The 269352-nt window shown below is 44.3% G+C and overlaps 1 pseudogene; it reads right to left on the reverse strand.

The window, feature by feature from the left end:
- Positions 1-86789: 86789 nt before the first annotated feature.
- LOC123484914 lies at positions 86790-243545 on the reverse strand (annotated as a pseudogene).
- Positions 243546-269352: the final 25807 nt, after the last annotated feature.

Consider the following 269352-nt stretch of genomic DNA (forward strand, 5'->3'; position numbering starts at 1 on the left):
GGAGGCAGAGTATGTGTGTTGGGTGACTGCACTTGTGTGTGCATTTGTGTGTGTGTGTGTGTGTGCAACACACTTTCACAGTCTCACTGCGGAATCCAATGTTTGTCCAGAAACGTCACATTTTAAAGGTTAAGTTTAGGCCTTCATTCTGAATGGTTAAGTTAAGGGTTAAGGTTTGGGATAGGGTTAAAACAAAACAAAAAAAAATAGGGCCTAGCACTGGGATTGAACACGCAACCCTCGGAGCCAGAGCTCGTGGTTACACCCATCCACCATCCCCATCCAAAACACCCTAGAAAACCCCAAGCCTACTTGGTGGTAATAGCTCTCACCGTTGCCGCTAGTGTCCAATTTTGAAGAAATCTCTCAACGTCCTGCTTACCTGAACGGACGTCAAATTTTGCAGTGGATCTTGAGCGACCTGGCTGGTGCGTGCGCTTGACTTCATGTGTGTCAGTCATGTCTGGGTCAGACTGTTGACCCCTAACTTTAAGGGTCAGTTAATTAGTGGGAGAGGGGAATGCTTGCACAGCTGTGAAATAGAGTCTGAGAGAAACATACCACACACCTGGGTCTCAGACTGTTTCTGTATCAAGTCACTAAATAGTTAGAGACAATTCAATCTCAGTGATGGCTTGATTTAGACACATTTGTAACTTTTATACAACTTCTTCTGGAAAGATGGAGAACCTGTCAATATTTTTCCATTAGCAAAGATGCACAAATATAAAGCACAAATATATCTCTTTTAATTTAACATATGATGCCCAGTAGTGTACAAACACATCTTCACATTTTAGCCATTAATCAGGTTCTTATTCACAGTCACTTACTGTGCAGTAAAGATGCATACATGTAGTAGCCTTGTATACTAAGTAGTTAAAAGTTTAGAAGATGATCAAACAAGAAGACATGCAATAAAATAAAGAAATGTCTATAGTGATGTGTGATGTGATTAATTCTGTCTATAGAATGTGTCCGATCTACTTCAAACTTCGCTATAGTTGCTAGGCTATTTGATAAGAAGTTGAACTCTTTGCAAAGAACAAGACGTTCAAGAGTTGAATGTCATGTTATGTCATTTCTGAATTTTGTACCGGTACTTGGAAAGTAGGACCTCCTACCCTCGTTCAGTTTTGATTATCCTTAATAACAGCAAACTCTGACCATTACCAAGTGCTATTATTATTAATTATTTCATTTTAAATAATGCTACTCTGCAGTGAATCAAGTCCTTGTCTACCGCTCAAGGGTCGCTGAACTCAGGTTTTTGTTGCACACGATAACCACTTACAGTGAGGGAAAAAAGTATTTGATCCCCTGCTGATTTTGTATGTTTGCCCACTGACAAAGACATGATCAGTCTATAATTTTAATGGTAGGTTTATTTGAACAGTGAGAGACAGAATAACAACCAAAAAACCCAGAAAAACGCATGTCAATTGTAAATGTAAATTGATTTACATTTTAATGTAGGAAATAAGTATTTGACCCCTCTGTAAAACATGACTTAGTACTTGGTGGCAAAACCCTTGTTGGCAATCACAGATGTCAGACTTTTCTTGTAGTTGGCCACCAGGTTTGCACACATCTCAGGATGGATTTTGTCCCACTCCTCTTTGCAGATCTTCTCCAAGTCATTAAGGTTTCGAGCCTGACGTTTGGCAACTCGAACCTTCAGCTCCCTCCACAGATTTCCTATGGGATTAAGGTCTGGAGACTGGCTAGGCCACTCCAGGACCTTAATGTGCTTCTTCTTGAGCCACTCCTTTGTTGCCTTGGCCGTGTGTTTTCGGTCATTGTCATGCTGGAATACCCATCCACGACCCATTTTCAATGCCCTGGCTGAGGGAAGGAGGTTCTCACCCAAGATTTGACGGTACATGGCCCCGTCCATCGTCCCTTTGATGCGGTGAAGTTGTCCTGTCCCCTTAGCAGAAAAACATCCCCAAAGCATAATGTTTCCACCTCCATGTTTGACGGTGGGGATGGTGTTCTTGGGGTCATAGGCATCATTCCTCCTCCTCCAAACACGGCGAGTTGAGTTAATGCCAAAGAGCTCCATTATGGTCTCATCTGACCACAACACTTTCACCCAGTTCTCCTCCGAATCATTCAGATGTTCATTGGCAAACTTCCGACGGGCCTATATATGTGCTTTCTTGAGCAGGGGGACCTTGCGGGTGCTGCAGAATTTCAGTCCTTCACGTCGTAGTGTGTTACCAATTGTTTTCTTGGGGACTATGGTCCCAGCTGCCTTGAGATCATTGACAAGATCCTCCCGTGTAGTTCTGGGCTGATTCCTCACCGTTCTCATGATCATTGCAACTCCACGAGGTGAGATCTTGCATGGAGCCCCAGGCCGAGGCAGATTGACAGTTATTTTGTGTTTCTTCCTTTTGCGAATAATCACACCAACTGTTGTCACCTTCTCACCAAGCTGCTTGGCGATGGTTTTGTAGCCCATTCCAGCCTTGTGTAGGTCTACAATCTTGTCCCTGACATCCTTGGAGAGCTCTTTGGTCTTGGCCATGGTGGAGAGTTTGGAATCTGATTGATTGATTGCTTCTGTGGACAGGTGTCTTTTATACAGGTAACAAACTGAGATTAGGAGCACTCCCTTTAAGAGTGTGCTCCTAATCTCAGCTCGTTACCTGTATAAAAGACACCTGGGAGCCAGAAATGTCTGATTGAGAGGGGGTCAAATACTTATTTCCCTCATTAAAATGCAAATCAATTTATAACATTTTTGACATGTGTTTTTCTGGATTTTTTTGTAGTTATTCTGTCTCTCACTGTTCAAATAAACCTACCATTAAAATTATAGACTGATCATTTTTTTGTCAGTGGGCAAACGTACAAAATCAGCAGGGGATCAAATACCTTTTTCCCTCACTGTATAATATTAACCAAAATGCATTTTCTCTCTCTTCTTTTCAATAATGCATCAATGTTTCTTACACCCTTTGGTCATGTAAGCACAGACGCAGAGGTTTGCTATTATATTAAGGTTAGCACATTCATTATGCCGTCGCCTATTTGAATTCCCTTATTTCTCATTTCAGAACATTGTGAAAAGCACAAAACAACCTGGAGCGGAGCAAGAAATGCAATTGATCGGATGGTGCTGTTGTTGATAGTACAGGGGTAGATATCAGTGCTTTTTTTTCTGTCTCAGGTCAGGGAGTCTCAAGACATGCATTTACATAACAAGTGAATATTTCTTCTTCTCTTTGTCAGGCCTTGGCACTGTCTGTGAGAAAGGTGTGTTTATAATTCTACACTGGCAGTGTGATCACACACATTGACACACACAAACACACACAGTTGTTTGACTGCAGCGTTAATAGGCTTTGCTATCTGCCTTTAGCCAGGGAGCATACAATTGGATGAGTTCTGAGCCACGCACAGCCGCGTTCACATCCTAACCTTTAATTGACCCCCCCCAATGACAATGGCGATTGTAATTTCTACCACTGGGGGAGTGAATCGCCCTCCTCTTTCTAAAGAGCCTTATCTCTCTCACACTCTTGCCTTCTCTCGTTCTCTCTTAATTTCTTTCCCTCTGTTCATGTCTCTTTCTGGTTCTCTTATGTCTCACTCACTCTCTCTGTCTCTCTCCCTCTCCCTTTCTCTTAATTTCTCTCTCTTCTCCCTCTCTTTCTCTCTCTCTGTGCCTTTCCCACCCTTCCTCTTTTCTTTCACACAACACAGCGGAGGACAAAGGGAGTGGAAGGGAAGGAATGACACGATACAATATACTTTATTGTCCATTAACATGGACATTCATTTTGTGAAGCCAGCATACAAATACACAAAAATGTAATACCAAGAAATACACTATAATACATTCAATATGGAGCACTGGCAACATAATTATTAACACACATTTTCAGTATCTGTGGTCTACACTCTGACCATGTATTGGGCCTATGTGTCCTATGTCCCACTGTTCAGCATCCTGATGGCCATCGGAATTAATCTGGCCCTGCTCCTATTCTTGCTGAACAGTGGGACCTTTTACAGTGGCTTGCGAAAGTATTCACCCCCCTTGGCATTTTTCCTATTTTGTTGTCGTACAACCTGGATTTAAAATTGATTTTTTTAGGGGTTTGTATCATTTGATATACACAACATGCCTACCACTTTGAAGATGCAAAATATTTTTTGGGGTGAAACAAACAAGAAATAAGACCAAAAAACAGAAGACTTGAGCGTGCATAACTAAAGTCAATACTTTGTAGAGCCACCTTTTGCAGCAATTACAGCTGCAGGTCTCTTGGGGTATAACTCTATAAGCTTGGCACATCTAGCCACTGGGATTGTTGCTCATTCTTCAAGGCAAAACTGCTCCAGCTCCTTCAAGTTGGATGGGTTCCGCTGGTGTTCAGCAATCTTTAAGTCATACCACATATTCTCAATTGGATTGAGGTCTGGGCTTTGACTAGGCCATTCCAAGACATTTAAATGTTTCCCCTTAAACCACTCGAGTGTTGCTTTAGCAGTATGCTTAGGGTCATTGTCCTGTTGGAAGGTGAACCTCCGTCCCAGTCTCAAATCTCTGGAAGACTGAAACAGGTTTCCCTCAAGGATTTCCCTGTATTTAGCGCCATCATTCCTTCAATTCTGACCAGTTTCCCAGTCCCTGCCGATGAAAAACATCCCCACAGCATGATGCTGCCACCACCATGCTTCACTGTGGGGATGGTGTTCTCGGGGTGATGAGAGGTGTTGGGTTTGCGCCAGACATAGCGTTTTCCTTGATGGCCAAATACTCAATTTTAGTCTCATCTGACCAGATTACCTTCTTCCATATGTTTGGGGAGTCTCCCACATGGCTTTTGGCGAACACCAAACGTGTTTGCTTATTTTTTTCTTTAAGCAATGGCTTGTTTCTGGCCACTCTTCCGTAAAACCCAGCTCTGTGGAGTGTACGGCTTAAAGTGATCCTATGGACAGATACTCCAATCTCCGCTGTGGAGCTTTGCAGCTCCTTCAGGGTTATCTTTGGTCTCTTTGTTTCCTCTCTGATTAATGCCCTCCTTGCCTGGTCCGTGAGTTTTGGTGGGCGGCCCTCTCTTGGCAGGTTTGTTGTGGTGCCATATTCTTTCCAGTTTTTAATAATGGATTTAATGGTGCTCCGTGGGATGTTCAAAGTTTTGGATATTTTTTAATAACCCAACCCTGATCTATACTTCTCCACAACTTTGTCCCTGACCTGTTTGGAGAGCTCCTTGGTCTTCATAGTGCCGCTTGCTTGGTGGTGCCCCTTGCTTAGTGGTGTTGCAGACTCTGGGGCCTTTCAGAACAGGAGTATATATACTGAGATCATGTGACACTTAGATTGCACACAGGTGGACTTTATTTAACTAATTATGTGACTTCTGAAGGTAATTGGTTGCACCAGATCTTATTTAGGGGCTTCATAGCCAAGGGGGTGAATACATATAAACGCACCACTTTTCGGTTATTTATTTTGTATAATTTTTTTAAACAAGTTATTTTTTTCATTTCACTTCACCAATTTGGACTATGTTGTGTATGAGCATTACATGAAATCCAAATAAAAATCAATTTAAATTACAGGTTGTAATGCAACAAAATAGGAAAAACGCCAAGGGGGATGAATAGTTTTGCAAGGCACTGTATCTCCTTCCGGGTGGGGCAGCAGCTGAAAACATTAGGCAAGATTGTGTGTGGGGTCCTCTATGATGTGCTTGGCCTTTATAAAGGGAAAGGGAGAAGGGTGGAGACAGGACAGACACCCAGCCAGACGTGGCTGCCAGCTAGGTCTCACTTCCAGATAATAGAAATCTGTAGCAGGCCAGTGCTCCGGCTCACTCTCACCTTACACGCACTGCTGTTGTCGGAGAATAGACAGGACCAAAAGAAAAAAGATAAAAAGAATGCTTTCAGGGGTTTTATCTGTGCTTTTGGGGGAGTTGAAAGCCCTGGCATTTGATGCAAAAAAGAGACTCCAACATTACTGGTGGAGATATGAGTAGCGCTGAATACTTTGCTTGTTTGTGTACAGTATCATCTTTAATGTTATAAATGATTGCCCGTAACAAGACTCTTGAAAGTTACTTAGATGACAAGCCACTGCTACTCTTTGCACTGCAAGTGAGTGTGTATGTGTGTCTTTCTGTGTGTCTGTGTGTGTTGATCAGATTTCCATTCAAGATGGGCCTTTCAAATAGCTTTGTGTGGCAGTATCTGTGAGTTTGTGTGTATGTGTGCATGTGTTTGTGCGTGCATGTGTGTGTATGTCCAATGTCTTTGTCAGTGTGTGTGTGCTTGTGTGTCCGTCTGTCTGTGTCTCTGTAATTTAAAACCCAGGAGAAAGAAGGAACGAGGCGGAGCGAGGGTGGAAAGTTTTCCTTCTATTCACATAAATCTGCTACAGCAGCAAGAGAGAATTATTGATCTCTTAGTTGCTTCTTCTTTACACCTCGCTGTTTTTCTCTCATTCCATCGTCCTCCTCCGTTCCCTTACTTATTTATATAGTTTATTCGTCTTTGTTTTACTATTGCGCCGCGTCTCTCTCTCTCTCTCTCTCTCTCTCTCTCTCTCTCTCGCACACTCTCTCTCTCTCTCTCTCTCGCACTCTCTCTCTCTCTCTCGCACTCTCTCTCTCTCTCTCTCTCTCTCTCTCTCTCTCTCTCTCTCTCTCGCACTCTCTCTCTCGCGCTCTCTCTCGCACTCTCTCTCTCGCTCTCTCTCTATCTGGGTTTTTAGAGAACCCAGGAGCTCTTCTTTAAATAATAAGCCTATTTTGTTTATGGCTGTCGTTACCTGTCCGCCGCTATCCCGTGGGCAGGATTTGTGACCAGGGGCGTGAGTAGTTTTAATACCCATGTCTCTCCGTTGTGTTGTGTTTTCCCCCCCTGCGAGCGAGAGAGGACACTTCTTTATGGTGTACGTCTGGAGTGTCATTGCGCCCGTCTTGACTGTGTTTTGTTTAAATCCTACCATATGTCTTGTTCACTGCTCTCTCTCAACCTTTCGATATCCCTATCTCCCTCGCTCTCCCTCTCTTTTTCTCTTACACAAACACCCTGGTTTCATCTCCCCACTTGTCTTGTTGTTTTTATACAGCTTACAGCCACGCACGTCGTCAATGACGGGGGCCAGACTGAAAGATTTCTAATTCTACCCCTCTCTGGGAGTAGTTGCTGACTCCATTGTCTGGCCTGGAAGATATTCGATAGCCAGCCTCTGAAGTACTGCATATTACAAGCTAAACTGTTTATGACACTCAAATATTCACTGAACTTAGCTTACTAAGAAATTGAGAAAAATATACAGCAATGGTGAGCTTTGAAATAATTATTTAGTTTTAAACAACTTTTGTTGCTTTTTTTGTCAGCTCGGTTTTGATCCAAAGATATCAGCATAGTGCTCAGCAGGCATTGTGACTTTTTCTAGTGGTATTCTGTGCTGCCTACACACACCCTATAGCTATGATAGTATCTCATCACAATGACCCCAAAAACATTTTCTGTCTGAATTCCACCCAAACCTTTGACCCCCCCCATTAAACACAACCCGATCTCCGCAGGACCCTGCCATCCATTTTCATCGAGAGAGCTAATTGGTCTCTCGGAATGAGGGGGCGCAACCTTCTTTACGTAATAAGCCACCCTTTGTTTATGGCTGTTGTTACCTGTCTGCCGCTGTCCCGAAGGGAAAGATTTGTGACTGGGGGCGCGGGTAGTTTTAATACCCATGTTTCTCCATTGTGTTGTGTTTTTTTCCCCACTGCGAGCGAGAGAGAGGATGCTACTTTATGGTCTATGTCTGGAGTGTCAACGCGACCGTCTTGACTGTGTTTGTGTTTAAATCCCCCATATGTCTTGTTCAATGCTCTCACTCACCCTTTCAGCATCCCTTTCGCCCTCTCTCTCCCTCTCTTATTCTCACTGTCTAGCTTTGTCGCTCTCTCTTTCTCTCTTATACACAAACAAACACCCTGGTTTTATCTCCCCACTTGTCTTGTTGTTTGTATACAGCTTGCAGCCACGCACGTCGTCACTGACGGGGGCCAGACTGAAAGATTTCTAACTCTAGCCCTCTTTGGGAGTAGTTGCTGTCTCCATTGTCTGGCCTGTCTGAAGTGTATTATAAGCTAAGCTGTTTCATGAAACTCAAATACTTAGAGGTTAGCTTGCTCACTGCATACTTGAGAAGAAAAGGATGAAAAAATACAGCAATGGTGAGCCTTGAAATGATTTTATCAACAACTTTTATTGCTTTTTTTGTACAGCTCGGTTTCGATCCAGAGCCTCAGCTGATTTGTATACAGTAGTCTTCTATAGTCCTCAGCAGGGACTGTGACTTTGTCTAGTGGTATTCTGTGCTGTAACTCATCACAACGACAAAAACATTTTTTTGGTCTGATTTCCACCTAAACCTTTACCCCCCACTAAATACTGTAGAACCCGATCTCCGCAGGACCCTGCCATCTCATTTTTCATCGAGAGAGCTAATTGGTCCCTCGGAAAGACAGGGCGCAACCTACCATGCTGACCCCCCTATATAGAAATATAATGGTTACGAAAAAGTTCAGACTTGCCATCGACTTTGGAATTGCTAATTCCGCGCCGGACCCTCTCGGTTTTGACACTTAACATTTCTAATAACCTTTTCCTCCCCGTAGGTGAGAGAGCAGTACACAGGGGCGACGATAGACAACTCTGGAATTACATTTCCATAATGTTAGTCACCGACGCTAACAATAATTATGTTCTTGGGGCCCTATTGCTCATCCAAAGTCATTTTACAGTTTACCTCTTTATGTACTGTTGGGAAATGACAGTTTTGAGTTTGTTTGGTATAGACAGCACTACCATATAACCAGGTGGCAGCAATTTCCTGTTTGGAGTTACCAGGAAGGGGCGTGGCTAGTTCTAGCACTCTCTTGGGCCGCGTCCCAAATGGCACCCTATTCCCTTTTTATACTTTTAACCAGGGTCCATAGACAACTGAGACATCACATTACTGGCCCTCCCGCCAATAGTTCAAGTGAGGGCTCAACACAATGGCGACACGTGAATAGCTACGGAGATGTTTTCAATTTGGGTGAATTGTACTTCAATACTTATTGATTGCACTTCACATCAACAATGATTTCTTGAACGATGAGAGAAAGGAACTTGAGGTCAGTAACCCTATAGGTTTGTCAACTTTTTTTTCACTCTGCTTACTTGTTCATGTCTGTGTGTTTGCGTGCGTGTGTGTGTGCGTGCGTATATGCGAGCCTGTGTGTGTGGTATTGTGCGTGCCTGCGTGCGTGCGCGCGAGATATTTGGAGTGTAAATGTCTTGATTAAAACACACTCACCTTTCTCTTTGTCACTCCCTCCATAGCGATTTTTGAGGCCGCTGACAGAGAGAATTCCATTCTGTCCAGACTCAGTGCGATGCCAGTGCCACCTGTGTGATGAAGAGTTTACGCAAGGCCGCAGAGCTTATTGAAAAGCTGACACTTATTGATTTTCCTCTCTGTCTGCAGCTATGTTGTGTTTGAATCTTTCCACCTCTCTCTCTCTTCCCTCCTCTCTCTTTCTGTCTGTCTCGCTCTCTCTCACACACACACACAGACACAATCACCCTCTCTCTCTCTCTCTCTCTCTCTCTCTCTCTCTCTCTCTCTCTCTCTCTCTCTCTCACTCTCTCTCTCACTCTCTCTCGCTCTCTCTCTACACTTCTTCTCTCTTAGAAGAATCATCCTATTCACACTGCATATCTTCCAGTGCCAGTATGTGGCTATATGATACAACCGTGCACGACGCTATAGCACCAGACAGTAATTGGCAACTATACCAGTTCCAGGGTTGAGGTTAAATTCCTTTTTTTAATTTTTTATATTAATATGTTCTCTTAAATGTTGTTGTTTTTTACACCAGATACAAATATACACATACGTACAACAACTTAGATGCACACAAACAACAACTACATCTCATCTGCACAGACTCGCATGCTCACACCCACATCCATAGTGCCTGCATTATTGTTTACCACATGGCCTTAAATTGCTATTTCAATATTTCAATAGTAAATCATTCGATTTTTCCATTTTGTTAATGATGGTGTATTTGTATTTGTATTTATTATGGATCCCCGTTAGCTGCTACTCTTCCTGGGATCCAGCAAAAATTAAGGCAGTAATATACATTATAATACACCTTTTAAACATTAAAATACATTTTACAACAGATTTCACAATACAATAAGTGTGTGCCCTCAGGCCACTACTCCACTACAACACACAATCCAGGTGTACATGTGTGTATAATGTGTATGTTCTGTGTGTTTGTATGTGTGTTTGTACCTATGTGTGTGACTCTTCACAGTCATCGCTGTTCCATTATGTGTATTTTTATATATATTTTTTGCATCTTTTACGTTTTTACTGCTTGGTGAGTTACTTGATGTGGAATAGAGTTCCATTTAGTCATGGCTCTATGTAGTACTGTGCGCCTTCCATAGTCTGTTCTGGACTCGGGGACTGTGAAGAGACCTCTGGTGGCATGTCTTGTGGGGTATGCATGGGTGTCCGAGCTGTGTGTTAGTAGTTTAAACAGACAGCTTGGTGCATTCAACATGTCAATACTTCTTATAAAAATAAGTAGTGATGAAGTCAATCTCTCCTATACTTTGAGCCATGAGAGATTGACATGCATATTATTAATGTTAGCTCTACATGTACATTTAAGGGCCAGCCATGCTGCCCTGTTCTGGGCCAGTTGTAATTTTCTCAAGTCCCTCTTTGTGGCACCTGACCACAGGACTGGACAGTAGTCCAGGTGCGACAAAACTAGGGCCTGTAGGACCTGCCTTGTTGATATTGTTTTTAAGAAGGCAGTGTAACGCTTTGTTACGGACAGGCCTCTTCCCATCTTAGCTACTGTTGCATCAATATGTTTTGACCATAACAGTTTACAATCCAGGGTTACTGCAAGCAGTTTAGTCTTGTCAACTTGCTCAATTTCCACATTATTCATTACAAGATTTAGTTGAGGTTTAGGGTTTAGTGAATGATTTGTCCCAAATACAATGCTTTTAGCTTTTTAATATTTAGGACTTATTTCTTGCCACCCATTCTGAAACTGACTGCAGCTCTGTGTTAAGTGTTGCAGTGATTTCACTCACTGTAGTAGCTGATGTGTATAGTGTTGTCATCTGCATACATAGACACACAGGCTTTACTCAGATCCAGTGGCAGGTCATTAGTAAAGATTTTTATAAAGTAAGGGGCCTTGACAGGTTCCCTGGACAATGCCTGATTTCACCTGGATTATGTTGGAGAGGCTACCATTAAAGAACATCCGCTGTTAGACAGGTAACTCTCAATCCACAGTATAGCAGGGGGTGTAAAGCCACAACATATGTTTTTCCAGCCGTATACTATGATCGATAATGTCAAAAGCCGCACTGAAGTCTAACAAAATAGCTCCCACAATTATTATTATCAATTTCTCTCAGCTAATCATCAGTCATTTGTGCATGTGCATGTTCAATGCCCTTCACTATAAGCGTGCTGTAAGTCTGTTGTTAATTTATTTACTATAAAATAGCATTGTATCTGGTCAAACTTTTTCCAAAAATGTACTAAGAGCTGGTAACAGGCTGATTAGTCGGCTATTTTAGCCTGTAAAGGGTGGTTTATGGTTCTTGGGTAGCGGAATGACTTTTGCTTCCCTCCAGGCCTGAGGGCACGCACTTTTTTGTAAGCTTAGATTGAAGAGATGGCAAATAGGAGTGGCAATATCGTTCGCTATCATCCTCAGCAATTTTTCATCCAAGTTGTCAGAGCCAGGTGGCTTGTCATTGATATACAACAATCATTTTTTTCACCTCTTCCACACTTACTTTACGGAATTCAAAATGAAAATGCTTGTCTTTCATAATTTGGTCAGTTATACTTGGATGTGTAGGTTCTGTGTTTGTTGCTGGCATGTCATGCCTAAGTTTGCTAATCTTGCCAATTAAAAAATCATTAAAGTAGTTGGCAATATAAGTGGGTTTTGTGATGAATGAGCCATCTGATTAAATGAATGATGGAGCTGAGTTTGCCTTTTTGCCCAACATTTCATTTAAAGTGCTCCAAAGCTTTTTACTATCATTTATATTTGTTTCATAGTACATTTACATTTCATTTTTGTCATTTAGCAGACGATCTTATCCAGAGCGACTTACAGTTAGTGAGAGCATACATTTTTCATACTGGCCCCCCGTGGGAATCGAACCTACAACCCCGGTGTTGCAAGCACCATGCTCTACCAACTGAGCTACAGTAAACACAAGTCCCAGTCTGACAGTGGTCTCTGCATATCTTAACCTGTTCCTTGCTAGCTGATTCATCAGCCTCTTCATCATAGAAGTCAGGGGGATCAATGACCCTAACCTCTGTCCCTGACATTTGCTTCTCCTCTACCCTACACTCTGTAGTAACTGGTAAAGAGCTTGCACGTGAAGGAAAAATACTTTCCCCCAGGATTACATTTCCACTTGCACTCTTTCCAGTGCCTGTCTGTCCCAATAGCACAATGTTCAAAGTGTTGCTGGGATTGCTTTTATAGTTTGTATGAGTGTGATGTCCTTGACCTGATGAAAAAGTATGAGTTAATTCAGAGGTCAACTCTGTGTGAAATCATTGTGTCAATCTTCTCAAATAGTTCTGTCACTTGACTTGGGTGACCAGACTCATTGTTGAACACATGGTATCCGTGACCATACCTCTCAACAATGTGTCCCAGCGGTTTACCTGCCTTTTGGATAAAGTCCTCTATAGAATTCCTTAGGTAGTCTCCATATGTGAATAGAATAATGGTGAACTCTCTCACGCTCTCACCAAAAATGTCCTCCAGCTTTTGTATCGCTGCTTCCTGCTCCTCTGTGAATCTGCCCAACTGGATCACCAGCAGAAAGATACTGTTGATTCCCACTGTTTTCTGGCATAATGATCTGATAAATTCATTATGGGTCACCTTTACACAGTCCAGTCCTGTAGTATCAACTAGAGAGATCACCCTCCCACACACATAGTCTAGCTCCCTCTCACAAGTCTTTGTAATAGCTGAACCACTACATGATGACTTGAACACCTCCCTACCAAGGATGGTGTTTCCTGTAGCACTCTTCCAACTTTTCCCACCAGCACAATCTCAGTAGGATGAACACGATCATTTGAGGACGCCTGGCCATGTAATCTCCCTCTTGCCATCATTCAGAAATGCTCTGTATTACAGATAGATATCCGTCAGATATCTTGAAGCAACACCTGATATCAGGTCCTCAAGTAAATTCCATGCATGTGTATTACAATGAAAACACATCTGATACAATTATCATGCTATTGTTGATTCCACAATGTATAACTTAAGAAAAATAAGTGCAAAATGATTCACCAAACTGTGCAGGTACTAGGCAGCCTATGCCAGCAGCAACCTTTGGAACAAACTGTCCGACTGGAGTTATGCTCAATTAATTATTAACATGTAATAGCCCACGATGGCAGCTGGAATCCATACTTGGTGAAACTGCCTAGTGTTGCCAACTATTCTTCAGTGAAAATAGCTAATGGCTCCATGATTTGTCGCAAAATTAGATTTTGCCCTCGCCGCAACGACTTCACAGAACCAACCTGCCTTGGTGCGGCTGGATGGCTGGCTGAAATGCTCTGAGAGCAGGTTGCAACGCCGCACAGCTGCAGTCCCCGACGTCAGTGTTGCCAACTTAGCGACTTTGTTGCTATATTTAGCAAGTATTCAGACCCCTCTAGCGACACATTTTCAAAAAAGCGACTAGCGACAAATCTAACGACTTTTCTGGTGTTATTGGAGACTCTGACGTGAAAGCACGTATCGTTCTTACTCTTCTCAACAAGCAGCGGGTGCTGCCGTGGGGGTGGGGGCCACAGGCGGCCCAGTCCTCGCGCAGCTTTTTACTCACTTTTTGTCTGACGTTATTCCACTCTCCTACAGCGTCCATCACAATTACATGCACATGGCCAATTATGCAAACTCCTTACTGAGGAGTTGGCAACACTGCCCGACGTAGCGTTTTCGCCCCTCCTCTTGTGCTTTTCTGTCTGGCTGTGTGTACGTGGTTGCTGTGACTTCTGTCGCACAGACAGCTTCTCCCACTGTCGTTTGCAGCAGAATTGGGGGTAAAAGTGGCTAAATGTAATCAAAACCATAGAAACTCTAGGTGGCAAAACTCCCCAAAGGCAGCCTGAAAAGTAGCATAGTATAGTTTCTTCTTCTTTTTGTTCAGTTTAGTCACATGATTTCTCAATTTGCAGTAGGTTTGCCAATCGGTTATGCAGCTTATTTGCCATTCCTTTTGCCTCATCCCTCTCAACCATAACATTTTTCAATTCCTCATCAATGCACAGGGTTTTAACCGTTTTTACAGTCATTTTCTTAATGGGTGCATGCTTATTAGTAACTGGAGTAAGCAATTTCATAAATGTGTCAAGTGCAGCATCTGGTTGCTCCTCATTACACAACACAGACCAGCAAATATTATTTATATCATCAACATAGGAATCACTACAAAACCTCTTGTAGGGCCTCTTATACACAATATTAGGTCCAGCCTTTGGAACTTTGGTTATCCTTGATATGGCTACCATACTGTGATCACTACTGTACATCTGATGGATTTGGATACTGCTTTACAGCATATTTCTGCAGCATTAGTAAAGATGTGATCAATACATGTGGATGATTTCATGCCTGTGCTGCTTGTAAATACCTGGGTAGGTTGTCTGATAACCTGAACCAGGTTGCAGGCACTGGTTACAGTTTGAAGCTTTTTCTTAAGTGGGCAGCTTGAAGAAAGACAGTCAATATTTAGGTCACCCAAAATATATGCCTCTCTGTTGATATCACATACAGTATGAAAAAAAAAATATGCACTAACTAACCGTAAGTCGCTCTGGATAAGAGCGTCTGCTAAATGACTAAAATGTAAAAATGTATTTATCAAGAATTTCACACATATTATCCAGATACTGACTGTTAGCACTTGGTGGTCTATAGCAACTTCCTACAAGAACAGTATTTAACATGAGATCCTCTCTAAGCTTTACTGGAATGTGGCTCTGCAAATAGACAGCAACACCACCCCCATACCATGTATTGCTACCACTATTTCATCAAAGGTATGATCTATCATATGAATATCCTTTTCTGACTCAAATATGATTCCCTCAAGGTTGTTCTGATGTCCAAAATATTTCAAATCGACATTTAGTGATATGTAACTTTTAAGTTGCATGTATTTGAAAATATCTACATTGGTCAGTCCAAAATTGCTTTTTAATTCTGTCATGGAAATGCATTTCCTGTTACCAAGTAATTTACGGTTTCTATGGCTTTAGTTTTCCATGTGGACCAATTCATCTGTGAATTCTGAAAAGCTATCCAAAAATTAGGTTTGTTGTTTTAGGGAGTGATATTGGTTCTCGTAGAATACGTTTATTTTTCTTACATATTGTTATAGTGTTCTTAACTATGAAGTTGTTAATGTTCTTAGCTTTATCATTTGAAAATAGACACGTAAAAAGATTCTGGGGATGAGTATGCGCATCTTCAATATGTACCCATTGTTCCTCTTTAGTGTATTTAACTACAGTGGGGGGAAAAAGTATTTAGTCAGCCACCAATTGTGCAAGTTCTCCCACTTAAAAAGATGAGAGAGGCCTGTAATTTTCATCATAGGTACACGTCAACTATGACAGACAAATTGAGAAAATAAAATCCAGAAAATCACATTGTAGGATTTTTTATGAATTTATTTGCAAATTATGGTGGAAAATAAGTATTTGGTCACCTACAAACAAGCAAGATTTCTGGCTCTCACAGACCTGTAACTTCTTCTTTAAGAGGCTCCTCTGTCCTCCACTCGTTACCTGTATTAATGGCACCTGTTTGAACTTGTTATCAGTATAAAAGACACCTGTCCACAACCTCAAACAGTCACACTCCAAACTCCACTATGGCCAAGACCAAAGAGCTGTCAACAGACACCAGAAACAAAATTGTAGACCTGCACCAGGCTGGGAAGACTGAATCTGCAATAGGTAAGCAGCTTGGTTTGAAGAAATCAACTGTGGGAGCAATTATTAGGAAATGGAAGACATACAAGACCACTGATAATCTCCCTCGATCTGGGGCTCCACGCAAGATCTCACCCCGTGGGGTCAAAATGATCACAAGAACGGTGAGCAAAAATCCTAGAACCACACGGGGGGACCTAGTGAATGACCTGCAGAGAGCTGGGACCAAAGTAACAAAGCCTACCATCAGTAACACACTATGCCGCCAAGGACTCAAATCCTGCAGTGCAAGACGTGTCCCCCTGCTTAAGCCAGTACATGTCCAGGCCCATCTGAAGTTTGCTAGAGTTCATTTGGATGATCCAGAAGAGGATTGGGAGAATGTCATATGGTCAGATGAAACCAAAATATAACTTTTTGGTAAAAACTCAACTCGTCGTGTTTGGAGAACAAAGAATGCTGAGTTGCATCCAAAGAACACCATACCTACTGTGAAGCATGGGGGTGGAAACATCATGCTTTGGGGCTGTTTTTCTGCAAAGGGACCAGGACGACTGATCCGTGTAAAGGAAAGAATGAATGGGGCCATGTATCGTGAGATTTTGAGTGAAAACCTCCTTCCATCAGCAAGGGCATTGAAGATTAAACGTAGTTGGGTCTTTCAGCATGACAATGATCCCAAACACACTGCCCGGGCAACGAAGGAGTGGCTTCGTAAGAAGCATTTCAAGGTCCTGGAGTGGCCTAGCCAGTCTCCAGATCTCAACCCCATAGAAAATCTTTGGAGGGAGTTGAAAGTCCGTGTTGCCCAGCGACAGCCCCAAAACATCACTGCTCTAGAGGAGATCTGCATGGAGGAATGGGCCAAAATACCAGCAACAGTGTGTGAAAACCTTGTGAAGACTTACAGAAAACGTTTGACCTGTGTCATTGCCAACAAAGGGTATATAACAAAGTATTGAGAAACTTTTGTTATTGACCAAATACTTATTTTCCACCATAATTTGCTAATAAATTCATTAAAAATCCTACAATGTGATTTTCTGGAAAACAAATTCTCATTTTGTCTGTCATAGTTGACGTGTACCTATGATGAAAATTACAGGCCTCTCTCATCTTTTTAAGAGGGAGAACTTGCACAATTGGTGGCTGACAAAATACTTTTTTCCCCCACTGTATATGTCACAATTAAAAGTATTGGATAGCGAGTTGATACAATTCCATGTCTGGAAGGTTAAAATCACCCTCACACATAGGAAGATGTAAAACTTTCCTTTTTACTCTATGAATTGTATTTGCCCTTATAAAGTCTTATGACCGAGTATATTTTTTAAAAGAATGTATTACTGAAAAAAAGCCATTATTGATAAATCTATATCTCGTTTTTTTGCGTATTGTATTCAACTGAAACATGTTCTTGTATTTGTTTGTGTCTATTTTTAATAAACCCTGTTTGATTGATATGTACTATTCTATTGCTTATAAGCTTTGTTATTATTTTATTGTCACAATTTATAAACTCATGGGTTGTCATGCTCGTGGATTGACGGCTCGGACCAAGGTGCAGCGTGGTAGGCGAACATTTTAATTCAATAAATGAACACAGACCAAACAACAATAATAAACACGAACGTAAAGTACTGCAGGCTACAAAGCCACTACACAAAACCAAGATCCCACAAACTAATGTGGGAAAACGACTGCCTAAGTATGATTCCCAATCAGAGACAACGATAGACAGCTGCCTCTGATTGGGAACCATACCCGGCCAACAAAGAAATAGACAAACTAGAATGCCCACCCAAATCACATCCTGACCTAACCAAATAGAGAATAAAAGGGATCTCTAAGGTCAGGGCGTGACATGGGTCTATAATCAGAAGGGGACTCTCCAGATTTTCCTGGTTTTGATATAACTGAAATATCTGTTTGATACATGGAACTAGGAAGTACTGAATTGAGTGACATGTCATTTATGTAAATAGGGGCGCTACTTTGTCAAAATGTTGAATATAATTCTCGGGGAAAGCCATCCTTTCCTGGTGCTTTTCTCTGTGTGAATGTTTTAACAATATCTAATATTTATTCTTGGGTGATCTCTGTTTTTAGTGTTAATTTTTTGTCTGCTGATAACTGCTTCAGGGTTGTTGAGTCTAAGAAGGCTATAGGATCCGTCCAACTAATGCTGATTAATACCCATTTTCATAGAAGCTATTAAATTTTTATTTTATTTTCTACAATTATAACTGGTTTAGCGTGTATTTGTTTTGTGAGAGCTGCAAGATATTTACCAGGTTTATTTTCCATTAAGGAGTACGCTTTATTTGAGTTTAAACTGTAGTTGTGGCTCTCTTCAAAAGGAAAATATCGTATTCCATATTTGGACATTTTATTTTCTTCTTTACCTTCTAAAGAATTTTTATCGGCTTTTTCTAAGATAGTGATATATTTTTATTTTTCGAAATTTTGAGTATGAGATTATCATTCCCCTAATATATGCCTCAAAGGCATCCCAAATTATATCGGGGGTTGGCTTTTCTCTGTCCTCTATCTCTACATGTGCTCCCGAGTGGCGCAGCGGTCTAAGGCACTGCATCTCACTGCACTACAGAACCCCTGGTTCGATTCCAGGCTGTATCACAACTGGAGTCCCGTAGGGCGGCGCGCAATTGGCCCAGAGTCGTCCAGGTTTGGCCAGTGTAGGCCGTCATTGTAAATAATAATTTGTTCTTAACTGACTTGCTGAGTTAAATAAAGGTAAAATTTCTAATGGTAAAGATTTTTTGTTTATGTATTTCATACATTTTGGGTCCAGAAGTCTGTTAATTCTCCAAATTCTGTCACTGAGTGTATTTTCTATTGGTGTAATTAAGCATTATACAGGAGAATGATCCGATATCACTATATCATAATTTTGTTTTATACAGTAAATTGTTGAGTGCATTTTTGGAAATAAATGTTTAGTCAATTTTTGAATAGCTTTTCTTACTTTGAGAAAAAATGAATTGTATTTTGTAGTTGGGAATAGTAATATACAGGTGTCCTGTAAATTATTTGTAGAGATTACATTTTTCATCCTCTTTGGAGGCTCCCTAAATGTGCCTTTTTTATTACTACGTCTGTCAATCTTATTGAATGTATGACTTAGGTTACCTGCTAAAATAATAGTTCCTTTCTGGATTTGATCTAATATAGCTTGAATTCAATCTAAAAACACCAGATTTGCACCTGGTGGGATATACAATTAAATGAATGTGTATCTTTCACATGTAATTAGAAAATGGCCTTCTTGGTCCATGTGCTGAAAATAGTTAAATTCCTTTTCAACTCCATCGATTCAGAAAGTGGAATTCAATTAATGAATTGAAAAGTCTCCAGTTGTTGAATAGGAATTTAATTTAATTTCATAAAATGTATTGAAATCAACCCTAGCTCTGACTTTTACTACAGCACTGTGCTCATCACTTTATGCTATTGCACATGTGAGTGTTCACACGCACGTACGCATGCACACACACACACAAACTGAAAACCAGCTGCTGCTCTGACAAACAAAATGTTCCATGCTCTCCTACCTCCATGTTTCCCCAACACAACTGCACCTGTTTGTCATTTCTCCACCTACAGTAGTTACAGAATATGACCACCTTGCAAACAGACAGGCACAATAAATTGTATTGGCAATTAAGCTCTTAACAATGTTGTTCCACATTTTTCTCTCCTTTCTCTCTTTCTCCCCTCTCGCTCGCTCTCTCGCTCTCTCTCTCTCTCTCTCTCTCTCTCTCTCGCTCTCTCTCTCTCTCTCTCTCTGCTCTCTCTCTCTCTCCTCCTTCTCATGTGCCACCTGACAGTATCAAATGTGTTTGTCTGTTCATCCTGAATCTATAAATTGTGCAACAGTTTCCGACGAACAAACAGTGGTCTTCATTGTTGTCGGCTCTCCAAGTTTAATGGGCTGCCGTTAGTTATTTAACTGTTCCAATCCCTACAGCTTGTTTAATTATGGACCATGTTGGTGCAAAAGCGTACACTGTGTGTGTGTGTGTGTGTGTGTATTTACTCCCCCACAAACAGACCATCACCTGAATAACAAGTGTTACAGGAGGTGAAGGACACACACGCACACTCTCTCTCACAGACACACACACACACACTGTTCTGTGCTCAATTAGTGAGTGGAACTCCAAGTACCAGGTGACATAACAACTCTTAGGCCACCCAACTGACTCATACAGTGGGGAAAAAAGTATTTAGTCAGCCACTAATTGTGCAAGTTCTCCCACTTAAAAAGATGAGAGAGGCCTGTAATTTTCATCATAGGTACACGTCAACTATGACAGACAAATTGAGAATTTTTTTTCCAGAAAATCACATTGTAGGATTTGTAATGAATTTATTTGCAAATTATGGTGGAAAATAAGTATTTGGTCACCTACAAACAAGCAAGATTTCTGGCTCTCACAGACCTGTAACTTCTTCTTTAAGAGGCTCCTCTGTCCTCCACTCGTTACCTGTATTAATGGCACCTGTTTGAACTTGTTATCAGTATAAAATACACCTGTCCACAACCTCAAACAGTCACACTCCAAACTCCACTATGGCCAAGACCAAAGAGCTGTCAAAGGACACCAGAAACAAAATTGTAGACCTGCACCAGGCTGGGAAGACTGAATCTGCAATAGGTAAGCAGCTTGGTTTGAAGAAATCAACTGTGGGAGCAATTATTAGGAAATGGAAGACATACAAGACCACTGATAATCTCCCTCGATCTGGGGCTCCACACAAGATCTCACCCCGTGGGGTCAAAATGATCACAAGAACGGTGAGCAAAAATCCCAGAACCACACGGGGGACCTAGTGAATGACCTGCAGAGAGCTGGGACCAAAGTAACAAAGCCTTCCATCAGTAACACACTACGCCGCCAGGGACTCAAATCCTGCAGTGCGAGACGTGTCCCCCTGCTTAAGCCAGTACATGTCCAGGCCCGTCTGAAGTTTGCTAGAGTGCATTTGGATGATCCAGAAGAGGATTGGGAGAATGTCATATGGTCAGATGAAACCAAAATAGAACTTTTTGGTAAAAACTCAACTCGTCGTGTTTGGAGGACAAAGAATGCTGAGTTGCATCCAAAGAACACCATACCTACTGTGAAGCATGGGGGTGGAAACATCATGCTTTGGGGCTGTTTTTCTGCAAAGGGACCAGGACGACTGATCCGTGTAAAGGAAAGAATGAATGGGGCCATGTATCGTGAGATTTTGAGTGAAAACCTCCTTCCATCAGCAAGGGCATTGAAGATGAAATGTGGATGGGTCTTTCAGCATGACAATGTTCCCAAACACACCGCCCGGGCAACGAAGGAGTGGCTTAGTAAGAAGCATTTCAAGGTCCTGGAGTGGCCTAGCCAGTCTCCAGATCTCAACCCCATAGAAAATCTTTGGAGGGAGTTGAAAGTCTGTGTTGCCCAGCGACAGCCCCAAAACATCACTGCTCTAGAGGAGATCTGCATGGAGGAATGGGCCAAAATACCAGCAACAGTGTGTGAAAACCTTGTGAAGACTTACAGAAAACGTGTCATTGCCAACAAAGGGTATATAACAAAGTATTGAGAAACTTTTGTTATTGACCAAATACTTATTTTCCACCATAATTTGCTAATAAATTCATTACAAAACCTACAATGTGATTTTCTGGAAAACAAATTCTCATTTTGTCTGTCATAGTTGACGTGTACGTATGATGAAAATTACAGGCCTCTCTCATCTTTTTAAGTGGGAGAACTTGCACAATTGGTGGCTGACTAAATACTTTTTTTCCCCACTGTACATTATTCATACAGTGGAGGTACTGAAACGTAACCCATGGGTGTCCCAAATGGTACCCTATTCCCTTTAGAGTGCACTACTTTTGGCTAGGGCCCTCTGGTCAAAAGTAGTATACTACAGTATATAGGGAATAGGGTGCCATTTGGGATGTAGGACCAATATTAAGACCAGGGTTATCTTAGATACAGAAAAATGCATTTCCCCAATCCACATCCACTGTTTTGTGTAACATATGAGAACACACTTAAGTAAAGTAACTGTTTAGAGTGTGTGTGTGTGTGTGTGTGTGTGTGTGTGTGTGTGTGTGTGTGTGTGTGTGTGTGTGTGTGTGTGTGTGCGTGCGTGCGTGCGTGCGTGCGTGCGTGTGTGTGTGTGTGTGATGAAATTAGAGTGGTGGTGGATGATGGACCTTCTCAACAGGTAGTGCTTTGTTGTAGGGGTTTTTGAAATGTTGGAGAGGGGGGTACATGGCTATCTGAGTTTTTCTCTAGACGATGTAGCTTATTAGTGTGTATGTGTGTGTGTGTGTGCGTGTGTGCATTCGCAGGTATGAGTAGATGACTGTACAGTGTGGAATGTGCCTGCATTCCACCCCTCTGGAGGCCCTGTGGTATTTTGTGTTTTATTAGGGCTCCCCATTAGCTGCTGCTAAGGCAGAAGCTACTGTTCCTGGGGTCCAAACACATTAAGGCACATCACACAAAAAAAAAAAAAAAAACAGTACATCATATAACATTATTACACCACTACATATCTACAATACAACATTTATAATACCACCATACAACAATATTACAATGTACAGTATGTGTGTGTAGAGTGTGTGTGCTAGTGTGTGTGCGTGTGTGTGTGTCTGTGTTTCTCTTCACAGTCCATAAGGTGCAGTTTTATCAATTTTTTAAAATCTGATTTTACTGCTTGGAATGGAGTTCCATGTAGCCATGGCTCTGTGTAGTACTGTGCGTTTCCCGGAGTCTGCTCTGGACTTTGGGACTGTGAACAGACCCCTGGTGACATGTCTTGTGTGTTGTGCATGGGGGTCTGAGCTGCGTGCTAGCCATTTGAAGAGACAGCTCAGTGCTTTCAACATGTCAATACAGTACCTGTCACAAAGACAAGTAGTGATGCAGTGTATGTCCGTTGGATCTTCTGTCAACTAGGCTGCCAGGCAGCCACCAGGCAGTCAACAGGCATACCTGGCAGCAAACACTGAGGATAGGCCAGACGGGGCGAGGGGGTTTAGATCCCCTGGCGGAACCACCTGTGGCTAAATAGGCTGTTATTGATCAAACAGGGAGAAGGAATGAGAGAGAGGGCAGAGGGGTGAGGAGAGCGAGCACCTTTAGCCCCCGGGCACCATGGAATTCTCCCAGGACTATGCACAGACTGCAGTTTCGGTTCGATGAGCTAGGTGTGACTGGCTCTGAATGAGAAAGATTAGGATAGTGTTGTATTGAGGGGTGGAGGGCGAGAAAGTTGTTGGTGGAATGAAAAGTTACTTTAGAGTCTCCTCACAAACGAATGGATGCAGAGGGGCATGGGCACGCACATCATACACCACATACACACACACAGATACACACATGTACAGTAACCTGAGATGACAACTGATATACTTTTTCTATATTTTGATGTGGATACAGACAGCTAAATACTTTAATTAAAATGGCAACACGCTCCGTAATCTACAGATGGCACCACACTCCATAATTAACACTAGAAGCACAAATTGAGTCATTTTGACTCAAAATGAGTTAGAAATTGAAATGTTCCTTTTTAAACTCATGCCCCTGCTGTCCTTTACTTTGACTAAATAAGTCTCTTTAACACACTTATGCTGTTATAATCTCGATATCACAAACATAATTTGTGTTTTAAGCAGTATTAACTAGTTTTTTCTTTCTTCAGAGCAACAAAAATGGACTTTTTCAAATCCAGATTTGGAGATTTCGAAAACATTTTGCCAAATAGCTTTCAAAAATGAAGAGATAAGCTCTATTTCAAAATATCACTTTTTCCAAAAATAACCACTGTTATGCACGCCACACATGAGCATGCGGCAACAGATAGCCTACAGTAACATCAATTAATGAAAATGCTATTCTGATCTTTGAAATAATGATTTTTTGGTATTGTAATATTACCCAAGACCTTCATAAACACAACCAAATTATTATTTTTCCGAAAGCGTAAATGAAATGTATTTTTTTGACTGTTAGAATATTCAGGTCAAAATGACTCCTCATTGGCTTAAAGTGGAGTCCCCTCGAACCCGGCTTTTCTAGTCTTAAAAGGGTTACACACTCCATAATCTTTGTTGCCTGCAGTTATCGCAAATGTCTCCATTTGATGAATATACCACATGGATTTAATGATTTTAGCTGCCATGGGGACATTTCAAGACACGTTTTTGTGCATGCGTATGTGAGAGGACATAAACAAGTTCTTATGTACGTGCAGTACCCCATGCAGTCAGTCTCTTTTAGGGACTCCAATTTGACACGGTTGTTTGAGTGTCGCATGTTATCCAACGTGACATATAGTAGCTTGTGAATGTATTCACCCCACTTGGCATTTTTCCTATTTTGTTGCCTTACAACCTGGAATTAAAACATATTTTTGGGGGGGTTGGTATCATTTGATTTACACAATATGCCTACGACTTTGAAGATGCAAAATATGTTTTCTTGTGAAACAAACAAGAAATACTTTGTAGAGCCACCTTTTGCAGCAATTACAGCTGCAAGTCTCTTGGGGTATGTCTTTATAAGCTTGGCACATCTAGCCACTGGGATTGTTCCCCATTCTTCAAGGCAAAACTGCTCCAGCTCCTTCAAGTTGGATGGGTTCCGCTGGTGTACAACAATCTTTAAGTCATACCACAGATTCTTAATTGGATTGAGGTCTGGGCTTTGACTAGGCCATTCCAAGACATGTAAATGTTTCCCCTTAAACCACTCGAGTGTTGCTTTAGCAGTAAGATTAGGGTCATTTTCCTGCTGGAAGGTTAACCTCCGTCCCAGTCTCAAATCTCTGGAAGACTGAAACAGGTTTCCCTCAAGAATTTCCCTGTATTTAGCGCCATCCATCATTCCTTCAATTCTGACCAGTTTCCCAGTCCCTGCCGATTAAAAACATCCCCACAGCATGATGCCACCATGCTTCACTGTAGGGATGGCGTTCTCGGGGTGATGAGAGGTGTTGGGTTTGCGCCAGACATAGCATTTTCCTTGATGGCCAAAAAGCTCAATTTTAGTCTCATCTGACCAGAGTACCAACTTCTATATCTTTGGCGAACACCAAACATGTTTGCTTATTTTTTTCTGTAAGCAATGTTTTTTTTTTCTCTTCTGGCCACTCTTCCGTAAAGCCCAGCTCTGTGGAGTGTACGGCTTAAAGTGGTGCTATGGACAGATACTCCAATCTCTGCTGTGGAGCTTTGCAGCTCCTTCAGGGTTATCTTTGTTCTCTTTGTTGCCTCTATGATTAATGCCCTCCTTGCCTGGTCCGTGAGTTTTGGTGGGCGGCCCTCTATTGGCAGGTTTGTTGTGGTGCCATATTCTTTCCATTTTTTAATAATGGATTTAATGGTGATCCGTGGGATGTTAAAAGTTTCTGATCTTTTTTTATAACCCTTCCCTGATCTGTACTTCTCCACAGCTTTGTCCCTGACCTGTTTGGAGAGCTCCTTGGTCTTCATGGTGCTGCTTGCTTTGTGGTGCCCCTTGCTTAGTGGTGTTGCAGACTCTGGGGCCTTACAGAATAGGTATATATACAGTGGGGAAAAAAAGTATTTAGTCAGCCACCAATTGTGCAAGTTCTCCCACTTAAAAAGATGAGAGAGGCCTGTAATTTTCATCATAGGTACACGTCAACTATGACAGACAAATTGAGAAACATTTTCCAGAAAATCACATTGTAGGAATTTTTATGAATTTATTTGCAAATTATGGTGGAAAATAAATATTTGGTCACCTACAAACAAGCAAGATTTCTGGCTCTCACAGACCTGTAACTTCTTCTTTAAGAGGCTCCTCTGTCCTCCACTCGTTACCTGTATTAATGGCACCTGTTTGAACTTGTTATCAGTATAAAAGACACCTGTCCACAACCTCAAACAGTCACACTCCAAACTCCACTATGGCCAAGACCAAAGAGCTGTCAAAGGACACCAGAAACAAAATTGTAGACCTGCACCAGGCTGGGAAGACTGAATCTGCAATAGGTAAGCAGCTTGGTTTGAAGAAATCAACTGAGGAAGCAATTATTAGTAAATGGAAGACATACAAGACCACTGATAATCTCCCTCGATCTGGGGCTCCACGCAAGATCTCACCCCGTGGGGTCAAAATGATCACAAGAACGGTGAGCAAAAATCCCAGAACCACACGGGGGACCTAGTGAATGACCTGCAGAGAGCTGGGACCAAAGTAACAAAGCCTACCATCAGTAACACACTACGCCGCCAGGGACTCAAATCCTGCAGTACCAAACGTGTCCCCCTGCTTAAGCCAGTACATGTCCAGGCCCGTCTGAAGTTTGCTAGAGTGCATTTGGATGATCCAGAAGAGGATTGGGAGAATGTCATATGGTCAGATGAAACCAAAATAGAACTTTTTGGTAAAAACTCAACTCGTCGTGTTTGGAGGACAAAGAATGCTGAGTTGCATCCAAAGAACACCATACCTACTGTGAAGCATGGGGGTAGAAACATCATGCTTTGGGGCTGTTTTTCTGCAAAGGGACCAGGACAACTGATCCGTGTAAAGGAAAGAATGAATGGGGCCATGTATCGTGAGATTTTGAGTGAAAACCTCCTTCCATCAGCAAGGGCATTGAAAATGAAACGTGGCTGGGACTTTCAGCATGACAATGATCCCAAACACACCGCCCGGGCAACGAAGGAGTGGCTTCGTAAGAAGCATTTCAAGGTCCTGGAGTGGCCTAGCCAGTCTCCAGATCTCAACCCCATAGAAAATATTTGGAGGGAGTTGAAAGTCCGTGTTGCCCAGCGACAGCCCCAAAACATCACTGCTCTAGAGGAGATCTGCATGGAGGAATGGGCCAAAATACCAGCAACAGTGTGTGAAAACCTTGTGAAGACTTACAGAAAACGTTTGACCTGTGTCATTGCCAACAAAGAGTATATAACAAAGTATTGAGAAACTTTTGTTATTGACCAAATACTTATTTTCCACCATAATTTGCAAATAAATTCATTAAAAATCCTACAATGTGATTTTCTGGATTTTTTTTTCTAATTTTGTCTGTCATAGTTGATGTGTACCTATGAGGAAAATTACAGGCCTCTCTCATCTTTTTAAGTGGGAGAACTTGCACAATTGGTGGCTGACTAAATACTTTTTTTCCCCACTTTATATACAGAGATCATGTGACAGATCATCTGACACTTAGATTGCACACAGGTGGACTTTATTTAACTAATTATTTAACGTCTGAAGGTAATTGGTTGCACCAGTTCTTATTTAGGGGCTTCATAGCAAAGTGGGTGAATACATACAACCTGCCCGCTTGACCCTATCCCCTCCTCTCTTCTCCAGACCATTTCCGGAGACCTTCTCCCTTACCTCACCTCGCTCATCAACTCATCCTTGTCTGCTGGCTATGTCCCTTCCATCTTCAAGAAAGCAAGAGTTGCACCCCTCCTCAAAAAACCTACACTCGATCCCTCCGATGTCAACAACTACAGACTGCTCTTCTCTGTGTCACGGAGGCTCTCCGCACTGCTAAAGATAACTCTCTCTCCTCTGCTCTCATCCTTCTAGACCTATCTGCTGCCTTTGATACTGTGAACCATCAGATCCTCCTCTCCACCCTCTCCGAGTTGGGCATCTCTGGCACGGCTCACTCTTGGATTGCGTCGTACCTGACAGGTCGCTCCTACCAGGTGGCGTGGCGAGAATCTGTCTCCGCACCATGTGCTTTCACCACTGGTGTCCCCCAGGGCTCAGTTCTAGGCCCTCTCCTATTCTCTCTATACACCAAGTCACTTGGCTCTGTCATATCCTCACATAGTCTCTCCTATCATTGCTACGCAGACGACACACAATTAATCTTCTCCTTTCCCCCTTCTGATAACCAGGTGGTGAATCGCATCTCTGCATGTCTGGCAGACATATCAGTGTGGATGTCGGATCACCACTGCTGAACCTCGGCAACGACGGAGCTGCTCTTCCTCCCGGGGAAGGACTGCCCACTCCATGATCTCGCCATCACGTTTGACAACTACGTTGTGTCCTCCTCCCAGAGTGCAAAGAACCTTGGAGTGACCCTGGACAACACCCTGTCATTCTCTGCTAACATCAAAGCGGTGACCCGATCCTGTAGGTTCATGCTCTACAACATTCGCAGAGTACGACCACCTTACACAGGAAGCGACACAGGTCCTAATCCAGGCACTTGTCATCTCCCGTCTGGATTACTGCAACTTGCTGTTGGCTGAGCTCCCTGCCTGTGCCATTAAACCCCTACAACTCATCCAGAACGCTGCAGCCCGTCTGGTGTTCAACCTTCCCAAGTTCTCTCACGTCACCCCGCTCCTCTGCACACTCCACTGGCTTCGAGTTGAAGCTTGCATCTGCTACAAGACCATGGTACTTGCCTACGGAGCTGTGAGGGGAACGGCACTGCCTTACCTTCAGGCTCTGATCAGTCCCTACACCTAAACGAGGGCATTGCATTCTTCCACCTCTGGCCTGCTGGTCCCCCTACCTCTGCGTAAGCACAGTTCCCGCTCAGCCCAGTCAAAACTGTTCGCTGCTCTGGCAACCCAATGGTGGAACAAGCTCCCTCACGACGCCATGACAGCGGAGTCACTGACCACCTTCCGGAGACACTTGAAACCCTACCTCTTTAAGGAATACCTAGGATAGTATAAAAGTAATCCTTCTACCCCCCCCCAACCCACCCCCACAAAGAAAATAGAATTTAAAAAAAAAATATATATATATATACACTGCTCAAAAAAATAAAGTGAACACTAAAATAACACATCCTAGATCTGAATGAATGAAATAATCTTATTAAATACTTTTTTCTTTACATAGTTGAATGTGCTGACAACAAAATCACACAAAGATTATCAATGGAAATCAAATGTATCAACCCATGGAGGTCTGGATTTGGAGTCACCCTCAAAATTAAAGTGGAAAACCACACTACAGGCTGATCCAACTTTGATGTCATGTCCTTAAAACAAGTTAAAATTAGGCTCAGTAGTGTGTGTGGCCTCCACATGCCTGTATGACCTCCCTACAACGCCTGGGCATGCTCCTGATGAGGTGGCGGATGGTCTCCTGAGGGATCACCTCCCAGACCTGGACTAAAGCATCCGCCAACTCCTGGACAGTCTGTGGTGCAACGTGGCGTTGGTGGATGGAGCGAGACATGATGTCCTAGATGTGCTCAATTGGATTCAGGTCTGGGGAACGGGCGGGCCAGTCCATAGCATCAATGCCTTCCTCTTGCAGGAACTGCTGACACACTCCAGCCACATGAGGTCTAGCATTGTCTTGCATTAGGAGGAACCCAGGGCCAACCGCACCAGCATATGGTCTCACAAGGGGTCTGAGGATCTCATCTCGATACCTAATGGCAGTCAGGCTACCTCTGGCGAGCACATGGAGGGCTGTGCGGCCCCCCAAAGAAATGCCAACCCACACCATGACTGACCCACCGCAAAACCGGTCATGCTGGAGGATGTTGCAGGCAGCAGAACGTTCTCCACGGCGTCTCCAGACTCTGTCACATCTGTCACGTGCTCAGTGTGAACCTGCTTTCATCTGTGAAGAGCACAGGGCGCCAGTGGTGAATTTGCCAATCTTGGTGTTCTCTGGCAAATGCCAAACATCCTGCACCTGTGGACGTCGGGCCCTCATACCACCCTCATGGAGTCTGTTTCTGACCGTTTGAGCAGACACATGCACATTTGTGGCCTGCTGGAGGTCATTTTGCAGGGCTCTGGCAGTGCTCCTCCTGCTCCTCCTTGCACAAAGGCGGAGGTAGCAGTCCTGCTGCTGGGTTGTTGCCCTCCTACGGCCTCCTCCACGTCTCCTGATGTACTGGCCTGTCTCCTGGTAGCGCCTCCATGCTCTGGACACTACGCTGACAGACACAGCAAACCTTCTTGCCACAGCTCGCATTGATGTGCCATCCTGGATGAGCTGCACTACCTGAGCCACTTGTGTGGGTTGTAGACTCCGTCTCATGCTACCACTAGAGTGAAAGCACCGCCAGCATTCAAAAGTGACCAAAACATCAGCCAGGAAGCATAGGAACTGAGAAGTGGTCTGTGGTCACCACCTGCAAAACCAGTCCTTTATTGGGGGTGTCTTGCTAATTGCCTATAATTTCCACCTGTTGTCTATTCCATTTGCACAACAGCATGTGAAATGTATTGTCAATCAGTGTTGCTTCCTAAGTGGACAGTTTGATTTCACAGAAGTGTGATTGACTTGGAGTTACATTGTGTTGTTTAAGTGTTCCCTTAATTTTTTTGAGCAGTGTATATAAAACAATGAAAATTTAAAATATACTCAAAAAATTTAAAATTATAACATTTGAAAAATATTAAAAATAATAATTGTAAAGTGGTTGTCCCACTGGCTAACATAAGGTGAATGCACCAATTTGTAAGTCGCTCTGGATAAGATCGTCTGCTAAATGACGTAAATGTAAATGTAAATACATATACACACACCTCTTTTCCGTTATTTATTTTTTAGAATTCTTTGAAACTTAAAGTTATTTTTTTCATTTCACTTCACCAATTTGGACTATTTTGTGAATGTCCATTACATGAAACCCAAATCCATTTAAATTACAGGTTGTAATGCAACAAAATAGGAAAAACGCCAAGTGGGGTGAATACTTTTGCAAGGCACTGTATGCCTTGGCATGGTTTAGTCATGTTTGTGTGTGCATTCCTACAGGTCTGTGTCTCAGGATCAACTTTAATGAACAGAAAAAGACTTCACTCCAGGATGTTGTCATGACGTGACTTTTATTAATACGGTGACTGTTATTTATCGAATCAACTAACTATGTTTAATTGTCACTCAATTAAATTAATCATGTAACAATTAACTCATTAGGAATTTGGGCCACCATGGAAGAAGTTGTTTAACGAGTTACCATCTCCCAAATTAAACTCTTAGAAGATATATATGTTATTTACATTTTAGTCATTTAGCAGTCACTCTTATCCATACTGGCCCCCCGTGGGAATCGAACCCACAACCCTGGCGTTGCAAGTGCCATGCTCTACCAACTGAGCTACACGGGGCCTTACCAGTCACTTATCAAATAATTGCCTCTTATCAGTCTTATTCTGAATGTCGCATGATCCTTGAACCTGCAAGAACCCTAACCTTATTGATGAATCAACAATACACAAATTGGCTTAATTATTTATTTACTAACTAACTAAATAATAACACAGAATACAAACACACACACACATAGGTTATTGATTACTAACGTAATACAATGAGAACAGGTCCCTAGTGGACTGGACGAACAATAGCATGAATGCTTGGGTAGAAGGAGGGTCAGAATAGAAGGGAGAGACAGAGATTCAAACTATCGTTGTTACTTTGGAGACTACGCTCACAGTAATCATAATACTTATGCACCCTAATAACAGCTCATTCGAATTAGAAATGCAACACGTATTTACGTGTAGCTGTTTTCGATAGTTGAGTTGATGATGTAGGACTCTGGTTTGCCCACTATAGTTTCTGCTTGTAGTGGTGTTAGAATGTATACTTCAGCGTACCCCTGTAGTTCGTAGAGTTGATCTGTTAGATTAGATACTCAGACGGTTGTCTGAGAGGGATTGTCCTTTCCAACTTGTGTCTTTGGTGAAAGTTCTCTAGACGAATATACATGCCAGCTGCAGACTGGTAATGCTACGGTCTAGTGAGTTTCTTCTTCTTGTGTAGAGATTGAGAGTTTCATAGTTTCTCACCATTTCAAAAGTATGGACTAACGTCTCACGTTTTCTGGTCTTTCTGGTCTCACCATTTTAACGTTTAGCTCACGCTTCACATCTGCTGGTCTGTAGAGCGTCAACCATTTTAAGCCATGGGGCTTCCTGGTCTTCTTGGTCTAACCATTTTAAGCTGTGTAGCTTCAGCTTCACGTTTCCTGGTCTGGTAGAAATTCAACCATTTGCAACATCCGGTTTACACTGTAATCTGCTTGGTCTAATGTTAATTAGTTTTTCAAGGCTTTTAATGCCCTCGGGGTAAAAGAGGCGTTCCATCATGTTTGTGCTCATCTGGGCGTGGCCACTGAAAGAACAAATCAATATGGAAAACAATCATCTCATCTAGAATGCTAAAATCACATTGTTATCTTCACAAAAGTATTATTATACTTAATCATTCATTTTATACAACAATTAGATGCAAACCTGATAACTGGGAAGTGCACACCCCCAGAGATACAGTTATGTTGTTCCACCGTCTTTAATGACATCACAACATAGTAACGCATTTGATATGATTGTTCTTTAAGTCACCACCAACCATTTCCCACATTCGTTGAAGTAGGAATATTTTTTCATTATCCACTTTTGGATGTTGGAGTCTTGACGGGAATACTTCCTTTGTTCCAGAGGGAAATTCCCTCTCCCAATACTGCATAGCACGGAAAATAACGTTTCTGCAATTAATTAACGACAGGTCATAAAACTGGCCCCCAGGAGAGGGGGTGTTCAAACCTTTGCGTAGGCGGCATCTTTGATCCTCAGCCCATGAGGGCAAGTCATGACAATGTGTTGTATGGTTTTTTTTTTTTTTTTGGGGGGTGAGTAGTGAGCACTCACTCAGATGCAGGCACTATTCTTTTAATACCTTTCTTCAACCTAAGATGTAACGGTAAAGATAGTTGATCAATCTTGATCCGCTTGCCACACCATCACAACGCAGCCTCGCTCCAAACACTGACTTTGGTATTGTCTGTGTATGGATGTCAATGAGTGGATGTGTATGTGGTTGTGTGCGTGGTTGGTTGTGTGTGTGTTTGTGCATGCGTGCTTGTTTGCATGTCACAAAAGTGCTACCGAATGTATCGAACCCCACTCTCTCTTCCTGGTATCGCATTCATCTTTATAATTAGTGCTCGGCCTGACAGTGATCAATATTATTTTAAAATGGGAATGTTTGGACACCCAAAACATACGAGATGTCTTTTTTATTAAAATGCCCACAAACCTCTCATTTAGTGGACTTTAACGTGTTACTTGGCAGGTTGGGGTGTACTTCTGTAGTTTTACTCTGGTTTTATCCTAAATCGCACCCTATTCCATATTGAATTACTTTGACCAGGACCTATTGTGCTCTGGTCAAAAGTAGTGCACTAAGTAGGGAACAAGGTTCCATTTGGGAGGCGCTCATTGTGTTTAGATATGTGTTTATCTGGAAAAAGGTGTAATCTAGTTTTAACTTGCTCATCCTCTGTCCCTATCTTTAGTGATCTCAAAACCCAGGCAATGTGGAGGATGTGCGCACACGCACGCACACAGACTCACACATAAATCTGCTCCCATCTCATCAGCTCTTTAGTGTCCATCTGAACGTTACTTAGCTCTGAATGTTACATAGGTCTTAAGTCTGAATATTATTTAGATCCAAATCTTACTATAAGTCTTAGGTCTGAATGCAGGCTTTTGTAATACCATCCATTGCAGTATGTTCTTTACAGTGGCCTTGATAAGAAAATTACATATTTGAAAATGACTTATGAATCCCAATAAAAGCCTACTTCATAGAAAGAGAACACAAAGTACAAAAGGAACACACTCGGACAAAACAAACCTCATCCCTTAGCAAAGGATCATTTAGCTATTTGAGTGTAAATAAATAAATTATTTGATAAAACACTGAATTTGGCCTTACTGCTATTAGCCCATAGAAACACATTGAATAACATATTAATTCATGGCAAAACAGATAGTCCAAAAATATGTATTTCTACCCATATTCAACCCCTTTTTTGGGACTAAAGTACTTCCATACTTTCATAAAATTGCTTTACTGGTACCGGGCTACCTTCAGATGAGGGTTGTGGGCGTTGTAGAGCAAAACAACTGACATGTACGTGTTCGTGAGTATCATCTTTCGATGGTGGGGTCATATTAGTTTGTAGCCCAAACCGTTTGGACGCTACAGATGTTTTCAGGACGTCTCCTAGTCTGACAAACACGTTGTAGCTCTGCCACCTTCCACCGCAGGCCGACATCGGCGGAAGGCCGACATCGGCAGATGCGGTGGACAGAGATGCAGCCCATGCAAAATGTTTTATCTCTAGCGTAAACAACAACATTTTGATGGGGACTTGTTTATTATGCTAATGAGATTTACGCACGGGCGCGGAAATTGACCTGACTACAGTTCTTGGTGTATTTTTTATGTTTAAATATTAATGCCACAGGATAAGTTATATGTTTTAGGAAGGGCAAGTAAAGTGCATAAAAGGTATGGTTATACAGTGCCTTCAGAAATTATTCATACCCCTTGACTTATTCCACATTTTGTTGTGTTACAGCCTTAATAAAAACATTTTTACCCATCGACATACAATACCACATAATGACAAAGTTTTTACACATTTATTGAAATTGAAATGCAGGAATATCTAATTTACATAAGTATTCACACCCCTTAGTCTATACATGTTAGAATCACCTTCGGCAGCGATTACTCAGGAACATTCACTGTCTTCTTCGTAAGCAACTGTTTTAGGTTATTGTCCTGCTGAAAAGTGAATTTGTCTTCCAGCGTCTGTTGGAAAGCAGATTAAACCAGGTTTTCCTCTGGGATTTTGCCTGTGCTTAGCTTTCTGTACAGTCTTCCTTCTTTTCATTCTGTCATTTACTGTAGGTTAGTATTGTGGAGTAACTATACTGAACAAAAATATAAACGCAACATGCAACAATTTCATATATAATTTCATATAAGGAAATCAGTCAATTTAAATAAATGCATTAGGCCCCAATCTATGGATTTCACATGACTGGGCAGGGATGCAGCCATAGGTGGGCCTCGGAGGGCATATGCCCATCCACTTGGGAGCCAGGCCCAGCCAATCAGAAGGAGTTTATCCCCACAAAAGGGCTTTACATTTACATTTACATTTACGTCATTTAGCAGACGCTCTTATCCAGAGCGACTTACAAATTGGTGCATTCACCCTATAGCCAGTGGGATAACCACTTTACAATTTATTTATTTTTTTTTCATGTTTTTATTTTCATGTATTGTATATATTCATGTATTGTATTTGTATTAAATATTTTTTTATATAATTTTTTATTTTATTTTTTAGGGGGGTAGAAGGATTACTTTATCCTATCCCAGGTATTCCTTAAAGAGGTGGGGTTTCAAATGTCTCCGGAAGGTGGTGAGTGACTCCGCTGTCCTGGCGTCTGTCACGGTTTCGGCCGAGGCTGCTCCTCCTCCTAGTTCGGGCAGGCTTCGGCGTTCGTCGTCCCCGGAGTACTAGCTGCCACCGTTGAATGTTTCTATGTGTGATTGCTTTTGTCTGTCTGTCACACCTGTGTCCGTTTGTGTCTGATTACGTGTTCTATAAGTTGCCTGTGTTGTATTGGTTAGGTTGTGTGTTGTTTTTCGCCTGTCCGTAGTGCTGCGTGTTTTTTCTCTGTTTTGTTGTTTTATTGTTTTACGCATGGTTTGCGTAATAGCTCGCCTCTGTTTTGTTTGAGGCCGATCGTTGTATCTTTGCCTTGTGGTACACAAGTAAACTTTGTTGTACTAAGCTTCGGTGTCCTGCGCCTGACTCCCACACCACATACACCTCAGCCTTGACAGAACAACACACCAGCATGGAGTCAGCAGGAGCAGTGGCGGCACCCAAGTCGGATCAGCGACCAAGACATCATGATCCGGCAACTTGGGGCCGCCATGAACGAGGTGTCCAACACTCTGCGCCGGTTGGTTACGGGAGAGGTGCCCACGCCTTCTCACACCATCCCGTCACCAACGGCCAGTCCTCCTCTCTCAGCACCGGGACCCAGTGGCATTCGGCTCTCGCTCCCGAGGGCATATGATGGTTCTGCAGCCGGGTGTCAGGGGTTCCTCCTGCAGATGGAACTCTACCTGGCCACCATACACCCAGCGCCCTCGGGATACGAGAGCGTCTCCGCCCTCATCTCCTGTCTATCCGGCAAGGCGTTGGAGTGGGCCAACGCCGAATGGAGGGGAATAGACGCCGCTACCATCACCTACGCGGAGTTCTCCCGCCGCTTCAGGACTGTCTTCGATCATCCACCTGAGGGGAAGGCGGCGGGGGAGCGTCTGTTCCACCTCCGACAGGGGAAGAGGAGCGCACAGGAGTTCGCCCTGGAGTTCCGGACTCTAGCGGCGGATGCGGGGTGGAATGAGAGGGCCCTCATCGACCATTACCGGTGTAGCCTACGAGAGGACGTTCGTCGTGAGCTGGCCTGCAGGGACACCAACCTCTTCTTCGACCAGTTGGTGGACATCTCCATCCGTCTCGACACCCTGCTGGCTACCCGCGGACATCCCGAGTGGGGGTCGTCCATTCCACCCTCCAGCACCTCCATGGAGCTCGGAGGTGCTGGCGCTAGAGAGAGGAGAAGAGAGAGCCCGAGGGGGGCCATCCCCTGCACCAACTGTGGCCGTGGAGGACACACCGCGGCCAGGTGCTGGGGAGGGTCTCCTGGGAGAGGGGACAACAGGTCACGCACTGGGGAGTCATTCCAGGTGAGTAGGCGCCCCACTTACCCAGAGCTCTCTGTTGGTCACATGTGTATACCTGTGAGATTTCCACAGGTGGCACCTCATTCCCAGCATAAGGCGCTAGTAGATTCAGGCGCAGCTGGGAATTTTGTTGATCGTGCATTTTGTTATAGGTTAGGAATTCTCCTTCGGGCCGGTAGAAGCCCCCTTTCCTGTTCATGCCCCTAGACAGCCGGCCGTTGGGGTCGGGGTTGATCAGAGAAGTCACAGCACCACTTAAGATGACGACGCAGGGGGGTCATGAGGAGATCATTCAGTTTTATCTGATTGACTCTCCTGCGTATCCCGTGGTGCTGGGGCTTCCCTGGTTAAGCGCCCATGATCCTACCATTGCGTGGCAACAGAGGGCTCTTATGGAGTGGTCTGCCCAGTGTGTAGGGAGATGTCTAGGTGTTTCCTTAGGGGCGACCTCGGTAGAGAGTCCGAACCAAGTGCCCGCAATGCGCATTCCCCCTGAATATGAGGATTTAGCACTTGTGTTCAGCAAAATGAGGGCAACACGGCTACCACCTCATAGACAGGGGGATTGTGCGATAGATCTCCAAACAGGAGCGGCACTTCCGCGGAGCCGTGTGTATCCCCTGTCTCAAGAGGAGACAGCGGCTATGGAGACTTACATAGCCGAGTCCTTGGCACAGGGATACATACGGTCCTCCACTTCCCCGGTTTCCTCAAGTTTATTTTTTGTGAAGAAGAAGGACGGGGGTTTGCGCCCGTGTATTGATTACCGTAGTCTCAATCAGATCACGGTTAAGTACAGTTACCCTCTTCCACTGATTGCGACTATGACAGAATCATTACGCGGAGCGCGGTTCTTCACAAAGTTGGATCTCAGGAGTGCGTACAATCTGGTGCGCATTAGGGAGGGGGATGAATGGAAAACAGCATTTAGCACCACCTCGGGTCATTACGAGTATCTCGTCATGCCATACGGGTTAATGAATGCTCCTTCAGTCTTCCAATCCTTTGTTGACTAAATTTTACGGGACATGCATGGGCAGGGTGTGGTAGTATACATCGACGACATCCTAGTGTACTCTTCTACACGAGCCGAGCATGTAGCCCTGGTGCGCCGAGTGTTGAGGAGACTGTTGGAGCATGACTTGTATGCCAAGGCAGAGAAATGCTTGTTCTTCCAGGAGTCCGTCTCCTTTTTGGGTTATCGGTTGTCCGCGTCTGGTGTGAAGATAGAGGTTGACCGTGTGTCGGCCGTGCGTAATTGGCAAACTCCAACCACTGTAAAAGAGGTGCAGCAGTTTTTGGGTTTTGCTAATTACTACCGGAGGTTTAAATCAAATCAAATCAAATTTTATTGGTCACATGCGCCGAATACAACAGGTGCAGACATTACAGTGAAATGCTTACTTACAGCCCTTTACCAACAGTGCATTTATTTTAAACAAAAAGTAAGAATAAAACAACAACAAAAAAAGTGTTGAGAAAAAAAGAGCAGAAGTAAAATAAAGTGACAGTAGGGGAGGCTATATATACAGTAAAATAAAGTGACAGTAGGGAGGCTATATATACAGGGGGTACCGTTGCAGAGTCAATGTGCGGGGGCACCGGCTAGTTGAGGTAGTTGAGGTAATATGTACATGTGGGTAGAGTTAAAGTGACTATGCATAAATACTTACTTAACAGAGTAGCAGCAGCGTAAAAAGGATGGGGTGGGGGGGCAGTGCAAATAGTCCGGGTAGCCATGATTAGCTGTTCAGGAGTCTTATGGCTTGGGGGTAGAAGCTGTTGAGAAGTCTTTTGGACCTAGACTTGGCACTCCGGTACCGCTTGCCGTGCGGTAGCAGAGAGAACAGTCTATGACTAGGGTGGCTGGAGTCTTTGACAATTTTGAGGGCCTTCCTCTGACACCGCCTGGTATAGAGGTCCTGGATGGCAGGGAGCTTTGCCCCAGTGATGTACTGGGCCGTACGCACTACCCTCTGTAGTGCCTTGCGGTCAGAGGCCAAGCAGTTGCCATACCAGGCGGTGATGCAACCAGTCAGGATGCTCTCGATGGTGCAGCTGTAGAATTTTTTGAGGATCTGAGGACCCATGCCAAATCTTTTTAGTCTCCTGAGGGGGAATAGGCTTTGTCGTGCCCTCTTCACGACTGTCTTGGTGTGTTTGGACCATGATAGTTCGTTGGTGATGTGGACACCAAGGAACTTGAAGCTCTCAACCTGTTCCACTACAGCCCCGTCGATGAGAATGGGGGCGTGCTCAGTCCTCTTTTTTTTTCCTGTAGTCCACAATCATCTCCTTTGTCTTGGTCACGTTGAGGGAGAGGTTGTTGTCCTGGCACCACACGGCCAGATCTCTGACCTCCTCCCATAGGCTGTCTCATCGTTGTCGGTGATCAGGCCTACCACTGTTGTGTCGTCGGCAAACTTAATGATGGTGTTGGAGTCGTGCCTGGCCATGCAGTCATGGGTGAACAGAGAGTACAGGAGGGGGACTGAGCACGCACCCCTGAGGGCCCCGTGTTGAGGATCAGTGTGGCAGATGTGTTGTTACCTACCCTTACCACCTGGGGGCGGCCCGTCAGGAAGTCCAGGATCCAGTTGCAGAGGGAGGTGTTTAGTCCCAGGATCCTTAGCTTAGTGATGAGCTTAGAGGGCACTATGGTGTTGAATGCTGAGCTGTAGTCAATGAATAGCATTCTCACGTAGGTGTTCCTCTTGTCCAGGTGGGAAAGGGCAGTGTGGAGTGCGATAGAGATTGCATCATCTGTGGATCTGTTGGGGCGGTATGCAAATTGGAGTGGGTCTAGGGTTTCTGGGATTATGCTGTTGATGTGAGCCATGACCAGTCTTTCAAAGCACTTCATGGCTACAGACGTCAGTGCTACGGGTCGGTAGTCATTCAGGCAGGTTATCTTAGAGTTATTGGGCACGGGGACTATGGTGGTCTGCTTGAAACATGTTGGTATTACAGACTCAGTCAGGGACATGTTGAAAATGTCAGTGAAGACACTTGCCAGTTGGTCAGCACATGCTCGGAGTACACGTCCTGGTAATCCGTCTGGCCCTGCGGCCTTGTGAATGTTGACCTGCTTAAAAGTCTTACTCACATCGGCTACGGAGAGCGTGATCACATAGTCGTCCGGAACAGCTGGTGCTCTCATGCATGCTTCAGTGTTGCTTGCCTCGAAGCGAGCATAGAAGTGGTTTAGCTCGTCTGGTAGGCTTGTGTCACTGGGCAGCTCGCGGCTGTGCTTCCCCTTTGTAGTCTGTAATAGTTTTCAAGCCCTGCCACATCCGACGAGCGTCAGAGCCAGTGTAGTATGATTCAATCTTAGACCTGTATTGACTCTTTGCCTGTTTGATGGTTCGTCGGAGGTCATAAGCGGGATTTCTTATAAGCGTCCGGGTTAGAGTCCCGTTCCTTGAAAGCGGCAGCTCTACCCTTTAGCTCAGTGCGGATGTTTCCTGTAATCCATGGCTTCTGGTTGGGGTATGTACGTACGGTCACTGTGGGGACGACATCATCGATGCACTTATTGATGAAGCCAGTGACTGATGTGGTGTACTCCTCAATGCTGTCTGAAGGAACATGTTCCAGTCTGTGCTAGCAAAACAGTCCTGTAGCTTAGCATCTGCGTCATCTGACCACTTTTTTATTAACCGAATCACTGGTGCTTCCTGCTTCAGTTTTTGCTTATAAGCAGGAATCAGGAGGATAGAGTTATGGTCAGATTTGCCAAATGGAGGGCGAGGGAGAGCTTTGTATGCGTCTCTGTGTGTGGAGTAAAGGTGGTCTAGAGTTTTTTTCCCTCTGGTTGCACATTTAACATGCTGGTAGAAATTAGGTAGAACGGATTTAAGTTTCCCCTGCATTAAAGTCCCCGGCTACTAGGAGCGCTGCATCTGGATGAGCGTTTTCCTGTTGATTAATGGCCTTGTACAACTCATTCAGTGCAATCTTAATGCCAGCATTGGTTTGTGGTGGTAAATAGACAGCTATGAAAAATATAGATGAAAACTCTCTTGGTAAATAGTGTGGTCTACAGCTTATCATAAGATACTCTACCTCAGGCGAGCAAAACCTCGAGACTTCCTTAGTATTTGATTTTGTGCACCAGCTGTTGTTTACAAATATACACAGACCGCCGCCCCTTGTCTTACCGGGAGTCTGCCGTTCTGTCCTGTCGATGTAGCGTATAGCCTGCTAGCTGAATGTTATCATTGTTGTCGTTCAGCCACGACTCCGTGAAACATAAGATATTACAGTTTTTAATGTCCCGTTGGTAGGATAACCGTAATCTTAAATCGTCAATTTTATTCTCAAAAGATTGAACGTTGGCTAATAGGATTGATGGGAGAGGCAGTTTACTCGCTCGCCGTCGGATCCTTACAAGGCACCCGGATCTGCGTCCACGATATCTCCGTCTCTTCCTCACCGCGAATGACGGGGATCTGGGCCTTGTAGGGTGTCTGTAGGATATCCTTCGCGAACGCCTCGTTGAAGAAAAATTCTTCGTCCAATGCGAGGTGAGTAATCGCTGTCCTGATATCCAGAAGCTCTCTTTGGTTATAAGAGACGATGGCAGAAACATTATGTACAAAATAAATTACAAATAACGCGGAAAAACACACATAATAGTACAATTGGTTAGAGGGCTGTAAAACGGCAGCCATCTTCTCCGGCGCTGTGGACAGGTTGCAGCTCCCATTACGTCCCTGTTAAAGGGGGGTCCGGTTCGCTTGCAGTGGTCAGCTGAGGCGGACAGGGCATTTGTCAAACTGAAAAACCTGTTCACCTCGGCTCCGGTGCTGGCGCATCCGGATCCCTCTTTACCATTCCAAGTAGAGGTAGACGCGTCCGAGGCCGGTATTGGGGCAGTTCTGTCGCAACGGTCCGGCACGCCACCTAAGCTCCGCCCCTGTGCGTTCTATTCTAAGAAGCTCAGCTCGGCGGAGCGTAATTATGACATAGGGGACAGGGAGCTGTTAGCTGTAGTCCAGGCCCTAAAGGTGTGGAGGCATTGGCTTGAGGGGGCTCAACACCCTTTCCTCATTCTGACTGACCACCGTAACCTGGAGTACATCCGGGCAGCTAGGAGATTGAACCCTCGTCAGGCTAGGTGGAACATGTTCCTGACCCGGTTTGTTTTTAAGATCACATACATCCCAGGGTCCCAGAACGGTAAGGCAGACGCCCTGTCCCGGCGGTATGACACAGAGGAGAGGTCCATTGAACCTACTCCCATACTGCCGGAGTCTTGTCTGGTGGCTCCGGTGGTGTGGGAGGTCGATGCGGAGATCGAGCGGGCACTGCGTACCGACCCTACTCCCCCCGAGTGTCCTGTGGGGCGGACGTACGTTCCGCTCGAGGTTCGTGATCGCCTTATCTATTGGGCTCATACATCACCCTCCTCTGGACATCCAGGTATTGGCCGGACAGTGCACTGCCTTAGCGTGAAATACTGGTGGCCAACGTTAGCTAAGGATGTGAGGGTTTATGTCTCCTCCTGCTCGGTGTGCGCCCAGTGTAAGGCACCTAGACATTTGCCCAGGGGAAAGTTACATCCCCTGCCCGTTCCACAACGACCATGGTCCCACCTCTTGGTGGATTTTGTGACCGACCTACCCCCTCCCAGGGTAATACCACCATTTTGGTCGTTGTGGATCGGTTTTCCAAGGCCTGTCGTCTCCTCCCAATGCCGGGGTCTCCCTACTGCCCTACAGACCGCTGAGGCCCTATTTACCCACGTGTTCCGGCACTATGGGGTCCCCGAGGATATTGTGTCTGACCGAGGTCCCCAGTTCACCTCCAGAGTCTGGGGGGCGTTCATGGAACGCTTGGGGGTCTCGGTGAGCCTTACCTCGGGGTACCACCCAGAGAGCAATGGGCAGGTTGAACGAGTCAACCAGGATGTGGGTAGGTTTCTGAGGTCCTATTGCCAGGGCCGGCCGGAGGAGCGGTCTAGGTATATCCCTGGGCAGAGATGGCCCAGAACTCTCTCCGCCACTCCTCCACCAATTTAACACCTTTCCAGTGTGTTTTAGGGTATCAGCCGGTCCTGGCACCTTGGCACGAGAGCCAGATCGAGGCCCCTGCGGTGGATGAGTGGATTCGGCGCTCGGAGGAGATGTGGGACGCTGCCCATGTCCATCTGCAGCGGGCCATCCGTCAACAAAAGGCGAGCGCCGATCGCCACCGCAGTGAGGGACCGGTGTCTTGACTCGAAATCTACCCCTCCGCCTGCCCTGCCGGAAGCTGGGTCGGCGGTTTGTGGGGCCCTTTAAAGTCCTGAGAAGATTGAACGAGGTGTGTTACAGGTTACAACTGCCTATTGAGTACAAGAATATTAACCCCTCGTTCCATGTGTCTCTTCTCAGGCCGGTGGTAGCTGGCCCACTCCAAGAACATGAGATAGGAGAGACCCCTCCGCCCCCTTTGGACATCGAGGGGGCCCCGGCGTACAGGGTCCGGACCATCTTGGACTCGAGGCGCCGGACGAGTGGTCTCCAGTATCTCGTGGAGTGGGAGGGGTACGGTCCGGAGGAACGGTGCTGGGTGCCTAGGAGGGACATCCTAGATCCATCCCTCCTGACGGAGTTCCACCGTGGGCATCCCACGCGCCCGGGTCCGCGTCCTCCTGTCCGTTCCCGAGGCCGGGGTCGGCGCACGGCTGGAGCCGCGCGTCAAGGGGGGGGGGGTACTGTCACGGTTTCGGCCGAGGCTGCTCCTCCTCCTAGTTCGGGCAGGCTTCTGCGTTCGTCGTCCCCGGAGTACTAGCTGCCACCGTTGAATTTTTCTATGTGTGATTGCTTTTGTCTGTCTGTCACACCTGTGTCCGTTTGTGTCTGATTACGTGTTCTATAAGTTGCCTGTGTTGTATTGGTTAGGTTGTGTGTTGTTTTTCGCCTGTCCGTAGTGCTGCGTGTTTTTTCTCTGTTTTGTTGTTTTATTGTTTTACGCATGGTTTGCGTAATAGCTCGCCTCTGTTTTGTTTGAGGCCGATCGTTGTATCTTTGCCTTGTGGTACACAAGTAAACTTTGTTGGACTAAGCTTCGGTGTCCTGCGCCTGACTCCCACACCACATACACCTCAACCTTGACAGCGTCGTGAGGGAGCTTGTTCCACCATTGGGGTGCCAGAGCAGCGAACAGTTTTGACTGGGCTGAGCGGGAACTATGCTTCCGCAGAGGAAGGGGAGCCAGCAGGCCAGAGGTGGATGAGCGCAATGCCCTCGTTTGGGTGTAGGGACTGATCAGAGCCTGAAGGTACGGAGGTGCCGTTCCCCTCAATACTCCTCAGCACCCCGCCCTCCCCCCTCTGACGATCCCGCAGGTGAAGAAGCCGGATGTGGAGGTCCTGGGATGGCGTGGTTACACGTGATCTGCGGTTGTGAGGCCGGTTGGACATACTGCCAAATTCTCTACAACGTTGGAGGAGGCTTATGGTAGAGAAATGACCATTCAATTCTTTGGAAATAACTCTGGTGGACATTCCTACAGTCAGCATGCCAATTGCACACTCACTCAAAACTTGAGTTATCTCTGGCATTGTGTTGTGTGAATGACAAAACTGCAGTGGCATTTTATTGTCCCCAGCACAACGTGCACCTGTGTAATGATCATGCAACATTTTAGAGATCTAAGCTTTTTGTGCTTATGAAAAATTCCCCATAATTACGTTTTAGTCATTTAGCAGACGCTCTTTATCCAGAGCGACTTACAATAGTGAGTGCATACATTTTTGTACTGGTCCCCCGTGGGAATCAAACCCACAACCCTGGCGTTGCAAGCGCCATGCTCTACCAACTGAGCTACACAGGACAGACAAAGCAAAATTGGTTTTTAGAAAATGTTGCTAATTTATAAAAAAATATATGAAATGAAATATCACATTTACGTACAGTACCAGTCAAAAGTTTGGAAACACCTACTCATTCTGTGATGAGGTGATGTCGAAGGAGTCAGGCACAGGATGGTAAATCACAGAATAACAGGCTTTATTCCGCAAATACAGTTACGCAGTAATGCGTCAAAAACACTTCAGTGCGCAAAACAGGCGCACTGGAAAATACAAGGCACAAGTATCCCCGCGATACAAAATACACGGAGTTCCACCGAGCTTCACTATCCTCCAAAATAAACAATCACACACAAAGACAAGGGGGCAGAGGGAACACTTATACAGGTACTGATGAGGGGATATGAACCAGGTGTGTGTAATAAACAAGACAAAACAAATGGAATGATGAGATGAGATGAGGAGCGGCAGCGACTAGAAGGCCAGTGACGACGAACGCCGAAGCCTGCCCGAACAAGGAGAGGTGGCAGCTTCGGAGGAAGTCGTGACAGTACCCCCCCTTGACGTGCAGCTCCTGGAGCGCACCGACACCGGCCTCGGGGACGGCCAGGAGGACGCAGAGCAGGGCGAGCCGGATGGCGACGGTGGAAATCCCGCAATAGGGAGGGATCGAGGATATCCCTCACCAGAACCCAACACCGCTCCTCCGGACCGTACCCCTCCCACTCCACGAGGTACTGAAGGCCCCCCACCCGTTGCCTCGAATCCAGGATAGAACGGACGGAGTACGCCGGGGTCCCCTCGATGTCCAGAGGAGGCGGAGGAACCTCCCGCACCTCAGACTCCTGGAGCGGACCAGCCATCACCGGCCTGAGGAGATACACATGGAACAAGGGGCTAATATGGTAATCTGGAGGGAGTAATAACCTATATGTAACCTCCTTTATCCTCCTCAGGACTTTGAACGGCCCCACAAACTGCGGGCTCAGCTTCCGCAGGGCAGGCGGAGGGGCAGATTCCGGGTCGAGAGCCAGACCCAATCACCCGGTACCAAGACCGGGGCCTCACTGAGATACCTGAGTGACCAGAGGTGGGGGACGTGTGTGCCCAATAGATCAGACGGTTACGGACAAGAGACGGCACGTACTGCAGCCCAGCTGGACACTGAGGTGGAGATGGCTCTGTGCGTAACGCTCGCTCTATGTCCATGTCCACCGCCCATACTACCGGCGCCACAATGCAGGAGGCTGGGAGTATAGGGGTGTTGTCTATGGGCCTCTCCTCTGTGTTGTACAGCCGTGACAGTGCATCTGCCTTCACGTTCTTCGTACACGGGATGTAAGATAGTGTCAAATTAAACCGGGTGAAGAATAGGGCCCACCTGGCCTGGCAAGGGTTCAGCCTCCTCGCTGCCCGGATGTACTCCAGGTTAAGGTGGTCCATCCAGACGAAGAAAGAGTGTTTCGCCCCCTCGAGCCAGTGCCTCCACATGGTCAGGGCTCGGACAACAGCCAACAGCTCCCGATCACCAACGTCGTAGTTCTGCTCTGCCGGGCTGAGCTTCTTGGAAATGAAGGCACAGGGGCAGAGCTTGGGTGGCATGCCTGAGCGTTGAGATAGGAGAGCGCCTGTCCCTACCTCGGACGCATCCACCTCCACTACGAACGGTAGTGATGGTTCGGGATGGGCCAGTACCGGGGCTGAGGTGAACAGAACCCTCAGGTTACTGAAGGCCCTGTCAGCCTCAGCAGACCAGCGGAGCCGGGATGGCCCACCCTTCAACAGAGATGTGATGGGAGCTGCGACCTTGCCAAAGCCTCAGATAACCCTACGATAGTAGATCGCAAAGCCAATAAAGCGCTGCACCTCCTTAAACGTGGTTGGAGTCGGCCAATTATGCACGGCTGAAATGCCATCTCCCTCCATCTGCACACCTGAGGTGGTAATGCGGTATCCGAGGAAGGAGACGGACTGTTGGAAAAAAATACACTTTCTGCCTTGGCATAAAGGTCATGTTCCAACAGTCGGTCCAGCACTTTGCAAACCAGGGACACATGCTTGGCGAGCGTAGTGGAATACACCAGAATGTCATCGATGTAGACCACTACACATCGACCAAGCATGTCCCGAAACACCTCTTTCACAAAGGACTGGAAAACGGATGGAGCATTCATCAAACCATAAGGCATCACCAGGTATTCGTAATGCCCCATGGTTGTGCTGAATGCTGTCCTCCACTCGTCCCCCTCTTGGACACGCACCAGGTTGTACGCACTCCTGTGAAGAAGCGCGCCCCATGCATTGACTCGATCACAGATGGAATGAGGAGAGAGGATAACTATAACGTATTGTCCCCTTGTTCAGTGCTCGGTAATCAATGCAAGTGCGCAGACCTCCGTCTTTCTTCTTCACAATAAAGAAACTCGAGGAGGCGGACGAAGTGGAGGGACATATGAACCCCTGGCCCAGGGATTCGGAGACATATGTCTCCATCGCCTCCGTTTCAGCCTGCGACAGGGGATACACATGACTCCTGGGAGGCACAGCGTCTACCCGGAGGTTTATCGCGCAATCCCCCGCCCGATGAGGTGGTAATTTGTTCGCCTGCGTTTTGGAAAACGTGTGCGCCAAATCAAGGTATTCGGGGGGAATGCGCACGGTGGAGGTAGTGTCTGGACTTTCCACTGTGGTTGCACCAACGGAAACAGCTAGACACCTACCCTGACACTCTCGCGACCACACCGTGAAAACCCTCTGCAGCCATGAAAAGGTGGGGTTGTGTAGTGCCAACCAGGGAAAACCTAACACAACAGGGAAATCAGGAGACTCAATAATATAAAAGGTGACTTGCTCTCTATGGGTCTCGTGCGTAAGCATAGTGACTGATGGTGTAACTTCCCTAACGAACCCGGACCCTAATGGCTGACTGTCAAGTGCTCTGATGGGGACTGGAATGGATAAGGGAACCAATGTAATGACTAGACTATGTGCAAATGACCTGTCCATAAAGTTCCCAGCTGTGCCTGAATCGACCAGCGCCTTACACTTGCGAACTACTGTGTAATCAGGAGAGTGGATGTGTAGGGTACAGTGTGCAGCAGAGGGCTCTGAATGAGTGTGGGTGTTCGATACCTGAGGTGACGCGAGAGTGCCCTGCCTGCCGCCTCCAGACCCAAAAGAACACCGACGACAGCGTGCAGGAGAATGTCCTCTCGTGCCACCACAGTAACACTGGTGTTGTCATCCTCCACTCTCCCGGATCGCCGCTCCATCCAGCTCCATCATCTCGTGATCCGGGTTGGGGGGGTGCGGAACGGGCAGGCCTCTTCCAGGACGTCCTCTAGCAGCCAGCAGGTTGTCCAAACGGATGGCCATGTCCACGAGTTGGTTGAAGGACAACGTGGTGTCCCGGCAGGCTAGTGGTTGATGAGGACCCGCTCAGCTGGACCCAAGAGATTGGGTCTTCTCCTCTCCAGGCGTTGGAAGACCTGGAGAACCCGATCCATCACTTCTCCCAAGCTGCCTAGCATCGTCGAATGCTCCCGGACCCGTGCCACGACTCCGGGCATGTGCTCCTCTCCTGCTGACTCCATTTCTGGTGTGTGATTCTGTGATGAGGTGATGTCGAAGGAATCAGGCGCAGGAGGGTAAATCACAGAATAACAGGCTTTATTCCGCAAATACAGAGTTACGCAGTAATGCGTCAAAAACACTTCAGTGCGCAAAACAGGCACACTGGAAAATACAAGGCACACAGGGAAATATCCAGGCGATACAAAATACACAGAGCTCCACCGAGCTTCACTATCCTCCACAATAAACAATCACACACAAAGACAAGGGGGCAGAGGGAACATTTTACAGGTACTGATGAAGGGATATGAACCAGGTGTGTGTAATAGACAAGACAAAACAAATGGAATGGAATGATGAGATGAGGAGCGGCAGTGGCTAGAAGGCCGGTGACGACGAACGCCGAAGCCTGCCCGAACAAGAAGAGGTGGCAGCTTCGGAGGAAGTTTTACTTTTTGAGATACTTCAAAAGTACCCACCCTTTGCCTTGATGACAGCTTTGCACACTCTTGGCATTCTCTCAACCGGCTTCATTAGGTAGTCACCTGGAATGTGTTTCAATTAACAGGTGTGCCTTGTTAAAAGATAATTTGTGGAATTTCTTTCCTTCTTAATGCGTTAGGACCAATCAGTTGTGTTGTGACAAGGTAGGGGTGGTATACAGAAGATAGCCCTATTTGGTAAAATACCAAGTCCATATTATGGCAAGAACAACTCAAATAAGCAAAGAGAAACGACAGTCCATCATTAAGACATCAATCCGGAAAATGTCAAGAACTTTGAAAGTTTCTTCAAGGGCAGTCGCAAAAACCATCAAGCGCTATGATGAAACTGGCTCTCATGAGGACCGCCACAGGAATGGAAGACCCAGAGTTACCTCTGCTGTAGAGGATAAGTTCATTAGAGTTAACTGCACCTCAGATTGCAGCCCAAATAAATGCTTCACAGAGTTCAAGTAACAGACACATCTCAACATCAACTGTTCAGAGGAGACTGCGTGAATCAGGCCTTCATGGTCAAATTGCTGCAAAGAAACCACTACTAAAGGACATTACAATTACGTCATTTAGCAGACGCTCTTATCCAGAGCGTCTTACAGTTAGTGAGTGTATACATTGTCATACTGGCCCCCCGTGGGAAACGAACCCACAACCCTGGCGTTGTAAGCGCCATGCTCTACCAACTGAGCTACAGGGGACTAAGAAGAAGAAGAAGAGACTAAGAAGAAGAGACCTGCTTGGGCCAAGAAACATAGAGCAATGGACATTAGAATGGTTGAAATCTGTCCTTTGGTCTGATGAGTCCAAATTTAAGATTTTTGGTTCCAACCGCAGTGTCTTTGTGAGACACAGAGTAGGTGAACGGATGATCTCCTCATGTGTGGTTCCCACCATGAAGCACACAGGAGGAGGTGTGATGGTGTAGGGGTGCTTTGCTGGAGACGCTGTCAGTGATTTATTTAGATTTCAAGGCACACTTAACCAGCATGGCTACCACAGCATTCTGCAGCGATACGTCATCCCATCTGGTTTGCGCTTAGTGGGACTATCATTTGTTTTTCAACAGGACAATGACCCAACACACCTCCAGGCTGTGTAAGGGCTATTTGACCAAGAAGGAGAGTGATGGTGTGCTGCATCAGATGACCTGGCCTCCACAATCATCCAACCTCAACCCAATTGATATGGTTTGGTATGAGTTGGACTGCAGAGTGAAGGAAAAGCAGCCAATAAGTGCTCAGCATATGTGGGAACTCCTTCAAGACTCTTGGAAAAGCATTCCAGATGAAGCTGGTTGAGAGAATGCCAAGACTGTGCAAAGCTGTCATCAAGGCAAAGGGTGGCTAAAATATAACATATGTTTTGATTTGTTTAACCCGTTTTGGTTACTATATGATACCATATGTGTTAATTCATAGATTTGATGTCTTCACTATTATTCTACAATGTAGAAAATAGTTTAAAATAAAGAACAAACCTGGAATAAGTAGGTGTGTCCAAACTTCTGACTGGTACTGTAAGTTTCAGACCCTTCACTTAGTACTTTGTTGAAGCACCTTTGGCAGCAATTACAGCCTCTAATGTTATTGTGTATGACGCTACAAGCTTGGCACACCTGTATTTGGGGAGTTTCTCCCATTTTTCTCTTCAGATCCTCTCAAGCTCTGTCAGGTTGGATGGGGAGCATCGCTGCACAGCTATTTTCAGGTCCCTCCAGAATTGTTAGATCGGGTTCATGTCCGGGTTCTGGCTGGGCCACTCAAGGACATTCAGAAACTTGTCCTGAATCCACTCCTGTGTTGTCTTGGCTGTGTGCTTAGGGTCGTCGTCCTGTTGGAAGGTGAACCTTCGCTCCAGTCTGAGGTCCTGAGCGCTCTGGTGCAGGTTTTCATCAAGCATCTCTCTGTACTTTGCTCCGCTCATCTTTCTCTCGATCCTGACTAGTTTCCCAGTCCGTGCCACTGAAAAACATCCCCACAGCATGATGCTGCCACCACCATGCTTCACCGTAGGGATGGTGCCAGGTTTCCTCCAGACGTGACGCTTGGCATTCAGGCCAAAGAGTTCAATCTTGGTTTCATCAAACCAGAGAATCTTGTTTCTCATGGTCTGAGAGTCTTTAGGTGCATTTTGGCTAACTCCAAGCGGGCTGTCATGTGCATTTTACTGAGGAGTGGCTTCCGTCTGGCCACTGTACCATAAAGACCTCATTGGTGGAGTGCTGCAGAGATGGTTGTCCTTCTGGAAGGTTCTCCCATCTCAACAGAGGAACTCTGGAGCTCTGTCAGAGTGACCATCGGGTTCTTGGTCTGACCAAGGCCCTTCTCCCCCGGATTGCTCAGTTTGGCTGGGCGGCCAGCTCTAGGAATAGTCTTGGTGGTTCCAAACCTCTTCCATTTAAAAATGATGGACGCCACTATGCTCTTGGGGATCTTCAATGCTGCATAAATGTTTTGGTACCCTTCCCCAGATCTGTGCCTCGACACAATCCTGTCTCGGAGCTCTATGGACAATTCCTTCGACCTCATGGCTTGATTTTTGCTCTGACATGCACTGTCAACTGTGGGACTTTACATAGACAGGTACAGTATGTGCCTTTCCAAATCATGTCTCATCAATTTAATTTACCAGAAGTGGTCTCCAATCAAGAAACATCTCAAGGATGATCAATGGAAACAGGATACACCTGAGCTCAATTTCGAGTCTCATAGCAAAAGGTCTGGATACTTATGTAAATAATGTTTTTCTGTTTTTACTTTTTTATACATTTCTAAAAACCTGTTTTCACTTTGTCATTATGGAGTATTGTCTGTAGATTGAACCCTTCCTGGGAGGACCAACTCCTAACAATTGTTGTGGATATTCTACACATGGACACTCGAAGTCAATCTTAAATGAATAACTGTTTATTATCAGTGCACTGGAGAGGTTCCAACCAACTCAATGCACCAAGTACACATGTCGATCAGGAGCTCCACCTGGGGCAGTCCTGTTAGTTCTCTTATATACAGACAAGTTATATTTGCATGATTTAGCTTATTCATCATTCATAATTAATTAATCATTAACGTTTGCTTCCTTCATGTGACCGACCAATACTGGGTCATGCATGGGACAGACCAATACCTCACATGCATGGTTCTGGGCGTACTGCCAAATTGCAGATACTGATAGTGAGGATTCATTCAATCAGTCACTTGCATGAACACAGACATTGTTTATTAGAACATGAATAGAACACAGAAATTGGTTATTAGAAAAGCACAAACATAAAAATGTCCACTATGATAAGGTTTCAGAGCTTGTTCTCGATTGAGTTATTATTATTTTTCCATTTTGCATCATGGCTGTCGTTAGTTGACCTCCCAAAACAATTAATAATCCACTCCCGGTCACTAGGCACATCGTCATGTTGTCTCAATAGTAATTAATTAATAAAGTTCAAAACTTTGAAGTGTTTATGAATGCTGCAAATATGCAAATGAAATGGGGAAACACTTTTTCCCCTCTTTTTTAATGATCAAAGTACCAACACATTTCACGTCATGTGATTAAACAGGCCTATTTGCACAGTAAATATAGCTAAAGTCAAGGACCTGCCTATTTGGATTGTGTTGGGCATGTGTTTGACATCAGGGGGGAGGTAGGTGTGTCTTACACATTTTCCTAAATACTGTACCTCAATATTAAATCAAAATATATTGTAGCATACGGCAATGATTTTCATAAACCATCTAGGATTCGACAACTGAGGAAATATTGTTGTGCGTTACATAAAACTCAAATTCCTGTGAATGACAAATGTCCTTGCTTTGAGACGGTTGTGTTTGAATGAATATATGAGCAATTTAACAACCTTCATGCTTTTTTCATTCAATCATTTTGATTGAAACCTTGGTTGCAGTTAAGTGGTGAGTTTATTTTATATTTGTATTGACTTTACACAAACACAAACAGGGGTACACCTGTTTAGAAGAGCTGTCTTTTTAATGTTTTAACGGGTGACCAAGGTTTCTTTCTAATATTGAAAGGGTGACTGAAACATTAGCCTTGCTAGCTGTGGTGGTTTGACTCAAACAGAAGGCATAGAGAGCAGTTGAGCCCAAAGCCTGTAAAGTACATGAGAGGTTAGTTGGAGAGCCGAGGAGGAAGTGGGGACTGGGAATTAATGTGGTGGCAAGTGAAAGACTAAAGCCAGTGGTGCAACTCTCAGCTGGATTTAGGCACTCGAGTCCTGGGAATTTCTCTGCCGTTTCAGGGTTGCGCCACTCCTATGACCACAGAGGGCTGGCTAACCAGGAAAAGATGCACCCTGGGTAATTAAATAGCTATTGAGGCTTTGAGAATGGGCTTTTTAGTGGAAGAGAGAGATTGAGCGAGAGAGAAAGAGAGAGAGCTTTAATCCTGGAGGATTTAGCTGCTTTTGCTGCTGCACTATAATGCTGTTCGCTAGTGTGTATCTCTCTACCTAGAGAATAAAAAATACCTGATATTTGCTCTCACTAGGGTTTAATATTCTCCCGGTATTTTACAAATGTTCCATCCTGAGAATAAATCACTTTTCTCTCGGGTAACCCAGTATTTTCCACAAAAACCAGAAGTGTCATTCAAAAGCATTATAAAGCATATAAATAGGCCTAAGTCTGGATTTTATTAGAGCTTTGATCTAAAATTCAAGCCTGATGTTACCTGAGCCTGATGAGCCATACATTAAATACATTTTATGATATTTGAATAGTGAGAGACAGAATAACAACAAAAAAATCCAGAAAAACGCATGTCAAAAATGTTATAAATTGATTTGCATTTTAATGAGGGAAATAAGTATTTGACCCCTCTGCAAAACATGACTTAGTACTTGGTGGCAAAACCCTTGTTGGCAATCACAGAGGTCAGATGTTTCTTGTAGTTGGCCACCAGGTTTGCACACATCTCAGGAGGGATTTTGTCCCACTCCTCTTTGCAGATCTTCTCCAAGTCATTAAGGTTTCGAGGCTGACGTTAGGCACTCGAACATTCCGCTCCCTCCACAGATTTTCTATGGGATTAAGGTCTGGAGACTGGCTAGGCCACTCCAGGACCTCAATGTGCTTCTTCTTGAGCCACTCCTTTGTTGCCTTGGCCGTGTGTTTTGGGTCATTGTCATGCTGGAATACCCATCCACGACCCATGTTCAATGCCCTGGCTGAGGGAAGGAGGTTCTCACCCAAGATTTGACAGTACATGGCCCCGTCCGTCGTCCCTTTGATGCGGTGAAGTTGTCCTGTCCCCTTAGCAGAAAAACACCCCCAAAGCATAATGTTTCCACCTCCATGTTTGACGGTGGGGATGGTGTTCTTGGGGTCATAGGCAGCATTCCTCCTCCTCTAAACACGGCGAGTTGAGTTGATGCCAAAGAGCTCGACTTTGGTCTCATCTGACCACAACACTTTCATCCAATTCTCCTCTGAATCAATCAGATGTTCATTGGCAAACTTCAGACGGGCCTGTATATGTGCTTTCTTGAGTAGGGGGACCTTGCGGGCGCTGCAGGATTTCAGTCCTTCACGGCGTAGTGTGTTACCAATTATTTTCTTGGTGACTATGGTCCCAGCTGCCTTAAGATCATTGACAAGATCCTCCTGTGTAGTTCTGGGCTGATTCCTCACCGTTCTCATGATCATTACAACATTGCAACTCCACGAGGTGAGATGTTGCATGGAGCCCCAGGCTGAGGGAGATTGACAGTTATTTTGTGTTTCTTCCATTTGCGAATAATCGCACCAACTGTTGTCTCCTTCTCACCAAGCTGCTTGGCGATGGTCTTGTAGCCCATTCCAGCCTTGTGTAGGTCTTCAATCTTGTCCTTGACATCCTTGGAGAGCTCTTTGGTCTTGGCCATGGTGGAGAGTTTGGAATCTGATTTGAAATTGATTGCTTCTGTGGACAGGTGTCTTTTATACAGGTAACAAACTGAGATTAGGAGCACTCCCTTTAAGAGTGTGCTCCTAATCTCAGCTCGTTACCTGTATAAAAGACACCTGGGAGCCAGAAATCTTTCTGATTGAGAGGGGGTCAAATACTTATTTCCCTCATTAAAATGCACATTCATTTATAACATTTTTGACATGTGTTTTTCTGGATTTTGTTGTTGTTATTCTGTCTCTCACTGTTCAAATAAACCTACCATTAAAATAATAGACTGATCATTTCTTTGTCAGTGGGCAAACGTACAAAATCAGCAGGGGATCAAATTATTTTCACTAAGATTGAATGGTTATGGGTCTGAATAAATAACTGCTATAGCCTACCACCATCGCGCATTCGCTCTTCTTTCAAACTACCCATGAGTTCTATTGGCTGCTGTATTTAACATTCAGCAAACAAGAGCTTGCGTCCCTCTTCGAATAGTCTATTGGTATAAGAAATGCAAAAATAATTCCTGCATGGGACTCCAAGTTTTTTAAGGAGAGAGGCCAGTGGAGCACAGGTGCATGCGTATTGCACAAGAGACAGAGGTTATACGTTATAAGCTTATTATGCATAACCCATCATTCATTAGCTAAATATAAGGCTAATACTGCATTGAATGTAAACCTGAAAGAGGTAGGCTAGGACACCTATATATTGGGCTATAATGTATATCAATCTAGAACAGGATTATCTATTTTGGATGCAATTTGAATGGAATTGATGGAGAGATAGAAAGACTGCGCATGCACTGATTTAAAGCAACAATGTTCGAGTGATAGGCTCTTCTAAAACTCTGCACCTGCAAAAAAAAAGAAAAAGTACAATAAAAAAAAAAGGTAACTGTCACGATCGTCGGTGAGAGAGGAGGACCAAGGCGCAGCGTTGAATGCAAACATATTTATTTATATAATGATCAAAACAACAAAACGAAAACATGACGTCCCTGGTTACATACACAAACCAACACGGAACAAGAAACCACAATGAATGAATGCCTAATGGCTACCTAAGTATGACTCCCAATCAGAGACAACGAGCTACAGCCGTCTCTGATTGGGAGCCACCCTGGCCAACATAGATATACAACAACTAGAACCAACACACATGAAAACTCACACCCTGGCTCAACATACTAGAGTCCCCAGAGCCAGGGCGTGACAGTACCCCCCCCTAAAGGCGCGGACTCCGACCGCGCCAACCAAATACCACAGGGGAGGGACCGGGTGGGCACTCCGCCTTGGCGGCGGATCCGGCTCCGGGCATGATCCCCACTCGCTCTCTAACCCCCCAAGGTACCCCTGGTCCGGTCTGGCCCTGCTGACCGGAGCTGGACTGCACACTGGTGGAGCGGATTGCTCTAGCTCCGGCGTGAAGCAGCTGACCCGTGCTGAACCAGGCACCAGTGGAACAGGCACGGCCTGTGCCGGACTGACGACGCACACCGTAGGCTTGGTGCGTGGAGCAGGGACAGGCCGGGCCGGGCTGGCGACGCACACCGTAGGCTTGGTGCGAGGAGCAGGGACAGGCCGGACCGGGCTGGCGACGCACACCGTAGGCTTGGTGCGAGGAGCAGGGACAGGCCGGACCGGGCTGGCGACGCACACCGTAGGCTTGGTGCGAGGAGCAGGGACAGGCCGGACCAGGCTGACGACTCGCACCCCTGGCTTGGTGCGAGTGGCAGGAACAGGCCGGGCCGGGCTGGCGACGCGCACCGTAGACTTGGTGCGAGTGGCAGGAACAGGCCGGGCCGGGCTGGCGACGCGCACCGTAGGCTTGGTGCGAGTGGCAGGAACAGGCCGGACCGGGCTGGCGACGCACACCGTAGGCTTGGTGCGTGGAGCAGGGACAGGCCGGACCGGGCTGGCGACGCACACCGTAGGCTTGGTGCGAGGAGCAGGGACAGGCCGGACCGGGCTGGCGACGCACACCGTAGGCTTGGTGCGAGGAGCAGGGACAGGCCGGACCGGGCTGGCGACGCACACCGTAGGCTTGGTGCGAGGAGCAGGGACAGGCCGGGCCGGGCTGTGGAGACGGATAGGAGACCTGGAGTGTAGAGCTGCCACAACCCCGTCCTGGCTGAATGCCTACCCTCACACACTCTGTGTGAGGCATCAGCACAGGACGTACAGGGCTGTGTACCCGTACTGGCATAACAGCACGTGACACTGGCGCAGGATATCCGGGACCGAGGAGAGGCACTGGAGGCCACGAGCGCTGAGCCGGCACACTCCGTCCTGGCTGCATGCCCACCTTCGCACAACACGTGCGGGGTGCTCGCACAGGACGTACCGGACTATGCCGGACCACTCGTGGCACAGTACGCAGCTCCGCATACCCCGGAACCTGACCAGTCTCATGCTGCCATGCCTGAGTACGGGAGTTGGCTCTGCTCTCCATCCAGGCTCCGCCAACCTGCCTTCTGGCCCCCAAACCCGGTGGCCTCCTCTCAAATCGCCCTGTGGCAGCCTCCTGCTGCCCAGCCGCCCATGCCGTGTGCCCCCCTAAACATTTTTTGTGGTTGCCTCTCGTCCGTCCGACGATGACACTGCTGACGCCGCTGCTCCTCTCTCGCCAGGGCCTTAATCCTAGCCCATGGCCCTTTGCCCCCGAGCATGTCCTCCCAGGACCACGATTTGCCCACCTGGGCCATCGCCAACCTCTCCATCTCCTTTCCCGGCGCTTCCTCCCATGTCCAGTCTGCCTGCTCCTGGACACGCTGCTTGGTCCTTGTATGGTGGGTTCTTCTGTCACGATCGTCGTTAAGAGAGGAGGACCAAGGCGCAGCATGATGAACGAACATGTTTATTTATCTTCAGTGATAAATAGGGACAATCAACAAAACAACAAACGACTCGTGAAGTCCACGGTACAAACACAACCAACTGGAACAAGAATCCACAAACACAAAGGGAAAAACAGACAGTTTAAATATGGCTCCCAATCAGAGACAACCAGCCACAGCTGACACTCGTTGCCTCTGATTGGGAGTCACTCAGGCCAACATAGAAATAAACAAACTAGAACTCCCAACATAGAAATACACCACATAGAAAGAACACACCCTGGCTCAACATATAGAGTCCCAGAGCCAGGGTGTTACAGTAACCTCCGAAAGCCAGATAGAGATGCGTAAATTAGACGGGCTTTCGGTCTGACAGGTTGTTTCAGTCGTAGGTAGTATTTCGTATTTTGGCTGTCAGCCGGTTGTTGGAGACTTATTTGCTCTGCCTTTCTTTTATCGTGATAAGTCCGTTATTTTGTATTTTGGCTTCGGGACCACCAGTAAAGATCCTTGTTTCACAATCTCTGCCTACTGCCTACTGTATATCCTGCACCGCACCTGGGTCACACCTCACACCAACCCTTACAGATGAGATGATAGGTCTGCATGCATTGTGAACTTCGCTCCATACTGTCGGTCCTCACCCTGAGCGTTGATGATTCATCATGTTGAGAGCAGAGAAGAAGGCTGTAGAGAAGCCAGATTTAGACATCGCATATAATTTAACAGATCCATTTCACGTAATGCTGTTCATATAAATAATTTATTGGTTTCTCGCAGTTATTTATCCTGGGAAAAGAGAGAGGTTTTGTGCAGTAAATCTCGGTAACCGGTTTCCCACCATTAAGAACAAATTCTTATTTACAATGACGGCCTACCAATTAGGCTATTCTATACCTTTGTATATGATCCTACTTTAGTACAGTTTCATGGTTTTCAGCTACATCATTGTACTGAAATCCTCTTCTCCACGTGAACATTCAGTTTGCAAATCTCTGCTTGTCACGATTTAACTGGATATGAACCCAAATGCAGACAACTACACCGAGCCAGAGAAGGTTTAACAGGTTTATTTACAAAGTTAAATTGTCCAGGTTTCCAAAAATAGGGGAAGAGCAAGTCCAGGTCTACAGGGAGGGTAACAGATTCAGGTTCTGAGCAGGAGTGGTACCGTAACGTCCTAGTGTCCGTGGTGAGTCCAAAAGGGAGGTCCAGTAGTGGAAAGCAGGATGGTGGTGGCAGGAGTGAAGCGGAGGCAGGAGTCAGGTTCCAATAATCTGTGGCACAGGAGAAATGTAAATAGAACAGGCCAAAAACACAAGGAGCGAAAACAAGCAGGTTGAGTCAGCAGCGAGACTAACATGGTCGTCTTGACTATGATCTGACGATGAGTGGCAAGTTTGGCCGGGTCTTTAAGGCTGAGGTGATTATGGTGAATGAGCTGCAGCTGGAACCCTGACTCCCGCACACCAGACTTCACTCCTGCAATCAAGAACAGACAGAGGGGAGGGGGAGAGCAGAGAGAGAGCTACCTAGCAGCAGTAGGCCTAACAGTACCCCCCCCCTCTACGGACGCCACCCGGCGGCCGACAGGGTTTATCAGGATGTAACCTATGAAAATCACGGACCAGAGCAGGATCCACAATGAAGCTCCTGGGAACCCAGGAACGTTCCTCAGGACCATAACCCTCCCAATCCACCAGGTACTGGAAACCACGACCCCGGCGGCGAACATCCAGAAGTCGCCGGACAGTGTAGACAGGACCCCCACCCACGATCCTGGGCGGAGGAGGGGGACGAGAGGGCGGGCACAGAGGGCTAACAGACACATGCTTAATCTGAGACACATGAAAAGTGGAATGAACCCGTAGGGAGGCAGGAAGCTGTAGTTTAACCGTGCAGGGGTTAACAATAGACAGTATTTTGAACGGTCCTATAAAACGCGGCGCCATCTTCTTAGATTCCACTTTCAATGGAAGATCACGTGACTTAAGCCATACCTCTTGACCAGGAGAGTAACCGGGAGCCTGGGACCGGTGACGGTTGGCTTGCCTCTGCATGTATGACGAAGCTCGGGACAGAGCTACCCTGGCCTTCCTCCAGACCTTGAAGCAGCGGGCGCATGTGGGACTGCACCGAGGTACCGCCAGTTCCCTCTCTTGAGAAGGGAACAGGGGAGGTTGATAACCCAGAGCACACAGAAAGGGAGATAAACCAGAGGAAGCGTTAGTCAAGGTGTTATGAGCATATTCCACCCAGGGGAGCATGGAGCTCCATGACCCAGGGTTAGACCCTGTGACACAGCGGAGAGCGGTCTCCATCTCCTGGTTCGCGCTCTCGGCTTGCCCGTTGGTCTGGGGGTGATATCCAGAGGACAGGCTGGATGTGATGCCCAAAGCTTTACAGAAAGCTTTCCATACCTGGGGAGACAAACTGGGGACCCTGTCAGAGACAATATCAGTGGGTAGACCATGAGAGCGGAACACATGTTCAACCAGAATATCAGCAGTTTCCCTGGCAGTGGGCAGTTTAGGTAGGGCCAAAAAATGAACAAACTTAGAAAAACTATCAATAACAGTAAGAATGACAGTCTTTCCAGACAAGGGGGGAAGTCCAGTGACAAAATCCAATGCAATGTGGGACCAGGGCCGGCTGGGTAAGGGCAGAGGTCGTAGATGACCAGCGCTGGCCTGGGTGGAGTTCTTACTTCAGTGCACATACCGTACAAGCAGCAATGAAGGCTCGAGTGTCCGCTCCATCCTGGGCCACCAGAACTTCCGTCGCAAAAAGTCAAGGGTCCGAGTAACTCCAGGGTGACAGGTAAGGGGAGACGAGTGAGCCCACTGAAGTACCTGGGAGCGAACAGACTCAGGGACAAACAACCGAGTTAGGAGGACCGCTCCCAGGGTCAGCTTGTAGATGTTGAGCCTGTCTAACAATCCCTTCGATGTCACATGTAATGGCAGCAATACTGCAGGTAGGAGGCAAGATGGGTTCAGGGTTACTACCAGTATCAACAGCAGAATGAACACGAGACAGGGCGTCAGGCTTGACGTTGCGTGACCAGGACGGTAAGACAGGCAAAATTGAATCTACCAAAAAAATAGTGCCCACCTGGCTTGACGGGATTGAGCTGCTTCGGCTGACTGGATGTATGCAAGATTTTTATGATCCGTCCAAACGATGAAGGGTTGTTCCGCCCCCTCCAACCAATGCCTCCACTCCTCGAGAGCCAGCTTAACGGCGAGCAGTTCACGATTGCCAACATCATAATTCCTCTCTGCCTGAGAAAGTTTCTGTGAAAGAAAAGCACAGGGATGCAGTTTGTTATCTTCAGGTGAACGTTGTGACAACACCGCACCTACCCCAGTGTCGGATGCATCCACCTCCACGACAAACTGGCGGTCGGGGGTCAGGCTGCATCAGAATGGGAGCCGAGGCGAAGCGATGTTTCAGCTCTTGAAAGCTGATTTGGCCCCCTTCATTCCAAGCGAACGGTAGTGAGATGGAGGTGAGAGCGGTGAGTGGCGCAGCAATGCGGCTGTAGTCCTTGATGAACCTCCTGTAGAAGTTCGCAAACCACAGGAATCGTTGAAGTTGTTTGCGGGTGGAGGGGGCTGGCCAGTCCGTGACAGCAGAGATCTTAGCTGGGTCCATCCGCAACTCCCCCTGAGCTATTATGTAACCCAAAAAAGAGGTTTCAGACACATGAAACTCACATTTCTCCATCTTCACAAATAGTTTGTTCTCCAACAACCTTTGCAACACCTGACGCACATGCAGTTCATGTTCCTGGGAGGACTCTGAGTAAATCAGGATATCGTCCAGATAGACAAAAACAAAACGATTCAACATGTCCCGAAGGACATCATTCACGAGTGCCTGAAAAACAGCAGGGGCATTAGACAAACCAAAAGGCATAACCAGATACTCAAAATGTCCCAAGGGTGTGTTGAAGGCAGTCTTCCATTCATCACCTTTACGAATGCGCACCAGGTGATACGCATTTCGTAGATCCAGTTTTGTAAAGATAGTTGCACCATGAAGGAGGGGAAAAGCAGCATTAATCAAAGGCAGAGAATATTTGTTCTTAATGGTGATGTTGTTAAGTCCACGGAAATCAATACAGGGTCTGAGGGTCTTATCCTTCTTTCCAACAAAAAAGAATCCCGCTCCTACAGGTGACGAGGAAGGACGAATAATACCTGCCGCCAAGGAGTCCCGAATGTAGGGCGGGAGAGATTGTACAGGCGACTGTTAGGGAGAGGGGCTCCTGGCTGGAGGTCAATGGCGCAGTCGTATGGCCGGTGAGGAGGAAGAGAAGTAGCTCTGTGTTTGCAGAAAACGGATGCCAGGTCATGATCCACGTCAGGGACAGCAGAGAGATCCATGGACTCCAGTGGAGGTTGAGGCACAGTGCTGGCAGGGGTTTGAGCAGAACACAAACAGTTCACATGACAAAATGTGCTCCATGAAACAATTCTACCTGTCACCCAATCAATGTGTGGATTGTGTCTTACGAGCCAGGGGATACCAAGGACCAGGGGGGTCTGTGGGCAGTCAATTATGTGGAACTGAATGTTCTCCTGATGATTACCCGACACTCTGAGACAAACAGGAACAGTCTGATGAGTAATACGGGTCAACAATTGTCCATTTAGACCCTTAGCCTGCAGCGGACGGTCCATAGGAACAGTCTCTAAATCCATTTGTTGAGCCAACTCAAAAAGCTTTCATCGGCACCAGAGTCAACCAGCGCACTAACAGGGAAATTCTGGGACTGCCACTGGAGGGATGCCTGGAGCAGAATGCGGGGAGAAGAGGAAGAATCCGCTGCTCGGCTCACCAAAACTTCTCCCATTAATGATGAGCCGGCCCTTTTCCCGGATGAACTGGGCAGGAAGGAACGAAATGACCAGCTTCTCCACAATACAGGCAGACACGAGCCTGAATACGACGTGCACGCTCCTCTGAGGACAACCGTGCACGACCCACCTCCATGGCTTCGGGTTCAGTGCTCCTAGTATTGACTCGGGAAGACTCGGCCTTCTCCGTAGGGAAGAGGCGGGGAGGAGTTGGTTGACGACAGACAGGTTGCTTGGAACTAACACTCCTCTCCCGGCGGCGCTCCCGAATCCGATTATCCAACCTGATGGTGAGTGAAATAAGATTATCCAGCGTAGGCGATTCATCATATGACACCAATTCATCTTTCAAAGTCTCAGACAAAGCATTAATGAACACTCCTTGTAATGCCTCGTCATTCCAACCACTCACTGCCGCTAAAGTCCGAAACTCCACTGCCATCTCCGCCACACTGCGAGACCCCTGCCGAAGAGAAAACAACCGTTTAGCAGCCTCCTTGCCCTGTACGGGGTGGTCGAAAACCTTCCTCATCTCAGTGGTGAAGGCAACGTAAGCGTTGCAAATGTCCGACTGACTCTCCCAGACCGCGGATCGCCAGGAACGAGCGGAACCGCTAGTAGAGTTGATAAGGTAGGCAATACAGGCTCTTTCTGAGGCGTAGGTGAGGGGCTGTTGTTGAAACACTAACGAGCATTGAGTCAAAAAATCACCACAGGTTCCCATGTTCCCGTCATAGTGCTCTGGAGCAGGAACAAAAGGCTCTCTGATCTGGACTGGAGGAGCAGGAAAAACAGGCGGAGCAGGAGAAGGAGCAGTTTGTATGCCATGAACGAGGGGTGCATTATTAACTTGGGTAGTAAGGGCAGACACTTGATTGGTGAGTAATTGAACCTGATTAAGCAGCATCTGACTGTTCTCCGAAATAGTCTTAAACAAAGTATCATGTTGGCAAAGTAAAATGCCCTGATTGGCTATGACAGTCCGAATTTGAGTGCACTCTGGGGTGGTATCCGAGCTACTGTCTGCTGGGTTCATGTTGGTCAGATCATACTGTCACGATTTAACTGGATATGAACCCAAATGCAGACAACTACACCGAGCCAGAGAAGGTTTAACAGGTTTATTTACAAAGTTAAATTGTCCAGGTTTCCAAAAATAGGGGAAGAGCAAGAGGTCTACAGGGAGGGTAACAGATCCAGGTTCTGAGCAGGAGTGGTACCGTAACGTCCTAGTGTCCGTGGTGAGTCCAAAAGGGAGGTCCAGTAGTGGAAAGCAGGATGGTGGTGGCAGGAGTGAAGCGGAGGCAGGTTCCAATAATCTGTGGCACAGGAGAAATGTAAATAGAACAGGCCAAAAACACAAGGAGCGAAAACAAGCAGGTTGAGTCAGCAGCGAGACTAACATGGTCGTCTTGACTATGATCTGACGATGAGTGGCAAGTTTGGCCGGGTCTTTAAGGCTGAGGTGATTATGGTGAATGAGCTGCAGCTGGAACCCTGACTCCCGCACACCAGACTTCACTCCTGCAATCAAGAACAGACAGACGGGAGGGGGAGAGCAGAGAGAGAGCTACCTAGCAACACCGCTCATTTGTTTCTTTTGGCGGACAAATTGAGCCGCACAGTTTTTCACCTCCACTGCTGTGATCAAACCGGATGCCCATGCGTTGGGTCTCTAATTTGCCTATTGAAAGACATTTCTCGCTGTGGGCAATTTCCCCTCTCTGTGTGAGGTGTCTATCTTCCGTATTGCTCCTCTCCTTACGTCTGAAGTGAGTGTGGAAGACTTGGGTGGCCTTCAAACAGTCGTCTTCAGGGCCTGAAAAACTGTGAAAACTATGCCATTGCTGTGCTTTTGGATGTCTCTTTGTTCCCTGATCGGAGTGGTGTGCACCAACGTTCTCCTGGACTCTGCATGGGACAGGCCCTGCTGTTTGAGGCTGTTTGAGCTTTGAGGCCTCTTTTTAGTGCTATTATCTGGCATGTTTTGGTCAGTGCAATGCTAGCCTTGCCTTTGGGACATTCAGCACATCCTCCCCCCTAAAAAAGGATAGACATAAAAGCGAAGAAATATCTACTGTATGTCAGATATACTGGGCTTTCTGGGTTGGCTTTCAGAGTAGAAGGCTTCCAAATCGCTCATCCAGGATTCTCTGATCTTGAGTCAAAAAGTGTGAATACTGTATTAGCCTTGTTCAACCTGCACCAATGTACTGTACTGTACTGCTGTTAACGTTGCTAGAGACCAGTGAAGAACAATGGGGAAAGATAAATACATGTAAAGAATCCATCTTGTATTTCCCCTTCAGTGCAGTGTATTTGGCACTCTTTTAGAGCTGGGTTCAGTTGCATTATTGAAATCAAAAACCTAGTCCAAAATAAACACTACTGATAAATACATGTAAAGAATGCATCTTGTATTTCTTCTTCAGTGCAGTGTATTTGACACTCTTTTAGAGCTGGGTTCAGTTGCATTATTTAAATCAAAAACCTAGTCCAAAAAGAAACACTACTGATAAAGGGCCATTCGGTCTTTTGAACATCCCCAATGCTATACCACCCACCATTCAGCTGGCAATTTACTTATTTCATTCAACACAAAACGTATTATTCTCGAAGAAAAGGGGCCAGACGTCAGAATCCAAACTCGGAGGCTTAAGTATTTTCCAGGCCGATCTAACCAGCACTTCTCCAAGCTTAAGTCCTTTCTGCCACGTTCAGTCTTTTGATGGTGGTTGCTGGCCCTGAATGTTCCAGCTCTCCAGCAGTCTGCAACACTTTCACAGCCCAGCATGACTCAGCGCAGTTAAAATGATTATAGAACCCTGACATTCTCAAAGGTGAGACCTCAAAGCCTTTCGCCAAGTGGAGTAGCGGACCGTGGAGGAATCGAGCTCCATTAAAGGTGGTTGGTGGTTGAAGATGGGCCCTCGGCGGAAAGCAGAAAAGTAGATTGTCGCCTATTCATTCGCAGGCCGGCTTCTCTTTGAGGCGGCGTTGAGGGGATTTAGGAGTTTACTATGTTGAGAAAAGGTGTTTGGGCTAATGCTCGCTCCCGGTTCCCCTTTTATAGTTGCAGTAAGGTTTCACAAAGTGATAAATGGGCTTTGCCTTCTTCTTCGTTGTATGAATCTGTCCCCTGGTATTTTCTGAAAAGGTATGATCTGTCCGTTTCTCTTGGTAGGAACCAAAATACTGTTATTATTGGTCTCGCTGCGCCACTGATGCACGGATCACACAATAATAGTCCATAAATATATTTTGGTTATTGAAATAAACTCCCCAAAGTAGCGTTTCATGTTATAAGTCCGTACCTCATGGTCTCTATTACTGTCTCCATCAACATATGTTGCATGTAAGAATTGTTTGCATTCCCTCTCTCTCCCCCACCCTAGCTTATGCATGTACCAGTCAATTTCTCACATCAAAGACCTTGCTCCAATGGGCCCCCGTACTGTATCCTCACAACAACAGGAGATGTAAGTTAATAAAATAATAATATAACCTGTTTTATGAGGCAGAAAATGTCTGGAGAAACATCTGTGAAACAAGTTGCGTATGAAATATGCATGGAGCCCATTCCAAATTCCTTTTGCATGGGATGGCACAGCTAGAAAGAGAATGCGAAGCTAGCGCAGGCCCCCAAGCTCATTCAAGTCCTGCCATTATCGCTCGCTCTATGACTGTCAGCCTGGAATGATGAACCCTCCCCTTCCTGCTTTCCCTCCCTCCATCCCTCCGTCCGTCCACTCCCCTAACTCTGGGGGCTAACGCAGTTCAGTTAACACAGTAACTGGCCAACATGACATCAGAATGACTCAACCATTCTCCTTTTCCTTTGGTTAAAGGAAAGATGAAGGGAAAAAGACAGTGTTCATTTACTTCATTAGGTATTTAGTCGACCCCTTGCAGCGCTTTCCTCACAGGCATGTGAATAGACTAAAGAGTTCATTACAGGCGTTTCATTTGTTGAAGCAGGCTCCCAAGGCAAGATGGGAGATGTGGAGGGAAGAGGGGAAGGCTGGACACAATGCCTTGCACATATAGATTAAAGAGGCGCTTCTTTGTAACTTGCTAGTATTGCTTTGTCCTTGAAATGGATTGCAGCAAAAGCAGTCTCATCTCTTTGTGATGTTCTCAGATGGATTTAGAGCTCACAACATGAACAAATTGAAAGACCACTTTCTCTTGGTCACAGAGGGACGAAATCACTTCGCGCTTAAAGCTGAAGTTGTAATGAGTCAGCAGGCATTTGAATTGCGTCTGCGTCACTCAGAGGACGCTAGGCAGAAAATGATCTGTCGTCAGTTATATGAAATGGTGCCAATTTTGTACTGTCACAAAGTATGATTATATTCATTTTACAGTTATAAGTAAGGTGAAATCTTATAGTAAGTAATTGTTTTATTGTTACTATATTTACACAGCATTTCAATCATTTCAAGCCCTATTCCCCCTCTTTTGTTGAATAAATAATTTTTCATATTTGTATCATATTTGTGCTGTATACTTGTTAAGCTTGTGTCCTCAAAAGTGACTTTACCTCAGCAAAAAAAAAAGAAATACCAGAAAGGTGAGTTACAGACCTTTCTAAAACTATGCAGCATTACCAGTTATTGTTTATGGCCATCTCATGAAAAACGCTTTAAAGCCCTAAGTGGTTTCAGGAATACCTCTCTCATGTTACTGCATTCATGCAAACCCTTACAGCCCTCCACATATATATATAGTTTCCGTTCCCCTGCTTGCATCAACCAATGGTTGTGTGCCACGTCATCAACTGTGTCATCAACTGTGTCATCTACTGACATTGCTGTAATATATGTTAGCTGATACTTAAAATACCTATCCAGTCGTTGTAAGATCTGGCATGCATCAAAGACGCCTGGGCAGAGGAACGTGCCCTTTAGCTCTGTACTCCACTACAGGCGCAACACAAATCATGCCTGAAATGGAGACCCAAAGGGAGCGAGAGCATTAACTGAAATATACACCGCTATGCATATACAAACAAAGCACTGCTCCCCGATGAAAACAAACGGTAATACAAATATGGGAAAATATAATCAAGAATGTTGTGTGGCAGAGAGAACAATTTCCCGCTCCGCTCCAATTTCAGTCCAAATTGCAATTCAATGGGGCGCTGTTGCCAGAGCTGCGAGCTCCCCGCGGATGCATCCTCAGAATGCACAGCTACCCCGAGTAGCCAATCACGGCAGGGATTGCTGGCTACAGGGCCTTCAACACAGGCCCAGATGAGATTCAGACTGGGAATGAAGCCAATAAGTGATGCTAACTAAAAAAAAACAATCTTAAAACATAACAACAAACAATGGGATGGTTCATAGCTTACCTCACATGAGAGGCGCTATGGAAACCATCCCATTGTTTGTTGTTATGTTTTTGAAGAGGGACACACACACAAGGGAGTGTGTTGTGTGTGTGTGTGTGTGTGTATTTGTGTGTGTGTGAGCATTGGGAGTTAGCATCACTTATTGGCTTCATTTCCCGAAACCTCAGTAAAAAACTGGAGATGAAGACTGTAGCAACAACAATAAGAACAGCGACCCCCCCCCTTCTCATTTGCGACATTTCAAAGGCCTTGTGTTGAAGAGTGCTCCTGTTGAGGGGGGAATCCAGCTCTCATGCCGAGCTGGAGAAAGCTGCTTTTCATGTAGGATTCCCAGGCACTGTTCTGTGCTTTGGTTCCAGTCACAATGTTAGGTCCAATACTGTCGTTATACCATGCCAGAGAACAATATTAACTCAGGAACTGTAGCCAAAGACTGTACTGAAGCGACCCTTTTTATCCTTTTTATGGCGTTTGATATGTTTGTGTCAAAGTCTGTGGCTGCGTCCAAAATGGCACCCTATTCCCTTGATAGTGTACAACTTTTGACCTGGGCCCATGTGGCTATATAGGGAATAGGGTGCTATTTGGGATGCAGCCTGTCTCTGTTCTGGCTTTTGCTCCCTGGCCCCTCTGGAGACTAGGGCTGTAATGGCCACTTCAAAATAAACGAATCATTCATGTGCCGAAAATGATTAGATTTTCTTATGCAAATTGAGGTCCTCTATTGCTTTGCCAGTTCCCTGTACACTACACTTCCTGTGAAGATTGTCTTGCCTTATCTGCGTGTGTGTGTGTGTGTTTGTGTGTGTGTGTGTGTGTGAGTGTGTGTCTGTATTGCAGCTTTAGGCTTCAAATCCTGAGATAAAGTGTAACGAGGCGCGGAGGCTTCGTACGCCTGTTAAACGTTGTTTAAAGCTACCTTAGGTGTGCCGATCCAGGTTGTCGACAGCCATTCATGTTCCTGAGTGATATGTTTCAGGGCCTGTCCCCAAGATGAAAAGCTACATTTTGAAACGTTTACCTCCGGACGCGGTGCTACGACACCATTCCAAATATTCCTGCATCCTGTCACCAGTAGCGGTGCGTGGTTACAATCACTGGGGAAGCCAGAAAAAAAGTCATATTACAACCTATGTGTTGTGATTGATTTAGAACCACAGAGAGTTACCTCAAGTTGCAAAGAAAACAGGAGCCACCTCCACTATTCCAGCACCATTTCAACTTCAAAATGTCAACATCATCCAATCATCTATGCTTAGTCTAATACAATGACAACTAAAAGATACCAAAAATATTTAGTCCAATCAACGTAAGCTAAATATGATGTGGCTGTCCATGTTTCAGATGTATGTGTGCGTGTGTGTGTGTGCGTGTTTGTGCAAGTAGAAAAAACATGTTGACTCATCAATGCCATCCTCCTCTCTTTCAAGTTGACGAAACGGTCTCACTCAGTCATACATTACACGCTTTTATTTTTGCTACCTTGCTTGCATGCCTAATTTCCTTTCATGGGCAACGATAGCTTTTTAACATTAGCCTTCTACATCTAGCTACATAATGAACTTTTATCCTCTCAGGCCAGGGGCACAATGTGTGAATTAATGGTTGGATCAGAATCGCCGTTAAAATCATTGGCCAGTACGGAGAATTAAGTAAAACCACAAGTCCAAATCCCTATCTCCATCCATGGCTAATTTAGGAAAGGGACAATTTTAGCTAGCTAGCTAGCCACTGGAGGACAACAACACAACGAGATGCAACAAGTGAAGTTGTTTCTGTCAATGACGTATGCTCTTGATGCGATTTGAGAGGAGTGATAACAAATCCAAACTGGCTTCCCTTGACACTTTGTTTTGGTGCGCCAGGACCATTCACAGTTGAGCTTACTCAGTTTAGCTCAATGTAGATTAGCTATTATTTTATACTTTTTTTATCAAGGGAAGCCAAATGCTCGCTGGCTTCCCTTGCATTCAAGACTACGGGCGACAACAATTTCATACTCCTTTGGACCAGACAGCATCAGAAAGATGGCCTACACATACAGAGACAGAGTGGCGCTGTTGTGCTCGCTTGGATGCTTTCTCCGGTCAGATACATTCAGCCTCTTGCGAATTGAAGAAAATTATGAAACACAGAGACGAAATCATTTTATACGTTTTTATTGTTATTTTTTTGGTCAATTATTTGGGGAAGCCTGGCTTCCCTTGGCATCCATGAATACACGCCACTGCCTGTCACAACCTATTCCACAGGCCAATGGTGAAAACCTGCCCGATCCGCCAAGCGTTTTCACAGCACAGGGAAAGTGAGAAGGAATATTCTGTTACATTTAGGTAACGTTCCGGCATCGCCCCATATAAGACATCAGAGACCTGTCATTGTTCGCCGCCTCTATATGTTCAACTTTGAAGCAGAGGGAATCTGCGGAAGCTGGTGACATGGGCGCAAATGCATTGAAGACTTTTAAAGAAAGGGAAGAGAAATCCTCTTCTCAAGTGATGTGGCGTATCGTCAGTGTCTGGTCTAGCAGAGTGAATACATACAGTACCAGTCAAAAGTTTGGACACACCAACTCATTCAAAGGTTTTTCTTTATTTTTACTATTCTCTACATTGTAGAATAATAGTGAAGACATCAAAACTATGAAATAACACATATGGAATCATGTAATAAACAAAAACGTGTTAAAGTGTTATGATTTAACTGGATAGAACCCAAATGCAGACAAGTACACCAAGCCAGAGAAGTTTTAACAGGTTTATTATAATGTTCAATAGTCCAGGTTTCCAATAAATGGGGAAGAGCAAGTCCAGGTTACAGGGAGGGTACAGATCCAGGTCAGGGCAGGTGTGGTACCGTAATGTCCTAGTGTCCGTGGTGAGTCCAAAGGAGAGGCCCGATAGTGGAGAGCAGGATGGTGGTGGCAGGAGTGAAGCGGAGGCAGGAGTCAGGTTCCAAATATCTGTGGCACAGGAGAAAAAGTAAATAAACAGTCCAAAAAAACACAAGAACGAAAACAGACAGGTTGAGTCGGCAGCGAGACTAACATGGTTGTCTTGACTATGATCTGACGATGAGTGGAAAGTTTGACCGGGTCTTAAAGGCTGAGGTGATTATGGTGAATGAGCTGCAGCTGGAACCCTGACTCCCGCACACCAGACTTCACTCCTGCAATCAAGGACAGACAGAGGGGAGGGGGAGAGCAGAGAGAGAGCTACCTAGCAGCAGTAGGCCTAACATAAAGAAATCAAACTATATTTTAGATTTTAGATTCTTCAAATAGCCACCCTTTGCCTTGATGACAGCTTTGCACACTCTTGGCATTCACTCAACCAGCTTCACCTGGAATGCTTTTCCAACAGTCTTGAAGGAGTTCCCACATATACTGAGCACTTGTTGGCTGCTTTTCCTTCACTCTGCTGTCCGACACATCCCAAACCATCTCAATTGGGTTGAGGTCGGGGAATCTTCGAGGCCAGGTCATCTGATGCAGCACTCCATCACGCTCCTTCTTGGTCAAATAGCCCTTACACAGCCTGGAGGTGTGTTGGGTCATTGTCCTGTTGAAAAACAAATGATAGTGGAACTAAGCCCAAACCAGATGGGATGGCGTATAGCTGCAGAATGCTGTGGTAGCCATGCAGGTTAAGTGTGCCTTAAATTCTAAATCACAGACAGTGTCACCAGCAAAGCACCCTAACACCATAACACCTCCTCCTCCATGCTTTACGGTGGGAACTACACATGCAGAGATCATCCGTTCACCCACACCGCGTCTCACAAAGACACGGCGGTTGGAACCAAAAATCTCCAATTTGGACTCCAGACCAAAGGACACATTTCCACCTGTCTAATGTCCATTGCTCGTGTTTCTTGGCCCAAGCAGGTCTCTTCTTATTATTGGTGTCCTTTAGTAGTGGATTCTTTGCAGCAATTCAACCATGAAGGCCTGATTCACACAGTCCCCACTGAACAGTTGATGTTGTGATGTGTCTGTGACTTGAACTCTGTGAAGCATTTATTTGGGCTGAAATGTCTGAGGCTGGTAACTCTAATGAACTTATCCTCTGCAGCAGAGGTAACTCTGGGTCTTCCATTCCTGTGGCGGTCCTCATGAGAGCCAGTTTCATCATAGCGCTTGATGGTTTTTGCGACTGCACTTGAAGAAACTTTCAAAGTTCTTGAAATGTTCCGTATTGACTGACCTTCATGTCTTAAAGTAATGATGGACTGTGGTTTCTCTTTGCTTATTTGAGCTGTTCTTGCCATAATATGGATTTGGTCTTTTACCAAATAAAAGACCCCCCTCCTTGTCGCAACACAACACAACTGATTGGCTCAAACGCATTAACTTTTACGAAGGCACACCTGTTAATTGAAATGCATTCCAGGTGACTACCTCATGAAGCTGGTTGAGAGAATGCCAAGAGTGTGCAAGGCTGTCATCAAGGCAAAGGGTGGCTATTCAAATATAAAATATATTTTGATTTGTTTAACACTTTTCTGGTTACTACATGATTCCATATGCATTATTTCATAGTTTTGATGTCTTCACTATTATTCTACAATGTAAAAAATAGTAAAAATAAAGAAAAATCCTTGAATGTGTAGGTGAGTCCAAACTTTTGATTGGTACTGTAGTTGCAGCTGTGTGTGGATACAAACATGGACATGTGAAATGGTTTTGAAAACCTGGCGATTGCAGTGTTTTGATGCAAGCTCAAAATGTTGACACTTAAGTGTTGACAAACTTACTCACTCAACATGTCAACTTCATTTTTGATTTTTTTTTATCCATTACATAAGTGGGACTTGGAAACTGGAGCACCGAATCAGTGGGGGAACTTTGTTGTTTTTCTTTTCCGATGAAATTATTTTCATACTGTATTGTTCGCAATTGCAGACCTAGATTTTTAAATACTGTACAAACACTATGGATGGTCAATTAGGCATTTTATCACCCTAACGTCATAACCTACCTAACCTATTATGTAGACCATGCATGCAGATTGATGTATTTTACACATTATTTTGCATATTATTTTACACATTATTTTACACACCCCTGAGTCAATAGATGTTAGAATCACCTTTGGCAGATATTACAGCTGTGGGTCTTTCTGGGTAAGTCTCTTGGATTGTACAATGTTTTACAATTTTTCTTTTCAGAATTCTTCAAGCTCTGTCAAATTGGTTGTTGATCATTGCTAGACAATCATTTTCAAGTCTTGCCATAGATTTTCAAGTAGATTTAAGTCAAAACTGTAACTCGGCCACTCTTGGTAAGCAACTCCAGTGTTTATTTGGCCTTGTGTTTTAGGTTATTGTCCTGCTGAAAGATGAATTAATCTCCCAGTGTCTGGTGGAAAGCAGACTGAACCAGGTTTCCTTCAGGATTTTGCCTGTACTTAACAGTAGCTCCATTCCATTATTTGTTTTATCTTGAACGATTACAAGCATACCCATAACATGATGCAGCCACCACTATGCTTGAAAATATAGAGAGGGGTACTCAGTAATGTGTTGTATTGGATTTGCCCCAAACATAATACTTTGTATTCAGGGCAATAAGTTAATTGCTTTGTCAAATTTTTTACAGTATTACTTTAGTGCCTTATTGCAAACAGGATGCATGTTTTAGAATATTTGTATTCTGTACAGGCTTCCTTCTTTTCACTCTGTCAATTAGGTTAGTATTGTAGAGTAACTACAAAGTTGTTGATCCATCCTTAGTTTTCTCCTATCACAGCCATTAAACTCTGTAACTGTTTTAAAGTCACCATTAGCTTCATGGTGAAATCCCTGAGTGGTTTACTTCCTCTCCGGCAACTGAGTTAGGAAGGACACCTGTATCTTTGTAGTGGCTGGGTGTATTGATACACCATCCAAAGTATAATGAATAACTTCACCATGCTAAAAGGGATTTTCAGTGTCTGCTTTTTTTTTTAAACCCATCTACCAATTGGTGCCCTTCTTTGCGAGGCATTGGAAAACCTCCCTGGTCTTTGTGGTTCAATTTGTGTTTGAATTTCACTGCTTGACTGAGGGATCTTACAGATAATTGTATGTGTGAGGTACAGAGATGAGGTAGTCATTCAAAAATCATGTTAAACGCTATTATTGCACACAGTGTGAGTCCATGCAACTTATTATGTGACTTGTTAACCAAATTGTTACTCCTAAACGTATTTAGGCTTGCCATAACAAAGGGATTGAATACTTACTGACTCAAAAAAAAAAAAAAAAAAAAAAAAAATGTTTTAGACATTATGGGTTATTGTGTGTAGGCCAGTGAACAACAAGTCTCAATTGAATTCATTTTAAATTCAGGATGTAACAACAAAATGTGGAAAAAGTCAAGTGGTGTGAATGCTTTCTGTAGGCACTGTAGGTGATTATACTCTACCGATCCTGGCTAAATGAGCCACGTTACATATGGGTTAACCCTATTGCCGCAATGCGTAGGGTCCAGTTTTGCTACCCTTCATTCACTATGTTGGTGTCAGAAGTGGGATTGCGGCTGTGAGGCCATCGGAATGAACGGCCAGAGATGTGAGGGGGCTGCGGTAGGACGAAGTATGGGATGTGCCTTCCTGTTCGGAGGGGGCAGTGTAGCAATTCTCGCTTTTTTATGAGCCACAATACATTTCCCATCAGGTGGGTTAACCCTATTGGCGCAATGTGTAGGGTGTGTGCCTTTCACGCCAGCGACTTCCTTGCCCCGCCATTCGCTACAATACATTAGGTGCTGGTTTCCCGGACACAGATTAAGCCTACTCCTAGACTAAAATGTTATTTCATTCTCCATTGAGCATGCTTTTTAGTCCAAGACTTGTCCGGGAAACCGGCCCAATGTGTTGTTCTTGAATCTTTAGCATGCACGTCAGTGTATTTTTCTTCACTTTGAGCACAGCACAACAGCACAACAGCTCAGACATCATGCATCTAACTTGTTTGAGGGGTGCTGCTAAATTCAATATTTTTCAATGAATTATGTCTAAAATAAACAATGTCTTGCGTGTGATGTCCCTGCTACTGATTGACTGTAGCTTCACTAGAGTGGAACTCCTTCATTGTCTGTAGCTAGCGTTAGCTGTGAGCTCCATAACATGGAAGAGGGGGGTCGGGGCCACGTGACAGCCCAGACAAGACATCACTTCACTGGGTTACAGTACTAGGTTCACCCCCTCAGGCGTGTTATTGCTCCTTTACAGCTCCTACTGAGCTTCTCTTCTTAGAAGTCAAGGCTTCTTTATTTTTCTTCCCCCCTCCCCTTTGTTTCACTGGAACAGTTTTGACGTGTGTTGCCAAGAGCAGCCTTATTGTAACATGCTCTGAGAAGAGCCACAGATACCCACTCAGTGGGATAGAGTATTTTAACCAGGATCATTTGCTCAGTGTGTGAGTAAAGACACCACCTAACCTCACAAGACTGTGCTTATGTCTATGTGAGAGGACATGTCTTGCGAGGCACACGTCATTTTTAGGGGTGTGTGCTCAGGAGAAGTATTGGTGTTTTCGAGTAGTGGTGTTTGAGTGGTTGTTATTCATATGAGGGTCATGCTGTACATGCAAGACTGGTGCCTTATGAGCTTAATTGTACTGTTTTACCATCACGGCCCAAAATATAATCTTTATCATTGTAAACAAACACTAGCTTCAAAAGGTTAAAACTGTCATTTTGATCTCATGGATGGTCAGTCCTTGCATCCACAGCTCCAGCTCGTTCCTTCAGTTGTTTACCAAAAAAGCTGTGGGGTGATCACTTTTTGGTGGTTTAATTCCCAGATTGCCCCTTTAAAGATGTCCTTGCCTTTACATTTGACAAACATGAAGTGTAATGAACTGTGTGTCTTATTTCCACAACTTCCACTACATTTCCCAGAGGCCTCCTTCCTGCTCAGCCAACTACAATATGGTCTGCCTGCAATCCACTGTATTGAGTATGGTATTTGAGTAAGTTGCCCCATCAACTGATTACTGTCAGGTTTTAAAGAAGGAGACATGATACCACCCCAGTAGCTGTATTGAATGTTTCAGCAGTTACATTATGTGAAGTCTGAGCTTAAAAGTTAATTATATAATGCTTGACAAAGACGAGCCACGACAGTTCTATATTCCTTTTACTTTGCTTTGTTCCATGTAAGACCATCTAAGACATGACATTAATTAGACCATATTTCTGTATTCAACCCGAAGAGCGCTATATAGGGATTCCAGGGGTGCCGCGTATTAAGAATATTTCAGTCATAATGGTGATGGATTGTGCTACTTACCGCCGGGTACAGACACGTTAATGGCGAGTCGAACATTTTAATGGTTATGGCCGCACCTTGGTAGATTCCTCGCTGCTCGCCGCAACACCTTTTTAGCTGTTTTGAGGGCCATTGGAATGGAATTATAACAGCATCTATGGGTTAGGGGGGAGCATGTGAATGGGTTTCTTCGAGCTATGGTAATCGCCCAATGGACAAACAGTACAGGGGCTAACGTTGTTGGGTAGAGGAAGGGTGGAGTCATAATTGTATGTGCATAGTAACGGACTACTTTAAATGATATGTGTGGAGGGTTGTTTAAGGAGGAATGTGTGTGGCCTGGTCCCATATCTGTTTGTGTTGTTTTGCAAGACAGTTGAGTTGGTGAGACAGCACAAACAGTTTGGGGACCAGGCTAGACTGAATGTGTGGTGGGTTGTTTTACACAGGCTGTGTGTAGCCTGGTCCCATATCTGTTTGTGATGTCTTGCTAAGGAGTTGTCAAAACAGTACGAACAGATCTGGGACCATGCTAGGCTGTGTGCTTTTCTCCCTCCATTGTTGTGACAGTAATAGTATGTGCTCTCTGTAGCAATCATCGCTCACTAATAGTTTTGTGGACACACCAAAGAGAAGGTTGTTTTTGTTTTTGCCTACAATTATTCACTTAATATCAAGCTTATTATTTTCAATGTGAAAGATGTAAAAACACTTTATCTTTTGGCACAAATTGTGTTGTTTATAAAATGTCTCTCATTCAGTTCAAGTGTATCTGATGGATTTGAGATCTGACTTATTTCCCCGATCATTTACTTTGGCTTCAGCCCAATGATACCTGCTTTTCTTGAATTTAGTGAAATAAATGGAACATATACACTGAGTGTACAAAATATTAAGAACACCTTCCTAATATTGAGTTGCCCTCAGAACAGCCTCAATGAATTATTCTGCCTCAATTCGTCGGGGCATGGACTCTACAAGGTGTCTAAAGTATTCCACAGGGATGCTGGCCCATCTTGACTCCAATGCTTCCCATAGTTGTGTCAAGTTGGCTGGATGTCCTTTGGGTTTTGAACCATTCTTGATACACAGTTGAGCATGAAAAATCCAGCAGCATTGCAGTTGTGCGCCTGGCACCTACTACCATACCCCGTTCAAAGGCACTTAAATATTTTGTCTTGCCCATTCACCATCTGAGAATGGCACACATACACAATCCATGTCTCAATTGTCTCAAGGCTTAAAATCCTTATTTTTTTCCTGTCTCTTCCCCTTCATCTACACTGATTAAAGTGGATTTAACAAGTGACATCAAAAAATTATCATAGCTTTCACCTGGATTCACCTGGTCAGTCTATGTCATGGAAAGAGCAGGTGTTCATAATGTTCAGTACACTCAGTACTGTGACTTTCCCAAAGTTATCTTTTTATTTAATACTGCTTGAGAGGTTCTGAATTTTGCGGCCCTAATTCTATCACCATCTTAGAATAGTTTGACTCTCCATCCATGTGTGTTGGATGCCTAGTGATGAAAATAGAATGTGTGGTTATTGACTCGATCTGGTGCCAGAGTGAGAATACAGACTCTGTCAAGTGAGTGGGGCTGTGTTGTGGTTCTTCCAGCCAGGTAGATAGATTGATTGGATTTGGGGGCTTCCCCCTGAGAGCACTGTGGTCCTAGGGCAGGGCTCGACTGTGTGTGTGTGTCTGTGTGTCTGTCTGTGTTTGTGCGTGCCTGTGTGTTTGTGTGTGTGCGTACAAAGCACTTTAATTTGTGTGTGTGTGTGTGCTCGTCAGAGAGTGTGTGTGTGCGTACGTGACGCTTGTGTGTGTGTGACTGTGCTGCTCTGTGGGAGCCTGGCAGGGCTCTGGGCTGACCTTGTATAGCTGAGGTGGCTCTGCGTACAGTCATTTATCAATTAGACAGAATAAGGCCCGGGGTAATGTGACAGTAGCCTGCTGTGACGAGTCACTGGGCATTAGCTGCTTAGCCTGGCAGGCACCGTTGTTGGGCCAGGATAGAGTAAGTTACATATGTGTTGGTGGCTGTACTGTATTGCACTGTGTGTGTGTGTGTGTGTGTGTGTGTGTGTCTGTATTGTGCAGTGTTGTGCAGTGAGGTCGGTGGCTGGGTAAGCACTGGCTATTATCAAAGCCACATTTTCTCACAAATAAACCTTGATGAAGCCTAAGTTCATCGTACAACAGATAGCTTCAACAACCAGAGTGACATAGGCTATTAACTGAAATGGACAAAAAAAATCACCAAATGTAAATACCAATGTAGCCAAGATACACAAGCGATAGCCTCTGATGGCAGCATTTTTCATATCATCCGACAAAATAGCACACTGCTCAACTCAGCTCAGCCATTGACCGATGTAATATAATAGTAATAATTTGCAATGCAAACTCCATAGCCTTTTACAGTGGATTTACAATTCTTCCAATGCGCAGCAAACACACACACACACATAATAATATTAATATGTATTCAAAACATTACGGACCACTGCTCTTTCCACGACATAGACTGAACAGGTGAATCCAGGTCAAACCTATGATCCCTTATTGAAGTCACTTATTAAATCCACATCAATCAGTGTAGACATTGTGTATGTGTGGACAAAAGAGTGCCTATGAGCGGGGTACACTCTTAGAAAAAAGGTGCTATCAAGAACCTAAAAAGGGTTATTCGGCTGTCCCGATAAGAGAACCCTTTGAAGAACCCTTATTGGTTCCAGGTAGAACCCTTTTGGTTCCAAGTAGAACTGTTTTCGGTTCCATGTAGAACCCTTTCCACAGAGGGTTCTACATGGAACCCAAATGGTTCTACCTGGAACCAAAAAGGGTTTTACCTGGAACCAAAAATTGTTTTACCTGGAACCAAAAATTGTTTTACCTGGAACCGAAAAGGGTTATTCTATGGGGACAGCCGAAGAACCCCTTTTGGAACCGTTTCTTCTAAGAGTGTATGGTAGTAGGTGCCAAGAACTGCAATGCTGCTGGGTTTTTCACACTGAACAGTTTCCTGTGTGTATCAAGAATGGTCCACCACCCAAAGGACATCCAGCCAACTTGACACAACTGTGGGAAGCACTGGAGTCAACATGAGCCAGCATCCCTGTGGAACGCCTTGGACACCTTGTAGAGTCCATGCCCCGATGAGACGAGGCTGTTCTGGAGGCAAAAGGGGGGGGAGGAGATGCAACTCAATATTAGGAAGGTGTATATAATAACTAAGGTTCTAGCGAAATTTCCGTATCAACAATCGATTTCTCAAAAGTTCAATATGTCATCAGAATGAAATTCTAGCCTGATAAATCAAACGAATTCAAAGGGATGTTGTCTATTCTCTTGATTCAACAATAACCTATCCCGCAAATTGCAAAGGAAAATGCATTTAGGCCTACCTTTACTTCGTCTGTATTTCCCGTTCTGTGACAGCGTTGTAGAAGACACAGCAGAACCCCATGTCCAATATTTTACTCTGCTTGCACACAGTAGGACAACCAGCACGTACAATGGTTGTAGTGTAGTTAGTCGCATCCATCTTGTAGAAGACTAAGTATGATCATATTTCATTTACAGTTAGAAGAAATGTGAAATCTTATATTAAGTAGTTTTTAATTTGATAGTTACTATATTTAAAAATCATCAAATCAAATAGTATTTGTCAAATGAGCCGAATACAACCTTACCGTGAAATGCTTACTTACAAGCCCTTAACCAACAATGCAGTTTTAAGAAAATAGAGTTGACTAAATAAAATATTTACTAAATAAACAAAAGTAAAAAAAAAAAAAAAAAGGGAAAAATAATTAACAGGGAGAACAGGAAGGGACTAAGCATGCACCCCTGAGGGGCCCCTGTGTTGAGGGGCACCTCAGTTATTGTTTATGGCCATCTCCTGAAAAATAATTACGTTTGGGTATGTCTATTTAGGCGGAAATCAACATTTTGCCCAACCATTCAGCTGGTTTTAACAGTGACTGGAGTCAGGAAAGGCTGTGCGCGTCAAGGATTTTAATGGATTCCAATAGTTGGAAAGAAAGGCATGAATACCCTGGCGCCTGAGGTTTTGATGCAGTTGTAGCATTTCTTGACATCTTGACCATAAAAACCACCATAATGATTGTGTGACGAGGTGTGAATGAACGAAGTCAGGCACAGGAGGTAAAATACCGAAGTCCAGAGTTTATTCCGTTTGGTCGATCAGAGCCCACTCGTTCCACCCGGACCCCGCTGCCAGCGTCCGGAACTCCAGCGCGTAGTCCTGAGCGGTCCTCGTCCCCTGCCTCAGATGAACGAGTCGTTCGCCCGCCTCTCGACCCTCAGGCGGGTGATCAAAAATGGCCCGAAAGAGGCGAGCAAACTCCCCGTAGTCCTCCAACGTGGTACCTCCCTCGTTCCACACCGCGTTGGCCCACTCCAGGGCTCTCCCACAAAGGCAGGAAATTAGGACGGATATCTGGATCCCTCCAGGGGCTGGGGTGTAGGTGGCTGGATCCGGTTGACCAGCTGGTCTCGATAGATCGGATCCTCTCCTCTCCAGGCGTTGTACCACCTGAAGAACCCGATCCATCGCTTCCCCCAAGCTGGCCAACATCGAGGAATGCTCCTGGACCGTTGCCACAACTCCAGGCATGCGGTCTTCTCCTGCTGACTCCATATCAGATCAGGTAAGTGATTCTGTGACGAGGTGTGAATGAAGGAGTCAGGCGCAGGAGGTAAAATACCGAAGTCCAGAGTTTATTCCGTTTACATAAATCAAACGCCCAAAGCGTCAAACGAAACTATTACAAGGGAAAACATCCACCTTGGCATAAACACAGTGAATAGTCGCTCAACCGAGCTACACGCTCTCACAACAAACAATCACTCACAAAGACAAGGGGAACAGAGGGAACACTTATACACATACTAATTAGGGGAATGAGCACCAGGTGTGTGTGATTGACAAGACATGTCAAGTGGAGTGATGAGAAAGGGATCGGCAGTAGCTAGTACTCCGGTGACAACGAACTCCGAAGCCTGCCTGAACCAGGAGGGGGGGCAGCCTCGGCGGAAGTCGTGACAGATTGAGATAAAACATTAGATAACAAAAAAGAATTGCAATTTTTTATATAATTTCATTCAATTTTAGGATGAATTTAGGATAACATATGTAGTTGCAGCCCATGTTTTGTGTGTTTTTGGAAAATGATACAGTTGAAGTCGGAAGTTTACATACACTTAGGTTGGAGTCATTAAAACTAGTTTTTCAACCACTCCACAAATTTCTTGTTAAGAAACTATAGTTTTGGCAAGTCGGTAAGACATCTACTTTGTGCATGACATAAGTAATTGTTCCAACAATTGTTTACATACAGATTATTTCACTTATAATTCACTGTATGCACCAGTCCCTCCTGCAGCAAAGCAGAAAAATGGACAATGACCCCAAGCATACTTCCAAAGTTGTGGCAAAATGGCTTAAGTACAACAAAGTCAAGGTATTGGAGTGGCCATCACAAAGCCCTGACCTCAATCCTATAGAAAATGTGTGGGCAGAACTGAAAAAGCTTGTGCGAGAAAGAAGGCCTACAAACCTGACTCATTAGACCAGCTCTGTCAGGAGGAATGGGCCAAAATTCACCCAACTTATTCTGGGAAGCTTGTGGAAGACTACCCGAAACGTTTGACCCAAGTTAAACAATTTAAAGGCAATGCTACCAAATACTAATTGAGTGTATGTAAACTTCTGACCCACTGGGAATGTGATGAAAGAAATAAAAGCTGAAATAAATCATTCTCTCTACTATTATTCTGACATTTCACATTCTTAAAACAAAGTGGTGATCCTAACTGACCTAAGACAGTGAATTTTTACTAGGATTAAATGTCAGGAATTGTGGAAAACTGAGTTTAAATGTATTTGGTTAAGGTGTATGTAAATTTCCGACTTCAACTGTATGTGATCTCTGTAGCAATCATCGCACACTAATAGTTTTGTGGTTGGATAGATGCCAGAGAGCAGGTAGTTATTGCCTACAATCGTTTAATCAATATCATGCTCATTATGTTCGATGTGAAAGAAATGGGTTGTTTTGAAAATGACTCTCATTCAATTCAAGCGTAGTTGCGGCGGCCCATGTTTTGGGAGTTTTTTGGGGGTTACTATCTTTTTCCAATTTTTGCAAGACTTTTAATACTTACGTCCTGTTTCCCTGTGTTCCTCACCAAGACAAAGAACCCCTGAAGAACTCCTTTGATGTCATCAACCCCACCAAGAAGATCGAAGAGGATGGCTCCAGGATGGACAAACTGATATTTTGTGTGTTTAAGTGTGTGTGCACAATAGTCATTATGTTTCACCCAAAAAATATTTGTAATTTATGCTTGATGTACAGTAGCCTTTCTGGTTAATTTCTGCTAGGGGCTTATTGTGCAGTACGATACACTGTGAGTGAGTACATGAGGAGACTTCATAAAAAGCAGCAAGAAGTCGGACCCAGCAATGCTCAACCACATTTTAACCTCAATGAAACCATCCCCCATGCATGGTCTGACAGGGAATAGTGTGCTGTTATTATGCACTACTTTTGACCAAAGCCTTATGGGCTCTATTCAAAGGTAGTGTATAGGGTGCCATTTGAAACAAAGTTATGGACTGTGTCGGCTGAGACCCAGCACATTGTTCACTCTCCCTGAAAACTGAATTGTGTTCACATAATAGTGTTAAGTTAAGGGCTTGTTCAGGCAGAGTCCTCCATTTCCTGGGTGTGTGATAGGCACGCTCCCCATTGGCTCAGGTTCTGACTTATCAGAGGTCTTTCTCTCTCGCTCTCTCTCTCTATCTATTTCTCTTCAGTCCAGTCTTTTTGGCGACCGTCTACAACTTTATTATGACCTTGTTCAAATTTGCAATGGCATTTATGATCCTCCCCTTCCAATCCCTCTGTCCCTCCTTCCTCTCCTCCCTCTCTTTCTCTTGCTCTGAGTCATTTAAACGGTGACAGCTTTGTCTCATTAAGTTGCCATCTGGTGTAATGTAACATAAAAATCTGTTTGTTTACCGCCATCTTCCGGATAATGGATGGGGTAAGGCAGTGTGGCATTTCTGGAGTCAGACCTCGGTTCGAAGAGTATCTGTTTTCTTTCAAATACTTTAAAATGTTTGATTTAGCCTGCCCGGAGTGCCAGTTGGGTGGAGTTTGCTCTTTTGGGACTATGCAATTCATAAACAAATACTACTTGAACCCAGATATGGTTAGAGCCAACTGACCTGGATAAAGGGCATCTCAATAGTCTCAAGTGGTTTCCTCTCTTTGTCTCCACTTTACACTATTGAGGTAGAGGGCTACTAATGCAAGTTCGGGCTAGGAAACCCCCTCGGTCTCACCAAAGGGACTTGTGGCCACAAACCATATTGAAGTCTCATATTATAGTGTCTGTTAGCAGTATAGCCATGGCCACTGGGGACAATAATTCATTTGAAGTCTCCTTCTCTTTCTCCTTATGTGTTGGAAGCATGGGAGGCCAGATTTGTTTAATTAGATCCGAGCAACACTGCAGGCTTTTTAATACTACTTTAAAACTGCTGGAGACGTCCGTTGAGAGCTTTGTTTTCAAGGGACTCAATCCTCTTATATTAGACTTTATTATCTTTAAGGGACAATCTGCGATTGGTACATCCATTGCTGCACTTTTAAATGAATGATGTAGACATTGTATAATGAACCGTGTGATACATTGTATACTGTAGCTTCAAAACATGGTTAAAACTGTCATTCATCTCATGTATGGTCAGTCCTTGCATCTATAGCGCCTTCTATCAATTTTAGAGTGGTGACCACTTTTTCTTTCTTTTTGAATCTCGGATTGCCCCTTTAAAGGAATGACTTTGAAAACGGTCCACACTGTACTGTACAATACCTCACACTGGCCTTGCTTTAAATGCAGGATGGGAGACTGGTTGATTTATTGATAGCAGCTGCCATTGACTTGAAATTGACATCTATGATTCATTGATAATAGCTATTGTGCCATGCAGCTTCATAGTGAGCCTATCGTAGCCTATTATTTGGTAACAGCATGCATGTTCTGTTCATCCATTACCGACACCATACATGGCTGTGCCCATCTAATGTAAAGTAATGGTCTATTTCTCTGCCGTGGGCTTTATTGGATAAAAATATCATTTTTAACCCCGTTTCTAATGTGGGGGCGATAAAGCCTGTCAATGTGTTATGATTGGAGGCGCCAGGTTCAAGATCACGCCATTGATCATTGTTTAACCTATGTTTTTATCCAACAGGGCCTGAGAGCGGAGGAAAGGAAGAGAGATATTCTGAGCAGGGATGAAAGGATGGAGGGTCGTTATCGAATCCTTCTTGACCAGAGAGAAAATGCACTTTCCCAAGCGAATAAGGTGTGTGTGTGCGCGTAAAGCAAATACAACATCAAGAACATAATGCATATTTAAAGGATCGTTCTGAATATGACAAACAATGGATATCAATGCTGAATAGAAAAGCTATAACCTTCTATCTTATGTATACAGTATGTAATTCAGGGCATTAATCTGTCTGCGTTCCAAATGTGTTCCATAGGACTCTGGTCAAAAGTAGCACACTTTATAGGGAATAGGGGGCCATTTGGAAAGCAGGCTCTCTGTTATGTTCAGAACATTTCGCTTTATTGCCTTTAAGGCCATGATTTCCCTTGGTATGGCCCTGAGCCATGTTCAAGCCATAAGTACATTGCAGATATAACTGTTATGATCTCTATAGAACTATCAAGGTTCTCTGTTACAATAAGTTGACTGTCGTGCAGACCTGAACGAACTGTACTGTGTTGGCTCTGATCTTTTATTTTCACATTCGTTCTAGCACGGTTCCAGCAACTATGGTGGATGGCTGCGTAACCACTGGCGAAGCGGAAACCCCCGAAGCCCCCGCAGGCTCCCAGAGAGCATATGAACACTTCATAAAAATAGAATTACAGGAAATTCGCTTTAAAACTGCGCTACGCCACAGTGTGTAACCAGGCCGGCGCAGTACAGCTCGGCTCAGTAGTGGGAAGCGAGTTTGAACTGTATCTATCAGACTTAGCTTACTAATACTTTTTTTTTTAAATAGTACTTGAAAAATCTTTGAAATACTTTGAGCTTTTGCTAGAGTCTGCTTGGGCGGGATTTGCAGTTTTGGGACTTTTCCATTGGTTTATTAAGACGGAAAAGCTCAAACAGGCTTAGAGAAAGTATTTCAAATGATTTTTCAAGTATTTGAAACCCAAGTCTGGTGGCATATGTTGCAGCATTATATTGGACCATGCTTTAGCATGCTCAGCTCTTGTATCCAAACCTTGTGGTGGTTTCCAGGGGTGTCTTCCCCTTCTGATTGTTGAGCTGCTGAGTGGTGAGGGATTGTTCACTGCAGAACAGTCACTCTCTCTCCTTCCCTCTCTCCCTCCCTCTCCTCCTGTCCCTCCCCCTCTCCCTCTCTCCGTCTCTAATGGAGATTGACGAGAGCTCATCTGTTCGATATCGACTCAGATGCCTTCACACAGCAGAGCTCAGGGTCAGCAGTGACCTTGAGAGGGAAGGCGGAGGAGTGGACAGAACTTTCTTCTGCACTACACTGTTTGTTTGCTCGTTAAGCTACATGAGGCTTAAGTGTAGTATTGGTATGATACAGTGAGTATTCCATTATATTCCTTCCACCACTCCATTCCTTTCAAATCCATGTCGGTCTGCAGTACACTGTCTGTCTGTTTCTTACACAGGGCTTATACATTGTGAATATTGGGAAGAATCTCAATTGCATTCTCTTAATTTCTCGCGTCCTCTCGCCTCCTTCTTAAACCCATTAGATGTGGTCAGAAGTCCCGCCCCTCTGAACTTCTCATCCAATGGGTTTTCATAACCAGGTGAGGAGAGAGGACGTGAGGAATCAAGGAAATGCAATTGAAATTCTCCCATGTTATCATACAGGGAGTATTCCACCATATTCTTTACACCAGTCTGTTCCTTTCAGGTCTGTGATGAACGAGAGCACACTTCGGGAGAAAGGTAGAGGATCGGAACACAGCCTGTTTATTTGTTCTTTAGGCTACGTCCCAATTTTCCACCCTTCTCCCAAAGTGCGCACTTGGCCATCCTTGGAAATGATACAGTGAGTGTTGGTATTTGTGCTTTCTGGTACCTCTTTCAGTTTCAAGTACAAAGTTGAATAGGCACAAATACCTGAACTCTTACAAAGTTAAATAGTTTACTGTCTGGCATAGATACAGTACATGTGGATAAATGTGTATTAGCCCCTCTAAGGAACCAAGAAACGTGTAACATTCTAACGTGTATAGGTCAAACGGTGGGTAAAAATAGTGTAGAATCAGGCTGGTATTCATGCAATTCATGCAAATTCATGCAACCCTTTCTGGAAAGCCACGATCTGAAATTGAATTGAATACCCACCTTAGAATTCTAATATCTGTTATACTATATACAAATATAGCCGCTTGTGAGTGGTAAAGAAACAGGCGTGGAGGGAGGTCAGTCAAGTTGAGGGGTTTATTAGAGAACAGTGAATATAAAGGTACTTGTATGTATGTATGTACAGGTAAATTCCAATATAATGGAAACACCAACATAAAGTGTCTTAATAGGGTGTTGGGCCACCACGAGCCAGAACGGTTTTAATGCGCCTTAGCATAGATTATGTGTCTGAAACTCTATTGGAGGGATGCAACCCAATTCCATAATTTGGTGTTTTGTTGATGGTGGTGGAAAACGCTGTCTCAGGCACTGCTCCAGAATCTCCTTTAAGTTTTCAATTGGGTTGAGATCTGGTGACAGACGGCCATGGCATATGGTTTACATAGTTTTCATGCTCATCAAACCATTCCATGGCCACTCATGCAGTGTGGATGGCATTGTCATCCTATGGGGGCCATGGTAGCACAAATAATGGCCTGCCCAGCATGTTTTATACATGACCCTAAGCATGCTGAGTTGTTAATTACTTGATTAACTCAGGAACCACACCTGTGTGGAAGCACCTGCTTTTAATATACTTTGTATCCCTCATTTACTCAAGTGTTTCCATTATTTTGGCAGTTACCTGTATGTATGTATGTATGTAGGACTCTAGGGCTTCGTTTAGACAGGTACCCCAATTCAGATATTTTTTCCACTAATTTAACTTTTGACCAATCACATCAGACCTTTTCACATCAGATCTTTTTTAGAGCTGAACTGATTGATTAAAAGACAAAATAGTCAAAAAAATATCAGAATTGGGCTGCCTGTCTTAACGCAGCCTAATATTCTCTGAGCAAACCACAACTAATCACACCTCTCCGTGTCTACTATTACACTCTACACAACAATCCAATCAGGCTGCGATATAGTTAGTGATATCAACATGAGAAATAGATTTTTAAAAAGGCAATACCATAGGACCATAAAGTGTGTGCATCGTTCAGGAACACCGTTATGGGTCGGGAAGGAACAAAGAAAACTCTTTCAGTTATCTTAAACATAAGTTATTCCTAGCTCTACAGGTAAGGTAACATTCAAACTGGGGGAAAAAAATAAGATATTAAGTTAGGAGGGGAATATTGACATTTTCATTGTACAAAAAAAAGCGCAGATCTGTGGGATAAATACTGTAAACCTCTTCATAAACAGGCAGCGTGATTTAAGTTGAAACTTTTCTTCAATGTGTTATGAGGAGGTGACTGTTCATGCATTACTCAGTAAACTAAACTCTAGTTCAAGCGCCTCCTTATAATGCACATTATTGAAGAAAAGTTTCAAATTAAATCTTCCTGCTTGATTATATTGAGGTTTACAGTAATATTTGCACAAACCTGTGGTCTTTTGCACCTCGAAAATGTCGCCCAAAGTTGATCAACCTCGATAGATCAATCCTCTTGTTACAGTGATCTCACTACTGCGCCATTCATAATTTCCATTCAGACAGTTAATGTGTGTATGAGCAGCCAGTCAGTACCACGATAGTAATGATATAGCTATAATATTGACGGCCACATTTAGTCATTGAGGGGCCGCTCTTCTGATATGTTTTGTTTTTGAACTTTTTATCTCCCTTTTTTAAGTACGTTTTTAGTGTCACACGGTTAAGCTACAGTAGTAATAATAGTAATAAATAGGGGTGGGAGCACGCTGGCTCCCCATTGGCCAAGAAGCCCAAAGTGTTCATGGGAGCTGTAGTTCAGTACAGGTGGCGGGTTAGCAAAGTCCTCCAGGTAGGTTTTTTCATCGACCCGTCGCTCAAAAGGGAGAAAGGAGGCGTTGTTATTATCAGTATAACTCGTCTCACCGAAATAAACAAATTAACACAAAGAAAGAAGGGAGTTTTCTTAAACTTCTCGTTGTCGGTGTTGTTTTTCTTGGTTTCAGTGACATACGTCGTGGCGGCAGACATCTTTAGAAGGAGTCCATGGCCTTGAACTCGCTGAGGGCCTGGACGGGCGAGATGTGCTTCTTCTGTGAGCCCCGTCGAACACGCGTCTGGCACTCCTCAGGCTTCTCCCGCTTCACCAAGGGCTTCTTCTCGGGCGCCTTCATGCGCCAGCTGACCACAGGCGAGTTGACGGCAGCGGCGCCGTACACCTTGGCGTACTTGGTGGACGCCACATAGCTAGCCTTGACTGTGAGCACCACAGCGTTCATCAAGTTCTTGGCCGCCTGGATCAGGGAGGTGGCGCTGTCCAGCTACGGAGAGAGACAGAGGACAACTTAGATGTTAAAATCCATATACCAACGCTATATCTTATGTTGCCCTTATACCTATTTCACTACATAGTATTAACTGTAGTAACAACATTGTAGTTACATAGCAACTGCTTTTACTAGTTCAGCATTAAACATTAAATGGACATATTAAAAACCATCACGTATGGTTAGGTCAACTGCAAACCTGCATCATCAACTGCACATAAAACATTCTGCAGACCCCATGAGGGGAGGAGGGGATGAGAGGAGGGGGAGAGAAGAAGGAGAGGGGAGAAGGAAGATCTAAGTGATTGGATCGGTGTAAGCAATAATCCAACCAATTGGATATCTTTCAGGACATCAATGAAGCAGATATATTGGACAGGTGTAAGCATTAATACTATTCAACCAATTGGAGATCTGTTATTTCTTCAACGAAAGAGTATTGAGATGCAACCCTAATTAAGAGTATTGAGATGCACCCCTTTCTTAGACAGTCTTTTAGACATCCCATGTCACACTGCAAGATAACAAGAACTGCCTGCGGCAAAGAGCTCTCACTGAAGAAGGCTTTATCAAGCCAACGGTTCTTACAGTACAGAGTTGAGCTCTCTGTCTCTGGTCTCCCCCGCAGGGTGATAGCAGGTCCCTCACTCGTCTTATCAGAGCCCTGAGTAGCTAGACAGGGTCAGAGTGACCGCTCTACCTCCAACACATCTCTGATATGCCAGCCTCATTAAGAGAAAGTGGTGTCCAAAAGAACATGGTTGCATCCCAAATGGCACCCTATTTCCTATATAGCGCACTACTTTCGACCAGAGCCTGTTGTGTGTTGGTCAAAATAGGGTGCCATTTCAGACGCAGTGCCCATAGAGTTTCAGCTCATCCTGTCGGGACTAAATTACTGCTTATTACTCTGTATTTTAAGCATAATTTGGGGTATCGGGGGCACCCACCGTGCTGCTAACCTTTTTATAGTGACCAGCTGGAGTTCGGAGCCAATTAAATCTAGCGGTTGACTCCCTTCTCGGGGTGGGGGGCAAGGGGGTAGGGGGGCTGGCCGCAGCCTCTAAATGTCAGCCAAACAAAACAGACGCAGGGAGAGAAGAGAGGTACACCTGACCTGTGTCTAAAAAAAAGTGGGTGTCGTGTCGCGAGGGCGATATTTTTCAACGCTTAATTGTCAGTTGTGTTGAGGACTCCCTGGGTTGGGGCTGGCACTGTGAAGGTGAAGAGAGAGCGAGAGTTTTGCCAGACAATAATCGAGAGGAGTTACTCGAGGACTTGTGTGTTTCTAGGCATAATAAGCCAATTAGAATAGGAGGTCTATTTTAACAGATAATAGCGGACATTTTACAATTCATGAATTGCACACCTACTCGTCGAATCATGGGCATTAATATGGAGTTGGTCCCCCCTTTGCTGTTATAACAGCCTCCACTTTTCTAGGAAGTCTTTCCACTAGATGTTGGAACATTGCTGCAGGGACTTCCATTCAGCCACAAGAGCATTAGTGAGGTTGGGCACTGATGTTGGGCGATTAGGCCCGCAGTTGGCGTTCCAATTCATCCCAAAGGTGTTCGATGGGGTTGGGGTCATGGCTCTGTGCAGGCCAGTCAAGTTCTTCCACATCAATCTCGACAAGTCATTTCTGTATGGACCTCGCTTTGTGCACAGGGGCATTGTCATGCTGAAACACGAAAGGGCCTTCCCCAAATTGTTGCCACAAAGTTGGAAGCACAGAATCGTCTAGAATGTCATTGTATGCTCTAGCGTTAAGATTTCCCTTCACTGGAACTAAGGGACCTAGCCCAAACCATGAAAAACAGCCCCAGACCATTATTCTTCCTCCACCAAACTTTACAGTTGGCACTATGCATTCGGGCAGGTAGCGTTTTCCTGGCATCCGCCAAACCCAGATTTATCAGTCGGACTGCAAGATGGTGAAGCGTGATTCATCACTCCAGAGAACGCGTTTCCACTGCTCCAGAGTCCAATGGCGGCTTTACACCACTCCAGCCGACACATTGCGCATGGAGATCTTAGGCTTATGCTGACATCGCTTCCAGAGGCAGTTTGGAACTCGGTAGTGAGTGTTGAAATCGAGGACAGACAATTTTACGCACTACGTGCTTCAGCACTCGGCAGTCCCGTTCTTTGAGCTTGTGTGGCCTACCACTTGCGGCTGAGCCATTCTTGCTCCTAGAAGTTTCCAATTCACAATAACAGCACTTACAGTTGACCGGGGCTGACTTGTTGGAAAGGTGGCATCCTATGACGGTGCCACATTGAAAGTCACTGGGCTCTTCAGTAAGGCCATTCTACTGCCAATGGTTGTCTATGGAGATTGCATGGCTGTGTGCTCAATTTATATGTAGTGTATATGTAGGTATACCATCTTTGTGCAGGTCCACTATTGTCATAGATACAGTGCTTGACTTGGACTAAAATAGGTGCCGGTACTGTATATTTTTAGGTGCAGGAGATCCATAATACTTTTGAGCTAATATTCTATAAGACAGTGGTCACCAACCTTTTCTGAGCCAAGATCACTTTCGCAGTCAAAAAGCAAGCCGAGATCTACCGCTCTGATTTTTTTTTTTACATGTAAATGTAACATTAACCTAATAAAAACTGTTTTATAGGAATGAGGTTTGTGCAGTAGGCCGAATACATTATCACAGCATATTGGCTAAATGCCTGGCCTGCCAATATTGTTCTTCTCAGACCATATTATATTTCAAAACTTGAGCTTTGATTACAAAATAGATCAGTTGGTGTAGCACTTGCGAGGCACAGCTGAGCACAAATTGAAATAATTTGCAAATAATTTGCTTTTTTATTTTACTGGACTGATGGTACCTGCATCTGATGGTCATGGTGCTTTCAAGACAACTGGGAACCAAAACAAATCATGACGTCAGTGATCTTCAGGTTGGAAAGTCGGAGCTCTAGAAAGATGCCCGAGTTTCCGACTTGGAATTCCGAGATGGATGACCATTCAAAAAATATTTTTCCCAGTCGGATCTAATTTTCTTCAGAAATCCCAGTTGTCTTGAACGCACTGAAGTTGGAAGTCGGAGACTTCCGAGTTCCCAGTTGTTTTGAACATGGCATTAGTCTCAGCAAAGGGAGGGAGACAGTAGCAGAGGGTTTGAAAACGTAACTAGCTTTCAAACCCTTGCTTCCTCCTTCGTTGTTTTCTCAATTCCTCTCAAAGCGCATTGGAGGAGAGGATCCAAGGCTCTCCCTCAGAACTCCTCCTCCAATGCTCTTTGAGAGGAATTGTAAGAAACAAGGAGGGAGGAAGCCTAGGGAAGGTCCCTTGTAACTATTGAGAGAAAGGAATGAGGCCCACACACAGAAAATTGCTGCTCACCAGTGCTTTATGCACCTGAATATAACTATTGACAGGGACCCAGAGCCTTGACTGTACCATGTGAGGATGTTGTGTGGTGAGACTTATAATAATAATAATAATAATATGCCATTTAGCAGACGCTTTTATCCAAAGCGACTTACAGTCATGCGTGCATACATTTTTGTGTATGGGTGGTCCCGGGGATCGAACCCACTTCCTTGGCGTTACAAGCGCCGTGCTCTACCAGCTGAGCTACAGAGGACCACAAAGGACCACAAAAACCCTTTCCACTTACCCCAGAGACGATGAGCTCTCCTCCCAGGTTCTGGACCTCGGCCTTGACCTTGCTACAGATGTTGAGCTGATGGCAGTACAGGGCGATTCTCTGCAGGTAGGCCAGCAGGTCCTGCTTGCAGGCCGAGTCAGGGCACTGAGACATGCACACACGCAGAAACATGATGATTACATTTGTTAAAAAGCAGGGTTAAGAAATAGTCTTGTTTTATACATCAGAATTAGTTAATAAAAATTGTTTTACTAATGAAATGTCATTTCTCCACTGTATTCATTCCTACAGGAGAAAAATGACCAATCATATGAAATAGCATGGTCCGATTGGTCAATTAGCAAGTCCTTTTCCGTCCCTCTATTATGAGAAGCCACATGAGTCTACCTGTAGTATATACTGAGTTAAAAAGACCACCGGAGAGAAGGAGCTACATCCCTAATGGCACTCTATTCACTATATAGTGCACTTCTTTACACCAGAGCCCACGGGGCCATTTGGGAATAGGGTGTCATTTGAGGCACAGCCACAGAGAGAGAGCGGAACAAAGGCTTTTCAGTCCCACAAAGTAGCCGTAATATATTCTGGACGTCATGCAGCGACAATTGCTACGGCCCACAAGTTTCCTGGTGGGTAAAAAAATAACAGTGCGTTCGCTACTTTGCTTTTAAAATGCTCCCGGGCACCGTTTTGTACAGGCACCTTTTTCCCAACCATTAATACTAAATGGTCCTAACTAGATCAGGCAGCTCGTATAGAGTCGAAGGGAAGGGAGAAATTCACACAGGGCTCACTTCCTTGTCTTTAGGGGGGCTAGAATACATTGGGAGCCAAGTTAAGGGGCCACAAGAGCTAGCTAAGGGACCATGTTAATTCAGTAGTCCCTCCCTGTTTTGTTCCATTTTCTTCATGAACACGACCCATCTCTACCTATACCCCTCAAGTGGCGAAACCGGTGCTTAGATTGTTCCAATGTGTTCCCTTTCCACACTTGTTTTTTTGCCAGTTTAATTGTGCTTTAGTGTGCTTGTTCGCCCACACTGAGTAAGAAAGTAAGGGTGTGAGGCAGATTGGTGCGGATTGAATCTAAGTTCTCATGGTGCCGCACTAATGGTCACAGACAGCTAACAAACGCACAGTCATACTGTTTGCACATAAAATAAATGCTTTGTTTGCGTCCCAAACGACACCATATTCCCTACATAGTCAACTACTTTTAACCAGGGCCTATAGGGCTCTGGTTAATAGTAGTGCACTATGTAGGGAAATATACACATTTTGTTTACATTATACACTGAACAAAAATATAAACGCAACATGAAAAGTGTTGATCCCATGTTTCGTGAGCTGAAATAAAAGATCCCAGAAATGTTCTATCCGCACAAAAACCTTATTTCTTTCAAAACCTGTTAGTGAGCATTTCTCCTTTGCCTAGATAATCCATCCACCTGACAGGTGTGGCATATCAAAAAGCTGATTAAACAGCATGATCATTACAAAAAAAAAATGAAATACCTTATTTACATAAGTATTCAGACCCTTTGCTATGAGACTCAAAATTGAGCTCAGGTGCATCCTGTTTCCATTGATCATCCTTGAGATGTTTCTACAACTTTATTGGAGTCCACCTGTGGTAAATTCAATTGATTGGACATGATTTGGAAAGGCACACACCTGTCTATATAAGGTCCCACAGTTGACAGTGCATGTCAGAGCAAAAACCAAGCCATGAGTTCGAAGGAATTGTCCGTAGAGCTCCGAGAGAGTGGCCTCCATCATTCTTAAATGGAAGAAGTTTGGAACCGCCAAGAGCTGGCCGCCCTTCCAAAATGAGCAATCGTGGGAGAAGGGCCTTGGTCAGGGAGGTGACCAAGAACCCGATGGTCACTCTAACAGAGCTCCAGAGTTCCTTTTTGGAGATGGGAAAACCTTCCAGAAGGACAACCATCTCTGCAGCACTCCAGCAATCAGGCATTTATGGTAGAGTGGCCAGACGGAAGCCACTCCTCAGTAAAAGGCACGTGACAGCCCGCTTGGAGTTTGCCAAAAGGCACCTAAAGACTCTCAGACCATGAGAAACAAGATTCTTTGGTCTGATCAAACCAAGATTGAACTCTTTGGCCTGAATGCCAAGCGTCACATCTGGATGAAACCTGGCACCATCCCTATGGTGAAGCATGGTGGTGGCAGCATCATGCTGTGGGGATGTTTTTCAGCGGCAGGGACTGGGAGACTAGTCAGGATTGAGGGAAAGATGAATGGAGCAAAGTACAGAGAGATCCTTGTTGAAAACCTGATCCAGAGCGCTCAGGACCTCAGACTGGAGCGAAGGTTCACCTTCCAACAGGACAACGACCCTAAGCACACAGCCAAGACAACGCAGGAGTGGCTTCGGGACAAGTCTCTGAATGTCCTTGAGTGGCCCAGCCAGAACCCGGACTTGAACCCGATCGAACATCTCTGGAGAGACTTGAAAATAGCTGTGCAGCGACGCTCCCCATTCAACCTGACAGAGCTTGAGAGGATCTGCAGAGAAGAATGGGAGTAACTTCCCAAATACAGGTGTGCCATGCTTGTAGCATCATACCCAAGAAGACTCGAGGCTGTAATCGCTGCCAAAGGTACTTCAACAAAGTACTGAGTGAAGGGTCTGAATGCTTATGTTAATGTGATATTTAAGTTGTTTATTTTTTATATATTTGCAAACATTTCTAAAAACTGTTTTTGCTTTGTCATTATGGGGTATAGATTGATGAGGGGAAAAAACGATTTAATCAATTTTAGAATAAGGCTGTAACGTAACAAAAAAAAAGTCAAGGGCTCTGAATACTTTCCGAATGCACTGTAAGTAAGTAAGCATTTCGTTGGACAGTGTATACCATGTCTATCCTATGTATACGACTAATAAAACTTGAAACTACAAACCACAATTTGAAATAGAAGTGACTGGCGAGATACTTTAGTTGTTGCATAGGCTTTGTCCCTTTTGGTAACACCAGTGAGTGTGCTGTGCATTCCTGAGTCTGTGGCTGTGTCCAAATACCCATACTTGCGTCCTAAATAGTAGGCCATTTGAATGTGAAAAAAATAAAGTTTTACAGTATGTGACATTTAAAGAAATCGAGTATACTTTAAATGCCTCGATGCCTCATTTCGGCTTTGACAACAGCTGATAATCAGATATGGGGTCTGTGCTACCGAAATGAACCAATAACACAAAATAAGATAATCGCGCATGACACATTCTCAGTATGCGAAAATAGAATGTTTTATAGTATGTGAATTTTCGAAAATCGAGTATGGTTTAAATGCCAGGATGTTATACTCATTTCGGCTTTTCATCTAGTAGAATTTGATGCACACTTTTCCACAATGCATTGGAAGAGGTGAACTGCGAGTTCTCTTCAAGTAGCTAAACAACAAAAGTAGGCTACTTAATTGGGTAGATGCCGAATAGAGAAGCTTCTGCAGTGATGTTGAAATGTCGGCAGAGTAGTTTTTGTTCTCCTTAGAATTATCACAAGTATTGCATAGGTTATATCTTTGAAAAATTAGTTCTCATTGAATAGGGTTTCTTGTTCTCTTGGCCTTCATCAGAGCTTTTAAACTAAATACTAAACCATCTTTTGATTTCTGAATGTGTCGGCACTGGGGACTCAGGATGTGGCTGCGTTATTGATGTCATGTTAATCAGGCCTTTTGAGTTGAACGGATTGTTTTAGTTTTGTAGGCTAGGCTACCTATTTAATTATTTAATTCATGAATCAAGCCTTAGCAGTCATTCTGATCTCGTTCCCAATGATCAGTGCTTTAATTTATTGTCCAGCGGGTTCTGAATTTGCGATGCACCCGACTGTCCACGTTTCTGTGCAATAGCCTTTTTGATTTAATTGATATATGTTTCAAGACTTTGGTTTTACTAATAAATATGTTAAAATGGAACCAAATTATCTGTTTATGTCTTCAGTCCTTTTTGAATTGGATAGATGGTCTATTTGGGCTACGGTATAGGTTGAATGTGATAGTATGCCTACAACCAATCTGAGTATAGAGAAATTAATGAAATTGGAAATTAGCTATTATCAGACTGGTTAACGTGATACATGTCTGTTGAATTTAGAAAAACCCACCTGCATACCTGCTACTGCGTTGCGGCCGTGGCATACTGCTAAATAGTATGCGACGATGAGTACATAGTATGCAGTTTAAGTATGTTGTACGGGTGGGGTTTCTGACACGGCCATGTCAACCCACCAGAGAATTTGGAAAAAGCTGCTGGACCAATTACACAAAGGCCTGTCTCGGCCAAAGAGGATGACGCCATTATCCAAGTTTGGTTTTACTGTGTTTTTATTTTTTATTTTTTTGTTCTCTAATATGCTTTGGCCACAACTACAAGTAGGATGAGTCAACAACATTATTTGGGTATGATCAAACAGAATGAGCTTTTAAAAATTCGATTTTCATTGGACAGTTACTTTAATGATCTCAGGCGGGTCAGCTTCAACAAACACAATGGATCATCAAACACACGCACTAATGCCCCCTTAAAGCTGTGTTCATGCAGTGTTGCATGCCGATATTGCAGCCAGTGAGGCAGCCAGTGGAAGCAGCTCCTAGGACATGATTACTGCACCCACCGCCACTCCTGGCTAGCATTACCACTAATTCCACCCAACACAAACACACAAACCAAACACACACACACACACCGTATACAAACACTTAGAAAAACACACACACACAACCCCCCTTTCTCCATCACACCAGAAACCCACTAGTCTCTCCCTGCTCCTGGCCAGCCTGGTTCAGGCAGGCAGATGACGATATGGTTCCCTGACTAATAGGCCATCTCCTCAGCAGATTCCCTCCTGATGTAAATAAACAGTACGGACCATTACCTTGCCAAGGCCGCCAAGGAAAGCGGGCAGCTTCATTCTCTCCCTCCCTCTTACTCGCTCGCTCTCTTTCCTGCCACTGACTAGGGGAGGACGAATTCTAGCCTGGAATCTAAACAGAGTGATATTTAGTTTGGGATTCAGGCTGGAATTTCTCTCTTTCCAAATCTTCCTTCAAAATAAGAATTCTAGCCTGGAATCCAAACTGAATGTAGTGAAACAGAGCGATATTCAGTTTGTATTGCCGGCTAGAATTCCTCTCTTCTTCCCTTCATCCTTCTCTAGTCAGAGTGGAATTCTAGCTTGGAAACTAAACTGATCAATGGTGCGATATTCAGTTTGGATTCAAGGCTAGTGGAAAACTTTCAAGAGGGAGGAAGAAGCCATTTAGTTTTTGCATAATTGGACCTGAAATGAATCAGCCGCTCTGCATGGGTGACTCAGCAGCAGGACTTCTGTTATTAAACCAGGGGCCAAAGCTCTGTCAGAACACACACACACACACACACACACACAAAAGCATCACTAAATCACACCTCTATATTGATGGCGTGTTGCATTTCTAATCAGGCTTGTAGATAAAAACAGAGCTCTGCCCATGACTCTGGATGCTTCACAAATGGCACCCTATTCCCTATATAGTGCATTACTTTTGACCAGGTCCCATAGGGACGTGTAATAAAGACATGGATAGAGCGACAATGCAAATATGAATAATGACGTTTTACATACATATTATAATCAATGTCAGTACGCTCCTAATCTGCAACCCCAAACGCTTCCCTATTCCCTACATAGTGCACTACTTTTGACTCCGATGCCCCCATCTCTCTGTGATTCCTTGTTCTCCTGACAATGGCCATTTAAGGCGTCTGGCAGGGGGTCCTAGTAAATGACCATGCCTTGAGTTCTCTTCAACCCCACCTGACCAAGTCTGCATCCTAAATGGCACCCTATTCCCTATATAGTTCACTACTTTTGACCATAACCCTATGGGCCCTAGTCCAAAGTAGCACACTAAATAGGGATTAGGGTTCAATTTTGGATACATACATTGTCCTCACATCTCTATGGTAGGCAGTAACACAGCAGGTTCCCAGCAGGTAGAAAGTTTGTAAAGTTTCCCCCGACTACGCATAGGCCTGAGCTGCTGGACGCAGTGGGCTTTATGTTTTAAGAAAACCCTCAGTAGAGGAAGAAAGAGAGAGAACAAGAGAGAGGGGATAGAAGAAAGATAGAGAGAGTAAAGAGAGAATTCAACCAATGACGTTATTGGTTGATTGAGCCTGCTGTCTGATCAAAAAATAAATGAGTCATGTTTTGTAGCAATTATTGTGGCCTTTGTGTTTCGACGATCACGCTTTCAGCGAGTAGATATGGTTGTCCTTGTTCAATAGAGCCAGACTAGTCTCAACGATGTTCCTTTCTGCCAGGACATTGCAGGATATCTAATTTCTCCTGGCTTTGTAAAAACTACAGCCTGACGGGAGCCATACTTCCTTGTTCCCACCCTCGAAGGCAGGCTTTTCAAAATGGGTGAGGTACTGTACTAGTTTATAGGTTCACCGGATCTATGTTACCGTGCACTGTCTATCCAAGATTACTAAATAATGAGCTACAATGGCTGCTTCTGATTCCTCTTTCCAAGAAGAGCTGGATTATGAAAAATGTTTTGATATTCTTTAACATAGGAACATACAGTCCTATTTATTTGAGCCAGAATACACAAAATAATTGCGAGACCAGCAAGCAGCGACGGCAGCTTAGACCAGCTGGACCAGGACTCAGGAGGGTAAACGAGTAAGTTGTTTTGCTGTCGGTAGCTAGCTAGCAATATAAGGTCTCTTTTAACACGTGTTGTTCAGTACAGTGCAATTTGGTGATCTATTCGGCCAATATCCGAACTTTCCAGTACCACTACAAGTCAAGCTAGCCAAGTTTATTACACATATGATACGTTAATAACATATTAATGGACATACAGTACCAGTCAAAAGTTTTGACACACCTACTCATTCAAGGGTTTTTCTTTATTTTTACTATTTTCTACATAGTAGAATAATAGTGAAGCCATCAACACTATGAAATAACACATATGGAATCATGTAGTAACCAAAAAAGTGTTAAACAAATCAAAATATTCTTCAAAGTTTCTTCAAAGTAGCCACCCTTTGCCGTGATTCTTTTTTTAAAAATGTTTTCATTTAGCAGACGCTCTTATCCAGAGCGACTTACAGTTAGTGACTGCATACATTTTTCATACTGGCCCCCTGTGGGAAACAAACCCACAACCCTGGCGCTGCAAGCACCATGCTCTACCAACTGAGCTACAGGAGGCCTACTGATGACAGCTTTGCACGCACTTGGCATTCATACAACCAGCTTCACGAGGTAGTCACCTGGAATGCATTTCAATCAACAGGTGTTCCTTGTTAAAGGTTCATTTCTGGAATTTCTTTCCTTCTTAATGCGTTTGAGCCAATCAGTTGTGTTGTGACAAGGTAGGGATGATATACAGAAGATAGCCCTATTTGGTATAAGACCAAGTCCATATTATGGCAAGAACAGCTCAAATAAGCAAAGAGAAAGACAGTCCATCATTATTGTAGGACATGAAGGTCAGTCAATCCGGAAAATTTCAAGAACTTAGAAAGGTTCTTCAAGTGCATTCGCAAAAACCATCAAGCGCTATGATGAAACTGTCTCTGGTGAGGACCGCCACAGGAAAGGGAAACCCAGAGATACCTCTGCTGCAGAGGATAAGTTCATTAGAGTTAACTGCACCTCAGATTGCAGCCCAAATAAATGCTTCACAGAGTTCAACTAACAGACACATCTCAACATCAACTGTTCAGAGGAGACTGCGTGAATCAGGCCTTCATGGTCGAATTGCTGCAAAGAAACCACTACTAAAGGACACCAATAAGAAGAAGAGAGTTGCTTGGGCCAAGAAACGTGAGCAATGGACATTAGACTGGTGGAAATCTGTCCTTTGGTGTGATGAGTACAAATTTGAGATTTTTGGTTCCAACCGCCGTGTCTTTGTGAGACGGAGAGTAGGTGAACGGATGATCTCTGCATGTGTGGTTCCCACCGTAAAGCATGGAGGAGGAGGTGTGATGGTGCTTTGCTGGTGACACTGTCTGTGATTTATTTAGAATTCAAGGCACACTTAACCAGCAAGGCTACCACAGCATTCTGCAGCGACACGCCATCCCATCTGGTTTGCGCTTAGTGGGACTATCTTTGTTTTTCAACAGGACAACGACCCAAAACACACTTCCAGGCTGTGTAAGGGCTATTTGACCAAGAAGGAGAGTGACGGAGTGCTGCATCAGATGACCTGGCCTCCACAATAACCTGACCTCAACCCAATTGAGATGGTTTGGGATGAGTTGGACCGCAGAATGAAGGAAAAGCAGCCAACAAGTGCTCAGCATATGTGGGAACTCCTTCAAGACTGTTGGAAAAGCATTCCTCATGAAGCTGGTTGAGAGAATGCCAAGAGTGTGCAAAGCTGTCATCAAGGCAAAGGTTGGCTACTTTTTTGGTTACTACATGATTCCATATGTGTTATTTCATAGTTTTGATGTCTTCACTATTATTCTACAATGTAGAAAATAGTCAAAATAAAGAAAAACCCTCCAAACTTTTGACTAGTACTGTATATAGTGCAATAGAACAGCAGTGGAATTTCCCTTTAAGACTCTTACACCTCCCTCTCTCTCTCTCTCACTCACACACACACACCTCCCCCTCAATCTCCCATCCATCCGCAGAACAGTCAGACTGACAGACTGCTCTTACCATGCTCTTCAATAGGGTTTGACATGGAGCGTGGTAACAAGGGCTGCTACTTGAGAGACCTGTCCTACTGTAGCACCCCAAAGCTTCAATCTCACACACACACACAAACACGCTTCAATCTCCCTGACACGCCTGACTGCGTCTGTCAGCCACAGGTTAACGGCACAGCAAGGTGTGAATGCAAAATACTTGTCCTCTTGAAAAACAAGGCATAAAAAGTATGACAGTTATTTGTCGAAGGCAAAATTATGAAAGGTGCTTTGGAATTAGATTACATCTAAAAATACAGTGGCTTGCCAAAGAAACACAAGATCAAATAGTCTTTCTATTCGATGATAAAAGCAAACTCTTAAATGTTTGAATATTTTAATACCCATTTACGGTATGTTGTGCCTGGATGATGTGTGTTTCGCATTGCTCCACACGGAAATACTCTTAAAACAAATCTCTGTTTAAATTGGGAGAAAATCAGGACCCTCTTTTTACATTGCAGAATGAGGATTCATCCAAAATGGCACCCTATTCCCTATATAGTGCACTACTTTTGACCAGACCCTGATGGGCTCCCATAAAGATCTGGTCAAAAGTAGTGCACTACTGTATATAAGAAATAGGGTGCCATTTCACACGCACACTCATCATCTAGTATGAGAGGAGGGCAGCAGAAGGCTGTGAATATTCAGCAAACACCAGTCAAATAATCGTTTAAAGGCGGAATTAAAAATGGCAAGCCACCTGCTCAGATTCAGCATTTGTTGATTCAGTCCGAGGGTAGGCTGCCAGTGATTTGCTATATGACAGATATTCACCGCCTGACACCCACCCAGTCCTGCTTGCAGAGCGAACGGTCGGTGGCCACGGTTCAACAACACACTAGCCAGGAGCTCTGTGGGTTTCTTCAAATATGGCACACACACAAACACACACACACACACACACACACACACACACACACACACACACACCAAGACTCAGGCCAGGCTCACAAACACACTGCACTACATAGGATACTGGTGAGGGGAGGATGGCTCATAATATGGAGTGAATGAAATGGTGTCAAACACAAGGAAACCATGTGTTTAATACTGTTCCATTTATTCTATTCCAGCCATTAGTATGAGTTCGTCCACTGATATAAAATGCCACCAGCCACCCCTGCTGCACTAACATCCTCATAATTTGAATGTCATCAGACTGATTGTGATAGCACAGCTTTCCCTGAGTAAAACATGCAGCAGTTATGACAACGACACCAGGAAGAAGAGCACGGAGTCCTAATGAATCAACAAGTCTTTGTGCATGAGGCTACATGAGGCTAATTCTCACAGCTTATTCAAGACAGACGGAAATGAAGAGGCAGATAATGTATTACCTGGAGTGCTACTATTAAGTACTAACAAACACAGATATACACACACACACACACACACACACACACACACACACACACACACACACACACACCACAACCTCTCTACCCCGTTCTCCCTTTATCTTCCCTAGCCAGGAGGAGCAGCCGCATTGATTGATTCGATATTGAAAATAGTCTGTCAGCGCGTTTTGGAGAGGGTACTCATCTGATAATGAATGGATGCAACACCTCAGCGCCGCTAATTAGATTAAAGACACAGACAAAGCCCCTAGCTCCCTGCTCCTCTCTGCTCTCACAGTGCAAGGAAGTCCCATTGGGACAGCCAGCAACGCGCCAAGACAGCTCACTGTGCCTAGATCCATTGCTTCCCACTAACAAACACACTAAGGCACACTACATAGTGCACGACTTTTGAGTGCACTATACAGGGGATAGGATGCCAATTGGGACGCACCCTAAAAAGTCCCTGTTGGCCATAATGTATATACCACACCTCATACACTTAGCCTGAAGGCATAGGCCCGGTTTAATTTAATATAGCTCTACAGTAACTCCTTCCCTTCGCTTCTACACCTTTGGGTTCAAAGATCTGAGAAGCTCTGGATAGGTCTGAGCCGGTGTGTCCCAAACCTTGAATCGTCCCATCCAGTGCCACTGATCTGATGTATTCTGAACTAGCACAGCTGATTCCAATTCCACAGGTTTGATTTGTTGACCAACTGAAGGTGTGCTTAGGAGAGGTTTGGGAAACGATAGTCTATAAGCAATATGGTGAAAAGTGGATCTATCCTGAACACACACACACATACACAACGGGGGGTAAGTGTTACCTGGTCGGCGACAGCGCGGGCCAGTTTGTCCATCCTGGAGCCTGCCTCTGCGATCTTCTTGGCGGCATTGATGACATCAGAGGAGTTCTTCAGGGGCCCTTTGCCTCTGGCGGGGAACACAGGGAAACAGGACTTAAGTTCTAGTATGTTTAAAGTTCAACATTTGTATTTATCAAACTGCAGACAGCAAACACTCTCTGAAATACTTGATATTAACAGATTAAAAGACTCCAAAAAGCTCCATTTTATATTCACTAGACACTTTCCCACTAATAAATAATGCATACGATAAAAACAGCATTAGTAATCTTCCTAAAACTGAAAAAATATAACAATGCCCCAAAAACACCCAAAACGTGGGCCGCAACTAGATACGTTCTTCTCAAATCATGGTGCTCTATCATTAGTAGCTGACAGCTGTCAACATAGGTCTTTCTCAAAGCTCATCAGTATTGGTGCCAGTCTGTTTCTGCTCTCTTGCCAACTCCTTATGGAATTGTCTTGACAATAACAGCAATGGAGTTGGCAGGGCTACAACAGATCTGGTAAGATAGAACTTAGGTCTAGAATCAATCAGATCAAGCGTTAACCGGCGATAGCAGACACCCTCATAGCTGATGTTTTGGCGGTGTCGGAGGTGGAACTGCGTTTGAGCCGTCAAATTGGTGAGCAGCTGCTCTTGCAATCATTGTCACAAAGCCACACCCGCCCCACTCGCGTTAGAAGTTCAGAACGAGAAAGTGCAGGCTATATAGAAATAATTATGCTCAAATTACGCTCCGTGCAGCCAATGGAAATGTCCGCTTTAGGTATAATGCTGGGAGCCACTTGTGGATTTGACAGCTCTAAAGCAGTTCCACCTCCGACACCGTCAAAACAACCGCTATACGGATGTCGGCTAAAGCGGATCTGACTGAATAGAGCCCTTAGCCTACAGTTTAACCAAAGCATGGTATCACTACTCTACTGATATAGCCTGGCTCATGCAGTTTTCTAGTTGTAGGATGACATGCACCCCCACTGACTGAAAAAACAGATTTATAGCAGTAGTCACTTATATTGGCTGACATCCTGTTAATTGGGCATTTGTGAATCCATGCATGATGTGTCATTTGCTGCGTCTCAAATGGCACCCAATTCCATATATAGTGCACTACGTTTGAGCAGGGCCCATGGAGATCTGGTCATAAGTAGTCCACTATATAGGGAATAGGGTGCCATTTGGTTATCAAAGTTGCATGGTGACATTATATTCGCCAATTCAACAAATGTCACCACAAGGGTCACTTGACTAAAGTCGGTGCAATCATCACCACCACACCACATCGATAATTGTTCATCATTATGAAACTGCATGGATGCATCCCAAATGGCATTCTATTCCCCCATAGTGGTCTGGTCAAACGTAGTGCACTATATGGGCCATTTGGGAAGCACATATAGCATCGTCCCCTTGTTGTGCTCTGTATAGCTAGCATATTATGTCCACTGAATCATAGTGCCATGCCTTGGAATAGGTACATTGGGTTAAGCACAGGGCTAGCTATGACATGATATACAGATGGTGGGGGCTCGGAGAAAAGCTGTTGCCTTCCAAAGAACATCAACATCCACACTGTAAACACTACACAGGATCACAATCATCCTGGTTTGGCTACATTATATTCTATCTGATTCAATGGTAATAAAAGACTGTTGGATCTCTGTTCATCTAGCTGCTGCTGGTCTACACAGCCTAATCCCAGCCCATACCTGTTATCCTGACCAATAGCAGGACCTGGATTTCGATTTGTTCCAGCCTAGCCACTAAAGCACCTGATTCATCCAATCAAAGGCTTCTTTATTTGTTGATTTGTTGAATCAGGTGGGTTTGATTTGATTTGATATAGTGTTGGGCTGTGACAAAAAGGCCGGACAGCCTGTAGCGAAGTGAGTTGCCTGTGTGTGGTTGCAGATCCTACCCATACTATTATTTATTTATTATACTATATTATTTACTAGTCACACTCATATCTAGTACTACTTCAATTCAAATGAATGCACAAAGGACAGATTAGCATGGCTAGGAACTGCGAACAACAGAACATGGCAAACTCACACAACAAAGGAGATGTTTCCAATCTAAAGGGGGAAATTGGACAAGTCCAGTAACTTCGCTCAACCATTGAAGAGGAGTGGAACAACATTCCACAGGCAACAATCAACAGCCTGATCAACTCTATGCGAAGGAGATGTGTCGCGCTGCATGAGGAAAATGGTGGTCACACCAGATACTGACTGGTTTTCTGATCAACGCCCCTACCTTTTTTAAAAGGTATCTGTGACCAACAGATGCATATCTGTATTCTCAGTCATGTGAAGTCCATAGATTAGGGCCTAATGAATTAATTTCAATTGACTGATTTCCTTATATGAACTGTAACTCAGTAAAACCTTTGAAATTGTTGCATGTTGCGTTTACATTTTGGTACATATTACTACAGTCTGGTTTGGCAATTTATCAGTTCAACTGGAATCCCAAATTGCCCGTCTGAAACAAACTGCCATGAAGGTACTCTCGAGTAGCGCAGTGGTCTAAGGCACTACATTGCAGTGCTAGCTGTGCCACTAGAGATCCTAGTTCGAATCCAGGCTCTGTCGTAGCCGGCTGTGACCGGGAGACCCATGGGGCGGCGCACAATTGGTCCAGGGTAGGGGAGGGAATGGCCGGCAGGGATGTAGCTCAGTTGGTAGAGCATGGCGTTTGCAACGCCAGGGTTGTGGGTTCATTTCCACGGGGGGCCAGTATTAAAAAATAATAATAACAAAAAAAAACATGTAATGTATGCACTCACTAACTGTAAGTCGCTCTGGATAAGACCGTCTGCTAAATGACTAAAATATAAATGTAAGGTCATGGGTGTGAGGCAACATCCCTCCCTGTAGACTATTTTTGAACAGACCATTACCAGACAAGCGCAGAAAATAATTTCATATCCCTCCCATGTACTTCACTCCGGTATCTGCTCCTCCCCTCAGGCAGACACTATAGGGTCCCTACAAGCTGAACAGGTATAAGCACTCCTTCACTCCCATGTCCATCAAATACCTAAACAGCAATAAGTAAGGCTGAGCTGTGTTAGTACTCCACTGACAGAATAAGGGAATATGCAAAATATTATGTATGTGGCTATATGAGAAGTGTTTGATGATAAGGGTAACGTGCAATGTATGCATTATGTTGAGTGTGTAATGTACATTGTCTATTTTGTATACAGAAGTACTGTGTGTCTAAGACTATTTTCCCCTTCGGGGGGAGCACACACTCCTGAGAGGGCCACTTTCATTAGGCAAATGTGGTGAAATGTTGCAGACATTAGAATTGTCATGAATAGAGCGGATGTTATTCGTTATTCTAAACTTCAGTTGTTTGTTACATGTTTCTTTTACTATATTTCTAATATCTAAATATTCCACAGAGATGTGCCCTGCTGAAGTGTGCTATGGGTTTTAGGGAATTTATCTACCATAGAAATATAATGACTAGAATGGGTATATAGAGCCTCTGTCCATGGCAATATTACTGGTAAACTCATGACATGGTATTGTTATGCATCATTTCCAAATGGCCACCGGTCCACCCCATAACAAACCTGTGACTTGAATGGGGACACCCGTTCTAGTAGTTCTATACTATTATTATTATTATTATTATTATTACATTGACATTCATAAGGAATACCATTCACTTCAACTAGGTTCTCATTAGCCACATTGTTACTGTACCTGGTGAAGTCTGTCATCTCCATCATGATCATGCACATCTGCTTGGCAAGGACGATGATGTCGTTGCCATTGTCGTCCCACTTGGCCACTTCGGCGTCCAGCTTGCACTTCTCCTGCCGGAAGCTCTCCACCTGCTCGGCGATCTTCGCCTTCTCCTCCTGAGGAAGCTGGGCCATGATTGCCTGAGAGGGTTAGGAGAAGGAAGATGTAGGAGGAGGAAGAGGAGGGGGTAGAGGAAGGTGAGTAGGGGAGTCAAGAAGAGCAGATGAGGAGTGAAACATACAGGGAGTGAATAGGGAGACGTGGGAGAAATGGGGAAGAATAGATTGAGGAGGAAGAGAAGGAATAATCAAACAATTAAACACTGGCAGTGAAAAGGCTTACTATGATACAACAAATACCAAAGCTTAAGCATAAATTGATCTTAAAATATTTTACTTGACTAGCCTATATTCCTCAGTATAGTCAACGGGAATAGATATTGAGTTAAGAGTTTGACTTTGCCCTTCTGAAAGGCTTCCGAATAAAGTTATAAACTTGACAATTAATCAACCAGCGCTCCTAAAACCCCCTGACAACTTATACTCATGAAGACAAAAATCCATTCCTCGGCTCGTTTTGCCATGATAATACATTTTTCTCTCTCACCATAGCCATTCCAGGCAGGTCTGAGATGGCATAAATCTCTAGGCAAGGTCACCAGCGCAGTAGAGGCTCCGATATTATTTGGGAGATAAATGTCTAATTACTTTACTTCTTATACCAGTCAATGAATAATGTATTTGTTCAACATTCTGAGGTGAGTGCAGGGGAGCAAAGTAAGTCGAGCACTATTAGGTTTGTACTATTGATTCAAAACAGAGGAGGAAAGGAAAGATGAAGTATCCATTGCATGGTTGATATTGTTTTTAACCGCACCTTCCCTACACTGCAAAAAGAGAAATATAAAGATAATATATTGAGTGATAATTCACTTCAAATGTGTTTTTGTTCTTACCAAGATCATTTATCTAACGTCATTTTCTTACTTCTTACTTACTTACTTACTTATTTATATTTTAAACAAAAAAGGTAAGTTATCTTATTTCAAGATATTTTGATATTTTAACTTAATTGTCTTATTAAGGTAAAATATCTTGAAAAATATCTTGAAATAAGATAAATTACTTTTCTAGGTTAAAATAAGCAAAAATATCTGCGACTGACATTAGATAATTTAGCTTCGTAAGAAAAAAGAAAACATTTAAGTGAATTATCACTCAATATAAGATATTTAGGTTTGCTTAGATTTCACTTTTTGTAGTGTAAACTCTATGCTTAATGATTTCCTACTCTGTCCTTGTTTCCTCGATTCCTCGCCTCCCTCTCAAAGCTCATTGTAGGAGATGTGAGGAAGGGACTTTGGAAGCAAGGTTTTGATGACTAGTTTCCAGGCACAGTCTATAAACTCTCCCTATAACACGTAGACTGTCTTTATAAGCATGACTTGTCTCGCTAAGAAATAACTTCCCCACTCTGCCTCCTCCGTCTGTCTACGTCCCTCCCCCATTTCTTTCACAGCAAAGCTGGTGTGTGGGGGTGACCGGCAGGATGAGCTCAGTGTGAACGTGTATCACCTTTCACCCGTCCCTCCATGGAGGTGTGAGGAAGAGAATAACAACCACAAATGACTCGTCTTCCTCTCATAAAGTACCTCAGAACGGAAGGAGAGAGAGCATGAGAGAGAAGCAGAGAGAGGCGCAAAGCTGTTTTAGGCCATCAGACATTGCTATCTCATCACACAGCACCAGATGTCACCCTACTGATCACTCCCTCTCTACAGTCTCAGAGCCAGATATTATACTTTTGGCAGTGCTGCCCAAGTGGAACCATTTCACCACCGGAACCTTGCTGGTTTCAGTTTCAGAGCGAGCTGGACCAGGGCGCTTTCTCAATTGGTATTTTCTTGATTTCTCACAAGGTTCTTAAACCCACATTGGTGGAGAAGATCCAAGAACCTTCCCCTCGGACCCTCTCCTCCAATGGGATTTGAGAAGGAGGCAAGGAGAGAGGACACGGGGCAAGGAGAGAGGAATTGGGCAAGTGACCATGTTTACATGCCTCAGGCTGGTGTTTGAGTAGTGGTTTAAAGCAGTGGTTCTCAAACCTCTCCTCAGGGACCCCCAGGCATTCCATGTATTTGATTTATTCCAGAGCAAGCACACCTGATTCAACTTGTCAACTAATTAGATGAATTAGTTAAAACAAAATTGTGAAACGTCTGGGGGTCCCCAAGAAGAGGTTTGAGAACCACTGTTTTAAAGCACAGATGTTCCATTATATTGACCAGATACTCCATTGGCCGCTCTAACAATTAAAATAAATGTCTTTAAAAATGGAAGGCAGTCGGGAGGAGGCAAGATCAGGTGGGACCGTTCTAGTCAATGAGAGGACAGATACATCTCTGAACATCTCTGTGTCCTACTTCTATCAGCACACTCGTAAGAACCTAAGCATTACAGCATGTATATTTGATCAAATTAACTCATGAAGCAAATAAGCCATTACATTTTTGTTGACCAAATTCGACAGTCTCATTTACCTCCATACAAAACCTCCTGGCTTGGTGAGCGAAAAAACGCCACCTGCTGGAGAAGACAGATTATGGGCGGAGTTAACCCTCTCGCTTCGCCTCTGCCTCTCTGTTTAAAGCAATGCAAACACACAAACAAACCTAACCCCTACAGCGTTGAGTGTAGCTACACACACACACCAATCAGTGTGCCGCCAATCCTATTCATAAACAACAACATGGGTGGGTGAGAACGGTGGTAGGTAACACTTAAACACACGGCAGTGTTAGCCTGTAATTAAACCCAACAGGAACCAACATTACAAGTGAAGAGGGAAAATCCTCAAGGGAAGCTTTCTCCTGTAGCACTCTTCATAGACAATGAATTCAGACACGCTCTGTTAAATATTGCATTTAATGTGAGACTGAGCAGCCAACAAGATGGCAGGTGGGAGGAAGTCCTGTATTAAACTCCAAGTGGAATCAATCGCGACAGGTTAGTGCATACACCGAGAAAGAGATGGCCCCATCCCGACCGTGAGCAACACCATGGCAATTAACTGGATAATTGCACCCCCCCCCTCCCCCCAGACGGGTGGCGACGGTGAGGGGGGGCTCGCCTCAGCACCACACCGCCACGGACCCCCACAGTCAGGGGTCAGACATTAGCATTCCCTCCACGCCACATCTATTATTCACTGATCACTAATTATACGGGGTGCCAGCGGAGCCGAGGCAGCTGGACGCTGCCATGATAGTGAGGAGCATGGGGTCTATTCATTAATGGACTCCGTAGCAAAATGTTTTGCAACAGAAAACAAAAACAAGCGTTTCTTATTGGACAAGTTCAGGTAGTCCTTCCCTGTAGCAAATAGTCTGGATAAAATGTCATTAGCTGCACACTATCTAGTGGTAAGAATAAAGCCTGGGTTAGGTGTGTGAATTCCTCACGTCCTCTCTCCGGTGTTGCTCATTAATTCAATAAAATACTTGACATACTTTTTGAAAACCTAGATCTATTCTTAATTGTTATAATCCAATATATACCCACTATATTTATCCAGTATGTTTTATATATTACAGTATATGCATGTACTGTGTGAATCAGTAGAATGTATGTACTGACCAAGACATTCTGAAACTTGAATTGTTGACCAGATCGAACCATGTATTTTAAAATACCATGTTAGCTCTCTGTTAAACATCATGTTTATGCCACATTTGGCTAAGTAGTTTTTATATATATGTAGTGACGACCGAGGAACCTTCCCATGTCGACCAATCTAATGTATGGGCAGTTTTGGGCCCACCAATTGTGCGTGAATTGGAAGCCTCTAAGACATGTATCTGGACATTTACTTTCAAGGTGTTTGTTGAAGCGCAAACCCTTACACCGTACTCCTGAGTGGCGCAGTGGTCTAAGGCACTGCATCGCAGTGCTAACTGTGCAATCCAGGCTCTGTCGCAGCCGGCCGCGACCGGGAGACTCATGGGCGGCGCACAATTGGCCCAGCGTCGTCCAGGGTAGGGGAGGGAATGGCCGGCAGGGATGTAGCTCAGTTGATAGAGCATGGTGTTTGCAACGCCAGGGTTGTGGGTTCGATTCCCACGGGGGCCAGTATAAAAAAAATATATATATATATATATATATATGTATTCTCTAACTGTAAGTCGCTCTGGATAATAGCGTCTGCTAAATGACTAAAAAATGTAAAAAAAAAAAATATATATATAGTATTGGATTTGGATAACCTGTGAAAGATTCATTGAGTTGTCTCATCACTCCTCTATAAATCTGAATTCAATACTTCATCTTCATTTTGGAGTTAGAAATACATTTACATAAATGTTTGGGTAGATTTCAACACTACCACTCTCCCACTCCACTTTCACTACCACATAACCATACCTTTCAATGCATCTTCTTGTAGCTCTAAAATATTGCCCCTCATTATGAATTTTACTGATCATTCAACATTTACGCACACACACTAATAGCCATAATCAAGTAGCCTACATCAGCTTTTACATTGTTCTACATCTATCTGCTTCTACAATTGAACATCCAAACATTTTTGGTCATTACTGTATCTAGTTCTACATACAGCTAGCTATTCTACTTGTAGATGGAATCTACATGAACTGTGGCTAGTGGCTACAGTATGCAAAAATTACATAACATCTAGGACTCAATTCGATCCGTATTGCGGAAATTTAAAGGCAATGTTCCCGCATTAGCGGACACTGCATTCACAGTAAATGCTGCATATGTCGGCTCAATCGGAAATTACCTTTAAATATCTAGCGCACAATCTGTAATGCTTCAGTGACACCAATTGAGTAGAGCCCCTACAGCTTCCACAAAGAGCTTACATATTGCTGTGACAAATCTGACCTTTTCCAATTATCATTGAGAAATTCAGCATTATTGTAATTACTTCCCAAATTTAAGGTTGCTACTATCTGTATCATTAAATCTACTGTGCCAACACTAAATATAGGCTTGGCCATGAACACTGAGAGACAAGGGTGAAGATCAGAACTTAAATGTTAATCAATTAACTAAACATATGTGGCTTACATATGGCAAACACAAAGCAGAGGTAAACAAATAAGGCTACCATATTGGCTGACTGGACAGTAGTTTCCTGCCGGCTTTTGAGCTCCCACACCTTATTGAGTATGTTCAAATGGAGAGCTACACTGCTAATAAATCAATCAGGAACATCACTTGCAACTTGGTCACAGCAGCAAGGCCTTATGGGGTGTGGAGTCTTTTTGGTGGCAGACATTTTGAGCTATCCCCTTTAGCGGGAGGCAGGCAGTTGAAAGAAGTTTGCCCCCACCAAGGTCACCTTTCTCCAGTGACACTATGAGCAGACCTCCTGGTCTAGCTGGAAACTGAAAGGCCACATACTCATACTGACACAGGAAGTGTCAGACAATCAGTAAAACCCTAATGAAAACAAGAACTAAAATGAAATAAAAAGGATATTGGTCAGCTAGCAACTGCAAACACAAAAAAGACACAAAAAGCAGAGGTAGAAAAAATACCTGTCTATTTTGGCAAAATGGCCAGCTCTGACTGTATGGCTGTCACACATCTGTATCGAGTCTAATTGGAGAGCCACAACCCCAAACAGCAAAGCCTTATGGGAATGTGAGTTTTTGTGTAGTATTTAGGAGGACATTCCCCTGATTGTGCCACAATACACACAACAAACCAACTTTAATATGTGGTTTGTGATGATGTCTACTTACATAGGTAAACTATTTCTTAACTGTGTCACCTCTTATGTCTATCAATTCAGTGTTTACCGCTACTGTAAAAAGTGTATATACAACTTTACAGGTCTGGTTCCAATTCCTGCTGAATTAAAGGGAATCTACCTCAACTGTCAATGAAATAAAGATGGTGGCTCAAAAGGATAGTTTAGTGCTCAAACTCTCGCAATGGTGCTTTACAAAGAAACAGAGGGGCCAATTGGGATGTCATAACGGGGGGCGGAGGGGGAAGGCACTAGGTGAGGGTACTTTTTACTTCTCCCGCTCTCCAGAATTCACTTATCCCAAAATCCCTTCCTCTGCTTACTGATAACAACAAGAGCGGGCCTTGGGAGCTTAGCGCAGTGGCAAATCCCATCCTATATAGTGCGTGCCAATACACTCGGCGGCTCGACGGGGATTAGGCACGACGCTTTCCGGGTTTCTTCACAGGCAGGGGCATCGCGAAATGACTTTAATTTGTTTCATTTGAAATAAACTGCCCAGACACTAGCGAGTTCAATTTTATGGCTGACCTATCAACAGTGTTATCCAATCACTGTGTTAGAAGACAGCTGGAGAGGGGGGCTTTGTGTGTGTGTGTGTGTGTGTGTGCGTGTGTCTCTCTGTGTGTGTGTGAGTGTGTGTGTGTCTCTGTCTCTGTGTGTGTGAGAGAGTGTGTGTGTCTCTCTGTCTCTGTGTGTGTGAGAGTGTGTGTGTCTCTCGGTCTCTGTGTGTGTGAGAGTGTGTGTGTCTCTGTCTCTGTGTGTGTGAGAGTGTGTGTGTCTCTCGGTCTCTGTGTGTGAGAGAGTGTGTGTGTCTCTCTGTCCCTGTGTGTGTGTGTCTCTCTGTCTGTGTGTGTGTGTGTGAGTGGAGGACAAAAAAGGCGGAGAGAGGCCATCTCCTGTGTGTTTCCTCCCTCCTCTCATTATGCATGTTTGATTCTAATAACTTAGCTCTATGCATAAGTATAATAGAAGTGACAAGCGGAGCGCTGCACCAGGAAAAGCCGCTCGAGGAACAAAGGCTCTCGGGGCCGCCCCCGGATTACTGAGAGAGAGAGAGAGCGTGGGGGGGGACAGAGAGCGAGAGAGAGAGAAAAAAGGAAGAGAGAGAGGGAGAGAAAGCAAGAAAAATAAAGCCTTGTTCACACTGGAGACACCACACAATGGTGGTGTAATCATTTTTGTGCCGTCAAACTGATCAAAAATATCCTTTGCATCACACCCGTAGTGTCAGTCAGAATGTGTTCCACATCAGTGTGAACAAGAGACAGAGCGAGAGACAGAGAGAGGGAGAGAGAGTGAGAGGCTAACCTAGTGTCTGTGTGGTGTGGGTGTGTTTGACGCAATGAGAGACCCACTGGGCACAGACATCAGTTAAACATCTAGTTTTGATTTACATTTGGTTGAGTTGTCAACTAACGTGAATTCAACGTGAAATCAAGAAAATATTTCACCCTGTCATTGGATTTAGGTTAAAAGTTGGGTGAATTCCATTACGTTGATAACTTTTTGCAAATCCAATGAGTTTTCCACATTGATTCAACGTCATCACATAGATTTTTTGGGTTGAAATGATGTGGAAACACCGTTGATTGAACCAGTTTTAGCCCAGTGGGGAGTAGCTAACCTTGTGTCAGCGCGGTGTGTGCTGCATGATACCCTACACATGCCCAGAGTGAAAGGAACAGTGGGTGTCACACTGAGAAGACACAGAAGATGGCTGATCACCGTTCCTCTTGTCTCTTCTAATAACAACACACGCTGTGGTGTGCCAATATGCACTTCACATGACCGCGAGAAAGGAAACAGGGTTTACCGTGACCTGACAGGTTAGTGGGCAGGACACCTGTGGCTAGGCTAACCGCATATTTTATGTATGTGTGTCTATGTGAAAATGTGAGTGTACATGTGTGTGTGTTTGTGTGTGCGTGTACAGTATACAGTAAGTATGTATCGCCTATGAGCAAATGTACTGTAAGTGTGTATGTGTGTGTGTGCATGCGTGAGTGTGTGTGTGTGTGAGTGTGATAGCAAGCATGTCTATATATCATGTGCTTGTCTACAATTCTAAATGAATAGCACCCATTTATGTCAAGTGGCATCCATTTCAATGGAGTCATCAACATGTGACTCAGGAGCATGCACCTCAAACTAACTAGCAGCAGGAGGTATAGCCCACTCACAGAGTTGCATAGAACATAAAGACACTTGTTCAACTCTGTGTTATGCGCTTGAGCTCAGATGGCCCTCGCTGCAGGGGATCGTGGGTGTGTGTGTGGGTGTGTATGTATGTGTGCGCGTGTGTGTGTGTGTGTCTGCATGCATGCATGTGCGTGTGTGAGTGTGTGAGCCGCGGGACACCGTGGGACGACTCAGTGGGATTCGATGAGACCAAACTGTCACCCAACTGTCCCCACTTCTCACCCTGACGAAACAGGTGCCAGACCCCCTGCCGGACCCCCTACCAGTCTCCCAGAACAACGGCTGTCTGTGCTCCCAAAAGTACATTACTGCGCCCGCCTTATGGCCAAAGTTAGTTGTTCTAATCATGGAGTTTGACACAACCGTTCTCTCTGTCTGTTTTCCCCTACTTTCAACTTTTTGACAGCTTTGTTTGGAGAGAGAGATGTGGTGGTGGTGTGTGTTTATGAGGCCTGTTGGTGCAAACAGGCTTTGGGTTCATTTCAATGTTTCCCCTCTCCATTCCATTTCCCATTCATAACGTCATCTCTCGCTCCCCTCCCTCCCTCCCTCCCTCTGACTCTGAAGAGGGCTTCCTAGCAAGCAGTAGGCCTCTCAGGATGAGGGGAGGCATGCGGCCAAACCTTTTCCTGCCACCTGGTTTTCCACAATCCATTCACCATGCTCCAACCCCAACCACTCTCCCTGCTGTAGGGGTGGCAAGCACTGATACCCTTTAATGTACTTTAAGCAGGGCCCCGGTGTACAAATAATAAATAGAACAAAAACGCTAATGTGCGCAAAGCCCAAAGCCCCGGTGATCGCTGGCGCCATCCAGGTGGCGCCATCCAGGCTTGGCACGGTCCGTGTGTGCGTTCCCGGTAATATCGGAGGGGGGATTCGGTAATTGCCACGGCTTCATTTGCGCTCGCAATTTTACACCTGTCTCTCCTCCCGAGTGGGATCGTGCTTTAGTAATTTCAAAACCACCAAATTAGGCTATTATCATTTCAATGTGCTTTTCGTTTACCGTATGATGGAATCCTGTGAAATTGAAATCATACAACAGTGGCGTTTATCCAGAGAGGAAACCACTGGGAATGTACAATATGTTGAACATGAGAGAAACTGAAGCGGTGCAACAACAGAGCTTTAGGTAATGAAATTGAAGGCCGACTTGCAATATGACACACTACAACAATACCCTTTTCACATTACTGAGCATGAGCTAAACTGAGCCAAGCCTAGCTTCACTGGGCTGACCTGGTTACGAATCCACCAGAGTTGCTGGAACTGTGCTGGGTAGGACAATGTGAAAGGAAAATATACCTCAGCCAGGACAGTACAGTCTGAGTCCATAAGATAGTGTGCACAAGTGATTGAGGGACTGGGTTGACCTTTACATTATGACCATTGGGACACCCCACTGACTGGAGCAGAGGACTTCGTGATAAATAGGGGTATCCTTGGGCACATCTGAAATGGCACACTATTCCCTTCGCAGTGCACCTCTTGACTCAAAAGTATTGCACTACATAGGGTCCCATTTCCGACTCAACCCGTGTCATGTTTAAATCATCTATGCAGCGCGCTATGGAATGTTCTAGAGCAGGTTCTAGAGTGGGGTTCTAGTGTATGGTTCTAGTGGGGTTATAGAGTTCCACTCACCCTGGCGCTCTGTCCGGCGATGAGCTGGTCGTCCTCCGTCTGGACGCTGGTCCTGCTGCGGGCGTCATAGTCCTCCTGCTCAAAGTCTGAGTCATCCTCCAGCTCCTCAGGTGTCTACAGAGAAAGGTGGGGAGGGGATGGAGAGGGAAGAGCAAGAGAGAGAGAGAGAGGGGGATGTGGGTAGAAAGAGATAGGGGATAGAGAGGGGGGAGACAAAGGAGGGAGGAGAGAGAAAGAGGGAAAAAGTATTAGGGAGAGAAGGGGAAGGTGTGTGGGAGATGAGAAGAGAAATGGAAGAGTAGATGTATGAGAGAGAGAGAGAGAGAGAGAGAGAGAGAGAGAGAGAGAGAGAGAGAGAGAGAGAGAGAGAGAGAAAAAAAACATGACGACTGTTAGATCAACAGCTGCAGTGTCACACAACACAGTGATCTAATACATCAGTCCTCAGACACATCTCTATCTCCACTCTTCACTACTGTACGTCTCACTCGCACACTTCTTCTTCTTCTTCTTCTTCTTCTTCTTCTTCTTCTTCTTCTTCTTCTTCTTCTTCTTCTTCTTCTTCTTCTTCTTCTGCGTCCTGGGTTGAGTCTGTTCTTAGTCAGAGTCTGAGGGCAGATAGGCCTTCCCGTCACGTGAGGGGCGGCTGGCGGGAGATGTCACACGATTAACAGTCAGATCTCCTTGTGTTGAATTATTCAGCCCACTTTTTCTTTATACGCTTGCTCTGATTTCAAGTCCCTTGCATCATTGTTTTTAAGAAGTCTCGGTGGTGGTTTACACCACGCACCATAAGAGCACTATAAAAGCTCCCTCAACTAGTGGGATCAAACGGCACAAAGGGAAAAGGGCAGGGAGGGTAAATGGCCTCAAGAGATTCCGTGATTCTGTTTTTTCTTCTTCAATCTTCAACTTGTGTCTAACTGCTATCTCACAACGAGACAGGGTGGGGACGAGACAGACGTTCTAGACAGGCAGGACTCAGGGACGAATCAGTGAATGTGTTCGACCAATTAGGAGCAGGGAGCTGGGGCTTCCGGGCCAATCGGGAGGCAGTTAGCTGAGGAGAAGGGCGGGATGAGTGGCTCGGTCGCCCACCTGTCTGTCTGTTTGTCAACAATGTGTCTATCACCATGGCAACACTGTGAACATCGTCTATACCGTCCTTATCTCTAGACATAACAATCTCATCTACAAGCTGAAGAGGCCACTAGTCCAAACCCTGAAATTGATGACTTTTATCAAAAGCTGGTTTTAATGAAAACAGCTTCGGAGGTGCTTCTCTCAAAGACAAACCGATTTCTCTCAAATCCACCACACGAACAGGAAGACGTTACAATTATGCGTGTCTACACGATACAAAGGCGGGCATGATATCCGACTCTATATCTGACATTATCAATATCTCGCACATCTATTCTTTGTGTGGTACATAGAGGAAGATGAGGAGAAGACTGTAATGGAATGCCAACACTATTGTTTACGTAAGACAGTGGGTGCGTCCCAAATGAATGGGAGATGGCGCTGGAATGTATAGCGACTGTTTTACGGGCTCCTGACCAATTCGGCTATTTTGTGTTTTTTTTTTGCGCTGATCTGAATAATGTTTTCGCCATCGTTTCCTATGACCGATCATTACTCATTGTGTATCTATTATTACTTTTATTATTACGTGTTTTACTTTTCTAGTATTTCTCTATTTGCTTTATCTCTGCATTGTTGGGAAGAGCCCATAAGTAAGCATTTAACTGTTAGTCCACACCTGTTGTTTACGAAGCATGTGATGAATACAATTTTTATTTTATTTGATGGCAGCCTATTCCCTATATAGTGTACGACTTTTGACCAGATCACTATGAGCCCTGATCAAAAGTAGTGCACTATAAAGGGAATAGGGTGCAATTTAGGACACATCCTGGATGAGGTTTGACTGCTTGTATCTCCTGCAGGTTAATTATTTCCCCTTTGTTCCCAGAAGAATGGATATGTGCTCCCCTTTGTATGTTGAAATGAATGTGAACATAGAAGCCTTGTTTTAGTTGAATTTGCGTCGCATTTTCTGAAGTGGACATATAGCAGATGTCTGCGGACGTGTGTACCTGTGTCGGTGTGTGTGTGAGTGTGTGTTTGTGTGTGTGTGTGGAATGCAATTTTATTAACCCTCTACACACAAACCCAACCATACTCAACTTCTAAACTGAACACCATGGAGAATTGCCCCCATAATCCATTGCTGTTGTAGGCTACAACTAGGCCCTGCCAGCCGATTCTAAAGAAATCCATGTACACCAGCTTACATGGGAGCAAAAAAAACACACACTCCACAAAAACATCCTTCAGACGTTTCATATGAAAGGCTACACATTGTATTACGGATGTTAGGCTACACAAAGACGAGAAATCATAGATAGTCCTCTAAGCCTCCAAGAGTAATTGAACTTGGAAATAGATTATGAGGTTGGTGGGTCGGTCTCGGCCAGTTCAAAGCCCCTGTTTTACATTATTTACCAACATCAAATTATTTCCCCGTAATTAGATTTGTCTCGCAACTGCACTGGGAAACTTTCCAGCAGTCCAAAGTTGAATAAATTAATTTGCATGGTGGTGTTGGGAGAAAAGGGGTGCGAGTAGAGAGAAAACGCTAGACGACCACCATCTAGTAGGCCTACCATAGTGGATACAGTGTGATGTGGCTGAGTCTATAGCAATTACTATGTAATAGGATTTGTTGTAACATCAATACAAAGTCCAGTCCATGGAACTAGCCTTACAGTATTATGTTATAAGTAAACACGTCTTGTCAGAGCCAGAACAGCCTATTTCCAGTTTCTGTAGCACCCCCATGGATAGGACGCTAGTCTATCTCAGGGCCTTACCCCCAATCTATCTCCTTAATACTGAGTGCCAAGCAGAGGGGCATCGGGTACCATTTTTAGAGTCTTTGGTATGACTTGATCAGGGATTGAACCCCCAACCTTCCAATCTCTGGGTGGATACTCTAACCACAAGGCCACTGAGTTGGTCTATTCCAGCCAGCCCTACAGTGTTATGTCATGTTACACTGCCCCATAAGGGTTCTTATAAAGTGCAAAGTTCTTCGTCATTTAATTTCCATGTAAATTAATTTCTTATTCATTAACATCAAATCAGGGAGATTGTTTGCGTTTCATCTTGGGAAAATGGACGTTCCATGTGACCTCACGCAGGGCACATTCTTGGAATTGGATAACAATGAGAAAGAAAATTAGAAAATTGACATTTCAGTTGTTATAGGGGAGAATCCTAATTTACACTTGGTCATGCATTGATGTCAATGGGAGAATAAGTGTGTGTTCCAAATGGCACCCATGGTCCAATATAGTGCACTACTTTCTATGGGCCCTGCTCAAAAGTAGTGCACTATAATGGCAATAGACGGTGTAATTTGGTACGGATTCTGTTCCCAGCATGCTTTGAGAAGCGTGAGAGGAGGAAATGAGGAAGTGGATGTACCCTTATCATGAGAACGGCTTTCCGGATGTCACGCACGCCGTCGTAGACCAGGCGGGACGCGTCGATGAACTCGTTCTCCTCGAAGGGCTGTGGGGGTTTGTGCTCAGCGCCTCGATGGCCACCTCCACTTGTTCAGCGAAACGGGGCATGACTGGAAAAAGTTAGGGAGAGAGAGAGTGGGAGGGAAAGGGAGAGAAAAAGAGATAACAATAAGAACTTACTTGACTCAGGTGCATTCACTTAATTTATTGTAATATTTTAGGCAACATGTCCTACTAGAATGTTTCAGCGTGTGCCTTAGTGTGTGTGTGAGAGAAACATACAGAGAGAGAGCGGGGGACAGAGAGAGCGAGAGAGAAAGGGAGATAAGGAGGAACAAAGGTGAAAAACATCTGACAAAATATCCCTCAAAAGTTTATCTTTCCCCAAGGGGCACATCGGTTTTAGAGAGAGGCGGAATACCACAAGAGACGTGTGTGTGTGTGTCTATGTAAGAGAATGTGTGTGTGTTCTATTCTCAAACCAAGGACACACACTCTGCGTGTCAAACACATCTTCTGAAGCGGGGGTCCCAGCCTCTGTCAATCTAGCCTCTCGAGAAAAAAGATGAGATGTCACCAGAAATCTGGCACCACAGGGATGGGGCGCCCCAGCGCCCTTCGCACGCCAATTAGTCGCTTCACCTTGGCTATACTACCGGGAGAGCGGCTGTCTGTCACCTATCACTGCGTGAGTTCTAGGATGCTAATGTAATAGCTTTGGTTGGCAGCCATTAATCTATTGGTGTGTCAGTGCTAGCATGCTAACGCGCTAGCTCTGGTTGACAGCCACTCAAGTTAACAGGCTGGTGATGAGGGACTGAAAATTCATTGCCAAAACAAAAGGCTACAAAACAAAAGTCTCGAACTCCGACAAAAACAATGGCTGGCATTTAGCTGGAATATTAGTTTGGCAAGCGTTGCCAACGGAGCATCTGTATGTTCTTTGTGCGTTCACAGAAGGGGTGTTGAATTTGAATAAACGGCAGGGCAATCGTGCCAAATATATTCATGTTGAGTGGGACAGCTACATAATCATCTTCAGATTTAAAGGTCCAATGCAGCCATTTTTATCTCAATATCAAATAATTTCTGGGTAACAATTCAGTACCTTACTGTGATTGTTTTCAATTAAAATGGTCAAAAAGAAACTAAAATAGTTTCTTAGCAAAGAGCAATTTCTCAAGCAATAATTTTGCTAGGACTGTCTGGAAGTGGTCTGAAAACTGAAAACTAGCTGTTATTGGTATAAAGGTTTGGAACTCTCTTTCCTATTGGTCTATTAACTAATTTACCACCTGGTGATGTCACCAGGCAGGCCAAAACTCCATTGCACCAAAACAGGCTTTTCAAACAGCTCTTACACTAAAAGAACATTATCATCATTTTCAGAATTTCACAGTATTTTTCCAATCTCATAGTGTGGAAATATATATTAAACATGTTTTGACTGCACTGGGCCTTTAATAATTGTTTTAATACTATGGTTCTGCTTGAGCAATAACATCTAAATCAATCGGTTACGGTTAAACTACCTGACTGAGAAAACAAACTGAGAGAACAAAACAATATTTAGGTGGATTGACACAACCTTGTTTGACCCGATCTTGTGTTATTGAATTGAGCCATGATTAGAGCCGGCCCGTTCCCTTTTCACTGTCAAGTGGACACTAGGGACACACACACACGCACGCAGACACACACACGACTTATGTCGTGCCACCTTCACAATTTCAGATTCAGCAGCAAGCGCCTCAGTCTACAGCTTGTACTCATTATCTGTCTACACTGAGCCGTCGTCCCATTTCAGAGGAGAAAAGGGGGTCAGTGCGACAAGACGAGAGGCACTCGCAAAAACCTTCTGATGCATAAAGAAAAGAAAATAAACTGACATAATATTCTCTGAGCGGCTGTTGAAATATATATAAAATATTCAGAGAGGCATGATAAAACAAATACAATAAGAGGGATGGATTTGGAGAGGGGGTTGAATTTGGGCACCGGATCACTGGTGAAAAAGAGGAGGGAAAACAACAAAAAAGATTTAATGTGTCAGCTCAGCTAGTGGATATGCCCCTGAAACCCCCGACAAACACACTGTGTGATATTATTGTCATTCTCCTCAGAGTTCTCTCTCTCTCTTCTCTTTTCACCGTGAAGTGACGAAAATCAATTAGAAGTTTAAGCCAGAAAGGTAAATCAGAATATTAAACATTATGTATTAAAAAACACTGGGGCTGGTTATTACACACCAAACATAAAAGGTGATACAAAAACTGTTTTCCTTTTTATTCTATCTTCAAATTATATATATATTTTAATTCAGTTTAATCCACTTACTGGATAAGCGTAAAATAAGCTATTGGGAATTTTATGCAGGGCTAGGGTTTTTAAATAGAAATATTTCAATGTTCTCCGAGACGCTTAATGAGGAAAGTTGCTGATGGTAAAGGAGCAATTTCACTCATTCCGGTAGAGAAATTAGAAAGGGAATTAAACGTGACTGCGTTGTAATGGATTTTTTTTCTCCCTTCCTAAGCCCAACTATAAATCAAGAGAGAAGTCATGAAAGTACAATGAATGAAGTGAATGCTTAAATATTCGGTAAAGTGCTTAGTGGAATCAAAGTGGCAGAACGCACCACGCAGCCAACAAAGACGTCCCCGAGGCCTAAGATCACACGAGGACAGCTCTGCTCACGTTGTGACAAAATAGATTCCTCATAGGAAAACAAAAACACTTCCGATTTCCAACTTCCGCACAAACAAACCAAACGGCCGTAAATCGCAGAGCGTACCATTAACCTTCAAACCGGAGCCGTCACTGTGATTTGTGTTTTCGCCTCTTGGAAGGGAGGGAGGGAACGGAGGGAGGAAATGGAGCAAGGGAGGGAGTGCATTGCCAAGTCTGACCGGAAGTATCTCCAGCCTCCACCCCCATTCTCCGCATCACAAACACGCACGCATGCAAGTACACACACACGCGCACACACACACACACACACACTTATTTTTGATTTAGCTGCTGCTGAGACTTCTGCCTACGAGTCTCTCTCTCTGGGCGGTCTAGTTTGCCCCAACCTCAGCTATACTGTCTCACCTCGCTGTACATCCTATACTGCTGATTCCTACTCCAATACACTAGTCAGCTTTTATTCTATACCACCCACCCACTGTTGCTGAAGAAGCTTCTCTCTCCCTTCCTCTCTCTCTTTTCTTTCTCCCCTCCACTTTCCTTTCCTCTTCTCTTCTCTCCTCTCTTTTTTCTCTTTCCCTCCCTCTCTCACCCTTTCTCTCATCTCCTCTCCCCACCTCTCCTCTGGCTAGCCATCTGTGTCTCATTTATACTAAAACCCCACTTTCCATCATCATAACAACTGATGAAACTGAGAGAGTGACTCATTTCAAACCACTGTGTCTGTGTAGTGTGGGAAACACCTGGGTAGGGTGATGCAACTTGGTGGCCATTTTGGATCTTGTGTACTGTGAATTGGCACTCACAGCTGATAGGATTCTTGACTTAGCTATCACACTCTCCACTCCTCTCCTCAGTAATGTCATTCTATCAGTTGCTTTTGGTTGGGAAAAAATAGTGAATGTCACCTGTGCTAGAGCTGACATAGGCCTATCTGCCATTCAATACATTATGACATGACTTTTAGTGCATGTGTGTGTGTGCGTGTGTAATTACTCTCCCATATTCTAGACATGCATGACCAAACCTTGAGAAAATCCAATTTCCAGCGACATGCATAATGACTAGGGTTGCAAACTTTCAATAAATTCCCTGGTTCTCCCGAAATCCCGGTTGGAGGATTCCCAGAATCAGGAGGGAAATAGCAGGAAATCTGGAATCATCCAACCAAGATTTATGGAAAACCAGGGAATTTATTACATTTTAGTCATTTAGCAGACACTCTCATCCAGAGCAATTAGGGTTAACATCAACAGACTTTTCACAAAGTTGGCTCAGGGATTCTAACCAGTGACCTTTCGGTTATTGGCCCAACGCGCTTAAACACTAGGCCATATATTAGCTTTTTAATTTACATTCTCTGGGCAAAACCTTCATGATCAAGTTTAAAATGCGTCTTTTTTTTTCTGGGGCTGAAGATTAGTTTAAATGCAGGTGGGGAGAGGGGGAGGTAGGGAGGGAGAGAGAGAGAGAGGAGAGAGATAGGAGAAAGAGAGAGAGGAGAGATAGAGGAGAGAGAGAGGAGAAAGAGAGGAGAGAGAGAGGGAGAGGAGAAAGAGAGGAGAGACAGGAGGAGAGAGAGAGAGAGAGAGTGTGAGAGAGAGATAACCCCTTTCCTATGAGGCTATTGATTTACCCCCTCCTTCAAGGACATGCCTCAATCCCCGGGTCTGTGTGTGTGGAGTAGAATGTCTGTCAGGAATCTATGGCTCAGCTTAATAGAGTTGTGCAGTCTTTCTGTGTGTGTGTGTCTTTCTGTGTGTGTTTGTGCGCGGTGAGGCATGTGTGTGTGCCCAGCCCGACTGCCTGCACTACCCCAAACTACAAATCTAACTGGGTTCACTGTTGAGGAAGACAGAGGGCCAATAAGAGACAGGGGTCAAAGGTGAGACACTTGTGATAAGCAGAGCGGGTTGGACAGCTTGACCATCTGTCACAGGGGAGGTGAGTGACGGCGTCTAGCGTTGAGTGGCGAGGACATGGTAATAGCGCACAGAGACGCATAGGCACAAAAAGCACACACAAACACATACGCATGAAGGCACACAGGCAAGCAAGAATATGCACACGCACGCAGACACACCTAGACTTGGGCTGGCTTCTCTGGAGGATCTCAGCCAGGCAGGTCAGAAGCTGATGGACACACTCTAACTAGCTGGCAGTCCTACAACAAACACACACACACACACACACCTGGCTTTAGTTTACACAAAGTGCAACACCGACCCAGGACCACCTGTTCAGTCCTCTCTCTCCTCTCATCCGTTTTTCTTTTCCCCCTCTCCACCTCCACGTCTCACTGTCTCTCCGCCAGCTTTCAGGAGGCACCAATTTAGCCTCTGACAGAGCAGGCCGCAGGCCAAAACATGCCACAGTGCCACCTAAAGTAGAGATTAGTCCATTGCCGTGTATATGCATTGTGTGTGTGTGTCCGCTGTCACACTGCAGTGGACAGGTGCACAGGGCCTTCCAATGACAGCAAGTGTGTGTCCCAAATGGCACCCTATTCCCTTTTTGTTTAGTACTTTGACCAGGGCCCATAGGGCTCTGGTCGAAAGTAGTGCACTTTATAGGAATATGGTGCCATTTTTGGATGCATTCCAGGTGTTGCAGTGGAACAGGGAAAGGGGATACCTAGTCAGTTGCACAAGTGAATGCATTCAACCAAAATATGTCTTCCGCATTTAACCCAAACCCTCTGAATCAGAGAGGTGTGGGGGGGCTGCCTGAATCGAATGTCCACGTCATCGGCCCCCGGAGAGCAGTTGTTGGGGGTTAACTGCCTTGCTCAAGGGTAGAACGGCAGATTTATTCACCTTGCGGGCTCGGGGATTCGAACTTGTGAGCTTTGGTTACTGGCCCAACGCTTGACGCATATGTGGCAGGTTCTATTTCCTTGTATGCTTTTAGACAGGGAGTGAGATCTTTTGAAATCAGGAAATAAACACAAATAGTTTGATCTAACGTGCTTAGCCAGGATTGATTAAAGCATGATACACTGCAGAGTAGCATGCTTCACACTTATGCACTTTTTAAGGATACAGGGTCAACCAAGGACACATATTGATTTATTCTTAGCCTTGGAAGTAAAAAGAAGAAGAAAAGGCTAAAATAAGAATAAACAAATAGATGGAAGGGAAGGTATTATCTGTGGTCCACTCCTAGCCTCATCCTAGCACACTGGTCTTGCGAGGTTATATAAATAGGTTTCACTATTTATGCAAGCTAACGAGATCAGTGTGGTAGTACAGGGCTAGTCCACCCCTAGAGATGAGTATCAAACCTGACCCCATTCCTCCTTCCTCACCCTGGCAGCCCCATCCCTCCATCGTTCTCTCCTCCATCTTTCCCATTACAAGTCATTTAGCAGGGTGGCAAATCCATTGTTGCTCTGGTTATTTCCCCTCTGCCGGGATAATGAAAGAGACAATTAGCGTTACCGAAAGTGCCTCTCGCCGCAGAGGCGATAAGTCATAAATAAGCAACACACGGTGCCATCGGGCCAGCTGTGCTAGGCTAGCCCTGATGTTTAACACACACAGAACAGAGGAATCTATGGCCTGGCTTATTAACTCTAGTCCTGGAATAGAAGTCATGGTCTAGGGAGATTCACCATTGAAAGTACTTTTTAATCCAAGATTTTGCTTAATCTGTGTATGGGAAACCAGCCCCTTGGGCCTACTTTCTGAATATGACTATGGAAGTGTTGATAGGTGGTATACCCAATAGACATTTACATTTTTAGTCATTTAGCAGACACTCTTATCCAGAGCGACTTTACAGTTAGTGAGTGCATACATTATCATACTGGCCCCCGTGGGAGACGAACCCACAACCCTGGCGTTGCAAGCGCCATGCTCTACCAACTGAGCTACAGGGGACTGGTTGGTGTCAGTTCTATGTCAACTCAGTTCAGTTGGAAACTGAGTTTATGAATTGGGAGAAATCACCCATCATTTTCAATTAGGGGCTTATTCTAATAATGACAATAAATCCTCAGTTAACTCCATGGTGTTGACTAGGTTCGAATGAATCGTCCCTGTTGAATCCATCGACACCACAGAACAGTACTGCACTGTAGAGCCTTGTATCAGTGTATAAGCATCACATTGTGATGCTTTTGCAAAAAGATATGAATCACGGTTACTGATGTGTAAATCCATACATTGCATTCAAGTAGTACAGTACAGTAAGTAAGTAAAGTAGTACATTAAAGTAAGTTGAGTAGTACAGTACAGTAAGTAAGTAAAGTAGTAAGTACAGTACAGTACAGTACAGTACAGTGAAGAGTACATGGTCACATGTCCAGCCAACAGGGTTAGTGCCTGTCTAGGAGATACTATGCTGTACTACAACGCCCCACAAAGTCACTTTGTAAGCTGCCTAAAAAAAGACGGGATGAATAATGATATGAATTCATAAGGCTGTGTTCTCCCCTTATCAGAGGTTATTACAGACTAATGAGAGTAAACCACACTAGTGTCGGAGCCACTCTTCCCCTGTCCCCCCTCCTGCCCCCAGTGAAATGAATATAAACTGCCTGCCTTGCTCCTTTTTTTTAAGAAATAGAAAAAAAGAGCAAAGAAAAAAGCTTGTAGAGTTTTTGAATTTGAAAACGTAGTAGCTAACGCCAGCTCAGTCAAAGGAGGAGACGCTCACACATTAACCTTCATGGGGTTTGGTTGTGGTTGCATGCTCGATTGATGCTGCAATTGAAATGTAGAAGGTGGGGGGTGGGGACTGACTCTGACCGGGGTCTTATTGTCCCTCTCTATATTTCTCTTTGATGTTGGGCTGTTTTGTTGTTGTTCCTCCCCTCCTTGTGTTTTAGTGGCGTGGGGTTTGTTAAAAGTGCCATGCACATCTGATCTGCACATAAAGCACCTATTGATCCCCGGTGAATTTATTTTCCCCTCAATCCTCCCCTCCATCCTCCTCTCCCCTCCCCATACCTCTCCTTCTCCCATCCTCCCATCCTTTTCTCCATCCTCCCCCTCTCTCAATCCTCCTCCCCATCCCCCTCTCTCTCCATCCCCCCTCCCCCCTCCATCCTCCTCTCCCCCTCCCCATCCTCCTCTCCTATTTCCATCCCTCTCTCATTTCCATCCCCTCTCCTTCTCTCCATCCTCCCTCCTCTCCATCCCCCCCCCTATCCCCCTCCTCTCTCATCCCCCCCTCCATCCCCCTCTCCCTCCTCTCCATCCCCCTCTCCCCCCCCATCCACCCCCCCCTTCTCTCCACCTCCCCCTCTCCATCCACCTCCCCCCTCCCTCATCCTCTCCCTCCTCCATCCTCCCCCCCCTCTCCATCCTCCTCTTCCTATCCCTCTCTCCATCCTCTTCTCCCCCTCTCCAACCCCTCTCCCTTCTCTCCATCCTCTCCCCTCCCCCATCCACCTCTCCCCCCTCTCCATCCTCTCCCTCTCTCCACCTCCTCCCCCCCTCCCTCCATCCTCTCCCTTTCTCCCTCTATTCCCCCTCCCTACATTTCAGCAGAACGTATGTTATGGATTTCAGCTACATACACAGCGGAATGTAAAGAGGGAATATACATAAATGAAATAGAATATAGGATATATACCATTTTTTTTTACACAGCATCAAATCCAATCAACTAGACACAAAACATCTATAGCTGTGAGTGTAGGCCAGTATAGTCTGCTGTGTATGAATAACTGTATCAAACAGTTTGATTGGATTAGTCAATCCCATGTTTCCATGGTGTCAATAGTATTTATTCTCAATAGGGCTGACCCCATTTAGTTGACTGGACGATTGTTTGGTCGATAGGCTGTTGGTTGACCAAGATTTTGTTTATTGAGCAGTGGCAAAATATGTAAAAATAGGGCACACGAGACACCCGTCTGATTCACGAGGGAAATCCATTGCGGAGGCACACCAGATCACCAAGAATTTACCGTTAATTAATCATTTCAATTCTAATGTTTTTTTGGTTACGAAAATGTCGTTAATGCATTCAATATATTATTATTACACTCTTGCAGTTGTCATTGTAGGAGTGGACACACTATACAAGTTTTGGTTTATTTCATTCCATTTAGAGTTGTTTTTGTTTGGAGTACCTCAATCTTATAAATGTGCCATTTGGGGATCTGGTACTATTTCTGATCGCCTTAACTCAGCATCACTGTGGAGCTTCTCAAATAAAAAATGATTTGCCTCAAACAGCAAGTAAACGAAGTCTGTTTTAATCATTGATAATGACAATAGTTCCTCAATGTAGCCTATTTAAAAAAATTTTCCAGCTCTCTCCCTTTCGAGTAACAACTCAGCATCAAAGGGGGAAAAAAATGTCATGCTCTGATCCGGGGGGAACACTCATAAAAAAGGCCTACCTGATTATTTGGCAAACAGCCTACAGCTGTGTCGTTGTCGGAGATCACTGGTGCAGGAAACTCTGAGGGCCCAGAATATTTTTATACAATGTTGCAAGTTTGATAGCACCCAGCTTTGGCCCTACCTAGTCAATAGTTTATATAATGTTTCAAGTTTTGCAGACAGGCCATGCGAGCCAAATGATTTATAAGATATATATTTTTCTCAGGATATTTTCTACCTGCAATGTTTTATTTGTTGGCTTTACAGTGCCTTGGAAAAATATTATCCCCCTTGGTGTTTTTCCTATTTTGTTGCATTACAGCCTGTAATTTAAATGGATTTTTTATTTGGATTTCATGTAATGGACATACACAAAATAGTCAAATTGGTGAAGTGAAATTAAAAAATTTACGGAAAAGTGGTAAGTGCATATGTATCATCCCCTTTGCTATGAAGCCCCAAAAAGATCGGTGAACCAATTACCTTCAGAAGTAATAAAGTAAATAAAGTCACCTGTGTGCAATCATCAGATCTGTAATGATAGTATAAACAGTGTGAAAGGTCAGAGTTGCAACACACAGCAAGGGGCACCACCAAGCAAGGGCACCATGAAGACCAAGGAGCTCTCCAATCAGGTCAGGGACAAAGTTGTGGAGAAGTAAGATCAGGGTTGGGTTATAAAAAAATATCAGAAACTTTGAATATCCCACAGAGCACCATTAAATCATTATTAAAAAATGGAAAGAATATGGCACCACAACATGAGAGGGCCGCCCACCAAAACCACGGACCAGGCAAGGAGGGCATTAATCAGAGAGGCAAAAAGAGACTAAAGATAACCTGAAGGAGTGAAAGCCCACAGGGAGATTGGAGTATCGTATTGACACTTTAAGCCGTACACTCTACAGAGCTGGGGTTTACGGAAAAGTACAGAAAAAAAGCCCAAAAAATAAGCAAACACGTGTTTCCATATGTTTGGGAGACTCCCCAAACATATGGAAGAAAGGTACTCTGACTAAAATTGAGTTTGGCATCAAGGACAATGCATGTCTGGCAAAACCCAACACCTCATCACCGAGAACAATCCCACAGTGAAGCATGGTGGTGGCAGCATCATGCTGTGGGGAGAGTTTTTCATGGCAGGGCTGGGAAACTTAGAATTGAAGGAATGATGGATGCGCTAAATACAGGGAAATTCTTGAGGGAAAACCTGAAGCTCAGAGATTTGAGACTGGGACGGAGGTACCAGCAGGAAATGACCTAGCATAGCTAACGCAACACCATGGGGGGGCACAATGGAAGCCCAGGGTAGGGGAGGAATGGCGGCAGGGATGTAGCTCAGTTGGTAGAGCATGGGTTAATGAGGGTTGTGGGTGACAAGGGGGAATAAAAAAAATGATGCACTCACTAACGTAAGTCGCTCGGGATAAGAGCATATGCTAAATGACTAAAATGTAATGTAAATGTTTAAGGGGAAACATTTAAATGTTTGGAATGGACTAGTCAGAGCCCAGACCTCAATCAAATTGAGAATCTGTGGTATGACTTAAAGATTGCTGTACACCAGCGGAACCCACCAACTTGAAGGAGCTGGAGCAGTTTTGCCCTGAAGAATGGGCAAAAGTCCATTGGCTAGATGTGCAATCTTATAGAGACATACCCAAGAGACTTGCAGCTGTAATTGCTGCAAAAGGTGGCTCTACAAAGTATTGACTTTCGGGGGTGAATAGTTATGCACGCTCAAGTTTTTTTTTCTTGGTCTTATTTCTTGTTTGTTTCAAAATAAAAAAACATTTTTCATCTTAAAGTAGTAGGCATGTTGTGTAAATAAGATACAAACCCCCAAAAATCATTTTAATTCAGGTTGTAAGGGCAACAAAATAGGAAAAATGTAAGGGGGGGGAATATTTTGCAAGACTGTTTGTAGGTATTTTTACATATTGGCAATGGAAATAGATGTTATTTTAGATTTGTATAATTTTCATAGACAGAATTTTGAAACTAAATAAATGAAACTGTTCCACGAAAATGTGCATATGAAAATCATAACTGGCATGCAGATCAGTAGAAATGGTACGATAACTTGACCTCCAAAATGTAAAAGTGGACCACTGTTGTAGCTATACCCGGCAACTTCAGGATTTTAAAGGCAGAACCTGCAAAGACAGCGGGAGCGAGAGGAGGAAGGTGGGTCGGAATTGTTTTTTTCTTCTGGTTAGGCTATATTGATTTCTGGCCCCCTCTTTAGTAATTTGTGTGTTAATTTTTTATTGCAGTGCTTAAAGCATCTATATATGGAAAATAAACGTTAAAAAATGTAAACCAACCAACTGGTCGAAAGAACAGACGACGTGACCAAGATTGATGTCTGTGACAGCCCTCTTTCTTTTTTTTCATGAGCATGGCCTATTTCTTATTACAGCATGTTGGATTCCATTCACCCAGTTAATGTACATCGATAGGTTTAGGGCATACATGATACTCTAATTTTCCCTACCTAGCCAGAATGAAACTCTTACAACGTAGGTGCACACAGGTCGATAGAACATTTTGAGCTGACAGACAGTGACAGTGACACATGAAATACCGCCGGACACATTTGCCTGCATCTAGCATATTAGGGTGGAATATTGGTCAACAGTTGCAAACAAGAGTTTCTATTGACAAATTCAGGTATTTTTATGCCCGCTTCATTTGCTTCCGCTTAAGAAATGAATAACCTCTGATCAGCATAAACACACTACTTCATAGTAGAGATCCTTCTCGCCTCTACGCACCTCTTCCTCTCACCTTTCCCCTCATTTGTGGATTAATGAAAACACATCAGCTGTATGTGACCAGGGAAAAACTTAACAAACCATGTATAATGACAACGCATATGTTGTCCCCATATTAGCTAAAGAAACGCTATAAATAGCAATAGAACTAATGCGTTAGTAAGTAAACAAAATGTAGTAAGAAGCAGACACCAGAGTGAATAATTAATAAAACCAAAAGTTGGAAGAGGTGTTGGGGATAGTATAGCCAGCTAGTAACATAGCATCCCTCGTTTGAGGGGTGTTGAGTAACAAACTAGCCAGCTGCATTTGCTAACAAGTAAGTGAAACTGAATGTGAAAAGAAATGACGAAACCTCTCGATCTCTCTTGCTCATTTGCTGAAAACCATCAACTATTGTCTTCTTGAGAAACACACCACATTTTATAACTGCAGTGCTAGCTAGCTGTAGCTTATATTAGTATAGATTATTTCTGATCTGATTGGGTGGAAACATGTAGTTCATGCGGCAAGAGCCTCATAGGTTGGAGGACATCCCCGGAAAAGTCTATGGAAGGGATGAGAACCAAGAGCTCTAGATTTTGTACTGAAGTCAATGTACCAAGAGGAGGACGGAAGCTAGAGTTAGTAACCATGGAGCTACCTACAGAGTGCGGAGGAGACCTCATTGCAAAACAGTGTGTTTAATAATTACTTGGTGAATATATTTAGTATAGTTTTACCTAAAAAGGATAACCTAATGTTAAACTATTTTTAATTTTTATGAAATTCACTGAGGAGGATGGTCCTCCCCTCCTCCTCTGGTGAACCACCACTGGTGTATGTGTGTGTATGTGTGTGTAGTGTGTGTGTGTGTGTGTGTGGGTGCAAAAACTACTCCCAGACAGCAGCGATAGACTCAGAGTAAAAACCCACGCGTTGATGATGTGGAGACGGGGGCCCGACCCTGATGGCGCCGCCGGGGGTCAGGTGTGACGGCCCCCTGCAGGCGACACGCACTTGTAGCCTCAGAATGTGGTTTTTGAGGGGTTAAGATAAAGGGGGAGAGAGAGAGAGAGAATGAGAGGGAGGGAGAGATAGAGAGAGAGCGGAGAGAGAGAGAAAGAGAGAGGAGAAAGGGACAAGGAAAGCAAGAGAGAGTTGGAGAGAGAGCGAGAGGCGGGGTGTGGGGGGGGGGGTGGGGGGTGTCAATATGGTGTTTATTAGGCACAAACATGCTTCATGGGATAGCTTAGTAACTTGAGGGCTCAACTGCTGTTTGATAAAAAAGAGAAAGCCCAGATATCCTAAAGCTCATTGCACAATCATTTTAACCCTTTCGGCAGGTAGTAGTGGGTAAGAGGTGTGAAGTAACCGAAAGTTCAACCCGACTAGGGAAAATCTGTGATGTGCTCTGAGCAAAGCACTTAACCCAATTGTTCCTGTAAGTGCCTGGATAAGAGGCGAAATGACTAAAATGTAAAATGTAATTGACAAGGGTATTGTGGACTACAAAAAGACAGTTGCAGAATGAGGTGGTAGTTTTCAAAAGACCTCTACAAAAGGATGGGTCCCGAGGACTGAGTTTGGGAAAATATAAAATGACCTGTACTGTGTATGTGTGAACGTGTACGTCAGGGGGTGTGTGTACTTACACGTGTGTGTGTGTGTGTGTGAATGTGCTATGTGCTCACGTGAGTGTGAGTGTGATGTGGTCGTGTTCCTCTTTTGAAAGATTATTTTGAACATGAACAGCATTTGTCGCCTCTCTGTTACCCAGACTACAGTAGAATTATTAAAGTCATCACATAACACAGTGAGGGGTGACCCCATAAGGGCGAACCCCATGATGGTGTTGTTAGATGAAAGGTCTAAGCATGCATCAAATGGCACTCTATCTCTCTCTCTCGCTCGGGCCCCCCCGCCCCCTCTCTCTCCCTCCTGCGCTCGGGCGCGCTCTCGGCCCTCCCGCTCTCTCTCTCTCTCTCCCCCCGCCTCCCCCTCGCTCTCTCTCTCTCTCTCTACTCTCTCTCTAATGGCAAAAAATAGTGACATGATATAGGGAATTGGGTGCATTTGGGATGAACCCAAAAATAAAATTTCCAGAAAGATGTTTTTGTCTGGACCTGCATCAATAGACTTACATAGGTATAAAGTAGATCCCGAAAACGAGAATATTGTGTTCTACGTTGTATAATGACTAAAATAATATATGGGAATCTGTATTAAATGATATACAGTATATGATTAGAAGCATATAGGATCTACAAGAAAGCTTTCTCTTTCTGAATGGGAGAGAAACTATGTAGGATAAATGGTTTTCGAAAAACACCGATTAATACTTAAACGTACAAACACACAGAAAGTCCACTTTATTTGAGGTCAAAGGTATCAAGCTGGCTCAGAGGAGAGACATTTGAGACATTTGATAGATACGGCCCCAGTGTTAAGAACCGTTATACAATGAAACAGTATACTCCAGAGACATAATATATGTTGGTGGCAGGGAGGGGGTGGGAGGAGGGTAAGGAGGACAAAAGGAACGGAGTAAACAGGGTTTCCATATGTTTGATACCCCCATTAATTATTAGCCATTACAATCTGCGCCCCTCCTATAGCTCCTCCAACCAGCCCTCTGGTTGGTGGCAGCTCAGTTAGCCACTATTAAGTGTTAGAAAAACTTCATTTTAACAGTATAAACATTTTCTAATTTTCCCGATCATATGACATGACAGGAAGTCATACGGAATGATGTGCCGACGGCCTGTGAGGATGCGCGACCTGCTTCTCCCATTGGTCCTGGAACACATCCATGTTGTCTGGCAAATTTGGGGGAGAGAGAGGAGGATGCCGCATTGATCACCGGGGGTAGAGAGTGAATGAGAGAAAAGTGGGTGTGGTAGGACACTAAGTAGGGGATAAATCATGGATATTATAGTAAGGGCAGTTATTTAGCCCAGTACTAACACATCTAATGAAGATAATCATATAATCTCTCCTTTCAGACTGAAGACCATGTTAAGTGGAATCAGATATGTTATTGCTGGGCTGGATTATAACCCTGTAGCTCTCCAAGACTTCAAAACCCTGACCTAGACTAAAATACTGAAGTGGCTGCTAAGGAAACTATGAAATTGAGATGACAGGATATTAAAAAACCCCAAAATAGAGAATAAGCAAGGAAGAAGCCTTGCATGAGCCTTGGTACAGCCCCCAGATAGAGGAGGGTAAAATAATATATTTAGCAGACGCTTATAAAGCGACTTAAGTATGCGTGATTAACATTTTTGTGTATGGGGGGTCGGGATCGAACCCACTATTGGCGTAAACGCGTGTTACCAGTTGAGCTACAGAGGACCATCAGAATACAGTAGGTTATAGAACATAGTTCTTTTGCAGTGAGTTTTGTTAAGAACATTAAAGGACAACTCACCCAAATTGAAAATGACAATAATGTAATTAAATTAAGAGTCTATAGTCTACAGACAAGGTAAGACAGCAATCCATGCTTTGATTTTTGTGTATATTTTGTAATGGGTGAACTATCCCTTAAGGGAGGTGGTTGCTGGATAATTTCACAGATTGAACAGTAGGATAGTTTGGAAAGTGGATGTTATAGGGAGAAAAAAATTGTATTCAGGAATGAGAACTAATGATCTAACAGATAGACAATGTTCCAGCCCTGCAGTGTATTACATGGATAAGAATCAGTTAATATATTCATATTAATTCAACAACGAGTGGTAAAGTAATAGGCAGGGTGCATTATATAAGATGAATGACTAAATAATCAGGTTATTTATCTTAAGGTAGCGAGTGGAGACAACCACCATTTCCCCACTGCCTTCTTAAATGAAAGTTCACATTTTTTAAAAAAGTTTATGTTATTTTCTATTAATAGGAGATGATATCAGGTTGTTTTTTTTTTTTAAGTCCATTCGCTTGTTAAAGCTTGGAAAAATAAGGTAAAACCTATAATTTAAGTTGGCAATCCCTGCCGAGTGTGATTGAATCCTGGGTATTCTCACTATGTTATATGTATCTTTCTACCATTTAATTTCTGTTTATACCTTTCAATAAAATCAGGAAAAAACACAAATGAGAAAAAATGCGAATAAGTGAATGAACCCTTTAATTACTCTTTGCTTTACAGTTCTACTTTTAGTAATACTAAAAGAGATTCCAAAAGGATAGGTAAATAGGCACTAATGATGCCTGGAATCAAGTAAAGACAGTATTAATACACCGGGAAATCGCTCACGCTAAACACACACACAACTAATAACCTATTTTTATTCCCCATTCTCTTTTGTCTTTACCGTAAACGACCTGCTGTAAAACACAAAAAAAAAAGCACTCAAACATCGAGTATTTATTGCGGGTGCATGGGAATAATGTGATTACTTAAAAGAAAAGACAAACACGCACACTGCTCTTGTAGCATAACTTATTTATTATTTTTTTAAAAGGGAATTTTTTTGGACTTCGACAGGGTTTTTTTTTGGCCTTCGACAGGGCTTTTTCAAAATGTAAAAAAACCATATTTTGCCCATCCCCTTTTTTTTTTTTTGTGTAATATTCCTCCTTTCCGCGTTAATTTGAGCGTTGCCCCAACCTTAACCTTGGAAACAACGAATCGATTGACACCACTCCTTTGTCAGACATCCAGAGGAAGGCCGCGGGAGGCCTCCTCTCCTTCTCTTTCTCTCGTGCTCCCCTCTCTCCCCACCCCCCGCCCCCCTCGCTCCCTCCAATTCAACAATTTCAATTCAATTTCTATTTAAGGGCTTTATTGAGGGAAAATATGTTTAATTGCCAAAGCAAGTGAAATAGATAATAAACAAAAAGTGAAATAAACAATAAAAAAATGTTACAGTAAACATAACTTACAAAAGTTAAAAGAATAAAGATATTTAAATGTCATATTATGTATATATGATAATGATGTGAAATAGTTAAAGTAAAAAAAAAATAAATAAACATAAATATAGGTTGTATTTACAATGGTGTTTGTTCTTCACTGGTTGCACTTTTTTTTGTGGCAACAGGTACAAAATTGCTGCTGTGATTTTTAAATAGGTATTTATCCAATAGATATTGGATTTGTTTGAATGTTTGTGGGTTGTGTATTTGAGGGAAGTATGTGGGTCTAATATGGTATACATTTGGCAGGAAGTTAGGTAGTTATCAGTTTGACCCATTTTGTGGGCAGTGTGCACATAGCCGTCTTCTCTTGAGAGCCAGGTCTGTACGCGGCCTTTCTTGAATAGCAAGCCTGTGCTCACTGAGTTGCACATAGTAAAGATTTTAATTTGAGACAAGTGGATAAGATTGCCACTGTGACCTCGTTAGCAAATACATTCATGCTGATTCTCATGTTATAATATTTTTTTTTGATGATTTGGCGGGGTTATTTGTGGTGCTGTCTGGGGCCTCTGGGGGCTGTTTGATGTTTGTGAAGAGAGCCCAGGACAGCTTAGGGGACTTTCTCCAGGTTATCTTATGTAGGTGATGGCTTTGTTATGGAAGGTTTGGGAATGGCCTTTTAGGTGGTTGTAGAATTTAACGTTTACCCCCCCCCCCCCCCCCCCCCCCCCCCCCCCCCCCCCCCCCCCCTCCCCCCCTGCCCTCCTCCCCCCTCCTCCCCCCCCCTCTTTCTCTCTCTCTGTTTGTGTGTTCTTTCTTGCACACAGACCCAACAGTAATAAGATGAAGAACGCTGCATACAAATCATCGGAAAGGATCCATCTCACTGATTACATCGTATAAAGTTTTACTACTCCGCTTGCTCACAAGTCCATACTGTGTGGGTATTGATATTGAAAAAGTGGTTTGTATAGTGATTCAGAGATATTTAATAATATATACTTACTCTCTTTTCAATGCACTCCAAATGCACTTTTTCCCTATTGGAACCAAATAATACAGTGTGTTTAAAAACTGTAAAATAATGTAAAAGAGCTAACCGGATATCCAATGGGTGGTATTATTAAGGGTATGTTAATATGATAACAATATGCAGTTCAGTAGGGCGAATGAGGGTACAACTCACATTTTGCAAGGAAAATAAAATGGAGGAAAAGGAGTAGTTCCTGTTTACTGTTTAAAAGTTTTTTTCTACTGAACAGGATCCAGGACATACAGCACAGGAGAGGTGCTGCTTATGTGGGCAGAGGTTGTCAATCTGAGGTGAGAAGCCATGCGGACCAGCTTCACCCCCCCCTCGTTGTTGGAGATGGAGCAGGCCAGGTTAGCCACCTATAGCAAGAGAGAAGACACAAAGACTAATTCACTTTTTTAGCAATTTATTCTAGTAACGGATCTACACCATTCTGTTATTTTTTAATAAATAATAGAAAATGAATGGCAGAACAAATATCATACTTCATAGGGTTGGCTAGTATTTGACTGTGGTTTTGGTAACCGAATGACAAAATAACATTTTTGCCCTACATGTTGATTAGATTCTTAAATCGAGACTGCCTACTAAAGGCATTTAATCATATTTTTCTTACGATCAAGAACTTGTTATTACTATTAGGATGGTGTTAGCCACGAAACCCAACAATTCCCCACAACGCTCACACTGGTTAGACTCTTATAATGTGTGCAGATAGTGATTCTGAAGGAGGCTGTCTCCGCCACAGCCTTAACTCAGTGTCTGTAGTATCTGTAGGGAGGGGATTTAATGTTGGCTAGGTAAGGCAATGTGGGGCAAAATATGTACTGAGGTTTAGGGTCTGCTCATCTGTTAGATTGGTGTTTGTTCTTGCCCTGCGTTGAGACTCCTGGAGAGTGCCCCACCCCCTCCATCCCCCCCTTCCTCTCTCTTCGCACTCATCCGAAAATGAATATAGATAATATGGATATAAGGAGTTTTCCACTGGTTATCCTCAAGGGCATATTTTTTTCTGAGAAAGAGGGAGAAACTGAGAAAAAGAATGAAAGAGGGAATAGAAAGAACAGTTGACCAGCTTTCTTCTGTTTATGTGCTGACAGCACTACTGTTAGAGATGGTGGCAGGGTGAGAGACTGTACTAAATTAATCCTGTTGAGTGCCCCAACCCTCCACTCCTCACCACCCTCCCCCCCCCCTCTTTCATTTCCGAAAAATAGGATATTTGAATTATTAGACACTTTAGAATGAAAGGTGTATCAATAACCTAAAAGAGTTATTTGGTGTCTCATTAGAGAACCCTTTGAAGAACCCCTTTTTGGTTAAGGTCTCTTTGTTAAGTAAAATCATTTTATGGAGAACCCTTTCCACAGAGGGCTCTACATGGAACCTAAAAGGGTTCACGTGGAACAAAAAATGCTTGTACCTAGAACCAAAAAATTACTATAGGGACAGCCGAAAAACCCGTTCTTTAATGTAAGGATATAATGTGATTTTCCACTGGAATATTAGGGATATTTTTTCTGAGAAAGACAGAGAAAGAAAAAAAACAGAAAAAGAATAAGAGAGAGAGACATTGGGGAAATTCGAAAGAACAGGCTCATCAGCTTTTCTCGTTCTACTGTGCTGACAGAATTACTGTTAAGATGGTGGCAGTGGGTGAGAGACTGTCCTAAATTAATCCAATGGCTTTATTACAAAAATATAATTAGTGAAATGTCAGAAAGGTACATGGAGAACTGTTAATTAATTGGCGAAAGAGTGGCACCCATATTGCTCTAGGCCTTATACAATGGACTTCCTTTTATCAGAACCAAATGGATTAGCCTAAACGGGGTAAGGCAGCAGGATATAAAAAGTATTAGTGGTGAAATATAGAATGCCTTGAGTTATTTACTTGAGAACCTGAGTGTGCCTAAATCATTAGCCGGATTGGTGCAAAAAGGCACTTCATTGTATAATTAGGGATGCCAGATGGTTCGATGAGTCTTTGCTTTTCTCTCCTAAACTAAAGATTAGAGTAATATTTCCTACAGCTAAAGGAAGCCTACTTTCAGAAATACTATTTCATCATGCCTAAACCAGACATTCATTAATTATACCCCCTCCCCGCTCCCCCTCTCTCTCTCTCTCTCCAAATCTAGAGTAGCCTACTCTCCATTCTCCTGCTGAGTATTCCCAATATTCACTAGCGGGAGGAGAAGGGAAGAACCCAACTACCCGATTTTCCCAGCTTACAAAAAGAAACCCAGACCAATTGATGACAGATCAGTCACTATGTTGGGAGTCACAACTAAGATGAGGCGACACACACACTGCACTGGAGTCTCACCGTACGCATGTCACACACATCACATTCTCTACCTCACTGTGTTTACTTTACAACGTTTCATTGTCATAACTGCCAAATTCTCTGTAAACTAACGTTGTCCTAAATGAATTAGGGTTGGCAACACTATGGGAATACATTGAAACTGAGCTAAAAAGACAGATGCCTGTTGGTGGCTGGTAGTGCCAAGGCGTATCAACGCTCCTTTTGCTCACATGTCACTTTTTTTGAGGCAAATTGAGGTAAATCAAATCTGTGTTAGAAGATCCTTGCTCAAGGCCCTGTGTCTCCCTTTACTAGTGACAGCTATGAGTAACTTGATGGATTGCACTCCTTTGTGTGAGTGAGTGTGTATGTGTGTTTGTGTGTTGTGTGTGTGTGTGTGTGTGTGTGTGTGTGTGTGTGTGTGATTGTGTATTACAAGAACAACACTGCTTAAAAGAAGCTACAGTGTGTAAACAATGTTCCAACAAACTAAAAGCCTCTCCTTGTTTCATATTGGCACAGAGAGTACTGTACCTTTGTACATAAACAAACCATATCTCTGAACCATCCCTATAGCTAAACCACATCTCTATATCATATCTCTGTACTATACCTCCAGTTAAACCATATACAGTACCTATAGAATGTCTACACCCATCTTGGATTTCTTAACATTTAATTGTTACAAAGTGGCATTTAAATAGATTTAATGGTCATTTTTGTCAACGATCTACACAGAATACTCTGTAATGTCAAAGTGGAAGACAAATCAGTAAAACAAAAAAAAGATTAATCTAACAGTAATACCTGATTAGATACAGTAAGTATTCACCCCCTGAGTCAATACATGTTAGAAACACCTTTGGCAGTGATTACAGCTGTGAATCTTATTGGATAAGTAAGAGCTTTGCACACATATATTGCAGCCACCACTATGCTTGAAAATAAGGAGGCAGTTACTCAGTGAGGTGTTGCGTTGATTTGCCCCAAACATAAGGTGTTGCATTTAGGCCAAAAGGTGTATTCCTATGCTGTGTTTTATTATAATTATTTTGTATTACTTTAGTGCCTTGTTACATACATATGCATGTTTTGGAATATTTGATATTCTGTATATTTGTATTCTTGTTTTCACTCTGTCATTTAGGTCATTATTGTGGAGTCACTACAATGTTGTTGATCCATCCTCAGTTTTCTCCTATCCACAGCCATTAAACTCTGTAGATGTTTTGGGAAATCACCAATGGCCTCATGGTGACATCCCTAACAGTTTCCCTACTGTCCTGCAGCTCAGTTCAGAAGGACGACCCCCAGGTTGACCTTGGCAATGGAGGAAAATGGATTACCTGGACTATTTCAAATGATGATCAAAGAGCACCACCAAGGACGGCTATAGACAGGAGCAACCCACTGATTTTGATTAAATCAATTTCCGTAGCCGTTTCGTATGTACAAAGAAAATGCAGCTTGTTTGCCAAGGCTTTCATCTGACTCTCTCTTAGGAGAAGGCCCATAACTCCTTCCCTACAAGTACTGATCACCTTGAGGTTTTTGGCATCTGGAACCTTCCATCGTGAAACAGGAGATTTGTCTGGTGTAAGTGAACCGACTGTATGCAGAACAGTCCACAAAGTCTGCAATGCTATATGTGAACTGAAAGACAATTCACATCAAGTTCCTGATGCTGCTGCCCAAGCCAACTACAAGGTAGAGTTCTATGAATATGGGAACTTCCACAGTGTCATTGGCTGTATAGATGGATGCTTCAAATTCCCATCAAGTGTCCCTCTACTGCAGATGCTGAGGAGTACAGGAATCGTAAACTGGTTCTCAATAAATGTACAAAGTGTGTGCACTCCCAATTTGCAGTTCTCAACATCGTTGCCATTGGGAAGGTGCAACTCATGACTCAAGTGGAATCATACGTATTGTTCACCCCTATCTTCATGCAATAGGACCTGAGCAGCAACGGTACAACCAAGCTCATATCCGCACCAGAGGTGTAGTGGAGAGCATGTTTGGTGTATGGAAGAGTAGTTTCCAGTGTCTCGGAAACACATTGCGCTTTCAATCAAGATGCTGCATTGTCATAATTGCAACAGCAGTGCTTCACAATTAACTCAAACAACATGGCTGCCCAGATCCTCACATTGAAGATGAGGATGACCCAGATGTTCCCATGGTTGAGGCAGACAATGACAGAAATGGACAAGCCTGCAAAGATGCTTTTGCTACACAGTACTTCTCACAACAAAGACAGCTCAAGTGATTAAAGCAAACATTAGCCATGGATTGGTAACAAAAAGGTTTTTAATTCACAAATTGAAATATTAGGACTCCGAACTGCTGCTGGTTTGATAAGAACATTGGTACTGCTGCTGCTTCATGTTTCTCTCCTCCTCCTTTATAGCCAACTCAACATGGGGTGGCAGGTAGCTTAGTGGTTAAGAGTGTTGTGCCAGTACGCAAAGGTTGCTGGTTCTAATCCCCGAGCCCACTAGGTGAAAAATCTGTCGATGTGCCCTTGAGCAAGGCACTTAACCCTAATTGCTCCTGTAAGTCGCTCTGGATAAGAGCGTCTGCTTTAAAAAAAAAAGGATTTGCATCTTCATATCACGCTCTTCTTTTAAATGCATTAGTTTGCGCATATGACATTTCATGGAAGTTTCTCATGCATGCTCAGCCTCTTTGTCTTTGTCCTCCGGCCTGGGTTAGTGACACAATCTTCCCTCCTGGCTGCTGCAGATGTAGCAGGCTGACCTTCATCCTGTTTTATCCCCTCCAAGCTATGGTGACCATCTGCCTCTAGAAAATGATTACATTACTACATTAGAGAACATTATTTCTTCAAGAGTTGAGTTCATTACATCCTTTTTATTATGGGAGTTCAAGAGATAAATGACAACATTACATGTTTCCTGCAGTCCGGGGATGGCACATGTTGAATGAATGTGTCCTACCAAATGAATGTGTCCTACCATCTGAACTGTCCAAATGGTCATCATCGGGGATACCTTCCAGGGGTTGCTGGCTATTAATGATCCCGGTCAACAAGTCCCCCAGCTCATCTGTCTCTGGTCTTACTGGGGGTCTTGAAACGCTCCCTACGAGCAAAAGCATTTGTCTTCTTTAAGTAGATTTTTATGTTTTTCCACAAGACCTTAGAAAGACAAGACAAAATATAAATAATATTAGTAATTATGTTGTGTGTGTTACATTTCTGTCACACAAATACATTTAGGCTCCACTGTGTTGTGTTACAGAAGAAAACAAACATTTCAAAGTGACTCTGATTTGTAAAAGTGGGCCAACAATAAATACAGTATCTTACCTGAAGTTGTTGTAGTGTCCTTTTGTTAACTTTTTCATTTGAGTTGAATTCATTACAAATGGTATCCAGGCATTATTTTTCTTGTTTTCTGTTGATGAATCATGCTGTTTGCTGTCGATAATTGGGTGGTTTGACACAATTCTCTTCAAGATGGTTTCAGTCACTGAAATGTTGGTTTAGGTGACTTGCTCCAATTCCCCACAATGCTTATGTATTAGTGTCCCATCCCTGTTTTTTGAAGCATCCTCAGTAAAATATAAACACAACGTGTAAAGTGTTGGTCCCATGTTTCATGAGCTGAAATAAAAGATCCCAGAAATGTTCCATATGCACAAAAGGTTATTTCTCTCAAATGTTCTGCGCAAATTTGTTTACATCCCTGTTAGTGTGCATTTCTCTATGCCAAGACAATCCATCCACCTGACAGCTGTGACATATCAAAAAAGCATTATCATTACATAGGTGCACCTTGTGCTGGGGACAATAAAAGGCCACTCTAAAATGTGCAGTTCTGTCACACAACACAATGCCACAGATGTCTCAAGTTTTGAGGGAGCATGAAATTGGCATGCTGACTGCAGGAATGTCCACCAGAGCTGTTGCCAGAGAATGTAATGTTAATTTCTCTACCATAAGCTGCCTCCAACGTTGTTTTAGAGAATTTGGCAGTACGTCCAACCGTAGACCATGTGTATGGCGTCGTGTCAACAAGCGGTTTGCTGATGTCAACGTTGTGAACAGAGTGCCCCATGGTGGTGGTGGGATTATGGTATGGGAAGGCATAAACTACGGACAACGAACACAATTGCATTTTATCGATGGCATTTTGAATGCACAAAAATACAATGACGAGATCCTGAGGCCCATTGTGAGGCCCATTTTTTTAAGGTATCTGTGACCAACAGATGCATATCTGCATTCCCAGTGATGTGAAATCCATACATTAAGGCCTAATGAATTTATTTCAGTTGATTGATTTCCTCATATGAACTGTAACTCAGTAAAATCAATGAAATTGTTGCATGTTGCATTTATATTTTTGTTCAGTATAATTAGGCTTCACAAAGATTAACTGCTTTGTCCTTACTAACCAGTTAATCTGGTCTGGGACTCCTTAGTCTTGGTCTGGGACTCCCTGGTCTAGAACTAATTAATCTGAAGTTAAGCAACGTCTCAGAAAGCAATTTTCTAGAACAATTTAAGTAGAATTAGCCTAGTCAGTCCAGATTTAAATTAAACTATGTCCGGGAAACCGCCCCATTATGTGATTTGTTAAGCCAAATGTTACTTCTAAACTAATGTAGGATTGCTTAAACAAAGGGGGTGAATACTTAGTGTATGCAACGACTACATTTTAGTTATAAAACATTTATTAATTTGTACACATTTGTAGATTTTTATTTTCACTTTGATCAATGACAAAACATTTAAATTAAAATCTATTTCAATCCCACTTTGTAACGCAACAAAATGCGAAAAAAAAGTTAAAGGGGGTGTAGACTTTCTATGGGCACTGCAGTTGACCCATCTGAAGCTGTTGGCCAGAGGTCTTTCCAAATGCTGGCCCTCCGCTCGGCTGGCCCTGTATGTCCTGTCTGTTTCTGCCTCTGTCTCTCTGTCTCTCTCTGTCTCTCTGTCTCTCTGTCTCTCTCTGTCTCTCTTTCTCTCTCTCTGCCTCTCGGTTTCTCTCTCTGTCTCTGTTCTCTCTCTCTCTGCCTCTCTGTTTCTCTCTCTCTGCCTCTCTGTTTCTCTCTCTCTGCCTCTCTGTTTCTCTCTCTCTGCCTCTCTGTTTCTCTCTCTCTGCCTCTCTGTTTCTCTCTCTCTGTCTCTCTTTCTCTCTCTCTGCCTCTCTGTTTCTCTCTCTATCTGTCTCTCTGTTTCTCTCTCTCTGCCTCTCTGTTTCTCTCTCTCTGCCTCTCTGTTTCTCTCTCTCTGCCTCTCTGTTTCTCTCTCTCTGTCTCTCAGTTTCTCTCTCTCTGTCTCTCTGTTTCTCTCTCTCTGTCTCTCTGTTTCTCTCTCTCTGCGACCCCAAAACACTGCGCGAGCTGGACCTGGGCCAACACGCCATGTCCGGCCAAAACGAATAACTACAATTATTTAAAGAAGCGAGTGTGTGTGGGTGGGAGGTAGGAGAGAGAGAGACAGATGGATAACTATTGATTTTGTCCTTTTACTCAGGCTCTGATAATCACCTCAATTCTAATTTGATGAAGGATCCCTTCCCTGCATGCAGTTGGGAATCTACATTGTGGGTATTCTCACGTACGCTATATCAATACCACAGTAGCCTACTCAGTACAGTACTGAACGCATAAGAGCATGCTTTTGTATCACTGCTTTCAAAACCTAAGCATGGAAGGTGATAACTCATTGGAACTCTTATTGTGATCAAGCTTAAGCAACTAATGTGTGCAGGCACATATTCACAAAGCATCTCAGGGTAGCAATGCTGATCTAGGATCAACTATGCCTTTTAAGCATTAAGAATAAGAGGGAGGACCAGCACTCTAGGGATGGGAATGACTAATCGCTTGAGTACTAGAACGGACGTCAAAGCTTGATCTTTAAGCAGAGATCAATTTTTTTCAAATACTGTAAAACTATTTGATGGAATGTTCTTTGTGGCTGCCCGAACGGCCAAGTGAAGTTTTGTCTTGAAGACAACGTCCATTTGCTTAGACTCTAGTGTTCCATCTGTACCATGTGCATTTGCGGCGCTCAACAAAAAGAAACCAAGCCAAACATCACACTGTTTTTCTCCCTAAATTCCCCTTTCCTCTCTGTGTCTCATTCGCTCAATTGCGTTCCAACCGCTTCCTCCACACACTCGTTCTGAGTGCACACACAAGCTCCTGTTGGGCCTATGTAAATGAATGACTATAAAAGTGTATCTAATTGATGGGATACAAAAGCTACATTCATTGCCAAATCACGACAGTTTATCACAAATTCAAAATGGACTGGTTGATTGAAGTAGGAAGAAATGTGTTCCAACAACGAGCTGCAGTTTCCGCTTAAGCTACTTTGCTAAGTGCTAGTGCCATTTAGAATTGGTTAGCCTAAGCTATAACCTCCCCCTAAACATAGACAGGTTCCACACTGAAAATATGCACAAAAAAAACATTAGTTTGATAAAGACAAAAAGCGTATTTTCATCAGAATCATTAAGCATATGGCTACTCACCAAACAGATGTCATTGCTGTAATTCTTCACTTTACAGTGTTCAATGTGTAATTGTTCATCATAAAAAAAACAATAAAAAAAGAAAACTGGCAGAATAAACAAAATTGAACATCTGTATATGGAGAAGAAGACCAATTTTGGTTTGTAACCCTGAGCAAATTGTATTTCAACTCGCCAAATTGAGCCACGTTTCAAATGATCACTCTTTGAGATTAACTGTTCTAGGCACGAGATGCACATCACTTCAGACTAGCAACTTTTTTCATTTGGAAAAATATTAAGTTACATTTTATTCTGTTATTACATCATGTTTTTAAAAAAACTATAAAATAGGTGTGTCTTGACTGTTACAAGGGCTCGTGAAATGAAAGCGTCTTGTCTGCTAAATTAACAAAACAAGGCTATGCCATTGCACAGCCATAGTCTTCTATACAAGCGCCACTGCTGAGGTTACTGCCTTGTTGAAGATTGCGTTCTACTATATAATATAACCAGTTGATATTACGGTTTCAAATTAATCTTTAATGGCACTTGCTTTTTTATTGACTGAATATTTGTGGGGCAATTTAGCAATTAGGATTTGTTATCTGTAATGGTTATGATAAATTAGGCATTGTTGCGATCTGTTGGCATATAGATAAACGCTCACATATTTTATTCCAGTGCGGGCCTTGTGTTAAAAAATATATATTATTTTTTTATTCGAGTACTTGAAAAAAAAAGATGTGAGTACTCAAACAGATAAAAATGTCAAATGCCCATCCCTACAGCACTCCTGATTAAATCAGCACTCATTACGTTTTATGGAAGCTCAATGGAGCCTCTCCACACAGGGGGGCAGTGCCCAGCCAAGTAACCCAGGATCTGTCTCTCTTTTCCCCTTGTCAGCCAGCCTTAACACCCTGCCTCCTCCACCCCACCCGGCCTCCAGTCCCTAGCCCTGCAAGGGGGGCAGATAAATTGCACACCTCCTCTCCCTCGATCTCTGGAACAATTAATGGACTTCCTGCCAGCCAAGGTGGTGGGCTAAAGCAGGATTCAGAGTCTCGGGGATGGAGGGATGAGGCAGGAAGTGAGGAAAGAAAGCAGGAGGGAGAGAGGTAGGGGGGAGGAGAGGGTGACGTTGAGTTATGTCACCCCAAACGGAAACACTCTGTTCTATTAAAAGGCCTTCTACCAGACGTTTACTTGTTGAAGAGTGGGCTGGGAGCGTGGGTCCAGGGGGTTAGTGACAGGGGGTCTGTCCCTAGCCTGTAAACACACACACACAATCTCAGAATCCCTGATAAATCTCCCTGTCAACACGAATGGGGAGAACACTCAAGCGGGGATGGTACAGTATACAACATACAACCTGCTAAGTGCAGCCATAGCACCACAGCCCCACCCCTCTGCCCCTCTCTCCCCCATTTACCCACCCTTTAAGAAGGGGAGAGATGCAAGACTCATGGGCCTCCACCCTGGAGAGATGGCAGCTAGTGTTTGTTTAAGTAATGTGGTGTCGACTCCCTCTGGTATCCTTGTAAACGATAGGCTGGTGAGCAGAGAGGTGGAGGTGTTAAGAGTTAAGGGGGATTAAGGTGCAGGAGTTAGGCTCCGCCTCAGCCATCGCCATTCGGTCAAGATTGCGTTAGGTTCACATTCACATGTGAATTATACTGAACAAAATATAAACGTAACAAGTGTTGGTCCCATGTTTCATGAGCTGAAATAAAAGATCCCAGAAATGTTCCATATTCACAAAAAACGTATTAATCTCAAATTTTGTGCACAAATTTCTTTACATCCCTGTAAGTGAGCATTTCTCCTTTGCCAAGATAATCCATCCACCTGACAGGTGTGGCATATCAAGAAGCTGATTAAACAGCATGATCAATATAAAGGTGCACCTTGTGCTGGGGGCAATAAAAGGCCACTCTAAAATGTGCAGTTGTCACACAATACAATGCCACAGATGTCTCATGTTTTGAGGGAGAGTGGCCATTTATGGCCATTTATTGAGCTGTTGCCAGATAATTGAATGTTAAATTCTCTACCATAAGCAGCCTCCAACATTGTTTTAGAGAATGTAGCAGTACGTACAACCAGCCTCACTACTGCAGACCACATGTAAGCATGCCAGCCCAGGACCTCCACATCTGGCTTCTTCACATACATCTGAGACCAGCCACCCGGACAGCTGATGAAACTGTGGGTTTGCACAACTGAAGAATTTCTGCACAAACTTTCAGAAACCGTCTCAGGGAAGCTCATCTGCTTGCTCGTCGTCCTCACCAGGGTCTTGACCTGACTGCAGTTTGGCGTCGTAACTGACTTCAGTGGGCAAATGTTCACCTTCGATTGCCACTGGCACGCTGGAGAAGTGTGCTCTTTAAACTGTAATGGGCAGATGGCAGACAGCGTGTATGGTGTGTTGTGGGCTAGCGGTTTGCTGATGTCAACGTTGTGAACAGAGTGCCCCATAGTGGCAGTGGGTTTATGGACAACGAACACAATTGTATTTAAGACACTGTGATGAGATCCTGAAGCCCATTGTCGTGCCATTCATCTGTAGCCATCACCTCATGTTTTAGCATGATAATGCACGGCCCCATGTACACAATTCCTGGAAGCTGAAAATGTCTCAGTTCTTCCATGGCATGCACACTCGGACATGTCACCCATTGAGCATGTTTGGGATGCTCTGGATCGACATGTACAACAGTATGTTCCAGTTCCCGCTAACATCCAGCAACTTCGCACAGCCATTGAACAGGAGTGGGACAACATTCCACAACATCAACAGCCTGATCAACTCCATGCGAAGGAGATGTGTCACACTGCTTGAGGCAAATGGTGGTCACACCAGATACTGACTGGTTTTCTGTTCCACGCCCCTACCTTTTTTTAAAGGTATCTGTTAACTGTATTCCCAGTCATGTGAAATCCATAGATTAGGGCCTAATGAATTTATTTCAATTGACTGATTTCCTTATATGAACTGTAACTCTATCAAATATTTGAAATTGTTGCATGTCACATTTATATTTTTGTTCAGTGTAGTTGCTGTTGCTCGGTGGAATACCTACACCGCTTCTGTAAAATTCCATCTCCATAAAAGGATGACGTTAGCTCTATGAAATATAGATTCTGCACCTACAGTGCATTTCCACATTTTGTTACTTTACAGCCTTAATCTGAAATTGATTAAATACTTTTTTTTCCTCATCAATCTACAAACAATACCCCATAATGACGAAGTGAAAACATGTTTTTTTGAATTTTTTGCAAATTTACAATAAAAAACACAACAGAAATACCTTATTTACATAAGTATTCAGACCCTTTGCTATGAGACTCGGAATTGAGCTCAGGTGCATCCTGCTTCCATTGATCATCCTTGAGATGTTTCTACAACTGGATTGGAGTACACCTGTGGTACATTCAATTGATTGGACATGATTTGGAAAGGCACACACCTGTCTATATAAGGTCCCACAGTTGACAGTGCATGTCAGAGCAAAAACCAAGCCATGAGGTCAAAGGAATTGTCCATTGAGCTATGAGTCAGGATTTTGTCGAGGGACAGATCTGGGGAAGGGTACCAAAACATTTCTGCAGCATTGAAGGTCCCCAAGAACACAGTGGCCTCTACCATTTTTAAATGGAAGAAGTTTGGAACTACCAAGACTCTTCCTAGAGCTGGCCGCCCGGCCAAACTGTGCAATCGGGGAGAAGGGCCTCCGAAAAAGCACCAGAGTTCCTCTGTGGAGATGGGAGAACCTTCCAGAAGGACAACCACCTCTGCAGCACTCCACCAATCAGACCTTTATGGTAGAGTGTCCAGATGGAAGCCATTCCTCAATAAAAGCCCCAATTGGAGTTTGCCAAACCTAAAGGACTCTTAGACCATGAGAAACAAGATTCCCTGGTCTAATGAAACCAAGATTGAAGTCTTTGGCCTGAATGCCAAGTGTCACATCTGGAGGAAACCTGGCACCATCCCTACGGTGAAGCATGATGGTGGCAGCATCATGCTGTGGGGATGTTTTTCAGCGGCAGGGACTGGGAGATTAGTCAGGATCGAGGGGAAGATGAACGGAGCAAAGTACAGAGAGATCCTTGATGAAAACCTGCTCCAGAGCGCTCAGGACATCAGACTGGGGTGAAGGTGTACCTTCCAACAGGACAACGACCCTAAGCACACAGCCAAGACAACACAGGAGTGGCTTCGGGACCAGCCAGAGCCCGGACTTGAACCCGATCAAACATCTCTGGAGAGACCTGAAAATAGCTGTGCAGTGACGCTCCTCATCCAACCTGACAGAGCTTGAGAGGATCTGCCCAGAAGAATGGGAGAAACTCCCAAATACAGGTGTGCCAAGCTTGTAGCGTCATACCCAAGAAGACTCGAGGCTGTAATCGCTGCCAAAGGTGCTTCAACAAAGTACTGTCTGAATATTTATGTAAATTTGATATTTCATATTTATTAATTTTTATACATATGCACAAATTCATAAAAACCTGTTTTTGCTTTGTCATTATGGGATATTGTGTGTAGATTGATGAGGGGAAATAAATATTTAATCAATTTTAGAATAAAGCTGTAACGTAACAAAATGTGGAAAAAGTCGAGGGGTCTGAATACTTTCCGAATGACCAAGGACAAATGCCCGCTAGGGTGATTCTCTTATCTTTATTTACTTGGCTTAATAATAACATCAAGCCTCATATTTGGACGCCGATGACAACTAAAAGCAACAAAAAATATGTTGGGATATATAAACTAGCGTTTGAAATAACCCTTTATTCCACCATTCTAAAGGACTGACCTTTATCCATCGTAAGAAGGCTCATGTCCATTCTAGTATTTAAATAAAAAATTGTATGTATATCTCAGTCTTTTTGCTATCAATCTAGCTGTCCAACATCTCTTATACTGTAAATGAAATAACTGCAGGCCCTGCACCCACGCACACGCACACACACACACACACACACACACACACACACACACACACACACACACACACACACACACACAAACACTAGAGTCAGGAGAGCCACCAGCCCAGAGGCCAATCCTCTTCAGCTACACTGCACTAGAGATTGTATGTCATCATCTTCCTCTCCTCTCTTTTCCTCCTACACATCTCACTTCTCTTTTATTCCATTTCTTCGTACTCCGTCAGATTGAATAGTCTGGGAGTTGAATAAGGTAAGGGGCTGGACTTAGACTCTTTGAACCGCACCATCCATGGCTCCGTCCCTGTAGTTTATAGAGCTGTAGCTATAGTGACTGTTGTGCTATATCAGCTCTCTCTCTCTCTCTCTCTCTCTCTCTCTCTCTCTCTCTCTCTCTCTCTCTCTCTCTCTCTCTCTCTCTCTCTCTCTCTCTCTCTCCCTCCCTCCCTCCCTCCCTTCCTCCGTCCCTCCCTCCCTGAGACAAAGCGGGCCCAAATAGTGTCTGACTGTAATGCACTAAGGACCCAGTTCCTGAATCACAATGAAGATGAGCTTAGTCGCTGTTCCCTAGGTGACGGGATGACTAATTCGGGGGGAAGGACTGGGGTGGGGAGATACACTCCTCTGCACACACACACACAAACAAACACGCGCACACACACACACATGCATGTGCAGGAACACATACATACACTTTGGCTAATCAGGATGGGCATTGAGACTTTCTCCTGAGTTCGAAAAACACACACGCGCTCCACCTCAACAAACTGAGTCACGCTGCCAACTAAGACGCTTATTTCCTGGGAAACCTGTGGTTCTGCATACAAACACACACACACACACACACACACAAATACACACGTGGCGCCGTAATTAAGTCCTCTAAATGGTAAACAAAAGACTGCAACAAAGGACTAAGCCAATAAACAAACAGTGTGCAAACGACTGAGAGTGTGCCTGTTTCTCTTGAGTCTTTTTTAAATGTCAGAAAGCTCCTTGCATTGCTTTAGCTCTCGTGTCAACAAGTGGATGGCAAGTGTGTAGAATGACTCATGATGGTTGGTAGTGTGTGTGTAATAAATAATAATACATTATATTTATATAGCGGACCCAAAGTTGTGCGTGCATGCGTGTGTTTATGCGTACATGACCATTTCTGTGTGTGCCCACTCCCCTAGCCGGCCTGTGTAAGCCTCTCTAACCTCTACCCCCTGATATTGCTAGGTCACCTAGCTTTCAGCCTGAGATGTATTATCATATTTATTAGGGATCCACAGAGCCATTGAGGGAAAAGCCAAATCTTAGACTGTGCTGCAGTGTAAACAAAACTGCAAATCATAGCAGCGCTCCTCTCAGCAGAGAACCGAGCAACGCCACAGAAAATAGATCCAATCCCTGCACGGTTGTCAAGGAGACAATGCAATGTTGCGGGTACTCATTGTATGTTGTTTTTCAAAGGCTTTCCAGAGCTTTGGATTCAAATAACCTGTTGAAGACACTTGACTAACTACTGAGTCACGTACCACCCATCATAATGCATAGGAAATAGTGTATGGGTTTTGTAACCATTCACTAAGTAGATCTCTCTTAAAGGCATTGAGAAAAGAAAGACACTGTGGTGAATGTTGCTATTCATATCACCCACACTGGAATCAATTTGCAATCTGGGCCCATATCTATTGTGTTGGCCCAACTGAAAAAACACTAATTGGAGCCACGAGACGGCTCCACATAAGAGCTGTGGGGAGGAAATGTACAGTGTGGCCATTAGGGCTACAGTTCATCATTACTGGTGCACAGCTACATAGCCTATCCATAGACATACAGGTACTTTTGGAAAACTGTCTCTCATGTTGGCTCCAAATGTCCCACGACAATGGCTGAATCCCATATGACACCACATTTTCCTATTTAGTGCATTACTTTTTACCAGAGCCCTAGGGTGCCATTTTGGACTTAGCCAATATCTTTCTAACTATAGCTATTGACGCCAATATGGCCAGTATGGCGCCCCATGAAATTACATATCTCTGTGTATGGTTCTGGTACACACCACAGGCCTGTATACACCAATGACTAACAGAGTCTACTGAAGGATATATCTAGCCTAAGGGTTTGGCGCTAAGCTAACGCTAATGAGCTTGACTAACTATCTCCTCCACCTGTTTCTAAGCACAGTGGGGAAGCTATTGTATAGCATGCAACACATCTCCTGTCTGTTCATGCAGTTTTGAACATGAACGCATGCACACATAGCATTCTATTCCACACAGACACCACTGCTTCCACAGACACCATATAGATAGTTTTACTGTCCTCTTTAGCCCGCCATTTCACGTGTTTACTACAGAGTTTACGTGTGGCTAGTTCACGATGTCACCGCTGCTGAAAGTCAAGGACCAACGGCCCCCTCCACTTCCTCCTTCCACGTCATTATCATTATACGACTTCTCAACTTGATTTATTTACGTTGGAAGGTGGTAATAGCTGAATGAAGTGAGAAGGAAGAGGGGTAAAGGAGATGGGCACCAGGAGAATAATTCCCACTATATTAAACTTTACTGAGCTCAACAAGGGACACGCTGAGGTAATTGAAAACAATATAAACAATCCATAAAACTAGGCCGGACAGGAGCTACTGCCTTTGGACTGAGCAGGGGAGAATGTGGTGTGTGTGTGTGACAGAGAGAGTGAGTGATCTAATTAGACTCCTGGATATTGGATTATCTTGTTTACACTGGCGTGAGTGACAGAAAACAATGACAGAAAAAGAGAGAAGAGGAGAGAGGGGAAAACAAAGGTCCCAGGGGTAGAGGACAACTACCCACTACCCACAATCCTCAGCTGCACTGATCTGTTCTGCAACTGATCAGCCCTCCAGTGGATCAACTGGTTAGATTGTTTTTCCTTCCACACTGCTTAGAGGGTCTCCTTTGAACTCAGGGACTTAGATCTATGGAACACAGATCTGCTAGATCTCGGAGGTAGGTGGTTAGCTCACCTCAAAACAAATTTAAAACCTCTTCAAAACCCCAACCGATACTTTTCAGTCAAAGGGTCAAATATCTATAGGAGTGCATTTCCCAACCCCCTGTTACTAAAGAACAAAAGAATGCTAGGGGGCATTTCCAGTGGAGTTTGATTGCTCTTCTCACTCCTCATCTCTACTCTCTCCCTCCTCTCTCTCCCTCTATCCGAGCCAAGCAGTCGGTCTTGGCATGGAGGTTACAATTATGAAAATGGACAGCGGAGTTGTTTCTTTTAATCTATCTGTACCGTTCCACAGTCCCCCTCGCTCGCCCAGTCGACACTCGCCCCATTTAAAAGCCACTGTTTCAAGAGGAACGACACATTTAAACCCGTTCACCGTAAAATAGCGGCTCGTTGATTGCTGTTGGGACATCAGTCGCTCTGCCTGTTTGACTACAGCGTGAGGGATGAGGCGGCTATTTTTAGCACAGAGATATTTCTTTGGGATGATTCGTCGTCCATCTATCCGTATTCTCACTCTCTCAATCTCTCTCTCTCTCTCTCTCTCTCTCTCTCACTGAACGGCTCTCTCATGTGGCGCGGTGAAGCAAACCCACTTTCTATAGAGACAATGCTACAGTGAGGGAAAAAAGTATTTGATCCCCTGCTGATTTTGTACGTTTGCCCAGTGACAAAGAAATTATCAGTCTATCATTTTAATGGTAGGTTTATTTGAACAGTGAGAGACAGAATAACAACAAAAAAATCCAGAAAAAAGCATGTAAAAATTTTTATAAATTGATTTGCATTTTAATGAGGGAAATAAGTATTTGACCCCCTCTCAATCAGAAAGATTTCTGTCTCCCAGGTGTCTTTTATACAGGTAACGAGCTGAGATTAGGAGCACACTCTTAAAGGGAATGCTCCTAATCTCAGCTTGTTACCTGTATAAAAGACACCTGTCCACAGAAGCAATCAATCAATCAGATTCCAAACTCTCCACCATGGCCAAGACCAAAGAGCTCTCCAAGGATGTCAGGGACAAGATTGTAGATCTACACAAGGCTGGAATGGGCTACAAGACCATCGCCAAGCAGCTTGGTGAGAAGGTGACAACAGTTGGTGTGATTATTCGCAAAAGGAAGAAACACAAAATAACTGTCAATCTGCCTCGGCCTGGGGCTCCATGCAAGATCTCACCTCGTGGAGTTGCAATGATCATGAGAACGGTGAGGAATCAGCCCCAGAACTACACGGGAGGATCTTGCCAAGATCTGAAGGCAGCTGGGACCATAGTCACCAAGAAAACAATTGGTAATACACTACGCCGTGAAGGACTGAATTCCTGCAGCCCCCGCAAGGTCCCCCTGCTCAAGAAAGCACATATAAAGGCCAGTCTGAAGTTTGCCAATGAAAATCTGAATGATTCAGAGGAGAACTGGGTGAAAGTGTTGTGGTCAGATGAGACCAAAATCGAGCTCTTTGGCATCAACTCAACTCGCCGTGTTTGGAGGAGGAGGAATGCTGCCTATGACCCCAAGTCAAACATGGAGGTGGAAACATTATGTTTGGGGGGTGTTTTTCTGCTAAGGGGACAGGACAACTTCACCGCATCAAAGGGATGATGGACGGGGCCATGTACCGTCAAATCTTGGGTGAGAACCTCCTTCCCTCAGCCAGGGCATTGAAAATGGGTTGTGGATGGGTATTCCAGCATGACAATGACCCAAAACACACGGCCAAGGCAACAAAGGAGTGGCTCAAGAAGAAGCACATTAAGGTCCTGGGTGGCCTAGCCAGTCTCCAGACCTTAATCCCTAGAACATCTGTGGAGGGAGCTGAAGGTTCGAGGTTGCCAAAGCGTCAGCCTCGAAACCTTAATGACTTGGAGAAGATCTGCAAGAGGAGTGGGACAAAATCCCTCCTGAGATGTGTGCAAACCTGGTGGCCAACTACAAGAAACGTCTGACCTCTGTGATTGCCAACAAGGGTTTTGCCACCAAGTACTAAGTCATGTTTTGCAGAGGGTCAAATACTTATTTCCCTCATTAAAATGCAAATCAATTTATAACATTTTTGACATGCGTGTTTCTGGATTTTTTTGTTGTTATTCTGTCTTTCACTGTTCAAATAAACCTACCATTAAAATTATAGACTGATCATGTCTTTGTCAGTGGGCAAACGTACAAAATCAGCAGGGGATCAAATACTTTTTTTCCCTCACTGTACATGCTATTGCTGTTGTAAAAGTGATATGAGAATGCAACAGAAAAATCAATGTTCTTATTGGACAATGTCAGCACTGATAATGTTTACCTCCATCTAACACATTAGCCACTAGTAATCTCTCAAACAGCCTGTGTGTGTGTCCTAGCCAGATTGCTGACATTTCTATGCCGTTCTCTGTTTTTCCTCCCTCTCATATGTGCATATGAAGAGCAAGAAATGCATTATTAGCTAGCCCAGATAATAGACAAGCGTCATGATAAATGTCAGCTGTTGTCAGCACTTAATGCCTCAACCTTTCCACTGAGAGGGAGAGAGAGAGAGAGAGAGAGAGAGAGAGAGAGAGAGAGAGAGAGAGAGAGAGAGAGAGAGAGAGAGAGAAAGAGAGTTTGAATTCCTAAGAGTTTCACTGATCTGAATGACACATACCATGAGTCTAATTCCACGTCCTTAATCTTTTTTAAAAACGTACAACTGCTATTTCGAACAGTACCACCTGTTTTCCTACAACCCAGACGAAGAAACTCTATTAGCATTGACATATTTCTCCACCCTGTTCTGTACACCTTTTGTACTCATCGCCATGGTACATTTCAGTTGCATAAGAACAACAACAACACAAGCTTGAACACTAAACATCTCTTGATAAAGCATACAGGGATACAATGTACCTCTTGCTCTAATCTATCGACAGTGATTGTGTCTCAAGGAGCAATGGTGGCGGCGGTGCCAAAGCAAAATATCCCACGTCGACGCCTGTCCTTTAAAATGAACACTTGGCCATTATTATCCCCAGACGTGGACAGAGTGTGAAGACAACGTGAAAGGCCAGCGTGTGTGTGGTGTGTGTGGTGTGTGTGTGTGTGTGTGCCGTCTGACCAGCTGCTAGTGTAAAAATAACGACACAATTAGCAAGGATCGTCCTCATTATTAGGATGGCTACTGCCCCCTTGTGTCTGAGAATTGTGTACCTACAGTACGTGTGTGTGTTTGTGTGAGTGGGTGTTTGTTTATGTGTGGTTGATCTGAGCTACCCTTGCCACTTTGACAGCGAGGTCGTACGGACATGACAATTGGGATGATACGCGCAATAATGTCCACTTCTATGTCCCAATGAGAATAGACAACTCGTAACTTGGAGTGGGCTGCCTTGAATTACTGTACAGCCATGGCAAGGTCTTCCAGCTGGCAATCATCAGAATCCCCTCTCATTTAAACCTCATATGACCTCTATTATCTTCAGTAAACAAACGCCTCGATGCCTCGTAAACTACTCAGTGTTCTACGAGACAACAGTCGGTTTGACTAAGTTCCAAATGGCACCCTATTCCCTATAGTTTTGAGCAGAGCACTTTGGCCTATAGTACACTATATAGGAATAGGGTGCCATTTGGGACACACACTCGTTCTTCACTCATATGTTTACAAGGTGGAGTAGTAATGCCCACAGTGCCACTAAATGCCACCGGACATTGATGATAAAGAGTCTCAGGACCAGCACCAAGGATGAAAGCATCCCAAATGGCACCCTATTCCCTATATAGTGTACTACTTTTGGCCAGGGCCCATAGGGCTCTGGTCAAAAGTAGTGCACTATGTAGGAAATAGGATGCCATTTGGGACGAACTTCATGTCCAGCAGGCAAAGTCAAAACAGCAATCAGCACGAACCCCTCGGTGCGATTGCTTAATTTATCTAATTACTTCATTAAGGGAACACAGATAACTTCTGGCCCACGGCTCTCCAATTAATATGACAACTCGGAGCCAAACGTTTTTATAGGTGCTGCTTTCCTTACCGCGCAATAATAAACTATAAATTGTGAGTCCAATTAATTTGGAATTGGTGTAATTAAGGCGATGGGAAGTGGCGAGGAGCGGCAGACCTATTGCTCCTCAGGGAGGGTGAGCTGCCTGGACATAAATAACCATAGCCAAGAAAATAAAATATCCATCCACCTTCAAAATATCCTTTCGGCTCTCGGATATGCATAGATGGAAGTCATTTAGAAGCTAGTCACTTTTTGTTGCTGTTGATTCAATTTCCAAAATGTATTGGATTGTCACGCCCTGACTCAAGGGACTCGTATTTGTTGAGTCAGGGTGTGTAATTTCTGTGTTGTGTTTTTCTATGTTAGATCTAGTATGTGTAGATCTATGTTGGCCGGGGTGGTTCCCAATCAGAGGCAGCTGTAGCTCGTTGTCTCTGATTGGGGACCATACTTAGGCAGCCTATTGGCACTAGTGGGTTGTGGGATCTTGTTCCGTGTAAAGGTTTGGTGTGTTGTGTTGTGCTACCTTGGACTTCACGTATCGTTTCTTTATTGTTTTGTCGTTGTGTTTATTCGTTAATAAACATGTATGCATATCACGCTGCGCCTTGGTCCGTCTCATCTATAAACGATTGTGACAGAAGATCCCACCAAACGAGGACCAAGCAGTGTGCCCAGGAAGAGCGAATAGCGATGTCACAGGTGGGCAAATTGTGGTCATGGGAGGAGATATTTTGCGGGGAAAGGGCCATGGGCGAAGGTAAATGCCCAGGCAGGAGAGGAACGACGGCAACACGGAAGCCGGCCGAGGAGGAGGCCCGAGAAGCAGCCCCAATAATTTTTTTTGGGGGGGCTAAAGGGGTGGTCGGGGAGTGATAGAGAAGAGCCCCGACCACTGCACCCGGTTGGGTTTCGGATTGGGTCCCTACGACCTTGGGAAGAGGAGTGGGAACAGTACTACACTGAGGAGTCGGAGGATGACGACGACGACGAGTGTCTGTTCCCTAACTCGTGGGGGCTCCCGGAGGAGTCCTCACGGGAAGAGGAGTGCCGACGACGAAGACCCGAGAGGCAACCCCAAGAAACATTTTTTTGGGGTGCACACGGTGTGGACGACGAGGCAGCAGGAGGCAGCGACAGGCAGGATCTGCAGGTTAGGAGAGGAGGCCACCAGGTTACGGGGGCTATTGGTTCAGAGGGAGCAGGAGTGATTCGATCAGAGGGAGGCGCTAGAGGAGGCTATAAGGGAGAAGGAGAGTGTAGAGGCACGGCGAGAGGAGCTGGTTAGGCAGCAGAAGGAGCGGGGGTTTATAAAGGAACCCAGTCCCGCTCCTCGCACCAAGCAAGTGGTGCGTGTCGCCAGTCCGGTCCGGCCCGTTCCTGCTCCCAGCACTAAGCCAGTGGTGCGTGTTCCCAGTACGGCCCGACCCATTCCTGCTTCCCGCACTAAGCCAGTGGTGTGTGTTCCCAGTACGGTCCGGCCTGTTCCTGTCCCTCGCACCAAGCCAGTGGTGTGCGTCGCCAGCCCAGCCCGGCCTGTTCCTGTTCCACCGGTGCCTGGTCCGGCACCGGTCAGCTGCTCCACTCCGGAGCCAGAGCAGTCCGCTCCACCGGTGCCTGATCCAGCTCCGGTTAGCTGCTCCACTCTGGAGCAAGAGCAATCCGCTCCACCGGGGTCTAGTCCAGCTCCGGTCAGCGGATCCACTCCGGAGCCAGAGCAGTCCGCTCCACCGGTGCCCAGTTCAGCTCCGGTCAGCTGCTCCACTCCGGAGCCAGAGCAATCCGCTCCAACGGGGTCCAGTCCAGCTCCGGTCAGCGGCTCCACTCCGGAGCCAGAGCAGTCCGCTCCACCGGTGCCACCCGGCCCCTACCCTGTTATGTTTATGTGGCGCGGTCAGAGTCCGCACATTTGGGGGTACTGTCACGCCCTGACTCAAGGGACTCGTATTTGTTGAGTCAGGGTGTGTAATTTCTGTGTTGTGTTTTGCTATGTTATTTTTCTATGTTAGATCTAGTATGTGTAGATCTATGTTGGCCGGGGTGGTTCCCAATCAGAGGCAGCTGTAGCTCGTTGTCTCTGATTGGGAACCATACTTAGGCAGCCTATTGGCACTAGTGGGTTGTGGGATCTTGTTCTGTGTAAAGGTATGTTGTGTTGTGCTGCCTTGGACTTCACGTATCGTTTGTTTATTGTTTTGTCGTTGTGTTTATTCACGCTGCGCCTTGGTCCGTCTCGTCTATAAACGATCGTGACATGGATTGACCTATCAAAGCTGTGGGTTGACCTACTAGCCAATGAAGTTAGTGAATTAGACAGCGGGCAGGATGTGGGCGGGATCTGGGTGTATTCAAACGTTCCTCAATGTCTGCTAGTGTCATTAGTACTCTATCATGGGCAGCTTAGCTTCTCTTAGGTTCACCCTCTAGGTAAAGATCTGGGATCAGCATCCTCCCCCAATCCTAACCTTAACCATTGCTGGTGAAAATGTAAAACTGAACCAAGATCCACCTCTAGGGGCAACTAACTCTACTCCCTTAGGTTCACATTAGGATAATTAAAAGTCATAAATCTAGAGGTTAAATGCTAGGCCTGATGGTGTTCAGGGGTCACCTGTTCCTATTCACTGTTTGACCTTTGACCCTGAATAGCCCCTGACCCTAGCAGTCCAAGTGATGATACAGCACACAAGGGACTCTTTTTTGGGGGTTTCAAAAACAAATTAAGTTTGGATAAGAATCAATAGCCTGTTGAACCAACACGAGTTGAAGTTAAAGCAAAAGTTTGAGGTTCACTTCTGTATAAGATAGAATTGTGGAATTCCCATGTAGCTAGCATGACCTTTGTTGATGAAAATACAGGAAAGTATATAGGACATACAGTAGCGATCCAGTCTTAAGTTTTCCATGAATAAACATCAGGCAAATATCCACAAGCCCTCTCAATGACAGGGTTATATAAGTATGATGCATTAGAGGCTGGTGGGAGGAGCTATAGGAGGACAGGCTCATTGTAATGGCTGGAATGGAATAAATGGAACAGAGTCAATCGTGGTTTCCACGTTTAATGTGTTTGCTATCGTTCCATTTATACCATTCCAGCCATTATAACGAGTCCGTCCTCCTATAGCTCCTCCCACCAGCCTCACTGGTATGATGCCAATAGCTTGGGGACTTGGACTCAAAACTCTGTGGGACATAGTAGCATATTCTTTTCCGAAATACACTATATATACACAAGTATGTGGACACCCCTTCAAATTAGTGGATTCGGCTATTTCAGCCACACCCATTGCTGACAGGTGTATAAAATTGAGCACACGACCATGCAATCTCTATAGACAAACATTGCCAGTAGAATGGCCTTACTGAAGAGCAAAGTTATTTTTAACGTGGCACCGTCATAGGATGCCACCTTTCCAACAAGTCAGTTCGTCAAATGTCTGCCCTGCTAGAGCTGCCCCGGTCAACTGTGAGATGTTCGATGAGCATGTGTCCACATACTTTCGGTCATGTAGTGTATATAGAGTATGCCAAACAGTACTATGAGTGCATTACATTGTACTACATCAAACAGCTTTAAGTTCAGGTGTACACAACTCAACATATTCAACAATTTCAACATATTCAAAATCTATACTAAACTTGTGTATCAGCGAGAAAGAGAAAACACGTTGCTTGACCGTGGTGCTTTTGCTCATACATTGTGCTTTGTCCTTGCGCCGAGAAATCAAAGTTGAATGATTTGCCTGTTGGTTATACATAATTAATCTGCATCCATCTATGAGTTGTTTCTTTTCCCTCTTAGAAGAGAAAAGACACGAAAATAGCATTAATTCTAACTGGTGTGTATAATTTTACAGTTTCTCTCAGAGGGATGGTGGTTTATGAAGACACAATCCTGGAGCTCCATTAGTTAGAGTTCCCTCCACTGAGACAACAGGACGTCCCCACGATTCACAAGGTATGTCAGTTCTGCTCAAAATGTTCTCGTAATGCATGAAAGTACCCACAATGTCAGCTCCACACACAACAACCTCATAATGCATGTATAGTACCCACAATGTTTTTTGAACTGCCTAGACATCTGAAGCTGTAAAAGACCATCAACCATGAACTCCCAGATCCCTACATTTGTTTTGGTTTTCAAAGAGACTTTGAGATTCTTGTTTGTAATGAAAAGCGCTATATAAAATACATGTATTATTAATGTCAGCTCTGCACACAACGTCCTGATAATGCACATAAGTCCCCACAATGTCAGGATGACACACAACGTCCTCATAATGACTGTCTCTTCGGGGACCTAGCCTCGGCATTACACCCACACTTTGGATTTTCATAAACTTATCATAGTTTCTTTCTCTCTACCCGTTGCCAGGCTTTCTTATGCTTTTGTTGTCGTGGAGGAGGAGGCTGAGGAGAAGAGAAGCGGGTGGGGCAGAACTGACGCAAATAAATGTGCCGTCTGCTACTAGCAGCTGCTGATAAAAGTGGGAGTGGAGAGAGAGCGGGGGAAAATGCAGGGGCCCGGCAAGGCAAAACAAATGGAGTGATTAGGGCACCGGTTGGAAACGCCGTGCAGGCAGGACACAGATAGCACTGGTTGCCATTATCCAAACACTGCAGGGGTGGGGAGAGCGCAGTCGCTTAGAAACACACGGGCACACACGTACGTGGGCAAAAGCAGTCACACACATATGCACTCTCACACACATTGCAGGCTGCACTATTGCATCCCAACTGCCACCACGTACTGTATCTTCCCCAATCAGGCCAGGTTAAATAAAGGTTAAATACAGCCCAACATCAGGTTAGGAGATGAATAGGCTATACCCCTTATGAATTCTTCCTCTTCAGTCCTGGTTACATTACTAGTCGCACACACACACACACACACACACACACACAGAAGCACACACACAGGCCGACAGGCACGCAGGCATACACACACGCACACGCACACACAACATTCATCTCCTAACCCAATGTTGGGCTGTATTTAACCTTTATTTAAAACGCACACAGACACACACACACACACACACACACACACACACACACACACACACACACACACACACATACACAAACACACACACACACACATACATGCACTCTTCTTGCACAGCGATATTGGATATGTGGACTCACGCAGTCAACAAAGCTATGTAGTGTGAAGAGTATTGATTCTTAACATGGCCTTGCTATGAGAATGCTGTTGTCAAAATATTGCTACTGACAATTACTGATTGTGAGTAGAATGTGGAGTCACACTATCATTATGTTAGTCTAGTGAGTTTATGGATTTTTACAAAATATTATCCCTCCTTCAGGTCTCATTCCAAAGCTAACATGCAAAAAACTGCTATACACATTGGCCACTCTCTTTCCCAATCACAGCCATAAAAGCCTAACTTGATTCAAATCACTTGTGTTTACCCGAGTATTCACGGTTGACTCTGCAAGGTCCTTACACCTGGCACCAATCAATATCCTACCGTGTACTTCTGCACACAAAACAAACCAACTAATATAACTGCACAAAGAAGCCAACTTAACTCAAATACTGTATGTAGCTGGTATGTATCTATTATAACGGCTTTATGAAGACTATATGAATGCATACATAATGGGGGCTACAGTAAAGTGTTCCCTGTGATGGCAAACTACTGGCAGAAGCAGTTGTCGCCGAGATGAAATAAAACAGAGGTTTGTGGGTAATTGGCTGGTAACAGCTATGTGGATGGATGTGTTTAGGATGACTTTCCATGGTAACACAGTTATTTCTATATATACCCTCCTGCTCACCAGATACACAACTTTATTCTAAAGTGCAGGTTTCTATCACCAGAGAATACACCAAGGCTGACAGACAAATGAGGAGGGTGTATGTACGTGTGTGTGTTTGTGTGAATGTGTATATGCGCATACGTGTGAGTGTGCATGTATTTGTGTGTGCCATTGTGCATATCTGTGAGTGTGGTGGGAATTGGGATATGTGTGGGGGCGGTCCCCTTTCCCAAACTGCCAAATCATCCTCGGTGGAGGGCTGAGTCACAACCCTCCCCCTCCTCCCCCACCTCCTCCCCCTCACCCCTCCTCAGTGAGAGAGAGCAGAAGAAACAATGGGCAGATTAAATTCCATTGGTGTCCATGGAGACCGCAGGACATTCCACGCGTCGCACTGATAAGGGGGAGATTAATTGTACATAAAAGTGTGTCAAAATGGTGTTAACCCTAAAACCATTGAGCTGAGGTACCGCAAATCCCCCTCCGAATCCTTATCAGGGCTTATAAATGGGACTGCCGAATGTCAAGCAAATGAAGAGAATGTGAGAGAGAGGGTTATGACTATATCTATGCCAGTCAAGGCATAATCAAACTGTGTTTGAAACAAGAGCATGGATATAAAAAGCCACAAGCTTTCAGATATGTACCAAGTCTCAGGGGGCGTTTGAAGAGAGAGAGAGAGAGAGAGAGAGAGAGAGAGAGACAGAGAGAGAGAGAGAGAGAGAGAGAGAGAGAGAGAGAGAGAGAGAGAGAGAGAGACCTTGACAAAGTACAGGCTCAGTGAGCACAGCCTTGCCATTGAGAAGGGTAGACACAGGCTCCCTGTAGAGGAAAGGCTGTGCAACCACTACACCACAGCACAGCAGAACACGAGACAGAGCTGCATTTCCTGACAAAATGTAAAAAACAATTAGATAGTGTCATTTCCCCAAATTTGAAACCCTTATTCAAGGTTTCAAAGGGAGGACACACAGAGAGCTGTGTGTTGGCAGCACACAACATTGCTGCCTGCCATAAAATTAGCGACAGTGTCTGACAGAACAACCAACCTGCACATGTCCTCTATGTTATTGTTATTGTTCAATGTATGGTTATTTTGACCCTTGACTATTGTTGTTACTGTTGTCCCGTTGACAATATTCAAAATTATTATTATTATTTATGTTAATATTGTAAATACCCAAAGTAAGCTTTGGCAATATGTACAGTACATTGTTACATCATGCCAATAAAGCAAATTGAATTGAATTGAATTGAATTGAATTGAGAGAGAGAGAGAGAGAGAGAGAGAGAGAGAGAGAGAGAGAGTGGAGAGAGAGAGAGAGAGAGAGAGAGAGAGAGAGAAAGAGAGAGAGAGAGAGAGAGAGAGAGAGAGAGACAGAGAGAGAGAGAGAAAGAGAGAGAGAGAGAGAGAGAGAAAGAGAAATGGAGGGAGGAAGGGAGTGAGTGAATGGCTGCAAGCGGTTTGGGGTGAGGAATCATATTGTGGTGAGACTCCCCTTCATCTGGCTTCTCTGGGGATTTGGGGAGCCTCTGTGTGTTTGTGTGTGTGAGTGAGTGTGTGTGTCTAGCACTGAGAGCTTGGCGTGGTAGCTCAGGGTTTGTGGTACACTAGTGTCCCGTATGACACTGTTTCAGCACCACCTCAGGGGGGACAGCAACCAAACACAATTCACACTGCTACAGGAATACCAGGCACGGCCTGGGCCTGTATTCACAAAGGCTGCGTTTACACAAGCAGACCAATTCTGATCTTTTTCCCAACTATGGGCAAAAGAGCTGATCTGATTGGTCAAAAGAACAAGTAGTGAAAAAAGATCAGAATTGGGCTGCCTGTCTAAACACAGCCAAAGCATCTCAGAGTAGGAGTGCTGATCTAGGATCAGGTCCCCCCTGTTCATGTACAAATATAAATGCAACATGTAAAGTGTTGGTCCCATGTATAAAATATCCTAGAAATGTTCCATACGAACAAAAAGCTTATTTCTCTCAAATTTTGGGCACACATTTCTTTACAACCCTGTTAGTGAGCATTTCTCCTTGACAGGTGTGGCATATCAAGAAGCTGAATAAACAGCATGATCATTACACAGGTGCACCTTGTGCTGGGGACATTAAAAGGCCACTCTAAAATGTGCAGTATTGTCACATAACGCAATGCCACAGATGTCTTAAGTTTTGAGGGAGCATGCATTTGGCATGCTGACTGTAGGAATGTCCACCAGAGCTGTTGCAAGAGAATGTAATGTTCATTTCTCTACCATAAGCCGCCTCCAACATCGTTTTAGAGAATTTGGCAGACCACGTGTTACCACGCCAGCCCACATCTGGCTTCTATTCACCTTCAAAATCGTCTGAGACCAGCCACCTGAACAGCTGCTGAAACTGTGGGTTTGCACAACCAAAGAATTTCTGCACAAACTGTCAGAAACCGTCTCAGGGAAGCTCTTCTGCCTGCTCATCGTCCTCACCAGGGTCTTGATCTGACTGCAGTTCGGCGTCGTAACCGACTTCACTGGGCAAATGCTCACCTTCGATGGCCACTGGCACACTGGAGAAGTGTGCTCTTCACGGATGAATCCTGGTTTCAACTGTATCGGGTAGATGGCAGCGTGTATGGCGTCGTGTAGGCAAGCGGCTTGCTGATGTCAACGTTGTGAACAGAGTGCCCAATGGTGACGGTGGGGTTATGGTATGGGCAGGCATAAGCTACGGACAACGAACACAATTGCATTTTATTGATGGCAATTTGAATGCACATACTGTCAGTGGCGGCTCCTGAAAAAATTCTCAGGGGGGGCAATTTTTCTGATGATTTAGGTGACCTACACACATTTTAAAAAAGATATGTCCAGCAACAACATGAAGACAGGGGCAGCATATAAGTCAATACCAGAAGCATTTATTGACTGATCTCAAAAGTGTTGGCTTACAAAAGCAAAATAAGTTATCACAGTAAAAATAATCAAGGGTGTTCTTTCACATTCCTCAACACTGCATAAACAATATGCATTTCCATAAAACACCTCATCTAATTGTGCCACAAAGTTGACAAGTCCAAGAAAAATACCAGGGTTGGTGGAGCCCTCAGTTTCATCTTTGCCTCGCAAAGCTAACTCAAACACTCCGCAAAACTTTACACACTGGATTAGCCGGCTGAGGATGTGGCGGTTCTTGCTAACCTCATCGTTGTGGCGGCGGACAGCTAGCCTGTATCCCTCATCCAGTTGAGTGGCAATGTTCACTCTCCCCAAAGCAGACAATCTCAAACAGCTATCCATGTGGGTCTTTGACAGCTCATGTTTCTTAATCTTTTCTGAAAGATGGTGCATGTCCGTTACACCAGTCGCTGTCCAAGCGGTGCTGTCTGCCGTGCCGCCTTCAGGGTGAAAGAGTAAGCAGGGGTAGCAGAAGACTGCATTAGCTACATCGTAGCCTGCTAGCCAGGTTTTTCGTTCGTACCAATTTTTGGAAAATCCTCGGGTGTAGGACTTTCCCCCTTTAGTAGAAACCTGTTGAATTATTAAATTTGGTCTGGGAGGTCCTAATTGTTTCGTTGCCAATCTATCTTGATTTGTTCGCAGACAAAAAGGAACTTCTTTCAAAGAGACAATCGAGTTGCACTGAACGCTAGCCATCTTGACAGTAGTACGTGAATTGATTGACGCTGCTACCCGCTCTTTTCTTAGTTACGTTCATGGTTATGTTACGTATGACGAAAGCGCGTAAGTGCAAGCCCTCCCGGAACCCATAGAGATTGTATTGAAAGCTCTGATATTTGAAAAAAATAGATTTTACATGAGAGTCTATGAGAGACTTCTGGGGCGATTTTCAACCTGACTGAAATCGCCCCAAAAGGGGCGGGGCCATTTGAAGCACGACTTTAGCCTGATTGGACATTTAGTGGCAGATCAGACGTCTAGATTAGAACACTGATAACTACTGTTGCCGTGATATAATTGATTAGAAAAAAAATCCCTTCCTTTTCCCGTTTGGCAGTGCGTCGCCCATATCGCCCTAATGAACACACCGCCCCTGCATACTGTAGATACCGTGATGAGATCCTGAGACCCATTGTCGTGCCATTAATCCGTCGCCATCACCTCATGGTTCAGCATTATAATAATATGCACAGCCCATGTCGCAAGGATCTGTACACAATTCCTGGAAGCTGAAAATGTCCCAGTTCTTCCATGGCCTGCATACTCACCAGACATGTCACCCATTAAACATTTTTGGGATGCTCTGGATCGACGTGTATGACAGCGTGTTCCAGTTCCCGCCAATATCCAGCAACATTGAAAAGGAGTGGGACAACATTCCACAGGCTAAAGTAGGTTCGGTTTGCATACATAGTTTCGGTTAACTCCTAGCAGAACTCGGCTAGGCGAAGCGACCGTCTGTGCTCTCATACTCACTAAAGACCTTCGCTTGTTTTTCTCTCTTGAGCCACCGTGGCAACAACATTACCTCAAAACACTATCTCAAGACACACTATCTCAAAATAGTCAGAATTAAATCAAGAAATGTGTCATTCATTTTGACATTTTTGCCTAGGTCTTAATAGCGCAATTTTACATCTAGCTAAGATATTTGGTGCAGTATTTCTCAAGTGAACATTTTTGCATGAAAACTAGTCGTCTCTCGCTGAATGACAACAAATAGTTCATGTTCCCACTCCTACTAGGAGTAGTACTGTTGACCAATCACCGACGAAGGGGTGTAGACTACCAAAATTCGAATTGCCTTAAGAAAAAAAAAATTGTACACGAACAGCTAAAAAAAAAAATGCAGAAGATCAGAACAAACAAAAACATCACAAAATGTCTTCATAATATATGGCAAACTATTTCGACTGCGAAGCATACGGTAAGCCTAAAGGATCGCCTGAGGCAGGTTCGTGGTTCTGTCTCTATCTACCCCCCCCCCTCTCTCTCTCTGTAAAACCTGTGATTAGAGGAAATGTATGCCCTGTCTCTCCCTCATCCTCTACTGTCTGTTTCCAATTATCAGAGAGCAAGCAGACTTCTATGAAGAAATATGCTACCCTGTGTGCTGTGTGTGCGAGCATACCTATATGTGTGTGCGGATTTCTCCGTATGTGTGTGTGTGTGTGATTGCGTGCATACCTACATATGTGTGCGTGTGTGTGTGTCTGTGTGTCCGCGTATGTTGGACTTTATACAAATGAAAGGGCCAATGTGTGACATCACTGTCAAAATTTCAAAATGGTTTGATATACATTTAAATATGATTTTCTTTCAGCTTCACTTGTGTAGTTAAAGGATTAAAAGTCTAGATAGGCAGAATGAGACCATAACTCCACCTACAAACCACTATCTATATGTCATTCAAAATGTCACATGAAACATGGACACCGCAAGTCTTTTTGTAATGCTTAGTAGCCAGGTCTGTTTGTGATTTGTGATTTGTTATATAATTTATAGCCATGCTAAACATTCCTGAAGAATGAAAAATATCAACTATATATTCTATATATTTTTTATAGGTGATATGATCATATAATACAATGGGTTCTGTCAAGAAAATCATTGACAACAATAATAATCAATAATGAAATACACTCTTCAAGCCGTGTGTGTGTGTGTGTTTGTCTGTGTGTGTGTGTGTGTGTGTGTCTGTCTGTCTGTCTGTGTGTGTGTGTCTGTGTGCGTGTGTGTGTGTGAGAGAGAGAGTGAGTGAGTCTGTGTCTGAAAACTAGCCGTCAAATGCTTGCTTCATCTTTCCTTGTTTCCTCCACTCCTTGCCTCTCTTTGAAAGTGCATTGGAGCCCGAGGGAAGAACCCTCACTCCTCTCCCCCAATGTGCTTTTAGAGGGAGGTGAGGAACGGAGGAAACAAGGGGAGAATCTCAATTGCATTTCCTTTATTCCTCAAGTCCTCTCTCCTCGCCTCCCTTCTCAAAACCGAATAAATACGAAAGTGAGAGGAGAGGGACCCCTCCCCTCATGATAGTCTTTCATGGATGAGGGTTGAGGAGAAATTGACTACTTCTCTGCTAGTCTTTCAAAAAAACATAGCTGTGCCAGAATCAGTGAGTGAGTGAGTGAGTGAGTGAGTGAGTGAGTGAGTGAGTGAGTGAGTGAGTGAGAGAGTGACTGACTGACTGAGCTACCATAATTCCCATGGCCTGTCCAGAAACAACCCCTAGCCCCTACCCTCCAGAGTCTAGACATTTGTGGAGATCTGAGAGGGAATGATGGGTGGTGACATGGTGAGAGCTCCACCTTACCCTCAGATAGGCTTGGTGGAATTTGAGCGGTATTGCTTACACCTGTCCACAAGTGTCTACGGATTAGGGGCTAGCTAGGGGTTGTTTCTGGACAGAACCCCACAACCCTTTGGGTTTGTGGTGAACCTTCAACACGACACTTGAGGCATTGATTGGATGATTCATTCTTTGCTGAACACACACAGATTTACACAGGTGTAAGCTGGACACACACTGCACCCTCAGGCTCATCAGGCAGTTCTGGTAACTGGATACCTGGTAACTGGAGCTTCATTCCAGCTAGCTAGATGTGCAACTATTGTTTCGGCTGTAAGGCATCATTTAATAAGATTGCCAATGGTTAGCTAGGTAGCTATGATATATCAGTCAGCTAACCATTTACAGTAACAGTAGTTCAATAAACACTTAATCGTATGCAGAAATTGAGAAATCTCACCTATTCTTGGCACTGTGGCATGTATGGGCAGCTATAATCAATTAATTAATAGATAATATATTCATAGATTCATAGAACTCCTACTTTGAAAGGACAGGAAGTGTCAGCTGTGCGCTTGATTAAGGCATTCCACATTTAACCCCACCGACATGCGATAATCTAATTATCAAGGAGCTTCTTTGTTTTATATGCAAAAACAAGAAAAATAAAATAAAAATATATAGTCCATTTTCATGTTCCCGATTTCTCAATTTTAACTCGAAAAACAAACAATCAAAATTTACATTGACCGTCATTTTACCTCAGGAATATTGAGGTAATGTTGTCCACGATGTAGGCTAATTATCTTGACCGCTGTAACAACAGACACAAAAATGTTCTGTCAATTAATTCACACACTTTGGCTGTTGTTCAATCGCCTGCGGTATCACACAAGCTCTTTATCACTTGAAAATTATTTCCTGAATCAGCAGATTTTGCACAATAATGTCCCCTCGTATCTAAACAGCTAGACATCAAATGCATATCATACAATTATTATGCATAATTATTGAAGGAAGCCATTAATAACAGTATCATTTTTTGTTTTATTAATGATGTTAAAGTTACTCTTTCTGTTAGAAGCATTCAATTTTGCAATCACATACATTATTTTGGATATGTGTTCACTGAAAACTGTTTCATAGGGAGATATGAAATGTTACGAGGTTACTGTGCACTTCCGAGATCTACATACAAAAAAAATGTCTGACAGCAATATCCAGGAATTTTACAGGATCACGTTCAATGTGTAATTCAGTTGTTCAATGCTTAGTATACAGTATGTTATAAATACTAACAACAGTATCATAAATGTAAGGAAAGAAAGTTATTGTTTTATGTCACATGATTTTTGGCAAATCTGTGAAGACCCCAAACATGAGAAAGTGTTTAAACATATGTTTTGATTCAACTCATGAATTATATTGAATGTATCTATGTTCCCCCTTTATATCGTAATGTATTCACATGAAACAAAAATGCTAATTATTATTAATGACTTTGTAACAGCTTCAAACAGTTGTTCAATACAAGAAATGCTCACTGGTACCCTAGTTTGTAGAAAGACCCATGTGTGTGTGTGTGTGTGTGTGTGTGTCTCCTTAAGTGTGGGTGAAACAGAGATAATGGCCATCCTGCTGCAGGCATTCAAGGACGTCGAGTCTAAAGCAAATATGGTAATTGATGTTGTTGCCATTGTGTGCTTAAGTAAACAACACCATGTCCTTGTATCTTTTCTCAACCAACACGTCAACATGGCCATGCTACCTAGCAACAGGCGAGTGCGAGATACTATTTTAGCTTCAGCTGCGGTTGTACAGTCGCCTCTATGCCAGGGACACCATTTTTTTAAAACCTTGAACCTGCTAAAATGCTCGCCTTCTTAAACAGCACAAGTGGTGGGCCTGAATAGCATTATCCGAGAGACACCGACCCTCCTACCTACCGTCTGCAATACACAGTGCCTACGTGACGAGCACAGTCATCCTTGTGTGTGAATGTGTGTGTGTGTGTGTGTGTGTGTGTGTGTGCATGTGTGTGTGTGTGTGTGTGTGTGTGTGAGAGTGTGTGTGCATGCAGGTTGTGAACAGGAGACACCATAACCATGTATATTGTGATTAACATCAGGTCCCAAAGTGACTTACAGTAGCCAACGATTTTGTTTGGTATGACAATCAATGAACATAGAAAGGAATTAGCTAAAGCACAAACAGACTGGACAATGAGGCTAGAATACAATATCTGTCTGCTCTCAGTATGTTAGGCTGCATCCTAAATGGCTCCCTATTCCCTATGTAGTGTACTACTTTTGACTAGGGATCATTAAAAGTAGTTTATTATATAGGTAATAGGGTGCCATTTGAGACACAGCCTTAGTGTCTGTTCATTGGCTATCCAATAAGCACTGGACTAAAGTACAGCGGGAGCTACCAGACAGAAGTTAATTGGCTGTTAGGGAAAGTAGATTGGCTAAAATGCGGTTTTAACCAATCAGCATTCAGGATTAGATCCACCCGTTGTATAAAACATAAACACCTGACCTAATGCAGTGGTTCTAGAACTTCTCCTCGGGGACCCCCAGCAGTTCCATGTATTTGATCTACTCCAGAGCTAGCACATCTGATTTACCTTGTCAAGTAATCATCAAGCCCTTGATTAGGGGAGGCAGGTAGCCTAGCGGTTAAGAGCATTGGGCCAGTAACCGAAAGGTCGCTGGTTTGAAATCCCGAATCGACGAGGTGAAACAAATCTGCTGACGTGCCCTTGAGCAAGGCACTTTACCTTCATTTCCCTGGATAAGAACGTCTGCTAAATTACTAAAATGTAATTAGGTTAATCAGGCGAGCTAGTTCAGGGCTAAAACAAAATTGTGAAATGTCTGGGGGTCCCCGAAAAGAGGTTTGACAACCACTGATAGAACACACATAGGATATACGATACAAGCTATTAACAGATACACATGAGTTGACAGCATACACTTCAGGCATGGTTATCGGCCTTGAAGACACAGCTTTATCCATGACGACATGTGTGCTGTGTTACATTCTGTTCGGGATAAAACAGCTGTACCATCCGAGTCCATGGTCACACTCAAATGCACTATAGCAACCTCTCTGCCGAATTATCGTGCAGTACACGGAAAAGGCATGTTAGCATGCTATCCCGTGATCCAAGCGAGCGATCCCATTCCCGAGTATTGCATCTAATCTAATAGGCTAATGTCATTATAGAACCCCTGCAAACCATCAACTAAACTCAAAGACCCGAGAGCATATTTGTAGACACAATGACTATGAGGAAAAATTGATGTTCTTTTTCGCAGTTTGCACACATTTAGGATAGTGGGAGCTGTCATCATCTGACTAGTGTGTAGTGTATGTATTATCCTGGCGAGCAAATAATGCATAATGCACATATACACGTTTGAAATTGAGGAAAAGCACACAGTCCAGCACATCCCGGCAGCATACGTTTACAGGGTTGCATAAAGACAGCAAACAGGACCTTGTGATCCTTAGCAGCTTTTAGTCTGGCTTATGGTCTGATGAGCCAACAGAAGGGACAGGGCTCATACTGAACAGACTTGAGGTCTGGGGACATCACACACTGTGCCTGGAAGGTGAGGACGTGGTGTGTGGGTGGGGGTGTGGGGGGTGGTGCATGTGTGAGAGAGAAAGAGACAAAGAGATAGAAAGAGTTTGTGGGTTAGTGTGTGTGTGTGTGGGTGTGGTGGGTGAGTGTGTGTGCGTGGGTGGATGCATGCGGAATGGTGCGTGGTGGTTGAGCATTTCGGGAACTACAAATGAAATCTTATTATAATTTTTCATTTCATTATTATCATCATGCTAGTTCAGACATTAAAACACAGCCAGAGTGATAGCCTGTACAAAACAAACCTGTGTGGCCACCTTTGACCTCTAAACAAAACTACAAATGATCTGCTCTTACCCTACCCACCCACCGGAACAAAAGAATTGGTGAGAAAAAGAGAGAAATAAATAAAGAATAAACAAAGCCGAAAGTGCTGAGGAGAGAGATAACACTACTCCGGGTCACGGAGGGAGGGAAGGAGGGAAGAGGAAAATTAAATTAGGTATGTCGTGTTTGTGCTCGGCTGAATTTATGCTTCTTCTCCTATTATTTATTTCATTTGTTATAAAACCGCACAGCAGCAGAAGCATCAGGAGCAACCCTGTGGCTCTGCTACTAACACAAGAGTTCACAGGTGTGAACCGTAGGCCTCCATTGTAGGTTGCCGCAAGCCCAGCTGCACACCAGCTATCCAATTTGCAGCTGCACACAAGCTATTCAATTTGCAATTGAGCCCTAAATCGTTTGTGGAAGTGTCAACACTTCAGACGCATGATGATGATAGGTTATCAAGTGCTGTCAATCATCAACTGAGGTGGACGGTCTTTAAAGTCATGCCATTTAAGACTCTCACATTGCAGACATATATGGGGCCTACATAGAATGGAGTCCAACCAATAGTGCTTAAAGGTGCTATAATTGAGGGTTTCCCAAACTCGGTCCTGGCATTCTCTCAACCAGCTTCATGAGGTAGTCAACTGGAAATTGCAGTCCAAATAAATGCTTCACAGAGTTCAAGTAACAGACTAAGTAACATCTCTACATTAACTGTTCAGAGGGGACTGTGTGAATCAAGCCTTCATGGTCGAATCGCTGCAATGAAACCACTACTGAAGGACACAAATAATAAGAAGAGGCCTGCTTGGGCCAAGAAACACGAGCAATGGACATTAGACCGGTGGAAATGTGTCCAAATTTGAGATTTTTGGTTCCAACCGCCGTTTCTTTGTGAGACGCGGTGTGGGTGAACGGATGATCTCCGCATGTGTATTTCCCACCGTAACGCATGGAGGAGGAGGTGTTATGGTGTGGGGGTGCTTTGCTGGTGACACTGTCTGTGATTTATTTGGAATTCAAGGCACGCTTAACCAGCATGGCTACCACAGCATTCCACAGCGATACGCCATCCCATCTGGTTTGGGCTTAGTGGGACTATTATATTTGTTTTTCAACAGGACAATGACCCAACACACCTCCAGGCTGTGTAAGGGCTATTTTACCAAGAAGGAGAGTGATGGAGTTCTGCATCAGATGACCTGGCCTCCACAATCCCCCGACCTCAACCCAATTGTTTGGGATGAGTCGGACCGCAGAGTGAAGGAAAAGCAGCCAACAAGTGCTCAGCATATGTGGGAGCTCTTTCAAGACTGTTGGAAAAGCATTCCAGGTGAAGCTGGTTGAGAGAATGCCAAGAGTGTGCAAAGCTGTCATCAAGGCAAAGGGTGGCTATTTGAAGATTCTCAAATATAAAATATACTTTGATTTGTTTAACACTTTTTTGGATACTACATGATTCCGTATGTGTTATGTCATAGTTTTGAAGTCTTCACTATTATTCTATAAATAATAAATAATATGCCATTTAGCAGACGCTTTTATCCAAAGCGACTTACAGTCATGCGTGCATACATTTTTGTGTATGGGTGGTCCCGGGGATCGGACCCACTACCTTGGCGTTACAAGCGCCGTGCTCTACCAGCTGAGCTACAGAGGACCACTACATTCTACAATGTAAAAAGAAAGAAAAAACCTTGAATGAGTAGGTGTGTCCAAACTTTTGACTGGTAGTGTATAATTCTATTTAAATGGACCTCTCTTTATAATTCTATTTAAATGGACCTCTCTTTCACCTAAAAAAAACTCCACAGGAGCAGCCAGTAGGGGTGAGACATTTTAAAGAAAGCCCCCCCCCCATCCTTCCTTCATCTTCTTTCACATTCAAGCACAATCATAATTATAAAAAATGGCTGACCCCAATTATCTATAGTGCTCTCCAGTCTGGACTAAAGAAGCACCGTTCATATCGTGCCAAAACTCTCCCCCCACCCTCCGACTCCCCAAACCATCTTCATATCTGACTCTGAACAAATCCCTCTCTCCATCCCATCCCCTCGAGGCATCTCAATCAACTCCTTTGCTTATAGGGGCTCACTAAATATCACTGGAGTCTTCAATTTTTTCCAACCCCCTCCAGTCTCTATTTGGCACAAAGGGCTTTTATCATACATACGTTCACTGTGAATAATTTTTAAGAATGATTGTAAAAAAGCATTGCCCGATAAGTGGGTGCAAAATTTTCTTAACATTTGCGCTTTTTCAACACTTGTAATTTTTTATACTTTGCTTTTCTAACACTGTTTTCTTTTACCACCTTCAATATATTAACATTCAATAATTATTGTGGCTAATGCTGCTATCTAAAAACACATATTCATAGAAAGCGTACATATAGGGCAGTAGCTAAGAGCAGTAGCTCACGCATTAAGGGAATCGACACATGCTGCCTTTAACCCTAAAGTGTATAATTCAAGAGCATCAACAATCAGCATAAATATGACTACAAAAAAAACAACGTACATATAGGGTAAATAAGGTGAAGTCTTAAAATACGAGAGCAGCAACAATCAGTATTAGTCACAGTGTGTGATCTTAAGAATAGAAGTCATTTCTTCATGAAGTCACCTCACACTTCGTGACATGAAGTCATTATGACCTAGAGCCTTCAAAGATCAGCGGGGAACACCATTGTGGGCCATCGTAGATGATGCAATCGGCACACAATATTCCAGCCCTCTAACGATCACATCAAACCACCTGAAAGCTCACCGACTGTGCACCTGTGTGCACCACAGGCAGCCGGTGGCAACTTAATTGGGGAGGACGCGCTCATAGTAATGGCTGGAATGGAATCAATACAATGGTTATCGAACATGTGTTTGATACCTTTCCATTCACTCCATTGCAGGCTTTATTATGAGCCATCCTCCCCTCAGCAGCCTCCTGTGATGTGCACCGTGTACGTTTATGACCAGTGTAAGAGAGGATATGCTGGTTTCATTACGACCGAACGCTCCTATCCGTATTTACAGCTCGTATCTGTGATTAATTGCAACCATTAATCGGGCAATTCTTTTCACAACAATTGGGGATAAAACAATAGCGCCGGTGGTTTTGATTAGAGACGAAAGGAGAGAAAAAAGGGGTAAGAAAAGAGGACAAATATCTGCCTGGATGGGCAAGTCTTGTTCGGGAGGCAGTGGATCACACACACCCTTCTGCTGGAAACGGGGCTAATATTTTCTCGAAGGACTCAACCTCCAATAAATTACGCTCGCATTTAATAAGCTATCTCGGGCCAAATCGCAGACTCCTTGAGCATCTATCCATTCACCTAATTAATCAGGTACTCATACGTTGCTAGCTTGTTTTATTCCGTATTTGTACCCCGGTAAAAAAAGAAGATGAGCCAAGGCCTCTAATTAGGAATGATTATCTATTTTCCGTTATGAGAATTGATGGCTTCTCTTCTGCTCCACAAAGCACTTTTTCTGTCTTTCTTTCTTTCTTTCTTTCTTTCTTTCTTTCTTTCTTTCTTTCCTTCTTTCTTTCTTTCTTTCTTTCTTTCTTTTTTTCATTCTTTCTTTCTCTCTCTCTTTCTTTCTTTCTTTCTTTCTTTCTTTCTTTCTTTCTTTCTTTCTTTCTTTCTTTCTTTCTTTCTTTCTTTCTTTCTTTCTTTCTTTCTTTCTTTCTTTCTTTCTTTCTTTCTTTCTTTCTTTCTTTCTTTCTCTCTCTCTCTCTCTCTCCTCTCCTTCTTTCCTCCCACCTAACCCTCCACGAAGACACCCCTACGAGTGCAAATCAGGGCCCTTATATAAAACAAAAGGCTAAATGAGGCACAGTGTGATTAATGGACCTCATTTCCGGAGGATTTGAGTCGCATGCCAACGATAGCCCACTTCACCTTGCAAAGCTTTCTGATGATTCGATTTAGACTGTGTCACAGAAGTCAAACAGCTTACTGATGAGTGTCGTCTTGTACCCCCATCGTAGCCCCCACCCCCCTCTGCCACTCTTGTTCCTCTCGAAACCAGGAAAACTGAATTAGATCACCTAACTTCTCATCTGACTTCTTACCTCTTCAGGTTTAATAAAAAGAGGGAGATTGAAAGAACTGTGTAATAGTGGTAGTGGAACAAAAATATCTCAGTGACATGGAAACGTGATCTAATTCAATTATGTTATTCCCTCCTTATCCATTTCATACCAACATAGACAGTAAGATAGACAGTACTGACTAACTGTATCTCAAAAAGCAAAAGAAAGAGCAATAAAGTCAACTACCTACATTTCTATTTCTATTTCTAATACCTTATTTTAAGATTTCCCACTCCAAAAAATCTGCACGTGATTCCTCCCCAGGAGAGCCCTGGAACAAGCCCAAATTAGCCCCCTTCAGAAGGACTGAATGAGCGTACAGTAATCCAGTGACCCCCGTGGGGGTCATTCTCCCTACCTCCACCCAATCTGTGAACACGAAAATGGCCGCCCTTTCTATGTCTCTCTCTGTGTGGCTTGGCAAGCCCCTGTCTAATGTTATGTAAACAGCGTACTGCCGCCGCTCGCTGATTTAACAAATGTTAATATTACATGAGGAGCGCTTGGGCCCCTTTGATGATGTAAGGCGAGGCAGGCAGCACAGCTCTCAAAAAACTAGGGCTTCCCTTAAGGGGATGGGCGGAGGGAGCGAATCCTTGAGGACTTCGTTTGTTGACTTCTACTTTTTCTTTCACGCCACTTCGGGGGTTTGGCTTGGTATCATATATCCACGGTGACATCACGGCAGTCAGAGAGGAGGATAGGTTTTTCGGTTGAAAACAAGAACCACTAGCATAGTAGAGAGATAATCCTGCAATAACTGCTGGGGGAAAAATAAAGCAGAGGCATGAAAATGTAAAATGCATTAGTTAGAGAGTAGGGGTGGGGGGGGTAGGCATTACTTATGAATATGACTGAAAGGGCCTGTTTTTGAAAACCATCCTTCGTTATCCAGTTTGATACAGTAACTAATTGCTATTCGGGACAGACGTTCTGGGCCGGGAAGGCCATCTGCAAGTCCATGTTTAAAATCAAACCCTTTTGACCCGCCGCTCATCTGGCATAGAGTAACACACAGCAAGTAAATGAGGAAAATCTTGTGGCATTCAAACCATCACACAGCTCATTATTCCTTAATTGTAGATGATTTGAACTTAACCCTTGGAAAGGGAATCCTGCGTTGACTGACATGGACAAGAAAATTGAACATTCTAACCGACTGTATATACTGTATTATGTGAACTCTGGTGTACTTGGTATAGAAACATACACAGGTTTCAGCGCAAAGCACTTACAGTACAAACCTCCCACATGTAATGCACATTTGGGGTCAAAGACTAAGTGCATTTGAGTTGTCTTGTGCATTTCACGAAGCAACATGACTGCAGTATTTTTAAATATCTCAAGGTAGCCATTCTGTCCTTTGAAATATGTTCTACACAGTAAGGAGTTTTCTAAATGATTGAAGAACCTTGAGATGTTCCCTGAATGCCAGAAATATTTGTCAATGGCAAACAGCGACTGTTCTCTACTCCTACTGTAGGCTACTGTTCGAAACTCCCAATTGAAATGTATAGATGAGAGAGGAAGGGAACGCCAGCGAGAGAGAGAGAGAAAAAAGAAAGAAAGAGAAAAGGAAAGAAGAGAGAGAAAGAGAGTGAGACAGTGTGTGTGAGAGAGAGTAAGCATTTCACTTTTAGTCTACACCTGTTGTGACAAAGCATGTGACAAATAAAATGTGATTTGATTTGAGAGAGACAGAGAGAAAGAAGAAGTCTGATCTAAAGGAGAAAGATCTCAGAAGTGTACTCTCTTAACAGTACTACTCCGGATGGAGAGATCACAATACCTCTCTTTCACCTCACCTGTGCTCTGCCCTACCTCTATCCAATTTCCCATCACCCATCTGGAGCCTATTCCCTTCATGTGTCCACAGGGACCGGGCCTTCATTAGTGGCTGTACCAACACCTGAGAATCCCACACACACCTCTGCTTCTCACATGCCATCACAAGAGTGTGTGTGTGTGTATGTATGTGTGTGTGTGTGTGTATGTGTGTGTGTGCACGTCCAGGCCAGAGGAGATGGAAACCGAAAATTCCTATGTCTGTTATCTCCCATTCCAATCTCCCATCTAGTCTCTCTCCCTTAAAAGCTCTTCATTAGGAAGGGTCTCTCTCTCTCTTAACCCCTGGCTGTCAGAAACAAACTGGCCTGTCAGCTGTGTCTTGGATGTCTTTACTGGTGGCCATCTTGGAAGTTTTGCTGAGAGTATAGACGCATAGACATACAGACGGGAACAAGCACACTCACACGTGAATATCTACAGACATGCACACACGGGTTACACAAACACACACACGTGTACTAAAGACAAACCCAGGGGTCTAAGTCAGCCGTGGGGTACTGCAGACTGCAGTTAAGTGGATCACACACACGTGACCTTGAGAGAACCGTAGAGAACCACTTCTGTTAGAGGAACAAATTTTTTATGAACCATTAACCTTGTCAGTCGAGGTAAAATGGAGGTTGGGACGTGGTTTAATTTGCCCTCATAAAATGGATGTCGTATAGATGAGAGTGAAGGAAAGCTCTACGCCCTGGCTCGGTGGCTGTGTCCCAAATGGCACCCTATTCTCTCTTTAGTGCAATACTTTTGACAAGAGCTCATAGGGCCCTGGTCAAAAGTATTGCACTAAATAGGGAATACAGTGCCATTTTGGACTCAATCGGTATGTTAGAGATGCAGTCGGAAAAGGGGGAGATCGATATTCCCAATCAATCTAAGCTTCCAGGGAATCGGCTGCTACACTTGGCTACAGACCTGGCTCACTAGAATCCATAAAACTAATAATGTGGGGCTTGGGCAGGTCTTGGGCGAAAGGAACGCTCCCATTACCAAAGGAAATCATATAGGATTTCCTGGGAAGCTTCTCTTTTTGACGTTTGATTTAGACCAGTGATTCAGTGTTATTCAAAGCAAGGTGAATCACTCAAAGACAATAAAACATGTACTGTTATGTAAAAAAGTAATCTACATTTAAAATCTGCAATATTACAGGCAGAAAAATACACTAGGAAAAATAAGCAACATCAATCTATCAGATGATAATTTCATTGTTTTTTTAGATATTTTTTTCTTCCTTTTTTCAGTCTGTCAATTTCTTTTCTATTCTATTCCAATAATCACTTTTTGTGACCTAAAATATTGCCGATATCTATCAGATGATCTTTTTTCTTTTCTTTTCTTTTTCTTCATTTTTTTCTGTTTCTATGGTCCTACTATTTTTGTGTGATTCTAGGCCTAAAATCTCTTTGGAAAAGTCCCTATCATCAGTTACAAAATAAGCCATTTTCTCTTTCATACAAGATCTCTGGGGTCTAAGTGCTTTCCTCATCCATCCCTCCCTCCCTCGCGCCCTGGTCCGTGGTTGGTCAATTAATTTTAATAGACAAAGGGATAAAGATGAAATTGAAAATTATAGCGTATATTACACCTAGAGGTATCAAGGTCTTTGTAAAATGCACAACCACTGCTGATATTATTTCTCCCTTAGTACGTTTCCTATTCTCCAGCATACAGCATCTATCTCCTTACAGTGAGTATCTTTGTAGTGTCAGTGTAAACCCAGTTGACTGAGGTGTGGAATTAAGATGCAGTGTTTTTGTGTGTGTGTTTGCAATATTGAGTCTGTCAGAGAGTGATTTGATGGATTGATCTGATGCGAGGTAAATGTCATTGGGGATGCCTGTCGTCTTAGGCAGGTGTGTGTAGTCTATAGTGTGTGTGTTACGGTGTAGGTGTATATATGGTCCTGTATGAGTGTATGTGCGCTCCAGTGTGTGTATGATAGTTAGGGGAGACAGAGGGCCTGGATCCCCTCTTCCATCCTTCACTGGGCCATGATGAAATGGAGATAGACTTTAATTTGAGTTTTATGGCAAGATGGAGCAGAAGGTGATGGTGGAGAACAGGCACTTGAGGGCCTCCAGACGCATTAGCATTGTGTCTCATATTTGCTTTCCCGTTTCAGACACGGGGCTTGATAAACCCGGGTTCAAATAGTATTCAAACAATTTCTGATTTGTTATCTATGCATGATTGAGATCACCTGGCACAATGGGAACCAATGGAATCTTCCCAAAAGTGTAAACCCCTAACCTCGCCCATCGGGCACTTAAGGCAGGCTTGAGCAAACACTCCAAAGGCTTTGGGAGATTTCAAATGCTTTTTGAACCCAGGTATGACTGCTGCTTTCTGTCACTAACGTATGAACATCAACTGGGCCATGTCAGCAACATAGTGGAACATGTGTGCATCCCGCCATCGTCAATCACTGGGAATAAGAACAGGATGAGATAGATAGATAGGCCTGGGAAACATATGCTTAGAAATATAATTAACGCCGATCCACCCATCACGGTACATTGAGTTGAATGTGAATGTCCCACATTGTATGTGGCGCTGTCACTGTGTGTCTGCCTCGCTACACAAACCAATTTCCATTGGTGTCTGGTCACACTATTTTTTATTTACGTCCTGTCTTGTTTTTTGGGGGTGAAACATAAGGACACAGGTTGAGTTTCTGATGTCCTTGAGTCATTTGAAGCGACGATTAAAATTGAAAAGATTTCCTTCCCCCTCTCTGTATTCTTTTTAAGCGTAATTGCCTTGAGTTGACTAATGGTAGCGTGTTGTGTACTTTGAGTATGAGCTCTGACTACTCAACCAGCCTCTTCACATGAGTTCCTGCCTGTCTTCCAAATGGCACCCTATTCCCTCCATAGTGCACTATGGGCCATGGTCAAAAGTGGTGCACTATAGTGAATATGATGCCATTTGGGACACAGCCTGAGAATGATGTTTCATCACAAACACACTATGATCCATCACGGATGAGATTAAACAAATGGCGTCTGAAAGCCTCGACAGCCATTAGGAGAAAATTGAACATGACTAGACATGTCTACTGCACACTGCAAGACCACACCAACCCCATCTTGAAGCACAAGCAACTATACATTAATCAGGCCCTCTTCTTCCTTTGTTGTACTTAATCTCATATAATCCACTTAGTGTCATATCGGCGAAACATGACCGGAATTCCTACGGCGTGTGTTCGCCGCAGAAGCGTCTCCGCCGTTGGTGGAAGCGGGTAGTGGAGTAGTGGAATGGTGGAAGACTAATCTTCCTCTCAATGCTTTTGCAGATGGCGGTTTTGTCTCCAAGCTTAGTTTATCTACTATTAGAGAGACAATTTTCATGCATGTGCAACTTCTTCACCGACCTTGTGGCGCCATTCCACCTATTTTGTGAAGATAATTTACAATCAGGATTGTGTAACCCAAAGCCTGTGCTGTGAGTTCTCCCCCCCACCCCACCCCCACCCCAACCCAACCCATTCCCTCTCTCTCTCTCTCTCTCTCTCTCTCTCTCTCTCTCTCTCTCACTCTCGCTCTCCTCACTAAAATGGCATTTAGAGGAGAGGTGTCAACTGGAGGTGATATTGCTAGCTGGGATATTTCTGGAGGAGGACTGGGCTAATGTACTGTAGCTCATGCAGTCGGGACACTCCAGGGAAAGGGCTTGTGGTAGTCAGAGTTTCCCCGAGCCGACATCTGGCCCAGATCTCCAGTAGTAGGCTGATTTCTCCCTCCCTCTCTCCCTACCTCTCTTTCTCCATCCCAACTCTCTCCCCATCCCATCCTCTCTCTCCCTCCCTCTCTCTGATCCTCCCTCTCTCTACCTCCCTCCCTCTGCCCGCTCTCTCTCTTTCTCTATCCCTCCCTCACTCCCTCTGCCCTCTCCCTTGTCCCCGCTGGTCCACAGAGACCTGGGCAGGACATAATGGGCCACTAAGCAGCAGTTACTGTATTCTAGATTGGAGATGAAAAGGCTAATTCCGCGGGCCGGCCTTTCAATTTGGGGCTAATCGGTCTTTACATCTCAGAACCCTGTGGCAATGCAACTCTGGTTCAGGGATGGGTGGTTTGGGTTCACTTTATTGTTTTAGATATCTAGGGAAAGGACACTAGTAGACTATAAATAGGTCTAAGTTCGCTCTATACACTTTCTCTATTAGATGGAACATTGTACCCTCTTCTTCATATTAATCAAATTCATTAAGAACGCTTTAAGTAATAAGGACCAAACCTTCCTAAAATATACATAAATTAGATGTGTTTGTTTCTGCATTAAGGTTAACATTATACTTTTCTAAGAGAGGACTATTATTACTAGTCAAGTAATAATGACTGATTTCTCCGTATAGATTAATCAATGTTAGGTGTGTTTGTTCCTGCATTGAGGTTTCCATTATACATCTGACCTTGAATAATGAATGTATTCCCTGTCACTTAAAATACCTCCTCCCACACATGGGGACTATATGAACGCACAGTTCACATCAGCGACAGAGCAAAAAGAACATGTCTCACTTAGACGGGTTCTATCGCTCGAGGCTAAACAAATGGACATAAATGCCTGGGGACCGTCGACCTAAATTAGTATCACTACTGCCATGAGGCATATCCAGCTAGTAGATATCAGCTAAATAAATAATTGTGACCAATCAGAAATGATACATCAGACCTACCAAAGGAACCTCTTTAAATATATAACCATCACAATGACTGAAGAAGTGGTGGTTTTCAAATTGACATATTGAAGACTGGGATCGCTCTCTAACTCTAGCATTGCAAACTAACTTTCCCAAATTCCTAGGTTTTTCTGAAAATCTTGGTTGGAAGATTCTGGACTTCCTGCTTATTCCCTCCTGATGCCGGGAATCTTTCAACCGGGATTACAGGAAACCTTGGGAAATGTTTTGAATGTCAGTCAGTCAGTGTTGCTGAGTCAGTGTTGCTGATAGACACCAAGGCTATGGCTGCTCCAGTCCCGATCCCAGTTGTTGCGATTCCCACCCCAGCTGCGACGTATTAGCTGTAACCTGTGGATTTATTGATCTGATTACCCTACATCACAGTTAAATCACCTTAAACCTCCTATTAATCCACTGCTGTCACCTATGATTGCTGAGCACAGGAGATTTCTGACACCGTGTGGTGGATAGATCTAGTTTGTGTTCTGAGATCTATCTATCCCCCTGTAGGGTCGGACGGTCGGTATCAGGCGACCGCAGATCATCTGGAAAGCAGGTGTGACCGGTGGCGAGAAGCCAATCTGATAGAGTTCCTTTTCTGATGACTAATTATTTGAACCTCGGAGAAGATCTAACCCAATCTTAAAATAGCATCTTTAGCGGGAGATGAAGGGAGGGGTGAGGGGTTGGGTGGGTAGGAGGAGAAGGAGGGGCGTTGATATATCTCTTTGTAAATCCCTCCAAAAGCTGTCTGCTGCTTCCCATCTCCTGTGCCCAGATTTCCTCTGAGGCCCATAACTCCAGAGCGGAGCAGGGATGAACCATTTGCCCAAAGGTCTGGGTCATCACAAATAGACCTGTTCCAACAGCCATCCATCCGCCCGACCCCCCACCGCTGTCTCCCGACACGGCAGCTTAATGCACTCCGCGCCCCGGAATAATATTTACTGCCACAGTCAGTCTCGCGGCGCGACGCTCCGAAGGCCGATCCGATATTGGTTACATTCAACTCCCCTATCGATTCTGCATAATCATCGACCATTTTTTTCTTCCTCCCTTCGTTCTCTCCGGTCTCTCTCTCCCTCCCGTCCCTGAGTAAGGTCACTGCTTTAAATCTAAAGGATGGTGAGTTAATGAACTGATGCAGCAGAAATTAAAACAGTGTTCCAAGTCCTCTTGCGTAAGGGGGGCAATATTTGAATAGGGCACGGAGAATGACACAGAGAAAAGTCTGTTCGCAGAGACAATTAACTGCTACTTTGAGATTGTAAATGGGAACAGTGTTGGTGGCATCGGTAGGTCTTATTACTGCTGACTACATAGATAATGGACAGGGGAGACGTGCACTTCCATTTGGTTTAGTCCAGGTTATAGTATAAAGAAAAACACCAATGAACAACATGGACAGCCGCTTTTCACTTTTCACTTTTAAAGGGCAATTAAGTCCATTTAAGACACAATTCTTAAAGGTTGGGCTAGAAGTGCAGGAATGACTAAAGTTAAAAAGACATTGCTATTTTATGGTTTCTAAAATCCCAGCGATAGTAATCGTCTATGATAAAAATCAAATATAAAATATTGAACTAGGCAGTGCCTTTTTACCTCGTTCATTAAAACACACTCTCTTTTTAAAAAGGGCCAATTGTAAACAATGCATTATTAATGGGAGCTAGCGTTCGACTATTAAGAAACAGAGAAACTAAATGAAGAGTGGGGGTGAAACAAATGCTATGCAAAGCAGGGAGTTAAGGGACAAAAGCACTACAAGGGGGTGTAATGTTATCATGGGACGTTGTACTAGAAATAAACTACAGACAAAACCAGGGACCATTGAGACATCATATTAATGAGGACAGGCATGGGTGAGAGACAGAGAGAGAGAGAGAGAGAGAGAGAGAGAGAGAGAGAGAGAGAGAGAGAGAGAGAGAGAGAGAGAGAGAGAGAGAGAGAGAGAGAGAGAGAGAGAGAGAGAGAGAGAGAGAGGGACAGAGCGAGCGAGAGAGAGAGAGGGACAGAGAGAGAGAGAGAGAGAGAGAGAGAGAGAGAGAGAGAGAGAGAGAGAGAGAGAGAACTGGTGAAGCAAAAGTGGCTGCTTTGAAGTGGAAGTCAGAGTACAAGAAAATGGAAGGAGGTTAAAAAGGGGGAAATGGGGTGGAAGAGGGGGTAAGGGAAGGGTCATGACTGCATGTGGTCCAAGAAGGGAGGCTAGGGGGCCAGTTCAGGGGACAAAAGGCCAGAGAAGGGGGTTTGTCTCAGGAGTTTAACCATATAAGTCATTTTTTAACCGGTAAGCACGGCATGGCTGTTAGCTTTAAACAGGTAGCTCTACTTTATCGTGTTGTGGCTCATTTGTGAGGGAACCCTAACCTATCTCATAAACATTTTCTGAACAATTCAGACTGGAAAGGATGGGACCATGCACTGCTACTGACATTGACCCATTGTGAAAAAATAGGTGAAAGAAAAATAGCAACACAAACTAGAATTATTTCAGACAAACAAAAGGAGTACAGAGGCAGGCACTGATTGGTTGGTATAGAGTTGAGAGAGAAGAGGGCAGAGGAGCCGTCGTCAGAAGGTCCTGCACAGAAACACAAAGGAAACAGGCCCTACGGATGGGACCGTAATGAGTCTCTCTCCGGAGTGGCCTCCTGCCAACGTAGAGCCAAGGTCAGGGACGGGACCTCGCTTCAACATTGGAATAGTGATGGACCGCAACGTCCTTGCGATGTCCAACGGGGGTAGCGCCCAAGCTAATATACTACCGCCTCACAATAATAATAAAATAAATGTTCCCCCAAAACAAAAGACGGGAGGCAGTTTGATATCCGGGACTAAATAATGTTCATCCTGTGTTTCAGTTAATGAGAGCGTGTCAGGGTTTTGGTCAGCGCTAATATAATGGAGACTGAGAGCCTTTATTGTTAATGAGGGAGAGATAATTAAGAGGGTATCAACTATAGTGGAGGAGAAGGAAGGAGGGAGAGAAGGAGAAGGGGAGGGAGGGAGTAGAGGCGGCTTGGGTCTTTGAAGAGAGACGAGGCGCTCCTCGTTGGAAGTCTTCCTGGGATGGCGGGTCAGGGAGAGGTTCGACTCATTAAGGGAGTATTGGGATTTGATGAGAGCTCTGTAGCCACAGCACTAGCAGGCCCTAACATAGGAAGGGCAGCTGGCCAACAGAATCCTAACACAGAGAGGGCAGCTGGCAAACAGAACCCTAACACTGAGAGGGCAGCTGGCAAACAGAACCCTAACACAGACACGGCAGCTGGCCAACAGAACCCTAACACAGAGAGTGCAGCTGGCCAACAGAACCCTAACACAGAGAGTGCAGCTGGCCAACAGAACCCTAACACTGAGAGTGCAGCTGGCAAACAGAACCCTACCACAGAAAGTGCAGCTGGCCAACAGAACCCTAACACAGAGAGTGCAGCTGGCCAACAGAACCCTAACACAGAGAGTGCAGCTGGCCAACAGAACCCTAACACACGGAAGCCTCTCTTTTTTAGGTTCTCTCTTTTTTGTTTTCTCTCCCTATCTCTGTCAATCTTTCGCTGTCACTGTCAATCTTTATCTCACTTTCCCTCTCTCTCTCCTTCCCTCCCCCTCTCTCCCTCTCCCCCTATGAATAAGTGCCTACTACGGCTGAAGTTGGGCAACTGACAGTACAATATCACAATGATGAGAAGTGTAGCTAAAGCTTGTCATACGCCGTATATCCCAAACGGTCATATTCCTTGGCCAACTCACAGAGTCCCATTTCCCACCTGCCAAAAACATGTCCCGTTCCATAATATTCAGACCAGGAAGTTGAAATAAAGAGGCTGATGGGGGTTGGAGGGGGATGGCAAACCAGACAGAGCAAGTGTGTTCCTAACTCCAAAAGCCCCAATCCAATTTGGGCTAATTAAGGTCATACAAAAGCTCATCATAAATATTTTCCTTTTTACAGCGCCGAGGACTATTGCACTATTGCATCTTTTTCCCTTTCCTCTCCGGTCGTCTCCCGTCCCGGCCAATCAAATTATCTAATTAGTGGCTTCCTCTGCAGGTGCTAATGAGGGTGATGTGATTAAGGGGGGCACAGGGGTTGAACTTGGGACCGTGCAAGGTGATCAGAGGGCCCTGGGAGAGTGCCGAGAGGGGAAACTTGGGGCCCGAGACAGACAAGATCAAATAGAGACAAAGCAGGCTTGATGAAGGGCAGATCCAACATGGTAACAACCCCTTTGATACTGAACACTGATCAATGTTGACCTCGGTGAGTTAAAGACGGAGGGAGCAACCAGCTAATAGCTTACACGTAGGTCTCTCCTTTCTTCAGTAGGATCTAACAGCATTGGCTTCATGTAGTGATGATGATGATGACGACGATGACAAGTGACAATGACGGCAAATTACAATGACTTTCGGTAACACACAACTTTCTTAGGGAAAATGGATGCGTGAGCAATTTCTGCCTGGTATGTATATAAACTATGTATAGCAGCTTCTGATGAGATCACAGAGATATAAATATACAGTACATACAGTACATTAGATCTAATTAAATCACGCCAACACACAGCCATCCGTTTGAACATAACCTACTTCCATACCCATACGGTGCAAACACATCTAAAGCCGGGTGTACACTACACGATTTTGGCCCCGATTTAGCTGTCCCAGACATGTTTTTGAGATCAGGCGACAAAATCCCCATGTTGTCGCCTACTCGGGGAACATGGTCTTCACCGACGCTAGGGTCAGACACACAATCTGAGGGCTACCGATCTCATCTTTGAGCAGTCCCAGGCGTCCCGATATTTTAAACATGTTTGATTTTGTCTGCACAAAATCTGCAATGCTCTTGTCGTGTGAGATGTGCAACGACAAGTTTTGAGAACGGTGATCAGCAATAGCCAATGAGAAGAATCCAGTGAGATGATGATATCGTTTAGCGTCACCCAGAATGTGTAGACTCTCAAGCAGAAGCAATGACTACTACTAGTATGCGTTTGTACTGTAACCAAAGCCAACGTGTCAAATCGTTACAGCTCTGCAGTTCACAAGAAATGTTATTCAATTCAAAATGTTGGCTAGATATTTCAACTCTGTATGGCAAGCGTGAATGTCTGACTGAAAACGTTTATGAGGCTATGTCACGCTCGTTGAAGGACGGGTCAGACCAAGGCGCAGCGTGATATGCAAACATGTTTATTTACACAAATAAACACACAACAAAACAATAAACTAACGACACGTGAAGTCCTAAGGTAACACAACAAACCTTATACAGAACAAGATCCCACAACCCACTAGTGCCAATAGGCTGCCTAAGTATGGTCCCCAATCAGAGACAACGAGCGACAGCTGCCTCTGATTGGGAACCACACCGGCCAACATAGATCTAGACATACTAGATCGAAAACATAGAACTACACAACATAGAAAATCACACCCTGACTCAACAAATAACAGTCCCCAGAGTCAGGGCGTGACAGGCTGCTTTGAGCCACATCTCGTTGTAGCTACGTTAAATCTAATCGCATCATCACATCACTGTTTTCGCACGACCAAGTGAAGAATCTTGTAGTGTGTGACCACCGTCTGTGCCACATCATTCAGTGTGCGCACCACTGCATTGGCAAGACAAAGAAAATGACAGGAAAGATTTTTATTTATTTATTCTTATTTATTTAACCTTTATTTAACCAGGTAAGCCAACTGCGACCTGGCCAAAATAAAGCAAAGCAGTGCGATAAAAACAACAACACAGAGTTACACATGGGATAAAACAAAACATACAGTCAATAACACAATAGAAAATCTATATACAGTGTGTGCAAATGTAGTAAGTTATGGAGGTAAGGCAATAAATAGGCCATAGTGCAAAATAATTACAATTTAGTATTAACACTGGAATGATAGATGTGCAGAAGATTATGTGCAAATAGAGATACTGGGGTGCAAATGAGCAAAATAAATAACAATATGGGGATGAGGTAGTTGGGTGGGCTAATTACAGATGGGCTGTGTACAGGTGCAGTGATCGGTAAGCTGCTCTGACAACTGATGCTTAAAGTTAGTGAGGGACATAAGAGTCTCCAGCTTCAGAGATTTTTGCAGTTCATTCCAGTCATTAGCAGCAGAGAACTGGAAGGAATGGCGGCCAAAGGAGCTGTTGGCTTTGGGCATGACCAGTGAGATATACCTGCTGGAGCACATACTACGGGTGGGTGCTGCTATGGTGACCAATGAGCTAAGATAAGGCGGGGAATTGCCTAGCAGTGATTTATAGATGACCTGGAGTCAGTGGGTTTGGCGATGAATATGTAGTGAGGGCCAGCCAACAAGAGCGTACAGGTCACAATGGTGGGTAGTATATGGGGCTTTGGTGACAAAACGGATGGCACTGTGATAGACTACATCCAATTTGCTGAGTAGAGTGTTGGAGGCTATTTTGTAAATGACATCGCCGAAGTCAAGGATCGGTAGGATAGTCAGTTTTACGAGGGCATGTTTGGCAGCATGAGTGAAGGAGGCTTTGTTGCGAAATAGGAAGCCAATTCTAGATTTAACTTTGGATTGGAGATGCTTAATATGAGTCTTGAAGGAGACTTTACGGTCTAACCAGACACCTAGGTATTTGTAGTTGTCCACATATTCTAAGTCAGACCCGCCGAGAGTAGTGATTCTAGTCGGGCAGGCGGGTGCAAGCAGCGTTTGATTGAAGAGCATGCATTTAGTTTTACTAGTGTTTAAGAGCAGTTGGAGGCTACGGAAGGAGTGTTGTATGGCATTGAAGCTCGTTTGGAGGTTTGTCCAATGATGGGCCAGATGTATACAAAATGGTGTCGTCTGCATAGAGGTGGATCTGAGAGTCACCAGCAGCAAGAGTCGACATCATTGATATACACAGAGAATAGAGTCGGCCAGAGAATTGAACCCTGTGGCACCTCCATATAGACTGCCAGAGGTCCAGACAACAGGCCCTCCGATTTGACACATTGAACTCTATCTGAGAAGTAGTTGGTGAACCAGGCGAGGCAGTCACTTGAGAAACCAAGGCTATTTAGTCTGCCAATAAGAATGCGGTGATTGACAGAGTCGAAAGCCTTGGCCAGGTTGATGAAGACAGCTGCACAGTCCTGTCTTTTATTGATTGCGGTTATAATATCGTTTAGGACCTTTAGCGTGGCTGAGGTGCACCCATGACCAGCTCGGAAACCAAATTGCATAGCGGAGAAGGTACAGTGGGATTCGAAATGGACGGTGATCTGTTTGTTAACTTGGCTTTCAAATACTTTCGAAAGGCAGGGCAGGATGGATATAGGTCTGTAACAGTTTGGATCTACAGTGTCACCCCCTTTGAAGAGGGGGATGACCGCGGCAGCTTTCCAATCTCTAGGGATCTCAGATGATACGAAAGAGAGGTTGAACAGGCTAGTAATAGGGGTTGCTACAATATCGGCAGCTAATTTTGGAAAGAAAGGGTCCAGATTGTCTAGCCCAGCTGATTTGTAGGGGCCCAGATTTTGCAGCTCTTTCAGAACATCAGCTATCTGAATTTGGGTAAAGGAGAAGCGGGGGGATGCATGGGCAAATTGCAGCGGGGGAGCAGAGCTGGTGGCCGGGGTAGGGGTAGCCAGGTGGAAAGCATGGCCAGCCGTAGCAAAATGCTTATTGAAATTTCGATTATCGTACATTTATCGGTGGTGACAGTGTTTCCTAGCCTCAGTGCAGTGGGCAGCTGGGAGGAGGTGCTCTTATTCTCCATGGACATTACAGTGTCCCAAAACCTTTTGGAGTTAGCTAGCCTTTGCTTTCCTAACTGATTGTGTATATTGGTTCCTGACTTCCTTGAAAAGTTGCATATCGCGGAGGCTGTTCGATGCTAATGCAGTACGCCACAGGATGTTTTTGTGCTGGTCAAGGGCAGTCAAGTCTGGGGTGAACCAGGGGCTATATCTGTTCTTAGTTCGGAATTTTTTGAATGGGGCATGCTTATTTAAGATTGAGAGGAAAGCACTTTTAAAGAACAACCAAGCATCCTCTACTGACATAATGAGGTCAATATGCATCCAGGATACCCGGGCCAGGGAGCGTTTGACAGTGATGAGGGGTGGTCATTTGACCGCGGAACCATTACAGACGCAGGCAATGATGCAGTCATCGCTGAGATCCTAGTTGAAGACAGCGGAGGTGTATTTAGAGGGTAAATTAGTCAGGATGATATCTATGAGGGTGCCCATGTTTACAGATTTAGGGTTGTACCTGGTAGGTTCCTTGATAATTTGTGTGAGATTGAGGGCATCTAGTTTAGATTGTAGAACAGCCGGGGTGTTAAGCATATTCCAGTTTAGGTCACCAAGCAGTACAAACTCTGAGGATAGATGGGGGGCAATCAATTCACATATGGTGTCCAGGGCACAGCTGGGGGCTGAGGGGGGTCTGTAGCAAGCGGCAACAGAGATTGACTTATTTCTGGAGAGGTGGATTTTTAGAAGTAGCTCAAATTGTTTGGGCACAGACCTGGATAGTATGATAGAGCTCTGCAGGCTATCTTTACAGTAGATTGCAACTCCGCCCCCTTTGAGAATGTTGTAGTTGGGGATGGAAATGTCAGAGTTTTTGGTGGTCTTCCTAAGCCAGGATTCAGACACTGCTAGAACATCAAGGTTGGCGGAGAAACTCAAACTTAGGGAGGAGGCTTCTGTTGTTAACATGCAAAAAAACATGGCTTTTACAGTTACAGAAGTCAACAAATGATAGTGCCTGGGGAGTAGGAGTGATACTGGGGGCTACAGGACCTGGGTTAACCTCTACATCACCAGAGGAACAGAGGAGGAGTAGAATAAGGATACGGCTAAAGTCTTTAAGAACTGGTCTTCTAGTGCGTTGGGTACAGAGAATAAAAGGGGCAGATTTCCGGGCGTTGTAGAATAGATTCAGGTCATTATGTACAGACAAGGATATGGAAGGATATGAGTACAGTGGAGGCAAACCTAAGCGTTGGGTAACGATGAAAGAGGCACCGGAGGCACCGATTGAGCACCGGTCTCCGCGTGTATGGGGGGTGGGACAAAGGAGCTATCTAAGGCAGGTTGAGCTGGGCTGGGGAATCTACAGTGAAATAGTACAATAAAAAATACAAAACAGCAATAAGCAAGTCATATTGACATGGGAGAGAGGCATAAAGCAATCACTGGTGTTATTCGAGAGAGCTAAGACAACAACTGGTAATGGCGACACAAGTTTGGGCTGAGGCTAAACAGAGAAACAGGACAGATAAACAGGATGGGGTACCATGTAAAGGAACAGTCCAGCAGGCATCAGCTGTGCAGCTGAGTGATCATAAGGTCCAATGAGCAGTTTGAATGGCTGCTACAGCACAGGCGAGCAAGAAGCACGGCTGTTGATTGCGTGTGCTAGCGGCCCGGGGCTAGCAGATGGCTCTTCGTGGTCGTCGCAACGGTATAAGTATTTGACCCCCTCTCAATCAGAAAGATTTCTGGCTCCCAGATGTCTTTTATACAGGTACCGGGATGAGATTAGGAGCACACTCTTAAAGGGAGTGCTCCTAATCTCAGCTTGTTACCTGTATAAAAGACACCTGTCCACAGAAGCAATCAATCAATCAGATTCCAAACTCTCCACCATGGCCAAGACCAAAGAGCTCTCCAAGGTTGTCAGGGACAAGATTGTAGACCTACACAAGGCTGGAATGGGCTACAAGACCATCGCCAAGCAGCTTGGTGAGAAGGTGACAACAGTTGGTGCGATTATTCGCAAATGGAAGAAACACAAAATAACTGTCAATCTCCCTTGGCCTGGGGCTCCATGCAAGATCTCACCTTGTGGAGTTGCAATGATCATGAGAACGGTGAGGAATCAGCCCAGAACTACACGGGAGGATCTTGTCAATGATCTCAAGGCAGCTGGGACCATAGTCACAAATAAAATAATTGGTAACACTATGCTGTGAAGGACTGAAATCCTGCAGCGCCCGCAAGGTCCCCCTGCTCAAGAAAGCACATATACAGGGCCGTCTGAAGTTTGCCAATGAACATCTGAATGATTCAGAGGAGAACTGGGTGAAAGTGTTGTGGTCAGATGAGACCAAAATGGAGCTCTTTGGCATCAACTCAACTCGCCGTGTTTGGAGGAGGAGGAATGCTGCCTATGACCCCAAGAACACCATCCCCACCATCAAACATGGAGGTGGAAACATTATGCTTTGGGGGTGTTTATCTGCTAAGGGGACAGGACAACTTCACCGCATCAAAGGGACGATGGACGGGGCCATGTATCGTCAAATCTTGGGTGAGCATCTCCTTCCCTCAGCCAGGGCATTGAAAATGGGTCGTGGATGGGTATTCCAGCATGACAATGACCCAAAACACACGGCCAAGGCAACAAAGGAGTGGCTCAAAAAGAAGCACATTAAGGTTCTGGAGTGGCCTAGCCAGTCTCCAGACCTTAATCCCATAGAAAATCTGTGGAGGGAGCTGAATGTTCGAGTTGCCAAACGTCAGCCTCGAAACCTTAATGACTTGGAGAAGATCTGCAAAGAGGAGTGGGACAAAATCCTTCCTGAGATGTGTGCAAACCTGGTTTTGCCACCAAGTACTAAGTCATGTTTTGCAGAGGGGTCTTACTTATTTCCCTCATTAAAATGTAAATCAATTTATAAGATTTTTGACATGCGTTTTTCTGGATTTTTTTGTTGTTATTCTTTCTCTCACTGTTCAAATAAACCTACCATTAAAATTATAGACTGATCATGTCTTTGTCAGTGGGCAAACGTACAAAATCAGCAGGGGATCAAATATTTTTTTCCCTCACTGTATATACGAAAGAGACAAAAAATAAAAAAAACAGGCTATTTACACGGACACACTACAGAGTATACGACCGCACTTCTACGCCATCTTGGATCAAGTTGGTCGTCTGACGTGAAAGGTTCAGCGATTTTAGGATTTTGAAAGTTGGGTAGTATACACCCGGCTTAAGTGCGTACATGAACATACCTTCACTTAAACTAATAAAGCCACATGCCATTGCCCATTCATAAATATGTGTATATTTTTCATAGCTGTCTATTTACCACCACAAACCAATGCTGGTATTAAGATTGCACTGAATGAGTTGTATAAGGCCATAAATCAACAGGAAAACACTCATCCAGATGCAGCGCTCCTAGTGGCCGGGGACTTTAATGCAGGGAAACTTAAATCCGTTCTACCTAATTTCTACCAGCATGTTAAATGTGCAACCAGAGGAAAAAAAAACTCTGGACCACCTTTACTCCACACACAGAGACGCATACAAAGCTCTCCCTCGCCCTCCATTTGGCAAATCTGACCATAACTCTATCCTCCTGATTCCTGCTTATAAGCAAAAACTAAAGCAGGAAGCACCAGTGACTCGGTTAATAAAAAAGTGGTCAGATGACGCAGATGCTAAGCTACAGGACTGTTTTGCTAGCACAGACTGGAACATGTTCTGGGATTCTTCAGATAGCATTGAGGAGTACACCACATCAGTCACTGGTTTCATCAATAAGTGCATCGATGATGTCGTCCCCACAGTGACCGTACGTACATACCCCAACCAGAAGCCATGGATTACAGGAAACATCCGCACTGAGCTAAAGGGTAGAGCTGCCGCTTTCAAGGAGCGGGACTCTAACCCGGACGCTTATAAGAAATCCCGCTATGCCCTCCGACGAACCATCAAACAGGCAAAGAGTCAATACAGGACTAAGATTGAATCGTACTACACTGGCTCTGATGCTCGTCGGATGTGGCAGGGCTTGAAAACTATTACAGACTACAAAGGGAAGCACAGCCGCGAGCTGCCCAGTGACACAAGCCTACCAGACGAGCTAAACCACTTCTATGCTCGCTTTGAGGCAAGCAACACTGAAGCATGCATGAGAGCACCAGCTGTTCCGGATGACTATGTGATCACACTCTCCGTAGCCGATGTGAGTAAGACTTTTAAGCAGGTCAACATTCACAAGGCCGCAGGGCCAGACGGATTACCAGGACGTGTACTCCGAGCATGTGCTGACCAACTGGCAAGTGTCTTCACTGACATTTTCAACATGTCCCTGACTGAGTCTGTAATACCAACATGTTTCAAGCAGACCACCATAGTCCCCATGCCCAAGGACTCTAAGATAACCTGCCTAAATGACTACCGACCCGTAGCACTGACGTCTGTAGCCATGAAGTGCTTTGAAAGGCTGGTCATGGCTCACATCAACAGCATTATCCCAGGAACCCTAGACCCACTCCAATTTGCATACCGCCCCAACAGATCCACAGATGATGCAATCTCTATTGCACTCCACACTGCCCTTTCCCACCTGGACAAGAGGAACACCTACGTGAGAATGCTATTCATTGACTACAGCTCAGCATTCAACACCATAGTGCCCTCTAAGCTCATCACTAAGCTAAGGATCCTGGGACTAAACACCTCCCTCTGCAACTGGATCCTGGACTTCCTGACGGGCCGCCCCCAGGTGGTAAGGGTAGGTAACAACACATCTGCCACACTGATCCTCAACACGGGGGCCCCTCAGGGTTGCGTGCTCAGTCCCCTCCTGTACTCCCTGTTCACCCATGAATGCATGGCCAGGCACGACTACAACACCATCATTAAGTTTGCCGACGACACAACAGTGGTAGGCCTGATCACCGACAACGATGAGACAGCCTATAGGGAGGAGGTCAGAGACCTGGCAGTGTGGTGCCAGGATAACAACCTCTCCCTCAACGTGACCAAGACAAAGGAGATGATTGTGGACTACAGGAAAAAAAAAGAGGACTGAGCACGCCCCCATTCTCATCGACGGGGCTGTAGTGGAACAGGTTGAGAGCTTCAAGTTCCTTGGTGTCCACATCACCAACGAACTATCATGGTCCAAACACACCAAGACAGTCGTGAAGAGGGCACGACAAAGCCTATTCCCCCTCAGGAGACTCAAAAGATTTGGCATGGGTCCTCAGATCCTCAAAAAATTCTACAGCTGCACCATCGAGAGCATCCTGACTGGTTGCATCACCGCCTGGTATGGCAAATGCTTGGCCTCCGACCGCAAGGCACTACAGAGGGTAGTGCGTACGGCCCAGTACATCACTGGGGCCAAGCTTCCTGCCATCCAGGACCTCTATACCAGGCGGTGTCGGAGGAAGGCCTTCAAAATTGTCAAAGACTCCAGCCACCCTAGTCATAGACTGTTCTCTCTGCTACCGCACGGCAAGCGGTACCGGAGTGCCAAGTCTAGGTCCAAAAGACTTCTCAACAGCTTCTACCCCCAAGCCATAAGACTCCTGAACAGCTAATCATGGCTACCCGGACTATTTGCACTGCCCCCCCACCCCATCCTTTTACGCTGCTGCTACTCTGTTAATTATTTATGCATAGTCACTTTAACTCTACCCACATGTACATATTACTTCAACTACCTCAACTAGCCGGTGCCCCCGCACATTGACTCTGCACCGGTACCCCCCTGTATATATAGCCTCCCTACTGTTATTTTATTTTACTTCTGCTCTTTTTTTCTCAACACTTTTTTTGTTGTTGTTTTATTTTTACTTTTTTGTTAAAAAGAAATGCACTGTTGGTTAAGGGCTGTAAGTAAGCATTTCACTGTAATGTCTGCACCTGTTGTATTCGGCGCATGTGGCCAATACAATTTGATTTGATTTGATTTGATAAAGCACACATACTGTGCCATCGAACAGAAGGGAAATTGGATATAAATACCATCATTAAACTAATATGGTGTGTGCGATTGCTATCCATTCATTTGTACATGATGTCTAATGACACTGCTGGTCCTACTCACACTGCCCTACCCTATGCTTTGACTTCTTTCTCCCCTCTCTCTCCAGATAAAATCCTGCGACTTGTGACTGCAGGCCGCCCAACAACCTGCCCGCTTGACCCCATCCCCTCCTCTCTTCTCCAGACCATCTCCGGTGACCTTCTCCCCTACCTCACCTCGCTGATCAACTCATCCTTGACCGCTGGCTATGTCCCTTCCGTCTTCAAGAGAGCGAGAGTTGCACCCCTTCTCAAAAAAACCAACACTCGATCCCACTGATGTCAACAACTACAGACCAGTATCCCTTCTTTCTTTTCTTTCCAAAACTATTGAGCGTGCCGTCTTTAGCCAACTCTCTTGCTATCTCTCTCAGAATGACCTTCTTGATCCAAACCAGTCAGGTTTCAGGACTGGTCATTCAACTGAGACTGCTCTTCTCTGTGTCACGGAGGCTCTCCGCACTGCTAAAGCTAACTCTCTCTCCTCTGCTCTTGTCCTTCTAGACCTGTCTGCTGCCTTTGATACTGTGAACCATCAGATCCTCCTCTCCACCCTCTCCGAGCTGGGCATCTCCGGCGCGGCTCACTCCTGGATTGCGTCCTACCTGACCGGTCGCTCATACCAAGTGGCGTGGCGAGAAGCTGTCTCCGCACCACGTGCTCTCACCACTGGTGTCCCCCAGGGCTCAGTTCTAGGCCCTCTCCTATTCTCCCTATACACCAAGTCACTTGGCTCTGTCATATCCTCACATGGCCTCTCCTATCATTGCTACGCTGACGATACACAACTAATCTTCTCCTTTCCCCCTTCTGATAACCAGGTGGCGAATCGCATCTCTGCATGTCTGGCAGACATATCAGTATGGATGACGGATCACCACCTCAAGCTGAACCCTGGCAAGACGGAGCTGCTCTTCCTCCCGGGGAAGGACTGCCCGTTCCATGATCTCGCCATCACGGTTGACAACTCCGTTGTGTCCTCCTCCCAGAGTGCGAAGAGCCTTGGCGTGACCCTGGACAACACCCTGTCGTTCTCCGCTAACATCAAGGTGGTGACTCGATCCTGCAGGTTCATGCTCTACAACATTCGGAGAGTACGACCCTGCCTTACACAGGAAGCGGCACAGGTCCTAATCCAGGCACTTGTCATCTCCCGTCTGGATTACTGCAACTCGCTGTTGGCTGGGCTCCCTGCCTGTGCCATTAAACCCCTACAACTCATCCAGAATGCCGCAGCCCGTCTGGTGTTCAACCTTCCCAAGTTCTCTCACGTCACCCCCCTCCTCCGCACACTCCACTGGCTTCCAGTTGAAGCTCGCATCCGTTACAAGACCATGGTGCCTATGGAGCAGTGAGGGGAACGGCACCTCCGTACCTTCAGGCTCTGATCAGTCCCTACACCCAAACGAGGGCATTGCGTTCATCCACCTCTGGCCTGCTGGCTCCCCTTCCTCTGCGGAAGCATAGCTCCCGCTCAGCCCAGTCAAAACTGTTCGCTGCTCTGGCACCCCAATGGTGGAACAAGCTCCCTCACGACGCCAGGACAGCGTAGTCACTCACCACCTTCCGGAGACATTTGAAACCCCACCTCTTTAAGGAATACCTGGGATAGGATAAAGTAATCCTTCTACCCCCCCAAAAAAAAAAATTAAAATTAAAAAAAAATAAATAAAAAAAAATGACGTAAATGTGCCCTTGAGCAAGGCACTTAACCCTAATTGCTCCTGTAAGTCGCTCTGGATAAGAGCGTCTGCTAAATGACTAAAATGTAAAATGTAAATGTACTTTCAGACACAGTGCTATCAAATGTGACTAAATACATTTTAAGAAACCTACATTGAACTAACACATTAAGCCATCCATCTGTATGGACATAATGTGTGTGTGTGTGTGTGTGTGTGTGTGTGTGTGTACATTGGGTCAAATGCTAATAAAGGCAACAACCCAGGATTAGTATAAACGACCCTTCATTTAAAACATCTGAGAACCTCTCCCATCACCAAGCGACACACACACATAGGTGGCATGTATCTTAAATATTCCTATATGCGTGTGTGCGTGGATGCGTGCGTGTGAGTGATGATGCGTATGTGTACGTGTATGTGTGTGTGTGTGTGTGTTCATGCTTATTTGTGTGTGTGTGCTTGAGTGTGTGTGCGCTGCACTGTCAGACTCTGCATTCTGCCTGGCTGACTGGTGTTTCGAGGCTAAATGCCCATCTAATAGCCCTTCATTTCGGCTCCACTACAGCAACTGCAAATAATTTAATAACCTTCACTCCTCCTTTCCCCCCACTGTCTGGGAAGGAGCCATTGGTATGTCACGTAGTATAAGGCCAATGAATGTGTGTGTGTGTGTGTGTGTGTGTGTGTGTGTGTGTGTGTGTGTGTGTGCGCGCGAGCCCTCAAGGAAGGGGACCTAGCTCAGATGAAAACAAACAGGTTATACAACCACATTATCATCTTAATAAGGCTAAGGGCAGATATCTCTCTCTTTCAGGCTAATTCCCAAATGGCACTCTATTCCCTTCACAGATAATAGGGTGCCATTTAGGACAGTCTCAGTTTCTCTCCCCAACTGCCCTGAGTTGACAAAAACACTTGAAGCAGGAACAACTGAGGCAAAAAGTTTCTCTTCGTAAAAATGAAACATAATAATACCCACTGTATCAAATCAAATCAAATCAAATTGTATTGGGCACATGTGCCGAATACCACAGGTGCAGACATTACAGTGAAATGCTTACTTACAGCCCTTAACCAACAGTGCATTTATTTTTAATAAAAAAGTAAAATAAAACAACAACAAAAAAGTGTTGAGAAAAAAAGAGCAGAAGTAAAATAAAATAACAGTAGGGAGGCTATATATACAGGGGGGTACCGGTGCAGAGTCAATGTGCGGGGGCACCGGCTAGTTGAGGTAGTTGAAGTAATATGTACATGTGGGTAGAGTTAAAGTGACTATGCATAAATAATTAACAGAGTAGCAGCAGCGTAAAAAGATGGGGTGGGGGGCAGTGCAAATAGTCCGGGTAGCCATGATTAGCTGTTCAGGAGTCTTATGGCTTGGGGGTAGAAGCTGTTGAGAAGTCTTTTGGACCTAGACTTGGCACTCCGGTACCGCTTGCCGTGCGGTAGCAGAGAGAACAGTCTATGACTAGGGTGGCTGGAGTCTTTGACAATTTTGAGGGCCTTCCTCTGACACCGCCTGGTATAGAGGTCCTGGATGGCAGGAAGCTTGGCCCAAGTGATGTACTGGGCCGTACGCACTACCCTCTGTAGTGCCTTGCGGTCGGAGGCCAAGCAGTTGCCATACCAGGCGGTGATGCAACCAGTCAATTTATGATCAATAACATCAAAGGCTGCACTGAAATCTAACTATACAGTTCTAACTATAATTGTATTACCCATATCATTTAACCAAGCATCTGTCATCTGAGTCAATGCAGTACAAGTTGAGTGCCCTTCTCTAAATGCATGCTGAAAGTCATTGTCAAACACAATTCTCTCCATCAGCTTACTAAGAACAGGCAGCAAACTGATTGGGCGGTTGTTAGAGCCAGCAAAGGGTGCTTTATTCTTTTTAGGCAGTGGAATTACGTTAACCTTGCCAGGCAACTGTGACTCAGAATCGATCTTCACCCTCCAATCAGATGTCCCGAGACTGGCTAACCTGGCCAAGCTGCTGTTTTGTGACTGGCTATTTTGAGACCAGACCAGAACAGAGTGCACTTTGCCTGGCTGTCAGAGAGTGGTTTCGTCCCAAATGGCACCCTATTTCCTATTCTTTGATCTAGACATAATAGAGAGTGTATGAATTGTATGTGTCTATGTGAAAAGAGTAGCATGTGGGTGAGAGCATTTATGTGCGTTGTGTGACCATACATCAAACAAAGGTGTCTGTTCCTTACTAGATAAAAGCTACATCAAGGTGTGCCTGGGGCTTGTCTAGTGCTAGTGCTGCTGACCCCGGACCACATATGTTCCTGGAGTCAGTGGTTCAAACCCTCATTCCACCACCGACTTTCTCTGCTATATCCTACATATCTAACCGTAATCTATTAATAAAACTTGAAAACACCTTAATAAATAATAAATTAAAGGTGTATCAAGACTGCACCTCATGTCTGCTTATAGCTCTCTTATTGAATGTCATGGAAGTGAGGCTTTCTACTGGTAACTTATACATAGTGCTGAAATAAGAATTATCTTCTGACTGTGACCTTTTGAACTCTGACTAACAAACATTACTGACTAACAAACTTATCATTTTGAGCTACAGTAGCTAGGTGGAAGCTTCCTTGGCATTTTCCTGCTCTCTCTTGTAGTGTTTGGGAATGCATTATTGACATCCTATACCTGCATATGGTGTCTCAGTTAAGCACATCACAACTCTGCAGTATAAGGGGAAATAAGGAAGGGAAATTGGGTGCGTGGGGGGGCGAGAAAGACTGGGGGGACAAGTGGGGAAATTGTGACTTACCTCGACCAGCTTGTTGGCGTGCTCGCGGAACACCTGCGCATACTCCTTGACCTCCTTCTCATTGCCACTCTTGGCCGCCTCGATGAGCACCAGCAGCGGCACGTTGGTCTCCAGGAACGAGTCTGAGATGTGGTCCATCACTGCCTTCCTCAACTGGAGAGACAGGGACAGAGACGGAGTGTGTTTAACTTTGTGTTTACTAAGTGTATAACATATTTATTATTGAATTGAGAGCGGGGGGCAGAGAGAGAGAGAGCGCGAGGGGGAGAGGTGGGAGGGGAAAAGGGAGAGCGAGAGAGAGAGAAAGAGAGAGTGAGAGACAGAGAGACGGGGGGGATGAGGAAATGGAAACAGAGGATCAGCAGCAGCAGGGGGTTGTAAAATGGTTGCCTGCAAGGTGTCATTTTCCCCATGAGACCTTTTACGAGGGCAGCACTTTGCGACTTAAATATTTGTTTCTGAAATCATTTTGCCAAACTGGCAAGGGACACAGTCTTTTTCCCTGCTAAATGGACACTGATGGTATTTGCAGTCTCTTCATATCGGACAGTGTAACAGACTAGTAGGAATAGAGTCAGTACAATGACAGTAGACAGGTGCTTTATCTTACTAAGAGAAGGACTTGGGCATATGGACCCTTGGAGACTAACAGAGGCAAGCAAGCAAACACACACACACACACTCCCATCCAGTCAAATGTCTTTGGAGTAGCGGTTCAAAGGAGTCAATTGACTAATCTTGTGAAGTTTAATTTCACGACTATCAAACTGAAGCCATTTGAATGAATGAGCAACTACTGTGGGGACTTCACTTTAGTTTCTGATGCCATCATTCATAATTAGGCTATAAAGAAAACATTATTGCACCACGTTCCTGGTGTTAAAGAACAAAAGATTTAGAGGGGCAGCGAGGGAGATACGGGGTTGCCGGAGATTGACAAGGGCGTTTGGCTCCTAACCAGCAATAATCATCAGTCAGTCAAGCGCGTTCACACACGCACGCACGCGTGCACACACACACACATCAGTCAGTGAAACACACTCACCCCTCCACCGACCAATTAAAATCTTAACTGCCAAGCCACAGCGGAGGGACAGTAATGATGAATTATGGCTTGCGGAGGTTTAATCCATCACGCTGGTTCTTTGAGGGGAGACTAGGAGTCTGCCTCCAAATGCAATATTTTAATACACTACTTTTGGCCAGAGCCCTATGGACCATGGTCAAAAGTAGAGCACAACATAGGGAATAGGGATCCGTTTGGGAGACAGATTAGGAGCCGGCCAAGAGCTGTAGGACATGACAGGCCTACATAAGCAACCCAGCTATAGCCAAAATCCTGTGCTGTGTTCAATAGATGGGAAATATTTTAACACTACAACCACCTTTCCTTTCAGCCTGTAAGTACCGGCTAGAGAAAGTTGCCGGGCGTCCTCTTTAGCATATGCATCATATTGCATATCAACCCGCAAGGTGCAACAAACATAAGCACCAACACTTGATAGATAGTGCAGAAACTATTATAAAGGATTAATTGCATGAAAAAATATTTGTGGAAATATACAATAGTTAGGCCTATAGCCTATTTTTGTTTCCCTTACAATAAAAACATTACAGTACAATCAATTTGATCAACTTTATTTGTAGATTTGATTGGTAATAGAGTTATAGCAATTAATAAAGTCCAGTTATAGCTTCTTTTGACAAAGTAGAAATTAAAAATATAATAATAATATAACCAGTCAGGTCACAAGTGAAATTATTTGCCGTATTTCTAAATAAAAACAACAGTGCATGAACAATTGTAAAGGATGAATTTAATAAATAAATATCATATTCTAATTTGAAATTAATTATGTTACTAGTTTTTGCTTAGTAGCCAGAGCAATGCTGCCGCGCGAGTGGTCATGTGCTGAATGCATGTACAGCCTGGATATTCTTCAAAAAAGTGAAATTTGGAAATAGAGCTGCACCTCTTGAATTATGAGATTTATTTGGCAAAGGTAAGTGTAATAGAAACTGCTGAATATGTTATTTCTGATACTATATAGAAATCAAAATGGTATACCTGAAGGAGGATTTGATAAAGTGATGATCCTTTCCCTGCATCTGTAAATTTTAAGATCCATCTCTTCATGTACAATTTGACAACTGATAGGCTTAATAGATTATTGTCAATTTAATCTTGTCTACACTACTGGTCAAAAGTTTTAGAACATCTACTCATTCAAGTGTTTTTCTTGATTAATTACTATTTTCTACATTGTAGAAAAATAGTGAAGACATCAAAACTAGGAAATAACACATATGGAATCATGTAGTAACCCAAAAAGTGTTAAACAAATCAAAATACATTTTATATTTGAGATTCTTCAAATAGCCACCCTTTGCTTTGTTGACAGCTTTGCACACTTTTTACAAAGTAAAACGTAAAAGAGAATGGTATCAACCCGCAAGGCGCGCGGTCAAATTATTAACATGAGTGCCAATGCTGATAAATAGGCATAACACAAACTCATCATTACACTATTGTTGTTCTAAATTCAATCAACCTCTTCACCCTGCTTATCATTCAGTTAGGCCTAATTTAAATTTGATTGTGAAGTAACTTCCACAATTATCGCCCATCCATCCATTTGTCATTCATTCAGTGTGCTGGCATCGTTTGCTTCATCGGATAGAGTCAAGGATATGTTTCACATTATTCTAAAGGCCTACTGCAACATGTAGCATGTTTTTGTTTCCCTTACAATAAATGTGATTCGTAATAGAGTTATAGTAAATAAAACAGTCCCATAACAGCTTTTTACAAAGTAAAACATAAAAAATAATGGTATCAACCCCCAAAGTGTACGGTCAAATGATTTGCTGCTGATAAATAGGCATAACACAAACTCATCATTTCACTATTGTCTTTCTAAATTAAATCAACCACTTCACCTTCCTTATCATTCAGTTAGGCCTAATTCTAATTCAATTGTGAAGTAAGGTGCACAATCATCGTCCATTCATCCATTTGTCATTCATTCAGTGAGGAGAGAGAGATGCATTAGCGCCTGGCTGGGTACCCACATCCTACAGCACATAGTCTTGGCGGATTAGATTAGGAATAGGTGTGAAAAAAACAGGTAAAAAGCCTCGAAATACTTTTCTGTTTGTGATTTCAAAATTCTGACAAATGAGCAGTGTAAAATACAAAACATTTAGGGAAAGTCAGGGTAAGAGCAGGACATAGCTTTTTTGGGGGGCAGATTATATTTATTTATAAAATCAAACATCAGTGGCCATTGGCCTATGGTGGTTCTAGTGTCCCATGAGAAGATCAGATTTGGTTTCACGTTGCACAACTTTTTGCTACATCGTGCCCTACTGCATATGGTCTAAAACCCAGAGCTGCATACTTGTGAGTGAGTGAGTGAGTGCTGAAACACGGCCTTGTGTTAGAGGAAAAGAGTAGGAAAGAGACTTCTTCCGTATTGCAATCAGTGTGCCATGTTCATTTGGGTTGCGGGGTACCTGAGCATGAAATTCGGGGAGAGATGGGAGCACACTCCTAGTTAATGATCCATCTCCCCCTGTGCCAATAATCTAATCTATGACTTTTAATGAACTCTAGCCTCCTCGTTAATAGCCTTTAATAAGTGTTTTTGGTTAATAGGTCTTTTCCCATTGTCACTGTGCTATAGGCTTGAGTCTGATTGAATATATTTCTCATCATTTATCTGTATATAAACTATACAAAATATGTATGATATTGGAATAAACATACTTTGCCATATATATATATATATATATATATATATATATATATATATACAGTGGGGAGAACAAGTATTTGATACACTGCCAATTTTGCAGGTTTTCGTACTTACAAAGCATGTAGAGGTCTGTAATTGTTATCATAGGTACACTTCAACTGTGAGAGACGAAATCTAAAACAAATATCCAGAAAATCACATTGTATAATTTTTAAGTAATTAATTTGCATTTTATTGCGTGACATAAGTATTTGATCACCTACCAACAAGTAAGAATTCCGTCTCTCACAGACCTGTTCGTTTTTCTTTAAGAAGCCCTCCTGTTCTCCACTCATTATCTGTATTAACTGCACCTGTTTGAACTTGTTACCTGTATAAAAGACACCTGTCCACACACTCAATCAAACAGACTCCAACCTCTCCACAATGGCCAAGACCAGAGAGCTGTGTAAGGACATCAGGGATAAAATTGTAGACCTGCACAAGGCTGGGATGGGCTATAGGACAATAGGCAAGCAGCTTGGTGAGAAGGCAACAACTGTTGGCGCAATTATTCGAAAATGGAAGAAGTTCAAGATGACGGTCAATCACCCTGGGTCTGCAAGATCTCACCTCGTGGGGCATCAATGATCATGAGGAAGGTGAGGGATCAGCCCAGATCTACACGGCAGGACCTGGTCAATGACCTGAAGAGAGCTGGGACCACAGTCTCAAAGAAAACCACTACGCAGTCATGGATAAAAATCCTGCAGCGCACGTAAGGTCCCCCTGCTCAAGCCAGCGCATGTCCAGGCTCGTCTGAAGTTTACCAATGACCATCTGGATGATCCAGAGGAGGAATGGGAGAAGGTCATGTGGTCTGATGAGACAAAAATAGAGCTTTTTGGCCTAAACTCCACTCGCTGTGTTTGGAGGAAGAAGAAGGATGAGTACAACCCCAAGAACACCATCCCAACTGTGATGCATGGAGGTGGAAACATCATTCTTTGGGGATGCTTTTCTGCAAAGGGGACAGGACGACTGCACCGTATTGAGGGGAGGATGGATGGGGCCATGTATCGCGAGATCTTGGCCAACAACCTCCTTCCCTCAGTAAGAGCATTGAAGATGGGTTGTGGCTGGGTCTTCCAGCATGACAACGACCCGAAACACACAGCCAGGAGTGGCTCCGTAAGAAGCATCTCAAGGTCCTGGAGTGGCCTATCCAGTCTTCAGACCTGAACCCAATAGAAAATATTTGGAGGGAGCTGAAAGTCCGTATTGCCCAGCGACAGCCCCGAAACCTGAAGGATCTGGAGAAGGTATGGAGGAGTGGGCCAAAATCCCTGCTGCAGTGTGTGCAAACCTGGTCAAGACCTACAGGAAACGTATGATCTCTGTAATTGCAAACAAAGATTTCTGTACCAAATATTAAGTTCTGCTTTTCTGATGTATCAAATACTTATGTCATGCAATAAAATGTAAATTAATTACTTAAAAATCATACAATGTGATTTTCTGGATTTTTGTTTTAGATTCCGTCTCTCACAGTTGAAGTGTACCTATGATCAAAATTACAGACCTCTACATGCTTTCTAAGTAGGAAAACCTGCAAAATCGGCAGTGTATCAAATACTTGTTCTCCCCACTGTATATATATATATATATATATATATATATATATATATATATATATATATATATATATATATATATATATATATAGAGGACTGAAAAGGGAGAATTTCCATTGAAAATTAGGTCAGGAATACATTTAATTTGTGTCCAGGAAACCACCACTTGATGTCTAAAAGTGATGTTGATGTGTTTGACTGAGACTGAAGGGATGATACAGTAGAGTGATTTTCCTCCTCTGTCTCTCCTTCTCTCCTCTCTGCACCATCAGCATTCCAATGCCCGAACCCCACAGGCCTCCTTCTTAAATCTTCCAGCCATCTCTCTCTCTCTCTCTCTCTCTCTCTCTCTCTCTCTCTCGTCCATCTGCACTCTCTTGTTCTTTGTAGGGTTAATTTTCTAAGTTTACCAGTAAAATACCAGAATTTTGGTAACTTTCAAGTTTTGGGGGAATTTATCACAAGACAACTAGTGTCCTTTTGCGGTACTTCAGATTATCACAGGTGTCTGAAATTATCTCTGGCCCTCTGTGTGGCCTTATCACATGTAAAATACATCAAATAAAGAAAATGATTTTTTTTAAATTGAATGACAAAGCTGTAAACATTATCCTAAATATAAACCATCAACTTAGTGAATAGCATTGGTGTTTACTATAAGGGTTTCCGCATGAAATATCCTATTTTCTTTACACACTTGTATTTATTTGACTATGTCAATATGTCTTTGTTGTTAATGTTTTGTCACCAAACTGGTGGCAGTTGTGAAAAAAGTCAATAATTGGAAAAGTTACAGAGTTTGTTGAAAATAATGGTATTGTGGATTAGATGTTTTTCTCATTATTAAGGTATTTTCTCTTGAACCATATCATCTATCCACTAGAAACTCATGGACAACACAGATATAAAAAATGAATACCATACATGAATATATATTTTTAAAGTTATTCGAGTATAAATGACCAAAGTTACAATAGATTACCAAAAGTACTGAATGTCTCTCTCTCTCCCCCTCCCCCCGGTCTCTCTCTCTCTCCTCTGCACTCTCTTTCAATCCAACCCTCCTTCTGTATTTCACTACCACCTTACTCATAAGTTATTTGGAGCAGACACTATAACTGCACTACTACTCCACTACTACTCTACTACTCTAGTACTAATTCTACTCTACTAGTGTGATTGCCAAAATGACGGTGTACTGTATATCTTTATCACTTTACATTTGGATAATTCAAGTAATATATCACGAATGGTATCATATTGTGTGGTCGCATGGTATCACCATAGAGATTAGTTGGTGTTGGAAGTTATGTTGGAATAAAAGCCAGTGTTAGAGTCATTGGACTAGGCTGACTCTATTGTACTGTACCGTGCTGGCTCGGATATATTTTCATTTTCATATAGTCTTTTCCAGCATCAACTATGGTACAGCTATCTTGGACTCGGTTCAGTATTGTGAAAAGGTTATTGGTCCATCAGCCACCTTTGATATATGTCCTGATGTCATATCATCATATGAAATGGATGACACTGATAAAACACAATTGCAGTGACTCCAGTCTGCCTTCCCTTGAATACTATGATGTCTATTGTGTAGTAGATGGAATCTGAGCTAGAGTCATGTAATCTTGCTGGTAAATTGGAAATAAACAGAGTGTGCCTCTGATTTTTCCTCTTCAGACTATGAAAACAGCGAGTGGAAAATTGGAAACACCAAAAAGAGAGAATGAGTGCTTTAGCTCAAATTGCTTTGAGCGTCTCCCAAAAAGTTTGACGGATTATGAAATACCTGTTCTCTCCCTCTCCTCTCCTATCCTCCCTCTCTGTCTAATCCTCTACCTCTGTTCTTTCTTATCAGCCACACCTCGAGTTAGAAGCCCAGTTAAACCCGCTACGATTCACACCATATTCTAACGCTCGATAAAAGCGTTGAAAGGAATGCTGTGAAATAATTTGGATGGCATATTTAGTTAACCAACAAACCTGGGCAAGATGAATATCTGTTCGGCTGTTTGCCGATAAGCAGAGGGCCGTGTGATCTTCAAAGATGGAGATTAGCGTTTGCTTTGCAAATTTGCTTTTTTAATGGTGGAGGGAAACTGTGTTTTTTTAGGGATTAGACACCTGCTCTGACACAACAAAACAGATGTCTGAGGGAGAGAACTGTCGCAAAGATCCCCTGTGTGTGTTTGTGTGTGTGTGTACTGTATGTGTGTGAGAGAGAGTGTGTGTGTGTCTCTTCAATGCGATGCAGAATGTTTGATTCATCAGTGTTATGTAAGAGGCCAGCGCGAGGAATGCAGATTTTTACATTGCCGATCATTTACTGTACCGTCCCAACCCCACCCAAACCCCTAACCCTACCCCTGTTCCCCATTAGTTTTACGACAAGATAAATAAAGTACATCAAAAAAGCTAAAAAACAAATATGCAATTATAAGGAAGAAAATAGAGAATCCAAATATGAAAGGGAAAACATTGGCAGGGTGGTTTGGAGTCGTATTCCCCCGTTCCTCCATCTCACTTGTGATTCCATGCAGATAGCAGGAGCTGAATGTGTGTGTGTGTGTGTGTGTGTGTGTGTGTGTGTGTGTGTGCACGTGCCGAGGGGGTCAGCGGCAGAAAGTTTCTTATTAAAATGTCAAGAGCAATCACATGGATAAACGTCCGGGCGCCACAGAGAGAGGCAAAACAGCTTGTGCAAATCAAAATGAAGTAATAGCACTCATATTTGATATCAGGGAACTGCGGTAGGAGGATCGGACGAGGGAAGGGGGGGATGAGAAATGAGAGAGGAGGAGGATTTGAATTTTATTTATTACGATTCCCATTAGCCGACGCCAATGGCGACAGCTAGTCTTACTTGGGTCCGACACATAACGAAAAAAAACAAAAAAACACAGACAAAACACAGACAATAGACATACGTTTAAAAACATTAACATGTAGTGTGTGTGTGCATCTGTCAGTTACACATACATGTCAGTACATACACACAACAACTAGGTCACAAGGGGGAGAGATGTTGTGCTGTGAGGTGTTGCTTTATTTGTTTTTTGAAACCAGGTCTGCTGTTCACTCACGCAGTATGAGATGGAAGGGAGTTCCATGCACTCATGGCTGTATAATACTCTGTAAAATAATCTGTATAATACTGTATGTGTCCTTGAATTTGTTCTGGTCCTGGGGACTGTGAAAAGACCCCTCTTACATAACACTGATGACTCAAACATTCTGCATCGCATTGAAGAGACACACACACACTCTCTCTCACACACATGCACGCGTGTCTGGTGGGGTAAGTGTGTGTGTCAGTGCTGTGTGTAAGTTAACTATGCAAACAATTTGGAATTTCGAACACATTACTGTTTCTCATAAAAAAGTGAAGTGGTCAGTCTTTCCTCAACTCTTAGCCGAGAGACTGGCATGCATAGTATTAATATTAGCCCTCTGATTACAATGAAGAGCAAGACGTGCCACTCTGTTCTGGGACAGCTGCAGCTTGACTAGGTCTTTCTTTGCAGCACTTGACCTTATGACTGGACAATAATCAAGATAAGATACAACTAGAGCCTGAAGGACTTGCTTTGTGGAGTATGGTGTCAAAAAAGCAGAGCATCTCTTTATTATGGACAGACCTCTCCCCATCTTTACAACCATTCGTCTATATGTTTTGACCATGACAGTTTAAAAGCTAAGGTAACACCAAGTAATTTAGTCTCCTCAACGTGTTCAACGGCCACACCATTCATTACCAGATTCAGCTGAGGTCTAGAACGTAGAGAATGATTTGTACCAAATACAATGCTCTTAGTTTTAAAGATGTTCAGGACCAATTTATTACTGGCCTCCCATTCCAAAACTGATTGCAACTCTTTGTTAAGGGTTTCAGTGACTTCGTTAGCTGTGGTTGCTGACGAGTATATGGTTGAATCATCAGCATACATGGATACACACGCTTTGTTTAACGCATGTGGCAGGTCATTAGTAAAAATAGAAAAGAGTAGAGGGCCTAGAGAGCTGCCCCACGGTGCACTACACTTTACAAGTTTGACATTAGAGAAGCTTCCATTAAAGAAAACCCTCTGAGTTATATTAGATACAGTGGCTTGCGAAAGTATTCACCCCCCTTGGCATTTTTCCTATTTTGATGCCTTACAACCTAGAATTAAAATAGATTTTTTGGGGGGTTTGTATCATTTGATTTACACAACACACCTACCACTTTGAAGATGCAAAATAATTTTATTTGCGAAACAAACAACAAATAAGACAAATAAACTGAAACCTTGAGCGTGCATAAATATTCACCCAAACCCCCCCCGAAGTCAATACTTTGTAAAGCCACCTGCAAGTCTCTTGTGGTATGTCTCTATAAGCTTGGCACATCTAGCCACTGGGATTATTGTCCATTCTTCAAGGCAAAACTGCTCCAGCTCCTTCAAGTTGGATGGGTTCCGCTGGTGTACAGCAATCTTTAAGTCATACCACAGATTCTCAATTCGATTGAGGTCTCGGCTTTGACTAGGCCATTCCAAGACATTTAAATGTTTCCCCTTAAACCACTCAAGTGTTGCTTTAGCAGTATGCTTAAGGTCATTGTCCTGCTGGAAGGTGAACCTCCGTCCCAGTCTCAAATCTCTGGAAGACTGAAACAGGTTTCCCTCAAGAATGTCCCTGTATTTAGCGCCATCCATCATTCCTTCAATTCTGACCAGTTTCCCAGTCCCTGCCGATGAAAAACATCCCCACAGCATGATGCTGCCACCACCATGCTTCACTGTGGGGATGGTGTTCTCGGGGTGATGAGAGGTGTTGGGTTTGCATCAGACATAGCATTTTCCTTGATGGTCAAAAAGCTCAATTTTAGTCTCATCTGACCAGAGTACCTTCTTCCAAATGTTTGGGGAGTCTCCCACATGCCTTTTGGCGAAAACCAAACGTGTTTGCTTATTTCTTTCTTGAAGCAATTACTTTTTTCTGGCCACTCTTCCGTAAAGCCCAGCTCTGTGGAGTGTACGGCTTAAAGTGGTCCTATGGACAGATACTCCAATCTCCACTGTGGAGCTTTGCAGTTCCTTCAGGGTTATCTTTGGTGTCTTTGTTGCCTCTCTGATTAATGCCTTCCTTGCATGGTCCGTGAGTTTTGGTGGGCAGCCCTCTCTTGGCAGGTTTGTTGTGGTGCCATATTCTTTCCATTTTTTAATAATGGATTTAATGTGATGTTCAAAGTTTCTGATGTTCTTTTATAACCCAACCCTGATCTGTACTTCTCCACAACTTTGTCCTTGACCTGTTTGGAGAGCTCCTTGGTCTTCATGGTGCTGCTTGCTTGGTGGTGCCCCTTGCTTAGTGGTGTTGCAGACTCGGGGGCCTTTCAGAACAGGTGTTTATATACTGAGATCATGTGACACTTAGATTGCACACAGGTGGACTTTATTTAATTAATTATGTGACTTCTGAAGGTAATTGGTTGCACCAGATCTTATTTAGGGGCTTCAAAGCAAAGGGGGTGAATACATATGCAAATAAAATCAAATAAAATCAAATGTTATTGGCCACATGCGCCGAATACAACAGGTGCAGACATTACAGTGAAATGCTTACTTACAGCCCTTAACCAACAGTGCATTTATTTTTAATAAAAAAGTAAAATAAAATAAAAAGAAAAAAAGAGCAGAAGTAAAATAAAATAACAGTAGGGAGGCTATATATACAGGGTACCGGTGCAGAGTCAATGTGCGGGGGCACCGGCTAGTTGAGGTAGTTGAAGTAATATGTACATGTGGGTAGAGTTAAAGTGACTATGCATAAATAATTAACAGAGTAGCAGCAGCGTAAAAAGATGGGGTGGGGGGGGCAGTGCAAATAGTCCGGGTAGCCATGATTAGCTGTTCAGGAGTCTTATGGCTTGTGGGTAGAAGCTGTTGAGAAGTCTTTTGGACCTAGACTTGGCACTCCGGTACCGCTTGCCGTGCGGTAGCAGAGAGAACAGTCTATGACTAGGGTAGCTGGAGTCTTTGACAATTTTGAGGGCCTTCCTCTGACACCGCCTGGTATAGAGGTCCTGGATGGCAGGAAGCTTGGCCCCAGTGATGTACTGGGCCGTACGCATTACCCTCTGTAGAGCCTTGCGGTCGGAGGCCAAGCAGTTGCCATACCAGGCGGTGATGCAACCAGTCAGGATGCTCTCGATGGTGCAGCTGTAGAATTTTTTGAGGATCTGAGGACCCATGCCGAATCTTTTCAGTCTCCTGAGGGGGAATAGGCTTTGTCGTGCCCTCTTCACGACTGTCTTGGTGTGTTTGGACCATGATAATTCGTTGGTGATGTGGACACCAAGGAACTTGAAGCTCTCAACCTGTTCCACTAAAGCCCCGTCGATGAGAATGGGGGCGTGCTCAGTCCTAATTTTTTTGCTGTAGTCCACAATCATCTCCTTTGTCTTGGTCACGTTGAGGGAGAGGTTGTTATCCTGGCACCACACGGCCAGGTCTCTGACCTCCTCCCTATAGGCTGTCTCATCGTTGTCGATTATCAGAGCTACCACTGTTGTGTCGTCGGCAAACTTAATGATGGTGTTGGAGTCGTGCCTGGCCATGCAGTCATGGGTGAACAGGGAGTACAGGAGGGGGACTGAGCACGCACCCCTGAGGGGGCCCCCGTGTTGAGGATCAGTGTGGCAGATGTGTTGTTACCTACCCTTACCACCTGGGGGCGGCCCGTCAGGAAGTCCAGGATCCAGTTGCAGAGGGAGGTGTTTAGTCCCAGGATCCTTAGCTTAGTGATGAGCTTAGAGGGCACTATGGCGTTTAATGCTGAGCTGTAGTCAATGAATAGCATTCTCACATAGGTGTTCCTCTTGTCCAGGTGGGAAAGGGCAGTGTGGAGTGCAATAGAGATTGCATCATCTGTGGATCTGTTGGGGCGGTATGCAAATTTGAGTGGGTCTAGGGTTTCTGGGATAATGCTGTTGATGTGAGCCATGACCATCCTTTCAAAGCACTTCAAGGCTACAGACGTCAGTGCTACGGGTCGGTAGTCATTTAGGCAGGTTATCTTAGTGTCCTTGGGCACGGGGACTATGGTGGTCTGCTTGAAACATGTTGGTATTACAGACTCAGTCAGGGACATGTTGAAAATGTCAGTGAAGACACTTGCCAGTTGGTCAGCACATGCTCGGAGTACACTTCCTGGTAATCCGTCTGGCCCTGCAGCCTTGTGAATGTTGACCTGCTTAAAAGTCTTACTTACATCGGTAACGGAGAGCGTGATCACAAGCTGGTGCTCTCATGCATGCTAAAGTGTTGCTTGCCTCAAAGCGAGCATAGAAGTGGTTTAGCTCGTCTGGTAGGCTTGTGTCACTGGGAAGCTCGCGGCTGTGCTTCCCTTTGTAGTCTGTAATAGTTTTCAAGCCCTGCCACATCCGACGAGCGTCAGAGCCGGTGTAGTACGATTCAATCTTAGTCCTGTATTGACTCTTTGCCTGTTTGATGGTTCGTCGGAGGGCATAGCGGGATTTCTTATAAGCGTCCGGGTTAGAGTCCCGCTCCTTGAAAGCGGCAGCTCTACCCTTTAGCTCAGTGCGGATGTTTCCTGTAATCCATGGCTTCTGGTTGGGGTATGTACGTACAGTCACTGTGGGGACGACATCATCGATGCACTTATTGATGAAGCCAGTGACTGATGTGGTGTACTCCTCAATGCTATCTGAAGAATCCCAGAACATTTTCCAGTCTGTGCTAGCAAAACAGTCCTGTAGCTTAGCATCTGCGTCATCTGACCACTTTTTTATTAACCGAGTCACTGGTGCTTCCTGCTTTAGTTCTTGCTTATAAGCAGGAATCAGGAGGATAGAGTTATGGTCAGATTTGCCAAATGGAGGGCGAGGGAGAGCTTTTTATGCGTCTCTGTGTGTGGAGTAAAGGTGGTCTAGAGTTTTTTTTCCTCTGGTTGCACATTTAACATGCTGGTAGAAATTAGGTAGAACGGATTTAAGTTTCCCTGCATTAAAGTCCCCGGCCACTAGGAGCGCTGCCTCTGGATGAGCGTTTTCCTGTTGACTTATGGCCTTATACAGCTCATTCAGTGCAATCTTAATGCCAGCATTGGTTTGTGGTGGTAAATAGACAGCTATGAAAAATATAGCCTTGGTAAATAGTGTGATCTACAGCTTATCATAAGATACTCTACCTCAGGCGAGCAAAACCTCGAGACTTTCTTAGTATTTGATTTTGTGCACCAGCTGTTGTTTACAAATATACACAGAACGCCACCCCTTTTCTTACCGGAGTCAGCCGTTCTATCCTGCCGATGTAGCGTATAGCCCGCTAGCTGTATGTTATCCATGTCGTCGTTCAGCCACGACTCGGTGAAACATAAGATATTACAGTTTTTAATGTCCCGTTGGTAGGATAACCGGTCATCCAATTTATTTTCCAATGATTTAAGATTTGCTAATAGGATTGATGGGAGCGGCAGTTTACTCGCTCGCCGTCGGATCCTTACAAGGCACCCCGACCTACGTCCACGAGATCTCCGTCTCTTCCTCATGCGAATGATGGGGATTTGGGCCTTGTCGGGTGTATGTAGGATATCCTTCGCGGCCGCCTCGTTAAAGAAAAATTATTAGTCCAATACGAGGTGAGTAATCGCTGTCCTGACATCCAGAAGCTCTTTTTGGTTATAAGAGACAATGGCAGAAACATTATGTACAAAATAAATTACAAATAACGCGGAAAAACACACATAATAGTACAATTGGTTAGAGGGCTGTAAAACGGCAGCCATCTTCTCCGGCGCCATTCTTCCTGCACACACCACTATTCCGTTATTTATTTTTTTGAATTTTTTGAAACAAGTTATTTTTTTCATTTCACGTCAACAATTTGGAGTATTTTGTGTATGTCCATTACAGGAAATGCAAATAGAAATCCATTTAAATTATAGGTTGTAATGCAACAAAATAGGAAAACTTCCAAGGGGGATGAATACTTTTGCAAGACACTGTAGATAGCTCTGAATCCAAGCGATCGAAAAGCCATAACACATACACTACCGGTCAAAAGTATCAGAACACCTACTCATTCAAGGTTTTTTCTTTATATTTACTATTTTCTATATTGTAGAATAATAGTGAAGACATCAAAACTATGAAATAACACATATGGAATCATGTAGTAACCAAAAAAGTGTTAAACAAATCAAAATTAATGTTATAATTTAGATTCTTCAAAAAGCCACCCTTTGCCTTGATGACAGCTTTGCACACTCTTTGTTTAACACTTTTTTGGTTACTACATGATTCCATATGTGTTATTTCATAGTTTTGACGTCTTCACTATTATTCTACGGGCGGCAGGTAGCTTAGTGGGTAAGAGCGTTGTGCCAGCAACCGGAATGTCGCTAGTTCTAATCCCCGAGCCGACTAGGTGAAAAATGTGTCGATGTGCCCTTAAGGAAGGCACTTAACCATGATTGCTCATGTAAGTCGCTCTGGATAAGAGCGTCTACTAAAATAGTAACAATAAAGAAAAACCCTTGAATGAGTAGGTGTTCTATAACTTTTGACCAGTAGTGTACATTTTCTCAACAACAGGTTATGGTCAATAATATCAAAGGCTGCACTGAAATCTAACAGTACAGCTCCCACAATCTTCTTATTATCAATTCCTTTCAACCAATCATGTTGAGTGCCCTTCTCTATAAGCATGCTGTTAATTTGTTTATGGAGAAATGGTCCTCTGTGGTCCTCTGTAGCTCAGCTGGTAGAGCACGGTGCTTGTAAAGCCAGGGTAGTGAGTTTGATCCCCGGGACCACCCATACACAAAAATGTATGCATGCATGACTGTAAGTCGCTTTGGATAAAAACGTCTGCTAAATGGCATTATTATTAAATAGCACTGTATGTGGTCAAACATATTTTTTTCAACAGTTTGCTAAGAGCTGGCAGCAAGCTGATAGGTCTGCTGTTAGAACCAGTAAAGGCTGCTCTACCACTCTTGGGTAGCGGAATGACTTTGGCTTCATCCACATAAGAGTCACAGCAAAATCCTTTGTATTGTTGTGGGAACTCTTATATACTATTTTAGGTCCAGCTTTTGGAACTTTGGCTTTCCTGGATATGGCCACAATAGTGTGATCACTGCATCCAATTGGTACGGATACAGTTTTAGAACAAAGTTCTATAGTATTACTAAAAAATGTGATCAATACATGTGAATGATCTTGTTCCTGTAGTGTTTGTAAACAGCCTGGTAGGTTGATTAATAACCTGAACCAGATTATAGGCACTGGTTTCAGTGAGAAGCTTCATCTTGAGCAGACAATTTGATGAAAACCAGTATTTATTAAGGTCCCCAAGAAAGTCGACCTCTCTGTCTACATCACATACACTATCAGTCATTTCACACACATTATTTAGATACCGACTGTTAGCACTTGCTGGCCTATAGCAACACATTTTACATTACATTTACATTTTAGTCATTTAGCAGACACTCTTATCCAGAGCGACTTACAGTTAGTGAATGCATACATGCTTTTTTGTTTGTTTTATTTATATTTATATTTTTTTTAAAGAAAAAAAAAGAATCATACTGGCCCCCCGTGGGAAACGAACCCACATCCCTGCCGGCAAAACCCTCCCCTACCTTGGACGACGCTGTACCAATTGTGCACCGCCCATGGGTCTCCCGGTCACGGCCGGCTGCGACAGAGCCTGGACTCTAACCAGGATCTCTAGTGGTACAGCTAGCACTGCGATGCAGTGCCTTAGACCACTGCGTCACTTGGGAGTCAACATCTCAAAATAATAGGCTTTAGATGAGGCAGGTGAACCTGCAACCACAAAACTTCAATAACACTTGACATGAGATCTTCGCTAAGCATTACAGGGATATGGCTCTGAATAAGCATTAATCATTCCTGAGGAGAAGGGACCTGGTGGAAGAGCATTCCATGATGACATGGCTCTATACAGTACATAACTGAGCGATGGATTCCATCTGTTTTTGATTTGGGTACTGTGAAGAAACCCATAGTGGCGTGTCTGGTGGGGTATGTATGTCTGTTTGAAGTGTAGGCAAATAGATTATACAAGTGATTAGGTCTTCTCAACACACAACTGTTTCTTAAAAAGACTAGAAGAGAAGTAGTCAATTTCTCCTCAACCATGAAATACTATCATGCATGTCTTTCCTGGCTGCACCTGGCCATTTTACCGGACAGTAATAAAGATGGGAAAGAATCAGAGCCTGAACAACTGAAAAACGCAGAACATATACCTCTCCCCATCTTCACAGCAACTTTGTCAATATGACTTGATCATGATAACTGGCCATCCAATGTTACTCCTAGTAGTTCAACTTCTTCAACTTGTTCAAATGCATAACTCTAGTTGAGGTTTACTGTAGGTCTAAGATGATTTGAACCAAATCCAATCCTTTAGCTTTTAGATGTATTTAAGACCAATTTATTGTTAATTACCCATTCTGACATTGACTGTAACTCCTTGAGTCTCAGTGAGCTCACTGGCTGTAGGTGCTGATTTGTAGAGTGTGCAATCATCAGCATACATAGTCATTTTAGCTCCTTGTAAGACAAGTGGCAAATAATTTGTACAAATAGAGAAGAGTAACAGCCCAAGGTAAAACGTGTGGCAATAAGTGTGGGCTTGAGGATAACCACCCAATGAGGACACTGGAAAGCCTTGGTTCGAATGTGTCTGCCTCTGCAGTCTTTCTAGAAAGGTGTTTATGGTAAACTGACCCACTGGCTAGTTACTATAGCAGCTACACTGGGCCTGAATTCACCAATAGTCCTATTCACCCAAACATGTCTGCAGGATGTGTAATAACACCATATCAGTTAATGGCTTGGGCCCAGCTGATGTAGACTAGATAGGTGCAGCATGGCTGATCATACATACAGCATGTGGACCAGCAAGGTACAGGACAGTAGATGATGGCTGGAGATGTAATTTCCAGCAGTCCATAATGAGTGCTGATATTAAAGGCCCAGTGCAATAAAAAATCTGTTTTTCCTATGTTTTACATCATATTGTACAACAGCTGATGAAACTAACACTGTACAAGTGTGAAAAAATGTGATCAGTGTTATTTCCTAATAGGTGCTAGTAGAAAATACAATCTACACAGCAGGTTTGCATGGGTGGGAGTTTCGGCTTTCCATGGTGACATCATCATGCGGTAAACTGGTAAACAGACCAATAAAAAGAGAGTTCCAAATCTCTCTGCCAATAACAGTACATTTTCAATTTCCCCCTCCCCACTCAGACCACTCCCAGACAGTCCTAGTAAAATTCTTGCTTGAGAAATAGTTTTTTGCTAGGGTACACTACATGACCAAAAGTATCATTGCTCGTCAAACATCTCATTCCAAAATAATGGGCATCAATATGGAGTTGGTCCCCCCTTTGCTACAGCCTCCACTCTTCTGGGAAGGCTTTCCACTAGATGTTGGAACATTGCTACGGGGACTTGCTTCCATTCAGCCACAAGAGCATTAGTGAGGTCGGGAACTGATGTTGTGCGATTAGGATTGGCTCGTGGTCGGCGTTCCAATTCATCCCAAAGGTGTTCAATTGGGTTGTGGTCAGGGCTCTATGCAGGCCAGACAAGTTCTTCCACACCGATCTCGACAAACCATTTCTGTATGGACCTCGCTTTGTGCACAGGGACATTGTCATGCTGAAACAGGAAAGGGCCTTCCCCAAACTGTTGCCACAATGTTGGAAGCAAAGAATCGTCTAGAATGTCATTGTATGCTGTAGCGTTCAGATTTCCCTTCACTTGAACTAAGGGGCCTAGACCGAACCATGAAAAACAGCCCCAGACCATTATTCCTCCTACACCAAACTTTACAGTTGGCACTATGCATTCGGGCAGGTAGCGTTCTCCTCGCATCCGCCAAACCCAGATTTGTCCAGCGTACTGCTTTACACCACTCCAGCCAACGCTTGGCATTGCATATTGTGCGCTTAGGCTTGTGTGCGGCTGCTCGGCAATGGGAACCCGTTTCATGAAGTTCCCAATAAACAGTGATTGTGCTGAGGTTGCTTCCAGAGGCTGTTTGGAACTCGGTAGTGAGTGTTGAAACCGAGGACAGACAATTTTTACGCGCTACGCGCTTCAGCACTCAGCGGTCCCGTTCTGTGAGCTTGTGTGGCCTACCACTTCACAGCTGAGCCGTTGTTGCTCCTAGACATTTCCACTTCACATTAACAACACTTACAGTTGACCGGGGAAGCTCTAGAAGAGCAGAACTTTTACAAACTGACTTGTTGGAAAGGTGGCATCCTATTGTCATGCCATGTTGAAAGTCACTGAGCTCTTCAGTAAGGCCATTCTACTGCCAATGTTTGTCTATGGAGATTGCATGACTGTGTGCTCAATTTTATACACCTGTCAGCAACGGGTGTGGCTGAAATAGCCAAATCCACTAATTTGAAGGGGTGTCCACATACTTTTGGTGATGTAGTGTACTTAACTGTTACCCAGAAATGATTTGATATTTATATAATAAAAAGCTGTATTGGGCCTTTAAGGGTGTCGTGAGCTTGTCTATCAGCCTCCCTCCTCCTTCCCTTTCTTATCAGTCATTTCTGGTGGCAGGCCCGGGTCCCCGTGGTAAGGCCACGGGGTTATCAGGCGGCGATGGAGCCCCAGCGAGTGGTGGGGGAAAGTCAGTGGAGGGCAAAACGACTGCTGACAGTGTTAACGACTGACCGTTTGACACCATACCTGTCACGCTGACTGCAGTGTGGTGGCCATTGTCATTTTCAGTCTGCTAGATTCTGTGACCTGTCACTATGCATTATGTAAGTTAAACAGATATATTATATTATGGACTTGAATCATCTTTTCGTGCTAATTGTTTTCTGTCGGTGTCACACCCTGGCTCTGGGACTCTATATGTTGAGCCAGGGTGTGTTCATTCTGTGGTGTTCATTCTAGTTTGTTGTATTCTATGTTTGCCTGAGTGACTCCCAATCAGAGGCAACGAGTGTCAGCTGTTGGCTGGTTGTCTCTGATTGGGAGCCATATTTAAACTGTCTGTTTTTCCCTTTGTGTTTGTGGGTTTTTGTTCCGTGTTCGGTCATTGATACCGTGGACTGCACGAGTCGTTTCTTGTTTTGTATTGTGTTTACACTTTAACTAATTAAAGTATGTTCGTTCATCACGCTGCGCCTTGGTCTGTTCCATATGACGATCGTGACAGAAAAACCCACCATGCAACGACCAAGCAGCGTGTCCAGGGGCAGCTCTTGGGCTGGACATGGGAGGAAGCGCCAGGAGAAGAGACGGTGGAGGCGCGCCGTAGAGAGGAGCAGGCAGCCTGGACATGGGAGGAGATATTGGACGGTAAAGGGTCCTGGACTTGGGAGGAAATCCTGGCCGGGATGGATCGCCGGCCATGGAGTGAGACAGTGGAGAGGCGACGGAGAGAGGAGCAACGGGCGTGATCAGGGTCGTCGTCAAGCGGTCGAGAGGCAACCCCAGAAAATGTTTAGGGGGGGGCACACGGCATGGACGACGGGGCTGACGGAGGCAGAAAAGGGGCGGATCCAGAAGGCCACCAGGTTACGGATACACCGCCCTGTACGTCCTGTGCGGATGCCTCACACAGAGTGTGTGAGGGTAGGCATTCAGCCAGGACGGGTTGTGGCCGTTCTTCACTCCAGGTCTCCTATCCGTCTCCACAGCCCGGTTCGGCCTGTCCCTGCTCCACGCACCAAGCCTACAGTGTGCGTCGCCAGCCCGGTTCGGCCTGTCCCTGCTCCACGCACCAAGCCTACGGTGTGCGTCGCCAGCCCAGTCCGGCCTGTCCCTGCTCCACGCACCAAGCCTACGGTGTGCGTCGCCAGCCCAGCCCGGCCTGTCCCTGCTCTACGCACCAAGCCTACGGTGTGCGTCGCCAGCCCAGTCAGGCCTGTCCCTGCTCTACGCACCAAGTATACGGTGCGCGTCGCCAGCCCGGCCCGGCCTGTTCCTGCCACTCGCACCAAGTATACGGTGCGCGTCGCCAGCCCGGCCCGGCCTGTTCCTGCCACTCGCACCAAGTCTACGGTGCGCGTCGCCAGCCCGGCCCGGCCTGTTCCTGCCACTCGCACCAAGTATACGGTGCGCGTCGCCAGCCCGGCCCGGCCTGTTCCTGCCACTCGCACCAAGTCTACGGTGCGCGTCGCCAGCCCGGCCCGGCCCGGCCTGTTCCTGCCACTCGCACCAAGTCTACGGTGCGCGTCGCCAGCCCGGCCCGGCCTGTTCCTGCCACTCGCACTAAGCCAGGGGTGCGAGACGTCAGCCTGGTAAGGCCCGTTCCTCCTCCACGCACCAAGCCAGGGGTGCGAGTCGTCAGCCTGGTAAGGCCCGTTCCTCCTCCACGCACCAAGCCAGGGGTGCGAGTCGTCAGCCTGGTAAGGCCCGTTCCTCCTCCACGCACTAAGCCAGGGGTGCGAGTCGTCAGCCTTGTAAGGCCCGTTCCTCCTCCACGCACCAAGCCAGGGGGTGCGCGTGGTCAGTCCAGCACAACCCGTGCCTGGGCCACCGGTGCCTGGGAAGGTACCGGTCAACTGCTCCACTATGGAGCTGAAGCTAACCGCTCCTGCTAAGTCAAGTTCAGCTCCAGCCAGCGGGGCCAGACTGGACCAGGGGCGCTATGGGGGGGGTTGATTGGAGGGTGGTGGTCAAGGCCGGAGCCAGAACCGCCGCCGAGGAGGTATGCCCGCCCCGCCCTCCCCTGTTTTGTTTTAGTTGAGGCGCGGTCGCAGTTCCGCGCCTTTAGGGGGGGGTACTGTCACACCCTGGCTCTGGGACTCTATATGTTGAGCCAGGGTGTGTTCATTCTGTGGTGTTCATTCTAGTTTGTTGTATTCTATGTTTGCCTGAGTGACTCCCAATCAGAGGCAACGAGTATCAGCTGTTGGCTGGTTGTCTCTGATTGGGAGCCATATTTAAACTGTCTGTTTTTCCCTTTGTGTTTGTGGGTTTTTGTTCCGTGTTCGGTCATTGATACCGTGGACTGCACGAGTCGTTTCTTGTTTTGTATTGTGTTTACACTTTAACTAATTAAAGTATGTTCGTTCATCACGCTGCGCCTTGGTCTGTTCCATATGACGATCGTGACAGTCGGAAGTTAAACATTAACAAAATTACTGCTAGCATAATTTTGTGCTTGTTACCAGCCGATAACATGCAAAGATCAACACATACATTGATCTACTGTAGAATGTATAGAAAAAAAATAACACATGCACTTTAGTTTATAGACGACAGTGATTTTGCATGTCTAGTATGGCTATTTAACGAGCCATCTGTCTCGATACAAAACAGTTGTTCCTCTGATTCCAATTTCCGTGCACTATAAACAAACAGCAGAATTAATCCAGAAAATAACCATTATAATGAACGGGTACTGTAGCATTTGTTGCGCTGCTGCCACGGGGGAGCCCTGCGATCAGCCATCAATCAAGAGTGGGAGCGAGCCCTGGTGAAGAAGTAACTTGACAACAGGCATTCATAACATACAGGATGACAAGGCTAGGAACACATGGCACGTCTCCAGCCACCCTTTTCCATTTATAGTGCACTACTTTTGACCTGAGCCCTATAGGCCCTGGTCAAACGTAGGGCACTATGTAGGGAATAGGCTGTAAATGGGAATGCAGCCTGTTGCAGTAGCTGGCTATCAGGGGAACAGTAATTTCGGCAAGGCGAGACGTTTGAATATATTAGCTCAGCGCACAATCAGCCGTTCTCTTTCCCCAATTAGGACTATTAATCAACTTTTGGAACATCTGGTATGCTATTTTTACAGTTTCAGATTCAGCCTATCTCTCCACCCCTCTCTTTTGTTCTCTTTCACCGATATTCTCTCTCACTTTGTTTCATCCCTTTGGCCTTAAACCAGCTGCCGGCAGTACCATGGCATTATTGCTAGTCACAGAAAGGGACTGGCAATAGGGCAGTTCGGCAAATGCCAGATGGGCTGGTCCACCTTTAGCCTAGTGGGCCTGTCTAAACGTTGCACAGAATGATCATTATCTGGCTAATAGTGGGGGCCTCCTTGTGTGACGGTGAATGACCACCTCTGGCTTCAGACCTATCAAATCAAATCAAAGCACATTTTATTTGTCACATGCTTTGTAGACAACAGGTGTAGACTAACACTGAAATACTTACTTACGGGTCCTTTTCCAACAATGCAGAGTTAAAGATTTCATAAAAAATTTAAATAGTCACACAAGGAATAAATACACGGTAAAAAACAAATACAAATAATGAGTAAAATTCACATGGCTATATACTGGAAGTACCAGTACCGAGTCGATGTGCAGGAGTACGAGGTAATTGAGGTAGCTATGTACTGTACATATACAGTGCCTTCAGAAAGTATTCAGACCCCTTGACTTTTTCCACATTTTGTTACAAATACAGCCTTATTCTAAAATTGATTAAATTGTTTTTTTCCCCCCTCATTAATCTACACACACTTATCCATAATGACAAAGCAAAAACAGGTTTTTATAAAATGTTGCTAATTTATTAAAAATAAATAACTTCAATATCACATTTACATAAGTATTCAGACCCTTTACTCAGTACTTTGTTGAAGCACCTTTGGCAGCGATTACAGCATCGAGTCTTCTTGGGTATGACGCTACAAGCTTGGCACACCTGTATTTGGGGAGTTTCTCCCATACTTCTCTGCAGAGCCTCTCAAGCTCTGTCAGGTTGGATGGGGAGAGTTGCTGCACAGCTATTTTCTGGTCTCTCCAGAGATGATCGATCGGGTTCAAGTCCGGCTCTGGCTGGGCCACTCAAGGACATTCAGAGAATGATGGAAGCCACTGTGTTCTTCGGGACCTTCAATGCTGCATAAATATTTTGGTACCCTTCCCCCAGATCTGTGCCTCGACACAATCCTGTCTCGGAGCTCTACGGACAATTCCTTCGACCTCATGGCTTGGTTTTTGCTCTGACATGGGACCTTACATAGACAGGTGTGTGCCTTTCCAAATCATGTCCAATCAATTTAATTTACCACAGGTGGACTCCAATCAAGTTGTAGAAACATCTCAAGGATGATCAATGGAAACAGGATGCAACGGAGCTCAATTTCGAGTCTCATAGCAAAGGGTCTGAATACTTATGTAAATAAGGTATATGTTTTTATTTTTTTATAAATGTGCAAACATTTCTAGAAATCTGTTTTTGCATTGTCATTATGGGGTATTGTGTGTAAATTGCTGAGGAATTGTTTTTATTTAATCCATTTTAGAATAAGGCTGTAACGTAACACAATGTGAAAAAGTCAAGGGGTCTGAATACTTTCCGAAGGCACTGTAGGGAGGAGTAAAGTGACTAGGCAACAGGATATATAATAGACAGTAGCAGCAGCGTATGTGGTGAGTGTGAAAGTGTGTGTGTGGCGTCAGTATGCTTGCGTATGCTTGTGTGTGCATGTTGACTGTAAGTTGGATAAAAGCGTCTGCTAAATGGCATATTATTGTTATTATTATGTTATGTAGTGTGTGTGTGTGGTGTGTGCATGTGTGTGTTGGGGTGCCGGTTTAAGTATGTGTGAGCGTGTGGGTAGAGTCAATTTCAAGAGAGTTGGTGCAAGAAAGGGTCAATGCAGGTAGCCATTTGATTAGCTATTTGTATGTCCTGTTTAGAAGAGACTTATGGCTTGGGGGTAGAAACTGTCCAGGGTCCTGTTGGTTCCAGACTTGGTGCATTGGTACTGCTTGCCATGCACTAGCAGAGAGAACAGTTTGTGGCTTGGGTGGCTGGAGTCTTTTACTATTTTTTGGGCCTTCCACTGACACCGCCTGGTATAGATGTCCTATACCAGGTGGTGTCAGTTGCCATACCAAGCGGTGATGCAGCCAGTCAAGATGCTCTCGGTGGTGCAACTGTAGAACTTTTTGAGGATCTTAGGGCCCATGCAAAAAAATGTCAGCCTCCTGGGGGGGAAGAGGCATTGTTGTGCCGTCTTCGCAACTGTGTTTGTGTGTTTGGACCATGATAGATCTTTAGTGTTGTGGACGCCGAAGAACTTGAAGCTCTCGACCCGTGCTCGGCCCTCCGTTTTCTGTAGTCCACACTGCCAGGTCTCTGACCTCCTCCCTATAGGCTGTCTCATCGTCGTCAGTGATCAGGCCTAACACTGTCGGGTCGTCGGCAAACTTAAAGATGGTGTTGGAGTAGTGAACAGGGAGTACAGGAGGGGACTAAGCACGTACCCCTGAGGGGCACCCGTGTTGAGTGTCAGCATGGCGGATGTGTTGTTGCCTACCCTCACCACCTTGGGGCGGCCCGTCAGGAAGTCCAGGATCCAGTTGCAGAGGGAGGTATTCAGTCCCAGGGATCTTAGCTTAGTGATGAGCTTCGAGTGCACTATGGTGTTGAACGCTGAGCTGTAGTCAAGTGTGGAGTGCAATAGAGATTGCATCATTTGTGGATCTGTTAGGGCGGTATGCGAATTGGAGTGGGTCCAGGGTGTCTGGGATGATGGTGTTGATGTGATCCATGACCAGCCTTTCAAATAATTTAATGGCTACAGATGTAAGTGCTATGGGGCAATAGTTATTTAGACAGGTTACCTTGGTGTTCTTGGGCACAGGGACTATGGTGGTCTGCTTGAGACATATAGGTATTACAGACTGGGTCAGGGATAGGTTGAAATTGCCACTTGTCAGCTGGTCAGCGCATGCTCTGAGTAGGCAACCTGGTAATCCGTAAGCGGTCTTGTGAATGTTAACCTGTTTAAAGGTCTTACTCATATCAGCTTTGGAGAGTGTGATCACCCAGTCATCCGGAACAGCTGGTCCTCTCACGCACGGTTCAGTGTTGCTTGCCTTGAAGACGGCATTTAGCTCGTCTGGTAGGTTAGTGTTACTGGGCAGCTCGGGGCTGGGTTTCCTTTTGTAATCTGTGATAGTTTGCAAGCCCTGCCACATCCGGCGAGCGTCAGAGCCAGTGTAGTAGGATTCAATCTTCGTCCTGTATTGACACTTTGCCTGTTTGATGGTTGGTCAGAGGGCATAGTGGGATTTTTTATACGCGTCCGGGTTAGTGTCCCACTCCTTGAAAGCGGCAGCTCTAGCCTTTAGCGCCACACAGATATTGTCTGTGTGGGACATGTACGCAGAGTCACTGTTGGGATGACGTTATCGATGCACTTATTAATGAAGCCGGTGACTGATGTGGTAAACTCCTCAATGCCATCGGATGAATCCCGGAACATATTCCAGTTTGTGCTAGAAAAGCAGGCCTGTAGCTTAGCATCCGCTTCATCGAACCACTTCCGAATTGAGCGTGTCACTGGTACTTCCTGTTTAAGTTTTTGCTTGTAAGCAGGAATCAGGAGGATAGTGGTCATATTTGCCAAATGGAGGGCAAGGGAGAGTTTTGTATGCATCTTTGTGTGTGGAGTAAAGGTGATCTAGAGTTTTTTTTTTTTTTTTTTGCACAGGTACATGCTGGTATAAATTAGGTAAAACGGATTTCAATTTTCCTGCATTAAACTCAACGGCCACTAGGAGTGCTGCCTCTGGATGAGCATTTTCTTGTTGACTTATATATAGATGAAAGCTCTCTTGGTAAATAGTGTGGTCTACAGCTTATCATTCTAACTCAGGTGAGCAGAACCTCGAGACTTCCTTAATATTAGAAATCACACACCAGCTGTTGTTAACAAAGATACATACACCCCAACCCTTGAGTTTACGAGATGCTGCCATTCTGTCCTGCAGATGCATTAAAAAACCAGCTAGATTTATATTAACTCTATTCCCTATTGTGCCCTGGTCAAAAGAAGTACACTATATAGTGAATAGGGAGATGCAGGACATTTGGGATGAAACCTTAATCAATCAACTCATACATTAGTAGTTTTCCTCGCCTGTGCTACTCTCAGCCTCTCAGTCTCTTACTGTAGGAAACAGTGAAAGCATTAGCCTGTAAACAAGAACAATGGCCAGGCAGTCTCTCTCTAGCAGTTTTTAGGCTAGCAGAAAGCGGGCAGGGCCCTGCTTATTCATTCTGGCCTGCTAATGCCCTATTGCCTATATGCAGAACCACCTTGCAGGCTGGCAGGCTGGGTAACCTGTCCCGCTCAACAGAAGGCAAAACGAGTGGCGTCAAGGTGTTAAGAGCAATGCCACTGAGAGACTTATGAACGGAACAGGGCAACTCATGAGGAAAGAACAAGCCTTGTGTGTGTCCGTGTGTGTGTTTTGCGGTAGGTGTGTATGTGTCTTTTTTGGTGTGTTTGTGTGGAGCTGTACAGAGTTAAATTATAAAAGAAGCAAGGATTATGATTTAAAAGCTACAGTATTGCAGCGAATGCATTTTTCTGAATGAGAAAATGCACTATTTCTTAGTAAATGAAAAGGATACGGAGGAAAATGCGGATATCAATCACCTCCCTACTAGCGAGAGGAATAATTTAATAGTGATCAACGTCTCTCGTTGTCTCATTCAAAGATACTGTATACCAAGAGTTGTCCTTCATGGACGGATCACAATCTAATTTCACATGATCTAACTAACATGTACTGTAGCTAGGTAAGTAAAACTAAGTCTGCTTTGATGTCCAATGGAAGTTCATACATCTGTACATACAAATGTTATCTTACGCTACATCAATTAACACCTATCGTCGATAGCATCCCCTTCATTCCTTCCAATCTGTTGGAAGCAAAACCCAACCTTGCAACGCGGGGGAGCTTCCACATTTAATCAATACGAGTGGAGGGGTCAAAGCATTCTGGTATTAACACATCACTTGCCTTCTAATTTGCAGATGCGGCTGCCATATTTCTCTCACAGAGGTAGGTGGTAGTTGCCAACAGTTAGATGTTAGATATGAGGTGTGTGTGTGCGTGTATATGTGTTTGACATGCGTGTGTGTAAGAGAGAGAGCGAGAGAGAGCGAGAGAGAGAGAGAGAGAGAGAGAGAGAGAGAGAGGGAGAGAGAGAGAGAGAGAGAGAGAGAGACTGAGCGACTGCAAGAGCAACAAGTGCACTGTACTTTTATGTTTCATGCAGCAGCCAAGACAGACAGCCGCCTTGTTTTTAATAATAATCCAATAATTAGTGAATAATTAGGACCAGACTTCATTATGTGTTGTCATTAACCAGAGTGACTCATCCCACAAGTCTCCACAAACAGACAGGGGCTGCGTTCCAAATGGCACCATATTCCCGACATAGGAGCGACCCATAGCACTCTGGTCAAAAGTAGTGCACTATATAGAGAATATGGTGCCATTTGGGATGCTGCCAGAGAGTAGGCTTTCACCACGCATGGATGTCTCATCACCATCACCATCACCATCATTCGATCTAATTTACAAACCCAGTGACATTTGATGACACATCTCTGATTAACTGGGGCAATGAGTCGTTTTCCCAGAACTCTGACAGATAGACATACTGTCAAGGAGAAAAAAATATATCGGAGGAGGAGTGAGGGTACTTGTGTAACAGATGAAGAGTCCAAGTGGAGCAGAAGAAGAAGAAAAACATGAGGGGAAAAATATTTGTCTATCCCAAATGGCACTATATTCCCTATATAGTGCACAAATTTTTGATCAGAGCCCTATGAGCCCTGGTCAAAAGAAACATTTAAGTAAAAAGTGAATAGGTTGCCATTTGGCATACTTCATTATTACACAACATGTGCTTTGGCACTGCTGCATGTAAAGTCTCCGTTTATTGGAATGTCATGGACAATTATTGTTTATGGTCAATTAGATCAACTTCAATAGTACAATTCTCCTTTATAGAGTAAGAAATCATCTTATAGATGATTTGAGTAGTGTATGTGAAGACTGAATGTATTATATATAAAGCCTTTATACGTTGTAGTTCATTTAAAGTGGGACACTGGTTTTTTACTGTACATTGATTGATTGCTTTGTTATTAGTGTCTTATATCTTTCAGATCCCCAACTCAAAGGCTAATAAGACACTGCATTTTCATATTCTCTCTGTAATGTTTACAGTTTGGATTCAAACTCAGGTGAGGCCAGGTCTGATAGGGGATCAGTACAATATTTCCCAGCACATTGACACTAGGTGCGATCAGCCTTGTAACACTGGAACCATTTCAGAGTTGTTGAGAGTTGTTCCTGAATGAATTAGAAGTGATGGCTCAGAACTACCAGGTCGAAAATGAAATTGTGGCAGACTCCCTCGCATGAGTAAATCAGGACTATTAAACACTTTTCATTTCCTTTAAACCACTTTGCTGTACCATAAAACGTGAGGAGTCACGCAATAAACATCTCGCCTCGGTTTAATACCGCGATAGATAATGAAATAAATGTCTTAAGAGGATTAAAAAGTGCATGGCCTTGCAAATCTGTAAATATACATATTTTGGGGTGTGTGTGTATGATGGGGGGGTGTCTAACATCTATAATTATAATACACGTGTCGGAGAGAGTTTACTGCTTTCCCAATATTGGTGGAGTAACAAGGCCACAAAAGCACACCCAAGGATGGGGGCGCACACTCGGTACAGGGGGAGGCATGGGTAAAAGTTGAACAAGGCAAGAGAGAGAGGGAGGGAAAACGAGGGGGGTGTGATGTACAATTGAGTGCCCGATGTAAACCGTGTCGCAGCCGCTGCGATATTTACAACCCCGCGCCAAGGAGTGCACAGGATTTAAAAGGCGTTTTCTAATTACGTTACTAGGCCCCTGCAGTGAGTGCTTGCTTGCATTCCAAATGGCAGCCTATTCCCTTTGGAATCTGGTTAAAAGTAGTTCACTATGTAGTGAATAGGGTGCCATTTGGGACATGCACATTGCCTAGCGGAACTGAGTGGCACATTGTGGTGGTCGACAAGTGGGATTGGCTGGTGGCTCACCGTGTGCATACACTGGCAGCAAAGGTGGCAGAGGGATACACAGGTGATTTACATCTACGGAAAATCCTAGGTCCTTGTGATTAACGCTGAGTGCGGTGAAAAGCAAACAGGCTGTAATTTTTACCTGGGCGGGTTGCTTTATGGGTTGTTTGCACACACTTTTGATTTAGTCAACATTTAACTTGCCCCCGATCTTGAGTAGGCAATCAAAAGTCCTATTTATGCATGTGTGTGATGAGGGCAAGTTGAGATGGTGAGTGCGTGTCTGTGTATGAGTGTGTATGTGTTTGAGTGGGAGTGTGTGTGTGTGTGTGTGTGTGTGTGTGTGTGTGTGTGTGTGTGTGTGTGTGCATGATCATGGACACATGTGCATGTATGTGTGTGTATAAGGGCCATATAAGGAGCTGTCTGTAAAATGATTATCTGGGCCTACATGTTTATATATGATATTCTGTATGTGTGGGTGTGTATTACAAGTATACCATATGTTCGACTTTATGTGTTCTGCACTCAGAGAAACTGATATGAAACAGGTAGACAATGAAATGACTATCTGTAGACCTACATATTCATATGTGATATGTGGTTGGGTGTACTGTATCTTACACATACAGGTGTAGGATCTTAATTGGATCACTCTTTTGTTGCTGAGAATTTTCCTGCGCCGCAGAAAATGCAGATGAGCTTGGTGATTTACACACATTCTAGGGATGGGTGTTTGTAATAGTTTCACTATTCGAATAGTATCATACATTGATATCCGGATATTCGAAATACATGTGTTTATTTTGTATGTACATTTTTTACCTGAGCACTGCTGCAGAGAGGGATAGGTTGGTGCTCTATTGCTCTATTACTGCAGCTGCAGGAGTTATAAGGGTTGTGTAGCGAGCAGACGGAGGGGAGAGAGATAGACGCCAAGGCAACTCGGCTACAGCCAAGACTAGCTAACTTGTAGCAGCCACAACGTTATTTATCATCCCATATAACATTAACAGGGCATGTCTTGACTGGAGTAGCCTAGATAAGCTAGCTAGTTAGCTAGCTAAGTTAGCCAGCTATAGCTAGCTAGGCTAATTGAGCCAAACCCATTCAGATAAAACAACAGCCTACCTGTTGGTTGCTCATTGTAGCCTACTCCTTCTAATTTCGCTAATTCTTGCATTGCATTAGTGAACTCTCACTCCACTTGCTACACATTGAGCCTCTCTGCCACTTTTATTGGCCAACATAAACCACTAGTTAAACATGTGCAGGCTATCGGTAGGCTACCAATCTTTTTACTAGGTGCACATGCACGTCATAAAAACTACATTGAAAAGTTTGTTTTATTAAATTAATCAATTGAAATGTCATGGTATATCCTTGTATGTAACATTGTCACATTAATATTTCAATTTTCAGGCCGATAATTTGAATACTTGCAAAAATGCATACTCACCCACATATTTGAATACTAACGTCCATTCAGATATTCCAATAACCATGCACATCCCTAATAAATGAATGGAAAAGAAGCACTTGCACACAGTTATATTGACAGTATTCCACTTTTCATGTAGCTTTATTTTGACCAGCTAATAGCCTAACCACTGATCAAGCAGCATAATGGACTAAACGTTCAGATCCTGTTGCTGCATGATTATTTTGATTATAAGTCAAATTAAGATCCTACATCTGTATACCATAGGTTCATGCTTCACATCTACCTGCTGTGCTCTCAAAAAGTATTCATACCCCTTTACTTATTCCACATTTTGTTGTGTTACAGTCTGAATCTTTTTTTTTTACACACTATACCCCATAATGACAAAGTGAAAACATGTTTTTAGACAATTTTGCAAATGTATTGAACATTTAAATACAGAAATATCTCATTATGGTCTCCCGAGTGGCGCAGTGGTCTAAGGCACTGCATCGCAGTGCTAGCTGTGCCACTAGACATCCTGGTTCGAATCCAGGCTCTGTCGTAGCCGGCCGCGACCGGGAGACCCATGGGGCGGCGCACAATTGGCCCAGCGTCGTCCAGGGTAGGGGAGGGAATGGCCGGCAGGGGATGTAGCTCAGTTGGTAGAGCATGGCGTTTGCAACGCCAGGGTTGTGGGTTCGATAAAATAATATATGCGCTAACTGTAAGTCGCTCTGGATAAGAGTGTCTGCTAAATGACGTAAAATGTAATTATTATTTTCAAAATTCTTTGAGCTCTGTCAAATTGGTTGGTGACCATTGTAAGACAACCATTTTCAGGTCTTGCCATAGATTTTCAAGTAGATTTAAGTCAAAACTGTAACTCTGCCACTCAGGAAGATTCAATGTCTTCTTGGTAAGCAAGTGCAGATTTGGCCTTCTGTTTTAGGTTATTGTCCTGCTGAAAGGTGAATTCATCTCCAAGTGTCTGGTGGAAAGCAGACTGAACCAAGTGTTCCTCTAGGATTTTTCCTGTGCTTAGCTCCATTCCGTTTATTTTTTATCCTGAAAAACTCCCCAGTCCTTAATGGTTAAAAGCATACCCATAACATGATGCAGCCACTACTATGCTTGAAAATGTGAAGAGTGGCACTCAATAATGTGTTGTATTGGATTTGTCCCAAACATTTGTATTTGTATTCAGGGCAAAAAGTGAATTGCTTTGCCACATTTTTTGCAGTATTACTTTAGTGCCTTGTTACAAACAGGATGCATGTTTTGGAGTATTTTTATTCTGTACAGGCTTCCTTCTTTTCACTCTGTCAATTAGATTAGTATTGTGGAGTAACTACAATGTTGTTGATTCATCCTCAGTTTTCTCCTATCACAGCCATTAAACTCTGTAACTGTTGCCTAGTCACCATTGGCCTCATCGTGAAATCCCTGAGCAGTTTCCTTCCTCTCCAGCAACTGAGCTAGGAAGGACAACTGTATCTTTGTTGTGACTGGGTGCATTGATACACCATCCAAAGTGTATTTAATAACAATGTGCTCAAAGGGATATTCAATGTAAGTTTATTTTGTTTTTTTACCCGTCTAACAATAGGTGCCCTTCTTTGCGAGGCACTAGAAATCCTCCCTGCTCTTTGTGGTTGAATCTGTTTGCAATTAACTGCTCGACTGAGGGACCTCACAAATAATTGTATGTGTGGGGTACAGAGATGAGGTAGTCATTCAAAAATCATGTTAAACACTAGAATTGCACACACAGTGTGTATTCCTGACAGCTGTCACTGTCATTGTACTCATTCTCTCACTGTCGTCTCCCGTCTTCACAATGACACAAAGGTGTCATCCGTTGTGTGTTTCTGCGTTCTAACATGAGATGGCTGCCATACACAAGGGAGTATGGCACACACACGCACACACCCACAAACAAAGTCACTTCACAGACAAAGCCTCTTTGCTCAGTTCTCCTCCCTCCTGGAATGACTAGTGTCTCTTAGCACCATTGAATTGCCCCCTCTGGGACTGTTGTGACATAATTACTATATCAGACCCGCCGTGTAATTCCTGCCTGTCTGCTCCCGTCTTGCACTCCCCGTCTCCTCTATGTCTCCACTCTGTCTCCCCTCTGTCTCCTCTATGTCTCCCCTCTGTCTCCTCTATGTCTCCCCTCTGTTTCCTCTATGTCTCCCCTCTTACTCCCCTCTGTCTCCACTCTGTCTCCCCTCTGTCTCCTCTATGTCTCCTCTATGTCTCCTCTCTGTTTCCTCTATGTCTGACTATATAGTACATTGGGGGATAAGACCCATAAAGACTTCCTGTACCTAGGGTGGAGACCGTGTTCAATCGGAGTTGATCAATCTGTGTTTTCAGTTAATTGGTTATTAGATCAATATTTAAGTTATCAATAGCTGTGGTACTGTAGGTCATTGACATTTTAAAGATATACCATAAGAGTAACACTTGTTTTGTGGCTAAATACTGTGCAATAGAGCTGTGAAATACACCTCTTGATAAAAGTGAATGAATAGCTTTTGGGATGCCGTGAATACCATTCACCAGATCATCGTTTACCTGCATTTTTCTATGAATTATACGGTACAAAAAATAAATAAATATATATATATATATATATATATATATATTTTTTTTTCATGGGTAGAGAGAATAGGGAGGCAAAATGAGATTGCCTTCCCAAATAAAACCAATTTTACTTTTGATTCCTATAACAAGATGTAACACTACATGAAGTGCCTCCTTTTGGGCCACTAATGGAGAGGAGCATTGCAATTTGGGAGAAAGTAATAGCTTCGAGCTTTCAGCCTCTATGCTCTCCGGGATTCATGAAATCAAGTGTATACGTGTAAAGATCGGTCGATAGATTTGAATGACAGAAACACATTTGGCTCTTTAGCTCTGTGTTTGTGAAGAGAGACTGCATGTCATATTGACTATCTGAAAAGCAGTCTATGCAGGATGGAGTGTCAGTCAGTGCAATGTGTAAGTGCAGACCCAGAATCAGGTATTATGGCGGGTTTGGCCAACATAATAACAGGAAGACATGTTGGCTCCATCATAGTTTATTCAGAATGAGTGTCAAAAGCTCAAAGATGGCGCTTATATAAACAGTCATGTCAGAATTGGGTTGGAGCTAAGTTGGCCAAACTCTCTCCATGTATAGTATGATTGCCTTTCAGTGAAAATATGGTGTGTCTATTATAGCCAATCAAGTCAGGTGTTGGTTGAAGCCAAGTTGGCCACACTGTCCATATAAATTGCATTGGAGTGCAAAAATGGCAAATATAGCCAATTAAGTCAGGTTTCAGTTGGAACTTAGTTGGCCAATCTGTTCATGTTACGATGGCCTTGGATTGCAAAAATGGCGTCTTTAGCCAGTCATGTCCGGTTTTGGTTGGAACAGAGTTGGCCAGACTGTCCCTATAAGATTGCCATTTTAGTGCAAATATGGCGTCTATAACTAATCATGTCAGGATTCATTTGGAACCACGTTGGCCAAATTCTTTGGTGCAAACATGGCGTCCATCAAATTCAGCTTTGGACATTGTGACCCACCTGTCTGCGCAGATCCCTGGTCTTCTTGGTCATCTTGTCGATGGCAGAGTTTAGTGGGTCTCCTTTCTCTTTCCTGCCAGTCTGTAGAGAGAGAGGGGAACACAGAGACACAGTGTTACCTCAGTGTTACCTGTGTGACACTACTAATTCATCATCACACACACAAACGCTCACATCAAAAAGTGCATTATGCTTGTAATACACTACAGGAGGGAATGGGAGTACAAAGGTTTGTACTTTAGTTAAAAGGGAGGAGAGGAGGGGAATAATTCCTGGATTACTCTCTGCCTGCGGTTTCTTATAAGTGCCTTTGGACGTTAAAGATGTAAGAGAAAGCAACAGAGCTGGATAAAATAATAACTTGAGGGTACTACAATACACACAGATTGAGGAGTGTATTGAGCAAATAAGATGGAGTGGTGACAGACATCAGATGAAGACGACTTGCAGGGAGAAACTGCGGAACCATTTCTGAGAAATTCCATTAAGCATGACACCAAGTTAGCAGGTGAAGTACTGTAGGCTTTGGAGGTGCACAAGCAATTGTAACTAGGTGGGTTTCTGTACATGCTAACTAGGCCACTTGGACTGGGTCGGTAACACCAGCCAAACACTATGAACGGCAGCTTTAATCTAGCTTCTTTCTCAAGGGTTTTTAGCTCTCAACAAATGACGGCCATTGTTGTTAGTGAATGAGGGACAAAAATACAAAATTCTAGCTTGATGGAGAACAATTAACAATTTATGTGGTGTTAGTGGCAGCTAGGCTGCTGGCCCTTCCTTCTTCCCCCTCTTCCCCCAGGCCCTCTCAGACACACAGCCCACAGCTGGTTGCAGTCAAGTGTCACCTCACGCTAAATGACAATAACATCTCTCTCTCTCTCTCTCTCTCTCTCTCTCTCTCTCTCTCTCTCTCTCTCTCTCTCTCTCTCTCTCTCTCTCTCTCTCTCTCTCTCTCTCTCTCTCTCTCTCTCTCTCTCTCTCTCTCTCTCTCTCTCTCTCTCTCTCTCTCTCTCTCTCTCTCTCTCTCTCTCTCTCTCTCTCTGTCTTTCACTTTCTCTGTTTCTTTCTTTTCTCTGTCTTTCATATTCTCTCTTTCCATCTCTCAAAAATACAACAATCAAGTGATGGCCATTAAATATTGATGGCAGACTAAAGGCGAGCGATGTTCCATTTCAAGCGACACGGCGCTGCAGTAACGTAGGTGAGATTCCATCTATTGTCTCAGGGATCGACGAGGAGGGGGACGGAGGGGGGCAAACAGGGGGTAGGCGACAGGCAGCATTCCCTATGGGGCCTGGGAAATGGACTTGGGATCGACGGGCCGGGCGGTTGGCTGGTTGGCGGTTGGATGCAATGTCATGCCTCAAGCTGCGAGCAGTTAATAAGTATAAAACAGATTGCCTATCAGAGATATAAAATCCATTACCGCCTGATGGAATCAAAGGAGAATCACTGCCAGCGAGAAGGATAAACGGTCCCCCCAAAAAACATTTATTGTCTATGGGCTACAGCGAGCGTAACTAATGCTGAAGCTGAGACATTGATATTCCAAAGCATTCTCGTAATTACCTTAGTAGACTCCCTTTCATTTTTGCAGTGACCCCTTTGGAGCGTATGGGGTCCCATTTGGAGGCCTATGATGATGAAAGCGGAGATAACCTTTGCGTCGGGGCTGCCATTAAATATGGCATAAAGATGCTATCATTAATGTTGTGTTATGAATTATTTTGGGATGATTTAATAGGGTGATTAGGGTGGGCGATGAGGCGGCTGATTCCTACAGGCCAGGGTTAGAGGTCAGGGGTCAGGGATCACCCGCAACTACACTTCTTAACCTCTTCTCAGACAGGCAGGCCGTGCCAACATGGGGTGCCATCACCATCAAAGAAAAGAAGGGGAGGGATGGATGGAGAGGAGAAGAGAGAGGGAGAGGGGAAGAAAGATGAAAAGAAAGGGAGACGAAGAGAACGAGAGATAAATAGATGTCAAAAATGAAGGAGAGTGAATGCAAGAAAGAGGGGGAGACAAACAGATAATAAAAAGAGAGCGAGGGGGAGAGATAAATTGGGTATGCAGTATGTAGGGGAATCCTTGAATCCATGAACATATGGGGATGTAAGAAGGCGGGTTTAAACAAACACCCTTTAACAAACACTGTTTGCTGCATTCAATATTAATTCAGTTACAACCATGTGCAATTTGCTGGCTAGACTGATGGTTCGGTTCATTAGAAGCCGTCTCCTACCGCAATACCTTAGTTAGCGAGCCCATCAAAGATCCGAATCAACAGATTGTACAGAGACGCCGATGATACTCCAGTCAAAGCAATAGCAGAGCATACCAAATTAATTGCCCGGTTGCCATAGCAACCCCCTTTCAATGCCGCACTACAGTGGAGTGTGTTAACCTCATTATATTGGTGGGAAGAGAGAACAACCTAACATCTACAGATGTAGGATCTTTATTTGATCACTCTTTTGTTGCTGAGAATTTTCCTGCACGGCAAGAAATGCAAACGTGTAGTGTATTCGAGATTTACAAAGGCTTCTAAAGTTTGTAATGTCAAACTTGACTTAATTAAACATGTATCAACCCCTACAGAAATGTCCATTAATTAGAATCCCCATAATAATTCAAATGTCCTGTTGCTGCAGGATTATTTTCCTGCTGTAGCAAACTGGCTCAAATTAAGATCCTACATTTGTACATGCTCTCCCCTCCTAGCCTAGCAAATAAGCAGTATAATAATAATATGGAGGGTAGTGTAGATACTGGACATGCCAATCAGTGGTAAGGATGATCATTTACATGAACGGTTAGACCTGTCTTGGATGTGAACACCATATCCTCATTATGTCACTATGGGAGCATTTCGCATTTCTCGTCCACTTTATTAAAGAGCTGTTACAATACTACATCCACTCCGTTATACAATGCTAGATATGGGAGATAATGGTGGCCCTTATAGCCCTCGATGTGACGTTCCCCATATTGCAGGCCTACATATTGTTGTGTTCGTCCTTGGCTAGATATACCACTTCAGTCTTGTTGGAGTGTTCATTATTTGTTTTTCAATATGGTATCTGATGCTGCTGTACAGCTAAATTACACCTGAGGAAATGTTTGCTTGAATATTGAAAGGTCCCACTGAGCTGAACCCAGGCTAAGAGCTGAACCCAGGCTAAGTGCCAAATGACATCTTATTCTCTATAGTGACCAACCTTTTTTTGCATCCTTTTACCCCTTTTTCGTGATATCCTCTTGTCCCATTGCTGCAACTCCCGTATGGACTCAGGAGAGGCAAAGGTCCAGAACCATGCGTCCTCCGAAACACAACCCTGCACTGCTTCTTGACACACTGCTCACACCAATGTGTTGGAGGAAACACCGTACAACTGGCAACTGAGTCAGCTTGCAGGCGCCCGGCCCGCCACACGGAGTCGCTAGAGTGCGATAGGACAAGGACATCCCAGCCGGCCAAACCCGGACTACGCTTGGCCAATTGTGCGCCGCCTCATGGGTCTCCAAGTCACAGCCAGCTGTGACACAGCCTGGGATCGAACCCAGGTCTGTAATGACGCCTCAAGCACTACAATGCAGAGCCTTAGATCGCTGCGCCACTCGGGAGGCCATTGTGCAATACTTTTTCCCAGGGCCCTGTCTATGTTGACTGAACTATAGATTTCTTAAAGGAGGTGTTGTGCTAGATAGGATGTATGTGTTGTGTTACCATTCTCCTTATGATCCTGAAAGTAGAACAGAACACTCAACGTCATCTGACGTCTATTTGTCTATTTTGTGCCCCAATCAGAATTCAGATCAGACCCCTCCGACTCCCTTCCTTCCTTCTTTCATTCTTTTGTTTCTTTTTTTGTCATTCTCCATGTGTGGTGACTCAAGGTTAACATTTTCTGTCACTCTCAATGTGTTTGTCACCGCCAGGGCTATAAACATTATTGCTTCCCCATTAGTCCTGAAATTGCTTCCCATCAAACAAGACAAAAATAAATGCCCCCCCAACAGATCGCTCTAAATTGCGATGGTCCCCCTATTTAAAACCGCCGCCCCCACTGCCCGAGAACAGTCTCGGACCAATCATAGCAATTTAAACCGTGTCCGGGCCCCTCAGGCCCCTCTGTCTGTCCACAGGGTCTAATTTGGGTCCCTGGGATAAGTAGCCACCGGCGAGGGTCACAACCCAAGGGTAATACACTCCAATAGACGTATTAGAGAGCAGGAACAACTTCCTTTCCAATATAACAGCCACTCAGAGAGTGAGGGAAAAAAGTATATGATCCCCTGCTGATTTTGTACGTTTGCCCACTGACAAAGACATGATCAGTCTATCATTTTAATGGTAGGTTTATTTGAACAGTGAGAGACAGAATAACATAAAAACAATCCAGAAAAAACGCATGTCAAAAATGTTATAAATTGATTTGCATTTTAATGAGGGAAATAAGTATTTGACCCCTCTGCAAAACATGACTTAGTACTTGGTGGCAAAACCCTTGTTGGCAATCACAGAGGTCAGACGTTTCTTGTAGTTGGCCACCAGGTTTGCACAAATCTCAGGAGGGATTTTGTCCCACTCCTCTTTGCAGATCTTCTCCAAGTCATTAAGGTTTCGAGCCTGATGTTTGGCAACTCGAACCTTCAGCTCCCTCCACAGATTTTCTATGGTATTAAGGTCTGGAGACTGGCTAGGCCACTCCAGGACCTTAATGTGCTTCTTCTTGAGCCACTCCTTTGTTGCCTTGGCCGTGTGTTTTGGGTCATTGTCATGCTGGAATACCCATCCACGACCCATTTTCAATGACCTGGCTGAGGGAAGGAGGTTCTCACCCAAGATTTGACGGTACATGGCCCCGTCCATCGTCCCTTTGATGCGGTGAAGTTGTCCTGTCCCCTTAGCAGAAAAAAACCCCCAAAGCATAATGTTTCCACCTCCATGTTTGACGGTGGGGATTGTGTTCATGGGGTCATTGGCAGCATTCCTCCTCCAAACACGGCGAGCTGAGTTAATGCCAAAGAGCTCCATTTTGGTCTCATCTGACCACAACACTTTCACCCAGTTCTCCTCCGAATCATTCAGATGTTCATTGGCAAACTTCAGACGGGCCTGTATATGTGCTTTCTTGAGCAGGGGGACCTTGCGGGCGCTGCAGGATTTCAGTCCTTCATGGCGTAGTGTGTTACCAATTGTTTTCTTGGTGACTATGTTCCCAGCTGCCTTGAGATCATTGACAAGATCCTCCTGTGTAGTTCTGGGCTGATTCCTCACTGTTCTCATGATCATTGCAACTCCACGAGGTAAGATCTTGCATGGAGCCCCAGGCCAAGGGAGATTGACAGTTAGTTTGTGTTTCTTCCATTTGCGAATAATCACACCAACTGTTGTCACCTTCTCATCAAGCTGCTTGGCGATGGTCTTGTAGCCCATTCCAGGCTTGTGTAGGTCTACAATCTTGTCCCTGACAACCTTGGACAGCTCTTTGGTCTTGGCCATGGTGGAGAGTTTGGAATCTGATTGATTGATTGCTTCTGTGGACAGGTGTCTTTTATACAGGTAACAAATTGAGATTAGGAGCACTCCCTTTAAGAGTGTGCTCCTCATCTCAGCTCGCTACCTGTATAAGACACCTGGGAGCCAGAAATCTTTCTGATTGAGAGGGGGTCAAATACTTAATTAAAGAATGAAAACACTGCTCTCCCATTTTTTCTATTTGGACGTTTTATATATATTGTCTGGCCTTGTGTATTGTTCTGTTCAAGACGATTGAGATCGATGACATCCCATGGCAAATAAACGTCTTTGTATACAGCGAGGCAGTGAGTTTCAATGACTGAATGGGAACACTACACAATGTCTATATCCCTAGGCCTATTTCGGGTCACGGTCAGGTCTAACAGTTCTGGTCTCTGAAAGAGAACCATTAAAAAGTCAATTGAAATAGTACCCTGTAGCTCAGTTGGTAGAGCATGGCGCTTGCAACACCAGGGTTATGGGTTCGTTTCCCACGGGTGGCCAGTATGAAAATGTATGCACTCACTAACTGTAAAGTCGCTCTGGATAAGAACATGTACTAAAATGTAAAATAGATTCCTCCCATTCATGTAATGTATTGCCGTTATGCCCTTGGACCAAGGCCACTACAACCAGAGCAAGCAAGGATTTTCATCCATATACAGTGCCTTGCAAAAGTATTCCCTTGGCATTTTTCCTATTTTGTTGCAATACAACCTGTAATTTAAATTGATTTTTATTTGAATTTCATGTAATGGACATACACAAAATAGTCCAAATTGGTGAAGTGGAATGAAAAATCAATAACAGAAAAGTGGTGTGTGCATATGTATTCACCCCCTTTGCTATGAAGCCCCTAAATGAGATCTGGTGCAACCAATTACCTTCAGAAGCCACACAATTAGTCCACCTTTGTGCAATCTAAGTGTCACATGATCTGTCACATGATCTCAGTATATATACACCTGTTCTGAAAGGCCCAAGAGTCTGCAACACCACTAAGCAAGGGGTACCACCAAGCAAGCGGCACCATGAAGACAAAGGAGCTCTCCAAACAGGTCAGGGACAAAGTTGTGGAGAAGTACAGATCAGGGTTGGGTTATAAAAAAATATCTGAAACTTTGAACATCCCACGGAGCACCATTAAATCCATTATTAAAAAATGGAAAGAATATGGCACCACAACAAACCTGCCAAGAGAGGGCCGCCCACCAAAACTCACGGACCAGGCAAGGAGGGCATTAATCAGAGAGACCAAAGATAACCCTGAAGGAGCTGCAAAGCTCCACAGCGGAGATTGGATCATCTGGCCATAGGACCACTTTAAGCCATACACTCCACAGAGCTGGGCTTTATGAAAGAGTGACCTGAAAAAAAGCCATTGCTTAAAGAAAAAAATAAGCAAACACGTTTGGTATTCACCAAAAAGCCATGTGGGAGACTCCCCAAACATATGGAAGAAGGTAATCTGGTCAGATGAGACTAAAATTGAGCTTTTTGACGATCAATGAAAATGTCTGGCGCAAACCCAACACCTCTCATCACCCCGAGAACACCATGTTTTTCATCGGCAGCGACTATGAAACTAGTCAGAATTGAAGGAATGATGGATGGCGCTAAATACAGGGAAAATCTTGAGGGAAACCTATTTCAGTCTTCCAGAGATTTGAGACTGGGACGGAGGTTCACCTTCCAGCAGGACAATGACCCTAAGCATACTGCTAAAGCAACACTCGAGTGGTTTAAGGGGAAACATTTAAATGTCTTGGAATGGCCTAGTCAAAGCCCAGACCTCAATCCAATTGAGAATCTGTGGTATGACTTAAAGATTTCTGTACACCAGCGGGAACCCATACAACTTGATGGAGCTGGAGCAGTTTTGCCTTGAAGAATGGACAAAAATCCCAGTGGCTAGATGTGCCAAGCTTATAGAGACATACCTCAAGAGACTTGCAGCTGTAATTGCTGCAGAAGGTGGCTCTACAAAGTATTGACTTTGGGGGTAGACATGTTGTGTAAATCAAATGATACAACCCCCCAAAAAATCCATTTGAATTCCAGGTTGTAAGGCAACAAAATAGGGAAAAATGACATGGTACAGGTGTTTTCTTTTTTTTTTTAAGCCCTTAACCATGTGTGTGAGGTGTATACTTTTGTTTCAAAGTAGATTTGTTTAAGACTACCAAGAAACACTCTTTGTGACCCTGATTTAGCCCACTGCAGTAATTATTAGTAACCAGAGTTGAACCAAAACCATGGCCATCATTATCATATTTCCCAGCATACTCAATTGCTGGTAGATTTGTATAATTGTTTGTTTCAATCTATGTTTTTGCATGAACACTGATTGATTAATTAATATTTTGCTACTCAAATATAAATAACATACATTTCTCTTAAATATTCAAATCTGTTATTTTGACTTATTGACCCGCTACTGGAATGGTTGTTCCAGTTTAGATGTTTAAGGTAGTTGCATATTTTAGTCTTCCCAACCCTGGCTGTCATTTTGAATGCGGGTGAATAAAGATTCTAAATGTTGGATATCCAAACTCTGGATATATTCCAATAGGAATTCCACATCACTTTGCAAGCCAGCATAATGTGACTTGCAGGCCTGGCGTGGTCTGTAAATAGAGCCTTGCATGGGCATGAATTTTAAGCCTGAGCCCTACCCATGCCTGCGACGTTCAGGCCCTACCCTACCCAGGCCGGATTGCTTCTGCCAAATGTAACATGAAATCAGCCCGAAACCCGAAATCTGAACAAATGTCCTCTGTTAGTAAATCCATTAGCTGCTCCTCTCTGTCTGTCACTCGCTCCCTGTGCGTAGTTCGCTCTGCATGCACCCTGAGTCTGTGAGTATCCATAGCAACGGCTCCGCTTGGGCTTATCTGCTCAAAGAAGAGACGAGAGAGCAGTTAGCTGTTAGCTACTTTTCGTCACTCTAAACTCAAGGAACATTATTATTTTCTGTGAAAAAAGCACTTCTGACACCATGTTATGATCTTAGTCATATATGACTGTACTGTGCAGCAGAGCATGTGCAAATGGCACAGCTTAAAAACAGGCCCTACCCGGACCTAACCCAATGTATAATGTCCGGGCCTGTTAATTTTAATGACAACATATTAACTTAGGATCTCACTTGGTGAAGGCCACAGGACTGAAGATGAATGCAACAACCATGTCTCTGTCACTAGCAAACATAGTCATGGGTGGTACTGGTAACTAAAAAATTCACTCGACAGGCACCCTGGGAAATATGCCAATAATGCTTAAAACCCTACAGCAGGGCTATTCAACTCCAGTCCTGGAGGGCTGAAACATTTCTGGTTTTGGATTTATGTATCACGCGCACGCACACGCACACGCACACACACACACACACATAAGCTAGTATCGCAGAGGAGAGGACATGACAACATTAGTCATCCAGGCTGCCTGGAGAGCCACATGCTAATGTGTCATTTAAGCGCTGTAGGGAGGCGGAGGATTAAGAGATCTTGCCACCAAAGTCAAAAAGAGAGCAGAATCAGAGGATGTTCAGAGAGAGAGAGCTTCTCATCTAGACTCCTGTGACTTAATGGGGCAATCTGGGATTCAAACGACGACAAAGACTCAATAGCTACATGGTTATTAATTTCAAAGTCCAAAAATAGATGTTCCAATCCCAGATTTCACTGTTAATTAAGACTCATATGTCTTATATGAGTTTCACACTAGGATACATGGGATCATCAAAGACAAATAGATAGAGAGGAGACACTCATAAACCATTGTTTTCTATTGCATTGTCATAATACACATCATGGTGGAAGAGTGTACTATCACTGTCATTGCTTTGTATTCAAAGTCAAAACCCCCGTCCGTGCTTTTATTTTATTTTTCCAAGAATTTATAATCACCCTGGCCTAGTTGCCAGCTAGAGCTCTTCCAAATCTGCATTACGTAGATTATGAAACGGTGAAATACAGCAGCCTGAATTCTAACCAGGGAGGAAAAACCCTTCATCACACTAAACCTGTTATAGCAGGCTCACCCTGGCTCCTAGTAGAATGCTGGATAAAGTCGGTCAAATGGCACCCTATTCCCTTTATAGTGCACAACTTTGGACCATGTCCCATAGGGAATAGGGTGCCATTTGGGGCACACAATTCTCTCCCCAAAACCCCACTGAATACCTCAGAGCTAAATAGATTATATAGTACACTACTTATAGATGTGTATCTGCGTTTCCTGTCTAGTTATGTCACGTCAATATATTGTGCCATATACACAAGTGCAAACTGGTATTACTATCATTAAGATGCATATCATCAGCTTGTAGCGTCCAACTTGAAGTTATCCCCTTCATATATATGGTAGTTAAGTCAAAGCAATACACTGTGCCATATACCCTAGAGCTAACTGTTATTACCACCATTACAATGTACATTATAGTCTTCATAATTGTTATAATGATATAAATATAGTTATGTCACGTCAATACATTGTGCCATATACCCTAGTCACTAGGGCCTAGTGCTATAACTAGCTACTATTAAATATTACTATCATCATTACAATGTATATCATCATACATCTATTTGCCTGAACTCCCTCACATCAAGCCATGGAGAAAGTATAGCTTATAATAAAATGCTAAATAAAAAATGGAATGTATGTATGTCTCGTAGTCACAACGTCGTCCCAATGTTGTCAAAATGTCATCAAAATGTTCTCTCAACGTTGGCCTCCGACGATGAATCATAGGTTACAGTGGTTGAATCATGTGCCTCATGTTCCCCATGGCCAGGTCACAGCTGTGGTCTCTCGGGTGTGTGTGTGTGTGTGTGTGTGTGTGTGTGTGTGTGTGTGTGTGTGTGTGTGTGTGTGTGTGTATGTGTGTGTGAGTGTGTGTGTGTGCCCACCCAGGCTGTGCCCACACATATTCCACACAGGTCCATTATCCACCTTGACAACACAATAGGGAACAACAGCCAACGACCCCCCCATCCATCCATCCATCCTCTACACACAGCATCATTTGTGTATTTCACGACATAGACCACATAATGGAGTATGCATGTTGGGGGTTTCGTGGTTTAACTTTAACTCCCCAAGGTGTTGTCATTGGCTCCCATTCAGGAGCTAATCTGTATCCCATCTGCTCATTGTTTCCCCTATTCATTCTCTAAGGGGACTCTTTCCCTTCATTCATTTTCTATGGTTTTGGGTGGCATCGTGGAGATAAGCTCATACCGCTCATAGGTACCGTGGCGGTTGGATAATGGAAGCGGTAATGGCCAAGCTTTCCAGCTCACCCAGGAGACTGGCTGGCTGAATGGTGGATGGTAGAGACAGCTACTAAGAGCGCTCAATGTGCAACAGCTGGGACCAACATGCTGTTCCTTCTCCTCTCGCTCAGTCCCCGCTCCAATCACTCATGTACTGTAGTGCACTCAGCACAAATTGCTTTGCTGTGCACCCTTCCCTCCCCACTCCCTACCCGCTAATAGTGGAATAAGACACACAATTCTCGGGCCGAGGCAGACATAAAATGATATGGATGTCTAGTGCAGTGTGAGAGAGAGAGAGAGAGAGAGAGAGGGAAAGGGAATGAGGGGGAGAATAGAGGAGGATATGATGAAGGGATCTGCGTACAACAAGGGGAAACGGTGGAGGCAGACAGCCAAAGAGAGAGAGAGAGAGAGAGAGAGAGAGAGAGAGAGAGAGAGAGAGAGAGAGAGAGAGAGAGAGAGAGAGAGAGAGAGAGAGAGAGAGAGAGAGAGAGAGAGAGAGAGAGAGAGAGAGAGAGAGAGAGAGAAAGAGAGAGAGAGAGAGAGAGAGAGAGAGAGGAATTGAAAGATTCCCTGGATATTGGAGAGAGAGAGGGAGATAATAAGATGGTCAGACAACAAAAGAAGAGAGGGGGAAAGCTTTTCTTTTTTGGTTCGGCACAAAGCGCCCATCTCATTCTCTCACGATCAATGTGTTAAATGATATCAATTCCGGCTCCTTGTCAATTCAATTAAGGCCCAATGCAAGGAACAATTACTGTCCAGGTTGGTTACACTGACTCCAGGCTTAGAGAGAGAGAGAGAGAGAGAGAGAGAGAGAGAGAGAGAGAGAGAGAGAGAGAGAGAGAGAGAGAGAGAGAGAGAGAGAGAGAGAGAGAGAGAGAGAGAGAGAGAGAGAGAGAGAGAGAGAGAGAGAGAGAGAGAGAGAGAGAGAGAGAGAGAGAGAGAGAGAGAGAGAGAGAGAGAGAGAGAGAGAGAGAGAGAGAGAGAGAGAGAGAGAGAGAGAGAGAGAGAGAGAGAGAGAGAGAGAGAGAGAGAGAGAGAGAGAGAGAGAGAGAGAGAGAGAGAGAGAGAGAGAGAGAGAGAGAGAGAGAGAGACCACATTGGGTTAACAGTAGATAATGGCTCAGCCGGATCCTCATTAAGATAAGTTGAGCTGCTCTACAGCGGTGTGTGTGTGTATGAGCGTGTGTGTGTGTGTGTGTGTCAGTGGTTCTAGGGATGAGCAGCAACCATTTGACTTGTCCTCATTAAATGGAGCTTAAAGAGCTACACCGAAACCACAACCATCAACCTGGTTTGATTACAGGATAGCAGGACAATGAACCAGGGTCTCCATGCCTCCCCCAGTGAACCTCTTTTTTGTGTAAAATGCGACGTAGATGAGAAAATATGATTATGTTGTGTTTTATCCTGGAATTAACAATTAGATTGACTAGCAGACAATTTGGTCTTTCTAACTCAAAATCTTTCTAACTCTGTTTTTCTCATTAGGTCTAGGCATATATTCATCAATGGCAACCATTGGTTAAGTTTGTTAAAGGTGCAGTGGTATTACATAGCAGGCCGGTAAAACTCACTGGAGACAAGTCACAATAAACATGTGTGTCGGGGTCATAGGTCAGATAGGAATACTCACCCCCTAACCTTTAGTCCGACACTGTATACAGACAACACACATACACACACAAACGCACACACACTTTGGAGCTGCTCTGTGCTGTCTGATGGTATTATGGTCTGTGGCCAAAGAACAAGCAATGGAAAAATTAAAGAGTTGGAATCCTAAGCTAATCATAAGCTACAATAATGTACAGAATGCGTGGATTCATGTGTGATGAGCATAATGGTCAGACATGCTATTTTAGTACATCTTTTTAAAACATTCCCGGAAAGATTGGTGGAAACCAGAATCTTGCAAACTGGGATTTCTGGAAAACCTGGGAATTATGGAAAAGTTACTGGAATCTTGCAACACTAGCATGCACGCACCAAATAGAAAAATGTTGTAGATTGCTGATGCAAAATGTTAAGTGAAATCTGAGTCAAGGAGGGAGCAACTGGGTTCACCTACTCGTTCCGGAATGCCTTCTTACATTAAGAGCATCACTTAAGCAATACTGACAGTGCTGTGTTCTTGTGGCACAGCACTATAACAATGGGGTCAAAGAGCAATTGTACCTAAAAATAAATTACAAAAAATCTGTCATATCCAACTTGGGGAAAATAGACTGAATTTGACTGCTTAAAGGGGCAATCAGCAGTTGCTACATCTACTTTTGTAATTATAATTTGATGATTTGAACCCATTGATTTTTGAAGAATATAACATATAAATGTCTCATGAGCTTAGTTCAACTGTCGTACCCCATCAGAACCCAAAATATAAGCTTGTTTTACAGTACTTCAATGTTTGTAAACAAAGTAAATATAAACAAATACTATATAGCCTCAAAACATGTTTCAAACTATAATGTTTATATAATGGTTGATCAGTCCTTGCATCCATAACTCTGTCTATGAATTTGAGAGTGGTTACATTTCTCCAGCCCCATCCCTCAAGTTTTTACTTAACTAGGGGCGGGGAGGGCACTGTGTTATTGTTTCTACTGCTGATTGCCGCTTTAACTGATGTATCCTTATTTGATGAGTCGTTCCTGAAACACACAAAATCCTTCACTGAGCAGACATAATGTAACATTGTGTAAAGGGTTAAAACTAGAAGGAAAAAGAGGGAAGGAGAGGAGAGGGAAACAAAGAGATAATATTAAGTGTGTTGGGCTGAGAGCCAAGGTCTCTAGTACGGAGGGAGGGAGAAGGACGAGGAGGAGAAGGAGGTGAGGGCTGGCTATTAGGCCAACACAAAACCCCTCCAATTCCTGCTGCAGGAGAGGCAGTGAGACTAGAGCACCGACGCTGCCTGCAGTCTGCATGCTCTGAATGGCAAGTGGCTCGGGAGAGAAGGAGGGAGGGAGGGATAGAGAGCGTGTGTGTGTGTGAGAGGCAGAGTGGGTGAGAGAGAGAGAGACACGAGAGAGGGGGGTGACGCTCCTCTCATCAGTGAGGGAGAAAGAGAGGAAAAGGGAGGGAGGGGGAAAGTCCTGACATCACTGACGCACACCGATCCACCACAAGGCCTGTAGACGCCTATTTATCAAGCACAGCAAGGAGCTATTTCTGGTTCTCCGGTGTGGAGGGGGGTCAGTAGCACAAGCACCACATGACCGTAAAGAGCAGACAAACACAGAAATAAAGAGGAAAAACAACAAGCGGTTCTCATGAACACATTGTGATTAGTAACAAGCAGCAGCAGCAGCACCAGCAGCAGTACGAAGCGTGTATGGCTTTCCAATATTAACTCTCTGTTTTCCCTACGGCACCAAAGTGGCTGAATCTCAGTAAACAGTTCTGCTAAACTGTGTGTCTGTCTGTGTGTGTCTGTGTGTGTGTGTGTGTGTGTGTGTGTGTGTGTGTGTGTGTGTGTGTGTGTGCGATAGACAAACAAATAGTGTGTGTATGTGTGTATGTACCTACATGCATGTGTGCATGTGTTATATTGTGAGTGTGTGCATGTGCCTTTGCACGCTTGTGCACGTATGAGTGTGTATGATTTCTCATCTGTATGTCTGCCCGGAGCTTGCTAAGAAACGTGCAGTTGAAAACCCTGCATCGCTTACTGTGTACCTATGGAGCGTGAGTGGGATGCAGAGCAGACAGACAGCCACTTCTGCAGCTCCAGTCATACACAGACCAGAACTGGGCAGTGAGAAAGTTACAGACGCACAAATATCATAACCCCCCCCAAAATGCTAACCTCCCCTGTTATTGTAATGGTCTTGGGGCTGTCTGGAACTTTCTCACTCATCATTATTTACAATTCATTCAGGATTATCTGTAATCATGGTAGCGTCCACATTCATGTAGAAGTGTTTAGAAACATATTCTATTCTGATTTACAATACAAGTGACTCCAAAATGACACAATACATTACTTACCATTCATTTCTATTGGGCACAAAATAATCTGAAACACCAAAACAACCAAAACAAACAACAAATGCATCCAAAAAGTCTGTAGAGTCACAGGCTTGATGTAGTCATTGTGTGCTATTAATATGGGACCCAATACTTAACTTTTTACAACTTTAATACACATACAATATAAGTGAATTTGTCCCAATACTTTTGGTCCCTTAAAATGGAAGTGGACTATGTACAGAAAGTGCTGTAAATTCTAAACGGTTCACCTGATATGGATGAAAATACCTTCAAATGAAAGCTGACAGTCTGTACTTAAACGTCATAGTCATTGTTTGATTTAAAATTCAAACCTTTGGAGTACAACATGCTTCACTGTCCAAAAATTACGGAGGCCCCTATTTGGGCCCTGGTCAAAAGAAGTGCACTAGGGAATAGGGTGCCCTGGTCAATCCGTTTAAGTAACTGTTCTCAATACTGGGCGATGTAATCCCATTCCATCATCGTATTTCTCCTTTCATTTATTAGTTCATTTCATTTCCCGTTCCTTGGGGATGAATCAGCTAGAGGGATCTGTTGTCGCGTTTAGGGCAGCGAAGGATTTCCATGCGCTGCGGCGGAGGCCCCAGGGCTACTGGGAGATATCGTGGCGGTGAGTCAGACAAAAATCGGCGTCAGGAGGGCTCACTCCATTAGTCTCGGACCATACATTACCCCCAAGAGTGGGGAGCTGAGCTGAGGGGGTAGGCTATATCTTTCAGCACATTCAAATAGGCATATGATGCACTGAATGTGGTTCTTAACCCTCTCAGAAGCACACCTGCTAATACAAATGTGTAGTAGCACACACACACACACACACACACACACACACACACACACACACCACTTAACTGCTGTGGGTCTGTAACCCTACCCTACCCACCCCAATCCCACCTGCTTCCCCTCTCCATGGGAGTGCCTGTTGACACATTGCTCACTGTCTCCCGGTCCGCCTCTCCACCTCCCCACAGGTCGAGTCGTGGTGACCCTCAGTCTGAGTGATACTGCACTTAGGCCACAGCCAGGATTAAAACTCAGCAAATTGGCACCCTGGAGCCCTGGAGGGGGAATTGGTATCACACTACCACTCTTTTCTCATTTTTCATATTTTCCTCCCAAAGATTTTGCTCTCTTTCACAATCCACTTCTCACAAAGTGAAAATGTTTTCTTGGCCCCGTTTGGTATGTTTTTTTCTCGGTGTCTGTGTAAGCTAAGATTAGATTGGTGTACTGTGGTTTCGCAAAACTACTCTGGAGGTTGTCTCAGTGCATGTTTGAACGCACCCACTCGTGCACACACAAGCACGCACCACAAATACACACGAACACACACATACAACCTCTGGGTGCGTAAAACAGTGACTGAACATGTGATATGCTAAAAGGTTCAACCTTCTATTTGCATGAAACTCACACGGGGTGACTAGTGCTGCCACGCCGTTCCCTCTCAAAAAGGCATCACATGGACTGGAAGAAATTCTGATATTGACTGGCTCACCGTGTGTGAAAGGTAAGAGAGAAGAGAGGTGATAATCTCTTTCTTTTTACTTGAAATTGGAGTCAGTAATATCCTTTCAAAGACGAATCTCAGTCAATGGTGTGTATTCATGGATGCCAAGGGAAGCCAAGCTTCCCTAAAAGATTTACCAAGAAAAAAAGATTTTCTAAATTTTACTTCAATTCACAAGAGGGTAAATGTACACTCAATAACCAAAAGTATGTGGACACCTGCTCATCGAACATCTCATTCCAAAATCATGTGCATTAATATGGAGTTGGTCCCCCCCCCCCTTTAATGCTATAACAGCCTCCACTCTTCTGGGAAGGCTTTTAACTAGATGTTGGAACATTGCTGTGGGGACTTGCTTCCATTCAGCATTAATGATATTGTCGTGCCTTTTTTCTTCTAAGAGGGAAAAGGAACAACTCATAGATGGATGCAGATTAATTATGTATAACCAACAGGCAAATCATACAACTTTGATTTCTCAGCGCAAGGAGAAAGCACAATGTATGAGCAAAATCACCACGGTCAAGCAACGTGTTTTCTCTTTCTCGCTGATACACAAGTTTATTATAGATTTGGAATATGTTGAAAATGTTGAATATGTTGAATTGTGTACACCTGAACTGAAAGCTGTTTGATGTAGTACAATGTAATGCATGCGTAGTACTGTTTGGCATACTCTATATACACTACATGACCAAAAGTATGTGGACACCTGCTCATCGAACATCTCATTCCAAAATCATGGGCATTAATATGGAGTTGGTCTCCCCTTTGTTGCTATAACAGACTCTACTCTTCAGGGAAGGCTTTCCACTAGATGTTGGAGCATTGCTGTGGGGACTTGCTTCTATTCAGTCACAAGAGCATTAGTGAGGTCAATCACTGATGTTAGGCCTGGCTCGCAGCCACCATTCCAATTCATCCCAAAGATGTTCGATGGGGTTGAGGTCAGGGCTCTGTGCAGGCCAGTCAAGTTCTTCCACACCGATCTCAACAAACCATTTCTGTATGGACCTCGCTTTGTGCACGGGGCATTGTCATGCTGAAACAGGACCTTCCCAAAACTGTTGCTACAAAGTTAGAAGCACAGAATCGCCTAGAATGTCATTGTATGCAGTAGCGTTAATATTTCCCTTCACTGGAACTAAGGGGCCTAGCCCAAACCACGAAAAACAGCCCCAGACCATTATTCCTCCTCCACCAAACTTTACAATTGGCACTATGCATTCGGGCAGGTAGCATTCTCCTGTCATCCGCCAAACCCATATTCGTCCATCAGACTGCCAGATGGTGAAGCGTGATTCATCCCAAAACACGCACACACACACATAAATCAGCACCATGGACATCCACATCATATTTACATAACATTGATTGGACTAAATATTTTTTGGTATCTTTTAGTTGTCACTGTATTAAACTAAGCATATGTGATTTGATGTTGTTGAAATGTTGAAGTTTAAATAGTGCTGGAATAGTGGAGGCAGCTCCTGTTTTGCGACTTGCTGTAACTCTCCGTGGTTCTAAATAAATAGTTGTTTAGTAGTAGTCCGAAAATGTCGGAAACATTAACTTGCTTGACCATGCTGTCGGTCATGTAACTGTCTGTTACATGCAATATGCTTTGTGGACTTCACTGGACAGGTTGCAATATGGCTTATTTTTTTCTCGCTTCGCTTCCCCAGTGATTTTACCCACTCACTGCTACTGCACTCCGTTAACAACCCAATTATGTATTAATAAAAAAAAAAACAGGCTCCGGATGCAGACAGAAAACAAACCAGCCTTGAAAATTGAGAGACAACATCTCGGATTCTGAGGAAAGGCGATAAAAGCCTGTATCACACTTTCTCCTTTAACAACCTTCACTCAAAGTCTATATTTGTATTTATTATTTATTTATTATTATTTATTTTCTTAGGGGGTTCACTCAAAGTCTATTGTATGCATCATCAATCATTTACGCCATTTAGCAGACACTCTTATCCAGAGCGACTGTCACGGTTTCGGCCGAGGCTGCCTCTCTCCCTTGTTCGGGCAGGCTTCGGCGTTCGTTGTCTCCGGAGTACTAGCTGCCACCGTTGTATGTTTCATGTTCGTTTGCTTTTGTCTGAGTGTTGTCACACCTGTTTTCAGTTAGTGTCATTAGTGTCCTATTTAGTTCCCGTTGTGTGTCAGGTGTTGTGTATTATTGTTTGTTGTCAGACGTGTTTTCGCTCGGTTGAGCTTCTCTCCACTGCGCTGGAGTTATTCGCACCTGTTTGTGCGCTGTTTTTTTCCATTTCGCCTTCGTGCGTATTTCGCCTTCGGGCAAGTGTTGTCCGTTTGCCGTGTTTCGGCTCAATACAAGTCTATTGGATTATCCGTCTGCGTCCTGCATTTGATTCCGCCACTGCACCTACAGCACGCCTTGACAGAATAATACACCACCTATGGAATCAGCAGGAGCCGTAGCAGCCCAGGCGACTCTGGAGGACAGGGTCCGGGAGCAAGGGGACCAGATCCTGCAGATGGGGACCGCACTGCAGGAGGTGATCACCACCACCATCCGAGGCTGGGGGACGCCTCCACCGCCACCCTCCGTGCCAGCACCATCGGCCAGTCAGCCTAGTCCCGCACCAGAACCCCGAGGAGTCCGACTCTCGCTCCCGAGGGCTTACGAGGGGACCGCGGCCGGGTGCCAGGGTTTCCTTCTCCAGGTGGAGCTGTACCTGGCCACCGTGCATCCGGCGCCCTCGGGACATGAGAGCGTGTCCGCCCTGATCTCCTGCCTGTCCGGGAAGGCGTTGGAATGGGCCAACGCGAGTGGAGGAGGATCGACGCGGACACCATCACGTACAACGAGTTCTCCCGCCGCTTCAAGGCGGTGTTTGACCATCCCCCGGAGGGGAAAGCGGCGGGGGAGCGTCTGGTCTTCCTCCGGCAGGGGAGGAGGAGTGCTCAGGAGTTCGCCCTCGAATTCCGTACTCTAGCGGCAGATGCAGGGTGGAATGATCGGGCCCCTCGTCGATCACTACAGGTGTAGTCTACGAGAGGACGTCCGTCGGGAGCTGGCCTGTAGGGACACCAGCCTCACGTTCGACCAGTTGGTCGACATGTCCATCAGGCTGGATAACCTGCTAGCTACCCGCGGGCGTTCCGAGGGGGGTCCGTCCATTTCACCCTCCAGCGCTTCCGAGCCGTGCCCCATGGAGCTCGGGGGCGCTGGCGCTAGAGAGGGGAGGGGTCGGCTTACTAGGGGGTCCATCCCTTGCACCAACTGTGGTCGGGGAGGACACACCGCGGCTAGGTGCTGGGGATGGCCTCCTAGGGGAGAGGACGACAGGTCCCGCACTGGGGATTCCCTCCAGGTGAGTAGGCGCCCCACTCACCCAGAGCTCTCTGTTGCACATTTTTGTATGCCTGTGCGTTTTCCACAGGTAGCACCTCATTCCCAGCATAAGGCGCTGGTAGATTCAGGCGCGGCTGGGAATTTTATTGATAAAAAGTTTTGTTTAGCGTTAGGGATTCCCCTTCTTCCTGTTGATGTTCCATTCCCGTTCATGCCCTAGATAGCCGTCCGTTGGGTACGGGCTTGATCAGGGAGGTCACGGCGCCACTTAGGATGTGTGCGCAGGGGGTCATCAGGAGATGATTCAGCTATTCCTGATTGACTCTCCTGCGTATCCGGTGGTGCTGGGCATGCCCTGGTTGAGTACCCATAACCCATCCATTTCGTGGCAGGAGAGGGCTCTGATGGAGTGGTCTGCTCAGTGTGTGGGTAGATGTTTGGGCGTTTCCGTAGGGGCTACCTCGGTGGAGAGTCCAAACCAGGTGCCCGCATTGCACGTTCCCCCTGAGTATGGGGATTTGGCTATTGCGTTTAGTAAGGCGAGGGCGACGCAGTTGCCGCCCCATAGGCAGGGAGATTGTGCGATAGACCTCCAGGCAGGAGCTGCGTTCCCACGGAGCCATGTGTATCCTCTGTCTCAAGAGGAGAAGAAAGCTATGGAGACTTACATAGACGAATCTCTGAGACAAGGATACATACGGCCTTCCACTTCCCCTGCGTCCTCGAGTTTCTTTTTTGTGAAGAAAAAGGATGGTGGTTTGCGCCCGTGCATCGATTACCGTGGTCTCAATCAGATTACGGTGAAGTACAGTTATCCACTCCCGCTGATTGCGACCATGACTGAGTCGTTGCATGGGGCGCGTTTCTTCACTAAATTAGATCTCAGGAGCGCGTACAACTTGGTGCGCATCAGGGAGGGCGATGAATGGAAGACAGCCTTTAGTACCACCTCGGGCCATTACGAGTATCTGGTCATGCCATACGGGTTGATGAACGCTCCGTCAGTTTTCCAATCATTCGTGGATGAGATCTTCAGGGACATGCAGGGGCAGGGGGTGGTTGTGTACATTGATGACATTCTCGTGTACTCGCCTACCCGTGTCGAGCATGTGGCCCTGGTGCGTAGAGTGTTGCGGAGGCTGGTGGAGCACGACCTGTATGTGAAGGCAGAAAAGTGTCTGTTTTTCCAGGAGTCGGTCTCCTTTTTGGGGTATCAGTTGTCTGCGTCAGGGGTGAAGATGGAGGTAGACCGGGTGTCGGCCGTGCGTAATTGGCAAACGCCAACCACTGTGAAGGAGGTGCAGCAGTTTTTGGGGTTTGCGAATTACTACCGGAGGTTTATCCGGGGTTTTGGACAGGTGGCAGCTCCCATCACGTCTCTTTTGAAGGGGGGTCCGGTGCGTCTGCAGTGGTCGGCCGAGGCGGACAGGGCGTTTGGGAGGCTGAAGGACATGTTTACCTCGGCCCCGGTGCTGGCGCATCCGGATCCCTCTTTGCCGTTCCAGGTAGAGGTGGACGCGTCAGAGGCCGGTCTAGGAGCCGTGCTTTCACAACGGTCTGGCGCGCCACCTAAACTCCGCCCCTGTGCTTTTTATTCTAAGAAGCTCAGTCCGGCGGAGCGGAACTATGACGTAGGGGACAGGGAGCTGTTAGCCGTGGTACAGGCCCTAAAGGTGTGGAGGCACTGGCTTGAGGGGGCTCAACACCCTTTCCTCATTTTGACGGACCACCGTAACCTGGAGTACATCCGGGCGGCGAGGAGGCTGAACCCTCGCCAGGCAAGATGGAATATGTTCTTGACCAGGTTTACTTTTAAGATCACGTACATCCCTGGGTCACAGAATGGTAAGGCAGATGCGCTGTCTCGGCGGTATGACACGGAGGAGAGGTCCGTGGAGCCCACTCCCATACTGCCGGAGTCGTGTCTGGTGGCACCGGTAGTGTGGGAGGTCGATGCTGAACTCGAGCGGGCGTTACGCACCGACCCTAGTCCACCACAGTGCCCGGAGGGTCGGAAGTACGTTCCGCTCGAGGTTCGGGATCGATTGATCTATTGGGCTCACACGTCACCCTCCTCTGGACATCCGGGTATCGGCCGGACAGTGCACTGTCTTAGTGCCAAGTACTGGTGGCCCACGTTGGCAAGGGATGTGAGGGTTTATGTTTCCTCCTGCTCGGTGTGCGCCCAGTGTAAGGCGCCTAGACATCTGCCTAGGGGTAAGTTACTACCCCTGCCCGTGCCACAACGACCATGGTCCCACCTCTCGGTGGATTTCCTTACTGACCTTCCTCCTTCACAGGGGAATACCACTATACTGGTCGTTGTGGACCGGTTTTCTAAGGCCTGTCGTTTGCTCCCCATGCCGGGCCTTCCTACCGCCCTGCAAACTGCCGAAGCCCTATTCACCCATGTGTTCCGGCACTACGGGTACCCGAGGATATTGTGTCTGATCGGGGTCCCCAATTTACCTCCAGAGTCTGGAGGGCCTTTATGGAGCGGTTGGGGGTCTCGGTGAGCCTCACCTCGGGTTACCACCCGGAGAGTAATGGGCAGGTGGAACGTGTAAACCAGGATGTGGGCAGGTTTCTTAGAACATACTGCCAGGACCGGCCGGAGGAGTGGGCAAGGTACGTTCCCTGGGCCGAAATGGCCCAGAATTCCCTACGCCATTCCTCCACTAACCTAACCCCTTTCCAATGTGTGTTAGGTTACCAGCCGGTTCTGGCACCCTGGCAGCAGAGCCAGATCGAGGCTCCTGCGGTGGATGAGTGGGCGAGGCGCTCGGAGGAGACATGGAACGCTGCACACGTCCACCTGCAGCGGGCCCTCCGACGTCATAAGGCGAGCGCTGATCTCCACCGCAGTGAGGGACCGGTGTACGCACCTGGTGATCGAGTCTGGCTCTCTACCAGGAACCTGCCCCTCCGCCTGCCCTGTCGGAAACTGGGTCGGCGGTTTGTAGGGCCATTTAAAGTCCTGGGAAGGTTGAACGAGGTGTGTTATAGATTACAGCTACCTGTTGAATATAAAAGTATTAACCCCTCGTTCCATGTGTCCCTTCTCAGGCCGGTGGTAGCTGGCCCACTGCAAGACAGTGAGATCAGGGAGACTCCTCCGCCCCCATTGGACATCGAGGGGGCACCGGCGTACTCCGTGAGGTCCATCTTGGATTCGAGATGTCGGATGGGGGGTCTCCAGTATCTAGTGGAGTGGGAGGGGTACGGTCCGGAGGAGCGGTGCTGGGTGCCGAGGGGAGACATTTTGGACCCGTCTCTCCTGATGGAATTCCATCGTGGGCACCCGACGCGCCCGGCTCCGCGTCCTCCGGGTCGTCCCCGAGGCCGGAGTCAGCGCACGTCTGGAGCCGCGCGTCAAGGGGGGGGTACTGTCACGGTTTCGGCCGAGGCTGCCTCTCTCCCTTGTTCGGGCAGGCTTCGGCGTTCGTTGTCTCCGGAGTACTAGCTGCCACCGTTGTATGTTTCATGTTCGTTTGCTTTTGTCTGAGTGTTGTCACACCTGTTTTCAGTTAGTGTCATTAGTGTCCTATTTAGTTCCCGTTGTGTGTGTCAGGTGTTGTGTATTATTGTTTGTTGTCAGACGTGTTTTCGCTCGGTTGAGCTTCTCTCCACTGCGCTGGAGTTATTCGCACCTGTTTGTGCGCTGTTTTTTTCCATTTCGCCTTCGTGCGTATTTCGCCTTCGGGCAAGTGTTGTCCGTTTGCCGTGTTTCGGCTCAATACAAGTCTATTGGATTATCCGTCTGCGTCCTGCATTTGATTCCGCCACTGCACCTACAGCACGCCTTGACAGCGACTTACAGTTAGTGAGTGACGCTGGGCCAATTGTGCGCCGCCCCATGGGTCTCCCGGTCGCGGCCGGCTACAACAGAGCCTGGATACTAACCAGGATCTCTAGTGGCACAGCTAGCACTGTGATGCAGTGCCTTAGACCACTGCGCCACTCGGGAGACAAACGTCTTACATCTTAACTATTAGCCTTCAACCAACCTTTCACAAAATACCGTTTTAACAACAAAGAATAAATAAATATTGTGTAATCTAAAAAGGACTGCACTTTCCTCCATAAAGTCTACATAACAGTAGTGCTACAAAAATGTCTACAAAGCTTTCTAGGATAATGTGTTACTCTAATACTGTATCTTGCTCATGCAGATACACGGTCTGAGGATGATAAGATCATCAGCAGGTCCCATATTGGCCTGGCCAGCAGCACCAGCTGCTACAGCCTGGCAAACAGCTGGAGAAGGGAGGCCTCCGACCAGCATGGCAGAGACCTATGAGTAACCTACTGGTAAGTAGTCAGGGTTGCCCCAGGGATGCCTCCTGTACCCGCTACACTTTATGAGAATATACACTCTGGAATATACAGTCTTAATTATCCGAGGCCCCCTCTGAGAGGAAATGGAAGGAGTGAGAGTGAGAGACTGGGCCCTGATAGAGCTAAGGCTCTGCTGAGAAGTATTGTGTACGAGCACAGGCCATTGCTAATCCTGCTGTTGTAGCTAGTATGCTATTCGCAAATGTTAGTGCTAATGCTACTAACACTTTCATATACATTACTGCTTACAATATTGCTGACGTGACAGCTGAAGCTATGCTATGCTTCACCACTAACACAATCGCTAACTTTCAAAAATGATATTGCTAATATTTTGGATTGCAGCAGATATAGAGAAAGAGAGAAAGAGAAAAAAATAAAAATAAACTGCCTAGCATTGGCAGAGCTAATGCTAATTCTGTTGCTAACCAAAGTCGAGAAGCGGTCAAGGCTCCTCTCAGACGGGTCGTAGGGCTCTGCTGCGTTCCCTCCTCCAGTCCAAGAGTATACACCCGTAATTGACATTGATTGGCCTCTAAATGGTAGAGGAGGACACTTAATTATGAAAATGAAACAGAGCCGAAGTAAAAAGCAATAAGGAAAATAACATGGGAAAATAGGCTCCACTTGTCATTGTTTGGCACAACAACGAAAGAGGCTTTCTCTCTGTGTGCTTGTAGAGGGAAGAAGAAGAAGAGAAGAAGCAGGGACTGAGGATTTATTTTGTCTTGTCAGAGGCATTTACCTTCTGCTGATGGGTGCCAAATCAGACAGGCCCAAGGAAAGCAGTGTTGTTTACTCCACAAGCCTTCAATGGAATATAATGGGGATTTTTCTATTTACTGTCTTTATGAACAATATGTCAAACTATAGCACTCTTACCTGGCGGCAAAATTGTTTGAACAATCCCAATGGGTTGCGGTTTTTCCAGTTTTACCAACTGGGTAGCATTAAGTATGGTTAAGCATGGGAGTTTTGTCTTACCACGTGACCAGAACGAGAAAAAAACTCTAGGACCTAGCCTATAATACAGTGTTTTTGGACAATGACAAATCAATTTCAAGCTGTTTCTGAGGTGATGTTGCCACAATTACGGCATCCCAAAACATTTCGATCAAAAGTCCCATGGGGAGATCAAAAGCACTTTGTGGAGTTTGATTCATTCCTAATTATGATTTTGGAAATGTTGGGCTTGGTTCTTTGATAATGACACCCTCCATCATGTCAAAGTGAAAATGGCGAAATTGCTCACAGGGGGTTTGATCCTTCATGGTGGCATAACTGTCCCTTTGTCACATCCACCCCTGCAACATGGTATCATTGCTACGCATCACATTGTAATTATTCTATAAAACAAGATCCCACAACCCCTAATTGCCAATAGGCTGCCAAGTATGCTCCCCAATCAGAGACAACGAGCGACAGCTGCCTCTGATTGGGAAACACACCCGGCCAAACATAGAACTACACATACTAGATAGAAACATAGAAACATTCACACCCTGACTCAACATATAAGAGTCCCCTGAGTCAGGGCGTGACACATTGTCTATGCTCAAAGCCCAGGAATATCCATTATTCTCTTTCGTTTTGCCGTTACCTCCATATAAATACATATTAGAACACTAGAAGGACATTAGGATCCTAGCAACATGCCTAAAAATCATCCACTACGGTAAAGGAAAACGTTGATCAAATAACAAATCAAATGTGAACAAATATTTTGTAAACCAATGCATTTATAGATATATCTAAATGAATAAGATAAAATAATCTAAATTAATAGGATCTCACTCTTTCTTTCTTTCTTTCTTTCTCTCCCTCTCACTCTCTCTCTCTCTCTAATAAGTATTTACAAATCAACAAAAAGCACATAATTGACGAACATTCAAGTGTTGAAGATCTAAAGGAAGATCTCTCTATCCACCACTCTCTCTCTCTCTCTGTCTTCTCCAACATAGCTCAAGTGCCAGATGTCACCGGTTGGCTGTTGTCAGTGTCATTTTATCAAGTGCCAATCACGTTTTAGATCTATACTCATCCCTCAAATGCCCCCTATGTAAAGCGACTGAAGCTGAAAATGCTGCAATTTGAATCTGTTTCGTCCTCAACAGCAGCTATCATCAAACAACGATCCTTTCCCCAGCGTCCCCCTTGCTGTTCCTGTTGATTTTCCATGACATGACGAGACTCTCGAGTGAAGTGTGACATGGACTGAATGCTTTATAGTGGGGAAAAAACTTAAACAGAAACGACTTCAAAGACAAACAAAATGCCTTGACACCCAGAGGCAAACTATATCTCACACACCCAAGGCTTTTAACACACTCATAATGTGATGACTATTAAACATATATGAAAGGGGTGAATAATGACAGCCTTCCCTTTTCCTGTGACCTTCACACCAAGCCGTTGCCCTGACAACAGGCATGCCCATTCCAAAAAATTTAAACAAAAAACAAACATACAGGAGTATGAGTGTGATAAAATGATTGCATCAACAAGGTGAGAAACGACATTGTTGTGGAGGCGTATCAATGCCATGTGTGCTACAACGTCATTGGCTGACACATTAATGGGGAGGTGTTAGTGGTTGACTGACATTTCCATGGATTGAACATTTTCAACCTATACCTTCAGCTGTACCTGTAAAAATAAAATTCACTCTGCCTTGTCTTGACAAATAACTAGTCGTTTTGATGCAGACTACTGTAGTAGCTAAATGCTCCTTTAAAACCCCTATATTATTCTACACCTGTTGGGGAGTGAACCCCAACACGTCAACCATGATGTAACAATATAATAGTAATACTATTTACCTTAATTGTATGCCATATATCCAAAGCAACTTGCAGTAGCGTATGCATACATTCTCCGTATAGGTGGCTCCAGCGGGAATCCAACCGACGATCCTGGCATTGTTAACACTGTGCTCGATAAACTGAGCCACTCAGGATCACTGTGTGTGTGAATCTTATTCTGTACCTGTTGGGGAGTGAACCCCAACACATCCACCATTATATAGTATTGTTCCAAGCCTATTGCCATGTTCCCAGGCCATTACAGAACTAATGGCAGCGCTGTAACCTAACAAGCAATGCTGAACATAAGGCCTATATACAGTAATACACTCTTCACTCTTCCACCGCCACACACAGCAACACACACACACACACACACACACACACACACACACACACACACACACACACACACACACACACACACACACACACACACACACACACACACACACACACACACACACACACACACACACAAACATCCCACAGACCAATGGCATTATTAACCCCTGAGTGCCAAGACACAATGCCCAGCTCTCCTTCCCACCGGTGAGCCTGGGGACATGAGAGCCACAAAGCCAGAGGACAGTATACACAGTACATGTACATCTCATGCAGCCTTGGATGTGAACAACACAAACCTGATAAAGGCATAGATTACAGTCTGCATAGTCTATTTGACCTTCTGTGTTTGCATTGAACAATGTAAGACGCATACAGGAAGAGAGAGAAACCAGGGCCAATATTGATATAGTATTTTTTATGAACTGTGCTGGATCTAGGATCAGGTCTCGCTGTCCTTGTGATCTTATTCATTATGTTTTAGAAGACAAAACTGATCTTAGATCAGCATGCCTACTCTGAGACGCTTTACAAATACGGGCCCAGCTGCTTTGCTGAGAATGGCAGGTAGCCTAGCAGTTACAGTTTTTTACGATTGCTTACACACTAAAATTAAACTTTTCCCACAATTAGGAAAACCTTACACTCAAGGAGCAAAACACAAGGCTAGATTTGCACAACTGTAAGCACATTGTCAGCTTCACACTATTTGCAAAACATTACACACAGTGATTTGCAAAACACTAAACACACTTGTATACATCAGACACAGAAGTATATCATGATGTCACTTCCTTGCAATTCCAAAGCACTGACTGTCAAATTACCACACCTATGAGCCAATCTGTTAAACACAGCCATCAGGTGCACAAACACATGATTGCTAAATTGTAGACACACCAATCAGGTTTAAGCACTATAAAAATGCAGCAGGTAGGTTCACCTGCCTTCAACCAAAATGGAAGGAGTCAGAAGAAGAGTGAGGGTGAGAGGAGGAGTACACAGAGGAGAAGAAGGAGGTAGAGGAAGAGGCAGAGGCTGAGCCAGAGGTTGAGGAAGACCTGAAGGAGGAGGAGAACGTGCACAAAGAAGAAGAGGACCAAACTTATCAAATGACATTCGTGCAACACTAGTGGACCATGTTGTGAACCACGGATTGACGCTGAGGGAGGCTGGACTGAGAGTTCAGCCAAATCTTAGCAGATATACAGTGTCATCTGTCATAAGGACTTTTCGACAGGAAAACAGGTAAAAGAAGATCTGTCTACAGTTACAGTAATCAGCCGCTTATTGTATGCACCATATCAGCACTTGTGATACCCCTTCCTGTGACATTGTACAGTAAGTTACATGTATTATTCTCTACATAGGATTGAGGGTCGGGAACGACAAGGAGGAAGGGGGCCCATATTCACGCAAGAACAAGAGAGAGAGATAATAAACATGGTTTTGGCCAATAATGCTATTAGGCTCAGAGAACTACAAGCCAACACTATCGGAGACCATGCCATTTTCAATAATGTCCATCAGGTCTCTCAGTCAACACTGGCACGCATCCTGAAAAGACATCAGGTTCAAATGAAACAACTTTATTGAGTGCCTTTTGAGCGGAATTCAGAGAGGGTCAAACGTCTGCGGCATGAGTATGTGGAGGTTTGTATTGTTCACTTTAGCACTGTGATGTTGCATACTGCACACATGACTTTTTTACATTGACTGTATACTAGACCTATCCTGAACTACACAATCTTGTCTTTCACTGTATTTCAGAGTTTTTTGCAGATGGATGCTGAGGAAATCCTGCATGAATTCATATATATTGATGAGGCAGGGTTCAACCTCACAAAAGCAAGAAGGAGAAGCAGAACTATCATTGACCACAGGGCTATAAGCAATGTCCCAGGGCAACGTGGGGGTAACATCACCCTTTGCGCTGCCATTTCACAGCATGGGGTTCTCCTCCGTCATGCCAAAATGGGCCCTTACAACACCCCTCACATTCTCGCATTTTTGGACCGATTGCACCACATCGTCACAGCAGGTAATGAAATGCACCAGATGCAATACACTGTCATCTGGGACAATGTGTCATTCCACCGCTCTGCTTTGGTCCAGAACTGGTTTCAACACCATCCACAGTTGACAGTACTATACCTTCCACCATACTCTCTGTTTCTAAACCCTATCGAATAGTTTTTCTCTGCATGGCGGTGGAAGGTTTACGATCTCCAGCCCCAGGCTCAGGTACCCCTCATTCAGGCCATGGAGGACACCTGTGACCAAGTCGACGCCACAGCTGTGCAAGGATGGATTCGACATTCAAGACGGTTCTTCCCGCGTTGTCTTGCTAATGAGGATATTGCTTGTGATGTTGATGAAATTCTCTGGCCAGATCCAGCTAGGCGAAGAGATAATGTATAGTATGTTTACTGTAGTATTTTCTGTACAATATTGTCAGTTTTATTCAGATTTTTTAAATGTTTGTTGTTGTTATTTACTGTAATTGTAACCTGTACTGGATACAGTATTTTACGTTTGTCTGTTGTTTGCTGAGCAACAGTGTTATGCACACTCATGTAGTAGCATGAAAACTGGGACATGTTTTGTTGTGATTCTCCATGTTGACATGTTGACTGATTTGGGTATATGGAGAGAAATAAATTATATTTTCCTCAGTCTACAGCATTGGTCTTGTGTAGTGTTTGTATAGTTGCACTTTCTCTGTGTACTTCATTTACAGTACTCTAATCACTGAGAATTAGACTTGCTAAAAGTGTTTTAGGTTAGCAACAGCAGTGTGTAACTGGTTCAAAAAGATTGAAGTCATATGAAATGTGTGTGTTTCGTATGGTAACAACATATTGTTTTTATGAAGTCATGTATAGTTTTGACAAAAGTGTTCCATTTTGCAAATGATCTGAAGTGTTGTGCTACTTTGGTGTAGGATTGTGGTAATTGTGTGTAGTGTTTTGACAAACCAGGCCCTGTTTTCAAAATTGTGCTTAAACAATTGAAAAAAACTGTAAGAGGATTGGGCCAATAACCGAAAGGTTGCTGGTTTGAATCCCCAAACCAACTAGGTGAAAAATCGATGTGATTTTGTAAATGAGGTTGGGGAGCTCTGGCAAGCAGGGAATAGTTGGAGTTTTGGGGGGCATTTTAGTGGCAGAGAGTGTAATGCTCTTCCTCCCTCTTTTCTGGGCCATCAGTTATCAAAGAGGTATGCAGAGACTGAGGGGAGAGGGTGGTCCAAAACTAAAGGTTTAAAATGTGTGTCTGGCTACTCACAGTGGTGGGTGGGTAGGTAGTGAGAGGGGTAGTCTGACTCATCTGACAGGCAGAACAAAGTTCCCCCATGGTCAACTGGCACAAGGCACCAAGGACACAACAGCAGCACAGGGTGCACCCTATTTCCAGCCAAAAGTAGTGCACTATATATGGAATAGGGTGCCATTGGACGCAAACACAATGTTTGATGTGGGGGTTTTCTGATGCCGGTGCTATTATAGCCTAGCGCGCCGCTGGGATGCAGACACACAGACACAACAACAATCAGAGGGACACATTCATACATATACACTGACTCACACACACACACAGACAAAGGTACTAATACACACACACACTTACAAACATGAATAGATTTGCATACAAAAGAGAGAACATCCAAATTAGGATGCTAGACCACCAGGCACTGAAAAAGTCACAGACCCACACAAAATAACACATGGGCTTCCTCTCCAATGGCGTTACACAGTTTCTCTGGACCCCCACTGCAAGGTCGGAGTTTGGGCCCCCCAGAGATTGTTTCATTATGCAGTGTAGCTTACTGCTATTGATAAACTTTTTTATAATAAATGACACATGAAATAACCTAACAATGTAGAGGCATATAGTAGCTACAGTTTGTGACTGCGTCGCCTTCCATGTTTGTGTGCAAATGTTTTCACCATGGCCTATAGCTCCAGGTTGCAGGCCTGACTATTTTCGATATTGAGTATTGCCAACCCAGACAGTCTTTCCCGAGACATTATATGTCCATTGCGCTGCACACAATTTAAACTTAGTCTTGAATGATGCATGCCAAGATATACCAAAGATAACGAGCTATTGATATTGCAACCACATAACTCAAACGCCAGTTCACCAGTATGAACAAAATCACAAACAGCTAAAGATGATAATCTGTTTGCGTCTGCCAATTTATTGGGTGTCCAGTATCCAGACGACCTGTCCCCCAGTCTCTTTCCATAACGTGTTGAAGCCGGCAATTAAGGAGAATGAAAGGCTCAATTAAAGATGTTGCAGAACTGCTGTATTTGAAGTACCACACCCGTCTGCACAGTTTCCCTGATGTTGCTACGGCAATCAAGCTGTTTTTACCATCCCTGTAACAGTCACTTCTGGAGAGATTGTTTTCTAAACTAAAACTCATAAAAAAAACTACCTGAGAAGCATTAGGCTCTTGGTCTTATATGCACTGTTGAAGACCTGAGCAAACTCCACTCATTGCACTGGCACTGTGGTAGCCTTGACCACGGCATTTGTTCTGCAATATCCTCTTACTTTCAATCAGTAAAAAAAGGCCTGAGGCACTATTTCAGTCACATTCCTGAACCCAAGAAACAAACACTTAG

This window comes from Coregonus clupeaformis, unplaced genomic scaffold (assembly GCF_020615455.1).
Source record: "Coregonus clupeaformis isolate EN_2021a unplaced genomic scaffold, ASM2061545v1 scaf0496, whole genome shotgun sequence".
Taxonomy (NCBI): Eukaryota; Metazoa; Chordata; class Actinopteri; order Salmoniformes; family Salmonidae; genus Coregonus; species Coregonus clupeaformis.